General features: G+C 40.4%; 12 protein-coding genes across 24 annotated transcripts; 8 read left to right on the plus strand and 4 right to left on the minus strand.

Moving 5' to 3' along the window:
• Positions 1-867: 867 nt before the first annotated feature.
• On the minus strand, positions 868-5,660 carry LOC120558048 (coiled-coil domain-containing protein 63-like). The gene is made up of 10 exons (XM_039798885.1): positions 5,564-5,660; positions 5,309-5,425; positions 4,245-4,367; positions 3,376-3,557; positions 3,106-3,290; positions 2,770-2,981; positions 2,607-2,681; positions 1,372-1,534; positions 1,176-1,283; positions 868-1,022 (listed from the first exon to the last, which is right to left on the minus strand). The coding sequence occupies exons 2-10, from the start codon at positions 5,417-5,419 to the stop codon at positions 958-960; spliced, it is 1,224 nt and encodes a 407-aa protein (XP_039654819.1). The 5' UTR covers positions 5,420-5,425; positions 5,564-5,660; the 3' UTR covers positions 868-957.
• Positions 5,661-11,175: 5,515 nt separating this feature from the next.
• On the plus strand, positions 11,176-43,376 carry LOC120556879 (paxillin-like). Of its 4 annotated transcripts, none has more exons than XM_039796692.1 (14): positions 11,176-11,417; positions 30,636-30,811; positions 30,955-31,040; positions 31,387-31,520; positions 31,712-31,907; positions 32,038-32,185; positions 33,180-34,601; positions 35,549-35,818; positions 36,116-36,466; positions 37,633-37,791; positions 38,375-38,548; positions 40,183-40,264; positions 40,391-40,539; positions 40,631-43,376. In XM_039796692.1, the coding sequence occupies exons 1-14, from the start codon at positions 11,177-11,179 to the stop codon at positions 40,895-40,897; spliced, it is 3,855 nt and encodes a 1,284-aa protein (XP_039652626.1). In that variant the 5' UTR covers position 11,176; the 3' UTR covers positions 40,898-43,376. The 4 variants fall into 4 exon arrangements, with proteins under 4 accessions (XP_039652626.1, XP_039652629.1, XP_039652627.1 ...); XM_039796693.1 differs by lacking the exon at positions 11,176-11,417 and adding an exon at positions 11,598-11,687; XM_039796694.1 differs by lacking the exon at positions 11,176-11,417 and adding an exon at positions 29,204-29,285.
• A 2,270-nt stretch (positions 43,377-45,646) lies between these two features.
• On the plus strand, positions 45,647-48,220 carry rplp0 (ribosomal protein, large, P0). 2 transcript variants are annotated; one of them, XM_039796696.1, is made up of 8 exons: positions 45,647-45,783; positions 46,083-46,190; positions 46,296-46,471; positions 46,722-46,809; positions 47,159-47,305; positions 47,449-47,634; positions 47,730-47,870; positions 47,994-48,220. In XM_039796696.1, exons 2-8 carry the CDS (start codon positions 46,137-46,139, stop codon positions 48,144-48,146), a joined length of 945 nt encoding a protein of 314 aa, XP_039652630.1. In that variant the 5' UTR covers positions 45,647-45,783; positions 46,083-46,136; the 3' UTR covers positions 48,147-48,220. The 2 variants fall into 2 exon arrangements, with proteins under 2 accessions (XP_039652630.1, XP_039652631.1); XM_039796697.1 differs by lacking the exon at positions 45,647-45,783 and having other exon boundaries at positions 46,083-46,210.
• A 1,263-nt stretch (positions 48,221-49,483) lies between these two features.
• Positions 49,484-52,348, plus strand: LOC120556881 (golgin subfamily A member 7-like). The gene is made up of 6 exons (XM_039796698.1): positions 49,484-49,612; positions 50,179-50,301; positions 50,396-50,548; positions 50,685-50,786; positions 51,106-51,165; positions 51,503-52,348. Exons 1-5 carry the CDS (start codon positions 49,571-49,573, stop codon positions 51,151-51,153), a joined length of 468 nt encoding a protein of 155 aa, XP_039652632.1. The 5' UTR covers positions 49,484-49,570; the 3' UTR covers positions 51,154-51,165; positions 51,503-52,348.
• Positions 52,349-52,641: 293 nt separating this feature from the next.
• Positions 52,642-63,740, plus strand: r3hcc1 (R3H domain and coiled-coil containing 1). Of its 2 annotated transcripts, none has more exons than XM_039797722.1 (9): positions 52,642-52,686; positions 53,682-53,811; positions 56,715-56,852; positions 57,068-57,605; positions 57,822-57,997; positions 58,113-58,183; positions 58,280-58,375; positions 58,590-58,730; positions 62,557-63,740. In XM_039797722.1, the coding sequence occupies exons 1-8, from the start codon at positions 52,662-52,664 to the stop codon at positions 58,697-58,699; spliced, it is 1,284 nt and encodes a 427-aa protein (XP_039653656.1). In that variant the 5' UTR covers positions 52,642-52,661; the 3' UTR covers positions 58,700-58,730; positions 62,557-63,740. The 2 variants fall into 2 exon arrangements, with proteins under 2 accessions (XP_039653656.1, XP_039653657.1); XM_039797723.1 differs by having other exon boundaries at positions 62,561-63,740.
• loxl2a (lysyl oxidase-like 2a) lies at positions 61,707-92,319 on the minus strand. The gene is made up of 14 exons (XM_039797721.1): positions 92,174-92,319; positions 89,697-90,010; positions 87,202-87,377; positions 77,663-77,871; positions 75,234-75,450; positions 73,587-73,770; positions 71,430-71,581; positions 71,167-71,334; positions 68,035-68,200; positions 67,311-67,551; positions 66,680-66,795; positions 66,246-66,382; positions 64,482-64,593; positions 61,707-62,416 (listed from the first exon to the last, which is right to left on the minus strand). Exons 2-14 carry the CDS (start codon positions 89,977-89,979, stop codon positions 62,346-62,348), a joined length of 2,232 nt encoding a protein of 743 aa, XP_039653655.1. The 5' UTR covers positions 89,980-90,010; positions 92,174-92,319; the 3' UTR covers positions 61,707-62,345.
• A 3,784-nt stretch (positions 92,320-96,103) lies between these two features.
• Positions 96,104-128,764, minus strand: tacc1 (transforming, acidic coiled-coil containing protein 1). 5 transcript variants are annotated; one of them, XM_039797525.1, is made up of 14 exons: positions 128,550-128,764; positions 108,258-108,367; positions 104,157-105,573; positions 103,629-103,670; positions 103,252-103,315; positions 102,341-102,530; positions 101,482-101,546; positions 100,890-101,021; positions 100,708-100,784; positions 100,553-100,596; positions 99,524-99,687; positions 99,334-99,440; positions 98,744-98,864; positions 96,104-97,817 (listed from the first exon to the last, which is right to left on the minus strand). In XM_039797525.1, the coding sequence occupies exons 3-14, from the start codon at positions 105,551-105,553 to the stop codon at positions 97,752-97,754; spliced, it is 2,469 nt and encodes an 822-aa protein (XP_039653459.1). In that variant the 5' UTR covers positions 105,554-105,573; positions 108,258-108,367; positions 128,550-128,764; the 3' UTR covers positions 96,104-97,751. The 5 variants fall into 5 exon arrangements, with proteins under 5 accessions (XP_039653459.1, XP_039653458.1, XP_039653460.1 ...); XM_039797524.1 differs by lacking the exon at positions 128,550-128,764 and adding an exon at positions 123,035-123,358; XM_039797526.1 differs by lacking the exon at positions 128,550-128,764 and adding an exon at positions 115,254-115,319.
• Positions 115,323-122,516, plus strand: aggf1 (angiogenic factor with G patch and FHA domains 1). 3 transcript variants are annotated; one of them, XM_039797528.1, is made up of 16 exons: positions 115,323-115,403; positions 115,495-115,556; positions 115,944-116,137; positions 117,692-117,791; positions 117,893-118,068; positions 118,313-118,444; positions 118,582-118,770; positions 119,672-120,128; positions 120,379-120,487; positions 120,639-120,690; positions 120,792-120,893; positions 120,984-121,152; positions 121,360-121,439; positions 121,532-121,659; positions 121,752-121,851; positions 121,963-122,516. In XM_039797528.1, exons 3-16 carry the CDS (start codon positions 115,952-115,954, stop codon positions 122,215-122,217), a joined length of 2,235 nt encoding a protein of 744 aa, XP_039653462.1. In that variant the 5' UTR covers positions 115,323-115,403; positions 115,495-115,556; positions 115,944-115,951; the 3' UTR covers positions 122,218-122,516. The 3 variants fall into 3 exon arrangements, with proteins under 3 accessions (XP_039653462.1, XP_039653464.1, XP_039653461.1); XM_039797530.1 differs by lacking the exon at positions 119,672-120,128 and adding an exon at positions 118,967-119,036 and having other exon boundaries at positions 115,344-115,556; XM_039797527.1 differs by lacking the exons at positions 115,323-115,403; positions 115,495-115,556 and having other exon boundaries at positions 115,928-116,137.
• A 3,876-nt stretch (positions 128,765-132,640) lies between the features above and the next one.
• Positions 132,641-139,299, plus strand: LOC120558172 (neuronal vesicle trafficking-associated protein 1-like). The gene is made up of 5 exons (XM_039799105.1): positions 132,641-132,841; positions 133,124-133,277; positions 133,565-133,681; positions 136,550-136,660; positions 137,898-139,299. Exons 2-5 carry the CDS (start codon positions 133,149-133,151, stop codon positions 138,096-138,098), a joined length of 558 nt encoding a protein of 185 aa, XP_039655039.1. The 5' UTR covers positions 132,641-132,841; positions 133,124-133,148; the 3' UTR covers positions 138,099-139,299.
• Positions 139,300-141,076: 1,777 nt separating this feature from the next.
• Positions 141,077-159,423, minus strand: stx18 (syntaxin 18). 2 transcript variants are annotated; one of them, XM_039799017.1, is made up of 11 exons: positions 159,217-159,423; positions 148,549-148,616; positions 146,229-146,344; positions 145,922-145,999; positions 145,607-145,673; positions 145,415-145,506; positions 142,870-142,961; positions 142,409-142,467; positions 141,856-141,925; positions 141,686-141,766; positions 141,077-141,570 (listed from the first exon to the last, which is right to left on the minus strand). In XM_039799017.1, exons 1-11 carry the CDS (start codon positions 159,367-159,369, stop codon positions 141,475-141,477), a joined length of 972 nt encoding a protein of 323 aa, XP_039654951.1. In that variant the 5' UTR covers positions 159,370-159,423; the 3' UTR covers positions 141,077-141,474. The 2 variants fall into 2 exon arrangements, with proteins under 2 accessions (XP_039654951.1, XP_039654952.1); XM_039799018.1 differs by having other exon boundaries at positions 141,471-141,602.
• A 20-nt stretch (positions 159,424-159,443) lies between these two features.
• On the plus strand, positions 159,444-162,004 carry LOC120558115. The gene is made up of 4 exons (XM_039799019.1): positions 159,444-159,605; positions 159,855-160,156; positions 160,358-160,487; positions 160,993-162,004. Exons 2-4 carry the CDS (start codon positions 159,883-159,885, stop codon positions 161,366-161,368), a joined length of 780 nt encoding a protein of 259 aa, XP_039654953.1. The 5' UTR covers positions 159,444-159,605; positions 159,855-159,882; the 3' UTR covers positions 161,369-162,004.
• A 64,485-nt stretch (positions 162,005-226,489) lies between these two features.
• On the plus strand, positions 226,490-228,580 carry msx1a (muscle segment homeobox 1a). The gene is made up of 2 exons (XM_039796527.1): positions 226,490-227,060; positions 227,268-228,580. Exons 1-2 carry the CDS (start codon positions 226,628-226,630, stop codon positions 227,681-227,683), a joined length of 849 nt encoding a protein of 282 aa, XP_039652461.1. The 5' UTR covers positions 226,490-226,627; the 3' UTR covers positions 227,684-228,580.
• Positions 228,581-236,410: the final 7,830 nt, after the last annotated feature.

A 236,410-nucleotide genomic window follows, 5' to 3' on the forward strand; every position in this document is an offset into this window, starting at 1 on the left:
TGATGATGTGAAGAGGGTAATGCTATACTGTGGAGTTCATGCAGCAGGCACACAATAGGATGCCACCAAGTGATCCTTAGCGCCCTCACCAACCCCACTTGCTAGACTTCGGCGGGTGAAAATCCCTGGTTGTTGGCAGCTGGAGGGTCCGGGGCAGCCAGCTTGTCCACCCCAGACCAAAGTTTGCTTTCTAGAGAGGAGAGGAGATATGTAGGGAGTGGTGAGGGATAAGTGCTTGGATTAACTTGGACATTTGAGCTCACATCATGCGCCCTGTTTTAACAGTCTCCAGAAACAGACTGTTGCCATTAAAGGAGGGGAATTAGGGCACTGGGGGAAAAAATAGCACGTTGTGCCTTTAACCTTAGATGTACCTGCTACTGCAGCTGAATGAACCGTTACCATTAAAGCTGCTCTAATCACAATTTGTTGTAATAACGGTGGATGAAACAACAAAAGTGTAATGTGAAAACGATCATTTGTAGTGACAAACCCACAGAGAATTGTCACCCAAATCTGCTATTCCTTTCAGCTCTGCAAAAGCGTTTTAGCTCTTTGTTTTGGTTTTAAAGGTGCAGTAGGTAAGACTTATGTGAGGAGGGCCTAGAAAGATGCTAAAATGAATAGCTGTGGATGCATGGAGGGGCCCATAGAGAATGCCTTTGTACAGGGCCCAGAATTTTATGCTACACCCCTGAACCCATTAGCCATAACAACTTTAGCTGTTAATATGCTAAATGTTTTGTTTTCAGCTAGATTATGGGGTTCATTTTTTTCAAAAAAAAAATAAAATAAAACTGCATGGAATTCTGAATGACGAAATGACCGTACTGTATGCTACATAAAGAACCACCGTATGATGCTGTGATGAGTTTATTGCCACCAGAAGTGTTTAAAAGGCAGTTGTACTTCATCGATAAAAAAAGGAAGGATGTGACTGCGCCATTTTCTGTCTGATCAGGCAGACTTGATCGAGCGTGAAGAAGACCTGCAGGGCTCTGTTTCCACAGCTGCCTCATATTCTGTAACAAATACACATACAGTTTATGGTGGAACATGTGTATATAAAAATGGTTAGACACAGTATTGTTAGTTTTGGTCAAGAAGACTATCACAGTTAGCTTTTTTGAAATCTTATCACACAGTTTCACTGTAAGGTTAAAGGTGTTTCATACCTGGTAGCAAGTCAGAGTTGGCCAACAGCATCTCCTCAGGAACCAAGTACTCGTCTTCCACGTTGTTGGCCTGGATCAGCATGTTACTAATACTCTCCTCAAGGATACCTGAAGTAAAAAGAAGGCGACAACAGGGGTGTTAAAATGTGAAAAATGTAATTCAGGGACATGATTAGGGGGTTAAGAGTACACCTACTGGTGAAGTGTACGATGTTGTCAGAGTTGACGATGACCACATCTTGCATTATCTTGTCTAAAAGGCCACTGATGGCAGTCGTCAGCTGGTCCCGAGTCCTCTGAACCACAGCACACTGCTTCTCCAGGGAGTCTGACAGACAGCTATACTTCTCCAACTCAGACTACAGCACAGAAAGACACAGGAGGAAAAAAGACAGTGCTGTTTTAGCTGGTTTTTAAGAACCAAGGGATATCTAATATTTTTATAAAGTATAAAACCATTTTAAAATATATCTTGGACAAAGCTTTGTCAATAAGAGGCTTTACCAACACTGGGATATACAATATATTAATAGGCAACATGACTTAATCAAAGCCCTTTTGTCTTTGAATGACATCATACGATAGAGAAACCGATCCAAGCTGAAAAACCCAAACAAGGAAGATGTGCCAGTGACATTCTTTTCATTTACTAACTGTATAGTCATACATCAAGTATTAGATAGACTTTACTGTACACGTCAAGTACTGTAACTTTTTAAGTAAGTAACTTGTTAGTATCAAGTTGTTCCTTGCAAAGTCCAAGTCTTCCTTTGACCTTAGTGTGGATTTATAGGCCAGGCTTTGAAGTTAGGGGACTAAGATACTGTGAGATAATGTGACAGTATACTGTATGTATCATATACAATAGTTGCATGATCTCAGAAAGGTAGGGTCAGACTGAATCATGTTCTGATCGGTACAGGATCAATTCAATGTTAAAATTAATTCTATAAGAATGAACAAAGATATTTTTGGATAACTGACTCAGATGCAACGATATACAAACTAAAGATAACAGAACTGTGTGGCCCACCAACAGCAGACAGGCAGATTGAATACCATTGCTGTTTGGTAGATTTTCATGTTTTTAGCTAAATCCATAGCTCATAAAATCCATCAAAGTAGATATGGGTAGGGTATTGTCAAAAATATTTGTTATCAAGCAATCAAAGCTGTTTTTTTTAGGTCCATAAGCGTATAATCATCCATAATCGTAGAAATACAAGGTTTATACCTGAAAAATTTGTTGCTTGGAAACAGCTTGGATCCAAGTTTATTTATACAATAATGATATGTTATTATAATCCTACAGTACACTAGTCAGCTACAGTGAAGCACTAACAATATTTACAATAGTTACATAGTTTGAAACTATGAAATGGAAATAGTTACTGTATTATGTGATCCGATAGGTCAGACAGTGAGACTCACCTCTAGATCCTTAAGAAGGCTTTTAATCTGCTCATCATGTCCTTTGTTCTCTTCCTCCAGGAACAGGATATCACTCTGAAAGAGAAACACATGCGTATCAAATTATAAAGTACACTAGGTTAAACTGTGTCTGTGAGTATTTGTTAACAGGACATGCGCATGCCTTCATCTTGTCTGTGCAGTTCTTCAACATGTTCCTTCTGTTATGGAGCTCGTTGATGTAGCTGATATAAGCAAAATTCTTCTGTTCATTCTGAATAAACATGTTGCTTATGTGACGCAGTTCTCCTTTTCCGGTGACCTGCACTAGTGTGCTGTGTCCCTGCATGTACATCTCCAGCTTCTTCACTCCATTCTCATATTGCTGCTGTTTCTCTGTAACAGGAATATAAAGATCACACACTATTAACAAGTCGGATTATGTCTGAACATGAAATTTAATATCAATTAAAGATGGAAGCCGAGCCTGTTTAAACCTTGATTAAGATTAATATCATACTTCTCTTCTTGGAGTCTTCATCTTCTTCCAAAGGAATAATTTCCTGGAACTTTGTCTCCATGAAAGTCTGCCATTTGGTATCATGGGCGATGATAGTCTTCAGCTTCATCCTTCTATTGGTGAAATTAACTGTCTCTACCTCGATGCACTCCCTCATCTCCAGCATTCGGATCTCGTCCTCTGACCTGTAGCACAACACAACGCAAACACACATCAAATATCAAACGCCCCCCCTCAAGTTTTCCACATGCACTCAAACAAATGAATTACCTCTGGCTGAAAGCGAGGTTAACCCTCTCCCCCAGTTCCTCTGTGATGTTTTGCTGTGCAGCCAACTGTCTGTTGAATTTCTTTTCGATATTGCACCATAAGCCTTTCTGCTGCAGCAGGTGAGCAATTTGTTTGCGGTAATCCATGTTGTTGCACAGCAACTCGTCAAACTTAACAGTGTCCTACAGGAGACGAGGGAATTGGAGTTAAGGCTAAAATCTGGGACTATTCATAGATTTGAGCATTTCAAATTTTCCCTAGAAGTCAGTGCATTAGACTGTAATGAGGGACGTTCATTTACAATTAGGGCTTGTAATAAAGGTTTGATATTATTTGGCGGGAATATTATATTCTATAATAGGCTACTTATTCTCTTTTCCAAGAGTTAAATTAGAAGATTGATACCACTCTCATGTCTGTCTGTTAAATATAAGGCTACAACCAGCAGTCTGTTAGAGTAGCTTAGCAACAAGACTGGGAAAATGTGGAAACAGCCTGGCTCAGTCCATAGATAACACATCCCTCCACTGGCACCTGTAAAGCTAACTAACACATTAGTCTGACTCACGGTGTTAACATGGAGTTGCTGGACTATTTCTTGGCTGAGTGCAATGACTTCCTGGAGAAGAAAGCATAACCATTTTTCAGTCTCCATGCTAAGCTAAACTAATTGCTTCATTTAACGGCCAAGCGTGAGAGCGGTATCAATCTTCCAATTCATCCAACTCTTGGCAAGAAAGCAATGATGTGTGTTTCACAAAGTTACAGATTATTCCAATAAGGAATTGATTAATTGGAATGGGATTTGAATGAAGCTGACATTGTCGCATGAATGTGTGTATAAAGCTAAGTTTTTTTAGCATTAGTACCTGGTTGAGTTTGTTTTCTAAGACGCGGATGTGTTTCCTGAGGCGGCCGTGTTCCCCTTGTTGTTTCAGGATGCCACCTGGGACTGTTAACATCTCCAGAATCCTGCTCTCTGACACAGTTACCTGGAGCCACACAGGAAACAAGACAAAATACATACAATGCACTCTGTAACTATACAGACAGTGACAGGTTTTCTTTTTTGTTGGCTGTAGCACATTGGCTGACTTTCATCTTTAAGGGTTCCTGAGCGGTGAAGAAACTGCAACACTTTCAATATGTAAGTTAGTCCCCTGCAATGTTTGTACAGTGCAGCACTACAATGGGGCAACCACTCCTACTCTACAGTTCCTATGCTGTTCACCAAATATGTATGTAAATTAAATATATAGCCTAAAGTTAAAAGTCAACTCCTTCATTGCCAATCCAATCCAATGTGCTGTTAACTAAATGATTGATAACAGGATGATTTGGTTGAACGCTAAAACCAGCTACTGTACATATCTAGCTACCCTGCTGCTGCCCTACTACGCCCTGCTATGCCCTGCTACGCCACGTAACTGCTACAACTATTATTTAGTGATAGTTCCATTATCTTTATTGTTACTATAATTGCCACTGTTCATCATACCCCCCACCTGCACTGGCAGATGTCCGCCCACCAAGAGCCTGGGTCTGTCCGAGGTTTCTGCCTGAAAGAAAGTTTTTCCTCTCCACTGTATGGAATGGCTCTTGGGGGAATTATTGGAATTGTTGGGTCTTTAGAATATTTTGGGTAAGTATACAGATAGAGTGTGGTCTAGACCTACTCTATCTGTAAAGTCTCTTGAGATAACTCTTGTTATGATTTGATACTATAAATAAAATTGAATTGAATTGTTGTATCTGATCATGATAATACAATAGTCTGCTACTACACCGTCTGCTACTACTGGTATTAATACTACTGCACTTCTACTATTACTGTTACTGTGACATCTACTTTTATAGCATAACATATAGCATATCTCAACACAAACAGAGCTGAAACACACTAAAAACAGTATATGTCTGTCTTGTAGTTTACCTCCTTATCCAGAGAATCCCAATTATCCTTCTGCTGGCTGATGAGCTTTTTATATTGGTCATTTTCCTCCTGCAGGTTGTTGTACTGTTCCTTTAAAATGTCGGTTGCCATTTTTATCTAAAGATATGAAAAGATTCAAGTTAAAGTTAGTAATTAGTTTTTTTTTTTTTTTCCACTCTCAATTCCACATACAAGTAATTTGGAAAATAACTGTATAAAGTTTTGCCGCTAAAATGTCCAAGGATAATGACCTACCTGCCAGATATGGAGTCAAATCCTGATTAAATAGTTGGGAGGAAATCTCGCTTCATCTTTCTGTAGTACTCAAACTGTAGGCTAAAGCATTTCTCAGTTTCAAACATAAACATTCCAAAAGATACTGTGTTTATTGCTTGTTCCAGGCAACCCGTAACTCGCGCTTTCACAACCTTCTACCAGTGAAAGTGCCCTGGAACGGCAGTCAAACCCGTAACATACTACCTGTGAACTCGTACCAGATCGTTGTACTCCCAGTTACAGTTTTTGACGTCACACACACATAAACAACAATGGGTTGATGCTGTACAGACGCCGTTTATTAACAGTGATAAGTAGAAATAAATAGACATAAATAGGTAACATAAAGTAACCTAGATAGCTAACGTCAACGTTAGGTAGCCGCTAGGTAGAAGGGTTTGTGGTGACTTATTTGCCTGGAACACTACCAACTCGTGAGTCGTGACTTGAAGTCGTAACTTACGCTTTAAAACTGTGTCTGGAACGCAGCATTATTTACAGTTGAAGTGCCAGGGCCATATGAGTAATAATATTAATATTATATGTGATATTACAATAACAATAGAATATCTTTAAATTAATATGATTATGTTGGATCTGAAAGTTAAAGTGTAGGCACTTAAATAAAACATGCTAAAGTGGACTAAATGCTAAATGTCGTTAACTCACTGAAACAAATTAAAACAATAACAAACTGCATCAGTAGTGTTGAGTGGTAACTCTCACTGAAACTGAATGTGTATTAGTTTGTACCAGAACTCCACCTAGTGGCCATTAGGAAAAATGAAAGATGAAATAAATCAAATGGGCATCCACAATGATGAACAAGGGCTGCACTGCTCACAGTATCTATATGTCTTCATGAAAAATAAAATCTACAGGCCTAATAAATATTAAATCTCAAGTAATTCCTCAAAAGCAAACCTATAAATCATCATGCAACAAGATAAAAATGATAGCTTCTACATGCAGAAATCTTGTTGAGAGGACATAAAACACATAAAAACCTGTTTCAACCCACGATAAGGTCCTTATAATCTCACTGCTGAGTACCACTCACTGTAAATCCCTGTAGGAATATTACACCAATCATTGATCAGGGGAAGCCTTTCAAAGTGTGCTGAGGTTGCAGTTAACGCTCTCTCACAGGTTTATGTTGAGATTTAATTCAGTTCTTTAGTGGCATTAAGTCTACATCCACCATTGAGAAATAACAGATGAATTTCCTGTGAGAACTGCTGATTTGTGTGGCGTGTGTGTTCACAGAGACAGCCGACTTGAACTGTGATGAAAACAGGTTAGGTGTCAGTGCTCCTCATTCGATGACAGTGTTAGTGTAGTATCTGTAGAGTATTCTTTGAACAGACTATCTTCACACTCACAGAGCATACAGTAAGTTGGTCATGTCTGCCATAAGGTCAAACTCAGTTATAATACTTGTATGTTTTCAGCGGTTGAGACTGAGTGACTTGATTTTGGAGTCATCTCAAATATAGCATAACGCTGTGAATGGTCTATAAAGACAGTTGTGTCTAAATTTACTCTTGGCCCTTCAGCATTTTCCTTCTTATATCCCAAATATATCCTCAATTTTCTGGAAGTTCTTCTTTTACAAAAAGCCCCAGAATCTCTTTAGCTGTGTGCACTGTAAGTGATATTATTAGATTATTGTGTAATTACACTTTATAACCTCAGTATTAACCATTTCATTAACCATCAGAGCATTTGTATCACTGTTATCAGCTTCCTGTTTATGTTATTCTGGGCCATCTGTTATGCCTGACTTCTGTCACCAGGCAACCTCTAAACCAAAGGCAGGCAGTGATTGGTTAATTAAGAATCTATTTAGTTATTGGGCAGGAGTTTCAAAATTTGAAATAATGCATTTTTTCAGCTAGCTGAAACCAATAACATGATGTCAACCACAGTGAATGCAGGGTGTGAAGAGGCTTTTAGCTCTTTTCTATTATATTATTTTCAATTTGTTTATGTCTTTTATCTTGTTTGTTTGGTCCTGTTCTTAAAAACTGACTAAACCAATTTGAGTAAAATTGGCCTATGGGCCAAGAGAGATCTTTTTGGTTAGTCCATGTGAACAAAGCATGTTACATTTTTGCTCATTACACCTGAACCAAGAGAGATGTAGTAGTAGTATAATTTTCCTTAATTCCTTGATTCAAGCTATAAGCCTAAACTATTTTGATTTTTTTGTACTATCTCCTCAAAACTTGATAAGATCATGGCAACTCTTATAGTTGCAAGCAAATTCAGAAGACAGGTGCAACTCCAGGTTATCCTGCAAAATCATGATGGCATTTCACCTACAGATGGCACCATGGCAACAGAATACATTTAAATGTGCATAACATAACTGTATAATCCCCAGACAGGATTTAGGTAGTCTCCAGAAATCTTGGCTACCATCATCATCTACATTACAATATTTTTGTTGAGTTGCTTATCCATAAGCACATTTAATTCAACATGGCAAGAACAGACAGCATATCAACTCATCACTGCAAGCCTACATGTTCTTTCATTTGTTCATATTGTGTGTATGTAAATCTTTAGCAAACACAAATCAGGTTCAGGTTTACAGATTAGATTATTTTCGATGCTAATTGTTCCTCACATCCAGTGTCTTTAGTTATGTAGTGAAACAGTTCTGTATTCTTCCATTATTGGAATATTGGATATTCTTCAGCATATAAACTGGGGATTAATTGATGTGTTAATGAATGCCTTTTACTTAAGCATTTTTATATAAAATATGTTGGGCTTGTTTCTAAAAAACGGCATCTGAGCTGTTGAATGTTGTATAATGTCAGGACCATTTTTTGATCCCAGTCCGTCAGGTCACTGCCAAGCATACAAGAACATTTTGTGACATTGTATTGATTATTTTTGTGCAAAGGTAATTGAGGACTGATTAATAATAATTACTGCATTCACATTCAATTATTTTTCTATTTTGCTTTATTTATTTTTTTGGGGGGGGGGTTGGTCAAAGACTAGTCCAGTGTCAAGGACCAGACCCCTCCCTCAAGTGGTTGAGGAAAAACTCCCTGACTCTCTTTGCAGGGACACCGGAAGATACCTTGGAAAGAGGACAAGAAGGAAGCCCCCTTCCCGGCCTGGATGATGTCTGCAGGACTAGCCCCATCAGCACATTGACCCAGCTGTTTACAATCATTCCTCATTCTTGTGGGACCCCCCCCCCCCAACCCCTCTCATCTTTTATGTACTCCTCCTAAATCTCCGGTTGCAGAAATTAACAAACCGCTCCCGCACAGTGGGCCTCCTCTGGGTCTCCCATCTTTCTTGTTCCTCGGACTCCACACACTCCACTGTCTCCCTGCTCGAGTAGCGTCTCCTCCATCCTGGGATAAAGAGCCTGACAAACCTTCTCAACAATGAAAGTCTATTGGATTCATTCCCCAAGTCCTGCTCCTCCCTGAAATAAAAGGCCTCCTGACTCTGCAGCCACTCCTCAAGCACCCTTACTCTTTCAGGCATGACATTCATCTTCTGCAGCTCCTCGAAGCCATGAACTGCTTCCACCTGAGTTTCCTTGCTATCTATTTCAGGGATTTGATTCTGCAAGTGCTTGTCAGCAAACTCAGTGCCTGTTGATGTTTCAGAGACGCCGCTGGTGACCTGTGTCTTCTGGCTGATCAGGTCATTGATTTTTTTCTGAAGAGTCACTATGTCTACTGACATGTTGTCAATTTTCTTGCAAAGGTCCTTGTTTTTCTGGATGAGAAACTTGTTGGCCCGGTGAAAGGATTCACAATCTCCAGGGGTGGTGCTTTGCTCCTGGGAGTCTATCTCATCGGCCTCCGTTGTTTCAGGGACACAGCTGGTGTCCTGTGTGTCCTGTGTGTCCTGGCCCATCAGGTAATGCATCCGTTTCTGCAATGCCTCCTTGTCTGTGGTTAGATATTTGCTTCTTTTGCAGAGGGCCTTATTTTTACAGAGGAGGACCTTATTTGTTTTGCAAAGGGATTCAAAATCTTTGGGCGCTGTGGTGTCGTCCATTTGCTAATTGTTGTTGAATAAATTTTGTAATGAACACTGCCGGTTGTTGCAGTTATTCTGTGAGTTTTTTTTGCTCTTCAAAATGTGGTGCACATGCTCCTGGTGTGGCCTTGGTTTTAACCAAGGCCCTTCCCTGACCTGGAAAGGAAGGGTGTTCTAGAACTGTTTTCTGTTCTAGAACAGCTGATTAGAATTAGTTAAATTAATTCTGAGAATTCTGAAACCTGTTGTCTGTCTTGTGAAAGCCATTACACTTCACCAGGGATTTGGGTAAGTAAAGAGCCTCAAGTGTGCATGTGTGGAAAAAAAATACATCACAAATCATAGCAGCACAGGAAAAAGTGTGATTTGATGTGGTAAAAAATTCCAACCTAGTCCTGTATTACAACATATAAATAACTCTACATTAACTGTGTTATCTCAATCTGAATTAGATTTAGTCACTGAAATGGTAAAACTCATAACCTCCAAGTTTCCACAAAAGGGGTAGGTTCAGCTGTCTGAGGGGCAGTTGCAAAAACATAATAACACCAGCTGCATACAGTGGGGCACCAGCTCACAGAAAACTTTCTAGCATGTAGGCACCATTAGTGCACTGCATTACATTTTGTCCACTGGAAGGACACCCTAGAGGGCACTTTATCATGTTTGATCTAGCATAGGTGCATCCAAGAGGGCGCTTTTGCTGCGTTTTCTTCGAACATGGAGGCGTCGCGGGTCCCATGACCTTTCCGGGGCGGCCCTGAGCATAAGGCATGGAACTGGGCCTTGATCATCTTAGCCCAGGCTCTAGTCCTGTAGGGGGTTCAGGTTATAACTCAAAGGTCAATGGTCTTCAGAGAGGGATGGCAAGGATACTCAGACACCAAGCAAAACACCATCAAACTAAACATATAAGAATACTCTTTTCTTTTCTTTTTTTACATATATTTGTGCAAATCAAAACCTTAGTGTTATATACTCATGATACATTTGAGTGAACAGAGCCTATCCACTTGGCTTGAACTCAATGTGGGCTGCATCCAATGATCTTGTAGTGACAATAATTAGCTGCAACAAGATAAGAAAAGACTTCATTGATAGCCAGGAGGGAAGAGACAAAAGACTCAAAGGCTAAGAGGTAGGAAGAAGGTGCACAGAAGGTTTACATTGTTCAATTTACACCATTAATGAATGATGATGACTCTTAACCCCCCACCCTCACCCCTAGTCATCACACTTTGCATCGACCTACATCCTGGACTTTACACCAGCCCATGGCACATTCTGCACTCAATCCATTCAGCCTCTTTTTTCTTATGTTAAACAGCTATTGTGTTTATATTTGTTTCTGTATTTGTTTATTTCATATTAATGTTCAATATGTTTTTTTGTTTATGTATGCGGTAACAACCAAGATAAATTCCCTGTATGTGTTACCTCCTTGGAAATAACCTTTTCTGGTTCTGAGGTAGGCTGTAGGCATACTGGCACATGGTGAGTCTTCAGTACCACTCTCTGCCGCTAGATGTCGCTGGTCCCTGTGTGTAGCCTAGTGGGCAGGCAGGGGGCTGGATGTGGGCTGTTGGAGACTCCAGGGGGGCAGCAGGGTATGTGTGTATGAGTGTGTGTTTAAGGCTAGTCGAGCAGCAGGGGAACTTGAAAACTTCACTGCTTTCAGCGAGGGAGATCTGTGATCGGAGGGGTCAGCGATTGGGAGCTGAATCGGTTGCTTACAGTCCAGCTGTGATCGACAGAGGAAGACCGGTCCAGTTCTCAACATTGGAACGATTTCCGGCCAACATGGATGATTTAGGTAAGTTCGCTCGCCGTGAACGCAACATTTACACGTCGCGTGGGAGTGTAACGTTATTGTTTGCGGAAACACGTAATGCTGGCGTTAGCAAACGGAGGTTTTTAAAGGAGGTTGTTGACTACAGCTGTCCGTTTGGGTCAGCAATGTATAATGTATGTCCAGGTAGGTGAAGTTCTCCTGGTTCAGCTGCGCTCAGCTCAGCGCGAGGTTATGTGCCCAGAAAGGCCCCGCGTGCTGACATGAGGAAGCCCTGCTATCGGTCTCATTGCGGTAATTAGCCCAATTAACAAGCTATATGGGCTGTTTGTAGTAAGTAAAAAACGTGTGTGCAAGAGGACGTGGTCCTCTGTTAGTGGATTTACAGTGTTTGTCGGCGAGTTATTCATCTTACAATTCCTCTACATCAATTAACCTGGCATGGCAGGCTGGTGCAGGGCTTGACTAACTTTTTTTTTTTGTCTTGCTCAAAAACTAGCTGACGTATATAAATTTGACCACCGTTTCATTTGGCATTTGATAAGACACTGGCCCATCGAGCCCTTCCTGGTGATTGCCAAGCTCACATATGTGCCTCTACTGCAGGTGGGATGGTAACAGCTGGTTTCAGTGATCAAAAAAATAAAGAAAAGAACTCTACCATATACACAATAATTTAAAGAGTAATTCCAGACTTTGAATGGTCATTATGATGTAGCCCATTTAAAGCCCCTTGCATCTCATTTTCATGATTTCAGCTGATTGTCACACCAGTGCTGCTCACATATATGGCACACCGAAGCAGATACATCCAGGAGAGCTGTGCTAAATGAGCTTAACTCAGTAAATTATAGCACACTTGATGACAGCAGAAAATGTAATGCCTGAGAGCAGGTTGTGGTGACAGGGAGGATGTGTAGAGCTCAGCACAATTGTTGTTGATGCACACAATAGCCTGGCTCTTCAGATTCCCTCTGTGGCAGTTCCTTTTGCTATTGTTTTAGTAGCTAAAAAATTGTGAAAGAAACACTCTTCACACTGTTTTATCTTATCAATGGTCATACTTAAATTGCTGCTAACCATGTGAAATATTTCACAAATCTCCTTCAATAGCGTAGAATAATTTATACACACCCCCTTGATGTGCAGCCTAATTATAAACAGAAGGAAACCACTGTTTTTAATTAGGCTTGCATAAGGATCCGTTTTTCTTTCTTTTGGTATTCATTTACAAGTATTGACTGTACAGTTTGTTTACAAGGCTTTGACTTTTACCCTGGCAACTGTAAGGTTAAGTTTAGCAGGACATTTGTGAAATGCACTGAAGGAGTCAGGTTCATTGGATGCTAAAAAAAAGCACTAGAATGCATTCATAAAGTCAAAGATGATAAATGTCTTGCAAAAGCCATCCAAAAAGTTTCACCCTCAGTGAGCTGCTGGTGGACTTGCATTCAGATAAGAGATACAGCTTTGTTCTACAGTAGCATATCTTTCCCATTCCAGGGCAAGGCTATTTGAACTGGCTTGGTTACTTAAAAAAAAAAGTTTTTAGTTGTCGCCATCATGTTTTCTCCACAGCTGGTTATATACTGTATTTGGGCCAAAACTCAGCTCTTTGGTTGACATCTTGGTGGTGAGACTGTACCAAAAAGATTAGTCATTCTATATCCAGTCAATATTTATGGATACCTTCTCACCTTACGTGGGTGAAGGGCTTTCCTTAAAGTAGCTGCTTAAAAAAAGAGCGTTACACAACCCCTGTGTAATTATCATGTCACAGAGTTGTAAATTCTGTCATCGTTTTAGCAGACACCTGTAGAACTGTGGCGCACAAACTCTGAGAAATGTAGGCCCTTAGGAATGGTGTTGGGGTGAGAGTCACAGAGGGCCATTTTTGTCTGTATTTTTACTCTGTTAATGAAAATTCAAAGTGTTCAAGTTTTAAAATGGTTTAAATGCAGTCAGGGATAATAAAAAAAGGCACCTTCAAAAGAGCTGAAGTGAGGCAGTGCAGGCAGTCAGTCATTCCCTTCAGACCCCAGAGAGGACAACGCAACCTACATGTATTTTTAGCAGAGGAGTCCTTCTTCTTAAGCGCTGAGCCTGCAGCACCTAGAAACCTTCCACCAACCGGCTCTTCCATCTCTCTTTTTTTCTTCCACTTTCCCTCACTTTTATTGTTCATTCCTTACAGTCTTCCCATATTCATTCCCATATTGCCCTGACAGCAGTGACATTAAAGCAGTGACCCTGACTGGCAGGTTTGCTTCTTCCCTAGTCTATTCCCACGACGTTCCACTTCTGGGATTGCTCTGTTCCCGCCGGATGTCCCTCTTTTCGGCCGGATGTCCGTTACCTTCCGCTTTCTTTGTGTTGGAATTTTAAAATCCGGTGGATATATGAGGACTATGGTTAACTGCTCCTCAGATCTCTGCAGGGTTAACCGAGACAGCTAGCTAGACGATCTGTCCAATCTGAGTTTTCTGTTGCACGACTAAAACAACTTTTTAACGTAATCACGTTCCACTAAAAGTTCCTTCCCGAGGCTATTTTGCAGCAGCACCGGTGCTTAGCGATGATTGACGATTGTGATTGATTTAAAGAAATGCCAATAAACCAGAGCACATTTTTTCTCCCATCCTGGAATACTTTGTGGATTCGCCAGACCCTCCTCCGCAGCGCTGTGGAGGAAGGTCTGGCAATTCAAGACTACTTCTTCCCTAAAAGCGTCTTTTTCTGTGATCTGCACATGTGCACGCTTATCCCCACACTTCCTTCAGAACCAGCCGTGGGAGCAGACTAGCGCTGCTCGCAGGCAGGACGTCGGGGTGGATCAGGCCCACATGCAGGGATTGGGCCCCAGCCAAAATGTATCCTCCTTAAACACTGCACTGCCCCACCCTCTCTCTATATCTCTCTCCCTACTCCCCACCATTCCTGTAGCGAACCACATAGGAAGCTGCAGGCCATTGACAGTTTAAAGCTGGCTGTGTGCAGGAGAGCAGATTAGCCTTTAGGAAGATTTGGATCAAGGCAGATTGTGATGCTTGATCGCTTGCAATTAAGAGGTTTTTAACTCCAGTCAGTAATGAAAGTCAGTCTTGAGAACTGGATACAAAAGTTTTCTTTATTTATATAATTTGTGTCTCCTTTTATTTGTGGAATCTTTGCCATTTAGATGCTGTGGCATGTTCTGAGGCAAACTTACATTGACCTCCCCTCCTCAGCTATCAGCGCTGCCAAGCGTTGCTCCTTGCTTCAGTGCTCTGGGCCTGCACCAACAAGACATGAATGTCAAATAGCCTCCAAAGTGAACTTCCTTTTACTGACTTTGATCCGCAGTACCTTTCAGTATTTCCTTTTTATGCCTGCAAATACAATCACTGCTCTATTTCTTTCTCACTGATTTGTTTTTACTGTCGCTTTAGTGGCATCATTTGAAGTGAAGTGATTCCCCAGAGCCCTGTCAGCACAGCAGCTGCAGCGTTGGAAATGTCACTCATGGAGTGGGCGAAGTGGGCAAATTAGTTTTTTTACTTACTGCAAATGAGATCTGATGTAGCCTAGATACTCAACCAAGTCTAAATTTAGGTTGGTTCATTGTTTATAGGCAACACCAAAAGAAACGTGACATTTCCTCAACATACTCTCTTGGACTGTGAAACGGATATCATTTATGCCTGTGTGGTTGTTTTTCATGCTATCAGGGACACGGTTTGTATAATAACCTAATTTACCTTCTGCCCACTAGCAGTACAGCCTTGTCGGACACTGTTGTTTCAATAGTCAACCTTCTACTTCATTTGACTTATGATGCAGTGATGGATCAGTAACTCTATAGTGCATACAGTGCAATAACTAGTGAATTAGTTCAAATTCTGAAGGAATCTTTATGGAATCTAAGAAGTAATTTGGCAATGTGCATAACCCTCCTTTTAGAAGTCCTGAATGTGATTTAAGGGGAAATCAGTATTAGGCAAAAATGCATATATGACTTTTAGATTCTGTTAATATGATCAGAATAATTGATCTTCTATAGAAAGAAAGACTTTATATCAATAGTTTGATATTTTGGGAATTACACTTATTTCCTGTCTTGGTGAGAAGATTGATACCACTCTCATGTCTGTATGGTTAATATGAAGCTACAGCCAGAAGCTGGTTAGCTTAGCATAAAGCCTGGAAACCGGGGGAGACCGCTAGCCTGCTCTGTCCAAAGGTAACTAAATGCCTACCAGCACCCATGAAGCTGATGACATTATATCTTGTTTGTTTAATCTGAACCAAAATCCAACTGTTAAAATTACACACAAAAATAAAGAAAGTTCAAGGAAGTTAGAGGTTACAAACGGAGGGCTTGGATTTTCAAAAAGTATTTACCAAAACATTTTACCTGGCAGAGATGTTCTTACAAAAGTCGTTACTAGAGGCTAAAATAAAGGATATATCTGCCTCTACTTCTTGAATTATGACCAATCTTTTTTTAATCTGTCTCTTGCAAGTCCCCCAACTTTAAGGAAATGCAACACTAAATCACTTAGGACTCTTTTAAGCGAAGTCAGTCCGGCCTTGGAAGTTCCCATTATCTCAAAAATCCCCCTTCAGTTAACTTCACCTTCACTTGAGCTCAAACACCTGGCAAGTTGTTGTTGCAAATTACATCTTAATGCAACAAGGGGCAAGCCTACACTAGATGATACGGCATGGCATATAAATCACACACAGAATCAATGTAGCATCTGAAGGCTTGATAGAATCTCTTGTATCTCCTCCAGGGTTTGTCCATCTGGTTGACTTTAAAATTAAAATGCTGCAGGGCTTTGAGACATATGGTGTAAACACACACATATATATATATATATATATATATATATATATATATACACACACACACACACACATATACATACACACACACACACACACACACACACACACACACACACACACACACACCATGCTCCTGATCACAGATTGGTGCTGTGGACAGACAGCTATGAGGAGGAAGCTGACTAAGCAGCGACAGCTCTACACTCAGCCACCATAACAACAGCCTGCAGGGTCCACATTGAACAGCTACTGTAGCTTTTTGGAACCAGGATTTATTTGAAAATAGGGCTTTAAGCCAAAAAACATATTTAGACTCATTGGGCCAGTTTCACAGCCTAGTGCCAGACTAAAATGCCTGTTTTAAGCTGTCTTAACTCAAAGCAACTTGCACAGACTGGAATTAGAGCTACTCTAGGACTAAATTGAAACTGAAATTAGTCCTTAATACTGATATCTAAACGAAGACTAACGTACATACCAGCCAGTAGGGCTGCACAATTAATTGCAATTTTATCGAAATCGTAATATGAACTAGTGCAATATCCAAATCGCAGGGGGGCGCAGTATTTGTTAAAGGCAAAATGTGTGTCAAACCATTCTAAAATAAAGTATTGTGGTGCTGCAGAGACATCCCGGCCTACAAATCGTATCCTACAGACTAAAGAAAAAAATCTTTGTTTAGTACAGATCCTCGCAAAAGGATGCAAGGATTTTTTTAAAATATATTTTTCAATGAAAATGAGAGTAATGATACAAAAATACTCCAGTATCGTGAATCATATCGCAATCGCAATATCAGTCAAAATAATCGCAATTTGATATTTTCCGTGCAGCCCTACCAGCCAGACAAGTATGAATTACATTGAATTACTTTTATGAAATAACGCAAAATACTGTACAACATTAAAATAGTGACATTTAATGAGTTACATAATAATGATATGAAATAATTAGTGAAAATAAACTCATATCCTTAGAATGATGATATATATATACCATTTGTGCTCAGGTTGTCATCTGAACTGTCTAAATGGTCATCGTCTAATCTACCATTCAGAGGTTGCTGGTACTCTATTATTCCAGACAACAAGTCACTCAATCTTTTTCTTTTTTGGTGGTCCACTTACAGTCTTAAATCGCTCTCTTCTGATCTCTGCATTGATAATATTTTTATTTTTTAAAGAATTTATTTGGGGCATTTTTGGCCTTTTTATTTTTATAAGACAGCTGAAGACATGAAAGGGGAGAGAGAGAGAGGGGGAACGTCAAAGGGCCGCAGGTCGGAGTCAAACCTGGGCCCGCTGCGTCGAGGAGTAAACCTCTATATGGGTGTCCACTCTACCCTGGCACCCTGCATTGATTCTTTTTAAAGCTAGTTTAAGGTTCATCATCGGAGTCTATAAGGGCAGATATCATTTCATATAAATTATGTCACATACGCATGAAGATGAGAAATCCGAAATACTGATTATAATCTAGATATCTCACCTGACGTTCTTCTTGTGGTTACATTTTCGTTTGCATTGAATTCACTGCAAATTGTAGCCGGACTCAGTTTGCTTTTAGAAGCGCTCTTTCATACTCAAGTTTTTTTTTTTTTTTCTTTTTTTCCCCTGCCATTGTTTTGTCTCCAGATTCACATCAGTGATTGTGTTTTCTATTTCATAAGGTTTTTTTTAGGAGCACCATTAGACCAACAGCATGTGCTCATACTTAACCTAATGAGGCTTAACTAAGCCAAATTTAAAGGCATATTATGCAGTTTCTGTTTTTTGTCAAACCGCAACCCCTAGCGTTGCTGTGGAGTCCTTGTATTTAACGTTTGTGTCACGCAGAGCTGTCTCTGCACTCACGGCCTGATCCCCTCCCCCCTGTATACCGGTACCTGTTCAGTAGGATCGAACAGGCAAACAGACACGAGATTTACCTACCAAACTTGCATTGCTGTTTTTGCCAGCGGCGTGTCCCCCCCCCCCCCTGCTTTGCTATCGGAATGATTTGCCCTACTACGAGTTTGTTTACCATCGAAGTTACTTTGAAGCTGTTATATTAAGGTACAAATCTGGCATAGTGTGCCTTTAAGCCACCGTCATGAAAGCTGCTCAAATGTTGTAGTTTAACAAGTACACATTAAGGCCTACTCCTGGCTTAATCTAACCCCTGTCTGTGGAACAGGCATATTGGGATTCAAGTAGTCTCGCATTGCCAGACCTTCCTCCACAGCGCTGCGGAGGAAGGTCTGGCTAGTCCACACAGCATTCTGGGATGGAAGATAAAAAACATGGAAAACATGCTCTGGTTTTTTGGCATTTCTTTAAACCAGTCATAATCAGTCTAGGGCGGTGCTAAGCGCCGGACGAAGCCTGAGTGCCGCAGCAAAATATCCTCGGGAAGGAACTTGTTTGAGTGGAACATGTGTACGTTCAAAAGTTGTTTTAGTTGTGCAACAGAAAACTCAGATTGGACAGATAGTCTAGCTAGCTGTCTTGATTTACCCTGCAGAGATCTGAGGAGCAGTTAACCGTAGTCCACCGGAGTTTAGAATTACAACACAAAGAAAGCGGAAGGTAACGGACGTCCGGCCGAAAAGAGGGACATCCGGCTGAATTTACGGTGGAATTTTTTGTGGATATAGACTAAGATTCAAGCGAAATCTGTCTGTGGTTAGGATCTGTGTCACTTAAATTAAAGACCAGCACATCATACAGTATAGTTACTTACTGCATGTGCCAGTTATGTTCCTCTGAGCTCAATGAGCCCTTTTTCTTGGGCAGCTTCTCCTCCAGCCGGACTCACGTCTTGTGACAGGAAATGCCCTTATTAGTGACCTCTCCGTTGTAGTGGTAGTCATGAGTATTCTTTGCTGCTCATCAACAGAATAGCCTATTGGTCACAGACATCGTGTTAGTCATACTAACTGGTGGACATGCCTCATCCTGTCCTATTTTTCGTGACTTCCTTAATGTGAGCGGAAGGAACCGGTTTGCTTTGGTCTCATTAAATCCTGTATTTCTTTCTTGCGGTTTCCCATTTTGTTTCCTAGGCAACCGGGACAGCTCATTAGCTTGATGTAGCATTTTGTCAATGAAGATATAAAGCAAAGTAAGGAGAAAACAGGGTGCAGTTACAACACATTTTGAAGTATGGGTATATATAAGCTCTTATCTGCCCCCCACCATCCTGCTGTGGTCTGATGAATTGAGTTCCCTGCTGACTTTGTGAGATTCTCATCCCAGCACTCAGTCGGACAGTGACTGACAGCTCGGTCGATGTGATGCCGCTGATCCTCTGATGCAAGCTGTAAGAGGAAAACAGCTGGTATAACAGTTTTGCACCAAAAGATAAAGATGCCACAGTATTTGAATATGAATCAAAATTAGATTGGTAGCACAAAAACGAATCAACCCCAATGTTTCAAAAGGTAACCGCTGTTGAAATTGTGGTCCTTTGCTTCAGTTCAATGAATGCGTATTTGTCATATGAAATGGAGCTCTTACGGTGTCAGAGATGGCCTTTTCAAAAGCACCTGCATGGCTTTGTTTAGGCTTTTCTCTAATTGGCTCCTAAATGTCATTTTTCTAAGAGGTTGTATGGTTGGCAAGGCTGCAGGCTTAGATAACACATCGCTGTTTTATTAGGAAATGGGTTTGTGCCCGGCAGGTTTCCTCTGGCCTTGGCGCGTGTTTAAATAGTCACAAACACACTGCTGCTACTGCCCTATTTGGGAAATAAAGCCACCACAATGAAGGCCTTTGATTAATTTGTGTGTGTGTGTGTGTGTGTCATATTGCTTGTGCTTTAGTTGGATTTACAATCAGTATCTGGTTTAATAAAGAGTATCAGCCAGGAAGCCCGATCTAGACCCCACTAGGGTTAATGATAGCATCAGTGGTGCTTGATTAGGATTACTACTCCACAGGTTTATAGGGGTGTTGGCTTTAGAAGAGTTTATACACACATACTGGCACCCACGCTGAGCTGACTGTTTTTCAATGGATTGATTTGGCCTGCTTTGCAGACCTGACAAACCCCTTCATCCTCTTTCCTCTGTCCTCGTCCTGCCAGAGGGGGACAAAGAGCAGCTTGTTTCTGGTGCTGTGACCTACTTCAACCCAGAAAAGACAGAACCAGACAGAACTGATTAGGAGAAGGGGAAAACTGTCCATTCAGTCAGCCATCTACTTTTTTTCTGCCACTTAACCAGATCTGGGTTCTGATTTTAGTAGTCTATATCCTTGACATTCCTCTTCCAGGATTGCTCCGGTGCTGCAGGAAATTTTAAACTCCAGTGGATTTATGAAGACTATGGTTAACTGCTCTGCATTTTAAATTGAGACAGCTAGCTAGACTATCTGTCCAATCTGAGTTTTCTCTCGCACAACTAAAACAGCTTTCGAAACATACACGTTCCACCAAAACAAGTTCCTTCCGTGCGGAGCTTAGCGATCGGGATTGGTTAATAGAAATGCCAATAAACCAGAGGACTTTTTTCTGGCAAAGCGAGACTATGATTGTAGCAAACTGACAAAAACAAATTTTAACTCACGATCCTGTTACTGATCACTTTCTCCAGAGCTTTCAACCACGTCTCATAGTCTTAATGACCAGATGGTGTATTCTCCGTTAAAAAAGCTCCAGAAAGCGCTAGTGATTTGGTAAGACATTTCTTTTTTGTTAAAGCTCAAATAAAGTTCAAAATCACAATTATTAGGTGCCTCGATTGAATTGTGTGTAGGTTTCATATTTACTTTGTATAATAAATATTTGTTGTAATAAATGCATTAATTATTAAATCAGTAAAATAAAGCATGTACAGAATGACATTATTGCCACTTTTGTAATTACAGTACATAATATCAGGTTCCTTTCAGCATGCAGCACAACATGGTGAATAGTTGACATTAAAAATGTATTTTGATATAGATAGATAGATAGATATAGTTATAATAATATAACTACTGAGTAGTTATAGGAACACGCCGACTTATTGGGAGTTTAGCTTATTCACCGTAACTCCCAGAGTAAGACAAGTCGATACATACCCTTCTCGTGTCTGTGCGTGTTGTAACGCTGTCTGACGGCCCCACCGGTAGCTTAGCCTAGCACAGAACCTGCAGGTAACTGGTTCCAACTAGCCTACTGCTCTGAATAAGTGACAAAATAACGCCAACATGTTCCTATTTACATAGCGTGTACAAAAAACAACGTAACATGAGACACAGCCATCTTCTAACCGTAAACAAACCGGGAACTATATTCTCAGACAGGCTTGCTGCAAAGCAAATCACTCCGCCCAAGTACTATATTCTTCCGCCTGAGAATATAGTTCCCGGTTTGTTTACAGTTAGAGGATGGCAGTGTCTCATGTTACATTGTTTTTTGTACACACTGTGATTCTACAAATCGCAACATGTATAAGTCGGCATGTTCCTTTAAGAGGGGATAAATCATAATGTGGAATAGCAAAAATAGTTGTAGTTACTGTGCAATTGGGACATCACACAGCACACATTTAGAAAGTGCCTTGCTTTTGAGTGGTGTAAACAGTCAACTGCCTTAATTACACCAGCAGGTGAAATTGTCTTCCACTCGCCGTAGTGGCATCACCACAGGACAAATGCTGGAATTTCAGTATTACTGAATAAGGTGTTTGAATGAATGTTAAAATGTCTTCTTCAGTGGCTAGTCTTACTTCCACTTGTCTTGACTTTTGTTTGCAATTCAACTAAACATAAGCAATTGTTCATACTGTCTTTAATAAATGCACCTCAGTACTGCTGAAACATGTTTGAAGTGTTCTCACCGCTGTTACATGCACACAGATGCTTAAAATAACCACAGGGGCAATGTGTAAACCACAGGAAAGGTTTTGCGCCTCTGTGTTCCTTTGTAAGCCTTTCTCTGTAGGGAATTGAAGTGAAGTGAAAGGGAGAGGAGGTAGTTGGTAGACAGCAAGAGGAGAGTGTGTTTTATCTTTTGACTGGTATTGTTTTTTTTAGTTAAGGATATTCTTATCTCACTTTTTTCATTTAGTCCTAATAGTCACATGTAGAGGTGGATACATTATCCATACACTCAAAAAGCATTTAACAGTTTTACTCAAATGTAATAATTCAGTTCAATAGATATGTATTACCCCCGCAGCAAGGATTAAAAACAGTGCAAACACAACTCACAATCCATAATGGCACAATAAAAGCAGTTACAAATTAAATGGTAGAAAAAGAATCAGGCAGATAATCAGAAGTAAGTGAGAAGCAGGCAGAAGAGGAGGTGAAAAGTGCAAGTTAAAGCGTAACTCTCGCCAAAATGCAACCTAGGGTGTTTTTGTGAATGCACCTGAGTCAAATTTTAGTTTAAAAGCATAATTAGGACGGAAACGCAACTTTTAAAATTTAATGTATCTTAATTTTTCGGTCAAATGGCCTTTTGAATGGGAGTGCTATAGGGACACTTCTATGATAGCATCAAAATCAACATTTTTAAAACACTAAGAAGGCTAGACACAACATGAAACTTAGCTCGAAGTATCACCAGGGGCTCTACACATGAACTCGAGCATTGAGAACATTGTTTGTGTACACAGAGTTTACTGAAAAGGTTTTGAACGACTTACTTTAGCAGTTGTTGTTGTTTCCGGCCGCTACCATCTCCGAATGCAACGTAACATGGAGGAGAGTAAAGATGGAAAGCTCGTAAAGCTTAGTTCCATATAAATGCACGGATAAGTTGTTGTTTTGTCTTTAGTGAAAAACAATATTGACCTTGTCGTTGAAAAAGGAGCCTCCTATAAGAATGACATTTCCTCCTATGGAGTCCGTTCATTCGCATTTGGAGATCGACACTTATTGACTGGCGAGATGGTAGCGCCCAGAAACAGCAACTGCTAAAGTAAGTCGTTCAAAACCTTTCTTTGTAGTAAACTCTGTGTACACAATGTTCTCAATGCTCGAGTTCATGTGTAGAGACCCTGGCGATACTTCGAGCAAAGTTTCATGTTGTGTCGAGCCTTCTTAGTGTTTTAAAAATGTTGATTTTGATGCTATCATAGCAGTGTCCCTATAGAACTCCCATTCAAAAGGCCATTTGACCAAAAAACGAAGATACGGTGAATTTTAAAAGTTGCGTTTCCGTCCTAATTATGCTTTTAAACTAAAGTTTGACTCAGGTGCATTCACAAAAACACCCTAGGTTGCATTTTGGCGAGAGTTACACTATAAAAAAAGTAAATGCTTCAATGTGATGACTATACAAAAAAATCTATCATGGATAGATCATAGATATAATTTGTAGTGATTATGTTTTGCTCTCAAGCTGCACAAAGTAGCAATTTAAAGAAATGATAACATATTGCTAAGTATGTTTAATATTGTGGATGTTCTCACCCTTTCAGTAAATCTAGGTGGGTGCAATAAAGACATACATTATTAAATGAACCAAAAACTCACATTATCCAGTATCCACTGTAACTGAGCAAAAAGAGATGCCTTGTGGCTTGAATTCAGTTTTGAGGATAGACTACTTTAGAAACTAATTCATCCACATGAAGTGAATGGTTAAACAGAAAAATCTGTGGAAAATGAAATGTGCAGAGTAAGGTAAATGTGCTGATTGCTTTAAGATGAAAAGCACTCCGATGAGATTGGACTGAGGACTTAAGTCATATGAGGTACATAAATGGATCTTTATGGAGTGTTTGTAAAAATTACTTAAAATTATATAATAGAGGATATGGTGGCAACATGAGCATTTACTTTCTGTTCTACACTTTGTAGATGGCAGGTTTTTTTATACATATGTTGAGGTCAAACATACAATACTTTCTGGGAAAGCGGACTCATCACCAGAGGTTGAAAGGGTTTTACTTTCTGGGTGGAAATGAACAGCGACAAGGTGTCAGGCCTATGACTATTTCTGTCACTTGTGTGGGGTGGCTGCACCCTTGTCAGAACGTGTGGCCGGACACAAGAAGTGTGACTTCATTCTCTTCTCAGGATGCCATTACTCCACTGCACCACTAGAGTTGCATAACAAGAGCATTATTCCTCTCATGTCTGTGTGTCAAACTATGGGGCTTCAGCCACGAGTTGGTTAGCTTACATTATCTTAGCTTAATGTAAAGATTGAAAGCAGAGGGGAACAGCTCAACATCTCAAGCGCACTAGTTCAATCCTACACAAACAGAAATGTAAAACACTTAAAAAAAAAAGCCATGCTAGCTCTTCCCCCTGCATCCAGTCTTTCTGCTAAACTAGGCTAATCCCCTCTCGGCTCTAGCTCCCCACTCAACACAGACATACTGTAAGAGTGGTATCATCAAGAAAGTAAATAAGCACATATTCCCCACGAATGTCATATTCCTTTGAATATTTTTTTAGCCACTGAACAAGCTTTTAACACAACACTGACATTGACACTGACACTACAGTCGTTTACACATCCAGCAGATATACGGCGCAACATTATCATTCATGTAGAATGTGTTTTTGGTCACCAGGCGAATGTAAGTCCAATATTCACTCTCTTTTAGCTCCTTTTTTGGTCTCTACCAACTCTTGAGGGACATATCTGGCTCTTTAGCTGCTACATTCTCCACTATATGTTCACCAGCTAGTTGCTAACTTTGTCTGCCTGCCATTTGGTGCTTGACAGGTAATGATTTATCACAGCCTTTTTACTAAAAATAAAAAATAAAAAAAGAGCTGCCTGCTGGCATTTAGCCTTTTTTTTCAGAACCTAGTCTGTGTAGATACAGACAGGAGTGTCATTTTTTCCTAATTTAAAAATGGTCATGCTGTGGCAGCGTGCGGTACTTTTAAGTCATAATAATATGACAATTTTCACAATACTACTATAAGTGACTTCTATCAGGAATCACAATCTCTGTTTAACGGGATTCAGTCAATTCGCATTACCTAGGTTCTCAATTAGCAGACTTTATCTGGGCCTGAGTCCGGTATTAAACAGACTTTGCAGCAAATTGTATTGACTACTTTGGAGTGAAGTACAAGCTGCTTTGTAAGCAGTCGTATTCTATGACTTTATTGCAAGTGCGGGTTGTGGTGCCTTTTCCATTTAATAGCTTTTGTAGCATTAGCACTTCATTGATCTGAACATAAAGAGACTCCAACCAGACTCCTGTTTATAACTTGTACAAGTGTGTGAGACAACATGCAATGTAATGCATGGTACAGGCTGGTTGGGTGGTCTGTAATGTCCTACTGTTGCTTAGACCGGCATAGCCATCCATCATCATCCTACTGTATGTCTCTGCTCCCACAGGTCAGGGTCAGGCTGGATGGTATTTATAGTGGGCCTCGATGCCTCAGTCTGTTTCTGTTATGTGTGGGCAGCCTAGCTGAGAGGCACCTGTGTTGTTCGTGTGTGTGTGTGTGTGTGTGTGTGTGTGTGTGTGTGTGTGTGTGTGTGTGTGTGTGTGTGTGTGTGTGTGTGTGTGTGTGTGTGTGTGTGTGTGTGTGTGTGTGCGTGCATGTGTTTTAATTTTGCACTTGTGTGCCCGCTGAAGCGCTCCAAATGAACACAGGCACGGGCCTTCTGCTGTCTAGCATGAGCCCAAAGGGGACTCAAGTGTAAGTGCATGTGCGCCCCTCTTGTCCTTATTTCTTCTGTTTTCCTTCTGGTGGAAGCTGTGTGATGCTCTGTCAGCTTGTGTCACATTCAAAAGGCCATCCCTCTCGCAACAGAACATGAAAGACTGTCACTTCATGTCGACGCACACTCACAGAGTAGTAACAGAAGGCTGTTCCATACAATAGAGATTGTTTTTACAAATTTCTTTTTTATAATATTACATTTAGACTCCAAACAGATTATGTACAAAATATCTTTGTCTCACAGGGGACATTTTGTTTTCTCTCATCTGTCCTCCTTGTCTGTCTTATCACACTATCTTGTTCAGCTGGTGTGCACCTCGCATTTATCTCCGCCTCTTGCTCTTTTTCTCATATTTGAAAGACGAGCTGTGGCATGTTAGGAATTCACATCAGCCGCCGTGCACCTTGCAACACATCAGGGAAGAAATTAAAGGAACGAGGGTAGAAAGATGCAGAAAGGAGGTCAGAGAACACAGGTAAACTTGCTGCACAGACAGAATCTTGCGGCTGATATTCATTCTGTTAGTTTCACTTTGGTGTCAGTGCATATCTCAGGAAATGCCTTGGCGTTTATGAACCACACAGATAAAGCCTGCTTTGTATACCAGCCCTTAGAAGAATAAGCCAGGAGTGTGCTCCAGTCTCACACACACGACTCGACATCACCCCCTGCAGGTTGCAAAAGGATGTGTTTTGTTACATTACATTTTATAGGACCCATTCCCTGAAATGAACCGCCACCAGCTAAATAAACAAGATGTGTTGTGTAGTAGACAGCATTGATTCACTCTATGCAGTGGTCAGCACTGATATGGCCACAAGCAGTGTGTGTGGTATCAAGCAGGCAGGATGTCCTGTCAGAGATAATGGAAGCTTGCTTCTGTTGACGCTTGAGGACTTATATATCAAACCCCAGAGAGTAAACGTAGTGCTCCAGAATTGCTTTGCTTAATTATATTTATATGTTGATTTTGACTATACAATGTTGCAATATGTCCTTCCCTTTGCTGTTAACATACTCAACTCTTCAAATGGTTTCCTTTCCATACCCTCATTTTCCTGCAATCCCCTCCCTTCATTTCTAATTTTCTCTGTCTTCCTTATCCCTTCTTCTGCCCACTCCAATCTTTCTAGTCCCCTTTTTATCTCTCTCTCTCTTTCTCTTTCCAGTAATGAGCCCTATGCACAGCAGCGTTCGTGTAATTAAAATGCGCACCATTCATCTGGGAGGAAGGGAGTCTCCTTAATCTACGTCAACCCACATTTTAGCCTCTGAGGATTTGCCCGCTGCGTCTGCGCACACACACACACACACACACACACACACACACACACACACACACACACACACACACACACACACACACACACACACACACACACCTCAGTTTCACTCGCTATCTCTCTCAACACTCCCACCGCCATTCCTCATTGTTTAAGCCCAGCTGTGCCCTGCCATGTCACATTTAGTGTAAGCTAACAGAATGCTGGTGTTTTTCGTTGTTCAAAGAGGGCGGACTGTATTTGATGAAGGCAGTTTGTTAGATCTTGTTAGAGCCGTCGCCCTCTCACAACTGCCTGCTCCTGAGGAGCTTGGGTATCTCAAGGTTTTTACATAGCATTGTTCTTATAACAAACACAAGTTTTATCATGTTTTAAGTTATGTCCAAAAGTTCGTGCCTCTCCTTATAAAGGATAAGAATGATTCAGGAGGCTCATTTTTAAGATTAAGCACTTGGGTGTCTGTTATGAGTTCCTCATTTTACTGTAGTTCCATTTTTGGTCACTGGGGAACTACTCTGTGCTTTGCACTAGAGTCTTTGTGTCACGGTATGTTCTCTTGGCCAAGGACGCTGACACACCTCTGTGTATTTGTATAATTTGTGGATGGGTCAGAGCATGCCTAGCATGCAGTGTTCAGTGAACAAATGCAACCCTTAAGCTGGTAGTTTCTATATGTTATGCTTAGCCTACATCCTTTAAATTATAGGACTGTATTACAACCACTTTGTTGAAGGAAATGAGCTGCTGATTTCAATGAGCTCTCTGATACATTGAAGTTAGTATACAAATCTCCCACAAGCCAAGAGAATATGTATTTCATATAGCCTGGGGGTTAGTGTTTTAGCCTGGTTTTACAACCAGGGTCAAAGCCAGTTCAGCTCTTGTGCTAAGTTGATTAACATTTCTTGTGTAAACCATCTGGACTGGCATCTGTTTACTGAGGTCTCCACCAGCTGCAGTAAAACTTTATTCTGATATCAGCAGCAGATAATGTACTGAGGCATTTAGATATGCTTGCTATTTATTTATGCAGTATTTCAAGTTTCTGATGAAATCTAAATTATGTTTTGGCCTGTCTTCACTTCACCCTAGATGAATGTCTGGACTTGTCTGATCCAGTTTTGTTTCTAATCGTGTACATTTGTAAACCGCAATGAATATTAAGGAGGACTAAGTAGACTGTGGGTGATGTCATTACTATAAAAATCAGCTGCATCGTGGGAAATGTTGTAAAGAAGAAGTCGGCTTAACCTCTATGTTTTAAACACAGGAAAACCTCTTAGAATAAGTTCCCAATCTTGCTGACTTCCCCTTTCACTGGACCAGAAGTAGAGACTGCACCTGTCTGTTGGTTGGTTTAATACATCTTTGAATGTCAAGTTTTATCATACACCAATACTTTTTTATTATAAATATTGATGTTGTTTCTGCCTCTTTAATTCTATGGGTGTGTTTTTTGCTACTACCAAGTAAAGGATGAGGACACACACACACACACACACACACACACACACACACACACACACACACACACACACACACACACACACACACACACACACAGTAGCAGGCTGCAGTAGTGTAAACAGTGGGCTGTGCTGTGTCCATAATGAAACTATGGAATGTGCTGCTCGGGCTTCTGAACGGAGTCTCTGGCATGTTAGCCATGCTAGTCATGCTAATGCTAAGTTGGGCCAAGTGGATCTGGTAGTCATCTGGCTCTGTTTCTGCTGTGTCTCCTCTCAGTCTGGGAAACATTGGAGTCCAAGTAACTTCTGTACCGATGATACTCTGCTCTATCTAGCATTCATTATCAGGTTAAAATGTAAAAATATAGTTGGTCTCCTGATGACATCCTGTTGTGCTTTGCAGAAGAGATCATATCTTAATAATCTGTTCATTATCTGAATTGAATTTAACATCAAAATGTGGTAAAAGTGAATGTGAGTCATGAGTAACCTAAGAAGAGTGTGCGCTGACGTTGCGAAGGAGGGGCTGATAACACCTTTTTATATACCTTTGGGATACCACTCCTTTAGTTGGGCATGCCTCTGTTGATAATAGCTCTGCTTGGCCTCAAGTTTACTTATTTCACAACATTGTCCTTCACCTGCTGTAACGTGCTCAGCCTGCCACAGACAGAGACTGTTTTTCAGTCATTTGCGTGAGTAGTGTCTCTTACTTGAGTTTCCAGGCAGCTGGGTTGGAGCTGGCATAGCTGTGTGTGTGTTTTTTTTGTGTGTGTGTGTGTTTGTTGGGGGGGGGGGCATTCATTTGAACCCGTCCCCCTCTCTACCCTGATCCTCTCCTCTGCTTTCAGTTGCACCCAACTCTTCCTCCTTCTCCCCCTCCTCGGGTCTGTCTTGCTCTCTTATGCTGATGGTAGAGTTAAGAAAGGCAGTTCCTGCCTGGTAGATAGTCTGTTTGGGTTGCCTCAACTTCTTCTTTCTCAGTATTATCTCCTCTTCACTCTCTTGGGTGTAACGTCTTGTCTTTTTCTAAGGTACGTCTCATCTCCATGTTACTTTAGCTATGTTTTGTCTTTCTTGTCCTGCTGCTTTATTTTAGGATGGAGCTTTGGAGTAGTTGGTGTTTGGAACATCTTAGCATTACTGGCCATATTGCAGAATAACATTTAGAATATTCAAAACCTCTTAATAAAGTGCAATTTGAACCTTTTTCAGTAAACTTCAGTAAGCTGCGATTAGAAATAAAACTTGGTTGTACTTGCGCTGTGTACATTTGCTGTGTAACTATGGTCCATTTAGTTTTGTCTAGAAATTAACATTAGTTTATGAACTTCATTTTGACAGCGCCATTGTCCTTAACTCACATATATTGTAACAAATGGAAAACATATAATTACATTCATTTTGTGCGAATAGTTGATTTATAAAAGACATTTCTTGTTAGATTAAGTTTGTTTAATTTAGGGTTTTATTTTTTTTTAGGACTTGTGAAATTCTGCAAGAGAAACGAAACACTGCTGTGGTGAGTGAGCGCTAAAATAAGCCAAAGTATTCAGTAATACAGTCTGCGCTCTTCATTAAATCCCCTATAATGCTATGTGTCCTTCTACCTGCTGGTCGGGAGTGCTCAATTAGTAGTTGTTTTCTTGGCCTGTGTTCCTCTCCAAATACCAAATAACCCCTTAATGCAGTGATGGTAACTGTTGTTGTGTAGATGGTAAATATGAGCATGCATACCTGGTTGCAGACTTGACAGCGCCTCTTGGATTTTAGACTCCAGGCAGACAGGGGTCAATGAGTAACCAAAGGAGTGGCTATGACAGTCTGCATGATTCAACTTTACAACTCCACCTCCCATGATGTCGGTGCACATGGGCTTTTGAACGATTGCGAAAGAGGCTGTAATTATTTGTTCCTGTATGTTTGTGTAAATGGAACTGGTGATGAGTTTTGCAGCACTATACTGTGCTTTCACCCAACATTGTCTGGGAATATAATTAGCTTCAGACCTGTGACGATAAAATCTTTGTTTCGTATTTCCGCAGATGCTTTGTTGGCGGACCTTGAGTCCACAACATCCCACATTTCCAAGCGTCCGCTCTTCCTGTCTGACGAGAGCGCCTACTCCTTCCCTGTTGGTGGTCAGACCAAGCAAGACCTCTGCTCTCCGCCCCAAGTCCCACCCACTCCCTCTGAGCTAAACGGACTTGATGAAACAGAGGTAAATGCTCACATACATGTTATTATGCAATTATTCAATTAAAAACATTGTTTAATTTACTCATGAATAAAAGTGTAAATGAGTTGCTACATTTGCAAATGGTCTTCTGAATACTATATAGTGACTTCACTTCCTCTCCTCAGTCCTTCAGCTCAGCTCAGAGAAGTCCCTGGTCTAGAGATAGCAGCAGTCCAACTCAACCCATTGGTGAAGAGGACCACGTATACAGGTAGGACCTGGAATCACGTTAGTTGGGTCAACAATTTATAAACAGTCTTACAACTTATATAAAAGTGAGGGAACTCTTTGGGAATATAGATAACTTTACTTGGCAGCATGTCTGTGAAAAACCACTACCATATTTTGCTAATTATAGGGAGAACATTAAAAGGGGGAGCATGTGTGTAATCTATTTGAGAACCACAAAACATTAGACTAGAAATCTCCATTTGGATTTGGACTCATCTGTGAGCCAGAGACACTCTCTAAATGATGCCAGTGTCAAAATATAGCAACACTCTCAGTCCATAGTTCTTTTGACGAAACATATTGGTTCTTTTCTCTACTCTGTACAGTTTCCCTAATAAGCAGAAGAGTAGTGAGTCATCAGCCATGAACTCATCCTTGGGCAGCAACCTGTCTGAGCTGGACCGCCTGCTTTTGGAGCTTAACGCTGTCCAGCAAAGCACTCCTGCCTTCCCCACAGAAGGTAAACAAAGATTACTTTACTTGTGTTTCTCGGATGTCACTATCTAAATTTAGCATGATTGTTTTTGTGGTATTTCACATGGATTGTCCCTTCTCTCCACTGTATTTTGGTGTTTGGGGGTTTATGAAATGATAAACTATGCACTGTGGATCCATGAAGGAAAATAATTAAGCTTTTTTTTTCTGTAATAGAAGAAGCAGCTCCCCCGCTGCCTGCCAGCAGCGTCATCCACCATGTCCAGGAGAATGGAGTCTCTACTGTAGGCAAGGCTGCTCCACCTGTATTAGAGAAGCCCAAACGCAGTATGGCAGCTCGGGGAATAGAGGATGTACGACCAAGTGTAGAGAGCCTTCTGGATGAGCTGGAAAGTTCTGTGCCCTCACCCATGTAAGCGACAAATTATTAAAGCAACATGGAAATGATGCCGCATTAAGCTGTTTAAATTAGTGCTCATACATGTTATATTAACATTTAATGTGGAGCGCCCATTTGTTAATTGTGTTCTCTCTTTCTTTAGTCCGACACCATTGATTGTGTCAGTTGGACAAACCGATGGACAGGAGGAAACACCAGCACAGCAGCAAGCCAGAATGTCTGCCTCCTCTGCCACACGAGAGCTGGATGAGCTAATGGCCTCCCTGTCTGACTTCAAAGTCCAAAGCAATGTGAGTATGGTATTGGGTAGATTGTGGCTCATCACTTTTGCGTATTGGATGGAGGATGTCTATTTTTTGCCATTGTGCAACTGTTGAAGACTGTGCTGCACGACTGTTAAATTCATTGTAGAAACTAGGATCTAGGATCAGACTAATTTTATTCAGTGTCTTTTCCATATTTGTGGCTTTGTAATGTCAAATTGATTGCTACTGCTGGAGTGTTCCACAATAGAAATGTTGAAGTTTTCCTACAAATGCAGGTTCTGCTGTTCTATTGTTTTCATAGATTTCACTTTCAACTGTAAACTTTTGAAATGTTGCAATGGCATAAATATAGTGGGTCGTGCTTTTATTTACCTCCGCTGAAGAAAGAATTATTTCTTATTTTTAACCTTTCCTTTATTTTGAATCAGCTTTTGTTTGTTCCAACAAAATATTTTAAAACGGACCAGAAATTGACAACCACCTTTTAATTTCAAATTTACTTTGAGTTGTCACGCTTGACAACCATATACCAGATGGCATTTAGATTTTGTTGTGCTACATTTGTTTGACTGTGCATTTATTGATCATCAAAATCAACATAAGTCTGTTGATAACACAATGCAATCCCAAACCATTTCCCATTAAAACCCATTAACACATAGCAACAAATGTTATCTTTGTGAACATTACAATGTTAACTTTTTCGAATAAGTATTAAGTCTGGTCACTTTTTTAGATTTTAAGTGATTGTTCATGTCTGAGGTAAAACATCAAAACTTAATTTGTTCAAATAAACAAATGTTTATTTTAGTTTCATTTTTGTAGTATTTTAGGAACGATTACTTGAAGACATTGAGTGAACTCTGCCCCTGCTTGGCTTTGTGTGTGAGACAACTTTTCTGTTCATTCCCTTCATTCTCAATGTCTTTTTCCTGGTCTTTTTCTCTTTTCTCTACCACTGTTTATGTCTTGTCTTTGTTTGTACATTGTGATCATTACGTCAATGCATCCGATTCAGTCTGGTTCTCAGTTGTCTCTGAATCAGGAAGCTGTAGACCCTTCCTTGGTAGCTGGTTCCCCACGAACCTCCCAATCTATTGATCCTAGTATTGGTTCAGTGGATACTCTTCTACCTTCTAGTTACACTACTCCTTCCTGTACCCCTCTTCCATTCGAACTCCATATAGATGAAGATGGTTGTTCAGCCCCTACGTCTTCAGATGGTTCCACTGTAGTCAATGCATCGTCCAAGAGCCTTCAGTACTCCCAGGTCCAACAGATAGATGATGGTAGCAGTGTCACCTCTGAGATCTTTCATGTGGAGAGCCTCAGTATCTCCAGTAACACAAAGCCTGCTAGTCAAGCTGAAGTCAACAGCCCTACATATATGTCAATCACTAACGCTAGTAAAGTCTCAAGTACACTTGGAAAGAGCTTAAGCCCAGTTACTGTTGGCAGAAGTTTTAGTCCAGTAGTTGTTTCCAAGAGCCCTAGTCCTGTTACTGTGTCTATAAACTCCAGTCCCATTCTTAGATCCAATAGTCCTAGTCCACCTGATCTTAAATGCTCCAATCTAAATCAGTCTTACAAGAACCCAAGCCCAATCCCTAAAAGCTACAGTCTTGTTCCTATAAATCATAGTCCAGAAGCTGCAAAGAATGCTAGTCCAGTCACAGATACAAGGCTTTCAAGTCCAGTTCCAAAAAGTGTGAGTCCAGTGACAGTCCCTAATCTCTCTAGTGCAGTAATTGTCCCAAAGAATTCGAGTCCAGAAACAGTTCCCAAGAGTGCTAGTCCAGTTTCACTTCCAAGACTTTCAAGTCCAGTTCCAAAGATTGCAAGCCCTGTGACAGTGCCTGATATCTCTAGTTCAGCAAGTATACCCAAGAGTTCTAGTCCTGAAACATTGCCAATGACTGCTTGCTCAGTAACACTCCCAAGGATTTTAAGTCCAGTGACAGTTCCAAAGAGTGGAACTGCAAGTCCTAAAAGTCCTGCCTCAGTCATCAGAAAAAATTACACAGTTTTCAGCACCAGCACTCCCAGAGCTTCACCAGTTTTATTTGCCGATGTACCATCAAATAGCCCGTTTCCCCCTCTTACAGAAAAGCAGGGAGGTGAAATGCTGGATTTAACATGGCCGTGTCGGGAGCCTTTATTAGATGATGCTTTAGGCAAACTCTTAGCCCCCGACTACACCCAACCGAGTGAGAACCAGGCACCTGCTTCCATTATGCTCGGAGATGAAGACAGGTCTTGGGAGGAGGAAGACGGAATTTACCCTGATCTCAGTCGAGAGGGAACCCTGACACCCATGACTGAGTCCAGCTGGATGGATGAGTGTTTCACCCCCTCCACCTGCCCCGGGACACCAGATGCAACGCTGGACCTTCCCACTCAGCAGCCCTCTGCTGTCGAGCGACTATCTGCTTCTGGCCAAGTAGGACACTCAACTTGACTCTCCCAAAATAAGCTGCTGGTAAAAAGCTAGAGAGGCTTTAGTACCCCATGTGGTCTTTCTATTATTTAGCCATGTGGCCTAAGATATTAATTATCTCTGACAATAATGGCACAATGGCTGTGTTAGATAATTGTTTAAGCCAAGTTTATCTCTAGTTGCAGAAATAAGCTTATTTTGGGAGAGTAGATCCTGCAAGTACTCAAGGAGGTGTGCAAAAGTAGAAAAACACAAAGTGTATTGATGAAGAGAAATTCCTCCATGTATGTGGCGTGATGCATGTGGTGTCATTGCAGAGCAATTACAAAATGGCTTGAGGGAGAAATCTCCCAGTAGAGACTGTGTGGCTGATGTCGAAAGCTTTGCTGAAAATATGTTTCCGCACGCCCCTACTTGCTTTGGTCGACATTGCTGTGTTAGTCACAGGGCGTGGCCTGTCATGTTTATGCAATCAGTGGATGATGCAAAAAATTGTTTTTTTTACTGATGGTGTCAATAAATAGACAGTAGGATGGATATGTTTATTTTTTTGCTAATGCATACTGTATGTATGTAATTGAAAAACATTCAAGAACTTTGCTTTGATGTTTGGCCTTGCTTTGGCACGTGCAGACTTATGTGCAAGCATTTTGTGATATACCTGCGTTGTCTTGGCCTCAGCTATCCAGCATGCCTAAATAGTTTTAAGTAGACTTGACATTAGAGAATCAATTTAAATGGAATGGAAGGCTGTGCTTCTCTTTTGCGGGCAAATTTGATTGGATACACAAGTGCCTGACAAAAGTATGTTCTTGCTAGTACTTGAGCATTATTTTGCCACTTAAATGAAATATCCTGTGCTGGGCCTGTCCTGCTTGTGTTTGTAACCCAACATGGACTTTGTGGTGAATGGCACAACCCCACACCTCCCTATATCATCTACTCTCCAGCTCAAGTCGGTTATCCGCCGCACCAAAGAGACCTCCAACGTGCATCCAATGTTCAGGGAGGGAATGTTAAGGCGTAAAATGGGACCGGTCATTGTGAATAAGAGCAACTCGCAAGACCGACTCATTGAGGAGCTACAGGGGAAACTGGGAATTGGGCGAGTGGAGCGCAAGCGTAAGCAACAGCCAGATGATTGGATGACAGAGGGAGTCATCGTCATGTCCAACCCACAGCGAACACGGGAAGAAAGGGTCCAGCCATCTGTGGATAAGGTAGACGTTAGAGGCGCACAGCAGGAGTCAGTGCTATTCAGTGCTACTCTGGGACCACATTAAACCAAGAGTAGCAAATTATTATTATGCTACTTTGGCCTATGGGCAATAAGTGAACTGGAAAATATTAAAAATATATGATGTTTCATCATATCAACATAAAAATTGTATTTGTCCTTGGCAGTCACTATAAGCAATTTAGTTTGTTGAGACAATTTTGTTACTTCCTTTTCCTCATTCTGACCCCTGTGTTTGCACTGCTCTCTTTGCTGTTTCCTTTTTCCTTCTTTCCCCCAGATCATCATCCCTCCAGAATCACCTGCCCCACAGAGAAAAGTCCTCCCCCCTCCGCAATCTCCCCCAGCACCCAAAAAGCCATCCCAAGTCAAGCATACTCCTCCACCACTACCTCCTCCGCCTCCGACCCCTCCCCCTCCCCCTCCTCGAGAACCTACCCCTCCTCGAGAACCTACCCCTCCTCCCCCCAAGGAACCTAGTCCTCCCCCTAGGGAACCCACGCCTCCCCTTGTGCAGCCCCCTCCATCACCTAGTCCCCCTCCCAAGCCTGTCACGCCACCTCCCCCTCCCAAGGTCTTTGTATCAGTGGGTTGTCAGACCGAGTATGACCCCATCTTCCCACCAATGCAGGCACGGATCACCTTTCTTCATCCTTCTCTTCTCTCACATTCTTCTAAACTTTGAGTTGTTTTATTTGAGCGTTTGCAGTTTATTTGGTTCAAATCCAAGCAGTTGGAACACCCCAGCATTTATGTTAACTACTGTATATAATCCATCTGGTCATTGACTCTGTTTTTGATCCCTGGTGTCCATTCGTGCCAAGTTGCAACAGGTAACTCTTTAAAAGCTTTGTCTGAAATCTAGTCAGTCCAGGTTATGAGGGGTGCTGACATTCAGACTGGAGAGACTGAGCCCCTTTTCTAATTCTGACATATGACGGCGCCAAGGGCTGTGTGTTCAGAGTGGAACGGAGAGTTTAAGAGCTTAGAGGAAAGAGGAGTGTAACCCCCCCATGTTCCCGTTACACTGACTGTCCTACCATGCGCAGGAATGGTAGGATCGCAGTGCAACTGAAACCTAATCGGCCACATGACAGCACAGTTACCAACACAATTATAGCAGCTCCCACACGACTTCCGTCAACAGGTCCCACTAGGTTAGAAAACGGCACGTTGAATGTCATGTACCATCCCCTCTTTTAGAATCCATAGTGACTTTATTGACGTAGTTTTGGTGAAGACTAGTAGAGCAGGAGATTGATATGAGTGCTAGAGCATAATTGCGTTCAGGTCGAAGGCTCAGTGAGATGCCTGGCTGTCTAATTTGTGTGTGTGAGAGAGAATACGTGGAGCGCAGATGCTATTTTCTCTCTCAGTGGAATGTAAGCGTCATGAAGCTCCAATAACCACACCATCTGAGAAGGTCTGTGTTTGCTCATATCACAGTAGACAGACATTCACACACACTATATTGATATTAGAGAGTCATCATACATGGATTAGGGTTAGATGAGGAAAGATTTTGTCACGGTTGATATTTCTATGGCGTGTCTTGGTATGTTCTTTCCGTCTCCCGGAAAGAGACAGCTAACCACCATTTAGATTGTTAACTTGTTGTACTACCAGCAATCCAGGGAGGGACTATTGGAACGAATAATTACAAAGGCAGTTACATGAAAGAATTATATTAGGTTTACAAAATAATGTAATGTGACAAAAAGGTAAGTCCAGAAAATGATCACGCAAAATGATGAGAACGGTATAGTGAAGCTACTTTGGTCTTTCATCTCTTGTCAGATCCAGTCCCAGGGAAAGACTTCTCCCACGGGTCCCCCCAAACCAGCCAACAAGCTGGACAACATGCTGGGAAGCCTGCAGTCCGACCTCAACAGACTCGGGGTCCAGACGGTGGCTAAAGGTGTCTGCGGAGCCTGCAAGAAACCTATTGTTGGACAGGTGATAACATTGAATCATATAAAAACAATGGAAGATTTCAGTTGGAAATTTCTATGCCTTTTAGATACACGTGCACACATTGTTTCTGTGGCTTATATAACCTCATCATAGCTTTTTGTTGTTAAGAAAAAAACAGATTGCACTCCAGATGTATTTGCCCAAGTTGGCTGGGGTGTGCAGTGTTGGCTCATGTTTCACATATTTCAAACTGTGCTGATTGCTTAAGGACCAAGCCAGGTAATCTATCAATAATTCAGCTCTTAAATAATTGGCAAAATAAGTGGAGCAAGATAAAACATGAAGCTTCTATTCTGTTTTATTATGTTTACTTAGTTACTTTGAGACTTTTGTTTAAAGAAGCGCAAACATGTTGATTTCTGTGAATCTTGATCCAACTGAAAGGGACTGGGATTAGTTTGAATATATGATTTTCTCATTTTTAAACTTGAGCTATGATATCTGCTGCTGTTTGCAAAATCCCCTTTGATTCTTGCATGCAAGGCTGCAGTGATTTTCTATGCTGAGCCAGGTCTTTCCCTCAGAAGCTCATTTCACTTTAATGCAATGTGTCTCCCAACACCAGGTGGTGACTGCCATGGGCAGAACGTGGCACCCCGAGCACTTTGTGTGCACCCACTGCCAGGAGGAGATAGGCTCCAGGAACTTCTTTGAGCGTGAGGGGCAGCCTTACTGTGAGAAAGACTACCATAGCCTGTTCTCACCACGATGCCACTACTGTAATGGACCCATACTGGATGTTAGTAATGCATGCATTAACACACACACACAAACACACACACGCACAAGCATGTTACAATGGATGGGTGGATAAGGATTGTATTGATTCATAACTTAATGGATTAAGGCCTTACTTAAATCACTACATTTATTACATTGCCTTTATTTCTTAAGCAGACATTTAGAGTTACACACACACACACACACACACACACACACACACACACACACACACAAAACAAAACAAACAAACAAACAAACAAACAAACAAACAAACAAACAAACAAACAAACAAACAAACAAACAAACAAACAAACAAACAAACAAACAAACAAACAAACAAACAAACAAACAAACAAACAAACAAACAAACACACAGACTAATCCTAGAGGCAGTAGAAGTGAAGGGACTTTAGTTGCTTTGTGCATGCTACTCTCCTCTCGCTTGTCAGCGCTCAGTCTTATCCTCATAGTGACACACTCACATCAGGAGATTTCAGCCTTTGTTCACACACACACACACACACACACACACACACACACACACACACACACACACACACACACACACACACACACACACACACACACAGTGCCAGAGGTACTGGAAGGGAAGTAGACAGTGCACATTAACCTGGGGTAAGGCAGATATTTCTCTTTCTTTCTTTAGTAAGTCACTTTTGAACATCCAGTGGTTTACATTCAAACCTTGGTTTGGGGTTTTTACCAGGGTTGAAAGTGGTATTGTATCTTTTAGAGGTCTAAGGGAACCACTAAAGTTAGAATTTCTAAAAACAATTTTTTTTTTTTTATTTTAATCCTGGACTGTATACGTGTTTATATTTAGTTGTGTTAAACATTTGAGTTGATTGTGAATTGCTCCATTTGTATTTTGACTTTGGTAATGCTCATTTACAGGTTTTGTACCCTGTTGTAATATTATCAATTGAATTGCTCTGTATCCATCTATACAAATATTGAATGTTAAAGATTGCCCTCCCTCACAAAAACCCTCTTTTTTTTTTAAAGATTATTTTTGGGCATTTTAGGCCTTTATTTGACAGGACAGCTGAAGACATGAAAGGGGAGAGAGAGAAAAATAACATGCAGCAAAGAGCCGCAGGTCGGAGTTGAACCCTGTCCCGCTGCGTCGAGAAGTAAACCTCTATATATGAGCGCCCGTTCTACCAACTGAGCTATCTGGGCGCCCACAAAAACCCTCTTTTTTTAAGACTGCATCCCCTGGTGGCAAAGCCAAAAATCCCTTGTGCTCTGACATGTAATTTACAGTGAGTAATTGTTGCCCTGCTGTGGAAACTTAGCAGCTGTGGATGTTTCAAAATATGGTTTTACATGAACAGTAAGAGTGTGCTTCCAGCTGAAGCTGCTTAGAAATGCCAGGAAAACACAAGGTAACCGTCATACACAGCCTCCCAGCACCTCCCACACTGCCTCTGTGGACTTTGCCTGCCCTCTCCTGGCCTCTGACTTTCTGATGTGTTAGTGTCCCCCATAATGACATACATGCTTATACTGTATGTTGGCTTTCTTTTAGAGCAACATGAGGAACCACCTTTTCACCTGATTGTTTATGGGTCACACCTTTTAGCAGAAATTGAATGATTGACCATTGTGTTCTCCTTTGTTTCACAGAGAGTAGTGACTGCTTTGGACAAGACTTGGCATCCAGAGCACTTCTTCTGTGCCCAGTGTGGAGCCTTTTTCGGACCAGAAGGTACCAACTGCTCATCAATTAATAACACAACCTGGTTTGTGTAGAAAAAGAGCAATGTTGAATTTTTAATATTAAAAGAAGCATAGGCTACAGAGTGAGCCACTGTGTGTCTTTGCTGCCCTCTAGGTTTCCATGAGAAGGATGGAAAGGCGTTCTGCAGGAAGGACTACTTTGACATGTTTGCCCCTAAATGTGGTGGCTGTGCCCGCGCCATCCTGGAGAACTACATCTCTGCTCTCAACTCACTCTGGCACCCTGAATGCTTCGTCTGCAGGGTGAGTCACTTGAGATGTCTTTTTACGAATATGGCCATTTTTATGTTAAGCCATCATCATAACTTCTCCCTCTTCTCTTCTGATTGTCCAGGAGTGCTTCACCCCATTCATAAACGGCAGCTTCTTTGACCACGAGGGCCAGCCGTACTGTGAGGCGCACTACCACGAGCAGCGTGGCTCGCTGTGCTCCGGCTGCCAGAAGCCCATCACCGGTCGCTGCATCACAGCAATGGGCAAGAAGTTCCACCCAGAGCACTTTGTGTGCGCCTTCTGCCTCAAGCAGCTTAACAAAGGCACCTTCAAGGAGCAGAACGACAAGCCCTACTGCCAGGGCTGCTTTGTTAAACTCTTCAGTTAGACTGTGGGATTGTGTATAAATGTGTGTGTGCACGCCTCTACACATTTATTTACATGTCTGAATGCACGTGTGGATGTGGGTGCACTCACATGTCTAGCATGTATGAGTCAGTGAAGTAGTTTTTGAGAATGAGGGCGTTGGTGTGCTAGTGAATCACATCATTAGGGTGAGAAAGGTCTTCTTCTATTGACCGTTCCCTGGCTGTCCAACCTATCAGGCTTGGCATTTCATACTTTTGCTGAAGAAATTTTTAACAGAGCCCAAAGAGATTTTCATTTAGAGTTTTTCTCCTGTGTGCAGCAAAGAAAACACGCTAATTTACCCATATGTGTGTGCATATGTGAGCATATGGGCATCAAATTAAGATTTCCTCAGAGCCTTTATTTGTAAATGCAGGGCAAGATCCTATGGTGGTTTTATGCAGATATAAGACAGCTGCTTGATTGCATGGACCATTGACTTAAACAGTTTTGAGAATATGTTGAGTGTTGAATACATAGTGCTTGGCCAATGAGTGTTGGAATAATCTATGAAAAATATGTATTTTTGTAGCTTTGAAAACTTAAAAATAACCATGATATATGTACACACACACACACACACACACACACACACACACACACACACACACACACACACACACACACACACACACACACACACACACACACACACACAGACAGAACTTCTCCTTCACTTCTTTAAAATACCAGTTCAAACTCTGCACACTCCAACCACAGATCTCTTGATGAGACCGTCTTAAAGTGCATTTTACAGGTGTCTGCAAGATATTAGCTAGTCCTTATTTTTCTACTATTTTACTATGAAAATAAACCCAGATGTTTTCTCAGTTTCACCAAACATTACACTCACATTTCTGCTCTTGTACGTTGATTATTTCCCACTGGGAGTGAAATCAAACTTTAGAAAGTCACTATATAGAACTTTTGTAGCAACTTGGAACTTCATTTTTACTTTCCTACTGCAAAGTGTGTACTATGGCATTTTACATAAATACTGTTGAAATAAAATGAAACGGTTGCGATTGATGATGGCAAAAAGTAGGTCTTTAAGAATAACATATGTACTATGGTTATTAATGTTGAATTTATGGTGCAATTTAAAACAAGCCAAAACAAAGTTGATTGTCTTTACTCCAGATTAAAAGTGGAGATTTTCCTGCTCTATTTACCCACACAGAATAAATTCAGAAGAATTCAATTCAGAACAAATGATGCTTCAGTTTAACATCTTTTTCATATGTTACTATTGCTACTATTGTGAATTTATCACTGTATTTAATCTATTAATAAGGCTGGTGCAACATTTAAAATATGGTTGTGCTTTTGGATTAGAAGCATGTTTTCTTTTACATGGAGTTATATCAGCACTAGCTGCCAGTTGCTGTTACAATCAGAATCTAAATTTGTACACCTGTAATATGCTCGACTTTGTGACCGAACTGTGTTTTGTCACTGTTTGATGGAAATATATATATTTTTGAGCTGTTTGGGCTCACACTGATATGCAAAGAGCTGGCTCTAATGACATGTAGGCTAACAATAGTTGATCCTGTTCTCACACACAACACGTACCAGCTTTGATTCCAGTGTGTCAGGAAGTGCAGCCCTCTTTATTTTTATTATGAGTCATAAACTATGATCCTGCTGTCTGAGTTGATGTCAGCACTTGGCTCACTGATGGAAGCTGGATGTTGGTGTTAGCTGGTCAGGAATCAGTATACAACACCAAGCCAGGCCAAGCATCTAGCAACATTTATGTAATGACTAATTTCAACTTTATTTTACTTGTAGCTCTGTTTTGTCACATATGAGACAAAGTGATTTTTGATTTGACAATATTGCTCGTCTTTAATTTGATCACTATGTGTGCACCTAGTGAATACACAGTATCCACATTGTTTTTACTTTGAGAAAATGTTTGCTTCTGTGCCAAATGTGTCAATGCAATAAGGTCTTATACACTGTGGAGTTCTCAACTTTTTCCTGTGATTTGACTCTTTATGTGCTGAACTCTAGGAGAGGCTTCGTCTGCTGTGGTGCATCTTAACTCCGAACACCCAAAAGTTTACACTGTAATAGACGAGCCCAGGAGAGTCATTCAGCAGACAGTATAGTGTACACTTGTAGCTGTTTCAGATTTACAGAAAGTAGCAGGGGTAAATGAACAGATGTGACTTTATTTTGCCCCATGTATATTTATCTGCTTACAGTATATTGCCTTATAGTTTTTGCTTCTGTCAAAGAATTTGTAAAAAATAAAATCAAAGCCTTTTACCGTTAATGAGATAACGTGAACTTTTGCTTTGTAAATGGAGACATTCATGTGAGCTTTCACGATTTGAATATTTTCATGATCCACAAATTTGACTGACTGTGTGGGTGGGGTGTATGTGGGTCCTGATTACTGACTGATTATAACTGCTGCAAATAAAATAAGAACTTTATTTCTGCCATTGTTTTGTCTGAAAAGTGACTTTGTTGTCTCTGTTTTGTTGTTGTCTCTGTTTTCACCCATACCGTTACCTTTTTCAGTGTTTTGCATTAAACCAGATCTTTGGCACACAAGATGTTCATGAAATATTAAAAAATAAATAAATAAATAAATAAATAGCTACACTGGAAGTAATCCAGTTGATTAAAAATAAATAAAATAAAATAAATTTGCAAGGTTGTAGCAAACATTTTACAAACCATAATTGCGGTTATGGGTGAAATGAACAGAATATATGACCTTTACCTGAGTGTGATTCATAAGAAAATGACTCCACACAGCTGAAATGTTTATGTACACATTTAAAAAAAAGTCAAAAACAGGACATTTTATGTACAGAGTTTAATACAGCATTGATGTTGGGTCACAACCTTTTAGCTTATGATCCCTTCCAACAAAAGGGATGTTTACTTGATAACAAAACAAAGATTAGACTGAAAACATTTGTTTTGTGACCCCTTGTAAGTGGTTGACCCCCAGCTTGGGAACCATTGGTTTAGGTTAACAGTGGGTAGTATAACAGATTAAGGAAATCAATTTTAAATATGAAAAAGAAACTAAGATATAGCTCAGGTAGCACTGTGTGGTTGTGGAGTCTGTAGATTAATTTTAAGTAAATGCATGTTCAAATCATTTTGAAAATCAAAACCCCAGACATTAAATCTGATCCCGACAGGTTCAAACAACAACATGGCAACAATCTGACTGGCCGGGGGAAAAGGACAGGAATTCAATACACCTGACAAACACAAGGACAAGACAACACATCTCTCCTGTGAGGAGAGGTTGTGACCTGAAATCTGTACTGCGTGAGAGATTGGAGCTTGCCAATAAGCTCAGAGAGTTGCGGGTGCATATCCAGAATCTCCAAGCATTCCAGGTCCTGCAGCTGGTGAAGGTGTAAGAAGTCTTTCTCTGGTACATGTTCATGTCGAAGTTTGAGACCTTTGAGCTTTGGAAAAAGGTGTGGGATTTGAGCTGTGTGAGCTCCCAAATGTGAGGGCCAGGGGTCTATGTGAAAGTGCAGGAGATTTGGTACCTGCACTGACACGGCTGCCATGTCCTCTAAGGACAACCCTGCAACACACAGTGTGAGACTGGTCAATGTGGCTGGAATGGAGGCGACATACTTCCTAACAGGCGGGCCCTTGACAATGACCAGGGTTGACAGTTGAGGGAGGTCACTCAGCCATGTTTTCAGGTGACAGCCATCAGGTGATGGCCATGTTTCTGGCATCTCCTTATGCGAGCTCTTGAAGAAAACAGCAAGCCTCTTAAGGCCAGGCATCAGCCTCATTGCATCTTCTGGTAATGAATGATCCATGCAGTCAATAAGTTCCAAACTGGACAAGATTGGGGCACCACCAGCTTCTCCTAAGGGGCTTGGGTTGGGTCTGGAAATATTGTGAAAGGCGCACAGTGTATGCACAATGGACACTGAGAGGTGTTTCAGCTTACGCAGACAGGTAAGTATGGAGTGAACCATCCAAATTGTTTCTTCAAATATTCCCATCCGATGACAGACCAGAGATGTAAGATTTGGAAACTGTGAGACGGCAGAAATAAAGCTACCCATTGCTGAAGTGGGGAATGTAACATCGCACATGCTAAGGTGAGTCAGCTGCTGGGGTTGATACACTGTGGAAGCATCTAGCAAAAGAGAGATGCGACTGTTTCTAATAGCCAGACGCTTCAAATTTGTGAAGTCCTTTAAGCAGTCGAGGCTTGCTTGGGAGCTTTGGTCTATTACCACTGTGGTTAGAGTAGGAAGGGACAGGGCAAGCTGTTTCCAGACCTTAGCTTTGGTACTCCTTAACACCACACTGGTGACTTTTCTGCGGCGAAGAGTGGCCCAGAATTGACTGTTGCAAGAGCAATTTTGAAAACCCAGAACTACTGACCAGTCTTTCCAAAGAGATCCGTGGTCAACAAGTTTTTTGAAATACTTGCAGGATGTCCGGACGCTAAACTTGTCTGCCACCGAAAGATACCCAAACACGTGGTTCCAGATTTCTGACGGAAGCTGTAAAGCAGTCTGTACCATTGTTTTGCTCTGCTATCGGATATGTTAGCTAGTGGGCTAACATCGGCATTAATTTTGCCAGATTAGTCCTGTTCGAAAGGCAGAAACATAATTCTTTATTACACCACGCTTGTGATGTAAAGTCGAAAAGGAGGAAGCGTTGATAGCAGGTTGTAATGACATTCCTCTTATTGGTGGTAATATGATTACATAGGTGATTGACACATCATCCATCCAATGGGTGTGCAGCTGACGCCCATGACTCCATTGTGATTGGTCATTGTTTGGTATATATCCTTCTCGCGGCCATTCCTATTCCTCTTTCTTTCACGCGACCCTCTTGTGTCCGGTAAGGATTTTCTCTCTCTCTTTCTGAAAACTGGAAACCCTGTATTTGGTAAAATTACGCCATATATGATTTTTGGCTTCATGAGATAATCTCTTAACACATAGATACGTTTTTTGTAGTGTAAAAGTGCGGTGATGTGACTTAACCTAGCTAGCGCGGCCTGTTAAAATGTTGCTAGCTTGCTGTTAGCCGGCTAACTTTAGCTAGCTGTCGCGCACATTTCAGGGTGTACCATGCATATTGTGTCGTTGTACTGTTTATAAAGTACACCTATTAACTATTTCATTCTTTGGATGCAGATATTACCTTGTCTTTAAACCAGCTGTTAAGCGATCCTTGGAAGCACTGCAAAGATGCCCAGGGAAGACAGGGCCACGTGGAAGTCCAACTATTTTATGAAAATCATCGTAAGTAGGACTTGGCTTATGTAAGTTTATATTTACACAATCTTAATAAATCTACTTATATGCTGTAAATACGAATGTATATAATTAAAATTCGTCCATTTGTAGCAACTTCTGGATGACTTTCCAAAATGCTTCATTGTGGGTGCAGACAATGTGGGATCTAAGCAGATGCAGACCATCCGTCTGTCTCTGCGTGGCAAGGCCGTGGTGCTGATGGGCAAAAACACCATGATGCGCAAAGCCATTCGTGGCCACCTGGAGAACAATCCTGCCTTGGAGAAGTGAGTTTACTATTCTACATTTGTGGTTATTAAATAGCAGGATAAGTTACAATGCAGCTTGTGTAGTACTGCTTTGTCGTTCCCCCTGCAAACAATAAACTGTTTCCAGCTATCCCTGTCTGTCTACATCCCCCTGACAACCAGGGACGCAAGGTTTCAGACATGTGACACTTTTTCATCTTATTTATTTTTAATTTTTTTTTTAAATGTCAATCTGCTCACATCTAACGTGTGTTTCATGATTTGACAGGCTACTGCCTCACATTAAAGGAAATGTGGGCTTTGTCTTCACCAAGGAGGATCTGGCTGAGATCAGAGACCTGCTGCTGGCAAACAAGGTAATACGAGTCTTCAAGAGAAATATGAAAAGTATGGTGCGGATACTTGCACTTAGTATATTCATCCAGTTGTACACCCCATAAAACTCTTGGCAATCGGCAACACCGTGAGAGAAACCTAGGTTTGTGCAGGATAAGTTACAATGCAGCTTGTTTGGTGCTGCTTTGTCGTTCCCCCTGCAAACAGTAACTGTCTCCTCGCTATACCTGTCAGTCAGTATCCCTCGACTGCCAGGCACGTAAGGTTTCAGACATTGATTTAAAAAAATAACCTTGTTTAACCTTGCACAACCATGCTTAAAAGAATTTTAGCCTTAAAGTAGCATTCTAAACAAACACTCACCCACAGGTACCTGCAGCTGCCCGTGCTGGTGCCATCGCCCCTTGTGATGTGGTTGTGCCAGCCCAGAACACTGGTCTGGGTCCTGAGAAGACCTCTTTCTTCCAGGCTCTGGGTATCACCACAAAGATCTCCAGGGGAACCATTGAAATCTTGGTGAGTTTGGAAACTACTATACTGTGATAGTTGGAATTTCACTGTTTGCTTACACTAAATGTCCAAATCTCATTAAATGAAACTGGTTTGTCAAACTAAATAGAGCAAAATATTTGTCAGTAACTTTTAATTTTTGTCCTTAGAGTGATGTCGGTTTGATCAAGACTGGGGACAAGGTTGGTGCCAGCGAGGCCACACTCCTCAACATGCTGAACATCTCACCCTTTTCCTACGGACTCAACATCCAGCAGGTGTATGACAATGGCAGCGTTTACAGTCCTGAGGTGCTTGACATCACAGAGGCTTGTCTGCATGCCAGGTTCCTGGAGGTGAGATGCTCTTCTGTTAAAAAAAAAAGTCCTTGCAGCTAAATTGTTTGAAATGTATACATGATATATTTTGTTCACTATATTGTGATATCTAGGGTGTGAGGAACATCGCTAGTGTGTGTCTGGAGATTGGCTACCCCACTTTGGCCTCTGTCCCCCACACAATCATCAATGGCTACAAGAGAGTACTGGCTGTTGCTGTGGAGACGGACTACTCCTTCCCCCTGGCAGATAAGGTGTGCACATCAAATTAGTACTTGTCCCCATTAGTTAACGAGTAGAATGGGCATTAATCTTTGGTGTTGTATGACCAGAAAATCACTAGGTGTAAATGGAAATTAACTTTTTTGTCCTTGCAGGTCAAGGCCTTCCTGGCTGACCCATCTGCTTTTGTAGCTGTTGCAGCACCTGCAGCAGCTGCTGAGACTGCTGCAGCACCAGCTGCTAAGGAGGAGGTCAAGGAGGAGTCTGAGGAATCGGATGATGACATGGGCTTCGGTCTGTTCGACTAATTAAAAATACAGCGAACAAACCAGATATGAGTCAAATAACATCATGATTCAATAAAGTCTCTTAGATCCATCTACCTTGTGGGAATTTCTTAAAGGGAAGCTTGCTTCTAAAACAACTCGGCTGAATGCTGTGCTCGGAGTCATACACTGACTCTTACTGGGTAGAGAATATGAAGTACTTGTACCTGCTGGTTAATAAACATTAAATGAAATATTAGTTGTTGTGGTAGCTATTCGCTTGATAATAACGTTAGCGTATGTAGCTAGCTAAGTGTTAGCTAAGTTGATGATGGTTACGTGTAACTAGAGACTAAAAGGACTTTGGTGTAACTAAGCGTCGTGATTTTCCTCCGAGTTGTGTTGCTAGCTTTACAGTAACGTTAGGTGCTAGCTACTGTTCCAACCCTTCAGACAGATATTCCTCATGTAAGACAGCCGGGGTTACTGGGTAGAGAATATGAAGTACTTGTACCTGCTGGTTAATAAACTGATGCTCAAAATGGTTGTCTTAAATCAAGTGAATTCAGTTTCTTGAGTCCTAACTTGGTGGAAATTGGTGTGACCCCGACCAAGCGCAAGACTCTGGTTTTGGGTGTGTCGTTCTGCAAAATAAAACCCTGCAGTGAAATGGAAAGGGTCTTGAAAGTGTTTTCACAACTGGGAATTTGTAGCAAAATGACATACCAGCAGGTAACGCAACTGCTAGGAATTTAACTAGCAACATGTAGTTGCTGCCTGTCCCTAATCTTAATGTATTGAGCGGTCGGCGTTGGGCTTTTGCTTCAATTTTGGCTGTGCTGTATCATTGACACTAGTTTTAATTCAATAAGTAACACTTTCAAAGCAACACCAAAGCACTTTTCCTTTCCAGTTCCCCTCTACGTTGGAAGCTGAATTGTCAATTACCGCTGTCATGTCTCAGAACTACAGATCTGCTCAATATGTACCCTATCCGGCAAACTTGCGTAGAGCGGTTATGGCCGATAGAGGGTAGCAAAACGAATGCACAAGTACCGTTCAGTCTGTTACGAGTTGATGAACCACTGAAACTATTTTGGAAACCAGGTACGAAATAATCTGTTGTGCCTGATCTGAAGGACTGCCAACATTTATCTACTTGAGTTTACTACACGGGTCTAAATGTTGGTGTGGAATTGCATGGTATCCACATGTAGTTAGACTTCAGTGAGGACACCCATAAAAAGAAATCGAAATATTTCCATGTAAAATGGCGTATTATTATCGTAGCCTGAGGTCGCCGTACTCCGATTCTAGTCAGATGCGAACTTCCCGACCTCGAATGTTGTGGGCGGGGCTACGTTCGGCTGGCATCCAGGCTATCACTCAATAAGTTTGTTCAAAACCTTTATTCTGAAAAAAAAACTTACCGGAAGTAGAATTGGGCTGGTGGAGCTGGAGCGTAGATGCGCGCAGCAGCTATAGGGAAAACGTCCAATATGGCTGAGGTAAGGTTTTGTTTTTAAATGTTTAAATTGGCTGCCTAAATATAACGTTAACGGTTATTTTTTGAGCGATAAAGGCTAACAATGACATACTTTCCAGCGGCTTTGATGGGCCAGCAAACGTAAGCAAACGTATTATTAGCTAGCTAAGTTAGCTAGCTAACCTTACCTCGTATCTTAAACGATTATTTTATTATATTGTAACGTTACTATTGTTTCATTATGTCCTATAGTAACCTACATCAACATTGTCAATATCACATAACGCTTTATGTGGTAGTTGTCATCGGATTAGAATTAAATGAAAGATATTAGTTGTTGTGGTAGCTATTCGCTTGATAATAACGTTAGCGTATGTGGCTAACGTTAGCTAGCTAAGTGTTAGCTAAGTTGATGATGGTTACGTGTAACCAGAGACTAAAAGGACTTTGGTGTAACTAAGCGTCGTGATTTTCCTCCGAGTTGTGTTGCTAGCTTTACAGTAACGTTAGGTGCTAGCTACTGTTCCAACCCTTCAGACAGATATTCCTCATGTAAGACAGCCGCCTAAATTTAGGTTATTTGTCCAGACCCACAGTTTACAGGACCTCCAGCAGCCAGCTGTCTCCTCCAAGGTGTTTGTCCAGAGAGACTACAGCTCAGGAACCATCTCCAAGTTCCAGACCAAGTTCCCCTCTGAACTTGAGTCAAGGGTATGTAACGTTACTGTGTTTACATGGATGCTTCAATTGTTGACTGATTGTTAAAATATTATGTGTAATATCTAAACTGTTTGTGTGGTTTCAGCTTGATAAGCAGCAGTTTGAGGAAACCATCCAGACTCTAAACAACTTGTACGCAGAGGCAGAGAAACTAGGGGCGGAGTCTTACTTGGAGGGCTGCTTGGCTTGTCTAACTGCATATACAATATTCCTCTGTATGGAGACACACTATGAAAAGGTACAACGTTGTGCTGTGTAATGTTGTGCTGTGTATATCGCCAGCTCATATATTTTTTTCTCTGGTGGGTTGGACAGATATGCATATCAATGTGTATCTTTAATTTGTGTGCTACTGTCTGTCTCTCTGTGTGCAGGTGTTAAAGAAGATCGCTAGGTACATTAAGGACCAGAATGAGAAGATATATGCTCCCAGGGGCTTGCTGTTGACTGACCCTATAGAGAGAGGCCTCAGAGTTGTATCCTTCACCTGACATAAGGCAGTAAACAGTGGTGTAAAAAAAGTATTGAAGGCTTACTGGCTTAGATGTTGCCTGGCTCATCTGTAAATATCTCCATCTACATGCTTGGCCAGGTTATTCTTTGATGTGTACCTAATTGTTCAAACCACTTCTAAACAAAAAAAAATGGTAATGGTACTTAGCTCTATAAGGTAGGTAGTCAATTTAAACATAGCTGGTGTAACCTTGTGTATGCTAAGAAAAGTACATTTTTGTTCATTATATAAGAAAATGTGCATGTAGCATTGTGTATTTTCCTTAACTTGCTATCTTCTAGGTTGAAATTACCATCTTTGAAGACAGAAGTATTGGCTCTGGAAGATAAAGAACCTTGGGGGTATGGAGTCTTTCTGGTGTATTTTTATTGAGTTCCACTGAAAAGGTTTTGGGAGCTCCAATTTGACATTTTTTGCCCTTAACCTAAGAAATCAGGATTATATTAAGGATATATCCCAAAACATTGGCAACAAAGCTTTTTTTTTTTTTTTTTTTTTAGCCACAGTCGAATCAAATTGATCTCTAATAACTTTTAATTCCATCATTTGAGAATAAGAAATCATTTAGCAGGACACTTACTACCATCGAGTCGAAACATAAAATATCACACTGAAGTCTCCATTGTCTATTCTTAATGCTAACAATATTTTCTTCTTTCTTTCTACCTCTCTGTATAGACTGGTGACTCTAACCAGATGCTCTCTCTGTCTGGCAGCAGCAGTTTTGATCTGATTCTTTTCTTTATTTATAAGTACTCTAATGTCTCCCTATCCTTATGTTTGCAAAAGTGTTTATATTTTCTTTTTTATACATGCTGTGATGTAAAAATGATTTCCTAGTTGATCAAGACCTGTCTTTATAAACAGTGCCACTGTGTTAAATGCAACTTTTAAAAAACAAACATGATAAATATAAGTGATTTGACTTGTACATATTTTTGTGTGCAAATAATATAGAGTCAAATCATGTTTAGTCGCCAAGAACTGTTATAGGAAGTAGGTAGGGATGGAGTTGTTGGTACAGTCCATAAACAGTAATCGAGTTATGGGCAGTGATCCACAGTATTAACATGCTGGTTGTAGCCTTTGTTGAGGTAAATGTTTTCTTAGCTGTGCATGACTGTGACTTTTTTGTGGGTGGGTTCATGTCTTGTAAAACATGCACATTCGAATTCCAGACCGTATTTTTTTGTGACTGAAAATGGAGCATGTTTGATGTAATTAAGTCCATCTCAAAGTAAAAGCGTGGCATATTGCATTTTGAAATATGTCCATCTCGCTGTCCTAGTACAGCGTCACTAAATCTCCCAAATCATATTCAACAGTCCTGTTACATGCTTCTTATAAGATTCACCATCTATATTGTGAATGTCATCACCTTTTTCATTATCACCAGACACCACAGAAACCTTAAACACTGTCAACTCCACAGATGATTGCCATTGTTGGTGTTTGATACAGTTGGTGTACTTTTCTTACAAATATTATGTTCTATCTAAATAAAAAGCCTTTTCCTGAAACATGTATAGCTCCTCGTGTTTGACTTTGTTTCAAATATGAGAGGCTTTGAAGAGAATAAGCTGTAGTATTGTGTGTGGACAGTGGGTTACAAAAATGGTATTTGGCTTAAACAATTACCACATATAGTTACACTCACCTAAAGGATTATTAGGAACACCTGTTAAATTTCACGTTAATGAAATTATCTAATCAACCAATCACGTGGCAACTGATTCAATGCATTTAGGGGTGTGGTCCAGGTCTAGACAATCTCCTGAACTCCAAACTGAATGTCAGAATGGGAAAGAAAGGCGATCTAAGTAACTTTGAGCGTGGCATGGTTGTTGGTGCCAGAAGGGCTGGTAAGATTATTTCACAATCTGCTCAGTTACTGGGATTTTCACACACAACCATTTCTAGGGTTTGCAAAGAATGGTCTGAAAAAGGAAAAACATCCAGTATGCTGCAGTCCTGGGGGGTGAAAATGCCTTGTTGATGCTAGAGGTCAGCGGAGAATGGGCCGAGTGATTCAAGCTGATAGAAGATCAACTTTGACTCAAATAACCACTCGTTACAATAGAGGTATGCGGCAAAGCATTTGTGAAGCCACAACACGAACAACCTTGAGGCGGATGGGCTACACCAGCAGAAGACCCCACCGGGTACCACTCATCTCCACTAAAAATAGGAAAATCAGGCTACAATTTGCACGAGCACACAAAAATTGGACAGTTGAAGACTGGACATTTTTTTGCCTGGTCTGATGAGTCTCGATTTTCTGTTCAGAACTGCCTTAATTCTTTGTGTCATTGATTCAACAAGGTTGCATTCTTTAGAAATGTTGGCCCATAGTGATAGGATAGGGTCAAACACGGTATTAGTATGGTGTTCCTAATAATCCTTCAGGTGAGTGTATTGCGTTTTCTTGTTTGGTTTAGATGAATTTGTAGGAACGCCGCTTTTATTCTGAAGAAATCATACCGGATATCTTGCTTCTGGAGAAAAAAGAATCTGCTTCCGGGAGCTAAAAGCTAACCACCACTGAACTTACCTTATCCTTGCTACTAAACCACTGCTGCCTGTGACTTTAATTGTAGTCACCAGTGATCCCACGGCTGCAGCATCGCACAAAAAAAAAAGTAATTTAAAAAAGTACAATTTGACCATAACGGTAAGCCCACTTTAGTTAACGTTAAAGCAGCTAACGTTAGCTTTGTTTTGAGTTAACGTTAATGTGTGGTTTATGAAATCAAAACGCATCATATCAGCTAGCTTTCTTATCTAACGTTACGTAGCTTGAACTAACGTGGCTAACCTAATAGATCTAGCTAGGTTTCTAACCTCCCACTGTCCATAGGACCCGTCCCTCTGTCCACCCTGGCGTTTCCTTGTTTCGATGGCATTTATCTTCCAAAGCAAGAAAATAAATTCGTGCATCACGTCAAGAATGACCTGGAAATATACCAACAGAAAAGCAACCGCAGGAGGTAAGTTAAGGTTGCAACAATTAAAGAAAATACACGACGGAATTGGCCAGCTCAACATTTGTACAATTTCACGTTTTAAACTCCGTCACAGTTGGTCAGCTTGGTGGCTAATTATGTATTTATATATAGACTTCCATTTGGACCCCGTGTGAAACGACTGGCACAAAGCAGTTTCATCAGGGAGATAAATATTGCATTCAGTACTTATTATTATTATTATTATTATTATTATTATTATTATTATTATTATTACTACTACTACTACTACTACTACTACTACTATAAATTATGAGAAAGTAGGCCAGCAACAAGGACACCACACACCATTGTTATTGATAAATCTACCCTACAAGAGCTGCCTCCGTAACGTACATCTCTTCTCAGTTTTAATACCGTTTAAAAGACCAGGGACTATTCCTACCCCACAGGTAAATACCAAACTTGGGTAGACTCAGACCGACTTCCAGTGACTTTAAAACCTGAACGTCTCATCCTATTGGATAAATTTAAACTAATTTTGGACATTTTAAAGAGGTGTCGGTGTGTGTGTGTCCGCCTGTTTGTTGTGGGTCTTCTCACTGTACTTACAGTATCTCACAAAAGTGAGTACACCCTTCACATTTTTGTAAATATTTCATTATATGTTTTCATGGGACAACACTGAAGAAGTGACACGTTGCTACAATTTAAAGTATTGAGTGTACCACTTGTGTAACAGTGTAAATGTGATGTCCCCCTCAAAATAACTCAACACACAGCCATTAATGTCTAAACTGCTGGCAACAAAAGTAAGTACACCCCTGAGTGAAAATTGGGCCCAAAGTGTCAATATTTAGTTTGGCCACCATTATTTTTTCCAGCACTGCCTTAACACTCTTGGGCATTGAGTTCACCAGAGTTTGACAGGTTGCCACTGGAATCCTCTTTCACTCCTCCGTGACGACATCACGGAGCTGGTGGGTGTTAGAGACCTTGCGCTCCTCCACCTTCCGTTTTGAGGATGCCCCACAGATGCTCAATAGGGTTTCGGTCTGGAGACATGTTTGGCCAGGTCCATCACCTTTACCCTCAGCCTCTTCAGCAAGCCAGTGGTTGTCTTGAAAGTGTGTCTGGGGTCGTTGTCGTGTTGGAATGCGGCCCAGTCTCTGAAGGGAGGGGATCGTGCTCTGCTTCAGTATGTCGCAGTACATGTTGGCATTCATGGTTCCCTCAATGAACTGTAGCTCCCCAGTGCCGGCAGCACTCATGCAGCCCCAGACCATGGCACTCCCACCACCATGCTTGACTGTGGGCAAGGGACACTCGTCTTTGTACTCCTCACCTTTTTTAGCTTGGTCTCATCAGACCACAGGACATGGTTCCAGTAATCCATGTCCTTAAGTCTGCTTGTCTTCAGCAAACTGTTTGCAGGCTTTCTTTTTTTTTTAAGATTATTTTTTGGGGCATTTTTAGGCCTTTTATTCACAGGACAGCTGAAGACATGAGAGAGAGAGGGGGAATGACATGCAGCAAAAGGCTGCAGGTCTGAGTCGAACCCGGGCCCGCTGCGTTGAGGAGTTAACCTCTATATATGGGCGCCCGCTCTACCAACTGAGCTATCCGGGCGCCCAGTTTGCAGGCTTTCTTGTGCATCATCTTTAGAAGAGGCTTCCTTCTGGGACGACAGCCATGCAGACCAATTTGATGCAGTGTACGGCGTATGGTCTGAGCACTGACAGGCTGACACACCCCCCCACCCCCAACTCCCCCTTTAACCTCAGCAGCAATGCTGGCAGCACTCGTACATCTATTTCCCAAAGACAACCTCTGGATATGATGCTGCACTCAACTTCTTCGGTCGACTGTGGCGAGGCCTGTTCGGAGTAGGGTTGGGCATCGAGAAACTATTCCTACTTGGAATCGTTTCAAAAATTACGATTCCGTCGGAATCGTTTCTTTATTGGAATCTTTTGGAGGATTTGGTTTCAAATCTGATCGCGGGTTCCAAATTTAACATGCGCAAGTTGTGGTTTCCGTAGCGGCCAGGCACTTGTTGTGTTGCAGCCATGGAGCACAGTAAGCGGTGCTCTAGTCTGGCTTTATTTTACGTTGAAAAAGCCCTGTCAAACTGCAAAATAAAACTTTCCTCTTATTTGTGAAATAAGTATGTGACCCATTTCAACTCCACCACTGGAAGAATTGAAATTGTTTAAAATCTAAACGATGCCCAACCCTAGTTCTGAGTGGAATCTGTCCTGTTAAACCGCTGTATGGTCTTGGCCACCGTGTCTGTCTGTCTGTCTGTCTGTCTGTCTGTCTGTCTGTCTGTCTGTCTGTCTGTCTGTCTGTCTGTCTGTCTGTCTGTCTGTCTGTCTCGTCTCTCAGCGAGTTCTGTGCCATATTGAACTTCCAGTGACCAGTATGAGAGTGTGTGACGGCGATAACACCATATTTAACATACCTGCTCCCCATTCACACCTGAGACCTTGTAACACGACTCGCATGACACCGGGGAGGAAAAATGGCTAATTGGGCCCAATTTGGACATTTTCACTTGGGGGTGTGCTCACTTTTGTTGCCAGCGGTTTAGACATTAAAGGCTGTGTTGAGTTATTTTGAGGGGGACATCACATTTACACTGTTTATACAAGCTGTACACTCACTACTTTACATTGTAGCAACGTGTCGTTTCTTCCGTGTTGTCCCATGAAAAGAGATAATGAAATATTTACAAAAGTGTGAGGGGAGATACTGTATTTCTTCTGCTGTTGCAAATGAGATCCTGGCCATTGTATTTAACCTTTTTATTTAATCAGGTGGTCTCATTGACATTAAATCCTCAACGCCAAGTTGAAAATAAGTTCCTTTTTGTACTGTCAAAATTAAAATATCTCTGTTGTCATGCCCTCTGTGTCCCTGTCCAGCGTGCTCCTGTTCCCCCCTCTACCCAGCAGGCTGCGATACCTGATCCATAGGACCATAGAGGACCTGCCAGAGCTCACCACCTTCTCAGTAGGGGAGAGCTGGTGCCGCAGGGTGGTGGTCTGCCATTCTGAGCTCAGGTACTGAATTTATACAAGATCTTAGTTATTTGGTAACTAAGCAATAACCATCTTTGCTGTATTTGTTAGTATGTGCTATTTGCCATTCATGTAAGAAAAAATAAAGACCGTTCTTTTTCTATCTTTTTATTTTACGTTGCGGTTTTTCTTTTAGTTTAAATTGCTTTTCAATTTTTGTAGAATAATTGAAGACCTTTGTGTTTTTCTGTTTGTAGGGGTGAAGTAGAGGAAGACAGTGGCTGGGAGAGCAACAATGGCCTGTGTGAAGATCCCCTAAGAAGCGGGGAGGAGACAGATGGCAACACAAAGCCGAAGTCTTCGATCCCATCGCGAAGCAGAGGACCTAAGAGGCCGGACAAACCCCTTTACATGCCACGAGTTGCCCGGGAGAGACTGTCCTTACAAAACTCACACGGACCCTCAGTAAACCAAGAGTTGCCCAGTCCAGCCTCTAGTAGCTGTGACTGCCTCGGCAGTCAATCGGACTCTTGTTTCTGTCCCGAAACTACAGAAAAAACAAAGTCCACATGCACATCCAGGCAGGAATGTGTCCCCAGTGTAGCAGAGGGTGTCTTCAACCCTGTTGCTGACAGTTCAGCACTTTGTCCTCAGGAGGAGAAACAAAAGGTGGTGCATGAAGCTGAGCCCCTAGTCTGGGTACAGACCGTGTCCTGCTTCAGTGACATGACTCTGGAGGAGGATGAGAAGGGCAAGGAAGACATATGCACAGGCACCGATGATGTAACTGAAGAGGTAAGCCTGCTTTTGTTTGTTTTTTGGTTATGCTTTAATTTTTCTATGGAAACTTAATTTATGTTATACATATAAATATTATCATCTGTTATCAGTGAGATGTTTTCCATTGCTCTGTACTTTGTGTATTTGGATTAACATTCATATTGCATTAAACTCTTTCAGGTTGAGGTCACATTAAGTTATAACCAGTTAATTTTGTGTTTGTCTTGTCAGATCAAGGCACATCTGAAAGAGACCGTAACTGTTTCCATTCAGCACGTTGAGAATGACTACTCCTCTTATGAGAATGTGTGCATCGGCCCGGAGACGTTTCCCCACGTGATCGAGATCTACGGCTTCCCACAGTGTTTCAAAACCGATGACCTCCTGGATGCTTTCACAGACTACAGGTGCGATCAGAGACTTTTGAAAAACATCCCATATGTCCAATGTAAGTACATTTTAAGAATCTCAAACAATTGATCCAGCTACCAAACTCCTAAAGTTCTTTCCTGTCGCTCGCAGTGATGGTGGAATGAAGATCGAGTGGGTAGATGACACACATGCCCTGGGGATTTTCTCCAGTGAGACGGCAGGTAGGAGTCCTCGCTGCACAATGAATGTGGTGCTGGGATTTAGGTTAAAAGATGAATGACTAAAATTGTACTAACGTACAGCAATGTCATGTGCAGCACTCCATGCCATCTCCATCTGCCATCCAATGCTGAAGGCAAGAGCACTGGCTCAAGCGAGTAAAAAAGCCAAAGGCAAGGCCATCAGACGGGCAGGTGGGTGATTCACTAAGCTTATACGAGCCCTGTAGCTACTTGGAATAACATGCATGTTGTGGTGTAAGAGATATCTTGAGCAATATTTTTTTATTTTGTTCATATTTTGGAGCCCTTCTGTGGTATCTAGTATTCAGTCTGGGAATTTAGTTTTTTTTTTTATTTTAACACTGGATGACGTGGATGTGATAGTTGTTTCTGTGCTGTCTTCCAGAGTTTATCCAGCCAGTGAAGGAACGTCCTAGGACAGACTGTGCTGTTGCCAGGCGGATGGTGACCAGAGCCCTGGGGCTGCAGGGACGAGGCAGAGTGCAGCAGTACTGAAGGGAATTACCAACGCTGTTGGCTAACACAGGTGAACAGACCAACACAAGTGACACATTAAGTGTTAGGCCTTGTAAAGCACACACAGACAGAATTGTGGAGTTTGCTGTAGTGTGGAGATGTTGGAAATTAATTAGTTTTCCTTTTCCATTCTTTGTTCTTCTAACTACTATTAACAACTAACTATTAACATAGTGATTTGATTGCTAGCGACCAGAACACTGAACTTGGAATAGCATATGTAAAACCATTTAACTGTAGACTATACAGTACTTTTGTCATGTTACTGATGTGTCTCTCCATTTTTATTCAAGATTCCTTTTTATTAAAGCACTTATATTACCTGAAACATTATAAAAGAGGCTCATAACATACTGTACATTGGGATCAGCTTTCACCAATATTTATTTTGAAATTCAATGCTTTTCTGCATTCACCCTTGCATACAAAATATAACCAGCGAGCAACAAGTACTCTTTTTAAAATGAAGGATCCTTGAATTTGCCACATAAAAAAAAAAAAACTAATTCCCAAAACAATGAAGAGGCATTGTCACATACATTTTTACATATGCTTTTACAGTACGTCCACAATGATATCATAGTTAATAATGTAACAAAACTCAGACATTGAGAAAGAAGCTGAGGGGATGCTCAGATCATGAATATTAAAATGTGTCTACTGTAACAACCCAAAAAAAAAAAAAAAACAATAAATAAAACAAAACAAAAGTGAGCTCAAGTATGTGGAACATAAAAACCTTGAAGAAAAGCACATTCCCACTCAATTTTTACAATCCATGACTGAAAATCTTTACAGCTTGTCAGAAAACACTGCAGGGAACGAATCCAAGCATCTGTTTGATTAATCTACTGTGGGGTAATTGAAAAAAGAAATCCAACTTTAGGTAGCCTATATTACAGTTTTGGTTGCAAGTTGTCATCATTTGTAGAAAGTTAAATACAGTCTTTATAAAAACAGGAATTATTTGTTCTTGCCATAGATTGTACCATGCTGCTCTATAGTAATTATAATCATGTACTGTATTTGTTTTCAGTTTCTAGTTAAAACCTTTAACTATCCAATACTGTGGAATCAAATGTGATTTTTAAACGCCCCACTTTTGAATTCAACTGTTTTGGGGAAAAACATCAGTGCAATATTCAGTTGTAGCACCAGGTTTAGCAGTAGACTTGTTCATCCATCCCAAGCAAACGCAACATAAAGGTGAAGGTCTCATCTAGTGGATTTTGGGCTGCGATCGAATAGTGTGTGTTGTTGTTGTTGTTGTTGTTTGTTTTTGTTAAACGCTTTGTGCGGGCCGTTCCGTTGATTTCCTATAAGCAAGGTTTCCGCGGGTCATTAAAAAGCATGAAAAGTAATTAAATAGATTTTGTGAAAATTCAGGCATGAAAAAGCATGAACTTCGATGTTCAAAGGCATTAAAAATTATGTAAACTTGATGGAATAAAAACATTGTTTTTCACCATTTATTTTGATTATATAAACATCTAAATCTAATTTTGATCGGAATTATAGCGTAATGGTTGACAGGCGGAACCTTTTAATTGGCTGTTTTTTACGGCTGGTGCACGAAGTCGCGACACCGGATGCTAGTAATGCAACGTGCGGTGAGTGTGAGTCTACTGTCTATGGTGTGAGTGTACGCTGTGGCGAAAGAACGGAGGAAATATCAAATGACGGAAAAATTGGAAAATGCAAGTTTTGGGACTGTCGTTATTTGAATGATTTGCTGCCTACTGCCGTAAGCAGTATAGGTTCATTACTTTTAATTATCGGTGCATGTTGTTTTGAGATCCGCAGGGCAGAGACGCGAGCTGCTCAGTGAACAGTGTTTTAAATATTTGTATTTCTGTTGTGTTATTTTGTGAAGCACTTTGCGTTGCGTTTAATGACTGTAAACAGTATTGTGAGCCATCTGACAGTTAAATTTGGATTTTCAAATATTAAAAATTGGCATTGTCAAATGCTTACAATTTGTGTATGAAAGTATCTGCAGTTGGACATGGGCATGAAATTAGTTTCAAGTGGCATGAAAAAGGGCATGAAAAAGCATGAAATGAGATTTGCTGATGCCTGCAGAAACCCTGTATAAGCAGGGCGGTGCTGCCCAGCTATGCGCTGTGCTACCCCTGGCGTCGCTCAGCGCTTGGATTTGCCGCTTTGCGCTGCGCTCAAAATTACAATTATTTCAACTTTGACCTAGTTGCCGCTGACCTGATTAACAGCTGTACGTGACTTAGCCAGAAGTGACACATACACAACAATGGAAGAAAAGCTCATCCTGTGCCTGTGTCTCTGCGTTCCCTGAACTGTACAACACTTTTATTTTTTTTTTATTTTTTAAATCACGATGTCGGCAGAAAAACTTGCGCATGGCGTAATGTCAGCAGTCAGATGGGATTACCAGGTTTGTGAATAGGATTAACGTGTGTGTATATATACAAACTTGTCATTACCTATCAATGGGAAATGGCTTCCTTGCCAGTTGCCACTCTCAATGGCGTAAACCTGCGCTTTGCTCTGCGCCCTACCTAGCGGTGGACAGTGAGCAAATCGGTTATCATGTGTAGGCGGCTTTAGGAAGATTCCTAACTGAGTGAAATTACCCGGAAGTATCTAAATGGCAGCCATGATAAGAGCTGGCCGAATTTTCTAAATGCTAAACAAAGGTGCTTCAATGCTTCCTTTCTGATCTCCTTTTTTAGCATAGGGTACACAGGACCATCCTTTACGAAAGGGAAACCAATAATGCTGTCCCACAATTCCTTGTGACAGCAACACTTAAAGCGATGCACCATTCGGGTCGTGCACAAAAACTAACAATGTGCCTATCTTACATTTAGATCCATCTAACAACTATTCTAATTTAACAATTATTTTCATACAATTATACTAATTGGGATTCATGTCGATAAAATATGAGTGGACAGGAGGGTGAGCAACTGTTAAACCATTTCGTTTTACTTTTGTAACTTCTGTTCCCTTTTTTTTTTTTTTTTTTTCAATTCCAACCTTGGTAATGAAGTAGTATTTTTCACTGGGTTTTCCACATTTATAGAGCCTGCATAAAACAAGTAGTTTCTTAGATGCGCTATAAGTAGTCCATCTTTGGAACGTTGCAATTTCACCACAGCCGACCCACGTCAAAACATCCACCGTCGCATGATTACGTAGCCTAGTGTACTGTTGGATTCTCGGAGCACCGCAGTTGTCTTTCATGAACGGTCATTCACATCTTTGCTTGACCGTGTGACATTTTATATCAAGGTCAAGGAAAAGTAGTTAGGAAAAGACGGAGGTCATTTATTTTTACTATTCGACCGCAGCCTTGTTTTGAGGCTTTTCCCAAACTCTTGAAATCTTTGGCACAGTTAATTTAATAAGTTATTTGGCTGCAACCCTCCCTGAAGTCTCTCCCAGTAAGCACCAGGTCAAAAATGACATTTTACTGACAATAAAGGCACTAAGAAACTAAGCGATAAGGACACTTTTGTACAGCTGAACCCAACAACAATCTAGCACGGCTCCAAGGAAACCAAAACAGTACAGCTCCCTCTAGTGGTTGTCAAATATCAATATACGCTTCCCTAATGTCCATCCGTCTGTGATGTCCATCTTTGGTCTACCTGTGTGAAAGCTGGTTGGTCAGCAGTCCAGGGAACATTTCCTCTGTTTCTGTACTCCGTGAGCCACCTGTGAAGTCAGACAGGGAAAGTATGATGAGTTGACCATTAATGCCACGGTTGGAAAAGTGTGTGTGTGTGTGTGTGTGTGTGTGTGTGTGTGTGTGTGTGTGTTCGATCATCATCTAACGGGCTTTTTATTTTCTACAGAAAGGTCCAGCAGAGGTCTGTCTGCCTCCATTCATTGGCCCTCCGTAGAGGCTCCACAGTGGCCACAAACGGCTAGCAGATAATGAAGAGTGACTGCCGTCCAGCACGGTTTGCCTGCTTCACTGATCGGTGAATGCGTTTGCATGGTGAAGAAGGAGACTGCCACACATCTGCTAAATCCAGCCTGCTGAAGTGTCCCTGACGCTGGTGGCGATTCACCAGACTCAAAGTTGCCATTCTGTAGCTGAACCTGGCCCTTTTGGACATTATTGTTTTGGTTCCTGTTGTTCACTGTTAGGATCACTAATTGTAAAACAAAGCTAAATTCTGAAAGGGCCTAATGCAAATGGTGATTTCATATAGAAAATGCACTGGAGCAAACTGGAGAAGTTCCTAGCTTGTTTTGATTTGATTGCATGTTGCCTTAAAACTAAAGTGCTTAAGTGTTTAATTTCCAGACAGGAATATTTTGTTTCCTCCTTTCCCAGGTGATGCAGGACTGGTTGCATAATTCTCTGTAAGTAGTAATTATTTTCCAACTTAATGCTGAAATACTCCACAGATTAATTTTTAGGATTTAGTTGGAAGAAATCTGTTACATTGTCCACTTTAGTTACAGCCAGATTTTTATATGGAGTGCACAACTCTAACTGACAAATGTAATGTAAATCCATTAACAGAATCAGATGTGCTAAGAAGATAAAACTAAATATTGTTTTTAAAAGCCAGCTTTTCAATTGACAAACACATTTTGCAAAGGAAAACTCATGCAACTGCAATGTTATGCTGGACTCAATAGATATTTTCTAATGTTTTTTTAGTTGATTTTTCAAAACTTTTTTTTGCAAACAAGTTGCAAGATGTTTAAGTTTTTAATATTTATTTTGTTCCTCTAAATGAAACAAAACAACCTTTTTAGGATTGTTGCCTGTTGTGTTCAAGTTCTTTGTCAGTCCTCATTACACAAAACTTTCAGAGGTTTTTGATCAAAAGTTTGAGCTTTGAAACTTGGAATGTTAGGTCCTTTGTACTTGTTACTGTACTGTCATTTCTATGTAATATACCTTTTTCACGGCAGACATGTTGACATGTCATAGTAGGAAAAGCACAGGTGTATTCAAACCCATTAATGATGTCTGCATTCCACTTAGGAGAGGCCCTGGTATTGTGCATGCTGACTCAATGAAATATCTTACTGGGACACTTGATGGAACTGAGCCATCGTTAAGGTTATCAATTTCAGCTGTGCTTTTCCTACTATGACAAGTCAAAAGGTCTGCTGTGAAAAAGGTCCATTGACCTAACGTCAATCTTACTTCTGTATAGTGGGTGGCCAAAATGCCATTAAGAGAGAATTAAAAAAGTTTGTATTTGGTTAAAGAATATGTCAAGTAATGTATTTTCTGTCATGCTGAAATGGGATGTTTCCCTGAACTTCTCTTGTGCCTGATGTGGGAGTGACCATTGTTCGGCGCGTCACCTCGTTGATTACCTGTAGAATTTAACCGCATCCGTTGAGTCGTTTCAGGGAAAAGACGACTTGATTGTAGCATTTATACTCCACAATCCCATGAAAATACGAAACTTGATTCGTTGTATAAAAGTTTCAGTGACGTAAAGTTTTAAATAAACAGTGCAGTCACAGTAACACTGTCACCTACATCAGGTGAAAAGTATACAAACTGTAACCCAATTTTTAGGGGACAGAAACAGGAAGTCATCGTATTATACTCTGTATATATTATACAACTAAACTGCGCTAAACGTTCTCTTTTCATTACACAATGAATGTTTCATGAAAAATACAAATCGTCTATAATGTGGCTTCATTTTTCACTGAACTTGACTACTATAATTACCTGTAATATAATTGTCGTAATCATAATGCAGAGGAGATTATGGTCCTTCTAAATTAATGGTCTCACCTATATAACAGTTGTATGTCCATATTCGCTGTCCATCATACCGGGAGCGGCACCTCATAATGTTGTTGGTGTAATCTGATTCTGCAACCTCATAGTTGGGGTTTATCACAACCTGAGAGATCAAAAAAAAGAAAAAAAAAAAAAGTTAAACGTCAAAGAAACCTTCTCTTTCATTAATACATTAAGTCATTTTTTTTAAGCACCACTAAGGACTGACTAATACAGATGTAGTGACTGGCCTAGACTAAGGGTGGCAGGGTGACCTAACTGTCTCAAAAAGAAAATGTTAGGAGTTGTATTGTATTACTGATTCAAAAAGAGAATTTTCTAGTGGAGGATGTCGGTTTGTCTCGCAACCCAGCAGTTGGAAATTTAGTTTCTGCAGCAGCCAAAGTGTCCGTCAGAAGGTTCTGTGTCCTTCAACAACCCCTGCTCGCTTGTTAAAGGGGTGCTATGCAGTTTGGGCTATTTCTTCGCTGTTTTCTGGCTTTTTGCTCGCAGGTTTCTCTATAGAGCTCCCCCTTTAAAGCTTTGGAATAGATATTTGGCAGCTCCTATGTTTACTTGTGTCTGTCTCCTCGCTCTGTCAGTCTGTAGTTTCTTGTTTCTCTGTTCCTCCGACAATGCTTCCCTAGCTTTCTGCTTCTTTTTTGCCGGCTCAAGTGTGAAAAACTCAGACGGTATATAAACTGGACCAACAGAGCCAGTTGCTCTGGACGGAGACCAGTGAAGGATATTAGAAGCACTTTTCCGGTGAGCGCTGAGCGTTACTGCGCAGCTTCCAACTGAGAGAGACGACGTAGATGTGACGTGAGCGACCTGTCTGAAAGTTGGAAGTCTTCTGGTAGCTGTGCCAAGAGAAATGTCAATCATTTCCAATCTTGTATAAACGGAGAGCGTAAGTATATGTTAAGAGATAACCTAGACACAGGCTAATTATTGCTAACTAAAATGCTAGTTAACATTAGTAATTAAACTTAAACTGCTAATGTAAGTTGAAACTGCCTGCGAGCTTCTCCTGTACTATACGGTAATTCCTCTACTGTGCGACAGTAAGTCACTTGGTTATGACCCAATCGTTAGCCTATTTTTACAAAAATGTCTGCTACGGAGCCATAACGTGAGGTACAAGGTAATGGAGTCTTTTACACATTGTCGTGTTTCTTTAGAAATAAACAATGGACAAATAGTCTTCAAACGCTTCAGATATGAAGTTATTCGCTGTCAAAGTGACGTCAAAATGACTGGCAGTCAATGGGATGCTAATGTCGGGTGATCGTTTGGTAGCATCAAAATGGCGCCATAGGACCTACGGGTTGTTGACAGACGCTTACCCCCTTGGAAACAATCCATCGCTACCTTGTTAGCCGGTTCCTGAATGGGCGTATGCGTGCAGTGCCGTGAAGCAATTCATTACATCACGAGACCTAATATCACGCAATACTTCCTGACTCTTGGGGCCAGCGGCTCACCGGCCAGAAGTTGCAAGGGTAGTTTTTCCGCTCAGACGCTAGGGGGAAGCGAGACGACCACCATTCACCTTGAAAAAAAGTCATATAACCATTCCAATGACTCCGAAGCTGTTCAGTTAAGGTAAATTAAGCTAAAAAAAAAAACGGCATAGTTTCCCTTTAAAGTCTGAATAAGAGTATACCTTATAACGCAAGCAGTTGCAGAGACGTGGAAAGTCTTGGTATCTGTTTGGTCTGTACGACTAGGCTGGCTGGAGGTGAGACAATCTTTCCAGCAGCAGAAAAGTTTTACCTGGAAGATGTAGTCGCCAGGCTTCAAATCTGTGATGTCAATCCACTGACAGTCAATGTCGTGCCTGTAGGTATCCCAGCAGCCAACTGTGATGCCTTGTGCCCCAAAGTTTGCACATGCATACCTCTTCTGGATACCTATCGGCATTCAGCACAGTTTCAGTTTGTGTATTAAAACATTCAGACCCGATTTTCAGTCAGATATTTTCATCAAATCAAACATTCAACATTTTTTATCTATCTATCTATCTATCTATCTATCTATCTATCTATCTATCTATCTATCTATCTATCTATCTATCTATCTATCTATCTATCTATCTCCTTATGAAAGGAAATCCTGTTAAACCAGAACTCAGTAGCACAATTCTAAACAAAGCCACAGTATGAAATAAATTTTTTTATAAAAAATAAAAGGGAAGGAAGAATATTCACCCTCGTCACAGTGAGTGTCCTCCAGACAGAAGCTGGCTTTGTGTCCATCTGCCACTTTAGTGCCATTTAGAGTCAGCAAGTCATAGTGGGTGAAAACCTCCATGCTGTGGTAATGTCTGGATCAGACAAGTAAGAACACAATGTTGAGAGATATATATATATATATATATATATACACATACACACACACACACATGCCTATATTTAGCAGCTCCACAATAACATACATGATGTTATCCGTGACCCACTCCAAACAGCATTTATAGCAGGAGTACAGGGGAAAACCCTAATCTCCAGTGGGATATAGGGCATTACAGGACAGTTAGATGTTGGTAATTCATTATTTACTGTGTGTAAATATAAAAAACAATGCCTTAAAGATTCATCCCAAATATTTTCATTCAGTTTCAGAAATACTGTATTTAACCCTTGTGTGGTCCTTCGGGTCCCGGTGACCCAAAGGACCAAACAAGGGTTAATACATTGTATTGTACTCTGCTTTTTCCCCTCAAAGGATTCATGACACTGACATCGAGCATTAGCAATAACAACATTTACCCCAGTGTAATCATTTGAAAATAACAGATCAGATTTCATAAAGTCACTATTCTAAAAGCAGCAGAGGTCTCACCTGTGACACTCGTGCCAAATCCAGGAGTGGTGTGCGGCCCGCGGCCTGAAGTCTGACTGGCCATTGTTGTGGATCTGGGAAGAGAAGCGGAGAAGGCGCCGGTAGGAGCTGGGGTCGGCTTTGTCGGCAGTACTGGACAGACAGTGTTCCTCATGGGCACACTGCAGAGCGTACATGGGTCTGTCCTCCAGGTAGGTGGTCTGCTCCACAGCCTGGGCACTGAGGACCAAGTCTGGGGCCGCTGGGAGGGAGAGAGCAACAGGGACGTGGTGGTTAGGAGCAGCATGTATCACCCAAAATCAAAGTTCCCCAATTAGCTGTACAGCATCAAGTTGGTCTTTGAGAAAATGTTTAAAAGAAATATTCCTTATAGTATAATATTAAAGTATTAACCACATATTTTATTTTAAAGCATATGTTTTCTAGTTTACAGGCCTATTTCACCACATACATTTTGACTTGTCATAGTAGGAAAAGCACAGGTGTTGGTAATAACATTAACAATGGCTCTGTTCTGTTTAAGTGTTCCAGTAAGCCATTACGGTGTGACAGTGAGCCAACATGCACAATACAAGGACAAGGAAAATGAAGCAGCTGATTGGAATTCAGCCATCATTCATTTCCTCAATTACATATGTGCTTTTCCTACTCATCGAAATGTCTTCCATGAAAATCTTTGTAAGATTCTGAATGTTTACAGTGTTTGTATTCTACAGTTTCTTACTCTGAGTACAGGAGACCCCCGCAGCGAAGCGTCCACCACCTTTGGGACAGAGAATGTGTTTCCCGTGATGTAGACACTGATCCAGAGTTAGCTCAGTTCCTGAACATCTCACTCCACTCATCACAACAGCATCAGCCGAGGCATCTCCTTGCCAGTACCATGTTTCCTGATGAAAGAGAAGCACAGAAACCAGGTATCACTCAACCGAATCCCATCAAGCTGCCCCTCAGTTGGTTTGGACAGACCTCTAACGTTAAATAACGTAAAAAAAGTGCTGCTGAAAAGCAAAATGTACATTTTTTGATCGGAACTACTTTTTTGAGACAAAGTCCCTTAAATGCATAGGTCTAATGTAAATGAAGACTGGAGACTAGTCAAGCCTTTAGGCAGTCAAGTCCAAAGTCAGTAACGTCATTTTTGTGACTTAAATGAATTTGATATTTTGGAAATAGTTATTCTCCTTCTTATTGAGATTGATACCACTCAGACATGAGTCGATCAAGCTTCTCATCTGACTCTCAACCGGAAAGTGAATAAGTGTTCTTTCTAAAATGTCAAACTATTCCTTTAAATCTAACTTAATTCCAAGTCTCAAGTCCACAGCATTATTACGTTTATCTGTGTTTTTTGCCCCCAACGGTGCCTTCCAGGCAGCGCTGCCTGGAATGCCTCGTTGGGAGGCACTGGTTAGGGATATGGGCCTTGAAGGCAGCAGTCGCAGCGCTGCCTGGAAGGAGCAGTTGGGGGCAAAAAACACCATTGAGCCATTATTACATAGGTTCATTAATTTATGCCTGAGTCAGATGGAATCAACCAGATGAAGATCATGTTGCTCAAATGTTTTGGAAATGTGTGTGGGAACGTTTTAGGAATAAACATTAACTTTATTTTCCTCCTGTATTTAATTTGGGATATGTTACCCCGGTTGTCCCTGAGGGCAACTCTAATCAAAGGATCTCTCTCTCTCACACACACACACACACACACACACACACACACACACACACACACACACACACACACACACACACACACACACACACACACACACACACACACAGCAAGGGGTGCGCTGCTGTCCTCACAGTCCTGACTTAGCCTTAATACAGCATTTTGCAGACCACATGGAAACGACCCGTAAATCATACTTTCCGTCATCTTCCAATAAACTGGAGGATTCATGAGAAAGAAATTGAGCTGAGGGATATGGATATGATAGTATTTGCTGGTGGGCTGAGGAGAGGGGCAGACATACAGCAGTATAGTTTAAGCTTCGTGTCATTTGTTCCATCTGGTGGTGGGGTTTTGCCTGCAGAAGTATTTAAAATTCAGACAGTAAAGAGTCTCTGGAGAGGCTGAGTCCCTGCTCTGCTACGATAACAAAGAGCAGACATTTATTAATCCTAAACCTGCAGTTAACATGATAACTCTTATGTAATGGCAACTTACTGAATGTGATGATAAAGGGACATGTTATTATGAAACCTTGACCTAAAATGGCTACTTTTAATCACAAGTGGACTCTTTATATCACACTGGAAAAAGCGCAATGTTGAACTGTATTTGAAAAGGGCAGCTCAAGCAGTGACTGCAAACACATGATGAACACATAAGACAACATGTTTACATGTTGTCTTATTAGAAGTGCATTCACATAATTGTCCCAAACACACTTTAGTGTGATGAACAGCCTCCAACAGATCCAGTCCAAATTCCACTCGTAAATTTGACTAAAGGGCAGAAGCTCAAGCAGTGACTGCAAACACATGATGACATGTTTACATGTTGTCTTATTTGAAGTGCATTCACATAATTGTCCCAAACACACTTTAGTGTGATGAACAGCCTGCAACAGATCCAGTCTAAATTCCACTCGTAAACCCCCGCCCCCCTGCTGTTATCAGCGGATGTCCCTGTGATTCACACATACTTTCCAGACCTATATCATCCTAAACCACAAATGGTTTGAAAATAAAAATATATAAAGAACACAAGGAGGGACTGGGAACGCCTAGGGATCCCCCAGTCAGAGCTGGTTAATGTGGCTCGGGAAAGGGAAGTTTGGGGTCCCCTGCTGGAGCTGCTCCCCCCGCGACCCGACACTGGATAAGCGGAAGAAGATGGATGGATGGACAAGGAGGGTCTTAAACTTTACAGGCCTCTCACCTCAAGACATAAAGACAGCACTGTGGGTCTCCTTTAAAAAGCAAGAAGTAAACGTAAGCAGGACAGAACTGTGACGCAGACAAGTCACGCCAGAGGCTTCACCGGTGAAAAGTTCCACTAAACTTCAAACAGCAAACCAATGCTTTCCCCATTACTCCTGCTAAGGAGTTTACCACCCCTGACCTGCACTGACTGTGTGTTTTGAAGTTTCTAAGTCAGTTACTACCTTACTTTGCCCTCTGGGATCAACAAAGCTCAAGAATGTTGAAGTGAGAGTTAATGGCATCCACTGACACGCAGGCGCGCGCACACACACACACACACACACACACACACACACACACACACACACACACACACACACACACACACACACACACACACACACACACACACACACACACACACACACACACAGACATTAAAATGGGTAGTACTGCCAGAGTGGTTTCATATAGTGCATATTACACATGACTGTAACTTTCATGTCATGTCCAATCCATTAATCACTAAAACTAAATGAAATATGAATTATGCTGTATATCATCTGTTTATTATCAATAAAGCTGGCTTGCATAGAAGTTGAACTATTTAGCTTGATACCTGTCCTGCTGCTGTTGAAAGCTATGTTTCTGCAAGGTCCAGTATATTCCACACACACAGGAGGTGATGTGGTTTAGTGACTTGACATTTCCTTTAAGTAATATTAACACGTGTACAAACACAAGAAGCACAATATGGCATTTCATTTCAATGTGTGAGTGAATTACTCATACATATATCAAATATACTGGAATGATAGCATGAATTATAAAAAGTCCAGTTTGGAGTGCCAGTGTTATGCCAGAGCCTATACTACAGCCAGTCACGTTTATGCTGAAAGCCTGTGCAGTGAAGATAAGCTCATTATCAGAATGATTTGTTGGAAGTAGATGTGGAGAGCAACATGAAGGCCAGAGTCCTTACCTGGAAAGCATGGCTGGCAAAGCCCAAGCCCAGCTGTCTGCACACTACCATGGCCTCCATGGTCCCCCAGCTGTCGCTGCACACTGTGCCCCACACCATAGAGCCGTTCTTCTCTGCCAGAACCTCCACACGGCCCTCATAAGGATTACGGCCGCCATTTAACCGGAGCTAAGGACAGAAATAGACAGGTGTGTTCTCCAGTTCTATGCAAATCTTTATTTATTTTTTTATACTATAGAGATAGAAAGAGTTTGGGTACTCACTCTTTTGTTGAAGCCCATGGCAGGAACGTTACACCTGACTGCTGCGTCTTCCTCATGGCTGCAGCCCACAGCATCACGGTTGAAGTAGCACTCAGTCAGTGACTTTTCAAACCCAGAGCACTCCACCTCGTTCATGTGGACCGGCCCAATCCCTTTGGAGACACAAATCACACAAATTTAAATTGTGATTCTGTTGAACTTATGACTAAACTTACTGTCACTAAAAATTGGACAAACAGCTGGAGCATTGGCAACATGTACATCACAGAAAATGAGAATAAGAACCGTCATTTATTTACTGGAAAGAAGAAAGCTGATCTTTGGGTTACACATTGTTTTTAGGAAACACACGCCTCTACTGCCCACTATTCCCGAGTAAAAGAGCAGGAGGCTCGTCTGCTTGTGTTTTTTTTTAGAACAAGTCTATCTAAAGACAAATGTAAGATGTCCTGTTCCCTAGAATTACAACGCAACGCAAACAAGCAGTCAGCTATGTGAAATGAAAATGAGACAGTTGAGGCCTGAAAAAGAAACATTCTCTCTCTCGTCTTTTTTTCATGTAAAAAAAAAATTGTCTTCTCAGTGTTGTGGAGTTTCCATAAAAACATGTGCGAGTACTCCCTCCAAGCTGGTTTTCTTATTATGTGACTTAACAGGAATGTCTCTAGTGAGCGAGTTCTGAAAATACAGCCAAAGACTGAAACGGACAGGCAGTCATTGGATCACATAAATTAACAACGGGGAGAACACAGTGCTGCTGTAATCACAGCAGCATGTCTGACAATGATTGGAATACATTAAATAAATTATATATGAATGACACAAAAAATCACAATGGGCCAAGCAAACAAAACTCTAAACACAAGTTTGTATCCTTTATCAGCTGAAAACGAGGTACATATGAGAAATATGCCTTAAAACTAGTCCCTCATACAAATCCAGGAAGTACCATTTTAGTTTTATTGACATTCTTGTATAGTCAAATTCAGTGACTTCTGAAAACAAACACAATCAGTTATTTCAAGCCTCTGGTCTGTGTATCGCACCCCTTTTAGGATGGAGTGGTCAGCTCATAAAGAAATCCATCCCTCAAATAACCTTGTGCGCTCTCCAACAAATAATTCCTCTGAAACCCTGAAGGCTGTTTTTTTTTCTTGCTGGAACATTTTGTGCGCTATTGTGTTTTGCTGCAAGAAAAAGGCAGAGGAGAGGACAACAGAGCCAACGCACATGTGATTCTTATAAGGCTGTGGTATATTGCATTTCACACAATCAGGTTTTGGGTCTAGGTCTAGGCATTAATGTGCTACTCCATACACTCCCCAATGTATTTATATGCTGACTTAAGGTCTGGGCTGATTAAAGTGAGACAGAAACAGGTGGTGATACAGAGATAAGGTCAAGGTGGAGATCTTTGGTTTCAGTCCATACTTTTCATTTTCACAGCTGGGAATGAGTTCTGCTTGAAGCTGTGCTTGGACTTCTGTTGAGTATTATAGTGCTGTAAATGCGGACTGTCATCAAAGCTAAAAGCCTGAAAGATCCCTGAATGTGTGAAGGGACTGTCTGTGTGTATGGCTGAGAGTTGTGACTGTGGTCTTAAACGTTCTAGTGTATGTAGTCAGGAGTGTGCCACCATAATAAATATGTGACTTCTTCTAAACCCCTACCAATACTGGATATTTGAAGCCTAAAAATTGATAACAATAAATCCTTTATATTTGGATATTACAGTAAAGAATTATGACCAAGGAATGCCCCGAACTACACAATGAAGAAGCCGTTTCTGAATTACCTCAAAAATATATTTGGCTTTTCTGTACTGCAATTTCGGCCCAGCCCGATTTATTTCGGTGTTTAAAGAGTAACTCTACACTAAATCAAAATAATTCAATGTATTTTATTCAAGCTAAAACCGGGTGTTAAGTTGCTTTGTAACTATAATCAATATATAAGTTGATACATTGACGAATAACAAGAATGGCATTGTAAATTCATTAATTCCATTTGCATTCAAATTATGATTTGTAAGACTCCCTCCTCCTAAAAAGGTTATATTTTGAAATCATTTTATTTTATTTGGGCACACTCTCCATACTCTCCATATCAGTGTACCACCATATACAGTATATAGAGGGACTAATCTGTAGGTCATACCTTGTCCCAGTCGGGCGCCAGTCAAGGCCTCTTTGGCGCTACCGAACCCCAGCTCTCGACACACCACAGTGGCAGCTCGAATGTTCCAGTTGTCGTCGCACACTGTCCCCCACTCCCCGTTCTTCAACACCTCCACTCGCCCCTCACCAATCATAGCTCCGCCTCTAAGACGCACCAGGGGTTGCTACAGAAACAGTCCACCAAAAACTGAGATTAGTGAAAATGTTACAGAGAATTCCAATTGTTATTACTAAAATCTACATGAAGTTTGAATTAACTGGATTTATTTATTTAAATGAGTCAACTCTTTTACATTTTACTTTTACCCATTTAAAGTGATGGTTCGGAGTAATTTCACCCTAGGGTCCTTTGCACCGTGACCTCGAGCCAAACACCCCCCAGAAGCTTTTTTTCAGCTGGGTCTAACAGCTGAATAGTTTAGTGCAGGCGCTAATGGATCCATGTTTGTATCTCGTAAGTTACCCCACTAATAATGCCCGAAATGATACCAAACTTCTACACTAGTACATATAGGTTATGCACTCATAAAACGATGGATTGGAAAGTTTGTAAGTACACCAGAAGTTTATGTAAATAACACTTGCCTGTTGTCTTCTGCTGTCTGCTGCTACTGCTACTGCTACCGGGCAGTAAGAGTGCTTAGGGCCGTCTACAAATTACAACACCGAAAAGAGATACAACAAAAATATTTATTAATTTAATAATTAAATAAGGTAATGTCTCCAAACTTACCTCAATTATTACTTGTCTCCTGCTAGTTATACTACAGGACTTACTTAAAAAAAAAAAAAAAGTTAAATTAATAAATATTTTTGTTGTATCTCTTTTCGGTGCCAAGGACCCTAGGGTGAAATTACTCTGAACCATCACTTTAAGGTAGAGTCTTGTGTGAGGTGTCATTGAACTAAGCAGAGTTCCTTTTTAATTGGTGACTGTTTGCCCCGCCCTATATGCTTAAGCCACGCCCCATTTCATAACTAACGTGCGTGGAGCGGCGTAACCCCGATGCGCAAGGAGGTGCGAGGGCCAACGCTGCTTGCAGCTTTAATTCAGTTTATAGTTGTTCTTCCACAAGTGAAGACTGAGTTGTCCAGATGGTATTACTCTTAACAGAATACATGACTGTTTTCTTCCTTATTAGAAACACTCAGTTTTTCCAAAACATCTGATTCTGCTCAGTCAAACAAAGTCACCAAAATCCAATGCAATTATTGACCTTAACCGCCCTCCTCTGCCTGACAAGCTGCCTGCATTTACATAGTAATTTATCAAGTATTTAAAACACGGCATGTATTGCTGTTAAACGTCCAGTTTTCCTTTCTGTCGCATTATTTCAGTATGCTATATAATAATACGTAAGTTGGTTGTCTGTCCTTTCATAAATGCCATCAAGACAAATTCCTATACATTCACTGTACCTAATTAAAACGGCCAATAACTCTAATGAAGCACTGCACATTGCCACATAAACAGTTGAAGATCCCTGTTGTCCACACACTGAAATAACATGCAAACACCACACAGAAAGGACTACAGCTGAGTTTTAAACCCAAGATCTTTTTCCTATGAAGTGACAGAGTTCACTACAGATCGGCTGTGCAGCTAAGCGTGCAAAATCCAACCTACCTCCAACCTGTAGGCCTTCCTGTAGCCGGCGCTGACGCTGGGAGCAAAGGCACGTCCAGGCACACAGCTGACCACTACAGGCATGCCCTGCTCACAGGTGCTGTTGCCCTTCTGCTTTATCTCTCCACCCATCTTACAATCGGACAGGTCAGCCTCGTTGCCTGTGCAGTTGACCGAGAAACCCCAGAAGTTCTTCTTACGACGCGTGGCCAGCAATCTGAGAAGTAATAATACAATATTACAAACTGTTACGTATTATATTGTATGCTTCTTCTGTTCATTTGTATAAATTTAGATTACTGACAGCCACTTTAGAAAGCATGTTATTGTTTTTTATGTTAAATAATGACAACCTTTTTCCAACTTTTTGGGTACTTATGGTGGGTATCAGTTCCTGCCAAAACCTGCAGACTTGAAACTTGCTTCAGAAAGGCAATCCATCACAGTGAACATGTCGCCTTTTTCGTTATGTCATCTTTGCATGGAAATGCTGTTGCATTGATTATTCTGAAAAGTGGTCCGCTTGGTGCATTCAAGTGCTGGCTGAGAGGCTCTGATATTGAACACTTAATTATCACCTGCTGAGCTGCATTTCCATGAGCACATCACACAACAACAAAGAAGAGCTTTCAAAACAGTCAATGCCAATTTTGGTTACCTAACAATGGTGACATATGGATGTGAGAAACTTTCTATATCAAATCAAAAAAAGAGGGGGAAAAAGTAATTTTATACCATACAGGTCTGAACCACTGCAGGTATTAAAAACATCTTGGAAATCTAAAAAAAACACAATTTGGTTTGGAAAATGGTTGGCATTACAATAAAGTATTTTATAACAGCAATTCTTTCTCACACCCTCACAGAAATATTAAGGAGCTGTTTTATGGGAAGTGGGACAACAATAACCATACTACGCTGTGAAGCACAATGGGGGTATTGTTGTGAGAGTACCTTATAACTCTCATGACCCCCACACTTGAATAGAAGTCATCAGGGTCATTGAGGACCACAACAACAGGTCCGGGCCTTGGAAGAAGCAGACCATGTAATGAAACCAGCATGAGCTACATTTACAGCCTTTCAGTTCTTACTGCTTATCCAGATGTTGTAAACAGAATGTAGCAATTTGAATACAAGAACAATTTCTGGTCCGTGAAATGGGAGGAGATGCTAAATTTTATTGAGTTTTTAATGTCGTTGCACTGTCATTGGCACCTTTGGTGAATAGAGCTGTCCTTAAAAAAAAAAAAGTGTTCTTTGCTGGTTTGATGCACCTTATAGTGTGCTTTCCTCAGTTAAAATGCATCCATATGCATCAAATCAGATGAGATCATGTCTACCAAAACTATAAAAATAGAGACCTTTTTAATCAAAGTCCTCTTCTTCGCCTTCATCTTACTATATCATAAGTATCCTTACACGAAGCATCCATTTGAATACAGATTGCACATTTGACCACATCATACGTAATTATCCCTTTGACTCACGGCATTGTAAATCAATTGCATGTCTGATGTCTCTCTGGTCTTAATTTGACTGGTGGAACTGTGGTTCTGGGAGCTTGATGATTATAGAGACCATCACTGACTGGATGTGCATACAGTAATAAATAGATTAGACTAACATGAACACAAACTCATGCACATAAACCTTACTGAATACCAAACCAACAAAGATATGTTCTTCTTGGAAGGCAGGTAGCCACATTTGTTTTCTAAAAACAAAAACTTTGATTACTGGATTTGTACCTCAGGCTGAGCTTAAGAGATAAACATTCTCTTTCATGTAGTGACCAGATTGGGAGAGTTGCTCATGTGGTTATTCTCTCACATGCCGTAAACATCTGTTTTATTATGAACTTCAGTTCCCATGTTGGCAGATAAAAATGATAAGACACAAAGTGTTCTAGGAAATAGAGGGAGAACAAAGGGAAACTATTACATGCAGCCAAAAGAGCCACTGTTTCACAACGTAATGCATTCAGTGGTTTCCCAGCAAGGCCCATCTTTCATTCTCTAAAACTTCCTCTGGCAGTTTTTGGCTTCTTGTCAAGAATCTCCAGGCTCGAGTCTGTTTAATCTCAGTGTGGAAAGCGGATGAAGGGTTGAGTGATGAACAGTGTAAATAAATGCGTGCTTATGTAACGTTTCCTAACATCAGTCTGTGATGATAAAACATTCCTAAATAGACTAAGAATGAAAATCAACAGTTAAAGAAATCCTAAGGTAACATACAAATTTAAAATGTATCATACAGGAATATAGCATGTTTTTGACACAGGTGTGAATTTAAAATAATTCATTATATATGCAGCACTACTATATTCCCATAATCTAAACTGTAATTAACTCAACTAAAAGCTAAGGGTTAGGGTTGTTTATGTTAGATTTCTAAATCCTTCTCTTGGCCCCAGCACCATAACTCACTTGTAGGGTCGGGGATTGAAGCGTTTCTCTCCGGGGAAGCCGTACATGCCACAGATGACCCTGCTGTTCTTCTCTGTCCACTCCTCATTGCAGATCTGTCGCCATTTTCCTCCGTCTTTCACCTCCAAAAAGCCCTCAGTGATGGGAATCCTTTTCCTCTGAGAGTAAGTGGCCCTAAGCCTCACATCCTCCACCTGCACCGTTAAACCCTGAGAAACAGCAGAGGAAATGTTTCATCACTGCATGCCATATAACAATTTTCACATTTTATATTACACACCATAGACCCCTTTATGCACACTTTAGTCCATCTGGATACACCTTTGCTAAACATAGACTATAAGAATTGTAATCAATCGAATATTCCATACCTTTAAAAGATTAGAGGACTGTTATTGTCATTCGTAACATGATATAACAGCATAAGTCAACCACTGACAAAAGACCTGACAGCAGCTACATATTAATGATTAAACATTCAATGCATTTTTTTAAAAACTTTTCACACTTTGTCTTTCTCATTTTTGAGAGCAGTTTTATTTTGTTCATAGAGTTCTTTAAAAATCTTTGTCTATGTAGTTTAATCTCTGCGAAGAGACATCAAAATTAAAAACAGGAAATCAGACATCACAACAGTAATTGTGTGCAATAATGGGGGTGCTCATGCTATCCTCCCTGCCTCGTGTGATCATGTGATCTCCTTGATGGGGAATTTTGACAATGTCAAATGAAACCAAGAAACCTTTATGTTTTTATAGTGTCACTGCTAAAAAAAATAAAAATAATTAAGTGTCAATATCTCAATAATCTCAAATAAATTGTCTAAATGTCTAAAAGACAAGAATGTTATTTAGAGGATATAGTTAGTTTTATCTAAACTCTGGACTTCACATGTCCTGTTTCACTTGATATATTTTAAATACAATGAGGCCTATGAGTCATAAAGGAAGAATGTTTTGTGAGGGAATGCAATAGTCAGACCAAGCTCAACCTTTTAAGACTGAACATTAGTCTGGGGAGTCTGCTCTGTATATTCTACTGCACAAGAGGCGTGATCAACGGGCATAGTTCAAATGACTCTGTACGCAATTGGATAGTCCTTCAACCAATCAGACCAATGATCCAGGTGACGTAGCAGCGACAGCGGTATCAACGGGTTGCTGCCATGGAGCGCTGCGCTTCGGTGGCCGGCTTGTTGAATGTAAACAAGAAGCTGCTTGGTCGCTTCTCTATCGTCATCGTGTTAAACCCGCCAATAGTGCGCCAGGTGGATAAGCCAGTTTGTGATTGGTTCCCGCAAATTTGTAACGGAAGCAGGATAGATAAACATACAGATTTCCAGCCAGCCAGATCGGGCGGGGTTTACCCAGTTTAGGAACGCAGAAGTGTATCAGAAAAAGAGAAGGAATGATACAATAATACAAACTGTTACATTTTATACTGTATGCTTTTTCTGTTCATTTGCATACATTTAGATTACTGCCAGCCACTTTAGAAAGCATGTTATCGTTTTTTTATGTTAAAGAATGACAACCTTTTTCCAACTTTTTGGGTACCTATGGTGGATATAAACTCATGCCAAAACCTGCAGACTTGAAACTTGCTTAAGAAAGGCAATCCATCAGGGTGAACACATCGTCGCAAAACAAGTTGAAAAATCTGAAAATGAAATCTTTGTTTAAACTTGTTAAGTATTGCCTTAGAGGCCTTAGCAGTTTGGATGAATGTCTGGAATTTTTGCTCCATTTTGGTTACGTCTTCAAGGCAAGGCCAGGCAATTTGATTTATATAGCACATTTCAGCAACAGGGCAATTCAAAGTTTAGTTTAGTTAGTTTTAGTTCTGACTCTGTGGACAAAAAGCAGACCTGTCCCAGACGACCTGAGAGGTCTGGGTGGTTCGTAGTGCAGTAGCAGATCCGAAATGTATTTTGGCCCTAAACCGTTTAGTGATTTATAAACCAGCAGAAGTACTTTGAAATCAATTCTTTGAGGCACAGGAAGCCAGTGTAAAGACTTCAGAACTGGAGTGATGTGATCCACTTTCTTGGTCTTAGTGAGAACTCGGACAGCAGCGTTCTGAATCAGCTGCAACTGTCTTTTTTAGGGAGACCTGTAAAGACACTGTTACAATTGTCAAGTCTACTGAAGATAAAAGCATGGACAAGTTTTTCCAAATCCTGCTGAGACATAAGTCCTTTAACCCTTGATATATTCTTAAGGTGATAATAGGCTGACTTTGTTATTGTCTTAATGTGTGGCTGTTGAAATTCAGGTCTGAGTCCATAATTACACCAAGATGTCTGGCTTTGTCTGTTGTTTTTAACATTGCTGTTTGAAGCTGAGCGCTGACTTTCAATCGTTCCTCTTTTGCTCCAAAAACAACTACCTCAGTTTTTTCTACATTTAATTTAAGAAAGTTCTGGCAAATCCAGTCATTAATTTGTTCAATTAGTCAGTTTTTGTATTGGACTATAGTCCCCAGACGTTAAGGTTATGTAAATTTGTGTGTCGTGCACATAACTAAGGTAACTAATCTTGTTGTTTTCCATAATGTGAGCCAGTGGAAGCATGTAGATGTTAAACAGAATTGAGATGTAAGGGCCCGTGGGCAGTTTGGTTTTCCCAAATAAAAAAAACTTAAAGGGAATAAATAGTAATTCACGAGTGTACATAGTCTTTATGAAAAGCTACCTGATATTCACATATGATATGAAATATATCAATGCCATTATTCACACTGTAGCAGTGAGCCAAGAACCTAAAACGGACCAGTAGAGCACAAAAGAAGAAACACTAGGGTTTTCCCTAAGGGTCAGTGTGGAAGAAATCTAGCCAAATGTCTCTTAATAGAATGCTCACGTAGCATCTTGGATTTATGGGATGATCAGAAAACTGGGAGCACTGATAGAAGTAAAAAAACATTATCCATAAAATTCTAATTGTAAATCAAGATTTTAAAGAGAGGCTAAAGACAGAAGCTGCTGACGGAGTTCATGTTAGGAGGGAAGTAATGGTAACCTTTGACCTCCAGGGCGTTTTGGGAAAACAACTATCTAATTAGCCATTGTTCATTTTAAGCCAAGTTCTGCAGTTTGTCCCTGGCAGGGTGTGAGGTTGCACTGTGGGTGCCAAACCTCTGAGCTGCTCAGTGGTATGCAAAAGCTGATCTCAGTAATTTTGTAATGGCCCGCTTCTTTAACTCTGCAAAAAAAAACATCCAGGCATGTCTCCCAGAAATATTAAACGTTTGGTTTCCTGAGATGGCGTCAGCCTGATGGAATGTTCAAGGCTCTAAACACTGAAGAGTGCAATGCAGGAGGAGCCACAACTAAGTCAGACTGTTTCTACAGTGACCCCGGTCCTCCCACTGACCGCAGTGGTAAGAGTCGGCAAGAACCACTCTTTCATGAAGAGATTCCTGCTGGCCAGAGCATGACACAGCGTTTTCCGTCGGTGCCTGGCAGGATGGGAAGGTGAGGAGACGTGACTATGATCAGGGATCTGCTGTTCTGAGACGATGGAGAGATTATTCATTATGGTATAAAAACATGAATTTAACAGGAAAAAAAAAACAAAGATGACAAACATGTAAGCTATATATTAATAAATAGCTAAACAGAAGTTCACCTGATACAGAACATGGAGTGAAACAGAAAAGGAGAGTAATCAAAGTGACGCCAGGTGTGAAGACAGAAAACACCAGACAGGATAGGGGGTATGAGGTGAGTATGAAATGGGGCACTGAGATGGGTTTAGCCTGTGTTGCATTTGGCACAGAGAGAGGAAACTGGCCGTCTGAACGTGTGAGACTAAAGGGAAGAGGACAGATATCCACAGCTGGGATCAGTCCAGGCATTTCCCCCCCATACCCAGACCACCAGACATAAACTCAGCATAATCCTGTTTGGCCAAGGCCCAAATCCACACACTGGTCACTTCTTTAGCAGTTTTAGTGGAAAAACGCAGCAAAAAGAACATGGACCCATGATGATATTTCTTTCACATTCTAGTGAAAATGTCATAATATCAATTTGTAAATCTGGAGTTAGGAGGAAGTAAAGATTACAGTCTGAAATATATGTTTAGTTTTTAGATAAAATCTGCCTAATAGAATTAAATTTCACTAATCAACACATGTGGCCAGGTATACCTGTTTCCTCCAAAATTTGACCATTTTGGCAACCAGATGTGTGATGGGAGGAAGATGTAATGAGAGCAGGTTTTCCATTCTGTAGGTCATACTGAGGTTAATTCTCAACTGGACATTCTATAACGTTGCTTCATCTTACAGTCACTCTGTGACTGACTCACTGTACTGTAGTGATTCACTCATTACGTGGCCTTTTTCCAAAAGTACTCTTTTCCTGTAAAAAAATCAAATCATAAATGGCCAATATTTCACAAGTTTTTAAATGTTTAGAACTGGTTAGCTGGACTTGACTGCATGATTCTTGGCCTTGTTTGTAATTGGCGAGTTACAGAAAAAGAAAGAAAACTACTTTATTTAGCTCTATTCATTACTAGTCTCTGAAGCGAGCTTTGACCATTACTGAACTCCAAATGGAGAGCAGACTATTTTGTGTCTGGGTCCCCCTCAGTATTTAATGTGTGAACATGAGACTGTGGTCTAGCCAGTGTCTGACTAATGCTTCGACTACTGTGCATTTCTTCCGCTTTATTCAGCCCTCCAGCCCTGCTGCACGTTTATCTACACGTGTCTCCAGACACCCACCCACCTACTCACCCACCTACACCCGCCCCATCCTACAAAACATGGCAAGTATGAATGATAATCACGCCACAGATTTAGATGAAAAGCAGAACAGCGAGGCTCTTTCAAATGACTTTCACATCTGCCCTACCCCACTTTCTGCCCCAAGTTTGCCTGACTGACTTCACTGAGGAGGTGTGTGTGTGTGTGTGTGTGTGTGTTGCTGTGTGTGTGGCTGTGTGCTTTGCATGTGGAATATCTATCAGTGAGTGCACTGTCTCCCATCATGACAACAGAAAGGAAAAGATTAATTACTATAGGTAAACTAGACGCACACACACACGGCTAATCTCAAACTGGCCTTAAATTAATTGGAAAAATGTAGAAATGCCGATATTTCATAATTGAAATTTTCATTCCAATGTCCATGCTAAGCTAAGCTAACAGTCACCTGGGTGCAGCTTTATGTGTGGCTAGACATGAGAATGGTATAAATCTACTCATCCAACTCTCAGCAACAAAGAAAATGAATTCCAAAAAGTCAAACTGTTCCTTTAAGTTTAGATGCTTTGTATTGTATTGTATTGTATTGTACTGAAACATCCATGTACAACAAATTTCTAACTGGTGCTTTAATTTAGGCCACTCAAATCAAAATGTTTAAATCACATCTTAGTAGCTTAAATTGTGTAATATCTGAAACTTTAGTCTTGATGCATATGTGCACTGCACATACAATAATTCATATTTACTAAATCTAAAATGCTATGGTAATCCTAAAGTGCAGGTGTCAGAAATAAAAGTTTGGACTGTTGGCACTCTGCTGCGCAAAGGAAAGCTAAGGCCACAGTGTGATCCAGCTGTTGAACACGTGGTGGATCTGTCTGCTACTCTATACACAGGAGAGAAACCGGCATCAGCGCACACATCTACCTTTTCTCCCCTCGATCACTCTCCTCCTCACAAGCCTTTTGCATACATCATGTTGGAGGCAAAGCCAACTTTGGCTCGGGTTTCCTTTGGTTGTATAGCAGCGAATGTGAGGAACTGGAATTCATGTAAGCGGACACCGTCGCGCATGATGAGGAGAGCAACCTTTGCCCTGTTTAGATGAGCAACGAATCAAAAGGCTTTTTAACCACTGCATTCTGTTAGTACAACTGGCTTCTGACGTCTTTGTGTTGATTCTGGATGTAAGTGTTTAGCTGGAGTGAACTCACTAAGTGGTGGGCAACTGCAGCTGTTTTGGTGCTAATTTTTTTCTCATCCCTTCAGGCAGAAGATGAACTCATCTAGACGTCTAATCTGTTTATAATGATGTTTGAGGTTCTACAAGCAGGAGTATGCGATTTATCTATCTAAAAAAAAAATCTTATTTTCTTTACTTGCACTGGCTTGTGAACAATCAAAAAGGTACGAATAAGAGTGCAACAAAGCAACAGTTCCCACTGGAAATTTCTCTTTTGCAGGAGACAATGTATTATGCAACGCTAGCAATGCCAACATTTTGGAAAACACAAAGTAAAGAACATCCTGGAATAACTCCTATAATTTTCCTTTAAATAACACGTCGCCCTCTCTCATAAACATCTAACGTATACGGACTGAAATTTGAGGCATCTTCTCATGAAGATGATGTATTTATCACTGATCCTGTGGACAATGATTTACACGTGCAGTGTGCCGTTCACACGTGAACAGCAAGTGAAAATGGCAGAGTTGGTTGAAAAGTCCTGACTAACAGATGATAAACTAAGCCTCCTTCCATCTAAGTGTTTGGTTCTGCTGACAAATGTAATCCCCCCCCTAATGGCTGAAGACCATACAAATGCATGCTAATAAATAAAGCAACTGTGCCTGGTTAGACAGACAAATGAAAACGGTAATGTTGCAATGGTGTGAGAATGAGATGCTGCATGTTAAAATAATTAACATTATTCATGACAATGATTCAGTCAGCCAGGAATGCATGTTCTGTTGTTGTGTTATGAGTGTTGCATAACTAGCTGAGAAAGTTAATGTTAAGAGCGATGGCTTTCGTCTTTCAAGGACAGATCAGTAGCAGACTGACATCACTTGCAGTTGGTAATGTCAGACGTAAAATGACGACTGACAAAAGCTTTAGCTGTCTGAGAAAGACACTTCAAGATTAGTTTTTAGCAAAACTTGATTATTGACTTGATATTTTGTACATGCTAAAGCTTTAATGGTATTTCTGCTTAGCATGTCTTCCATTGCAACTCGTGCCAGTGGAAGCTGCTGTTTTCATAAATGACAGACTGATGTTTTCAGTAGACTATTATTTGTGGTCAAAGCTGAATTTGCCGAAGTGAGCATGTGGTCTAATCTCCACGTTCCCATAAACTGTAAGTAGTCTCACAATGTATCGCTTATGAAACAAAATAATTGCAGTTTGAAGCAACTTTGTGACCTGTAGATTTGCCCTGATATACAGTACTGAAAAACTACTCCATACCTACTAGAACAAATTGCTGGTAATCCAAATTCTGTAACTCAAATTCAAAATCTTTACTTAAATCATGTCAACACTAAACTGACACATCACTGACACTACAAGCTAAGAGAGTACAAAGCCCCGGTAGGCAGCACTCTCGATATTCGGAAAGCATTCCTGTAAAAGTAAAAATACTAATTGCCCCACCATTTTAGCTGTGACCTCTACTTAGACTGTAGTACACGTTTGGTTAGGGTGTTAACTTTCCAGATAGAGCACAGAATGTCAATTCATGCTGTGAATAAACAGATTGAAGGAACATTGCTGACGTCAGCTCAAGCATGGTTTAAGAGGTGTAGCTACACCTTTCCCCATTCCTCTTCCCTGCGACTTGAAAGGCTCTGGCCAGACCAAGGAAATATTTACAGGGTGGGGGACTGAACTGCAGTAACACCCCAGAGACCCTAAATACACAAGACAAATAGGGAAGAAAAGGGTGCTGCTTACATACAGGACCTGTACAAATAAGAACATTGTGAATAGGGTTCAGTTTGGGATTAAAGATTTCAATTTCTCCTGTCTTTTACTCCTCCATTCCCGTGACTTAACTAGGCATGAGAAAGATACACAGGGATTTCAGATGTTCTCCTCAGGCGTGTTGCCTTTACTGAACCCAGTAAAAATCACAGTCACTGACTGTTCAGGCTGTTGTAGAGAGTCTGGTAACAGCCAAATCTCCCACCCGACTTCTAGTATGAACAAACAAAACTCTCTAGTATGAATGCCGTCATGAAGTGTTACAGCATCGACTGTGTTCTAAGCTGCCAAAGAAATGTTGCTTTATTTTGTCAGTCTGGTCTTAACAGGGAAAACCCTCTATGGAAGTATCTTTTAATAACATGTTCTCAGACAAGGTGAAATAATATCTCTATCCTCTTCTCTCCCTCCCTTTCTCCCATCACGTCAACAAACCCACACTGACTTTCCATCCGGTACAAAGGCGTTCTCTGCAGCCAGACAGGATGGTCTTCCCCCTCTCTGAGTCATTTCCAAAATCTCCGAGGCTGCAGAGTGGGGGTCCGGTGTGGGCAGGGATAGTGTAATGGGACCATGGCAGAGCCATTAGTGCAAATGGCGGAGTGGACAGCTCAACATTATACGCTGACACTGGCTTCATGTCATGGCAGATATGACTAAGTACACGGAAGCACTTTTGTCCAGACATACTGATTTAGTACCCATAAGGCCATTATTTTGATTACTAGTTGTATCCATTTAATCATACAAAGAGCAAAATACTGGTGTCCGTTGCAACAGCTGTTCGTAAGTTCTTAGCCTTTTTATAATGTAAGTGATTACTAAGTGGAGATTTATGCATCACTAAATTTACACGGGTTGCACACATGCAAGTTTGTACACAGAGATGAATTGTTAAAGAAATTTAGATAGACTTTTAACGTTTTTAACGTTTAGAAACGTTAGCTTGCTAATATATTAACTGAGAGTGAAGAGTAAAACAGGTAATGGGATATGATCGATAAATCTGACCTGACACGTGATTAAAATGCTGTTTAATAATAACAAGAAAATTTCAAGAAACAACACAATATAGACCTTTTCACAGATGTAAACATAAACATTCTAAATGGACCCAAGTTGATTTCCTGTTGCAGTGTATGTAAATGTCATCAACTGACAGGATGTTAACAAGGGGCCAGGCTGTTGCCAATGGAATTCCATTGAAAAGGTCTATAGCTCTGCAGCTGATGCTACAGGAACTTCATGTTTTCATGATTGATTACAGATGTTTCCTAGCAACCGATTTACACATTACCAGAGTCTTTACTAGCTAAGAAATTTCTTAAGTTTTAATGGTGCAACCTGATTTAGCACACCACTATTTCATAGATTTACAAATCAGTTATTGGCGGCTGTCGTGTCAAGCGACATTTTGAGTATTTTGTGTTTTAAAGCAGCAAAATATTGCTCCTCGTAATATCTACAGATAGACAGACAGACAGACAGACAGACAAACCGACATTACATTCAATTCACTGATCTGTCTGGCTCGGTCTGGAAAGTTGGAAAGATTTGAAATAAATACTTTGAGATTCCCGGAGCAATTCACTATAAGTTTTTTCTTTCATCCAAAGCCTATGCTCTGTTCCTTTTTTTATTGTGCTGAACATCTGTTCAGGTTACGTGTGTGTACTTGAACCATGAGTGGATGCTACTTGAGTGTTCTTAACTATGTGATCAAATGATCCCAGCCTGTTTACTTGTGTGAGTTTATATAGATGTATCTATTTACTAGAAATATCCCAAATGTGTACAGGTTTATTTGTGAGGGTGGTGCTCCATGGGAACCTACCTCATCGTTGTTGGCCTGGTTCTGGATGAACTTGAAGCCTGGAATGCGCTTTTGGGTGCACACCACTCCGACATCTTCTGAATGTTTGCAGTCCGACACTCCAAAGCCATTGGAGTGACACTGAGCCAGGGTCTTCTCTCCACCAGTGCAGTGCAGATTGTCTAACCAGATACGGCCTGAGAGGCAAAGATTTAAGCAAATATATATATATATATGTTGTGTGTGCTGCTTTGTTGGACTGCAGGACTTGTTTTAATGTATGACCTGTTATACTGATATTCTGTGGTTTAGAACATTTATTGTATAATCCAATGTGTGGTTGACCCTTGCTATCACATATCAAACCCTTTACACTTGCAGGGCTGGTGCCACACTTTTCCCATTGAGCCCAATGGGGCTGCAAACTTCAATTCCTAATAAGGAATTCATTCATTAGAAAATATAAATGGGTGGTTACAACATGGTACATTGACAGCTTAAGCCATGGATCACACCCTTTTGACATCTTTTTCAGCATTTTCATGTCCAAGTCTAGTCACACAGACAGCAAACCTACTCATGTGGAGCTGTGTTTGGTCTCCAACATAACCTGACACATTCTTTCAGCAAAAACCTGCCGAATAAATGTTGTCACGGCTAAAGCAGATCATCTGCTGTCCAGCTGGCTGTTCTGAATCAGCCATGAGGGAAACCACAGAACTGTGGTCATGGAAACCACCAATGGACTGCTCATCGTTCTGGCAGTCTCAGTATGTTGATGAGGGACATCATGATCATACCAAGAAGTGACTGCATCATATACGGTCACGTAGCCGTCTCCTGGCAGAGAGAGGATTACCTTTGAAACATTTACATAATAAGTGCCAAGTCTTCTGGTGCTGAAATACAGCAGAGTTCCCAAGCAGGACCAGATTAGTCTCAGTACACCTTTGTCTAAACAAATACTCAGCATTGCCAGTTGTGATAAATCTGGATTGCTGTGTTAAAACTATCATTCGCCGGCTTATGGGAATGTAATTTCACAAGCCAGTGAAAAGAGCAGGGCGCACAGTGCACAGGGGAGCCATGAACTTTCTGATTGGGCTTTTATTGGCACTTTCAGCAAGCCACTCCTAAGAAGGTCTAAATAAAGATGTTGTGCAGTTGCATTTGATCCTGTTTTAAGTTATAGCCTGAAGCAGAGTAGCCTTAGCTTTTTCTGACATTTTGTTTTACACAAACAGGTTTTCACAATTATAGCAATTATATAGCAAATAATAGCTGTGTAATAGGCAGCTGAGGATCTGATTAACATCCCTGCAGGGAAAACGCTCTGCATCCAAAAGGGATATACTTGTACTTGTTATGTAGTTGTGTCTTCAATTAAAAACATTTTGTGGTTTCTCTTATTGGAGTCATTATTATGGGAAATGCTAAATGCTCTTGATCAAGTTTATAGTCATGTGTCTCCACCATCAACAAGAAAACAGATAAAAGATGTTTCCATTCACTCACATGCACACAGCTAGTCTGGGCCTCAAATACTCTCCTTTCAAAAGTATTCTATTACAGACTAAACATCTATTTTTCAGCAAATTACCAAAAACCCTTTTGGTAATTCTTTAGTGATAAATGGCTTACTATTTCTGCACACAGTTTATGTTAAAAATAAACTTATTTCTTTCCCATCCTGTTATTACAAATACTGCAACTTTAAAACACTCAAAGTGTCTTTTAGCATAGCCTAACCCAATTCCAAGGGCCCCCATCTTTAAATACCTAAGCCATTGCTAAAATGCAGTGCAAACAGAATCATACTGCTTGTTTATTGCTTGTTTTAAAATATTATATGCATGCAACATTATATGCATGGGGTGTATCACTTCATATATGTTATTCTTGAAATTGCTGTAATGACTGTGGTGCTTTGGGAAGCAAGTAACAAAGTTAATTACTTCACTTTTGAAGTGGCTGGCTGGATGTGGCCCAACCCAGTGGGAAAACATGTGCCTTTAACAAGGGACACTGAGTTAATTAACAGTTACCAACTGACATTTATCACCAGCAGCTATCACACTTACAGAGTTGGGAATCTCATCAGTGTTTTTACAGTGATGGAGGAATTCATACACGACAAAGTGAGAGGGGATGAGATTACGTCTGTGTGTGTCTGGTTTACACACCCAGTGTTTCCAGTCCCCCCATGCTCAGAGCTGATCAACGTGTCTCAGTCCTCTAATGGGGAAACCAGTGCCTGATGGTATTAGCAGTCAGACAGGAGGAAACATGTACCTCAGTCAAGGATTTCCATGGAACATATGAAACTGTATGAAGAGATATACTACCTTTGAATGTGGGTGGATGCCTGGTTTACTGAGATTAACACCCTATACCCTCACCTCAGTTCTTAGACAGCTGAAAAGCATGATTTTGATTTTGATTAGATAATAAAAGACTCAGATGAAATCCTGGAAACCAACAGACACTTCTAATAAAGTCCATGCCAGTTTTCTTACCTTCTCCACTTCCGTACTTGGCAGAGGGTGACCAGGACTCGGCATTCATGAAGCCGAGCTCTCTGCACACCACTTGGGCAGCAGTGATGGAGAAGTCATCATCGCACACCGTCCCCCACTCTCCATTGTAGAAAACTTCCACCCGGCCTTCGTAGTGTTTCCGCTTCTCCCCGGCTAGACGTAGCTGGATTACAGGGGGGCTAGAGGGTGACTGGCCGTTACACAGCGCCCACATGCACAGCAAGGTGGACAAGAGACAGTGGATGGCAACTGGGCGCAGCATTATGCAGGACAAGGAAGGAAAAGAAAGTGATCTAGGGGAAATAATAAGACAAAAAAAGATTGCATGTGTCGGTAAGCTGTACAGAACTATGCTTAGTGAATATTTCTTAATGAGATGGACTTTTAAAGTAACAACATCCAATTCCAAGGAGTTCATGTTGCAGAGGCAGACAGTAATTTGTGGTGTGTGGTAGTTTTGTCCATAATTTAAGCGAATGAGCAGTTTCTTTATAAAGTTGTGTGCAGTAACAGTTTGGTTTGGCCTTCATCAGGCTCCCAGAGACCCCTCACTGGCCTCTATGCAACCACAAGTATAAGCTTGTGAATCTCTAACGGAATTCACCATAGTTTTACAATATATTAAGCAACCAGTGAAAACTGCCAATAAGAGAAAAGAAACAAAATAGAAAAGGTTTGGGGGAGAACGACGGTTATGTTGCTAAGACAAGGATTCCTCTCTCTCTGACAGCCTAATGGAGAGCAAATGTGGGCTCTTGCAGGGTGGGGTGTTGCCCCTCTCATGTATCTGCTGATCTGTGCCTGGAGGCTGCAACTGAGGTTCAGAGATAACGTTGACTCTGCCTCGATATTTCATGGCAAACCATGAAAGTGTCAACGGAGGGACCAAAAGCCCCATGGGAGGAATCTTCCTGGAGGAAAGGAAGACAGTGAAAGTAAGGAGACCTCCATGTCTTTAGTGTGTTGATGGGGAGGAAGGGAGGTTGCTTTTCCAAGTTGCGTCACAGCAACAGCCAAACAAACTTCAGAGCTCACAGGCTTGAAAAAACACTCCTGCAGTACACAGTCAACAAATTGTCAGATGCGATCATCTGAAGCATCTGGTTTATCTTCTCATGAAAGTTAAGCAGGAGGAAAGAGATACTTCAATTTGGGCTTTTAATAACTCAGTATGCCTCTTCTCACAGCAGTCAAGATTGACTGAATTTTAAATTAGTCCATAAGAGTCACTTCAGTCAGCACATGTCAACTCCACATACCCAGTTATGAAAAACTAACACTTCTCTTGAATATGTGTTATATATGTTCTTGATTATACTGCCTACAAAACCAGTGGAGACACACCCACCTCCTACAGAAAAATGTTCACAGCTAACACTTACTCAGAAACTTGACAGCAGGTTATAAATGGATAGTTCGACATTGTAGAACATTTAAAACATGTAGTCTTGCATCAGAGCAACAAGGCCAAACAATAAGTGAAAGCTGCCTGTCAGTCAAAGGTAGCCAAGGACTGTCAAGTCAACTGGAAAATGCTAAATTCCACATGCTGCACGTACTGCTTTCTCAGTCAAAGCCAGTGCTCTTGTATAATAATAATTTATAATTTATACTGTTTATTGATCCCCAGTGTGGAAATTACAATTTACACTCTGTTTGTTAGAAATCACTACGCACAGGCCTGAAATACACACACATGCTCAGGACCTATTCATGCACAAAATGGAAAGATGTCATAGTGAGTGCTGGACCAGCACCCTGAGTGGTTGGGGGGGTACAGTGCCTTGCTCAAGAGCACCTGGCAGTAAACACGGGATGTGAATGGGCAACTCTCCAGCTACCAATCCACACTCTGTACTTTGATCCGTACTGGGACTTGAACCAGCAACCCTCAAGTTCCCAACCCAAGTCCCTACGGACTGAGCTACTGCCAATGTATTGCTGAATTCAGAAAAGCACAAATCAACCATCAAGTGCCTGTTAAGCCCATAAGCCATGTCCAGAACAGTCCCAATGTTCACAGTGAGTGACAAAAAAAAGAACTCATCAAGAGTCAGAAGAGTACGGCAACTTCTTCAGAAAATCCGTCTCAATTTCATCAGCACCAGAGTAATGAAGGCATAAATGTCAGAGTTACGCTAATTCCTTTAAGATTTGGGTCATTATTTAGGTTAGGTATTACGACAATTCAACACACCGTAGTAGCCCATGTTCTATTTTAGATAACTTTTGAGAGCTGCAACACTTTTTTGTGTTTAAATTTAAAGCATGGGATGAAAAATACAATTAAATTAGTTTTAAAAGGAGACATTGCTAATTTGACTCATTTAATGTTTTAAGTCGTACACATGGACGAAAAAATAAAACCCTTTTACAAATAAGTTTCAATGTTTCACTTGTGCACGTGCGAGATCCCATCAGCTGTCGACTAGCCCAAGCTAAAAGCAAACACTTACTTTGACAGACGAAGAACAAGAAGTAGACGCTTTCCAAGACGCTGACTTTGAGGTTTCCAACCTGTTGGAGAGTATGAGATGTGAAGCAGCGGTTCTTTGTCCCTTTAGTACTCTAGCTGTTTTCCTCTGCTCCCCTCACAGCTGGCCGCGCGCTCCCGTCCCACTTCTCACAAAGCAGAGCAGCCAATGAGAAGCCGCCTCAGCATCCTGGACCCGCCCTCTCCGGCCCAATCACCAGGGTTACACTGGTTGGTCAAAACCTAGTAGCCTATGTGGCTGGATAGACAGTCTATGCTAAATTGTGGCCAAATATTTAAATACAAATTTAGAACAGGATTTGAATTTATATTTTAAATATATAACTAAATGTTGTTTCTAGAGCAGCAACAGTGAAGTTTACAACAGCAAAGTCACTTTGTAATCTCACTGGAAACTAATCTAAAATGTGAATACAATAAATAACTCCGGATATCACAATATTGAGTGAAAGAGAAAGAATGAAGAGCACAGTCATCAGTCAGTATCAGTGCCCTTCGTACAGTTTCAGGCTGTCCTTCCTCCTCCTCTGTCCTCCTCCCTCTGCTGAGGTGATTTCATCATACTTAATGACTATTGTGGAATTATGTTCATTTATTAAAGTATTATTATATGCTACAAAGTTCTTTTTGCACTTTCCATAAGAAGGAAAATGTTATTTTAACTGGGTACTGTAGAACTGCTAATTTAACTGAAAATCAACAATTGACTGCTAATTGGTTTGGTTCTTCTGTCCATATAGACTGTATCTGTATTAAAAACTGTAGACCATTTCCAGCAAACAAGCCCAGTCTAGTCGACTGGCTTTCTTCCCATCATGCCATGGCTGACCGTATAGACAAGGTAAAGGAGTGGCTGATAAAACAAGAGAGACAGATATTTGTGGACAAAATCAGTGATACAATTGTAGTTAATATTTTCACAAAGGAGAACCAATGGTAGTCAGATCTTGAGCTGATCTGCTCTAGGGGAGCCTCAGATGCCACCAAGTGAGAACTATAAATTAAATATAAGAAACAAACTTTTGAGATTGTAAGTGTTACCCTCAAGGACGCATTGTAGACAAGAGCCACCACAAATCTGTACAGCAAGTCGCTCCTGTTGATGAGTACTTCATGCCTGTATTCATCAACTGTCATGTCTAAACCTCCTAACTGATCCATCAGAATAAACTCTATTTACTGTAGTATGTCATAAAAAGTCAATTTAAAGTCAAAGTATATATGTCAAAAAAAGCCATAGTATGTGAAAGAGTTGAACCCTTGACTTAAAATTGTTATTAAATCTTCAGCAGCCAAATCTCACTGACCTATTTGTGAAGCTCATGATGCACTGGTTTGGAGTTGTATTTATCATTCACATTGCTGAAGACAAAAAGTCATAGTATGTCGAAAAAAAGTAATAAAAAAGTCTTAGTAGAATGTCGTTAAAAGTCAGAAAAAAAGTCTATAGTATGTCAAAAAAAGTCATAGAAAAGTAATGTGAAAGAGTTGAACCCTCAGTCATACAAAATCATTGTTTAGTATGTCAAAAACCGACTTAAAAAGTCATAGTATAGTATGTTGAAAAAGTCATAAAAAAGTCATAGTATTGTATGTCGGAAAAAAAACAGTATAGTATGTAGAAAAAAAGTCATAAAAATTCGTAGTATAGTATGTCGGGAAAAAATTACATTGTACAGTATGTTGAAAAAAAGTCATAAAAAGCCATAGTATAGTATTTCAAAAAAAGTCATAAAAAAGTCATGGTACACATATACTATGTCAAAAAAAAAAATCATAGCATAAATAGCATGTCGAAAAAAGTCCTATAAAAGTAATAGTATAGTATGTCAAAAAAAGGGATACTATATGAAAGAGTTGAGTCCTGAACCTGAAATTGTTATTAGATCTTCAGCAGCTTATTTCACTGAGCTATTTGTGGAGCTCATGATGCACAGGTTTGGAGTTGTATTTATCGTTTACATTACCGAAGACAAAAAAAGTCATACAAAATCATAGTTTAGTATGTCGAAAAAAGGGTTAAAAAGTCATAGTATAGTATTTCATAAAAGTCATAAAAAACTCATAGTATAGCATGTCGAAAAAAGTAAAAAAGATTCATTCATTTATGTCGAGAAAAAAATGACATAGTATGTAGAACAAAAGTCATAGTATATTATGTCAAAAAAAGTCATAGTAGGCCTATAGTATGTTGAAAAAAATTCATATAAAAAAGTCTTAGTATTGTATGTAGAAATAATTGATAAAAAAGTAAGCGTATATTAAAGAATTGAACCCTAAACCTTGAATGGTTATTAGAATGTAAGCAGCTTATCTCACTGAGCTATTTATGAAGCTCATAATTTGCTGATTTGGAGTTGTATTTATTGTTCATATTACTGAAGACGAAAAAGTCGTACAAAATCATAGTTTAGTATGTCGCAGAAAGTCATAAAAAGTCATAATATAGTAATATGGCATTTCGGAAAAAGTCATAAAAAAGTAATTATAGTATGTCGAAAAAAGTCATAAGAAAGTCATGGTATATGAAAGAGTTGAACCCTCAACCTCCAATTTTCATAAAATCTTCAGCAGCTAATCTCACTGAGCTATTTAAGTTATGTTCACATTACTGAAGACAAAAAGTCATAGTATAATATGTCAAAAAAAAGTCATAAAAAAGTGTAGTATGTCGGAAAAAAAGTCTAGTATAGTACAGTACAGTACCTGCCCTGTGGTAGTGTGGTGTTTAAGGAGACCACCATGTGGTGAGAATGTTCCAACAAATTTCTCCGTTGTGCAAATGTCATTAAGGACAAAAATATTTGAGACATTTAACAGGTAAGACTTGAATTTACTGACGTAAGTGACATCAAACATAAAACAATTACCAAAATTTGCCTGAACATTTTTTATCAACATTATTCAGTTACCTACTACAACCTTTCTACTGACTGTAGCTTCTCTAGGCTTCAACACCTGACACTTCTGACACATTTTGACTTCCTGCATTGTTTTATATGGAGAAATACATTTGTAGTGCATCTGTTGGCTCTGAGTTACTACAACAATAAAAACCGGCTAGCCTCATTTGGTAAATGACCCCGCTTCAAACAGATTTGGCTACTGGGCCGTGTTTGAGAAAGCAATTGGGATTTAATGAGGATGACCACTTGTTTTGTCTGAGTAAACATCATTAAGTTACCTGTTGTGGATTGTAGGGTAAAGAATACCAGCAGTCAGCCTGCTCCTCTGCTAAACTTCACTGTATAGTTAACTGTTTATGAAACAAATTGATGAACAATATGAGGTAAGGGAGAGGATGTTTTTTCCTCTAAAATGTGATCAACAGTTCTGTCAGGGGAGCAGGAAGGAGGTCGTCTCTGTAGTCAAGTTGCAACAGAACAGAGGGATGTCGAAGCAGACCAAACACACAACTTCAAGTCTAACGCTGGTAGAGGTCCCAGTTAGTGACTAAAGTACCTTAGTTTTGATGTTTCAAATTTACAGTAGACAAATTTAACCCCACTTGTGATTTTTCATTTAAATTTGACAACAGAAATGGAAATTGAAAGCGTTAAATAATGTGAAGCTGCTAATAAAATCACTGACCTGCCACAGTTGTGGACCGTGCACCACACCACCTGAGATGGACTGTTTTGTTCATACATTTCTAACTACTGTTATAATTGTTAAATCTGACCGCTGGAGGACACTACAGCCTCTGTGACTTTGTAAAAAGCAACAGGATATTGGCTGAGACAACATGAAGACAGTGATGACATTTAGTTTCTATCTTCCCTGTAGGAATAAACATTGTCTGCAGCGATAGTGGACTCAGGAACAACTAAATGTGATGTGTTTCTGATTCGTTATGTGTGCTCAGCTTAAATGATTCAGGCAAAGGAGGAAATATATTAAATCTTAACCATTTATTCAGGAATGCACAAAATATAGCAGTTAACATACAATCTGGGTATACTTTACTCTTCAATTTTACAAATATTTGGAACAATATTCTTTTCATAAAGTATAAAATTTACATATATTGGACTGTAACAATGGGTTTGCATCAAAAAGCACCTTCAGACTAATGTAACACCACTACAGCAGGACACAGGGTCACACTGAAACTCATGTCATTTTACAAGGACATTTGGCAATTGATTGTGCTGACGTGAAACAAGGCATCCACAGAAGAATCTGTCCTTTATATCTCAAACACATCTGACCAGAAATGCACTCGTGAGCTTCTTCAGGTTCAATTGGACCAGAATATTCTGATGTTAGCAATAAAGATATTATTACATGATGAACGCTCTGCTCACAAAAACACAGACCTTCACCTTAACTGCAAACCCATTATAACGCACTGTTATTCAGGGTGTTTTGATCATAGAAGATATATGATGTATATAGTACATTTTGGCAACCAAATTTGGAAACAACGGCATGAAGGATCTAAGAAAAAAAAAAATTTCTTTCTTTTTTTAACAAAATAAAGGCACACCAGCAACATTTGGGCTTACATAAAATATGAATACAGTCCAAAAATATCTAGATGGCAACGTCAGGATGTGTTTCTTACTTTCCTGCATTCAAACGCAGAGCGAGAAAATTAAACATGGCACATATGTTAATAATTTTACAGTATAATGAGAGCAAAGTTTTCACTACTTAAGTTTCAAACTAAACTTTAATTTCCACCCATCAAACTATCTCCAAATGAACCACGATATCATAGAACAGAATTCAAGATTCTCTTAAGTGCTCTTCATAGTTAACAATCCCAAAGATTTATGGTAGGCATAATAAACACGATGTCAAAACTCAAACTCTGTATAACTGAGGACTTCATCACACATTGTATATATTTCCATATATATATACAATATATACCATTCCATATATCCATGTCAAACACAGACAAACAAACTCAAAGGCAACTTAAGAAATACTATAAGTAATATTACTATTATCTGTATCTATTATCTATATGCCAGGGAACTAATACACTATGATCAGTTTAGGCACTCAATAGAGAGATTTGTCCTTTCTGACAACTGTATTATCAACACAGGTAATTACAGTGTAGACGCACTGTGCTAAAAGATGTCTGTGCTGTGTGCCCACACTGTCTTTCCCTTAGTTCCACTATTGTTAGTTTGGTGTTAAACATGCTGTATAAAACGGTTATGGAAATTCTCTGTAATAGAACAAAAGCACATACATTACAATGAAGAGGGTCAACAGTTAAAACCTGATGAATCTTTGAACTATAAAATGAGCCTTTGCTGTAGATCCTTAACCAAAGATCAATAAATCTCCTTCAAAGTAATTAAAATACACCTTGTGATAGCTTTGTGCTTCTTCCACTTCCACTATGAACAATTATTGCGCTGGTTTCATATTTCAATCTGAAAAGAGCAACCATTTTGCATTTCAAATGTATTTTTCAAAATCATATGAGCAGAGAGAAAGATACGGTTGACAGGTGCTTGAAGTGTGATCATGTACAGTATTTACATAAATGTTGCAGTGAAATATTGATTAAAGGCATCTTATTCTGTCCCCATTTTGGCGATCAGTTCATCGCAGATCTTAGTGAGCTCCTCGATCTCTTGATTCTGTGAGAGACAGAGAGGAAGAGTGTTTAGAAATTGGGCGTAAAGATAAAACGACTGGGCAAAAACACTATTTTGCACAGATACAATACAAGTCTTTCAATATGTACGCAGAGAAGTAAGTAAGAAATACTCTTTACGCTGATATATTTTTTGACACTTATAGATGCTAGTTATTTTTTACATAAAAAAACAAACAATATGATATGCTTATATGATATGTGACCAGTTTGTTGGTCTTAGTAAATTAAACACTGCCCCCTAGTGTTAGATGTCATGCCAGTGTGATGGCAGACACATGCCTGCACATGATGAAGTACTTTACAGTGATTTTACAGATTGCTGTAAATAAAGCACTTTTGAAATCACTGTAATTCAACACCATGAATCTATATTTTAACATTGCAAGCCACAGAGGTTGGATTTTGCTATAACATATATTGGATCTAATTGCACAAAACAGGAGAAGACTTTTTTTTCCAAAGCAAGAAGAACCAAGAAATACTGTTCCAGTTCCTCTTGGTGCAACAAGTTGAAGGTGATGGGAAGAAACGTTTATCCCTTTTACTAAATCTTTACAAAAAAATGAGAAAGGACAGGAATGTGTGTTACCTTGGAAAACAACAGTACTGCAATCTTACCACTGGTGTGACATAAAGCCCACAAATGATCTTAACTGTGATTGTATTTGTTTGATGTAATAATTCCTACATACCACAATTTATTTGACAATAATACATTGTTGTTTAAAACAACAATTTTACCAGACTTCTGAATTGAAAAGAGATGTCTAACACACTAACAGAAAACTCTCCCAGCGAAAGGATTTTAACCTCAATCATCCAGAGTGTTTTTTCAGCATACCCTGCCTTGCACTTACACAGTTTAACACAGTGAATCAATTTTAATCATGTTCGTAGTCGTCCCACCTTTTGAAGGACAGCTCTTTCAAGTGACTCCACCTTCATCTGCTCCTTCCTCAGGCTCGCGTTTAGTGCAACACTCTCAGAGTTGGCTTTGGCACGTACCTGGGCGATGTCCTCATTAGCCCTGTTAGAGAGGAAGTGAAAGAGACAAGAGAGATCGTCAAAACATTTTTTTATTTTATTTATTTAACCTTTATTTATCCAGGTAAGTCAATTGAGAACAACTTCTCATTTGCAACGACGACCTGTCACATTCACACAGTTCCACATTCACGACGACCTGTCACATTCACACAGTTCCACAGCACAACCACAGTCTGATCTGCTGGCCACTGAGCAGCTCCACTGGAGTGGTTGGGGTTAAGGGCCTTGCTCAAGGGCACCTCAGTGGTAGTAATGAGGGAGGGACAAGGGCTGTTCTTTCACTTTCCCCACCCAGATTTTTTTATCCTGTCTGTCTGGGGATTGAACCGACAACCTCCCGGTCACAAGCTCGCTTCTCTAACCTTTAGGCCACCACAAAACAAGAGACTACGTCTAGCCTGTCTAATGATTGAATTCTGAAATCGTAAATTGCAGACATGGAAACTTACTTATCAAGTTTCTCCTCAGCATGCACCTTGAGAGTTTGGTATCGCTGCTCCTCCTGCTTGATACGCATCAGGTAGTCATGTGCACACTTCTTCAGCACCTCCTCATTCTGAAGAAATACATGTAGAGAATATCTAGTGAACTGGCTATTCTGTGGTAGTCTCATGAGATTCATACTGAAGCTCTACTGACCTTCTTGAAGCCCTCCAGGACTCCCTTCATGTTCTCATACCTCCTGAAGAGGTCAGCGAAGGAGCGCTCCACAGAGTTGAGGTCAGCCAAGGCCTGATCCCTCTCTACGGTCAGCTGTCTGACGGACTTACTGCAGGACAGGGTCTTCTGCTGCTGCTCGTCCTCTGCAACCAACAGGGGAGTTACAAAATACAAGATTTAAGTGGCAAGATGTATACCACAGCTTCAAGACTGAACTGAAACAACAAATGCAAAATGTAAATGCATGTGGGTTACATCACCAGATAAAATAAGTCCTTCTGTGCTACGCTAGCACATTGTGTTTGACATGAAGCAGTGACTATAGGATTAGTGCCAACTCTCCGCCTTGTGGGAGCTTGAGTGTGAGGGACTCGTAGCCCTTTATATACATACTACTTGTTCTCCAAAAAATACAAACAAATTTGTGGGATATAATTGACTGGCGAGGTCTTGAATACCTGAGCTACCTGACCTCAGTATAACTGATCATGTGTTTCACTCTGATGACCACGTGGCTGCAGTACAGACCCAGCAGAGCATCACTACGGAAGCTACAGAGTGTTTGCTGGTGTTTTTGAGCCACAGACTTTAGGCAGTTGTAGTGTGCAAAAGATCAGCAAATAAATATGAGGAATTTATGAAGTTTAAGCAAACTCAATCCAATTACTTTATGTTTTGGGGTGTATAAATAAAAAAAAGGCTTCAATCTTCCTTTGATGTGGATGTAAACCCTCTCAGAATAAAGCTGAGAGTTGACATTTTCGCCTCATTGTCATTGTTTCATTTCAAATCCTATGCACTGCAACAGACCCAACACAACAAAAAGATTTTAAGTGAGATATACTTATATAATGCATCCTTAAATTGAATGTATCCTGGAGGTGTTATAATGTTCGGGGAGCTGTCATGAAATACACACACTACTAATAACAAGGCATTCTGAAGCCATGAGGTGTGAACCAAACAAATCCATGTAGATTATACCACCACTAGGTGGCAGCAACTCACCAATCATCTGTGCAACTGTTTTCTCATACTCTGCAACGATTTTCCTGTCAAGATAAAAAATAGAAAGTACATCATTTGCGAATTTTGTTTCTCTATGGCACTGTAATATTTTAAAATGTAAAGCAAGCTTCTAAAGAAACAGTGAAGCTACATACCTCATCTCCAAAACCTCAGCCCTGCTCTCCTCATACTTCCTCTTCCACTCATTGACCTCCATCTCTTTAGTGATGATCTGATTGGAGGACAGGGCATGATAAGGAAAATGTTCAGATCTAAAAAAAATAAATAACCATAAGTAGATGAGTTCTGTCTTTCTGAGTTTATGACAGTGACATACCTCTTCCCTGATCAGGGTGAGCACTGCGGCCTTGTCCATCTCACTCAGAGGTATGTTGTCCTGGGACAGGGCTGCTGTGGCTGGGCCCTCACTGCTGGTCACCTTTGTTGTTAGGTTCATGGATATCTCACTCTGTGGAATATAATATAACAAAAAAACATACTTTGTATCTGACTAGAACTGCCACAATCTTTACATTTTGTAAGCAGGCCCCTTATGGCATGTTGCAAATCACCAATTCTGCTGTATTTACTTTTCATTTCAGATCACATGATGTCTTCGCAACGAGCGCTCTGGGAAAACTGTTCACGTGTGTTGATTTTATTAATCAAACATTTGTATAACCTGAAAGTGCAAGTGTGATTATCTATCTGTGGACAAATATTGTGTGATTAAAAACTATTAGATTATTGTAGCAAAAATAGCTCCTGGGCATAAGAAAGCAACACAGTCCAAAAATAAAAAGTAGGACTCAAATAATGGCTAAACTATCTTCTTCCCAATTGAGATAAAGAATAATTGGTGCAAAACAAGCAGGTCATGTTTAAATAGTCATACTGCTCCCTCCCTGTGGTTCCTCTAGTCTACTTACTATATCATCTTTCAGACTGCAGGTGTCATCCTCCTCCAGGTGATCTGTAATCTTAGTCTCAGGACCTTTAGGGACAAAAACACATACTTCAATGACAAATGACAACTGTTAATTGTACTTATTGTCATGATCTAAGTTACAAAGTTAAGTAAAGAATATGGGCACTATTTGTCTAGTTTTCGTCGTCTTGTTTCCTTAGTATAAAGACGGTGTGAGACGTGCACCACTGACACAGACTTTTAATGCAAAACTGTGGGAAGCATTTGTTCCCCAGTGTAACATTTATAACTTTCTTATATCCAGGACAGGGTTTTGCTGAGCATGCATGCTCCATTTTATTCCTTCATAAAGTCTAACACATTCTTGGGGCTCTGCAGTCTCCAATACTCCAACAGTAGTTGCGGAGAAAATGATGTAACTGAATCCCTTTTCTTGTTCACAAGTTTGCAATTCATCCTGGTGTTGGAACTGGTGCCTCTCTGGGCATGCCTACCTCTTTAACTCCAAACATCATGAATACACGGACATTTCATACTGCATGTCCTATAAAATACTACTAACTTAAATACATCAGAAGTAAATTTAGAAGGTCGGGTGGAATAAAAGAGACCATATATTATGACTATCTAAATAATTATTTAGTCTACTAGGGCTGTTTGTTTCACATAATAAAAACGTGCTTTGCTTTGTGAACATTTGGTCATTTGGTCCTTGCACTAAAGTTGACTTAAAGGGAAAAAGTGTCATATTTAGCATTGTCGAAAAGTCTCTCTTTTCACTATTTGCTTTTTTTCATTTTAACACCAAACACTGCTGTAAATGTTATTTTGCACATAGCGAAGGGACGTTCCAAACATACCATCCATAACAGATATATCATTGATTGGCTGTTTTTTCACAGGTGCTTTATAGTATTCGGGTTCTCCTTTCTCCTCCTGGCTGTCTGGTGTCTGGCCCACAATGCCAGTGGAGGCAAGCTTCTCCTCATCAGTGGCGTGATGAACTCGCTTAGTGATCTCTGGGGTCTGAGCCACCACCTCATCCTCATCCTGGAGACAAGGAGGAAGATAGGATCCACCTTATAATGGGATTTATTTCAGATATAGCAAATATTAAATATAACTACTTTATATATAAATACACAATATAACTTCTTACAGGAAGAAAGGCATTTAGTTAGCAGCTTTTATAAAAACTTTCCTACATAGGAAAGTATACGTACTACTGTGGATTGCTAAATTACATGAACAAATGTGGATACAGTACATTACTTATAACATACACAAGTATCACTTATCACAATCCCAAAGATCCAACTTTTTTTTTTTCATGAATATATTCCAACTGCACTGAGGTAACATTGGTGGGCCTTGAAAAATGGTGTTACAATACGTTATCTGAGAGACTCTGGTGTTACACAATATCTTGAGGATATCTCCTAAGGTGGAGGAGGTGATACCATTAAGGGCACATGGGAGCAGCAGACTAATATTTGACTGAAGAGTGATTAAGTCACACATCTGTCACCATGCCAAGCAGGCACTGCAGAGCTGGAGCCACTGCTGATGCTGCTGTTAGCTTGTCTCATAGTGTGTGTGTGTGTGTGTGTGTGTGTGTGTGTGTTTGTGTGTGTGTGTGTGTGCGCGCGTGAAGAGGTGAGGCGAGGCCGATAAGGTTGGACAGCTGCAGAATAATGGACATTGCAGTGTCACTACGGTAAGGTTTCACATTTCAGCTGACACAACATCACACAGAAAAAAAACGCATTACCTGATTGCACACGTCAAGCACCAAGGACTGGCTCTCATCATATTTCTGAACTTTACAGGAATTCCTACAAAACAAGCACAGGACGACGATACAAGTGTCAGAATACATAGATCCAAAAATAGTGGCCCTTCAAAAGTTTAATTCCTCTTTCTTTCTCCTGTTTTTACAACCATAGAGCCGTAAGCATTTCTGGAGGGATCACAAGACGGGACAAATTAACTTGATGATGTATGGCCTTGTGAGTTGAGGTGAAACTAAGGATTATTTCCCTCACATGCTCCTTCAACAGTCAGTTCTGGCACAGCACACGCCACGATGAGAGTAAAATGAGAAGCCAGCATGCATGAAAGAGAGCGTCGATAGTTGAGAGTACTTACAACAGAAAACAGAGAAACTTGACTTGTTCAGATGTCCTGGGGCTAATAGAAGTGGACGAAAGCAGAGGTTGGGGGTTGCGTAACAGACAAGAGGAGGAAGAATGGAGGATGAAGGGGAGATTGATAAAGGGAATGTAGAACAGATCAGGGGGAAGAGACAAAGGATAGTGTGTGAGTGACTTAAGGCATTCAGCTTAGCATGTTAGATAGTTTAAAGTTTGAGCATAAACACAAGATGCCGACAGACCTGGAAAAGCTAAAATTAGTCCAAAGCACTGCAGCTATAAGCACTTTAAAGAGCCTATATATAACCTGTTTGCATCAATGGCCAGTATGCAGTGTTAGTGTTTGGCATGTGTTCAAAGCAAACACATCCACCCAAAGAAAAAGCAACCTCAGTGGAGTGGATCTAAACCTAATATGACATATAAAAATGAAAATCTGAATGTTTATTATCAATGATAATGTTACAATCTCAAATCTGCAAACTCCTGGGGATAGAGCGTTTTCATTTTGCTGTAGACTTACATGATTGTCCTCTCTTTGCTTTTCTTGGGAATCTGTCTCACTTTCTTCTCTCCCGCTGGGTGCCCTGATTTCTGTTTGCCTCCATCTTTCACTTTTGTCTCTGGCTGAGGGGCGCTACTGGACGTGTCCTCTGCGCTCATAGCTTTGGAGGGTTTAAAAGGGTCCACAGATTCATCAAAACTGTCTGGATTGAAACTGTAGGAGCTCTTAGGGAGCACTGGAGAGCTGCTCACCGTGCTATTGCTACCAAACGGATTGAAGTTCGGGTCGTCCCACTGACTGGGATCAAAGTTATATGTTCCCGATTTAGGAATAGGAATATCGTCAAGGTTCAGAGCTGCAGTAGAGTCTGAAACTGGCAAAGCAGTTTCTGGAAAAGCATCCGAAACAGGTTCTGACACTGGTTGAGAAACTGGTTCTGACACTGGTAGAGAAACCGGTTCTGACGCTGGTAGAGAAACTGGTTCTGATGCTGGTTGAGAATCTGATTCTGACACAGTGGGTTCCTGTGCTGGTTGGCAGGAAGCCCCTGATCCTTTGGCCTTCTGCTTCTTAGCTGCAAGTTTGCTGATTGTCTTTTTACCACCTAATTTCCTCGGAGGTGGCTTGCTGACTGTCCCCTCGTCCAGACCGAACTCCAGCATCACAGACTTCGACTCTGACGATGACTCCATCATCTCCGCTTCGGCTGGAGCTGCTGAGCTGGCCTCACACACAGGCAAGGAGCTACCGAGTGGCTCGAGTCTGGGGAGAGAGCTTGTACCGAACGGTGGGGGAGAGTTTTGGATTTTGGATCCGCCGCAGGTGAAGGGGTTAAAGCTGTCATCCAGCTGGTCAGGGTCAAATTTGTAAGTGGCCTTGGGAAGAGGAAGTTCTTCTTCCTCGTTTGTTTGTGCAAGCTCGTTCGGCGTGGCCTTCACCTTCAGGGATGGAGGCTTAGACCTGCTGGTTTTAGTCTTTTTAGTAGGCTCTGTCTGGTCGAGGCCATTGCACTGTGGTTCTGGTTCAACAAGAGGTTTCTGCTCAGGGGGCTCTGGAGCTGGTCTGGCTGCAGGTTCACTGCTCTGAACTGAGTCTGGTTCTGGGGTTGGAGCAGGAACAGGAACAGGAGCTGGAGCCACATCGGGGACACGATCTGCCACTAGGACGGGGACTGGGAATTGGGATTGCTCAGAGGATGGCACTGTGCATTTAGCCACTTCAGGTGCTTCCTTCACGGAGGATGGAGCAGGGACAGGCACAGAGCCCAAAGCTTCTGGAAGATTCTCTGTCTGTTCTGCTTCCAGGGTCTGGATGTTTACTTCCAGTGGGCCACCCATGGGGACCGCAGGCTCATCCTGACCCATGTTGTGGCTGAGCAAAATATCTTGATCCCAAACCGGAGCAGTCACTATCATGTGCTCATCCTGATCCACATCTGAAGAAGAAATGTGAGAAGAAAAAAACGCCAGAATTAACAAAAATAACAATAATTTAAAGATAAAAAAGGGAAACTGCATGCACACTCCCTCCCTATGATAATATCTCCAATCAAATCTAAACTCAGATGCAGGTGACATCTGATTGGTTCCTAGCCAGCCAACTGTTCCTATTGCTGCTGTTGCCATGGTGATGTCTTTCTATGAGGTTCCATGACATTTAAACCAAGTAGTGCATTGGAAAATAGAGAGAAAGAGAAAAAAAGAGAGCTATGATGTATTTTGTGTTGTGTTGAGGACAACAGGTACAGCGGCTGCTGTGGAGTAATTATTGCCCCCAGGGACTCTTTGACACATCAACATATCTTAGTATGCCTGTCATACTCGCCATATTCATGTAATATTATGTTGCTAGGAGACTAGCAACATAATATTTTTTGTTTCTACCTACTTCCACTCACATTAGTATGTTGCCAGAGTGTCATTTTCAAGTCAAGTATTCCTGCAGACCAACATGCCCATCCAAAAATATCCTCATTCATATCCACATGCATAATCAATAGAAAAATTATAAGACTCCCTTTTGGTTCTCTCATGACAGAACATGTCACAGCAGGGTCAATCTCACTCAGCTGTTGTGTCTGCAATAATATGTAAAACGTGGGCGAATTTGAAAATTAATAATTTTGCATTTGTTTACCATTTTGGTATGATATACTTTATTGATTTTAGTATAAAAAGTGCAATCTCCACATGCACAGTAGTTGGTTTCAATCAAACACATCTATATCATATAAATGATTATCTTTGAATTTAAAACATTTCTAAAACAAAATCATTGCTAAATAGTATTCAAATAATTGTATAGAAATAATATTATAACAAATTGTCAAATGTCAGTTTATCATGCATTTCACCACAGATGGATACATCCATCCAGGAAACATACACGGCAAGCCTCAATTATTCATCTGCTAATGTAATCAAGTTTAAAGGTGCTGTGGGTCCAGGATCCAGGACTTAGCCAACAAATTTGAACATCAACAACTTCTCAGTCCCTCCCCCCCTTTCCGCTAAAGCCCAAAACGTTCTCCTAAGCCCCTCCCCCCACAAGGGAGAATTAATGCGTGTGCATGAGCAGTGATTGACACGCAGTTAGACACCCCCCTGGCCATGATTGGTGCATCTGAAGAGGGAGCGGTGGATTTTTGCTTCATGTAGTTCTACTGGAACATAGGGTCAGTTTCAGCAAATATGACAAAATTATTTTTTTTGGGGGGGGGGCTTTTCCACCTTTATTTGATAGGACAGCTAGGTGAGAAAGGGGAGAGAGAGGGGGGGAAGACATGCAGGAAATCATCACAGGTCAGACTCGAACCCTGGACCTCCACGTCGAGGCATAAACCTCTCAGTATATGTGCGCTCCCGCTCCACCCACCGAGCCAACCCGGCCACGAAAGTTAGTTTTAGAAGTTTTACCTACTGCACCTTTAATATATGGTGCCTTTTTGGCTTTGACAAAGTCTTCAACTATCTATTAAATATTTATAAACTGTCATCATGTACAGACTGATGCTGAGGTAGTAATGGAGACACAGACAAACACTGCCAGCATGTTTACATTCAAAGAAAGTTTCTAGAGGCACTTTAACTTCCTGATTCGCAGCTGCAGGAAGGGACGTTTGTGGTTGAAACAAAAGTGAACTCCCTCCACGCTCCATTCTGGTTGTCCTTCACAATGCACACTTTCGGAAAATGTTTTTGGAGCTGTTTTACAGGAAGGATTTACTCCTACCAAGAAAGCAACTGCCTCACGTTAACGCATGGTCTCCTACAAACCTCCTTAAAAAGCGAGATGGTTTCAGCCTGATAACGAGCTATGTTCAGTCACTCCCCTCATTGTGACCTCTATCAGTTTACAAAGGGGGCGAAGCAAAGCTTTTGTTGAACCTGTTGAATTCCAGAGTAGGGCCATTCTCACACTGTGCTATAGGTTCCTCCTCTCAGTGATACACATGACAATAACAGTGCTTCCGCCATCATTACACCCAAAACCCACCCAAAAGTCAGTATGCATATCAGCTTACCTACCAAGCATGCAGGACATGCTTCACTGCTTAGTATTAGTAACCTTAGGTACCTGTAATAAAACACATTTGTATAATGGCACTTATAGTTTAAAAAAGATTTAAAGCTAAAATGCAGTAGGTAGGTACATTCCTGAAACAGTCAGACTGCATATGTATCTAATTACTCTGGTGTGGTGAACCTGATACACACAGTTCAGACACAGTAGTGGAGTTACATATTTGTCAAAAATGTGCTATTTAAAATGATTATGTTATCATAGAAAGATTACTTAGTTGTTGCATTTTAGAAATTGTTTTTCTTTTGTTGACTACAAAGACAAACACATGCACACACACGTGATGTCTGAACATTTAGTGCAATGTCAAAAGACTCTTGTTTCCATGGCAACTTCAAGGAGGGATACTCTGTCTTTAATATGTGCCGTGTATGTGAAAAATACTTATTTCTACTGTTCTGTTTAATATTTGTAATGTTAATGAGAGCCTTCAGCTACCCCGAGGTGTTACTGCTGTGTGTTCACTTCTTGAACAGTATGCCGACTCTGCCTCTCCTTATCTTTCTCTCTCTTGAATTTGCTCAGCAGTGGCCTCACCTGTTTTGTCTGCATCAGTGTTGTTGTTCTCCAGCTCTCTTGGGAAGGTTGGGGGTGAGTGGACAGGAGTTGCTGCTTCAGGAGTGCCAAAATGACCCTCTGAGTCAGAGCTGTGGAAGCCAGAGAGAGAGAGAGAGAGAGAGAGAGAGAGAAAAATCCTTATATAACTGAGAAGTAGTGATCGCATTATAAATACTGGAACTATGTACTCAAAAAGCAAAAGTCAGCACTGCGAAAGACGACTTGCATTAACAGAACTGCACTAACTGCATTAAAATGTGCAATATGTGCAAGTAAAGGACAAATGCAATTCTTTATTTATTTTCCCTATGTGTGACCCCTCATCACAGCATGGAGCAGTTCAACCAAAGTGTGATGTTACCTTCTAACGTTGTTCCATTTGAATCCTAGGGTAGCCATTACTTGCATAAAAAAGCAAAGATGATAAAGTGTGAGTGAATATGTACCATATACAAAGAGGACTTTGATGTACCTTTACAAGTCTCAACTGTCCAAAATCCATCTAAATTCGATTTATGGTTCTGCATTGAATCTACTAATTTACTATCTCTTCTGATGTTGTATTGTGCTTTGGAAACACAGGTGGCACTATTTGATTCATGCCAGTAATGGAGAGAAAGAAAACGAATAAGTAAAAGATCGAGAGAAAGAGGAAATAGGCCATCCCACTATTTCCTTTCACATTTTAGCACTATACAGTATGAAGTATATATTTTAAAATGAGATGCTAACATTGCAACTGAATACAGTTTTCAATACTGACTTGTGATTTTAACATTGTAGAGCAGCAACACTCATTTTTGATCTGATTACTTCAGGAAGCCATATCACAGTGCAGGTTAGATATTGATGTGAGTGACTCTGGTTAGATAACTGCTGGGCTTAGTAAACAAACATAGATTTTGGTATTTAAGGTAGATTAGTGATACATTATCTGGTCAATAAAATGTTTAAGGTGTGGAAGTCAGCACAAAAAAGGTTTTTGTGAATCTTTGGCCAAGATAATACATCATCAAAGCAGACACGAGGAACAGAGACAACAGGGCCATGATGCCTTGAGCATGTGTCATATTTGTGAGCAATGTTTACATCGTTAAACTAAACCGTACTTGGCTGCAGTGTTGGAGTGTGTGTTACTTCTCTGAAGCCACAGAAATATGGATGTAGTGTCAGTAAGGCTCAGAAAAACATGCTGTTCAAACCCTGACACAGCCTTAACCACAGCCACACCAGAAATGTGTCAGCGCTCGGCGCTGCACGACAACATATTTGCCATTTCTGCATGTAAAGAAAAAATGCAGATAAGCCAACATATGTGTTTCTCTCTCTCTTTTTTCCTAACCTTCATAATATTAGACACACACACATGAACACACATGAACACACATGAACACACATGTAAAAATGCCCCATCCTCCAGTCCAGCCAGTGTAAATCCCAGTGTCAGTAGTCTCAGGGCTCCAGCACAACACTTGCCTGCAGCTTTGAGATCTCTCCTCCTCCTCTTCCTCTCCTCGTTCTCCACGTTGCTCTCTCTCCTCGCTGGCCTCCTGCTCCTCTTCATCCTCCTCTCCCTCCTCTCCCCCTCGCACCGCCGTCCACGTCCATTTGGCCCATGACACGGGTGACAACCAAGACATCACTTCTCTTTCCACGGGTTTTATTCCAACCTTATTCAACTCAAAGCCTCACTGGACTGGTTTCCAGAGCCTGACTGATCCTTTTCTGTGTGTTTCTTCCTCAGATTTCCACCCTGCCAAATGCTCTCACATCTTTCCACAGAGCCTCTCTCTTCACATGAGTTCCCAGGTTCCCATGAAAGGGAGGAGACATTTCTCTTCCACTCTTCTATTTGTATATTCTCCGTCTTAAAATCACTAAGACTTCAGCTGCTTTCTATTATCTTCTCTTTTCTTTTTTCCCAGTCACGTTCCCTCTCCGTCTATGGCAGCACATCACAGCTCTGATCAGCTGGGTTTCAAAATGCTGTTCTCACTCTCTCCCTTGCTGAACACCCCCTCCCAACCGCTCCCCTCCACCTCGGGTCAGTCCACTGACAAAAAACACAGGGAGGCAGGAAGCTCAAAGCTCTAAAAATGAAAGCAGCTTCTCCTTACTCAACTAAACGAGTTCCCCTGTGGCTGGAAAATGGTATGATCCTGTCAGGCTGCTCTTCCACTCTGAAGCAGAAGAAGGGAGTCAGAAAACAAACAGAAGGTGGAGGAGGAGGAGGAGGAGGAGGAGCTGGACTGTTGGGGCTCCACATTTTATAGCCCACAGAGAGGTTAGGAATGTGGGGCTAGATCTTTAAGCCTTCTTTGCTCCCCCAGGCTGTTAACAGTTAACAGTTTCTGCAATCCAGTGGCATGCATGCATGCAGGGGAACCAGTTTTGTCGGATAGCCCCAGGAGATCTACCTGGCTGGATTCAATTTGTCTGCGGTAACAGTTCAGACCACTGAACAGACAGGCAATCACCGCCTTCATTGCACTCATTAATGGATGGCAAAAACCCATTGTTGCATCTGACACAGGTACATATTGTTGAATGTTGTCAAGGAAACAAAAGCATAACATTACTCAGGATGCGTGTCTGAAATACCTCAACAGCATTAGAGACTGTTCTCTAAAATAACTGATGCTGCTAAAAAGGCCAAAGTCAATCATTAGTACGAACTGATGACTCTGTGTAGACCAAGAGACCCTTGACATACAAAAGATAGAAAGACTAAATCAGAAACACTGCTACACATGATCTATTTCTAACAGCTGATGTTGGTGATTGTGCTATTTAAATTTTTCTTGATCATAGCTCTCCATTTCATCCCGTTGATGGTTCAATTTTGTTGGATCGCCTTGAAAAATGGGTCGGCCTCTGGTTTCAATCATACTTGTCAAATAGAACTTTTTCAGTAGTTGTTGGTGATGCCTGGTCTTCAGTGGCACCTCCGACCAGTGGTGTTCCCCAAGGCTCCATCCTTGACCCCCTGTTCTCTACATACTTGCTCCCAGTAGGACATGTTATCCGCAAACATAACATTCATTAAACTCAGATTTTTGTCCCAAACCAGTGAAGGCCACCTACGTCTATGTCTCTTCTATCAGAAACCAAGGGCTGGATGTTCCAAAACTTCCTACAGCGGAACGAAAATTAATCAGAAATAATGGTATTTGGTCCTCCAAAGCCAATGCCTTCGCTACAGAACACTTTAGCTTCCTGTGTGCAATTCTTAAAGGTGCAGCTGAAACCTGGGTGTTTTCCAATTATGCTTCAAAATGAGGTCATTCCTCTCTGATCTCAAGAAGGTCATACATGCATTTATATCATTGCGTCTTGATTAATTCTTAATGATGTAATTTACTATTCAGGGTTAAGCCACAATACAATCTCACGCCTTTGGCTAGTACAAAACGCAGCAGCTCGGCTTTTAACAAATTCAGAAGACAATATCACTTTAGCCCTTTTCTGGCCTCCCTTCACTGCTTACCACACTATAGACTTGATGTTAAGACTTTACTGATCACGTTTAAAGCCCTTCATGAGCTGGCTCCCAGTTATATTGCTGAATTGCTGCTCCCCCTATGAGCCAGGGCGTAGCCTCAGATCCTCAGGCAGGGTTCTGCTGGCTGTTCCTAAAAAGTATAGGTGACCAGGCTTTTGCGGTTAGGGCCACTTGACTTCGGAACTTCCTGTCTGAGGATCTGGGGCTTGGAGAAGCAGTATCATATTTGAAATCACTTCTTAAAACTTAAAAAAACTTAACTTTGTTAATTTCACTTTAGTTCTAATATGTTCTATTTGTTTATTTCACACTTTTTATCTTATTGTTTGGTTGTTGGGTATTTCATTCTCTGTATCAGTGGCCTGATTTAATTTAATTGTATTGTGAAAAGTGCTTTATAAATAAAGTTTATTATTATTATTAGAGGTGACTCATATTTGCGCAAATGCCAATTAGCAGCAGTTATCAGCTATAAAGTCTAACAATCGCCATTATGAAATGTGAGTTTTTTAAAGCAGAATGAAACACATATCAGAGCTTCAATGTTCAATGTTATATTATTTTTTGGTTTTGTGAGCCTTGTCATATAACATGCAATGCATCCTCTGTGTATTTTTTTCTAATACTGTACTCCCACTCCAGAAACTCCTCCAAGGTTTGGTTTGGCCACGCAGCAGCTAAACTCCTCCCAAATTCCAATGGAGGAGCTGGCTCAGAGTTTCCACATTGGACCAGAAAGGGTGCAGTTTGTCCTCTGCCCACTTATTTACTGTCTGGGTCTGGTGGGGCTTGAGGCTGGGGTGAAAGTTAGGTGGGTCCCTGCTTGCATTGATCATGTGCAAGTAGTAGTTATGGGTGTAGTACAGAGAGATTATCGCAGGAGCATGAGGATCTATTTGTGCCTTTATTCTGGGGTTATTATCTCCTTCTCGTCAGAGAAAGGGGGCCAGAGAAAACTCTAGTGGTAGCCAGGGATAAGTAAGAAAGGTTCCTATTACCACCCTAACATAACTCATTGGCAGTTTGTTTTTTGGAAAACACAAAAAAAAATGAGCTGAGCACCATACTCTTTTCCACTCCTCCAAACAAATCATACTCCCAGACGACAGCCCCTATTTTCTAGTCTAAAAAATGGCATCAATAAACATCAGGCGGTAGCGTGAGGCAGCTGTGTGTATCTCCAGATAAAATACCACCCCATTCTACCACCACCACAGCCACCAGAGGTTCTGCAAAAGAGGTCTGATGATGCCACCAAAATCCAAACACAACTCAAAAGAGCTCAGATTTCAAACACAGTGGGAGGAACCCCATTTTTGAGAAAACAGAAAGTCACTAAAACCAGAAGGAAAACAACTCTGACCTTCCCAAAGAAGTTTTTCAACAACTCAAGTTCTGCCTGTCTCTGTGACTAATGTGACTAATAACACATTTCTGTTTAGTCGTCATGTCAAGCTTAACACCCAGTAACAATATTTTTCTGACAAACCTGCCCTGTAACTTCACAGCTCAAGTGTCTGAAAGAATGCAGAGATAATATTTCACATAAGCACACAGTGTACGGTATCATACTTTAAATACACTCTCGCCATAAATAGAGACTGTGTTTCATTTTTAGAGGACAATAGTGGAGCCACATCATTATACAACAGCCCCTCCTCTGGAGCCTGAAATAAGTGTAGACACGAAGGGGAGGAAGGAAGTGAATCAAAATGTGAATAGAAGAATAGTTAGGCGTGTGTTTGAGGAACTAAGGAGGAGGAAGGACAAGTGGAGCAAAGGACAATGACAGAGATGGTGTGTAAAAACAATTAGTCTATGTTAGCAAACAGTAGTCCTTAATGTTGCCTTATCACAAAGAGGCAAACTAAATGATCAGCCCTTTGACAGCAAATGTATACAGTGTGACAAACTGAACAGTGTGAGATGATCATTCATCAACTAGCAGCTAGGTACTAGCCATGTATTATAAGAGCTGAAAACGTTTTGCTTTGACTTTAAGTTATGACCACATCCTGCCAGAGATGAGCAACTATCACACAATTTCCCTCAGTTTCACTCTGAGCTGTCAAATAGCAGAAACAGTGTGTTGCAGGGACATCTAGTGGTGAAAGCATTGTGACAACTGGACAGTGCACCTCAATAAGAAAAAAACATTGCATAGCAACAAACATAATCAATTTATACTTAGTTAACAAAGTTCATACCCAAACCTTAAATTAGCACATAGCATATATTATGTGATACACCTTTATATAGTACAAACTCCAATTATATTTAATGTACTCATAATTGCACACCAATACTCTGTATGAATGTGCATTGTGATGACATTTATAGTACGAGTTATATGATGCACAATGCAAGTACAGATATAACTCAGCCTGCAGACTTAATTCATAATGCCCACTATTGTAAACTGATCAACTGTATAAAAGTTATTTATAATTACATGTCCATTACTTTTGTCATAAGTAATAATATGTATTAAAGCCTTTGGATAGCAATTCACTTCCACTGTTAACAAACTCAGTATTGCACTGTCCCTCCAAGACCACCATTAACAAATTGGCTCACTTCACAGGCAGAAAACTGAAATAACGAAGGTTAAATTTTAAGGGTCCTCTTCATGACCAACCTTAAAACTAATATCATGTTGATTGATTTTGGACACTAAACTTTAGTGGTGCAGATTCCAAAATAACCTTTCAATTAAATTAGGCTACCACAAACTATTTGACCCACATGAAGCCTGAAGCTTTTGGGGCCCCTGGTGTTCTGAGGCCCTGGGGCAGTTGCTTTGCCTAGATGTTAAATCTCTTTTATTTATAATTATCAATTCGTATACTGTACAAATATATATCTTGCAAATTCACAGAGACACTGAGCATCCTCAAGAACCTCTAAAATTGAAAACATTTTGGAATCTGTGATTTTATTTAATGTTCAGAATACTGCACTAAAATCAAGCTAATCAGCATGTCAGCATTCATCACAGATCACAGAATTTTTGTGTTTAGCTATTGGCATCTGTCTTATGTCAACTGAAGAATGATTAGTGCAATCTACAATAATAAATATGGACAATTGTGAAAAGTGAGAGCAGTATGCTGTTTTCTGACACTTACCGGCTCTGTAGTAAAATATGTTGCCGTAAAGACCATAAATCAGAAAGGGACGTTAAGATCAGTCATTTGAAGAAAGGTAAATGTAAAATTGGTCAAACTTAATGTATATAGCCTACTAGTTTTTACCATGAGCTGTAAAGGGGTAAACTATGAAAATAGTTCGTCGATGGGTGGCAGTAAAGTTCTTCTAGATGTGTCAGATTTAACGAAGAAGTCCGCCAAACTTTTTCCCCCTCATTAACATTTTGTGTAAATTCACACATACAGCATGTGACAAAAATATGAATTATAAAACAGTTTGGCATCATGACTTCTTCCTATTATACATCCATGTGTATTTCTTACATTAAAAACACGGTCCTGTCTTCGGGCCTTCACTCTCAACAAAGAAGTCCGCCAACCCTGAAGAAGAAGTACTTCCGTTGTGACGTATTAACAAGTAGTAAATGGCGGTTGCGAACAGGGTGGACAGTAAACATTACCACGGTTATAACTGTAACGTTAACTGTCTAATTATCATCAAAACATGTACTCGAGTGTGTCGGAAATACAGGGTAGTTACAAAATGTTTATTTTCAACTTTCAGGTCGGTTCATGTGTCGTGCTGACAGGGAATTCACTGCCAAAGAGACGGAAGCGACGCAAACGGTAAGAAGTGAACCTTACAGACGGAGCTAACGTTAGCTCGTCAGTTTAGTGTCCCAAATTATTTTCCAAAAACTGAGTGTCCCATATGATGAGGTCTTAGACAGGTTAGTTTATTATCCCTAACCCTAACAGCACAGGTGGTTTAGCAAGTTCATAATTACTTATGGACATTGTATGGGGAATTTGGGACACTAGCTAAACTGCACGTATAGCTAGTATACTAGCTAGCTAGCTATTCCAACTGTGCTGTCTAACGTTACTGTCTGTTGAAAGGAATAACTACCTCCAGAAACCGATATGCTAGATGTAAATATTGCTACTATTCTGAGGCAGCTTTCCTAACGTTATAACGTTACAAGTTACAAAGTTGAATGTTATCGTCTTCAGTTAAACTAATGGAGAATGAAGATGGAGAAAGGGACACGGAGTCTGAAGAGGCTGAGCTCCGTCTGAAAGTAGAGTCGTTGAAGCATGAGCTCCACGAGTGCAGAGCCGAGCTGACCAAGTTACAGAAACAACTGAACCAGTCCGAAAGACTGCAGAGGAGCACAGAGAGCTACAACGAAGACCTGAGGAAACAAGTCAGTGCATAGTAACACTTACAGAAATGACCATTATGACCACAACTGCTACAAAAGGAATGCATGAAAGTCTGAGTTTGCAGGGCTCCAGACTAACTTTTTGCCTTGGTCGCACTGGTGCGCCTAACTTTTTTTTTTTATTTAGGTGCACCCAAATTTTTCATCGCGTCGCCATTAACGCCACAATTTCAAGGTCACCTTTTTAATCACACTCAATATACATTCATATATATATATTATGTAAATTATTTTAAAAAAGAATAAGGAGTTGGTAATTTTTTATTTGAAGCACAATTATACTGTACTCAAAGTCTTATAGCGGGTGCCCCCTTGCTGTCAAATGCCCCTCAGATGTAATTTGGCCAGATCGTCCACTAGCCCAGGACTAAAAATCACATCTCTGTATTTTTCGGCTGAATGGTGATAACACAATATATATATATATATATATATATATATATATATATATATATATATATATATATATATATATATATATATATATATTTTTTACAAAGTGGGCTTAATGTTCAGTTTTAAGTCAAAGCCACTTTTCACAAGCTCTTTTATTAAAACAAATGTGATTAAAATAAAATGCAAAGACAGGGTTTCCTTCCCAATTTGAAAATATACTGCTGCAATATGTGTAAATTATCTGAAATAAATAGCCTGGGATATATTTAAAAAATATATGTCACTGAGAAAGCTCCTTCACTTGTTTTCAATAACAGACCCGGATAGCCCAGTAGCTCATATAGGGAGAGAGGGAGAGTACGATGGACTGAAGCATATACTACTCACAGAGTGACGGCTGACTCATTATGAATGGGTCCAGCACGGGTCGAATGCGGGTCAGCGGCGTTACACATGTCTTGTGTAGGCTATGAAATGTCTGTATCGTCCCTGGCTGCGCTGCAATTTTATGAACTATGATAATGTGGTCATGGGTCACATCTCTCGCCCAGGTCCAGCAGGCTCCGTCTCACACGCTATTACTCAACGAACTAAAGTTAGTTCCATTTAATAACTTCTAATGTGTTTTTCGCCGTGGCGGCCGCAATAACAGAGTTACCAGCGGAAACACTAGTACCAATACAGGTTTCCCTCTCATGCTTAACAATATACAGCTGGGTTATAACAATTAAAACTGTAGACAAATGTCAGCATGTGGACCGGCGGCGCTGTGTCCCTCATGTTGCAGGTGAGCCGGCCCGTGTGTGAGTGAATGGGGGTCGGGCTGTGCGGAGGAGAGATCCAAACACAGGCACGGCTTTACAGAAGGAATGGGTCATGTAACGCAACATTAAACCATATCGATATAAACAACATTGCTTTGTTCGTGGAGAGGCAGCGGATGCGACGACGTTAGGTGCACCGGTGCGACCTAGGAAAAATCTTAGTCGCACCCTTACAAATTTTGGTCGCATATGTGACCAAATTGGTCGCACTCTAGAGCCCTGGTTTGTGAATCATTACATTTCTAGTATCATGTTATTACGATAGGTGTTTCATTAACACCTGCCAATTGAATGTATCTAAAATGTATTGTTTCAGGTTGACCATCTGAGTGCAGAGATTCATGACCGGAAGAAGAAAGATAAAGACAGAGTCGACAGTGAAACTCAGACAGAAGAAAATGTATGGACAGAAACTGGTATGTTAGTTTTGTATATTTACATTAAATAAATAAAATGATCATTTCCGCTCGTCAGAAAGCGAGTCAACTGTTAAAAATTGTTCAATAATCCTCTCCAGAGTATTACAACTACTACTATGGAGGCTACTCTCAGAACCCAGACACTACAGACGGCCTGAACACAGTAGCAGCAGTGGATGCAGCTAATGGCAGCGAGGCCGCAGAGGTTTCAGCACCAAATGAAGCAGCTGCTGCTAACCCTCCCACTGACGACAGTGTTGCAGTCACAACAGAGGTTCGTTTTATTAAGATGTTACTTAAGCAGAAGTAATTGCAAATATTTCTCTTTACACCATGGATGACTAAAAAAATCATTATCAGAATTGTAATTGGTGGTTCAACGTCTAATTGATTAATTGGCTAATTGTTCAACACTAATCCCAAATACTGAAATAAGGAGATGTTGATATGAGTGGATAAATTGAATTAATAAATGAGAGTTTACGTTCATGACTAATAAATGGCATTATGACTTTCAGGATGGTGATGGAGGATCCATAGCGGATATGTTGAGGGCCACTGCTGAAGAGGCAATGACACAGACTGGGTTTGTCTTCGATGAGACTACTGGAATGTACTATGACCACAGCACGGGCTTCTACTACGACTCGGTTCGTCAAAAAACCCTTTTTAAGTAAAATTGAGGGCTGTCTATAGCCAAATTATTTTAGCTGCAATTTAGTTTTTTTCCCCTCTCTGACAGACATTTCGTACCAGTTCTCTGATGTTTTTTTTCCCTCTTCCGTAGGCCAGTCAATTATACTATGATGCCAACACAGGCATTTACTACTACTATGATGCAGAGAGTGGGCGATACCAATTTCATTCCAGGATTGAGGTGCCTGCTGCAGAGCCTTGCCATGACAAGAGCACTGGTGAAAAGAAGGGCAAAAAGTTTAAGAAAGGGTCCAAGAAAATCTCACACCAGGATGATAAGGTATGTAGCACCTGTATCTTTTATTGATTCATACCATGGATTCATTTTATACTTGACAGTGTCTGACAGCTGGCTTTTGACTTTGTAGTTCCCCTGTTTCAAAAACTAATGGCTTTACAGTATTGGTCTCGGTCTTCAAATGCTTTTTTTGTATAAACTTGAGGCTAGTTGACTAAAAGATTATCCTCTGACCTAGGTGCAAGAGGTGACTAACTCATTGGCTAAAATGAAGATTTCTTCTTACTGGAATACTGCTTCCCACAGAGGTACACCTTTAATACCACCATGCAGAGCCATTCAGAAGAATAGCTCAAGCTATTTTTTAACCTGGGCCTTTATTTAATAGTTTTGCCATCACAATAGGAGGAATCAATAACTAATAAATCACTTATACAGTTCCAATGAAGTTGTTATTCACAAAAGCACCACCTTACCAATGTTTGACTGTGATGTGATGATTCACACAGTCTGGTTGGGTCTATGTCAAGCTCTAAAGTAAGTGATGACGTTTTAACACAATCAATAATGTGATGGTCAAACTAGGAAAGTAAAGCTCAAGTGTAAGACTTAAATCATAAAGCATTCAGTCATTTTATGTCGTAGGATATCAAACAGTTGTTTGTGTGATCTAACATCTGTTCAAATGGTCATTACTCTGTACAGTCAGTGTCATAAACCGAGGATTTGGTCACTTGTAAATCGAAGGTAAAAAGTAATATTTAGATCACTGAAGTTTTCCCTGGTGTAATTTAAGGGAGGTGTATAGTGATTTGTCTTTGAAGACTGAAACCATGTACAAAAACAGTGCCTGGCATGAAACATGGGATCAACAAAGCCAGCTTGCCCCTGTCAGTTAACATCGCTGGAGATTGTAATCTCACTGTTGACTGTCTGATGGCAGGAAATCATATTTGATGAGGTACAGTTGGAAGAAGAAGAAATGGACTGGGTCGAAAAGCCAACAGCTAAGAGGACCACAGAATCCCGAAAACTGAAGCGAAAGTCTCGCAGTCCCGAAGTGGCTCCCCGTAGAAAAGACTCTTCTAAACATAAAGAGGTTAGCGGCAAATCTTTGTCAAAGAGGAAGAAGCAGAAAACCGGTTCACACGATGATGATAAGGATGATAAGGACAAAGGTAGATCAAGGAAGAAAAGGAAGAAATCCAAGTCAAAAAAGCAGAAGAAGAAAAAGCGTCCGGTTCGGAGCAATGACTCAGAGGGGAACAGCGAACCGGAAGAGGGTGAGATTACAGAGTCGGAAAGAGAGGAGTGGGGGTCCACTCCCTCGTTCTCATCATCTTCTAGCTCCAGCTCCAAGGAAAGCCCAGAGTCAGAAATGGAGACTCAGAGTCATGAAGGTGAGAGGGGAAACAAGCCAAATTCAGAGCTTGTTCGGGGCACAAGGTGTTTTTATGTAAAGCGTTTTTAAATCACCTTGTTGCAAAAATGCGCTATAGAAATAAAGACAATTAGCTCTTATGTAAATGTGTTAAATCTGGTAGTAACTTGAAGCTAGTTAGAGCATCACCTGTCATCTGTTTCTAACACTGTACCATTCTGAGGTCGCAGTGTTCCCGTGACAATGCAGTGGGTTTATTTTTCTTGCAGTCACAGACATTTGGCCGCCCTGTGTAAGAGTGACAGTGGTCAGATCTCCAGTGCTGCAGGTGGGCACTCTGTTCATCATCACAGCTGACTCTCGAGCCACCGTTGGCAGGTTTGTGCTAATTTCTCTCTTGTCATGTGGCAGCATGAGTTACATATCAGTAAAAGGCTTCATACTTTCATACCAAGCGAGACTTAGAGAAAATATGAGGAATTGATCTCTCGGCAAGTCATAAAGGCACCCTGCTGTCTTTCTGTTGCAGAGAGAAAGATATGGACCATGCAATCCGAATACCAGAAATGGGAGTCAGCAAGGTACCCCTCTCCACTTTTATATTTGGCCAGGGTTTTTTCAAAATTTCTTTTCATATTGCAGGGTTATGCGATGTTTCTAACTGAACTGTATTTGGTTTTAGTTCCATGCAGAGGTGTACTTTGACCAGGATCAGCAGAGCTACATGCTGGTGGACCAGGGAAGCCAGAATGGAACAGTCATCAATGGCAACAGGATCTTGCAGGTCAACATTATGTCTATGTTTGTTGCCTCTAAATAAAATAGTTCAACTTTAACTCGGCAATGACGTTATCGATGCATCTTTTTACTGCAGCCTAAAACCAAATGTGAGCCACATGCGCTGATGCACGGTGATGAGGTGAAGATGGGAGAGACCGTGCTGTCCTTCCATATCCACTCGGGCACTGATACCTGCGATGGCTGTGAGCCTGGTCAGGTGATGGCTCACCTCAGCAAGCACAGGAGGGAGGAGAATACTGCAGGTACTACCTCACAAAAACACATCCACAGAAAAACATTTTGTTGTTGTTGCATGATACAACAGTGGTACACTGAGCCACTCCTCAAACAAAGGCTCCGTGTGAGACTGCATTCACTAGTTGTGATTGTTTACCACATCATGTTAAAAGACATGAGGAGAACATTATTTTAGAGCGTAATATTTAGCTTCGCTCTGTATTTTCCCAAAGGCCCTGCTCTCACCAAAGAGGATAAAGAAGCACTGAGACAAAAGGAACTGAAGCAGATGAAGGCCAAATATGGTCTGCAGGTAAGTGCTATCAGGACTAACTGCCACCAGTTTTAAGTTTTAAAAACTCAGCCAAAATGCAGCCAGTCACCTCTTTGGTTTTCTGTAAACAGAGCAGTGAGTATGAGGAGGCCAAAGCCCTGAGGAACCCCAGATACCAGGACCGAGCAGAGTCTCGACGACAGACGGTGGGCAGCGAGGGCGTTTTCCAACGAGATGATGCGCCTGCTTCTGTTCATCAGTAAGTATATTGTCCCCGACTGTAATTGCTAAAGAAGGAAAACAATGGATGAAGTGGTAATCATGTATTATGTTGTACTTGTCTTCTTAAAGGGAGATCAGCGAAGTCAATAAAGGACGGAAAATGCTGGAAAAGATGGGCTGGAAGAGAGGAGAGGGCCTGGGTAAAGAGGGAACTGGAAGAAAAGACCCGGTAAGACAATCTGGGGATGTTCTGTTGGCAGATTCTGTTTGGACTAAAAATGAATTGTGAAGCAACAACATTGTTTTTGATTTTGTTTCTTTCTCATTCCTTTCCCCACAGGTTGAACTGAAAATCAGGAAGTCCCATTCAGGTTTGGGGGCTGGTGGTGCCATGTCTCTGGACAGCGTCTCTATGACCAAATCAAAGTCCCAGAAGAACTGGGAAAAAGCGCGCGAGAGATTTGCTGATTCGTGCCAGCCTGACATGCTGTCTCCTAAAACGCAGAAGAACAAGTCGCCCAAAGCCTGGGTCCGAGGAGAAGAGACTGAGGCTACAAACACACAAGCAGGTGGTGATGCAGACGGCCAAAATTAGGAATACGTGCGAGAGAATATACTGTGGATTTAAAAGCTGGGAGGCTTGATGCGTATCTCTCTCCTGTCAAAGGAAATGTGATATACTGTCTGTAAATTGACAGAGCTGCCACTGTGCCTCCCAGAACAAAAGGATATGGAAAGGAAAATGAATCGCCTCGAGCAAATATTGACACAGTGAAGCTATATTTCTCACAATGAGATCATGCTATGACAAGACAACTGTGGATCTGTAACTGAGACAATCCTGTAACTGATCATGTTAAACCAGTTGCAACTTTTTGGTGTAATAGTGCCCCTCCAAGAATAATGTTGCACATAAAAATGTGAACGTGCTTAACCGTTTGGTTCAGTTTGGTTATTATTGTCATTGGTGTGTTTGCCCAAAAGCACATGGGCACGCACATCCACATACTTGTGTAAGGCCAGTGAGCAAACATGTTTAACAGTCTGCCTGTATGCAGTCTTATCTGTGGGGTCATTTTGAGGGTGTGTGAATATTTGCATGTGTCTGTCAAGTTTATGCTTGTCTAGAGTCCACTCTCACACCAAATGGAAAAAGAATGCAAATCTAGTTATACACTCAGTATTGTAGTTTACGTCATAGTAGTATATGTTGTATATTCTTGCTGCTACTGCATTACTATAACTGCATACACCTTCACAAATATGAACTAGTAATGTGGGAGAGATAAAAAGCCTCATACATCATTGGTTCAGCTGCAAGCAACACACGTTTTAAATCAGTGAATGAAGACGAAGTCACAATAGATTTACTCTTTAAAATCAGCATCAAACAGGTGAGTAATTTGACTCACGTGACACTGTTGGCGTGACTCCTTGAGCTGGTTCGCCTGCTCTTCTGACTTATATTGCCACCCATTTTGATCTTTCCTCTCCGGTCGATGAATAGACACCCCCACCAGTGTGTTTCTCTTAACTAGTAGGCACTCTACTGCACTCCTCTGATGACTGTTCAATAGTAGTCCTGCATTGCTAGACCTATATCCACAGCGCTAGTTCACTAGTAGTGATGCAATGCTGTCAGGTTTCTTCCTCTCTTGACAAGGGGGTTCTTTTGTCCCTCCCTCCTATTATCTCCTCCCTTAACTGCACTAACTGGAAGCAAACACTCTGCAGCTTATACTGTAGTGTAACAAAACTGGGAGGGATCAGCTTGTGTCCTATGTGCCCGGTTGTATTGGGTAGAAAGTCTCAGCCATAAAACGATGTGGTGAGTCATGAGATAAAGTGGGAATTCATTCCTCTGTGAGGATGTGGCTCAAGGCTTTTGAAAGATCTGGCTTGACCAGTTCCTGACTCTGCAAGAGCATTCGGAGGAACACTGATCCACTGTTCTTTCAAGTGCAGGCCATTCATAATGTAATTTCTTCAGAAGTTATTGTGCAAAATGTGATGTGATTCTAGTTCCTTGTAGGGGAAAATCAGCAGATTTGAGTTATATTCACGGTATGTTGCGTGATAATGATAATATACCAGTAATTGAATCTCTTCTGTTTTGCCGGCCATGTTGAAGTGCATTTTTCCAACTGTTTAGCTGAACGCTGGAGTGTACATGTGAAATCTGTGTAACAGAAACAGTGCAAGTGCATATTAATCTTGCAGAGAGAATACACTTTCACTTCTCCCGCAGTTTGAAAATGTGGCTATTCTTGAGGCAGCTGTTTTGTCCTGGGATTGTACTCTCACAGGCAAGTGAAAACAAGTTCCCTCTAAGACTTGGGAAACTGAATCGGGGTTATGTGACGGACAAGAAATAGTGTTTATAATCCATGTGATTGTTCAAGACAAGCCTCAGCCTGCATAGCAATATAACAAATCTAGATACTTTGGCATCTTTCACACACAAAATAAACAATTGGGATTTAAGAATGCAGAAAGAGGTGCTTTTATTATTTCACCATGTCTGTATTTTAAGAAACCCTGCCATTGCCATGTTTGGCTCTCATAATGACACCTGGTTTTCAACCCCTTCTAGCTTTGCGCTGCACACAGGAGCAAGAAAAGGTCATCTCCTTTTCATACATGCATACATACACCCAATCACACAGACTTGTAAAAAAAACACTGCTGTGTTGTATTTTTAAAGATTAGACAAAGAAGAAAGGAGCGTCTCACATTTGCAGATAACAGAGGTATGTTTTTTCATATTTCAGGTATTTAGATGACGGGAGTCCGTACAATCTTGATAGTTATGAGTCAGAAGTTGTTTTTAAATGCAAAGTTAAATTTACAGCACATTAAGACTCATACTGTTGTTATGGTTCGGTGGTAGAGCAGGCACACATATACTGAGAGGTTTATGCCTCGACGCAGAGGTCGAGGGTTCGAATCCGACCTGTGACAATTTCCTACATTTCTCTCCCCTTTCTCACTTAGCTGTTCTGTCCAAAATTAAAGGTGAAAAAGCCCAAAGAAATAATCTTTAAAAAAAGACTCACATACTGTCATTCTTGACTAAAATGGTTGTGGTTATTATAATATGGTTATGTTACGTTCAGTATGTTGTCAAACAAGTGATGTACGATATAAAAGACATTTAAATAATTACAATAAATTACATTATATACATTAAATTAACTAAAATGAATTACATTAAATTGCACTTCACAGATTAAATTAAAATACAATTATTGAATTAAAGTTAATTTGAATAAATTATATGAAATTGAATTAAATCAATCTCATAAAATTGCAGTTCATATATGAAACAAAGTCAAATATTGACTTGTTTTTGTCTGAGAAAATGTTCCTTCCTCAACCTTTGATGATGTAATTCTACCTTTAGCCATATTGTACAGTTACTCTATGGCCATGGAATCAACTTTATTTATTAATTCGATGATTTTTTTTGTGTGTCTTTAGTCAATAGTCAAAGAAGAGCTGTTGAATACGTTTCACAGACAGCTGCGATATTTCAAGTTCATCAGCAGCGCACACTGCATTTTACCAGCATCCTATCATCTCTGGTGTTATTGAATGGTTTCCACTCACTGATTAGTGAGCTGTATTGATTCTCCACCAAAAAAAACTAAAATTACCATCAGATGAGTTTATTTTTGTTGCATTTTTCCAAAACACTGACATGATGAGGCACATTGCCTGTAGCAGCTGACTGATTGCGAGCAGGTCTACCCCTACCTCCTCTCGGAGGACCTACTTAAATTACTTTGAATTAGCAAAAGCCTCCTTCAGTTAGTCAGAAGGTCATTTTAGTCTCTAAAATGTTTAAGTTGAAACAATCTGAAAAGGGAGACTGCTCGAGATATCAGAAGTAGACTTAGTTCTGTTTTCAGGGGTCACACAAGCCAAAAAGGTTGGGAACTGCAGTGTTATGGGATAGTCCCTCGCACTACTCCGCCACCCTGTGGAAGCTGGGGAGAGAAAGATGTCGAGACATGCAGATTATCCTGATCTGTCATGGACTGAAGAGACTGACATCAACTGGTAGACTGTGAACACTACTACTAGAGTCTGTGTACTGTAGACGTTACCCGCTGTGTGTCAGAGGAGCGACCACAAAGTAATAGTAAGAGAGCAACTCCTTCATCATCATCATTCATAGTTTCCCTACACGGGGCAGGATGTCATTCATTTCCATCATGGTCAAGGGCTGGGCTAGGCTCACTGGAGTCTGTAATTTAGGAAAACGTACCTCATAAACACAGTTCAGTTAGTGACAGTCTCGCTATTTATAAGACCTGAAATGCAGTTGCATGCGTTTAGAGCTTGTCTGGTGTATGGCGTTGCTCGGAGCCGAACACAGCTCGTTGTACTTTGAAATGCCAGTCACAATGTGTTTTTCAGAGCGATTCAAACAGCTGTGTGGCAGAATGAAGTTCTTGTGTAATACACGGTGTACATATAGTCATGTGGTCATGTGAGTGATCACAGCCACAAAATGAGTACAATAGCTGTACAGACAGATGGGAGACTCTTTGTAGTCCACTCCATTCACTATAAATAAATAAAAAGTAGATCGCAAAAACGTGTTGCACAGATCAGGAGATGAATAGGGAAATGTATAGAATGAAAACCAATCCGAATGAATGATATTCCAAATGAAGGATGACACAACCCACCGTGTTTTCAACAAAACTCTGATGCCTTTGTGCTCTTTTACATGCGATACTCTACATATCTTTATAATGTGCGTTTCAGTTACACTTGTTTCCAGTGGTGGAATGTAACTTACTACATTCACTTAAGTACTGCACTTAGGTACAATTTTGAGGTACTTGTACTTTACTTGAGTATTTCCATTTTACGATACTTTTAATTCTACTTCACTACATTTTGGAGGCCAATATTATACTTTTTACTCCACTACATTTATTTGAGAGCTTCACTTACTAGTTACTTTGCAGAGTTAGATTAGTAATACAAAACATAAATCAACTAATACATGATGATGCATTTTATAGGTTAAGCTACAGCAGTAATTAAAACTAGCAACATCTGTACCAGCTGCAACATTAACTTAATTAATGAAAGAATGCATCACTAATTATAATACAGTAATACAATATGTTGTGAAATGGGCCATTCTGCATAATGACTATTTTTGGTACTATTAAGTATATTTTAATGCTAATACTTTTGCACTTTTACTTAGAGTATGAATGCAGGACTTTTACTTGAAATAAACATAGTAAAAGATCTCAATACTTCCTCCACCACTGCTTGTTTTACCCTCTCTTTTTTTTTGGATCCAGACAGAAGCAGAAAACCCTTCCCAGCCAGACTCAACACACTTTCCTTTCATTTTTGCCAGACCACGTCTGCAACCCTGTGTTATCGCAATCTCAGTCAGTGCCTGTGATTCCATTGAGAGGCATGAGACCAGAAGCGACACAAGTCTGAGAAACAGTTCTGTGTTGACTCAACTTCCCCCACACTCCACTTCCGGCCCAGCCAGCCCTCCCAGCCACGTCCGTCCACACCGCCCAGTGAGCCTCTATAAATCAGAACAGAGCGCACAGGCTCAAAACACACAAGATGGCACTATTTTAAAACTTGTTTTGTAATCATTGGAAGGCAGTCAAAAGAGATTTGAGCACACAGAATGCATGCGTTGGGTGGGAATGCTCATGTGAGGAGAGGTCAGGAAGTGGGGGGGTTTAAATGCCTCCAAGAGTTCACAGGTCATCCAACTTGATCTTTTTGGCTGAAAGGAAATGATCTTCATACCAACCACATTCCAGTGTGAATATGTTTTTTACTTGAAGCACCCTCTTTCAAAGTGGTCCTTTTCATGTTGGCAAATTAGATTACACTACTTGAAGCCTCTTGCAAAATTATTAAAGCACATTATATAATCCTGTTAAAGCTGTCATAAGGCTTCTGTTTGTGTATTTGAGAGGGAAATATCCCATTCCACGTACGTCATGCCGTGTGTATAAATACCACATACAGACCAAAATTCTTGTGCTCGAAACAGAATGGAAATTCACAACGAAACTATGGCTTCCTCCCGGCAAGTGACTCATTCAGAGCCGCTGTTGAACGTCTTCCACCCCTGGCCTTTCCTGATCGGAGCCCGAGCCTCTGGGTGTGTCTCCCTGTGACCTCATCTTCCCAGAAAACCCTCCAGAAAACCTCAACAGTGACATCGTTCACATGATGCAGCAGCTTCCATGCAAGTTGTCCACAACAACAAACCAGTCAGTCCATAGAAAAAAAACATCTCACTTTGCTGATTACATCAACAGCACGGATGGCGGTGCCGGTGCTGTTCTTGCCGGTACTTGTGCCTGTTCATTCAACCAGAGCATCAACCAGAGTGTGTGAGTGTGTGTGCAGATAGCATCCTGTTTATACAGCCTGGTTACTGCTAAAAACGTGTACAAACCAAACATTCAGTCTGAACCTTATTGTTATTGCCAAAGTTCTTTCCGTTCAAATCTTTGTGACTCATTCTACCTCAAGGACACAAATCTTTTCCGTAACCTGCCTGTTGTTTCTGCAAAATCTTCACAAGAACAGCGTTAATGAACAGAAGTACTGAACAGCTTCGCACATCACACCCAACACAAACTGCTGGGTCGACTAGTGAGGGGAATTATACATTCATGAAAAGAGGCTTTGTGTCCATGCACAAGACAATAGCTCCCACATGGCAGCAGGACTTTTTAAACCAGACACAGCACATTCAATGAGTCATCTGGCACACTGTCCAAAAGTCAGCAGATCAGTACCAAAAACACACACACAGTAAACTAATGTACTCAAAGCACATAATGATATGAATAACGGGGCACCTGACAGGCAGACTGGCTGTCAGATTTTGAGTTTAAAGAGTGTAAATCATACCTTGGCTTCTCTGAGGACTGATGGGCTGTGACGGATCTGCTGGGAGGTTTGTGTCCTTAACAACACTGTGGAAAGAAAAGTCCTTGGTCAGTGACAGAGGTCCTTAAGGGAGTTTGTGCTCTGACTGCTTTTGGAGGTGCCGCTCTTTGAGGGAAAATAGTTGTTCTCTCTGCGTGACGGAGCTTAGTCCATGTGGCTGGATGGGAAATGAACTTTCTGGGCAAAGAGCCAAGAGCAGAGTTGGTTTTAAAGACACAGCAGTTGCAGTGCTATGTAAGGTTTTGTCACACTTTATACAGTGTAAGTTACAAGTTAAGACTTTATTCATCATTACCATGCATACTGCTGAGTTCATTTCCACTGTTACTTAATAATAATAATAATAATAATAATAATTGTTTAACTAATGCTTTAATGAGCATTTAGCACAGCAATAGACTATATGCAGCATTACATACTCATATCATCTCAATTTAAACTAATATCACAGCTTCACGCTAGCAACCTTAGTAGCTAAAATCTACATTAATTCACAAAACACTCAAACACTTACACAACTCTTCCAGAGGTGGCAAGTAACTAAGTAGGCTACATTTACTCAAGTAGCTACTGTACTCAAGTACAATTGTAAGGTAATTGTACTTTACTTGAGTATTCCCATTTTCTGCCTCTTTATACTTCTACTGCGCTACAATTCAACTTCTACTCCACTACAAGAGGGAAATATTGCACTTTTTACTCGACTGCATTTATTTTATTACTTTAGTTACCAGTTACTTTGAAAATTCTGATAATTTATACGAAATATAATCAACAAATAAATTATGACATATTAGACTTTATTGACCCCGGTGGAAATTTACAAGCTACCCAGCTCTATATCAAGTAGTTAAAATGAGCCCCACCTAGCATTAAAGTGATGTAATGATAATCCAATAACATAATATAGCCTACATTTTTCTGAAAACCGGTCAATCTGCATGAGTGCTGTTACCTTTGGTACTTTAAACCTATATTTTGATGCTTATAGTTTTGTACTTTTACTTGAGTAAACATTTAGATGCAGAGTATTTGCTACTTTTACTTAAGAGATCTGAGTACTGCTCTCTCGGTGATCTCTCCACTCAGCTTGGCTATTCTGAAAAGTGACCAACTCAGTAGGTGATCTGTGATTTTAGTAACTAAATTTAGATTAAATTAGATTTGAATGTAAATTAGATTTGAATGTGCAGTATGATTTAAATAAAAAGGAAACATCTGTTCAGTTGTCACTGCTGTGATGCCTTGCCTTGCTGTGATGTGATGACATTTTTGTCCGTTAAAGTGATGGTAATGCCCACACACTTAAACAGGAATAACCACGCTATGCATGGCTATGCATAACACAAGCAGTCATGAGTTGTAAATACGTGAGCGGTTTCTCCCTCTAGTGGTTAATCCTGAGAAGGCAACTGCAGCAGAAAACCCCTGCAACACATCTGCCTACTGCAGTTAACAGAAACTCTGTGGATTATACAGACATCTCAGCAGCAGCAGCACACAGAGGCAGCGCAGCTGTCATAGCCACCAGGTCAAGTTAACAGTTCACCAAAGAGCAGTGATTTCCATCTCAATATGTGACGAGAACACTTTCTGTTCTGCTGCTTCCTTTTCCCTATGGATTAACAGGCTGGACCTGATCAATTACTGATCCCTTTCATTCCCACTGTAGCCTGGCAACAAGCTACTGGATAATTTGCACAGAGACATCTTCATTTCACCACTACTATAAATACTATGATGAGGTGATATAAAGGGCTTAGTAAAATCAAAATGTTACGTGTTTTTCACAATGATTATATACTGAATGCTTGGTGGAGTGTTTGTTAATAATTCAAGGTGATTATTTAACTATAACTACAATGTATCTTAGCCTAATGGATCCCAACATTTTTGAAGATCTAAGTTTCATGCACAGTCACACAGTCTGATTCATGACATGATGTTTTTTTGTGTGTTTAAAAAAAAAGAAAATTGAAATATACCCATTTGGACATTTAAGCATATAGTCTGCAAAGTCAGTGCTGTGTAATATCAGTGAAAAGATGACAGCCAATCACTACAGAACCACACTCTGATCTGTCACTTAAAGGCCCTGAAAACCTATTTTCCCCATCACCTTTTGGATCCTGAACATACTATTTCCTGCCAAAGTTAGAACAGTTTTCATTATTTCACTTGAGAGATTTCTGTTTTAGCTTTTTACTCTATGCTATTCTAACTCATTGCATGCTGATAAACAGAGGGGATACTCAGCTTTACTATGCAGAAATGATGATGCTGAAGAATGCTGAACTGAATGCACTGGTACGAGGTGAACTCCAAATCCGCGCACAACAATTACCCATGGGAGTAGGCCTACAAACAACACATAAAAAAGTCTGTCAAAAATCATGTTACAAACATTATTGACAGAAGATAAAGTCAGACGCACAGACTGGGGCAGAGTTGTGCTCACACATTTCTATAAAAATATTGGCCTATTTAAAAAAATACAAAAAAACAAACATTTGAATAACCTATAACAGGACATTTGATTGTAATTCAATTGTATGTATTTATGTATTTGCAGCATTAGAAAAAGGTAATGTCACATACTGGGTTGTTTGGTTACTGTCAATCCTATCTGATTAAAACCACACCACAAAATCTTGATCCAGCTGATCTTGATCATCAGAGTTCTTGAATGTTAAACGGAATAAACAATACCTTAAGATGATTTTTTTAAATACTTTGATTCATTAATATTTAAGGTAATAGAACCATACTTGATTTTAAGCCAAGTTTTCAGGAGCTTTAAAGAGTAATTAAACACCCACTCAAAATATTTGCTGATGCTGTGGTCTAACCTCTCACCTTGCTGCCATGATGTCCAGGTGTACTCCAGGTATGGTTACAGGTGCAACAGAGCACCCTTCGTACCACACCCAACCAGAATTGAGACAGTCTAGAAACTTTCAACCTTTAATAACTGATTTCTTTGGCCACTTGGGGGCAGTGGAAACATGTTCTGAACATTAACATATCGTCACATCAAATTTTACGTTGATATGGTAAACTTGTGTAACCAATGGCTTATTTACACATCCAGCAGTTATGGAGCAACATTATAATTTATTTGGAGTTGTGTTTGTGACCACCTGCTGAATGTTAGTATAATATTCACTCTCTTTTAGCTCTGTTTTTATTCTCCACCAACTCTAAGGGAAACATCTGTCTCTTTAGCTGCTAAATGCTCCACTATATTTTCACCAGCTAGTAATATTGTGGCTGTCTGCTGTTTGCTGCTGAGCAGGTAGTGTACAGTGGGTTTTTAGAAGTTTTGTATTTTATTATATTTTTTTCTGCCTGTTGCAGAAACTGCCTGCCTGCTGCCTGTTGTTCTCTTAATACATCCATGGTTGCAGCTGAAAACAAGGCTATAAGAGCAGTGAGAGTGAACCAAAACCTCCAAGTTGTGGCCAGACAGCTAAACATTGAGCTGAAACTCGCTGCAGATTCGTGAGAGAACTCTCTGTAGGTTCATCACTACAAGTGACCTCTTTCACGTTGTCACATTGTTTTCACATTCTCATTTGATACATTTATACATATAAAAAAATACCAATAGCCATTTTAAGATTTGAAGCCAGGTTTTCAGGAGATTTAAGTAGCCTATCATCATCAGGAAGCCAACCACTAAGACAAATTAGGCTAATTCAGGATTTTTCAAAAAACTACTTTCAAATGCTTTATCTCTCCATATAACTTCAATGTTTGTATAAATGTAGGCTAGGCTATGTGTGTTTTGCAGGAGACACTACAATAGGCTACTTACTGCGGCTCTGCAAACCACAAATTGATATGTTCTAGACGTAGGCTCTGTTTTTGAATAATTGCCCGTAGAAATCCTTTTAATAAAAAAAAACAACCCTGGATTCCCCTCATCAATGGACACAATAAAAACACATTGTAGGCTACATTTAGATTGTGAATGGGCTCCAGCTCCTGGGTTTACTGTCACTGATCAGATGAGTAGCCTAGGGATGGATGTGATGAGGATGTTACATCACTTGCAGTGCAGCCAGACGCCAGCAGCAGCATCCAGCTCGGAGGGAACGCGGCGCACAACCCCAGCTGGCCATATTGTACACCAGCTCCTCTCCGCAAATCGGCTGCGTCACACCTAACAAAACATATAGCGGCGCTGTAGCAATAAAGTCACCACATCAGGAGGAAAAACGCTGTTTTCAAAACACTACTCGGCTGAGCTGGTAAGTGTTTGGATGAGGTAAATCTTTTTTTTTTTCACGGTGATGCATCGGTCCCATTATGTCGAAGCCTTGCTGTGTCCTCTCCTGCGCTTTTGTGGTTAACAGGCTTTCTCGTGGCCCACAAAAGCGCCTCACATCATTGTGTTTGATTTGTAATGCTGTTTGCACGTGTAAAGGACATGATTGCTATGGTTTCTTGAATGATTTAAAGAATCACACAGGAGCTGAGAATAATCCATAATGGAGTAATACGCGCTTCTCCCCCCCCCCCCACACCCCCAGTTTGGTGTTTTTTCGTGCAGGGAAAATGGTTAAACTGGGGAATAATTTCAGCGAGAAAAATAACGGCAAGGTGGTTTCTGAAGACGGATTTGACACCATCCCTCTCATCACACCACTAGATGCCAGTCAGCTGCAGTTTCCTCCACCAGATAAGGTAAGATTTTTGTCTATGTTTCCACTGATTTGGAGAGTCACAGTGGGGGGGCCTTCATTTATATATTTCTATCATTCCAATTAGTCCAATTAAGACAGGGGGCCTCAAGGAAAACACATTTCTCTGTGTAACCAGTGTTCATCCTTACAGGTATATTATTTCTATAGTATAATACACTTAATGTAACCCATCCTGCCTCGGTGAACTCTCATTTTCTTCCTGAAGCTATACTTGAAAGCTGATTGGATCGTCTCCCATGTATGTGTGTGTTTTTGTGTTTCTACCAGGTGGTAGTGAAGACAAAGGCAGACTATGATGGTGAGAGCAAGAAGGGAAAGCTACGATCTCCTAAAATCGCAGAGTTCTCAATAAGCATCATTGAAGGCGTATCTGAGCGACTCAAGGTAAGAATGATGTCGCTGACATTGTCTGCGTTTCATACATCATCCCATTTACAATATATCTCCCACTCCTACACATGCATATGCCTGGAGAGCAGACAGCTGTGTCCTTGCAGCTCAGGACATTTGTCACTGCCGTCATAACATTCCCCCACCAATAACCAAGTTATACTTCTTTGCTCAGGCCACCCTAATGTCCTGTGTCCTGCGCAGCCTGTCATCTTGTCGGGCTACACAAGGAGACATAATGCATAATGATTCACTTAACCCCGCCCTGAAACTCTCATTAATTCAGCTGCTGCCATGGCGATGGCCTCCAAACAGCAAGCATCTCTCCCACCTCCCTCAACGCCCCCCTGGCTGGCAGATGTGTGACACCATATAGAATGATTAAAAAGCATGTGCTTTTGTAAAAGAAAAGATCAAAACACAATCCTGGGTGACTGAAGACCTCCTTGCATACTTCAAAATGTATGAACTAGGTGTTCTGCATGCAGACTAAGCAATAGTCTACTTGATATTCAAAATCAACAGATGAACCTGTCTCTGTGAGGTGTGTCAGGCTTCCTTTAGTAAAAGAGCTTTAATTCTCAAACATCTGAAAGGCAAGGAGGCACACCACTGTCTCAGAGAACACAGCTCACTTCCTCTGATCGTTGTTTTGAAATGCTGCAGGCAGCCCTTTCATCACAGACAGTCCTTTCGTAATCTCCTGTTGCTTTGCACTATGTCTGCTCTGCTGTGTAACTGCAGGATTTACACAGACGGATATAAATAATATACTTTTATTCATTTTGATATGTGCTGTTAACAGTCTAATTAAACCGGTGCCAAACATACTGGGTGCAAAAAGGACTTGTTTGCAGGCACCGTGCTCGCAATCCAAGAAACCCTCAAGAATATTCTGACAGAAATTTCACATTTGCATCTGGATTTTCACTTTCTCAATAATCCAATTTGCCCACAAGCAAAATAACATATGGACTCATAAAAATAGCTTGGGCACACCTTGGGGCTCAACATCTTCGGCGATAATGAGGCGATTTCTCCCACACCTTGTCCTATCCCTCCCTCCCACTTCCTAGAAACACCAGCAGTCGTTACATAACTCCCCTGAGAGGTGAGAGCTGGGCTGTACAGATGGTCACACAAGCCATCTTCCTGTCGAGTTACTATGTGCAGAATATCCTTTATAGGCCTGCCTGGCTGTTAAGTGACTGTTATTTATAAAACAGGTAGCTTGAGTCAAGCAGTCTGATTGGTTCACAGCTGTAATAAAACAACCATATACAACGGCTATGACGTCTAATTCCTTTGCACAATAAGTATCACTCTGTGTCTGAGAAAAAAAAAACGCTTGAACTGATAGCCTAACTTAAATAGCTAAAACCCAATACAAAATGGAAACATTTAGGGTTAAATTCAACCTCCTGAGTGGCCTAACTATGGAGGAGTGGATTGAGCAGTACCCATCTCCTGAGGACAGAGGGGAGCAGCGGAGGAAAATATGTCCTTTAGCACAGAGATTCTCAATAGTTTTTTTAGCCAAGGACCCCTTAACAAGATAGAGAATACGCGGGGACCCTGTCATATGCATGTCCCTTGGAATAATATGACGTAGCTACATTTCTGTAGTCTTAGTTACGTGAAAGAACAACACAAGAGAAATGTATTAGAAAGATATTAGACATGTATTAAACAAAGTTGCAGAGTCTAAGAGTTATAGATTTGTTGGATTACAACTCTATGAACTATTATAGATTTGAAAATTGAAATACTATTCATTGAACAATGAAGCCTTTTGCTAAAAAAGAAATACAAAGTTTTACATGATGATTTGAATGAATGAATCTGAAGACTTCACAGACCCCCTGGCAGAGTGCTACGGACCCCACTTTGAGAATGAGACCTTTAGCAGAGCTGTGACATAGGTTTGATGATGGAGCTGTTGTGTATCTAGGCCTGTAACTAATATTACATAATTGTCTAATCCAATTATTTTACTTAATCACCATTTCTTTGTTTAACTGCAATTAATTGCTCACATTAGCTAAGGTTCTAAGGGGTATAACGGTAATAGTCAAAAATACAATGTTTTATAATAAAGAGGCGTGGTTTGCTTCATAGGCTGTGTACCTGTGTTATACCATTATCTGGGTCACATAACAGTGATACAACCAAAAGATGCATCCTGGGATTCATTCAAAACTTGCTTTTGTAAAAAAGTAACATTTGACTGAAAGAGACAATTATATTGTTAAAGGTCCCATGGCATGAACATTTCACTTTATGAGGGTTTTTAACATTAATATGAGTTCCCCTAGCCTGTCTATGGTCCCCCAGTGGCTAGAAATGGTGACAGGTGTAAACCGAGCCCTGGGTATCCTGCTCCGCCTTTGAGAAAATTAAAGCTCAGATGGGCCGATCTGGAATCTTGCTCCTTATGAGGTCATAAGGGGAAAGGTTACCTCCCCTTTCTCTGCTTTGCCTGCCTAGAAAATGTGGCCCGCCCATGAGAGAGAGAGAGACATCATGGCTTGCAAACAAGCAAAGTGGCAGTTGCTCAAGTCCACACCCCCACCCTCCACCTTGCCCCCTCTCTCCTCCTCAATAGCATTTAAAGCTACAGACACATAAATGGCACATACTAAGGAAAGCTCATTGTGGGACTGGCTCTAGTGGCTGTAATTCTGCACCAAGGCTGAATTTCAGGAAAGAGACTTCAGATACAGTATTAGGGGACCACTAAGGCCTATATAAAAGCATCCAAAAAGCAGCATGTCATAGGACCTTTAATCGCAATTATTTCTGAGACAATTAATCGTACAGTAAAATGTGGAATTGTTACAGCTCAATGTGTCTCTCCCATAGGTGACCTTGCTTGTGATCTGTGCGCTGGCCTTCCTGGTGTGTGTGGTCTTCCTGGTCGTCTACAAGGTCTACCAGTATGAGCAGCCTTGCCCCGACAGCTTTGTTTACACGGTAAACACTTAATGAGCATCAATGTTTGTGACCCTGTCTGACAGTGATATGTTAAAGTGCTCATATTATGCACATTTTCAGGTTCATAATTGTATTTAGAGGTTGTACCATAATAGGTTTATGTGGTTTAATTTTCAGAAAACATTGTATTTTTGTTGTACTGCACATTGCTGCAGCTCCTCTTTTCACCCTGTGTGTTGAGCTCTCTGTTTTAGCTACAGAGTGAGACACCTCACTTCTGTACCATCTTTGTTGGGAGTCGCACATGCGCAGTAACTAGGTAAGGACTACTAGCCAGTCAGAAGCAGAGTATGAGGGTGTGCCACACTAGCAGCTAGGCGAGCATTATAACGTGTGTTACAAAGTGACACACATTTGTCACGGAAGTAAAGGCTGGACTACGATAGAGCTGTTTGGAGCAGTTGGTGAGCAGTGTTTTCTGTTGGAGATGGTAAGTCCCTTTGGGGTTGACTGTGGGCTTTTTCACTTTGTAAACCTATAATGTGCACAAAAAAATACAACAAAATAAAGGAAAGGGGAAAAGCCAAAAAGCATAATATAAGCACTTTACTGTGATTATCTTTTTGTGTCATTGTTTGTTTTATTTACTTTGCAAAGCGTTTTAGCAGTTTTGAAGAGTGATACATAACTTAAGTTTAATATATAATAAATATGTCATATAGACAACCTGACTGTCATAATGCATAAAAAGCTTTTTCACTATACCAGTTTTTACATTATTTTAAACTTTAAAAATAAGTAGTAATACAATCCTCCTCTTACAAATGAAAAGTTGAATTATTAAGCAATAAAACACACCATCGCTCAGTCCAATACACAGCTACAGCGAGTGCTGGCCACAAAAGTTATATAGTCTTGCTATAAAACTTGTGGCAGTGGCGTCAAGGACCATTGACTCATTTCTGCACAAGCCTTATCCATTTTCACAGGCACCGGTATGGATTAGGTAATGCAGCTTAGTTTGTATCAAGTTGTTTTATCAATTTGTTTTTTGTTTTTCATTTTCTGCGTGATCTTTTGCTCTGGTACAAACAGCGCATCTGTTTTGTCACAGTTGTCTTTTCTTCTCATATAACTGGGAACTGTGAATCACAGTTTGTTTCCCAGAATACCATTATACTACAGAAATAATAATGTTGTCACCTAGTGTGTCGTTTTTCTTTTCACAATGGCTCGTCTCTGTATTTTTATCCCGTTCCCTCTCTCTTTGGAGCAGCAAGGTCGCTGCATGCCGGCTGGGATGTATGGCAACTACCCCCCTCAGGGCCCTGGGGGCCGCGGGCGCCTCTTTACCCTCATAAACCACTACAACATAGCCAAGCAGACCATCACCCGGTCAGTATCACCATGGATGACCATCATGTCTGAGGAAAAGGTCACCCAGCAGGAGACAGAGACTGCCCAGAAACTGGCTTAACCAACCTGGGCTTAACCAACCTGGGATACTGGGATCAGGAGGTGGCCTAACCTGCTGCTCAAAGAAATAAATAAATAATATGGTTGTGCCATTCAAGCAAACCTCAGAGTCCCGTGGCTTTTTGTGGGTGAAAAATCAACTTCTCTTGCCTGAGGTGCTCTGCTGCCTTGTTAATCTAGTTTGGTCCGCTGATGTGTACTGTAGCAGGAAATCTGTGGAAATTAGTTTTCAGCAAAGCAAGCATTACCGTTGGGTGGATTCATGGTTTGTTTGAATCGCATATGTTGTTATTTATTTGCACTTAAAAACAGAGTGGCAAACGTGTAGATAAAGTCACACGGATACAAACACAGACACACACTCACTGTCTTTGTACATACACATATGTAACAAAACTCTCTTTAGTACTCACATTGTGAAATGACTGCACCATCTCGTGTCTGCGTCGCTTGTTTTAACGCACATGCACGCAGGACTCTAAACACAATCCGTTTGCTTTGAGCTCCCCCCCAAATACATCAAGTACTGATAGCGCATGTCAGACCTCACGAGGTCCAGCAAGTGGTACATGTCTCACAAGGCGCCAAAGTTTGCAGCATATTTGCCACTGAGGTCATCTATGTCAAAATATTTTACTGTCATGATATTGTGAATAAATGAGGCTTGACCTGGAGGAAGCCTTTTAACCAGCGAAAAAATAACTATTTTAATGGTGTTGTTTTGTCACAGCCCATACTGCTCTCTGCATATACTGCTGTTAAGGAGTTTTAAGTACTCGATGCATTGTCTTTTTAACCAGCATTAATGATTGTCTACGTTCATTTAAACTACTTGTGAACACCATGTGCTTTTTTTTGCTGGCCACTTAATGGTTACTTTTCATAGCATACATTTTATGCTACTGTATTGAATGTTTTTGCATTGCTAGTGAAGCCACTGTATTGTGCAATGCTTTGCATTGATTGTCACCATAGATGGCTGTTGGTAGCCAGATGCTAGACTTAGGTTGATGTAGTGGAACAATCTGACAGTAGTCGCTTGTACCGATGCTTTCTTCTGTATTTGTCATTTAAACTTATTAAACTGTTACAAATGATGTACTTTTTTCAAACAATGTAAGGATTGCCATTAAAGTGCATTTGGTACATAAAAATGTTAAATGAAAAACTGAAAAATAAAGTGCCCACATTTCACACCAACATCCAAGTGGAATGCATATATGAACATTTTTGTGAAGTATTTCAAGAATAAATTGTCAGTAATGCTGAAACTCCCTCAGTGCAGAAATTAAATACAGTTAACAGCTCCGTTTCCTTTGAGTTGAGATCAAAGAATAAATTCTAAGCGCCGTAATGCTTTAACTAGGATATAGGTTCATCCTAACACTCACAAGTCCCATAACCACGGGTTCCGTCCCCCGACTCATATCAGTTAAATCAAAGGGTAAACAAAAGAGGAGCTACACTTAAGAACCTAATTAAAATTACCACTGCAATGATAGAATAGAATAGGAAAATTAGATGTGGACTATTAAATATTAGATCTCTGTCTTGTAAAGCAGTACTATCTTCTTCCTTCTGTGTGGAGTCTGAATGTTCTCCCCATGTTTGCGTGGGTTTCCCCCACCATCAAAAAACATGTACTAGGTTCTCCAGTCAGTGCCCTTGATCAAGGCACTGACTCAGATCTGGAGTTGGTCCCCGGCAGACCCCGGGCGCTGTAAATGGCTGCCCACTGCTCCGTTGAGGGATGGGTTAAATGCAGAGAATGAATTTCGCTACATGTATGTAGAGGACAATAAAGTACCTTTACCTTACCTTACCTTACTAGTAAACAATTTGATATCAGATAATCACATTGTCTTACCGAAACATGGCTGTGCCATGAAGAATAAGTTAGGCTAAATGAACCCACTCATCCCAGTCATATTAATACTCAAATTCCTCGAGGCTCTGGCCGAGGAGGGGGAGTTGCAGCCATCTTTGATTCAAGCCTATTAATTAATCCTTAAACCTAAACTAAATTATAACTCGTTTGAAAGCCTTGTTCTTAATCTTCTTCCTTGAATTGAAAAATAAATGAACTGAATTGAATTAATAAACAGATTAGCAGACATATCAGCAGTTTCTCTTCTTGAGGTCACACGAACCAGAGCAGGCTGTGCCTCTCTGCTGCTCTTGATGTTATCTCATATGAAATGTATTAACGGTTATAAAATCATACCCTAAAGTAAAGAAAGAAGACACAGAATTTAATTTAAGACTATTGATTATTTTTACTAGAATGTGAGTGGTCAGTACAGTTATGCTGTAAAAGATATTAAAAATTATTCTGCTGCTCATAATTGCCCGGAAAGCAAAACATTCATCAGCATTTGACAGCAAAGTATAATTTATGTCACTGAGGTACAGAAGTGTATTTAAATAGTGTAGATGAGACAAGTGAATGTGTTGTCATTCTGAACAGTAACCTTTAGTCTGCTTCAAAAGGGATCAGAAATGAATGTTGTTTTGTCCGTCACTCAGACGGCAAAAGTTGCTGCCAATTAAACCATCGTCACTGCTTTTAGTGATACAGTAAGTCTGAATGTTCAAACATACACAGGCTTAAGGCCGTTTTACAGTTGTGCGGAGGGTCCACGCAGAGCTCTCGCCGTAGCCTATGTAAGTGGCCTGATGTTTATACTTGTGCGCTGGTGTGTGCGCCGAGCCACATGTGTGTGTGGGGAGTGTGTGGTAGAGGGAGAAGTGAGAGAGTGACGGCGATTATCTTCGGAGCGAGTACCGACTCTAGAGTCATAGTGAGAGAAACAAAGTGTCTCCCCTGTGTTTTCTGACCAAGGTGGGAAATCTGGAGCAGTAAAAGTTAACTCTCTCCTTGATTTCATGTTGTTTATGGAGAAGGAGAACCAGGAAATGAGCCGGGGGAAATGGGGAAATGCAACGCTACCAAGCCACGGCCAAGTGATGTGTGTCGCCGCGACGTGTAGTTACATTTTTCGAGAAGTGCACGTCAGGCTACGGCGTAGGGTCCGGTGAAGACGCAGAGGGGTCTGCGTCTACGCCGTCGATTCTACGCACAACTATAAAAAGACCTTTAAAGTGGACACAGTGCTCCATACAAAGCTTGCGTCCATTCAAGTGCTTTTAAACATCGAAGCTGCCCTGGACAAACATTAATAGATAGCATCAGGGAAGAACAAACTGCCATCTCCACTTGAACACAGAATCTTCATGAAGAGCACTCTGTACACCAGGTCCAGCATGGTAAACCGTGCATTCAGTCTCAGTGATTTCATCACGTCTGTATGAGATAACCAACATGTGCCAGAGCCAGACGGTTTCCTGCCGTATAGAGTCCATGCTGGCTAGATGTGTTAGCTGTCGTACCAGTCCAGAAAGAGGAGAGAGAAAGAGCACATGACCAAAAAGAACAGGATCCATACCCGGAAGCCAGCGTTGTTTTTGATTGCCTTGTGATAGAAGTAAACAAAGTGACGTTTTACTGATCAAATGTATTAACATCAACCAAAGGAAAAGATAATGTAAAGTGTGAATAGCACATGCAGAACAGATCAGGGATGTTACCTCTCGTATATCCTCGTTGCCTTCTTTGACGTTTTCTGTAGCACCCACAACCAGCTGATGAATACTGTCGATCTCTGTTTCCTGTCACGGAACGCGAGACGGACAGTGAGTTTATGTACAACTTCTTCTCAAAATGAAGAGTCCAAGTGAATGAAATAGCAGGAACTCACCTGTTGCAGGACTTTCTCAGCAAAGATTTCCTGCAGTCGAGAGATCTCCACCACCTTCCCCTCGATTTGTCTGGTGCGCACAAAAGGAAAGCATTAAATATAAAATAGAGTGCCTAGCATATTTAAGCCCTTCCAGATGGCATTAGTAATACAGGGGCAGGTCATTTTCACCTTAGGACTATTTTTGTTCCATCTGGAACAAAAATGTCAGTGATTTTCTCTGGCTACCACAGTAACAATTTAATCTGCAAACACCTATGTCCTTGGGTCATTTTAATCCTGTCTGGATCGGCATCTGGTATTTCACATAATTGTTGTCTTGCTCACCTGGCTTTTCAATCACTAGGGGCGGTGTAATTTAGTGGGAGGGGAAGTGACATTGTGCAACACATTCACAAAAGAGTGTGATTACCACTGTTCCCTGGTAAATCATTTTACCGTTCACTGATTCACAATACTGATGTGTGAACAGAATGAAATCACAGACATCCCCTGGTAATAGACCTGTTGTTCATAACAAGGGAACGTAACGTGTGTGCTGAGCAGGACTCACCTCACTTCGTCCACCAGGCTGTTCATCTCACTCACCAACCTCTGGTTCTCCTGCTCAAACTAGACAGAAATGCACAATAACAAAACATCTTCATCAATAATGCTTAGGTAGATGTCAGACGTTAATTCTGTGTAACTAGGAGATGTGATATGCTGTATCATTTGGACCACAAACCGTCAAAGAGGTCTATCTAGCAAAAAGGCTAAATGAACTTAACTGTGTACTGTGAAAATACACTTCACTGGGTTATTTGTATAATGACAAATATTTCAAAAGTCCAAATGAGTTATTTGGACTCCTATGAATGAATTCTTCCTAAAAACCTCCGTTAATCAATGATTGTGCACTTTGCTGAGTCCTTGTGCATTTAGATGTCGTCTAAGTATAGCTGTACTTTTATGAGACACGCATGAATCATACAGATCTCCATATACTGTATAACATGAATGAAGGTGCCACACCATTTGGATCTCCTCAGGAGAGAGCTCGTCCTCCACTCGGCCCTCCTCCCACAGGTTGACCGGGTTGTTGGGGACCTCCGACACACTCTTCTCTACAGGAAGGAAAAGTAAAAACTCACAATACGTCTTTCACTTTCACTTTGTTCATCTGAATTGCTGATCTAGTTGCTAATTTTCTCTTTGAAAGGACTTTATTTATAGGGCTTTATTTTTCTAACCTCATGTACTGTAAGTTCAGCTTGTTATTCAGTTGTTTTAACTGTGAGCATGAATTCAATAAACAAACTCAAATATAACCCTATGTGTTTTTTTTTAAGATGGATTTATTTTGATGTTGTATCCTTGTAGTCACTTTACATTTCACCACATTTCACAAGAGCAGTCCGTGTTGACATTTTTTCATGATGCAGTCCCAACAACTGTAGGTCATTGCAGCAACACTGCACACAGGGACTAGGTGTGAGGGAATATAAATTGTAGGAATGTGGTGATTAATAATTATGACACATTATACGCCTGAAACTTGTTCAACCACTGAGCCATTCTCATCGGTGCTTGATGAAAATGGCTCATCAAATGGAGTGGGTGCAGAGGGACTTCTTCAAGTAGGAAAACATTATTGTTCTCTGGGAGGGTCAATATACAGCACACATAATATACAGCCAAAGACAAGTGATGAGCCTTTGTGTCATGCAATGTTTTCCCCAGACATTAGACAATATATTTTTTTAGTTCAGTCACGGTTTTAATTATGTGCATTTTTGGTTGAAAATTAGTACAACAAAATGTGCTACATTTACTTTGGGGACTTCAGTTTGTTTCTCTTAAGTGATAATAAGGTTGAGGAAGAAATGTCTTTAACACTCCTACTCAAAAAGTGATATTACAAAATTTATTTTAGAAATTTATTTACTATTTTATTTATATATTACGCTACTTTTGTGAACCCAAGACTTTTGTAAACTCATTTCAAGCACCAAAACAATTGAGTGTAGTTATGTTTTCACAAGAGATTTGAGAAATATTTCCGCTTTAGGGCCAAATGATCTCTTTACACATAGCTCTGGAACAATTTTGGGCATCACTATACAGAAAGCTGAGTTTGTTCTTAACATTTTGATATGAAACACATGGGGATCTGGTTATATGCAAATGAGCAAAGGAAAATTCAAGAAGATATGTGAAAAAAGCCCTTTAGACCTCAGAGGGTTAAGCAGTGTTCATGGTTCACATCATAATCCTGTTAACGTGATAATGACAATGAAGTCAATTTGCTTTTAGACTCGTTATTATCAAACTTAACCAAAAGCTTTATTGTCATAATTAAGCTCTTATTCACCATTTATTAAACTGAAGAATTAATTAAGTGTGAAGACAAATGCAGCTGTTGCCATGCCAGTCTTTTTGGATAAAGATATGGATGCGGATGGTCCTGAGAATGTTAAATGATGTCTAGAGGACGGCAAAGTTTTATCTTTACATATCTCATCTTAAGATTTGTCAGTGTGAACTGTGAAGTGTATCCCTATATATTAACTGTAATTCCCAACAACTTATGGTTTGGATTACATAAACCGGCAGAATTACAATTTAATGGTTGGGATTTAATCAAGTGCCCACAATGAATCATCAGGCATAATGGTGCTGCGCTGAGGCATGGCACTTTACAATTAGAGACTGCAGATAAAACACCAAGATTGGTCCTGCTGCCTTTAGATGGCGGTAGAAATGTAAATAATGAAGAACTTTATACCAACGTAAAGACAGTAGCAGTATCTAATAGAAGTAGATATATATAGTAGTAATCTACACACGCAATAATCACCCATTCATCTTTAATGCAGTACAGACTGCTTTACATGCATTCTTACTATAGTCCCTTTAAAGTTGCATTTTTGACCAAATGTATCTAATGGTGTTTCCTGTGCAATTCTGTCACTATTGCCATATTTTCTTGTTGTGTACAGAATGCAAGGACAAGTGCATTTTACAGGGAACAGAAATAGCTATATACACAAAAATACCAAACCAGCAGAGAACAAGTCAGTAGTATCAGGGTTGCGTTAGTCTCGCTTTGCCAGACCTTCCTCCACAGCGCTGCGGAGGAGGGTCTGGCTAGTCCACACAGCATTCCGGTATGGGAGAAAAACGTGCTCTGGTTTATTGGCATTTCTTTAAACCAATCACAATCGTCATGGGCGGCCCTAAGCGCCGGAAAGAGACACAGAGCGGCTGTTAAATAATCTCAGGAATGGACTTGTTTTGGTGGAACGTGTATGTTCAAAAGTTGTTTTAGTCGTGCAACAGAAAACTCAGATTGGACAGACCTGCAGAGATCTGAGGAGCAGTTAACCATAGTCGTCATAAATCCACCGGAGTTTAAAATTCCAACACAAACAAAGCGGAAGGTAACAGACATTTGGCCGAAAAGAGTGAAATAAGGCGGAATTTCCGGTGGCAATGGAGCAAACCCAGAAGTGGAACGTCGTGGATATAGACTAAGGTTGTACCAGTTTTTGCGTCTCAAGACGACTGACTAACTTACCAGAACTTTCCTCCTTGACAGTCTTCTCCTCTGTAGGCTCCACCTCCAGTGTTTTCGCCACTCGAATGTGGTGTTCTGGTGCCAGTCTGGACCTAAAACCACAGAACACAGGCTCATGCAAATCAGGAGCAAGTTTTTAAAGTATTATAAAGTAAATAATAATAGTTGTGAATGAGGTATGCATATACTCACAGCCTCTTCTTGTCCACCATTCTCTTGACTCTGATTGCTCTCTGTTCAGAGTACAGCTTACATACTCCTTAAAAACAATCAAGGTACACATGATGTTACCATGCAGTTACCATGTTTGCTGAGATATTGGTTCAGTGATTTCAGGTATGCAGCATGCGCATGTTAAAACCAATACAACCAGCCTGCTGGGTTCACACTTACTTAGCCAGTAAATCTCTTAAGGATTAAATAAATGGATGCATACAAAACACCCCATAGAACACAAGGTATAAAAGACATGTGCTGTTTAATTTGTAATGAGTTGCATGAACTCACCTCTCAGATAAATTTCAATGAGGTCCAGCACTGCCCCTCTGTGCTCCTTTATCTGGGCTGATGTCACTTGCTTCACCGCTATGGTGAAAACATGAAGACATTCACTTATTAAAGACAAACTCGCAGGTTTTGGTATAGTGCCAAAAAGTAACAACAAATCCAATTTCCTCTCAGTCTCCTGTTGTTTTGAAAGTTGCATCATGCTTCACAATGCAAGACAAAATAAGCATTATCTGAGAGCCTATTTTACATTTCCAATAAGATTTGTGAACTAGTTCATGTGCTGCACAGTAAAACAAGCACACACCTTCATTGCGTAGCTGCTTGATAGCCTCAGAGCAGGTCCTCATGAAGATCTGAGCATCCTGGTCAATCTGGTCTCGTTCATTGTCTGTCATACGGGTAAGATCTGATGAGATGAGGCTGTAAAACAGACAAGAACAATCACAGTAAGTTTAAATACTTTGTGGGCATGTATCAAAATCTGAACGATTGATTGATATTCAAACAAAGACTCTTAAGTGCACAGCTTTATTAAATGTGGCCTAAATACTGACAGATCCTTCATCCTCCTTAATATTCATGTCTATCTACCTTCAACCACGTCCTGTACTCCTTACATATCCATATTCAACATTATGTGGGGCAGAAACCGTACCCATCATGCACTGGGCAGATGGGAACATTCAAAGTATTGAGTTACGAGTGTCCAATTCACCAGAGCTCATGTTTTATTACTTTGAGCAGAAAATGAAACAATCTGACTAAACATGCACAAACATGAGGAGAACAAGAAACTCCACAGAAGTGACCATGATTGTGACTTCAACATAGGGCATTCTTGATGTCAGGCGGTGGTGTTGTTAAGGCTTAATATTTCCCTCTGGTGGACACATACATGCATAACTAATGTTAAGATCTGGTGATGATTCTATTCTGTAAAGGTGTAATTTGAGTTGTTAGATTGGATTTGTATCTAGCTTGATTGGTTTAAAGTGCTCATATTATGCTTTTTCCCCTTTCCTTTATTGTGTTATATATATTTTTGTGCACATTATACTGTAGTTTTAAAGTCCACCCCCCAAAAAAAACACTATTCACAAACTGCTCCAAACCGCTCTATTGTAGTCCAGCCTTTACTTCCGTGACGAACGTGCATTACTTTGTAACACACGTTATAATGCTCGCCTAGCTGCTAGCGTGGCACGCCCTCATACTCTGCAACTGACTAGGCAGCAGTACTTAATGTGCATGTGCGACTCCCAAAAAATCGTGAACAGAATTGTGATGCCTCACTCTGTAGCTAAAAAAAGAGAGCTCAACACACAGGGTGAAAAGAGGAGCTGCAGCAATGTGTAGTACAACAAACATATGGTGTTTTCTGAAAATGAAACCACATAAACCTATTCTGGTACAACCTCTAAATACAATTATGAACCTGAAAATGAGCATAATATGAGCACTTTAAACTAACTAATTCTTGCAAAAAAATATTCATGTATAACTATAATAAAACTGAAGCTGAAACGATTAGTCGATTGACAGAAAATTCATCATCAACTATTTAGATAATTCAGCAATCAAGTAATTTTTCAAGCACAAAAGCGAAACATTTTCTGGCTTACATTTTTATATGTTTGGGTTTTAGTAGGTTGGTTGTATGCAACAGTTTATTTAAAGATCTTACATTTGGCTCTTGGAAAAAGCAATGGACATTTGTCAATGTTTTTAATAAAACAGATTAATTGACAATGAAAATAACCATTAGTTGCAGTCTCTAAATAAAACAAACATGGAAGAACAAAGATGCAGTGATACAAATTGAACAAGTCATCCATTACCATACGTATGGTGACCTAGAGAAGGATTTTTGGATTGGTTAAGCTACAGTCATAACATGTTAAAACGTATTCCTTTTAAGGACGCCATGAATACGGCTTTTATTTTAACCTTCACCATACTTGGTCTGAAATGACGACCAGCTATACTAATTCTATAAACATTTGGAAGTGTATTCAGTATAATCCATAGTCCATAATTATTCTGTCAGGCAAAGTCACAGTGTGGAGGAAAACGGAAGACAGGAACGGCTGATGGCGAGGCTGACGGTAGACAAGACTTGTGTACATACCACTGGAGACTTCTTGATGGATTTTCCCACCGCTAAATACTGCTGCACTCCACCCATTGACATCTCTAACGTTCAGTTAATGTGTTCTGTTGAGGCTTTATCAACAAACCTAACAAAACATAGGCTACTCCACACACCCACACCTACAGAACACAGAGGGGGCCTTGAAAGGAGGAAGGCCTGGATTAGTCCCAGGGCGTGATTTGTTCTTCACTTGGTTGCAGCTCAATTATTCCAGACAATTAGTCTGGAGCCTGCCGCTACAGACCACCCTACTCGATGCTGACCTTGTGCCAGCAGACAACCCCCTGCAGCACACACACACTGGAGGCATTTTTGATGGTACCTTCAAGGAGCCCTGACTTCTGACCTTTTCTGAATTTAGTCAGAATCAAAGTGTTTGTCTCTTCACTGGCCTCCCCTGCAGCCTTGAAGGGTTTTTGCCGCTGCTGTTGTCGATTGTGGTGGATTACTGCGACTGTTTGGCGAGGCTTACCTTCCGGCGCTCACGTAATCTTTTCTGTGTTGTAGCAGAAAGTCTTTGAGCTTGGTGATGTTCGTGATCTGCCAAGATAAAGTGAGAAGAAGCATTACTTGATTACCTTCATGCCAATGAGTCTGTTTAAATGCCATGCCTCAATTGCACCTTCAAATATGTTAACCATGTCAACACGGCTTATGAAAGAGTTTTTAGACGTGTACCAGGAAACTATTTTCTCCCAACTACATTTAGACAGAGCCAGAGTAAATGTATACTTTTGTATTTATTGGATGTGACAGGCGACCAATGTCTGTCTATCTCTGTGAATTCTCAATATTTGCTTTTGACAATTCATCAAGTCTAGGACGTACAAAAATCAAACCTGCAATTTCCTTGTCAAACAGCTCTCATAAATAAAACCCTGAGTGTATGTGTAGAACAAAAACAAACAAAGGAAACTTAGTTCAATCCAATATTTGCTCCTGTAATTCGGTCAAATATTAAAAAAGACCAAATTGCTTTCCTGTCCACAGAGCTCTGCTGGCAGGGTACAAGTGGGTTTACATACACATAGCAGGCTCTGTTAGATCCAGAAGAAGACAGAACTCAGACAAGCTAAGGATTGAAATATGACACAATGAGTTTGACTGTGACAGCGACCCCAAAGCGTGGGAGATTATTTTGATAGCAACCCTGTCTTCAGCCTTTTCACTCTAACAACCTCAATTATCAAATTGCCTTGGCGTAACCTGGCACCAGCAGTCTAATAATGTTTCTAAACATTCACTCCTAGCGTCACAGTGACCTGAAGCAGTGTTTTATTTGAAAAAAAATGACAAGTTTTTTGACTCAGAAAGTAGGTGTCAAAATAAACCGAGCTAAGCAATTTGTTGGAAACCTAGAACTCCTCCTTTGGTTTAGAAGGTAATTCAGTGACGTATGACACACTGCTGTGGGGCACTAACTCAGGCAAGGGCTGTTAAGGCAAGCCGACCCTTGTAATAATACAATTATTTGAGGTCAAGAGTTAATTGTTGTTCAGAGCAGTTGAGCGTAGAGGGGGGGTTCAGGGGAGAAGAGAACCTTTATTATGGTTTTTCAAAAACATTGTCCGTTATGTAGTGTCTCAGTGAATGAGGAAACTTTGAAGCGAGCTCCTGCAAAACTGATGCCTGCAGTCATACTGCCCAATATCCTGGGTGATCCTGTTGGTTGGAAAGTAGGAGCTATTTAACAAAGTTAGTAATAATGTTTTGCTTCAGTGAATAAATGATGCATTCAGCCATTCCAATGTGTATCTTATTTTTTATTATAAAGATAATTTTTCGGAGCTTTTATGGCCTTTAAAGTGCTCATATTATGCTTTTGGCTTTTTCCCCTTTCCTTTATTGTGTTATCTTTTTTGTGCATGTAATAGGTTTACAAAGTGAAAAAGCCCAAAGTCCACCCCAAAGGGACTGCTCACCAACAGCTCTATTGTAGTCCAGCCTTTACTTCCGTGACGAACGTTCGTCACTTTGTAACACACGTTATAATGCTCGCCTAGCTGCTTGCGTGGCACGCCCTCATACTCTGCAACTGTCTAGCTAGCTGTCCTTACCTAGCCACTGCGCATATGCGACTCCCAACAAAGATGGAATAGAAGTGCGATGCATCACTCTGTAGCTAAAACAGAGAGCTCAACACCCAGGGTGAAAAGAGGAGCTGCAGCAATGTGCAGTAAAACAAAAATATGGTGTTTTTTGAAAATTAAACCATGTAAACCTATTCTGATATAACCCCAAAATGCAATTATGAACCTAAAAATGAGCATAATATGAGCACTTCAATCAACAGGACAGCTTGAAGAGACGAAAGGGGAGAGAAACATGTAGCAAAGGGCTGCGGGTCGGATTCGAACCTGGCCGCTGCCAAGGACTCCGCCTACATGGGGCACACACTCTACTGGGTGAGCTAGAGGTCGCCCCTCCAATACGTATCTTACAGTAGAGACAAATAAGACAGTTGTTGTGAAGTTTTTTTTATCCAAAATTGTTGTTCGTTGTAGGATCTTAGCATGTGCTTCAATTATAGTCTTCTGTGATCATTTTTATTGGTGTTTCATCTAGGAGTGTTAGGCTATATCTCAACTCCTCCACTCAAGTCTAATGACTCTGGTCTAAACAATTTGCTGAATAATTAATTTAAGTCAACTAACCAAAAATGAATTGGCAACTATTTTGCTAATAAGTACTTTTTTTAAGAAGAAATGGTAACAAAAAAAACCACAGGCTCCAGCTTCTCAAAAGTGAATATTTTATAGTTATCTTAGTCATAATTGAAGCCCATTTTTGAGTTTCAGTAATTCTCCGTTTTTGAGACTACCTTGGCCTGCCACAAAGTGGAAAATATAACCTCTTACATGGCATGTCTAATTTATCTTTTACCTATAAACTATATTTTTGGCTTGCAATTAGCATTTTATTTATGTACAAACTATATTTGTCTGCAGAACTCTGTCCATGGTACTGCACCTTTTTGACCAGCAGGCAGTGCTAAATCCACAGCTTTGGAACATCAGACACACACAAAAAAAAAAGCTTGCATCTGTGTGTGTGTGTGTGTGTGTGTGTGTGTGTGTGTGTGTTGTCGGGGTGCCGGGGAGTGTTAAGAGTGCTGCTCTGGGGGTTGAGCTGTCTCCTGTGTGTATACATTGGAGCTCAGATTCCCAGCACAACCTCAAGAGTTTGCAGGGGGTCAGAGGGATCAATTGCTCTTGTAACTTAAGACCCTAAAGAGCAAGTAATTCTCCAACAATGAGGAAGGGGGTGGCCTTGTGCATGCGGCTCACCGTGTATGTGTGTATGTAGCGTGTGTGTGTGTGTATACGTGCAACCGTCATAGGTGTGTGTGAGGCAGAGCTCGCAGCGACGGCAGAAGGAGACAGTCTGCCGGGCTACATCTAATCTCGTCATCATCAAGGACCCTGACTTTACCTCCTCGTTTTCTCCTTCCCCCTGTTTCCCTCAAGCCCAGATTGAGCCCAAACAAACCATCAGGGGGGATTATTATGAGGAAGAAAAGAGAAAAGGCTTAGCTAGCAGATTTCTAAAGAGCTTGGACGGCTCTTTGTTTTGTTAAATCCAGGTAACTGACAGAGTTTGATGATGACTGCCCTGCTTTGGTTTAAGTCCCTGTGTGTCCTGACCGAGGGCTATCCATACTGACGCCATGCTATGTTATGTTTAGGTATGTGGGCCTGATACAGAGAGGATGCTTCAGTGGAGAGGACCCTGCCGCATGCTGATTTTATTATCATGTTTATGTCTGACTCTCTAATGGGTTCAGTTTTGTCTTCTTATGACTATTTGCAGTTACAACGCTTTAGTCAGCTCTTTAAACAAACAAAAAGTACCATCAAAGAAAACTTTGATGATTATATGAACAGGGTCTTTGACCTTTTTTGATGTGTATTACTGTGTTTTGATATTTACTGGATAAGTCAAAGCCGTATTAAGCAGCACTTGTATACAGTCTGGGTGTTTGTTCATTTTTGATCATGCAGGTCAGATCGTGCATGGATACAACATGTCAACTTAAAATCCAAACACTGAGGCACATCAGTGGAGACATTGTGTGTTGTCAAGTGTAGGGGTGGGGGTGAAAATCCACAGCATAGTATTGCGATATTTTCCGTGGCAATACTGTATCGATACACAGACGCCAAGTATCGATCTATTATTATGTGTTGGTCTGCTTGACAATCCCATGCAGCAATAAAAGTGAAGTGAGATGAACAAACGGAGAATTTTTTATTTATTTAGATAAAACAGATGTTGACAAAGTTTCCTTTTTGGAACATCATTTGAAATTGGGGAAAAATTTGAAGTTGGAAAAAAGGTAATAAATTGCAATATATCGCAGAATATTGCAATATGTTTAAAATCGCAATAAGCAGAAGCAAGAGGTCGCAAGAGGGTGACCTCACCAGTGAGACAGGTCTTGCAGTCTGTTTTGGACAAAAATTCAATGGAAACTACAGCGCTGTATTTTGAAGCAACTAAATCATATTTCAACAATCAATTTAATGAGAAACAGATGCATTGGTTGGGGCGGTTACGTTTAGGCTAACTCACAAAAAACCTGAACACCACAGTAGACAAAATAAATGAATAAAAACAGAGGCAATGTTAAAGGGTAGTGAGACATCAAGCGACAGGTCACAATCAGATAGACAAAGCCGGTTATTTGATAAAAGCAAGCATGATTATGTAATACTGTGATAGTGTTTGTGATTCCTGCTATGTATTCCTGAATAATCAGAGCGTGTTTTACAGTCGCATGATCTGAAGTCTGTTAATCAGGTAAATCAACAGGTTCCCTCCCTTCCTCTTCCTTGTTTCCGTCTATTCAGATTCACCAGCATGCTGGTGGTATCAATGCAATATACAGTAACTGATTTGCTCCAAAATCAAGCCTCACTTAAGTGTAAAATCTAAAAATTGTACACACACACACACACACACACCTTTATTAATGGTGTTTTTGATTTCTGTCAAGTAATTTGAACTGTGTGTGTGGTGTGTGTGTGTGTGTGTGTGTGTGTGTGTGTGTGTGTGTGTGTGTGTGTGTGTGTTTAAGTGAATTGGTTGTTTCAGGTCAGCAGTAGCAAATATATAAAAAATTATGACATGCTTTAAATTCATAAATGTGGATATTGTAGTCACGATGGCAATATGGAAAACATCAACGCTGGATAATTCTCAGTAACTTGTGCCATTTTCCCCTGTCCCTGCCATTTTGAATCAAATAATAATAACAATAATAACTCATGATAATGGGCATAACAACTGATGCTAGATATAAAGTACTTTAATAAGTAGCTTTGTATTTAAAAAAAAAAATGGTGGCCCCCAAGATTCAATTAAATTGCCAAGACAAACCAGGATGGGTGACAATCCAAGTAATCCCATATCATGTGGAATAAAAAAATGCACAATTATGAGTAAACAGCAGATGGTGATATGACAACGTTCCTTTCATGGATGGTAAATTGCTGAATTTGTAAGGGGACTTCTGGAAAAGAAAACACTTTCACTCTGAACAATATGTCAAATTTGGTGTCAAAAAGTGATGGCAGAGGTTAGACAACTGCTGTAAAGACAAAAACCAGAGGAATTGCATGTACAAATATATCCACATCAGCATCTGATGTGAAGCCGTATAATATGAGCAACGGAGAAAGCAACTATAAGCAAAATGTGTGCGCCTGGAAACAACAGACATTTCAGCAGTGCAGATGTCAAACCAGAGTAACTCTAAAACTATTTTTCTGTTGACCTTTGCCATAAACAATGCCTTTTTACACTAATGAAAAGTAAACAATATGTTTACTATAAGTTAAACAACATTATCTGCTTTGGTTTCACTTGATGCATTAAATATCAATGTGAAATGACTATACATAATTAATACCTCATGTCCTATTGCACGAACATCTTAATCTAGAACAAAAAGAACAAGTCTCTAAGTAGAGGAGCACACATCTGTTGTAGTTTCATGGTTCAGACTCTGTGTTTTGAAGTGTCAGGGTCAAGTATGCAGCCTGCTGTCATCTGCATTGGTAGTATTTCAGTGATTGTAATTCACAATAACTAAGATGTCTAATGACAAAGCTTGACAGCATTCTTCAAAAAGCGCCAACAGCCACTGCTTTAGTCTTGCTACATGTTTAAATGTTCAAATGTAGCCTTGTCTATTGAGCTCAACGTTGCTTTTGTTCCACTACTTTGTCTGCAGAGTATCTGGTGTCCATCTTGTGATTTAGGTTTGACATACATCTGTTAATCTGCATTTCACCACTTTTTCCTCTTTTATTTTCATTTTCACAAATCATGCAAAAGCATTTTGTTGCACGCAGTGAAACAAAATCAAGATTGTGCTCAGGCCTGACAGCAGATGCCTCCAAATTCAATTTGCCTGGCTTTCATGGGAAAACAGAGCAGAGATTAGGCCAACTGGTAAAGAGACAATTTAGCAGCATGTTCATCTCAGGATGATCCTTGCAAATCCCTTCCCCATGACTGAATTCCCGACTGAGTTTAGTCCTTTGACAGCTGTATGCCAGCATGTTTTTACCTGTGTGCCAATGTTTGTGACTTGTGTCGAAATTAAAGGGGAAGGTTTTCAAGTCTCTTGGGGTTGGAGAGATTATTCCACTTTTACCCAACCATATGTTTTTGTAAATAATATTACATGAAATTAATATAGATTGCACCCTTCCACTGAATTTGCAATATAATGGGGTTCATATCAGACTTCACTTTGTTTAATGAGACAATATCATCAACAGTCAGAATTTAGCCGTTATATTTACTATATGAATGATTGTTTTTTATTCTCTGAAAATGTATTGGCCCTGTGCAAGGCTTTTTTGTGAATATTCAAGTAGGTACATTTTACCTACGAGACTTAGGCTTTGTGCTTCTACCATAAATGTTTTAACTTGACCGACAACAACTTTTATTTTAAGAAAAGGCCTTTCAAAATTGTCAAGACAAAAAGAAAATATTTCTACACTTTCATACTTTATTCCCTAAATGAATGACATTAATGCAAACTCATAAATGTCATTGCTGTATTCCATTTGCTGCTGTGGCTGACTGTACACTATCTGTCCAACATGGCCTGTTAAACGCAAAAGATCTGCCAATATGCTCCAGTTTTATCTGCATGACAACATTAACAGAATCATAAAAATGATCCTTCACATCATTTTAAAGTGTGGTCTCCATCTTTGAGTGTGCCACCATTGATTTGACATATCCCAGTGTATTTGATTGGGGAAATATGTTACTTTCATGTTCATAATCAGACACTATTTGGACTGATATAGTCCAGAGTACCCCCAAAACATAACTTTGAACAAACATTTTGGACTCGGATCACTGACGAAAAAATAAAGTAAACCAGATTCTAAACTAAATGTTTTTGAGAATATTCAAGCATAATTTTTCAATGTGAAAGTTGTCATACTCTAAGAGCACAACATACTTTTTGGTGCTGGCTGATGGCCAGGGTTTCTAAGAAAACACTGACAGAAGGAGCCAACTTTGGAATACCAATACTGAAGGCACAGTGGGGAGCCAAACACTATTTTCTACACACAATTTACCAATTTTAAAGTGACCTCCTCCATTTAAACTTGAGAAGGGCAGCATGCTGTGGAGAGAGACGAGGTGAGCGGTGAAATGGAGATCACAGTGCCCCAAACCGACCCCTATGAGGTAAAAGATTCCCCAAACCAAACCCCACCCTGTAAACACTGGCCCTCTTATTAGTCAATCAAGCCTTTTTTGCCTTGAAAGAAGCTACATTTCCTTTCTCATTGAGCTGCTTTTTGAGTGGGAAAAGCCTCACAGGACCACTGTGTATTTGTCAACTTTGATGTTTTCTTTCTATTTTTGTGAAGCTTCAGTGGGAACTTGGAGAGTTATGCATGTCTTGAAGGGCACCCACATCTGTTGTGCATTAGGTGCCGGCCGTCAACATTGTTACTGGGGACCTAATTTAATATTTTCTCTGTTTTGATCTTCCACCTTTAATCACTGGCTCTTGGGAGGATCGGCTTTCCCCAAGAAATTGTTCGAGAGCCGAAAGAAAATGTTATTGCAGCATGTTTATGGAATAATACATTTGAAGAGGGGACTTGGACAAAAAATGTTGCCTCTGTGAGTCTGTACAGAGAAGAATGGATAGTTGAGTTGTGGGTGAAAACCGCGACATAACTGTAGCAGTCAGGACATTCCAAACTCGCAATTTCAATTTCTACAAAAGCTGCTTCACCGAGATGGTTTGAGATTATATCTGCAGCGTGAGGAAGACAGCGGTAGGGGGGGAGGAGAGCAGAGGGCAGGCACCACAGGATAGGTTTGGGTTTCTTTGAATCAGCACCACTGCTTTTATGAAACCACCATTTCTAATATTAACGTAACAGAACACAACAAAAACCTGGTTGTGCAGGGCTGCTGCAACTGGGCTCATGTTTGCCTCAGACTGATGGTTGACATCAGGTACAACTTAACGTCCTGACTCCCCGAGGGAAACGTAAAGTGGTTCTTCAAGGTGCCTTTGAAGAGGTTTGTGTTCACGATATTCATGTCAGGCCAAGGACTTCTGGCTGTAGAAGCAACACTCATGACAAGGAGCAAAGCCTTTTAGTTGCCAATGATCCATCTCCTACTGCCAACCATTGATGATGTCTCTGTACATTTAATGGAAGAATAAAATTTGAGATGTTTTGTGAAGTTTCCTGAACTAATTAAATGGCAATGTTGCCTCTCCTACCAAGTTTTTAGGGTCGGTGTCCCATGGCAAGAGGTTCAACAGAACTTTTCTTCACCAAGTTATGTGAAACTTCCTCAATTAAATGAAGAAATCATGTTCAAGACACTGTACGCTGTAAGTCTTTAAACAGAGGTACGGAATTACAACCTGTAGTTGAAGATTGAACCCGTTTTAATTAGGGCAGGACATTTTAAGAAAACTCGCCACGTCTTTTTTAATCTAAAGAAAGTGAGGAGAATGTTCTTTACTATTTTTTTTATAATGTTTCAGATTATGCAGCCTAAAGTCTAGGTCACATTGGGCAATTTTCCGGATCGATTCAAAGCCCAGAATCCAGGCCTGTCAGTGTTGGGGGAGCAGTGGCGCTCGGACCTGACAGCTGGCACAAAATATTCTGGGCTCAAAAGGGCTAAGTCTGGCCAGTTGGCCCAATGTGATTTGTTTTTCGAACAACTTAGCTTTTGTCTTCCCAGATCTCAAGCAGAGCAGTCATTTATTCTGTACACACTGGGTTTTAAAATAGTCTGACTGAGGTTCAAGTAAAAATAGTGTTATGTTATTTAAGTAATCTTTATTTCTCTGTGTACAGTAGATGACATTTTGGAAGGGATTTATCTTCAGAAGTAGACTGACTTTAGTTATTCTGTAATGTTATTTGCAGTCTTTAGTCCACACAGTTGAGTATTTATTGATGCGAATTGCTACTTGAAAATAATAATAATATTAATAATTGCTGGCCATGATTTGCTTACATTTGCACTGTAGACAAAACATGTGTGACACAAAGTTGTATAAATATGTGCCAAAAGGGTTGACATTAGATTAACTGCCAAGACCAAATGCCAACTGTAAGATTTTTTAATCTCCAACCATGCCACATTTGCTAACTGCAATTTACACCTTAATGCCAGAACAGTGGCTACCAGGCACGATGAGTTAGAGAAACAGACAGCGTGTTAAAAGAAAAGCAGACATAACGTTCCAACGTGACATAACTGACCACAACGATGCGGTGAAAGACAGACAAAAACAGACCATTGTGATGTGGAAAGCATTTGTTTTGAATACCTGGAATGAACCAGTGCGTCACTAATACACTTTGAGGAAAAGTAATTTCCTTTTTGAGTAGATAACTAACAAATTCACAGGGAGGAAAATAAAGCTCTGACTCACTTAGTAATATGATTATGGTTTCAGATTGGATGAGTGCTTGGAAAATTATTAAAGTACACATTAGTCAAGAGTAGACCATAATGTTAATATTTATCCTGTATAAAACAGTGAAATTGTTTCTTTAACATGCGTATGACCATAGAAATTATGTTTACAAAGCCACAACAGGTTGGAATTTGGTTTATTGAATTTTGTACCACCTTGAATATAATTAACCATCTTAAAGCAAATACATTCTCACTGAATCAATTTTGGCACCTCAGACATGACAATGCTGGAGCATTTAATAGGCCTATCTGCAGTTATTTTGTCCTCTCCAGTGCATACTACCATTATGTAACAGGATCTAAATAGGAGGCTCCTATCTTCAGAACAGCACAATAATCAGAAGAGTAAAATACAATACAGCTGACACATTAACACACTCCCTCCAACTAAACCTATGCATACAGCAGTTACGAAGATGAATCACATTAGTGTTGGCCATTAAGATATCTACTTTAAGATTATATGACAGCTGCCAGAGATTTTGCTAGACCTTTTATAGCAAGATATCTACTTTAAGATTATATGACAGCTGCCAGAGATTTTGCTAGACCTTTTATAGCAAGGTATCTACTTTAAGATTATATGCCAGCTGCCAGATATTTTGCTAGACCTTTTATAGCAAGGTAGCTATCCCTTTAATATCTCGGGGGTGTATTAGGCAATGTTAGAAATCAATGAGCATGACTGTTTTGAGGCAATACTGGATTTTATGATTTTAGCAGCAATGTGGCGAAGTCCCTTGATTTGTCAGATGTTTAATTAATGTTCTATACAATCGTATAAAATATATATATATATTATATTATATCCATATTGCCAACTCCTAACTCCCATATAATTAACGTTGCATTCAATGTAGTTATATATGTTATATACACTACTGAGAGAGGCCTTGCTAACTGTGAACATCTGGTAATATATACAAAACTTAGCTAAGCATTGCGTTTCAGTTTCACCAAGCATGTCGGAGAATTGCCTTACTTGCTGTTCACATTTCCTATGCTCACTGCTGCTTCTACATTACAGCATGAGTAACCACCACTAAAACAGTCCAGTATTTACTGTCATTACACGTAACATCAGTTTGTGTCGATGCTAGCCCAGTTAGCTAAAGTTAGCTTGAGCAGGAACACTCACCACTTCTTTCGCCTTCGGAGAGAAGCCACTCTTGGGTCTGCTTCTCTTGAAAATTTCATCTTTGGCAGAGTCAAAGCCTATTCCAATCGCTTTGTTCCTGGTTTTTACTGTCTTGACACTGGCTTTGAAAAGTAAAGTTATATCCACAGCCATTTCAGCGCAGCTGCAGCGCAGGGACCGCTGTAAACAAACTGACACGTCACCAACAGACAACGTCATTGATCTGCGACGCTTTGGATTTTCCCTGAGACGGAGAAGAAAGCCTTACATTTCACCTTAAGGTTTTATCAGTAATTATTTATTGTAGCGTGTACTGTACCTCATAGTATTTACATCCTGCAAAGGTCTGACGTGCTGTCAAGTTACTCTTCGTCTTGATTGAGTTCCAGGTAGCGAAAATCTTACAATTTAAAAACATCTTAAATATAATAACTTAAGTTTAAAAAGACTTAAGTAGAAAGCTTTACCTTTCAATTAGATTATCATGTTCAAGTATGGTGACATTCGTGTTGAATTATCTGCACTGTATGCATGTGCTATAAGGATGTAATGTCAGCTAATCAATCTCTCTCTCTCTCTCTCTCTCTCTCTCTCTCTCTCTCTCTTTCTCTCTTTCTCTCTCTCTCTCTCTCTCTTAGAAAAAAGCCCTTACAACTTCTTGAAAGGATGTCCAGCAAGAAGCGAAAACCTAACTGGACAGACCAGGAGTGTCTTCTTCTTGCTCAGTTAATGCAGGAGAGAAAAGACATAATCAGAGGGAAGTGCTGCACTGGAGTTTCAATACAGGATAAAAGACAAGCCTGGGAGGAAATATCCCAAGCCATCAACACTGCGTTTCCACAGATTCAGCGTACAGTTTCTGACTGTAACAAAAAGTGGGAAAATCTGCTGGCAAAGTCAAGGGAGGAGATCAAACGACAGAGAAGGCAAGCGGGCATAGGTGAGAAAATATTTCTTAGCAACAAAAAGTCTTACAAATTGGTACTATTAAATCTACAGTCTAAGACTGGTGAAATAAGCCTTGAGGGTGGATACATGGGGATAGCTGCAGAAAAATACACTTTCATCATCAGTGTTTGTGTAGAATTTACGGTATTGTGTTTATTATTAATGAATGCATGGCATGGGTTTTCATTCACAGAGGGCCTGTCTCTTGAACAGTTCGGTACTGTGACTCAAGTAGTGATTTCTGTGATGAACCTGTCAGACATGTTGCAACAGGATAGGAAAGACTCTTCAGTCTCAGAGTTGGTGGAAACTCAACTAAACAGGTAATATATTTTTGATTTATTTATTTGGTAAATATTAGTATTTGTGGCTCGACTGAATTAAAGCAGAACTTAATTGTAAATAGTAATTTATTGAACATCTGTTATTGGGGTCCGATCACCCCAGTTGCAAAACAAGCAGTATTTTCTCACCCCACTTATTGTCCTGGTCATATTTGGGTTAGCCACAAACTTCACTGTGAACAGTTTTCATTTTAACCTTTTCTTCCAGATAAATAGTCCCTATTAAAACTATCCACATGATTATTTAGAGTAACAGGAACTTTGTTTCTGGAAAGAGATGCTGCCATTAATTTATCAAATGTAATTTGTCAGTGCTGCACACTAAAAACAAAATCCAAAGTGTAATCTTAGCATCTGGACAAATTAAACCAAATCTATCTATGTGTCTGGATATCACTAGAGGCAAGTGAAAAACCAACTATAAACCTTAAGGATGAAATGCAAATTCTTGTCAAACAAAATCACTGACACACTTTTTTTTCAGCTGTGATGAAAATGGAAATGAGCACACAATAGATGAAAGATTCTCAAACAAACATCCACTGAGAGAGCTTGAACTCCCGGCATATCCAGATCCATCCACTTCTCCAGCAAAACAAAAAACGGCAGCATCCACTGACGTCCCTAAATCACTCGCAGTGCATTTTAGTGCACATCGTGCTGCTGGCTTTGCTGCTTCCTCAGAACACCTAGATACCCCCTGCTCTACTTCCTCACTGCAAAACTTTGCTGAGCGAATGGATTTGGAAATGTCTGTGCTGAGAAGACAAGAGGCAGTCCTCAAGCTGCAAGAGGAATATTACACACTAAAAATTGAGCTGATGAAAAAGAAAATGGAAGAGCCACTTTCAAAGGACTGAAGTAGCTGTAGAGAACGACCTGTTGCACCTGTTTGTGACTTTGTGCCTGCCTCTGAAATGTGTACATTCATGTCAACGAATATTCAAGCAATATTAATAATTTATATCTGTAATGTTTTTTGTATAGTGAAATACTAAAACAGCACATTTGATTTAGTTGGATACACATTCCATACTCTATAGACTGAGAAATATTGATTAGGTTTGTCTGGTCACACTTCACAATGCCACAGCCAAGCATTTATAGCAAATTTGCTTTTTGATCCTTGCTTTTTGGTCAGCTCTTCCTTTCATTGTGAAAAAGAATTTGCCGATCGTTTCACCCTTCTGATGATGTCTTGTAATACAAGTCTGCTGTCCCATCATTTCAGTAAAACTGTATTTATTAGTTAATTTTCATCCTTGTTTTTCCCCAATTTGTGATGGTCAAAGACCTTTTTTTACAGCTGACATTTTGACTTATTATAACAGGAACAGCACAGGTGTAACTTATAACATTAATTATGACACCATACCATTGAAGTGTCCCTGTAAACCCAGGGAGCCACCATACACAGTACCATGAGCCTGGAAAAATTGCATTAATATCTGAAGTATTCCCTTTGTCACTGCAAACTCCACTGTTGGCTAGTATGGGTAGAGTGACAGCCAGCTCTGATAAGAGGATGTCTTATTGGGGCGAATAACACTGTTTTGTCTAAGGGCTTTTTTAATGCATTTTGCTGGCTTAAGTTTTCCTGCTGTATTCTGCTTGGTTGAGTCCATCAGTACGCTGTATTTTCTGCAGTCTGCAATGTTTATTACTGGGGTGTAGTCTGTAACCTGAGCTAACGACACAATGATATCCCATCAACCACCACTGATCCAAATTCGAGATTGTCCCCTTTGATGGCAGTTAACTCTCTGTCTTTTGGCAGGACTTACTTGAAACAGTCTGTAGGAATGTCATGCATCTTGATCTGATGAAGAGCAATTACATGGGAGGGAGCTGTTGCCTTTGAGGTAGAAGCTTACCTGCCACACCCTGCAGGCTTACAAATAAGCCTCTGGACACATCCCAAACGTGTGAGAATGTTCCCTTTTCTTCTGTCCTTCTTCTCGTGACATACTGTATGCTCTGACAGGATTTGACAGGTGGGGGTGGATAGAGGAAGCTTTGGCCATGATTTTGAATGAACTCATCCAGTTTGCTTTAGTTGGCATTATGTCAACGAGACAAATAGAAGAAGCCTTTTAAGATCCCAGAAGAAAAGATATTTGGAGTTGGTGCCAGATAGATGTTTGACTCAGGTCCAAAACATTGCACTTTCTTTTTTGTTGCACAATGTCATGTTTCTCAAATTAATCAACAAAAAATAGCCTACATACTATTCCTATTTATTGTCAAATAAATGGTAAATAACATGTTATTATTTTAATGTAGGCTGGATGATATGTTATTGACAATAGCTCACAGAAATGTCCAGGGCAATATTATGACATTGCTAATGTTGGTTGGCACTAGCAACCTGCTGGGCAACATGACATCATGACTTCGCGTAAACATACATGGAACTTTCCTAAAGCCAAGTGGTGTGTTATCTGTATGCATTTTGAGCTATCCGCTGAGCCATATGTCTACGCTGTATACAGTGGATGGCAGTCTGCAACGTCACAGCGTAGCCACGTGGCGTGTTATCGCGAGGCTACGGTTGGGTTTAGGAAAAGAACAAATGTGAAACAGAAACATCACACGCAGGACGCAATCCCCGCTCTCCTGGGTGTAAGTAGTATGGGTAGAGTGACAGCCATGTGTTTCCTTTGACTTCCCTCTATATTGATATACAATGATGAGAGTATAGTTTATACTTATGAGTACAACGAGAAAAGCTCACATAACCTTGAATTATTTCCTAGGTGAATGCCGTGTGCCATATTACTGTGGAAGTACAACTACTACATTTTCAAATTCTTGAAATCAAAGTTATTCTTTGTAGGAAGTATAATTTAGTTTAGTATATCTGGCAGCGAAGTCCAACTCATATGTATAGTTTTACACTGTGAGAAATGTAGTTTATTTGCTGATTCATGCCATTTACTCCTAAGTGCGAATTTGGAAGCTGTAAATGTTTGACATATACCAATCTACATATTTATTTAAATTTAACTTGGTCATGCCAATGTAAGTGAAGCTACAAAAATGTCCTGTCTAGACAAATGTAGTAATTTGTGCGTAATATTTCTCATAAATCCGTTTATTTGTAAGTGATGGGGGTTGGCACCCAGATGTAAGGAGTGGGGCCCAGAGTGTTGAATAAAAGTCTGTTATTTGCTGTGTGGTTTGCTCATTTCCTTTGTTAGTGTTGTGCCAGACTGTGTTACAACCGAGTGCTGTGACTGTCTCTCCTTTTCTGCCGCCTCAGCATTAACTCCTCGTCATTTCTTTTCATTCACTCTTTTAGCTTTGACTGTGGAAAGAGAGCTTTTCAAGGACGAAGGTTATAGGCACAAAAAGGCATGGCTGCATTTATGATACTTAGTGTGTTGATATGAGGAGTCTAACTGATCATTAAAGTTTCCTAACTTTTATCTTACCCCGGGATAAGACACACTAATTGAGCTTGCTGCGAGCATTTACAGTAATGGGCTAGAATGGCAAAAAGGATGACAGGTTGCTACTGATTTTGTCTAAACATGTTACGATCACAGGTTTTTTTCCCAAATGATGAGTCTTTTCTCAGATCATGTTCATTCTCCAATACAGTGGTTCCCAACCTTTTTTGTCTGATATACCCCCACGGCCCTTTCAGATGGGCTAAAGTTCTCCTTCACCTGCACCACTCAGATATGTTCTTAGGAATGGATTATACGCTATTTAACATATATATATATAATTATATACTTTGTCATACAGTGAAATACAAGTACTGTTAAATTGTACTAAGTACAGTACTTGAGTAAAAGTACTCCACCACTGCTGGTAACTGTAAAGTATTGGCTCTTTATTTTCCTCTTTATCACAAACATGCCCCTTGATACAGGTACCCATGGTTGGGAAGTATTTCTTATACTTGACTGATAGTTGTTCTGCTGTCAAACCATGAATATGATCTGCCTTTTAACCTTTGCACTCTAGGTTTGATTGCTTGGAAGCTGATATTTTTGGATTGTATGCGTATTTACTGTATTTCTTTTATTCCTCTAAATAAGAGTATCAGCTAAATGTATTATTGTAAAAATGCAAACATGCAGATTAAGTAGACTACTGATGATAGCCTAAAAGCTGAACTAGTACAGCATTCTTTATAGGAATTCCGAGATACTATCTGTCCCCTGGATGAAGCGTCAGGGAAGGTATCCATTCCTCCCGTCCCTGACAGATGAGCCATGTTTTGGAGCGTCCTCTGGGCAGTCCACTTAACTGCCTGAAAAGGAACCCCTTAATCTCCACTTTCTCTTTGTTTGGACTATTATCAGACCTGTCAGTCCTGGCTGCTTTATCTTCACAGGACTCATCTACTGGCTGTTTGACGTTGGCTTAATTCTATCAAAGGCCCTATCACTGCTTTGCCTGAGGGTGCATCCTTCCTCTGACTCGCTCGAATGGTACCAGCTCTGATAAGAGGATGTCTTATTGGGGCGAATAACACTGTTTTGTCTAAGGGCTTTTTTAATGCATTTTGCTGGCTTAAGTTTTCCTGCTGTATTCTGCTTGGTTGAGTCCATCAGTACGCTGTATTTTCTGCAGTCTGCAATGTTTATTACTGGGGTGTAGTCTGTAACCTGAGCTAACGACACAATGATATCCCATCAACCACCACTGATCCAAATTCGAGATTGTCCCCTTTGATGGCAGTTAACTCTCTGTCTTTTGGCAGGACTTACTTGAAACAGTCTGTAGGAATGTCATGCATCTTGATCTGATGAAGAGCAATTACATGGGAGGGAGCTGTTGCCTTTGAGGTAGAAGCTTACCTGCCACACCCTGCAGGCTTACAAATAAGCCTCTGGACACATCCCAAACGTGTGAGAATGTTCCCTTTTCTTCTGTCCTTCTTCTCGTGACATACTGTATGCTCTGACAGGATTTGACAGGTGGGGGTGGATAGAGGAAGCTTTGGCCATGATTTTGAATGAACTCATCCAGTTTGCTTTAGTTGGCATTATGTCAACGAGACAAATAGAAGAAGCCTTTTAAGATCCCAGAAGAAAAGATATTTGGAGTTGGTGCCAGATAGATGTTTGACTCAGGTCCAAAACATTGCACTTTCTTTTTTGTTGCACAATGTCATGTTTCTCAAATTAATCAACAAAAAATAGCCTACATACTATTCCTATTTATTGTCAAATAAATGGTAAATAACATGTTATTATTTTAATGTAGGCTGGATGATATGTTATTGACAATAGCTCACAGAAATGTCCAGGGCAATATTATGACATTGCTAATGTTGGTTGGCACTAGCAACCTGCTGGGCAACATGACATCATGACTTCGCGTAAACATACATGGCACTTTCCTAAAGCCAAGTGGTGTGTTATCTGTATGCATTTTGAGCTATCCGCTGAGCCATATGTCTACGCTGTATACAGTGGATGGCAGTCTGCAACGTCACAGCGTAGCCACGTGGCGTGTTATCGCGAGGCTACGGTTGGGTTTAGGAAAAGAACAAATGTGAAACAGAAACATCACACGCAGGACGCAATCCCCGCTCTCCTGGGTGTAAGTCCTGTGTTTTACCCATCCTCCACCCCGATCAACCTCCCTACATGGATTTTCGGCCTTTCATACAACTCGCTACGGTATCAATTCACACGCAATCGCAAGGTAATGTAAGTCAATGGAGGCCAAACGGCGTTGATAAACACGCTAAAAACCAAGTATGCGTCTTAATAACACGCCAATAATGGCATACGAATTGGCGTGTCATACATGCCCCCCCCCTCTTTTACTTTAGTAGATTTATATACCAGTAATTTTACTTGTACTTCAGTACAAAGTTCATCCAAATATTAGTACCTAAGTAGAATATTTTTTGTACTCTTTCCACCCTTGGTCATTACTGTAGTATGCATGCGTATGACTGTGTGCCTGTGTGTTAGACTGTGGGAAAAGGATATGGTTCTTGTGTGCATATCCAGTAACTCTGGGTTCTGTACTCTGTGCATGGGTGTGCATGTCTGAGAATATTTAGATGTTAATTCTTTTTTACCACCATAATAACCAGGACCAAGTTTTCGCATATGAATCACAAGCATTGCATGCAAGGTCATGTACATGTAAGTTCCCTGGAAAACTAATCATGGAAAAGACATGAAGCTTAGCTGCTTGGACCAACAAAGAACTACCCATAGGTTAAGTACAGATGCTGCAATCACAAATTGGATTTTCCATAATGCAGTCGCTGTTACAAACACTTAACTTTATTTAGATTAGAAAGGGCATTGCCCATTACCAACAGGCTTCAGGCACAAGGTCTCTGCTCTAGGGATTAACCACAATTTATGCTTTTATTTTGTTGGCGTCGTGACAGCCAAGAAAGGGAAACTTTCTAAAAAGACATGGTTACAGGGCACATTACCCTTTACCCACTTATTTTATTTTGTCTTACCCTTCACCACAAGCACAAACAAAATAGTTATTGAAGAAACAACTTTTTGGACACGGAGTGATTGGACTACGGCCATCAATGTTATCATTGTGTCGTGTTTGGCAAGAAAAACATCTCTTGGTTCTTTGTTGCCATCAATTTGGAGGTCGTTTTACAAAGACTGTGGACATGAGTTTCAAATATGATATAATCATGCAATGGCCACACTAAGACAGTCCAGATTTAAGCATTCTGGATATGCTTGACTTGATCATTTTCCACAATGGTCTTCAGAAATGGACAGCAATTGCCCCACCAATGAAAGGGGATCCTCTTTGTAATTAAAGCCAGTAGAAAATTGGATCATTTTTTGCCTGGACAGCTTTCACATTCCAGCCTAATATGGCATTGGAAGCTTTTGAAGTTGCTGTCTTGGCTGTCCCAAATTATACCTTTCATCAGCCAATCATAAGAAAATGGCAACCTGACATTCCCAATCGCAACTTACTTTTGAGCTGGAGTCCATGTAATCAAGAGGGAGTGCATGATACCCACTGACAAATCGACTATGAATACTAGAATAACAATTTCTTTATTGTAACTTATGGAATCTTTTATTTTTAAGATCAAAGAGACATTTTAACTTGATCCACCAACAGTCAAATATATGTAATTATCTCTTAACTTCTTATTGGTTCAAAGGATTACTTTTTTGGTGAACCCTGAGTTATGCTACTTATTGTAATCTGTGTGATGTAAACTGTCAGTTTTATCATTATATTACTATTTATAACTATTACTAACCAAAGTCTTTTTGAATCTTTTGTGACCGTTGGAACATTCAGTCCAAGATATGTAACTGCAACATCACGGGTTCAAGACTGGCAGAGGACCTTTGGCACTTATAATAAATGCAAACATTTATGTATTTTCCAATATGAAGCTTCTCCTTCCTCTCTTTGTAGTGGCTGAACTGAAATTCAGCTCTTTGCTTTTTCTTTCACGACCTTAATATTAACTAAAGGACATAATCATATGCATTCACAGTCCTTCGTACAACCAAAACAAATGTGTTTTCCTGTCAATCGAGGAAAAAACACCTTGGCTGGACTAAAAAGTCACATCCTGTTACTGTAGAAAAATGTAAGTCTTACCAAAAATAAGATTGAAGGCGTAGTGTAATACTAAGCTACTAAACTATTTCAGCAAGTTGTGCAGGGCAGAATTAATCATGTTGCTTCGTCACCACTGTTATGGACAGTTATGTCGCTTCGCCCTCTGAGCTAAAGTTGAACACATTTGTTGGGGATTCACTGAATAGTTTCTTGCAAATTCTGCACGGTCACTCAATTATATCTTGACAGAGCTGACACAGATGAGTACATTCACACTGACAATAGTGTTTAAGGGCTAAAAAGTTTCATGGAAGCGTTTATAGGGGACTGGTCGTCCCATTGCCTCATCCACACTGGACAGCTGCAAGGTTGAAAATGTAATGTAATGTTGAGTTTGAAATGACTTGGGGAATTATGGTTGTTAGCACAAGTCAGTGGGTTCACTGAGAAAATGTATTTTATAGTGAGAATGTTATACTGTGGTAGCATAGGTAACTGCAATTTTCTCAACCATCAATATAACAGTCTATCATTTTGTATAATCTTTTTTGACCCACAATGTACAAAAGAAAAACTCATCCAGGACGACAATTGGCCAGTTAAGGTCAATTTAACTTGTGCTCTTCTGCTGAGAGACTGTTGGCTGACCGGTGTAACCCAAAAACAATGGCCACTATTATGCATCTTCAGGCTTGTCTACTGTCCAGACACGTACTTCTGCCCCAGAACAAACCAACCTCCTCAGAGACACTGGAATGAAACATGAACTAATTTGTGTCTTGGTGGTTTCTCCCATTCTTAACCCCAGCCTCTGGCCAAGGCCAGAACGTCGCAAACGGCTTCATGTATTTATAAATAGGCAGAGAGAGAAAAGGGGAAAGAGAGAAATGAGCCCAACAGATGACTGAAACCATATGGAACTGGTGGAGAGTAACTCATCTTATGACAACATAGCACGCAGCCCCCACACACAAAAAAAAAAGGTCCCACTCTGTCTCTTGTCACAGCCGTTCAGGAAAAACTGCAATTGGAGAAGGTCAATCGGTGGCTGGGGCCAAGAACAAAGTGATCGTGATTTTCAAAAAGTACATGCGGGATCTGAGGAGGAAATGGTTTTGCCGCCAAACACTCAATTACACGTAATTACAATAATTCAACCTTGGAGGATGGTTTATTCCATTTTATTATGAGGTTAGCTCTTTCATGTCTTATGAGGGGAAGGGGGGCAGGGGGCGCATGAATCGCGACAGGGACTTTGTGAAACAGATACTTGGTCCCTCATCTAAATGCTTCGATTTTTTTCCTTCTTTGTTCTGCAGAAAGTTGACGGACAACTATTTTTCGTCAAGATTTGATAGATCAATCTTCACATACACTAAATGCCACTTGCCTGTCATGACCTTTATCTACTACATTAGATTTAAGCCACAAAAGGCTGAATGTCCTAAACATTTCAAATAACTGTTAGAATAATAAACTAATAAACTCTTGAGTCCAAAGAGATGAGTACTGAAACAATTAGCGGAATCTTTTATTTATCAAGCAAATATGCCAAACATTTGCTGCTTTAGCTTCTGAGTTGTGAGCATTGGTTGCTTTTCTTTGTGTATATCCTTGTAAATTGAATATCTTTAGGTTGTGGAGTGTTGGTACATCAGGCTCTGTGCAGTGTGGATGACTATTTGTCTGGTATTTTCTGTAGATAAAACAATTACCATAATAGAATAATTCAACAAATGATCAGCAAAATAATAAAAAAGAGTTTTATGCAAATTTAAAAGGGTACTCCAGCATTTTTGTATTACACTTTAATGAAATTGGGGGAGTGAAATAAATAAAGAATGGTCATGAACAAATCAGCAAATTCCCAGATGACCTGACTTTGAATCTTGATTATGGTCCAAAAACACAGGATCCTACATCTCCCATAATGCAACTCAGTATTGTCTTTCATTAGACCCTCCCTGTCTCCTAAATGTCCAGTTTTTAACGAAGGAAGAAGGCTTTCTGGTATTAATTATTTAAGTCTCATGCCCAATCCGAGATAACCCTGATGACATTAGGGTTTTTAGTAATCTTTTTCTTTTTTCTTTTTTTTTACTTTGGAAAGCTCCCTCCAGAAGACATGATACAACTATTTTAACAAACTGTTGAGTACTCAGCATGACAAGCTAAGTGAACCTCATGTGTTAAATTGGTGGAGTGCCCCTTTAAAATCTAAGACAAATCCCAGATGTGTTTTGTGCTATCACTGGCAATGTGCATATACTAGATACTGGATGGATAAGACTTTCTGAAAGCTTTACCACAAACAAAAAATTACATTTTCTTTTAGTGTTTACAAAAAACATATCTGATACTGGATCACTTTCAGATTAAAATCCAAAAGCATCTTCTTCAGTGCAAACGCTGTGACTCACAACGTGTTTATCTTTTTATTTGGGTATTTTTCATTCGACAGAGGGTGATTGTGCATTTCCAGCGAAGCATCTTCACAAAGGACAAAGACCTACTCATTGTTGGAGCAACTGCGCTTCGTGGCTCTCTTGCCTTAACCGACTTTACAATTTCCCCGTCTCACTGTAAATTTAACCTCCTACTCCAAAAACACACTCAACATCAGCCCACTCAGTGTTGTAGTTACACCGCTGAACGCCCAGGTCCACACCACCACACCCCAAATGGAAGACTGAGAACTCTGTGTGATTGAGAGTCACTTTTAATTTTGCTTAAGGTTTTATGTGTGTTTCTCCGCTGAAATATAGGCCTCTTAAAAAGACCGAATCACAGACAGGCAGAGAGGAGGCTTTGAAATGCGGCAACCCCTGAACCAGAAAATAATCAAGGGGACTTAGGCATGGCACTGTGGCCGGAAATTCACTGTGAATACTGGTTTCAACCATGACCATTTGAGAGCCCAACGTTTTGGCTTACGCATTGATTTCCAGCCCCCTTCTCCTGTCTCTCGGCTGTATGTCACACACTCAATTTGGGCTCCCTCTGACCTAAAAGTTGATGAGTAGCGTCTCTGTTTTTGGGGCAGCTCTTGTCAGCAAAAAACGAACTGATGCATGCCTTTGGTCCACTTGTGACACACAACATGCACACGCGTGTTCACACACACACACACACACACACACACACACACACACACACACACACACACACACACACACACACACACACACACACACACAAATACAGTATAGTGCATCCCTTTCTAGACCTGCGGCTTGTCTTCGTTCTTCACAACACATCACAGGGATGGCTACTTTTCTGCTCGTCCAGCAAAAACGTTCACTCACCGTTCCCCCCTCTGTTATTCCTTCTGGTCTTCTTCCACTGCGGAGGAAGAAATTGCGGTTGTGAGTTTAGGCCAAGTCTCCCCACAGCTTGTCCTGATTACTAAGTAGACAAGTACCCATGGTTGGACAGAACCAGGTCTCTATGGTCCTCGTTTCCCCTCCTTTATATTTCATAGTGACGGTCTCTGAGGTTTCTGTGAAGGACCCCAGTGGATTGTGGATGTTCCTAAAATAAACCTTCTTTTACTGTAATCATTCACCACTGCGGTGGTTAATATGTGTTATGTAGACATTATAATTGTACACAAAGTCATTGATAAAGTGGGTCATGACCTCATTCAGCATGAGGGAATATACACAGTATAATTTAGTTTTGAATAAACAAGGTTTGACCGCATGTCACTGTCTGGCATCTCCTTATAATCTTAACATTCTCATCAGCAAGAAGGCCAACCAACCATGCGTTTTTTAATCTGCAGTTTCCACTCCTTTTTTCCACCGTCTCCTCCTCTGATCACTGTTTTCCCTCTGAATTGCATCAGCAGCTTACTGCCTTTCAGCCAATTAGTAAAGGCAAACACAACAACAATCAGTCTCTTGACTTAATGCACTCCACCTCTTCAGCAGTAAATACCAACTGATTCCTCAAAGTATTGTCATTCAGAAGGGCCCTGCTGGCTCTGGTCTTTGTCGAGAAGAGAGGGTCCCCTTTGAAATGGCAGGCCATACCAAAAACACAACTTGTTTGAGAGGGAAACAAAGGCTAAAGGGAGTATCACAATGGCTGATGGGGCCTGATAAAGGCAGAATACAGTTAACTGGCCATTTTATCAGCTGAGCGGGTTGTGTTTTATTGTGCAACGAGGACGCGTCGTGACACAGGCCGCTGTCTGGTGTCACGGTTTTGAGTTTAAAGTGAACCTTTTTATGGCAAATATTAAAACATTGTTGATAAATCAGTACATGTTTATATGAAATTAAATTATAATTAACTTTAGTTCATAATGGGCATTGTTGGATTTCTGCTTTAACAAGTTAGGATCTAGACAAATGGGATGTAAACAACAGAGCTAATGGAGATGCAAGATGGCAGCAAGACCAAAAAGAAGAGGCTTTAAGGAAACTGTGGAAAATATTGGCAATTATTTATTATATTTATTTATTATAACTTATTATAAATGACTACTGGCACAGCATATTGTTTCACATCATACCAACATTTAGAACAGGAAATTATATATCCTTGCTCTTTGTGTAAAACATAAGAAAAATATTTACACAATAGTTTGTATGAAAATAAGGAGATTGGAAAGAAACTACTATAAGTGATAATAATTTTGGTTCATCTTGTACAAATTTAGCAAGTATATCATTTCTGGCTACCATCTTTGTTTGGTTTAGAAAAAAAGGGAAATCTTTTTGATTGAGCAACAGATGGAATATTTGAGTCTGAGGATTCTGGAAATACCTTCAGAACAGCACTGAGTGTTGGTAAACAACCTGTGTTTTAAAAAAAAGATTAATACATAACTCTGTGACTTGAATGTGATGTTTTCCTGCATTTAAAAAACTGCATATACACATTAATATATATAGATATATAATATATAAGAAGGGTATAAGTTTGTTTCTAAAGGCATGACATGATTTGGGGTGTCTATATATATATATATATATATATATATATATATATATATATATATATATATATATATATATATATATATATATATATATATATATATTTAAATTATAGATTAGATATTTATCATTGGCTACTGTATACAAACTTTTCAACAATTTCCCTATTGTGGAGTTACTAATGTAACCAGCTGTGATTTACTCTGTAGTAGTAGTACTGTGGGCCTGGAGAGTAAATTGACTTTATAGCATGCTGACAAAGTCAGAGGTAAAGGGTGAGAGAGCTTCATCACAATAACAAAGAAAAGGTAATCAAGAGACAGTTCCAAAGAGCATAACAAAAGGAGCATGCAGTAAAAAAGAAAAATGCTTTGTATGTAAATCATTTGAGGTTCCTTGGCGTCATGTGAAAGGATGCAAGACAGTGCAAAGAATCCCAGGCATGTTGTTGGTATGGGAAGGCCCTGACGCCAGACCGAGTGGCGGTGCCATTGTCAATTTGTCCATCAGAAACACAGAGAAAGAGGGAGGGATGGGAACAAAGGGAGAGATGGTTAGACAGACAGAGGACAAACAAAAAGGATGAAAGGAAGGAGCGTATGATGTAAGGAGAGAAAAGATGGAGAGGGGAGCTTGGAAACAAACCATTGGGGGGGAGACAGGTGCCTGGAGGCTACGCTGGAGACTGAGGGGTGAGGAGGAGGCGAGCCAGGAAGATGGATGAAGCAGACCCCTGCTGAGTGTCCGTCTCAGACTCCTGTCTCGGACTCCTCTGCGCCCCTGTGAGCACAGTGGTACAGACTCAGGAGTACAGCAGCTCCCCATCACACATCCTTTCTTATTCTTCTACATTTCTCTTACATTTTCTCTACTTTATCCTTCTTATAAACAGGTTGGCATGCAATCTTCACACATTTACACACCCTTGCAATCCCTCAGCCTCCCTGCCTCTCTCCCTCTCTCTCTCTCGCTCATTAGGGGCCATTTTCACTTCAAAGCCCCTCCATTATCTTCCATCTCTGAGGGCAATTAGGAATGGGGTGACTTTGAGCGGCAGGCACGGCTACGGCATTATAACTACTCATCCTCTGTCATGAGTGCCTTTGTGGGGGCTGCCGACATTGATGGAGAGGATACTGGGGGCCCCGTACCCCGAGCTCAACTCCACCCACCCCTCCATATACCCCCAGCCGGCCCCTCCTTTTGACTGCTAAACTGTGGAGTAAAACGGTGTGTAATTAAGTGGCAGTCAAAGCAGGTCCTGTTTGGCTGTGTGATGGGCTTGGCAGGGGAGGGAGCAGGGAGTTGGGTTTGAAGCAGCAGTCTGGGATGAATGAGAATGGCCAGAACACAATAGCAAGGCTATGAAGCGCAGAAGGGAAAAACCCACTTTGGATGAAATAAAGTAAATGTTTACTCACCTACAGTTACTCTGTGTCAAAAAAGGGAGGGAGAGTTGTAAAAATGACTCACTACTTATATGAACGAGATTAAACGTATGCAAACGAAGATGAATTAAAAGAAACATTTGTCAATTAATCATGTCCTTAAAAACGTTCAACCCAGAGAGAGCTCAGTTTGAGAGTTATTGCCTCTAAAATCAAAGCGCTGTCCATGTTCACGACTTCCATTTTGTCATTTATGGCATCTCTTTATATGAGTGTGAAACAGAGGCACAGTGAGTGAAGCTGTCACCAAATAAATGTCTCATTATATTCCCTTTCCTTTCCGCAACAACTTTTACCGCTCCACACTGCTGGAAGTATGCATACATGCACAGGGCCTCTCAGTGTGTGTGCTGAGTGGTATATGAGATTTTCTTAAGGATGGTGGTTACTGTGTTACTTCTGCCAAAGTAATGAAAAGAGCCAACAGTAAAATACAAAGTGAAGACAGCTGTACTGTAGACACAGCATTGTTAAGTGGAGATACATGTATGTTTTCAAAATACCAACAGCTGAGATATATGAATGCCTTTTAGAAGAAAATCAGGAAAAGAAATAAAATAAAACTAAGGAAAGAAACTCGTCTACCATTACTTTTACTGCCAAAGACACTCAAATATTATCTGCGATTGTACATTTCTTTTGTTGGCTAGTCTACAAAGCGCATACTCCTTTCATATCTGCACCTTGGAGGAATGCGGTGACTGTGCTGCGGTGGAAGGGAGCTGATTTAGCCTTTCTTTGATGCTCCCACTAGTTAGTCATCTCCCACTGAGCACTGACATCCTGTCAGCATGAAACCTCTTCTCATCCCCCGGGTTAGTCACTACATGACCACAAGATGTTTGTGTGTGTGAGTGAGTGAGACAGAAAAGGAGAGATTTCCTATACAGGAGGAACAGTGAAAACGCGTTCTGCTCCAAAATAAGAAAACCTCATTCAAAATCCAATTTACATAATAAATACTAACAATCCATCCCTGGAATATAAACACTGTCAGCAGTATGTTGTGTGGTTTATATATCTGCATAACAACAGTAATTTCTTTACTTTTTGGTGGCCTTCAACAAACACCAATTGCAATAAGTCCTAGACCATTTGTTAAAATCATGGAAAATGCACACAGGATAGTAAATCTCGGGACCATGTGCAATTTCTCCGGAAAGACAGATGAAAAAAAGCACAATGAGAGATTCCATTAAGAACCGAGTGGAACAGCAGCTAGCTAGTTTGGCAACCTATTACTACTTGGGTCTCATTTTTAGTAGTTTTGACCAGTATTCTGGTTGGTAATAATAAATAAAGTTAAATGGTCAAATGATTACCCAAACTGTCAGTTGTAAAGATCCATTCCTCGTTGTTCAACTCTTAACTACTCTGGAGAAATCCAGCTGGCCTGACAAACCTGTTTTAACCTGATGGCATCACCTCTGCCTGTCATCACATGTGATTAGTCGCATGCATGTACGTGCAATAACAATAATAAAAATTATAATAATAATCCATCCATCCATCGTCAACCACTTATCCCGCGCACAGGGTCGTGGGGGGGCTGGAGCCAATCCCAGCATACGTCGGGCGAAAGGCGGGGTACACCCTGGACAGGTCGCCAGTTAAAAATTATAATAATAATAAAAAATAAAAAAAACATACTAGCCAGTACACCCTCAGCCTCTCAGAGTTGATTCTATGTTAAAAAAAACAACAACTGATAAACGGCATCAACACTTAATCATGCTATATAAGCAGGAGGTGCGTATGCATGGTAATAATACTGAAAATGAAGACCTGTATTCTTTTCTGTCAGGTCGAAGGACCTCCAGTTACTCAGAGCTACCAGAACTTAATTTTAATCAACAAAGGTCCAGTCAGAGCTCTAAGGAAATGCCAAGGAAAACAAATACTCAAATATATTAAATATATATGAATATACTGTACATGCCTTGCCTTTGGACACTATTTTGCATTTTTTTGAAAGAGCTTTTGTGTGTACTAAAATAAAAATATGTTACTAGCAAAAACAGAGAAAATATTCATATCATCAAAATGGTCTCAGTATACATTATTTTCCCATCCCAGCCCTGCTTGTCATAGGTTATTGTCGGCATTTTTGGTGCGCTCACTTAAGGTTTCACCAAAAAGGAAGTTTTTGTAATAGCCTCGATGGGTGGATTAATGGATATAAATGCAGAGGATATCATGAAAAAAGTATCTATTATTACAGTCATTCCATTCACCAAGGGTCACTCCACATAACTTATTGTTTGTCATTATTTTAAAGATGAACTTTAAATGCCAACCTGTAATATCCTGAAGGCTGGGCGGAATTAGCTGCAATTACTTTTTCAGGTAATTATAAATCCTCAGCTTTCTAATAAAGCCATTCACACAACCCTCAAGGGCCCTCGACACTGTCATCTAAATGTGGTGTGGAATTAGTGTGAAGCAAACCCAGGTCTCACGCCACCTTAATTGTACGGTGCTGGAGCCTGCGGGTGGTTGAGGTTTCAAATAGCTTTAATTGATGCTGAGGTAACAAACAGGTAACAGAATCGTTGGGAGAGTACTGCCAGCGGGTTAACTATGAAAAAGGGTGAAAGAGTGTCAGTGTCAGAACTTTGTTCACCAACACAAGCCCTGAAAAGTAAGCTTAAGAAAATTTGGAAATTGAACCATGTACAGTATGCGATTTAATTGTTTAAACAAATATTATAATTCAACAATATATATTGAACTTTCTTTCTTTTTTCACACACGCATGCACACACACACACACAACACACACACACACACACACACACACACACACACACACACACACACACACACACACACACACTACTCAGTTAACCCACTCTTCTTTCTTCTGTGTTGATGGGGGGATCATGCCTTGAGACACTCCCCCACCACTCACACACACATCCCCCCTCTAACCCCACATCTCCAAAATGTGAAGTCCTAATGAGTAGTAATCCCTATTCTCACCGCAGCTAAAAAGGGAGAGTCAAGCAGCGTCACTGACCCTGGTTTTCAACAGCACGTTCCAAAGATTAAGCAAACACTGGTAATTGGCCCAGAGATCAGGTTCTGTTTTGACTGTTTGTCGTCCTTGCGCCGTCTGATGTGTATTTGATCTGCAGGGGAATGGCAGCAGTGCTCCTTGTTCACTCCTCACATCTCCATGCAAAGAGACAGCAAACCACCAGGAGAGCTCTCTCTCTCTCCCTCTCTCACACACACACGCACACACACACTCACACTGGTAACATATGAATTTGCAGCCACTTACAGCATAATGTGTACATTGAGTTTGCTGTCCTCTGACCAAGTCATAATGATCAATGGTCAGGATTCATTCAACAAACAAATACACATAAACACAGTTGATAAAAGGCAAATATTTCCTCATACACTAAATCAACAAAATATATTCCTGATAAAGTGTAATTCAGTTTCATTATCTCATCCTGTGGTGATTTTGGAAGGTCTCAGTGAAAAAAAAAGACATAAAATTTCATGCTTCCATGGTGGATAACGTGGTAATTAAAAACAAACAATTCCTGCACGCTTTTATTGGTGCAAACAAATCACGTCCAGACGACCACGATAAGCACAACTAACTAGTCACATTTCCTCGCTTGAATAAGTCACATGGTGTCGCTTTGAAGTCGAATCCCAGAAATCTGAAAATAAAAACGTTAAAGGGCAGATTGAATATCTGTTAACTGCAGACAATACCCTTTGATATTTTCTTTTCAGTCAAAGTAAAAGTAATATTTTCAAATTTAAACAATACATTAAAATGCTTATTTCTTTTGCCATTTTCAATATGTCTTTTTTAGACATATTGAAAACGTCAGCACATAACTTTGTTGAGGATTACAAAACATGCTCTGTTTACGAACAAAAGACTCATCAACTGTCATGTTCAATAATTTTTGGCCTTTTTTCAACCAACCCTCACGTTTGAGCAACATGACATGCTGACAAATGATTGCACGGATGAGTCAGGAGCACTTTGCAGTCAGTCGTGACAACCTCTCAGCCAGTTACAGCTGACCTTGTCAACAGACTCGGATCAAACCAGTCAGGAGCGCGACTGTTTCAGTAGCCGGGCCTGACCCGAGGAGATCAAACCAGAGGTGGGGTTAATGCCTGCTGGAGAAATCAATCTGCTTTTCATTTTCAACCTGCTGGATCATCTCAGTATGTTTTAAAGGTCTGTGTCATGGGGGGAAAAAAAGTCAATTATTGCAAGTATTTTTGACATGTCAATTATTGTGGATTTACTGTTATTAGGATGATTGCTCCAATGAATCCACCCAGTGAGCGGCCTGGATTAAAGGAGAATTTGACATTTCTTCTGGGATGTTGGACAAGGGAGACCTGCAAATATTTTTGCTACTTCATCTCCGTAACAGAGCATACTGTATTACACATAATTTGGTTTAAAATCCTCATTCGCAATTTGTGGTGATTCTTGTGTTTTTTTGTAAATAAAACCCCTGTGTGTGAAGTGATTAAAGGAAATTTAAGGAAAATTAGAGAAACTTTTTTTTAGGTATTTGGGATAAGAAACATTTATTTAAAAAATTCTTGAAATTAATGTCACTATAATATATTCAGTGATAAGTTTTAAGATTGGCTGATTGGATCAATTAGTCTGGGATGTTAAACTGGCATTATTAATTTAACGATTAAGTTGTTAGTGGTTAACAATATTCTCAAACAGTTATGACCTGACAGCCATGGGAAGGGTTCGGGCTCTAAATGAGGCATAATGACAGCCTGCAGGCAAAGCTAATACTAATAAAACCGCCTGACAACGCTACAGGAATGTTGCCACAATTAATGAAACCTACCGGTCTCTCTTCTGTCTGGTGCCAAGGCACATGTGGAACCTCTAAAAGCCTGTTTTTCTGGTGGAGTGAATTACCCCCTCAAACCAGTCACACCAGGATATCAGGATGCAGCGCTGACTGAAGTTAAAAGCCCAACGCAGGGCCCAATCCCCTAAAAGCATTATTATATACACGCAAGCTCACGGGGATGACTTGTATACACTTAAACACAAATACACAGACAGGAACTTGGTTTATTGGCAGATCAATGATAGAGTAAACATGGAGTTAAGAGAGAGATGGTTGAAAAGGTTAATGATGGACTCGGGGTTTAACAGTTCTCACTCAAATCTCCTCCGAAACTGCAAAGACGCAATGTTTGGTAGAGTAGTAAATTGGATTTTGTGCAGAATATTATGTCCTAATTTATGTTCAGCATCAGTTATGTTTATTGTTGGAATGAAATGTGAAGGAGAAAACAAAGTGTTAGAAGAGGAATGTGAGAGGTTTAGTAGACACAACAAAGCGGCGGACAGCAAGGGACAGGGTGAGGAAGAGCAGCAGAGGGAGGGAGGGAGCAAAGGAGCAATGGAGGAAGACGGATGAGGGGGATCCTCCTGTAATTGCGGGAGCAACATGGGGGCCGATTTAAGGCCTTGGGCTGATATTAAAGTGACCTGAGAGACTCCAGACACAACAGGGCTCTAAACAGTTCTGGCACCAGTGTGGAATGAGCCTCCCACACCGGCCTTCCCACTTCGAAAACATCACTGTCCTGCTGGCTATTGCCAGGTTGGCAATTATTGCTGATGTGTCATGTAGCATCCCAGGTTAGCTTGAGGAATGAATAGTTTGTCTTGAAATAAACAAAATATGAATGTATTTTATCAACGGCAAGTTACAGCTTTGTTGCCACTTACCGAATTTAATTTTTAACACGTTTTAAATCATCTCTACAGAGTCTGACTAGTTCAGGTGCGCCGACCGCGGCACCAGAAAAACATCAGGTTCTTGATTAAACATAAACTCCTTGTAATGAGAAATGAAACAACATGCTGGTGTGGTTATTGTGAAGAGCAACCAATAATTACAATATAACATAATGAATTGCAATATGCCTTAATGACTGTCATTAAGCTGAATTCTAATTAAGCATAATTTCCAGTTTATATATAAACAGGCAAGACTGCACCTGATTCATAATTAATGGGAATCAAAGCAGTTTGGCTGCTGGCTACGACTAGAAAAAAGCCAAAGAGTTTTTTTTGTCTACTAAAAATTTCTTGATCTAAAAATGTCACAACATATTGTGGGGAAATGTCATATCTAAGTCTAAGACATAGCATGGCAAATCAGTGATAACTCTGCACAAAGCAACATGACATGGCTGTAAACGTACTGAAAACATGCCAAGCCCAAGATATTCAGATGCACACACTGATCATACAGTGACTTTTAATGCTCAGAGTTGTATCGTGGATTTCCCCACAGCGTTTTACTGCAGAGGAGGGCCACCTCACCTGAAACAAAGACAAAGTTTAATTTCCAAACCAGTTCAACATATTTTATAAACACATCATATTTTTTTTAATATATTTAATGTAACTAAAGCTGTCAAATAAATGTAGTGGAGTAAAAAGTACAATATTTCCCTCCAAATGGAAATGCTCAAGTAAAGTACCTCATATGTGTACTTTTTTTTTGTAAGATTATTTTTTGGGCATTTTAGGCCTTTATTTGGATAGGACAGCTTAGACTTGAAAGGGGAGAGAGAAGTGGAATGACATGCAGCAAAGGGCCACAGGTCGGAGTCGAACCTGCGGCCACTGCGTCGAGGAGTAAACCTCTATATATGGGTGCCCGCTCTACCAGGTGAGCTAACCAGGGCCCCCCGCCTCATATGTGTACTTAAGCACAGTACTTGAGTACTTGTTCCTAGTTATATTCCACTACAGCTGGTATTATAGCCCACATTGCCATAATATTTTTAGGACACTTGGCTTATCAAGTGTTTCAAGGGTCATCTTCTGTCTTAGTTTTATTTTAATAAAAGTGTGTGTTCATGTTGTTGTGTTCATGTGTTGTTTTTGTGTGATGAATGTGTGTGTGTTTACTGCTGTGAGGTCCAGCGGTGACTGACTGATGCCTACCTTGGTCTAACACCATAGTTAACACAGTTGCTCTGGCTCCACAGTGGGTGGAGTCGCCAGACAACATAACTGGGCCCTGCAGCCCACTGTAATTAGCCTTATTGAAGCTGTCACTCAATGAGCCGCCATGATCTGGTCCCAGAGCGGACCGGTGCTAACATCAAGGAGAAGGTGCTAGGGGCGAGGCCCTGGAGCTGCTGGCCGTGCGACGCTAAGAGCAGCTATCTGTTACTTCTTTAATAACACCCCTGACAGTCCCTTCTGTTTTCAGCCATTCTTCCCTTCACTAGCTTTTCTCATCCCTTCTCTCAGAGCCCGGAGATGTGTTTTGACAAACTGATTGTTCGTTGGCATGACGTGATGTAACAAGGGACATATGTTGCCGGGAAGGAGGAAGAACATGAATGTTACATCAAAGAGAGGAAAATCAGATCTCAGGCAGGATCCAAATGTAGAGCGAAATAGGCCTTTTGAATATGTTTATGTATCTGAATGAAGATGTTTCCAATTGAGGGAAATGTAGAGCTCAGATATAAGGGCATGCTTGAGTGTGGGTTTGATAGAATTAGGTCCACATGAAATAAAACACGCTGTGTCTAATAGGCTCATAGCCTTAGAGATTTCTGTTGTTCCTCTTAAACTCACAAGTGGTTTCCCTCACAGTTACTGCAGCACTGACAATATGCTTATTAATATTCCATGTCAGGGAAATAAAAAATGTCCAGTAATGTTCACAAACAAGCACACACCCACGCTAAACAAAAGGCCGTACACACACCACAACACACACACTGCTACTTGAGAGTTTCGTTCACTGTTTTCTAAATTCTGTTGAGTTGCTGTTTTCACACGAGTGCTGATCCCTAAACAGAGAAGTTTCAACTGTGTCCAAATATCCTGAGGGTCATATGGATGGTACACTAGCGCTTTATTTTTTATTGTAACCTCCTGATATCCAGCAGACATAACAATCTGTGTGTGTAACATAGTTAGTGCAAACACATGATGTTTATACATACTGCAACAACTGTTCAAAAAAGCTTGCATTATCGTAGGTCCCAATAAGCACAATCTGGTGTCTTAGAATTACAAAGTTATTTCTTTGTTTATTTAAGTACATATTGATTGTTTTTCAACAAGTATTCATTTCACCTCTGTAAATATTTATGATATAACATTATTTTATCTGACAGTTTATAGGGACCCTTGTGCAGAAGAGAAAGTAGTCCTGCAAAAACATTCAAGGAGAACTGTGCCGATTTTACACATCAATGTCGGTTTTCATCATGCTGACTCAAGTGATGTCCCTTGAGTCAGCATCATTTGGGTCTGAAAACCAAAAAAAGTTTGAAGATGAAAAAAAATCTAGGGGTGTGGCGTTAGAAAAAAGTTTGCAGCCTGCTCCTCATCTCTGCTCTAGGCTAGCGGCACGAGGCTACATTAGCTGCTGCTACTGGCACAACACACCCGAATCTCCCACTGAACTGTCAGTCAAGTTGCATTGTGGGTAAAATAGGTAATCAGAAGGAAGAAGAATGCATGGAATAAAAAAGGCGATATCTCTGGTTCTGCGGCATCGATTTAAAAAAACAACTAGTCTTCCACAATTTTTAGATTTATTATAGTTTGTTCATTTCATTTCATGTATTAAATTGTGTAGTTCCTTATATTATTTCATAAATACATTTTATTTTGCATTATTATTGTATTATTGTAATTTGTAGTTAATAAATACACTCATACACCAAGTTGTGATTGGTGTTTCTGTCTACTGTGAATAACAACATTCATTCCCTTTTATTTTGCTTGTTAGGTTCTAGCTGTATCACAGAGAACAGTAAATGAGAAGACACTTGAATTCTCGTGTAAAATAATTTTTTGTAACAAGTTCGGTGCAGACAGAGACTCCATAGCTCTTGTGGTCCAAGGCTGGAGCAGGTTTTGGCAGTGTGTACTACAGGAGGGCCACTGAGCCTGCCCAAGCATAAACAACTGTGTGTTAAACCCCTTGTTTAAGTTCTACTCAGCGATTCTGACTCAGTGAGTCGATTTTGGGTCTGAGGCTAAATGATTTTACTGATGTTGAAGTTGTGAAAGCTGGATGCATATTCAGCTTTGTACAATGTACAAAATATTGGAGAAGACTTTCTGATACTGAGTTTTTCCACCCAATCCATATTTCAATTTAGTCAAAGCTTAAGTAACTGAATTCATTATTTTTCGGCATCGCCGCCTTAACCACTGGTATTGATTTTGTAGGGGAAATCAATAATGGGCATCTCTACATATAGTGTATCAACATGGCTGTTTTTCTAATATTCTGTTTAGAAAAAAAGACATGGTGAAGTAAACTGTAATTCCTACGCTATGACACAACACTGCTGCGTAATAGAGGAGCTGCATAAGCACAAATCTTCAGTTTATGGAGACTTAATATTATTATAGTATCTACATCAGCAATATATCAGGACTGGTAAACAAATATGCAACAAGATACAATGACATGTATTGTGCGTGAATGATTCCAGAGTCATTCCCAGCCAAAGCTCTTGTATTGACCACTTAGAGTTAAGCAAAGTACTTGCCTGCTGTTAAAGGCACTAAAACAGCTTTGTTACAAAAGCCGGAGGTATTTGTGAGCTTAATTATATTCATTTCACTGTTGGAATTTTGATGGTAAAACACTTTGCTGAGGAATTTTCATTCCCTTTGTACACCATTGTAATGAACACAAACCCATAATTGTTTCTCACCCATAGGCACTAACCGGGCTTTTTAATTTTCCATCGCTTGCTGAGTAGCTGTGCCAAGTTTTCTTCAGATGATGTTGAAACTCTGACTCACCGGGGTGCAGGCTGTAAGAGCCGGGCCAGCTTTGAGCGGAGCTAAATATATACTATGTTCATAAATGCTTCCTGGGATTTGTTATACAAGCTGACTCTACCCAATGAACCTTTTTTTAGCAGGGCACATCAGAATCACATGCACTTCTTTTTGTAATTAGAATTGCTATTTCATTATGTCTTCCGTAACAGCATCATTTTGCTTTGTTCGAGGAAAGCAATCACTCAAAGGTAATTAAAGTCTAAACTCCAATTCTGAAGCAGCCGCATCCATCACAGCTGCACTTTAATGATGAAAATGCTGTGTTGGTCTCATAATTATTGCTTTAGTATTGTCACAAAAGAAACACCAAGTAATATCTTATGTGTATTCTTACTGAAGGGAAAATCGGGGAGAAGGCAGGACAAAGGTTTAGAGAAGGAAAAAAAAATGCATCATGAGCAGAGAAAGTGGCCTGTTGGCACGAAAGAAGCATTATTACGTTGTTGCTTAATACTGAGTCACTCCCTGACAACTCAGGATGATTAGCCACATGTTCCACCACACAAAAGCCAAAGTCAGGGCAGGATTTATCTCAGCTCTGTGACAGTAATTACAAACAAATTTTAATTTGAATAATCGTTTGTCAGATTTGTATTGAATTGAGTTGAAACGAGTTATGCCATCAAACTAAATCACAACAGTTATTAATTGTATATGAAAACAAAAATCTAAATATCTTTCATTTTATCTTTTAGAATGTTTATATATATATATATATATATATATATATATATATATATATATATATATATATATATATATATATATATGGCATCCGTGCCAAAGGCGATGGGAACTCATACTGTACATGCTGTGGTTTTTATGAGGCATGCTTCAAAATGTTGAGCAACCTTTTCTGCAAGTAAATTCCATGTTTGCCAGCTCTTTAAGTGCTACATATAATTCATCACTACATGTTGGTTTGGCTGTTCTCATCAGATCAGCTAGCTGTTTAAAACATATTCTTGCATGTAAAGTTTGAGATTAAATCAGTCTCAACAAAAATGAACGCTTGTGATGAACCAACGGCAGCATGTTGACGTGTGTTTTGGCGTGTGGGAGGAATTAAGCTTATACTGAGTACTATTGTCAACACTGTGCAGAAAGACTGCATTCCTCAGAGCGAACACTGGGGAGAGCCCGTTTGCTCGGTGTGAGCCCGGCTCTCTGTTCCCTCCCCTCTAGGTGCAACAGCAATCACTCTGCTCCAAGTTGTGGTTTAATTTGTTTGTTTTGACAAGAGTATTAACTTCTAAAATTGCACATTGAAAGTGTGGGATTGTTTGGAAGCAACATGATAAATGAATGATGTTCATAGATGTTTGATTCTGTACCCCATTGTGAATGCTTGTATGTGAGAAGATCAATCTCTTTACTCAACTTATGAGACAAATACGTTCCTCATCAAACTCATCAGGCTGTATTACAGTTATTCCTTTTTTTCTTAGTACTGGTCTTCTCAGACATCAAGCGCAAACTGAGACCATGCAAAGAAAGAGCGTCAAACTGTCTGCCACATAATGAGCATCCCTTTTCTATTTTACATGTGTGATTGCTCTGTTTGGGTGGTCCTGCCATCGTATTCTCTTATTTTGGTGTACAAACATGAGAAACGCTGGGAAATCTAATCAAGATGCAAAGATAATGACGTGCTACGTACATAAACACATGCTTTATACAGTAGACGTTCCCCAAACAAATTTCAAGTCTGCTTAAATCATGTATGGTTCCTGAGGCCCTACAGGGAACATCATCATGAGCTGGATTCACAGTGGACATCGTGGTGATTTACATTTTGTCTGCTTTTGACAAATGAAAATGGATTACATATCAAGAACATGGACAGAAAAAAAGACTCGAGGAGCACTCAATCACACATAAACATGACAAGTGTGTGCATGAGAGTGGAAACCCACACTCAAATCCGCAACAACTGTTTAGTTTCTGAGTCATCGCCATGTGGACACTGTGACAGATTGCTGAGAGACAGGGTGGTGCAAATAAAACACTAATGACAATATAATGGCTCATTAGCTTATGATGTGGGTAGCATTGTGTGCATGCAGACATGTGAGTGTGCCAGCATGTGTGTGTGTGTGTGTGTGTGTGTGTGTGTGTGTGTGTGTGTGTGTGTGTGTGTGTGTGTGTGTGTGTGTGCGTGTGTGTGTGTGTGTGCGTGTGTGTGTGTGTGTGTGTGTGTGGAACAAATGCCTGTAGTATAAGTATGTTCCCAGGCTAACCTGACTAGGTGAGACTCTCTGGCACCAGCCTCTCAGTGCAGCCCCGGGGGGAGCCGTACAGTGCTGCCGCCAATATCAACTGAGGTATGTACACACACACACACACGCACACACATATAAGAAAAGGCAAAGGCTGTTCTTTCTTTTTTATCTTGTCTCTGTTTTGGCGCGGCTCCTCTTGAAGCCGCAATTACACTATGATATTAAATGCTGTAAATACATGTTTCCCACACTGTGCATAACATATTCTTGACGCATAATACTTTTTCAAAACCTATAACCAAAGCTTCATCCTTATGCTATTTATATTCCCATGACCACAGTGTGTTACACTTAACGCTCTGGTAAAAAAAAGGTAACCTTGTGCTCGCTGTGGTGATGGGTGAATTTCGGGGTCAGGTCTCTTCATGTGTTTGACATTATTAGCAGAGCTACCATGTAATCCAGACTCAATCCTCAGGCCAATGAGCCTTTATTGGGGGTAAAGGGTGATGGTTATGGAAGCTATTAGACAATAATGGAATAAACTCCCCTCCTTTAACTTATTCAGTCTCTGGAGGATTGTCCTTTTCTACCGGAGTTCCTCATGGCCCTGTATTTAGACAGAATTGATGACATGCCTTAAGATGTTTGTGGAGCTCTTATTTAAAAGCTAATCTCTGAGCCTGATAATCCCTGTTTTGAGTTATGAATTAAAGTATGGTAATCTCACAGAGTGCCTTCCCAGGGTTACAGAGCAGAGGGTGAAGATATGATTAGTAACTAAACTATGAGGATGTTGGACATTAACTTACTCTTTTGGTAAATCATTAACCTTCTCAGCTTTGTTTAATCATAACTGCTGTTTGTTTGTGTGCTAATTCAAGTGTAAAGTGCTGTGTGTGACTTACTACAGAGAGAAGGAATTAAAAGTGTCTCCCAGTCAACCATCACTGTTATAATTTACTTTTAAAAAGAACAAAAACACAACATGTTCTTGCTGAGTGTAAAGTCACATCAGACCCGATCAGGATGCGTCCTCTCTCTCTCTCTCTCTCTCTCTCTCTCTCTCTCTCTCTCTCTCTCTCTCTCTCTCTCTCGCTCGCTCTCTCTCTCTCTCTCTCCTTCTCTGTCTCTGTCTCTGTCTCTGTCTGTCTCTCGCTCTCTCTCTCTCTCTCTCTCTCTCTCTCTCTCTCTCTCTCTCTCTCTGTATACTAGTGTTATTATCCATCATTAGCGTCTATTACACACTAAGTTGTTGCACTGATAATTGTCTTTGAAGGGGCCATGATTACAGGGAAGGTTGCCAAAAAGGGTTTTGAAATGTCTGAGACAATATGGTCTGACGAAGACAAATTTGCTGCAGGTTGCCTCCACTTACATACTGGTGCCTCTTACTGATTTTTTATAAAGAGATTAGTGCTTCAAAATATTCCAGACAGGCCAGCCAGCTGCCTCAGGCTTACACTGTACAGGTTTTGCTTCATTATTCTGCTTCAAAGAGGTACATATTGTTGAATTTTTAACTGTGGGAGAAAATAAAACTGAAGTGAAAACCTGGGAATTTAAAATTCTTACATTTATAAGTTCACCTCTATCCTCTCATTTCAAAATAGAATCCTAGTTACAAGACACAACGTGCCTGTCCTTTTCCCACCACTCATTCATCCTCAGAGTAGAAGAAACAGAGGTGAGCTGGAGTGCTCAGTCTAACCTGTGTGGGTCCCTGAGAGCCTGCGGTGGGGCGTTTGGCTCTGTGAGAACGCAGCGTGGAGGCTAAGCCCCCTGTTCCACTGGAACGTGTTTTCCTTTCTCCATGTTTGGACACACAGCAGACAAGTGGAGGTTAGGACAACACTCTGCTAGGAGCCAAAAGACTTATCCGACAAGTAATTAGGAGCGGGGTCAAGTTGAGAGAACTAAGCCCTGTAATTCCCCCTCCAATGCCATGGGTGAGGTAAGCCCCGACTGGAGATCCTTTTTCTCCTGAGAAGGCCCTCTAACAGCAGAGAGACAGAGACAGAGAGCTGAGGATTGAAAGAAATGGATGAGTTAAAAAGATAAAGTGGAGAGGACAGGACAGGAGGAGATGGAATGAATTTATATTCTTCAATTTTTTGATTTTACTTTACTCAAAAACCGGTCTAGGATGTAAACTCTGTTCATTCCACTGTAACTATTACATATTTCTTATCAATCACACATTTATAGTTTGTCATTCTTCTTTTTAACTTAAAACTTTGAAGGCATACAATCTTGCATCAGTGTTAAAGGTCAGATTGGCTACGTGCTATAAACACAGAGCAGGTAAATATCTCAGGGCTTTGAGATAAGACAGTGACAGCTTGACATTGATAATGTCCAAGCTGTTCTTCAAACCTAAATTTATGAAATAAAGTTAGTAAGTTCTTGATGCAGTCTTTGTCTACTTGACACATGAAATATATTGTAGTTGACCATGTGATCATGCTTTAAAAAAGCTGTTTTTTTATGGGCATTTTAGGCCTGTGAAGACTTGAAAGGGGAGAGAGAGGGGGAATGACATGCAGCAAAGGGCCACAGGTCGGAGTTGAACCTGCAGCCGCTGCATTGAGGATATCTATATATGGGCGTGCACTCTACCAGGTGAGCTACCCAGGCAACCTATGTGATCATGCTTTAAAAGTTTTTGCTTAATAAATTATACTTTCATTACACTTATTAACTATTGATTGTCAATGTAAGATACAAAATAATTGCAGATTTGTGTACTGCCACATGACGAACTTCAATTACACACACACATGACCTTCTTACAGTGGAGGAAAAGTGACTTCATTTACTCAAGTACAGCACTTTAGCCCAATTTTCTAGGTATTGTACTACATATTTCCACTTAATGCTATTTTATACTCTTACTCCAATACATTTCAGTGGAACTATGTCCTTTTTACTGCACTACATACTGTATATCGGTCAGCTGTAGGTATCCTGCACTCACAGAAGTACTTTAACTTTGGATTCTTTAAGTAGCCTAAATTAAGCTGATAATACTTCTGTATGTTTACTTTAGTTAGAGTTGAAATGCAGGGCTGCATTGCTTCTTTTACTTAAACAAAGGATTTGAGCACTTCTTCCACCAGTCTACATTTATTTGACAGCTAAAGTCATTAGTTAGTTTGTAAATTCAGATTTTTAACGTTCTTAATAAAGCAATGCAACAGTATATGAAGTAGTTAAAAGTACACCACTTTAACAGCTGAAAATGCTGCAAAAAATACATGTTCACATTAGTAATAATGATCTAATCTAATCAATGTTATAACGTATATTATAACGTAACATTCTGAAAAGGCATTCTGCATACCATGTCTCTTGAGCCTTTGTTAATACTTTTGTATTTTTAGGACTTTTAATTGTTTATGTATACCCTTAAACTACAGTCAGTATTTGCTTAACAGGTAAACCAAAACTTCTTGAGATAAAGATGCAATGACAAGATAAAATATTTCAAGATCAGGCTCTTCAGCATGTCCCGCCGTGGATTGTATTTCTGCTTTTAAGGTGCATGTCAAATTGCCTGGTGATGAAAAATCATATTTACATTTTTGGGCGAGCTCTCCTTTTGATGGTGGCACTGCAGAATGCGTGGTCTGTCCTTGAGCCCAGCATGTTCGTGTGAGCCCTGGCGAGAAAACACCCGTGATGTTTTCATAGCCACAGTAGGCCTGTGCTATTGACCTTCACCTCGGCTTTCATGTGGCCCAATCCTAAAGCAAACCTCGAACCCCACAACATGTTCATAAATCAGTTGCTCGGGACAGATGCGGGGATAAGCATTCAGTTTTGAAGCCACATGAACAAAATATGGCAAAATAAAGACATTCCTGGGGATGTTTTGCAATTTAAATCAGTTGCTCTATAAACTGTTATTTTGGTGCCAGTATTTTCTCTTCTGTCTGCTCGACTACTAGACTGGGTAAACCCCATTCGGCCACCGAAGCGCAGCAACCCGTTGATGCCGCTGTCGCTACTACGTCACCCAGATCGTTGGTCTGATTGGTTGAAGGACTATCCAATTGCATACAGAGTCATTTGAACTATACCCATTGATCACGCCTCTTGTGCAGTAGAAAATACAGAGCAGATTACCCAGACTAATGTTCAATCTTAAAAGATTGAGCTTGGTCTGGTGATAGCCAAACTACTCGATTAAAGTACAGACTACAGATTCCTCTCTGTAAATATTGCAGAATTATGCATTGAAAGATCATTTTCAGAGGTGCTTTCATCTTCCAAGTTATCTGTTAAGCTCTTCTGGCTCTGTTACAAAATCCCTCTTATCCATTTATCCATGCAGTCACAAAAACCTAAAAAGCAGCTTCATGTCAGCATATATGAAGGTAACTTTGGAGACAGAAGATTATTGCAATGGGAAAATATGGAATGAATCCTTTAAAACTCCAGTTTCTGAGAAACCTTTTTACATTTTATGTGAGTTGACAAGAGGAGCTAGTCTTATGAGGAAATTTAAAGAGGTCCTATTACTGTATATACGTACCATGTGTTGTAAATGGCTACATGTTAGCGAACACTGTCCTCTGTATTTAGACATGCCTCCATGTTGTTTGTTGTCTTCACTTTGCGGCAGTGGTGGAGGATGTTACAGAAGGACTGATCAGCCATCTCAGCAATGGATTAGATCGGACTCAGAAGCTCTGCAGGGAAATAGGGCCTTTATTTGAAAAATAGGAACTAGACCTCTGTTTCATAAAGAGCCATTAGCGTTTATTGATGAGACTAATGTGTGTGTTTAAAGTAAATTAGAAGGAGAGAGGCCATGCTTTAGGGGAGCTGGTGATGAAAGGCTTGCATTAATGTAAATGGAGGAGGGACTGCTGTTTTCCATTTGAACTAACCGCTTCCCCTCTGCTTAATACACCAAACCGCACACACACACACAAACACATACACACAAACACTACCTGCTATACTGTACATACTGACACTCTCTCTCTCACATACACACATAACCACACACCAGTCCTCCCTCTCAGCAGCCTACACATGTAAGTCATATACTAACCAGAGTAGGACTGGCGCCCGGGGAGAGTAGCCTGGAATTGCCCCTAAGAAACCAAATCCACTTTATCAAACTGCCAGATGTCACTACCAATCCTCTTCCACTGGACGCTGCTTTCACCAGGCAGCAGCATGGAGACACGGAGCCTGCTGGAGCCAACACGGTGACACGGACACAAGAAGAAAAAGACTGAGAGATACGTCTGCACATTTCATACATGTCCATTACCTGTAACTTCTACTTTTGATGATGTCCTTATGTATAATTTCACAATAAAAGACGTATACCTTACCTCGTATACCTTAATGGACCTTCGCACTTATCGCACCTTCACATCAATACATGCACAGTCTTGCTAACTACATATACACACAGACATAGTATATACACACGTGCATTGTCTTCTTTTGTTAATCTTGGATCTGTTTTATTCATTAATTTCTTTGGCTATTTTACCCCAAATTCACAAAGCTACAATATATTTGTTTCATTTTCCCCCTTATGTTTATTTGTATTGTCCCTAACTAAAAAAAGAACAAAATGCGTTCTAATAATAACATTTTCTTCTTTATTGCACTTATAGTATATCATATATTTAAGGGAGAGGAACATTAAACACTTTCAAACATTTCTTTTCTGTTCAAAAAGAGATTTTTTTAAATCTCATAAGTGCCATTTCAATTTAAATGTTCACATTACTGGATCTGTTCCATGCGACATTGGGATGTTAATGTTGTAAATAAGGCATGCACAAAAGTGAACTTTCCAAAATAGTAAATTATTCTTCATTACAACAGGGTCACGGTTACCAGAGATGCCAAGCTAAGCAAACACTTTTCAAAGTCCAACAGCTCCCTTGACGGCTCGAGTGCCCACTCAGATTGAACAGGAAGTGAGTGGTAATTTGCCGTGAGTTCTGTCCAACCTCAGAACTCCCAGACATTGTGTCGTTCAATTAGAGCAGAGTCGCGTGGTTACAGAGACACAGAGCCAAAGGGTCAAGAAGTTGAAATGGATTCCTATCATCCCCAGACAGTTGTTGATTGAGTTCCTGGTAATCTGTATGCTCGAATCACTCTTTTCCCATTGTCATTTTTTACTTCATAAGCGTGTGTCCATTTGTGTAACATAAATGAGACAGGCCTCATGAATCTGAAAAATCAACTGCAACTCGGACAGCCAGAGAAAATGGTTAATATCTTTAGAAAACAAAATACTGTGTTACGGGTGCTTTGAGGAATGGAAATGGGAAGTTGGGACATGCAATGTGAACAATATGGTTTGAATCAAGTCAACCTTATTTTGCCATGATTATGCAACTAATTACATTTCAAGCTTTTCCATTCTAAAAATGGATGTTGCCTTCAGTGGGATCGAGACATTTTAATGCATTTCCATGCCATAATTAATTAGTTCCACTCAATAGCTTGGAAAAGGCCCCTGATTGTACTAACAACATGCTATCTTTCTCCATCATATCCAGGCACAATCAATTATTGATTGGTCTTCACAGAAGAATCATAATGGTCTGCATTGTTTGGGGGGAAATCCACTTGATAGTTACATTATTATCTGAAAACACTGAATCTGTAACAGGAAAGACAAATTACTTTATACATACTGTATTTCCTCAATTTAATTTTAAACTGATACCAGAATAAGAAAACATTTCATGTGAGCTAATTATGATGTTCTGTTTTAAAAGTGATTTTTCAGACTTGATCTATCCAGGAATGACAAATGTCTTCCCATCTGTTTCTTTACAAATAGATCAAATGTTCGAAAATGAATTTCAGAACAAAATGTATTGACAGAAGTCTACTGATGCTCAGAACGATTTCTCACCGGTCACTACAGTGAAGTTACAGATGTGCAGGGAGAAAAAACAAACTCTTCATATATTTCTGCTTCCTATATGCATTAAAGGAATAGTTCGACATTTTGCAGAGAGCGAGATAAATAGATTGATACAACTCTCATGTGTGTACTGTCAATATTAAGCTACCGACCAGCAGCTAATTAGCTTAGCTCAACATAAAGGCTGGGAACGTTGAAACAGCTAGCCTGGCTCTGCCAAAGATACCAAAAATTAGCAATCTGTTTTAGTGTTTGATTTTGTTTTCTTTGGACAGAGCCAGGCTAGCTGTTTCCCTCTGTTTCCAGTCTTTATGCTAAACTAAGCTAACCGGCTGCTTGATGTAGCTTCACCGTACGCACGTGAGAGTGGTATCAAGCTTCTCACCTAGTTTATAGCAAGAACGGTAATAAGCATCCCAAAATGTCAAACTATTCCTTTAAGACAAACTGCTTGCACGTGAAGCACACACAAACACTGACACACACGCACGCACACACACACACACACACACACACACACACACACACACACACACACACACACACACACACACACACACAAACACACACACACACACACACACACAAACACACACAAACACACACACACACACACTTCAGTCTGTCCAGACATTAACAGTGAACTTATGCAATTTTCACATCATACACAGGAAGTGGTTTCTCAACCATCACCATTCCCAAGTTGCCATAGCTAACATGGTGTTTCCTTACCACCTCTTCACCGTTTTCATCTTTATCCCCTTTCTCTTCTTTGTTTGTTTGTTTCCCTGATGTTTTTATTTAAAGCATCAAAGACCCCCTCCCACCCGCTCCCTCTCTCGCGACGTCCTCCCCCCCCAAGCCCCAGAGCAGTCAGGATGATTTGTAAACTTCAAACGACTAAGAGCCCCAGCCTGGTCTCCTCTGCTCATTTAGGTAATTCAATAAGCCAGGGGGGACAAGCGCAGCGGCACACTGCTTCCCCCCTCCTGCCCTCTGCGCCCTCGCTCTTCCGACTGAAGCCTCTGTGGACTATCTGCAACAAATGTCAGTCCGCAGTGGAAGGAGCTTCTACTAAGCATATATGCTCCATTTTGATTTAACCACTGACTGAAAAAAACAATAATAATAATAATAAGGGTGACCTGAATGATGAAATTTCATTTAATTTTAAAAAATGTAAACCATTTTTGGAATATATGTTCAAGAATACAGATTTATTCCACTGGAATTGTGTTTTTGTAAATTAGCATTTTTCCCTTTTTCCTTCTCTTCATCCACAGAAGAAGAGGTGTGAGGTTTAATTTTCCCTTCCAACACTCCCACTGACCCATGAATGTGAATGAAGCCTTCATGATTAACCATGATATGAATGTCTGTGTTTGATCCGATAACCTGAAAACAGACAGCTGTCTGACAGAGACACCCTGGGGAAATCCTCTCTGCAGCTGTCACATCTTTACCTCTCCATGGTAAATGCATTATCAGCGAGGTCATTGTATGCATGTGACAAGCCACCGAGCCACCAGCCTATCACTGCTTGGCCCTCAGTTGGCATGCTGGGGGTGATATAGTGAAAGAGGTGGGGTACGAGGAAAGGGAGTCGTTGACAATATCTGCCTCCCTCCCAGCTTGTCGAGACAGAGGTGGCGGCAGGTCTGAGTAGGCATCGCCACAATGGCCCAGACCCATAAACGCTGGAAGAGCATAAATCTCTATCTTTATCAAAACCACACAGAGACATTGGTGGCCACTCCCAACTGTGGCTGCCTTTACCCACCAAATCTGCATCTGATAAACTCCCCCCTCCCTACTCCACTTCTCCACATCAGACACAGCTAATAATACCACACAAAACCTGGTGGGAGAGGAAAGTGCTGCTTACACTTGCACCACCGTCCACAAAAAATTATTTGACTTGTTGCAGCTCATGTTGAAACATAAAGCAATGAGTCTTTATACTCGCATGAATCCGTTTTTTAAATTTTTTTATTGTAAATAGCAATTAAAGACAACACAATACAAAGGTGGAGCAGTCTTTACTGGTATTACTGAGACAGTTTGTGATTTTATCTACTTGTCTCTGACTGACAAGCTTTTTTTTCGAGAGAGAGAAACTTTTCAGTAGTTGAAACAAAGTGAAAAAGTTATATTTTGACTCTCACATGCATTGAAAAAAAGAATCAGAGCATCCTGTTCTCCGGGCCTGCAGCGTCTCCCTCTCCCTGCCTGAGCCCACCCCCAAAGGAGGCAGTAAATGGTCCATTTTATCTCTTTTCTGTCAACCATGACCGCAAGAGCACCAGATAGTAATCTGGGAGAGAAAAAAAAGAGTAAAAACAATTTAATTGCCCCTGCAATTTTTTTTTTTTTTTTAACAGTCGTCCAAAAACCTTTCAAAGCAAACTATGATTGGGATGAAATTGCAGAGCCTCTTCCGCAGGAAGGAAAAGCTGACTAATCACATCATCATTAATGCTGAAACTCATGAGGGCCTTGCTGCCTGCTGGCACTGCCCACATGGCCACGCTGACTTGCTGCTGTCTGAGCGAGTCTGGTGGATGATTTGCTCCGAAGCGAAAACAGCTCTCAGAGAATATTTGGATTGTGCTGTTCAAATATTTGGAGCACCCTGACACGGCTGCCGCCATCCAGAGCTGGCAAGGCAGAGACTGCCTGTAATTGATTTAATTATCAGTAATTACCCAACTGTTTTTGTGTACGCTCTGTAGTCCTGGGTTGGGGAGGAAAGAGGGGGAGGGGGGGGGGGGGGATCTGAGTTAATGATGTGTTTCCATCTTATTTAATGCTGTGGTCCATTGTGGTTAAAACAGAGGCATACAGACACATGTAAATGTAATTTTCTGAAGACTGACACAGATTGACGCTGAGGGTGGCAGTCTGACATGAGATGCAATGAGTCAAAGGAGAATTCATTTGCTGACAGGTAGATAAATGAAGTAAGAGCTGTTACTTTGGGTTCATGGAGGTTCAAAACCCTACAACCTTTTCTTGTAGGTCACCAGCTCTTTCTAAACATCAAACCATAAGGCTGAACATGAGGATATAACTCATAAATATACAGCGATTCGGCATTTTGATAGCAGTTACAACAAACCCAATGTGTGTGTGTGTGTGTGTGTGTGTGTGTGTTGCACGTGAGCTCCTGCATAATATGTGTCTAAGAGCAAGGGTGGGGGGAGCTGTTAAAAGTCTTGAGTTCTAGCCTGTAAATGTCATGTTTGGTCGAAGATTTCCGTTTTTGCCTTCTAATTGGTGTCGGGGGAATTTGGTTTTTAAAGGGGGAAGGTGAAAAAAAAAAAGCGAGTGAGGAAAGCAGGGAGGAAAATTAAGCCCACAGAACTGCAGAGTTGCACTGAATCCAAACTGGGTTTTAATGGTCCCTACTCCAGGAGAGCATAGCTCGGGTCATTAAGACGGGAAAATGGGGTCGCGCTAGAATAATAATCCCCTGCTTTTATTTGACAGCACAAGAAAAATATTGTGTCAACGCATAAAAGAGGTTAGTGGTGATCATAAACTACATTCACTGTTCAAAAAGTGTGGAGGGGGGAGGCGTCACTGAATTGACAACTCCAATGTAGGGATAAAGAGTTTTTGAAGTTGGTGTGATCCTCAAAACATCTGCATTTTGAGTTTGCAGGAGAAGAACTCTTTTTTTTTTGGTTTAATAGAGGTACCTCTCCTAGTGGAGCTTCAAAGGAGACGGTGAGCGGTTGTCATCGCCGATGCTTATAAATCTGTAAGCATTTCTCTTTTACACTCTATGTTTCATCTGCAACCACACTCCTCCATCTCTCCAACACACCCACGTCTCCTCTCTCTCCCCTCTAGTCTCGGTCTCGACAGTGAGTGGGTTACTCTACTGTTTACAATATTTCAAATTCCCTCTCAAGTGTTTGGCTTGGCAGGTTGTCCGGCCTTTTCCCTAGCAATTACAGGCTTGCGGGGTTTCTCAAATGGGGCTTTTGAAGAAATAACACTTTTCTCCCCCAGCTGAAGGGAAAAAACAGAGACATTTGGCCAGCCGCTCATACAGTCAATCACACAGACCGAGCTCGAGCTCTGTCTGACGCACTTGGCTACTAAAATATCCTCATACCTTGTGTGTGTGGAAGCATACAGACGTGCACACACTTTTCAGTCCTCAGTTTAGAGCCAGTCAGAAATACTGTCACTAAACGTACTGTAATGGAAAATGAAGATTTGATACAAAGACTGCTAATTGTTTTAATTTAATATGCAAGCTGTAAGATGAATGAATAGCTGACAAGATTAAAGGAAACAAGAATAATATACTGTATATGTCCTAAATATATGATACTATAAGTAGCCTATAATATGCTGAGCATGTGGCATTAACGTGAGACAGCTATTTGTCATGTGTAGAACTGTGTCATGTCTTTTCAAAGGTCAAGGACCACTTGTAGATGAAACAAGACTAAGAGTCTACAGCCATGCTAGCACTTCTGTCAGGCTGTACATGGCACAGCAGTGCTTTAAATTAAACACTAACATAGGCATGCTAACATGCTTACAATGACAATGCTAACATGCTGGTATTTTGTAGGGATATTGTTACCATGGTATAATGATACCATGTTAACCACGGTTCAATTCAACTCACTTTTGATACCCGGTGCTTTTCTCTCTAATTTCATTTTCCACTGCGGATAGTACCCCCTCAGTGTTGGCAGGATTGCGATGCTGCATGAAACTGCCATGACATCTTCTTCAACGTGATAATCGCTGGATTCTTTCATTGGCAACGATGTCTGCACTTCATCAATTGTACGGTGTAGTGTACAAGGTAGTGTATGGTGTAGATTTGAGGGCTGCCATTAAAAAAAAAAAAAAGTCTAGGTTGTAAAGTTGTGGTGGCTATTGATGGTAGCTTGGCTTTTCTTTTTTTTTAAATGGTGGGTTTGTGCAGGATGTCCCGTGTCAGTGCCGGATGTCTATAGGTTCTCTCTGACCAATCAGTGGTCTGCAGTGTTTTAACTCTACCTTCTAGTATCGGCTCAGCTCGCATGGAACCTTGACCAAGGTGGTACAGAAAAAAGCAGCAGGTATCAGGCAGGTACTATCCACAACTTTTGCTAATGGAAAACCAAAAAAGAACGAGTCGAGTTGAGTAGAGCCGTACCGTATCATGCAGTGGAAATGCAGCATTAGTTTAGCATGTTAGCATGCTAATATATGCTAATTAGCAATAAACACAAAGCGCAGGTTAAGCTAATGGAAATTGTATTAGTATTTCAAAGTATTGCACAAATTAACATTTTGACCTGATGGTGGTGCTAGATAAAAAGATGAAGAAGAATGATTACTATTCATCATAAGGGGGACATACATGTCTGTACCAAATGTCATGGCAACTCATGGTGAAGTTAGAGAAAAAGTCAGGTGATGACCAAAGTCGTTAGGATTCATCCTCTGGGAATCACGAATGTCTACACGAAATTCCATGGCACTCCATCAGGTAGTTGTTGAGATATTTCAGACAATCAACTATTTTTGGTTGCTAGCACTAAAACAAACTTGCTTAATAGGATTACCATGTTTTGATGTGTTCCTTTGTACTGACTAAAAGCAAGCTGACGACTGAGACTTCACATCTCCTGTTTTACGAAGTGCTAATTGATAGAAAAGGGAGTATGGGAGGAGGAGGAGGAGGAGGTCAGGGCTCAGAGATAGTGTTTAGTGTTTATATGTTGATTAGTTTTTTTCTCCATAATTGGAGATCAACCGCTTCAGATTCTGCTTTATCTCTTAGTACACAACCAAATTACATGTAACGTGTGAGGCTGTCAATGAGAGAGAAAGTAGAGGGAAGAAAGGCAGACATAGAGTCAGACAGAAAAGAAATTGTTTGTGTGCAAGTGAACTAGTGCAGATGAGATCACATTTTATGGACATAAGTCATTGCCGCGTCTCATTTTGGTAATTACAATAAACGTAATTGTACAATTGCTCCGCTAAACTTTCTCTGTGAAGATTAAGATGCCGAGCTCAGATGAAAGGCCCAATAACATCAACAAAGTTGGCTTTGCATTGTCAGCAGGCGGAGAGAGGGGCTGGGGTTAAAGGAGGAGCAGGAGGGTAGGTGGGGGGTGGGGGGCTCTTGAGTTCCTTACCCCGAGGCTAAGAATCTCCCCTCCCTCTGCTCTTCCACCTCCCCTTGCCTTTCCACCCACACAAGGGAGTTAAAAATCCCATTTACTCTGACTGGAGCCAGGAGTTGGCTTGAAAAGGCCGAGGACAAAAAGCGATTTTCCACGGAACAAAACCATTACAATGGTCCCGCTTTGATCTGGGCCCCCCTCCCTCTCCACTCCTACCAGTGCCAATTGAACTTTGTCACCATGCAACTGTCATCCGCGAAGGGAAAGCCCTTCTACTCTGAATGAAGCGGTCCACAGCAATTTACTCCAGACAGCGCTTTGAAGTGTCAGGGAGAAGTCCAGCTCCTTGACTGCACTTTTTGAACCGTTCACCCTCGCTCCTCATCTTCTCTTTCTTTCTCTTGCCAATTTGAAATGGCCAGCAGGACAGTGTGGACAGTCCAGCAGTGCAGCTAAAGAAGAGAGAGAGCATTAAACATCTAGCATCTTTGCTTTCTCTCTCTTCCTCTCCCTCCCTCCCTCTCGTCTAAGTAACAGAGGCATGCAGCGCTGGCATGTGGATAATCAGCCATGGGGCCCTGCAACATCAAAAGCTTGGAGAGCTCCTAAGAATACAAATGTGAGGCCTAATGGTACACTTCATTAATGTCCTCCCCATCAAAGGCCACTTTACTGACTTGGGAGATTGACTAATTTACACATTGTGGGAAATTGCTCCCAGCCATGCGTAAAACTGCCAAGCATTTATATAGAGAGAGTCAGAGAGAGAGGTTGGGGGGAGGTAAGTGGAAGGGACAGCCTCTGTTCTCTTCTCGAGTGCTTTCTTTAACTGTTGGAAGTGGCTGAAGGCCAAGCCACACTATCACACATAGGAACACCAGGGAGTGCACCCCTTTGTGTCTCATAAGGATTATTACTTTAGGCATTTCAGTGTTCTATCACTTTTCCTCCCCTTTATCTCTTTCTCATCCTCTCCTCTTCCCTCACTGCTGGATCCACTTTTCCCCCCAGTCGTTTTTTAAAAGGAAAATTTCAACATTTTGAGAAATATTTGCATTCTTTTTCTGAGAGTGGAGAAGGTCAATGTTTATGTATTTAGTACGGAGTTGGAGCAAGCCCCTAGGAACAGATCTGGGCTGTTAGGTGATTTTGTTGTAGTGGCCACAGTTTGAATTGCAGGTCACATGGTGCCCAGAAGCCCAAAAACACATTTCCCCCCCACACAATCATGACAAAAGGATGAATTAATTTTCATCACAAAAACTTTGAAGTGATTCTTTGAAATATTCATTCATTAGACCCAATATGTAAATGTAAGAAGTAGCCTCAAAGAGTCATACCAGTACAGTTTTGAAGCGTCCTTAATGTGTGTGCGGATCATTGAAAGATTGGGGGCCATCCTGGAACATTGCTACAGTACTGTCTCAGTATGTGTTGATGTATTTATGTAGTATCAGATATGTTTTTACCTATGTAAGCATATGTTGATCTTATTTTATGTGTACTTGTTGGTATTGTTGTATTGTATTTATTTTTTAAGTCATCAACCTGCTAGAGACTGCAGATGAAAATTAGCGGTAATATTTTTACATGTTGGACATTGTACTCATGTTGATTAATGTGCACTGTCCCTTTTAAATAAAGAAATCAAAAAAAACAAAAAAAAAACAGTATCCAGTCCTCTTAGGCCACGTCCACACGTACCAAAACGATCTTTTTTTTCCCCGTCTTCACTGGCATCGTTTCAAGAATGTTTGCATCCAAACGGATCCATTTGTAAATGACTCAACACGCTACTTCATATTCCAGGCCTATAGGCGGTGCTGTTTCTGCTACAGAAATTCACCAAAAACGGAGAAGAAGAGGAAGAGCATGCACATAAAGCTTGCGCGCTGTATACAAACAGACAGTAGAAGAAGAAACCAAACAGCCCTAGTAACCCTAATAGGCTCAATATCTTCTCCAGCAGGAACACAAGCACGTAGTCCGCCACTGTTGTTGTCATGAGACGTCGTCGCGGGATAAGAGGTCGAAGGCTAGAGATCGAGGGGTGTGGCGATGACATCATCGATAGCAAGTATGCGGCTTCGCCGTCCAAACGAAGGCGCAAGGGCGGCGTTTTTGAATTTTTTCACCCTGGGACCAGGTTTCAAAAAAGTGCGTCTTCAGGCAATGCGTTTACAGGATTCGTTTGGGCGATTGGCCAAAACGATGCAAAACATGCGTTTACACCAAAAAGTGTTTCTGTGTGGATGGCCCCTTAATAAGCTGGAGTCAGGGCGTGTTGCGACTAGCTTAGCATAAAGACTGGAGACACATGTAAAAATAAAACATGCCTAGCAACAACTCTAATGCTCATTTATTTACACAGTATATTGTTTGTTTGACGCATATGTGAACAGAAATGTAAACATGACAATTGTTACATGTTGGAACTATTTCTTGACAAACAACAGCTTATTCATCCACCAAATACTTTTGCACAGTGGCTACTGTTTCAGTGAGGGTTGCTAGATATGGTTGGTAGACACAGGTTTTGGTATAGATTCATGCATCAGCACCAGTGTACCAAACCTGGCTTTAGGATACTGCCGGTTTAATGCACTGACACAAGGTTGATCATTTTTGTAATTTCACTCAAAAGAAAATAAGCGTATTTCTATTCATATTTAAACTATTTTTTTAGAACATATATACAGACCGACTAATCCCCTACAGTCCAAGTCGCCATCTTTCTCTTTGCAGCGACACGTGTATATACATTTTTCACAATCACACACATCATCTACATAAGCACACACAAACTCATATTACTGTCATCACCAGCTATTACAAGCTGGAGCCACGTGCAGGCCAGCATGTTTTACTACCATGTTAACCATGCTATGGGGACTTACGTGAGATATTTTTTGTAGCTGTCTCACATACATGTTAGTGTGGGCATGCACCGTAAGTGTGTGTGTGTGTGTGTGTGTGTGTGTGTGTGTGTGTGTGTGTGTGTGTGTGTGTGTGTGTGTGTGTGCGTGCGTGCGTGCGTACGTGCGTGCGTGCGTGCATGCGTGTGTGTTTGGAGGGCTGGAGGGAGTTAACGCCTGCTTTGGGCCTTGACACCTGCGATACAGAGCGAGTCTTTCAGCAGGCAAATTATATGGATTTAATTTGTCTTCTTGAAACAGTGTAGCCGGCCGCAGACACTGATGCCAAGTGCTGCTCGACTGTAGCATTGGGGAGAATGTTAAAAGTGTGTTGAGTGTCTGTATATGTAAGCACAGCCCTGACATAAGTAAATACACTGCCTTGGGTGGAACACCTGTTTATGTTGGAGACTGGGGGAGCTGACAGATATTATAAAGGAGTTTTCAATGTTTTCCATGTAGCCAGAAAGTAGCAATGAAACTTTTTCAAGGAGCCACACTGACAAAAGTGCTGTGCCACTGGACTGCTGGCAGGAAGGGAAAGCCTAATGTGTCTCGTTTGCAATCTGGACAGAGTTCTGTGGCTGGCCCAGCCTACAGTAGTACACACTTCAGTCATTGGCTGGTCAACAGAGGCAATTTGAATATCGTGACTAATTCGACCAATTAAACTGTCAAAGGCCTTTTTTCAATGGGCCATTTTCACAGGCTGCTCATCCATAATGCTCTCCTCTGTTACCCTGGAGTTTGACTTTAACTCTCTCTATTCACAGTGAAATGATGCAATGAGCTAGATCACAGAGTATGTAAAAGCATAGCCAGAGGCACTACTGAGCCAAGCCACAGATGAGGGGGGATCTTTACAAATTGAACAATGAGGTCAGTATAAACAGTTTGAGACACTGTTATTTGGCTGCTTTCAAATCAGAAGCGGTCAGGGTGGTCAAAACAAAATTTACTGGAATTATATGGAAGTCTTGAAATACAATTTACTACTTATGAACATAAAGAGAAACTCATAGCATCTTTAGTGTGATAGCTTTACCTCCACTAGTTCCCCGTGTGCATATGTGACGTTGTGTTATTTTTGATAGACAGGGAGATAGACTTACTGGATTTCGCTCAGTGGCAGCCATGCTCCAACCTTGTTCTACTGTAAAATACAACCAGGGTTTTACTGAGGCTATACAATTTCTTTTTGAGCAGCAATGCAGCTCAGACTGCTGGCTTTTAGCATGCCTACAGTAAAATGAGTAGTTAGCTATTTTGTATGATGTATCGTCTTACCAAGTCTAAAAGCAAAAGAGGGGCGAGGTGCGATGAATCATACAAACAGGGATAATGGCGCACATAGAAACATTCATGGTGTTGAACTTGGTTGTACACACAAGTGACAAGTAGATGTGAGAAAAGTTCAAATCCTCTGAATACCTGTCCAACCGCTGTGTGAAGTAAAGGTAAAGGTAATTGTCTCTCTGTTTTGGAAAGTTATAAAAACTCACTTAAAGTCCCCCCATGACCAATGTCAGTTCAACTAAAGCATGTTTACAGTACATTACATTTATTTAGCTGACACCGTTATCCAAAATGACTTACAATAGGTGCATTCAACCATGATTTTGCAACCCAGAAGTGCAAGAATTAGGCAAGTACACTTAATCAAATGTGCTCATCTACTTTAAGCACTACATTATATACAGAGGCCTTCAGGCCATGTTCAGTCAGACAACAGCACTGTGTGAAAGTAGTGCTTCCTTATTTTTTTTTAGATGTTATTTAAATGTCATCTAGCAAAAATGTTGGCTCATGTTTTTATTGTAACAAATTGTTGTTACAAAAGATTTGAAGTGATACAGAAGGCTCCTAAAAGTTGGCATGCTACCATGACTACAACCCCATTTAATGCAATGTGTTAAGCAAGTATTTACATGTTTTTTTCTGTTTGGTCTCCCATCAACCACATCATTAGCCATTCATCTGTTATGGCAGTGGTATAGAAGGCTTTGCAATCTATTTCCAACATAGATTTCTTAGTTCTACAACAACAACACAGAGCTCATTGTTTAAACCAGAAAAAACTTGTTTTATTGCTGACGGCAATTAAAAGACTCAATCGTCCAAAACAAACAAATGCAGCATACGCGCTGTCGAGCACTAAGCAGAGAGTGGTTATGACCAGGATCAAAGGAGACAAATGTGGATAATTGTGGGAAAGTTAACACACCTTCAGTCAGTTGAACATGGCACTGGCTTGCACATGTGGATTTGAGTCATTTTATCAATATGATTCAATTTGTTCTTTTCATTGTTCTTATAACTGAAGTACAACCAAACTGTTACAAGGCTTGTCTGAGACACAGCAGTGATGGCTGACCAATGGAGACATTTTGGGAGACTGAGGGTAGACTTGACATCAATAGACTAGAGTCCGGTCTTGAACCTCAAAGGGAGCGCTTGAATTCACCTTTTGTCTGTCCCTAAACGAGACGCTGGGGAGACCGCGCCAATCTAGTCCGCAGATCTCAAAGAGAGGGAGAGCCACGCTTGGATTTAAGTAATGCAGTGCTCCTTGTTGAACAAATTCACCATTGTGACTCGTTAGCCTGATACTATCCACATACCTGCTTTTGGGGAATGCATGTGAAAAGGCGGTCTGGAGTCTCTGCCAAGAGGAGGGATGGAGTGGTGAGGAAAGAGGAGGGGCTCTACTTAATGGGTCACAAATTCACATTGAGAGGAGCCACATCTGCATTTTATCAGCAGGGCCCAGATAGTGTTACAGGGGACGATTGTCTGCAGATTGGCCATTGGGCCTTTTAAAGTGGTAAATTGTTGAGGAAAAGCAGAGCTGCACACAGGATGACGTAGCATGGTGCTGCCTGCCACTCACACAAGCTGTCAGGCTAACACCATTGAAAAAGGCTTAATGAGTTTGGAGGATGTCTTGTAACATTCTAGACATTGTTCATCTATTTTATTAACCTTTCTTCTCCTTATTCTGCTATTGCAAAGACTGTATGTGTGTGAGCATGTCTGTTCAGATACCTACATGCACATGTAGACATTGGAGCAACTCAGATTTAAGTCAGATTCAGACCATTTCAACTAGTCTAGACTAGTTTCTAGCCCTCGAATCAAACAAATGTTCCTTTTATTTACACTCCCCGACATCAAAAGCATCAGGGGTAATTTGGCAGAAAGCTGTTATCTGCTCTGACATGGTCTCTTCCCATGGCTGACCCAGAACATCCTCCGACACATCTTCTCCATAGGGAGCTGTGGACGTGGGGGCCAGCGTGGCCTGACAGCGAAACAAGTCCCAGGAGACGTCAGAGTCCCCGCAGGGACCTCTTGTCTCTTTCCTCCGCTTCATTACCATCTTCCCCCTTCTTTCTCCCCTTTCATCTGCAGTCTATCGCTGGCTCCAAGCCGCTCGCATCCGGGAATATGGTGAATAAGGGTGGGAGGCCATAGACGGAGCGGGAACGGATATGGGAAAAGGCAGAATAAACATTACAAAGAAAGGGGATTTTCATTTTAGTTTTAAATCCCTACTTTTTAACAATGAAAATGGACACAAAAATATAAAAAGAGGCAAATGTTGGCCGTAGGATAAAAGGTTTTTCTTCTCTATTATGGCTCAGGTGGTTTTAAACAACAAAGTCATTCATTTTTCTGTTCATATCAACTTTCTCTGCCAGTGACAGGGTCAACTGGAAACTGGACTTCATCGTGTATAATACATGTAATTAAACTTGACAGGCCAATAGCATTCTAGTGGAATAAATGAAGTGCACAAATAGAAAATGTATAAACAGGGATAAGCATGAAGGATAAAATGCATTACAATTGCCACAAGCACTTAAGCATTGATGCTGCTGGAGTTGATTTTCAGGTTTCTGATTATTATATATTGCTCATTATAACTTCTGCACTTGCATAAAATCTTTGCCATTGAGTTAGCTTTTATTGTTCCCATTTATCTTTGCTTGAAAAGAGACTTTGATTGTTCCCTGCATGACAACAAAACCCAGTGAATTAATAAATCAGTGAGCCACATTGCACAGCTCAAGCAGAATCAGCTGCACAAAAGGGACAAGGGAAAGTTACTCCATTAGTCTTCAAAGTGGCGGAGGCCGATAAAGATGTTCTGCTGAATCACTTCATTTTATCTTAATTGTCCAAACATTTGGGAGGGAGACCCATTCCAGTTTATGATCACCTATTTGCCCTCTAACTGGTGTTTAAGAAAAGGATGGGAATAAACAAATTAGGGAAGATGGACAGGATAAGACACACACACAACTTTTCCACGCAACGTTTAGAGGCATCACTCAACGTCGAAGTGAAATTTGAATTCTCTCTTTTTGTGTTAGGAAATATAATAATGTAATGATACTGCAGCTGTAGTCCACAATTTTCTATTTAAAAAGACATAACATAATTCAAATCAAATGACCTGTACATTGTCAGTAACCAAAAATCCATGCCCCTTGGAGAAAACTAATGTAGGGGGGGTGCTATCATGGCAGAAAAATAAATAAAAGTTACATTTCTTTTTGTTTTAGTAATTACAATTTAATCAAATAAGTACACAAGTCAAAACAAATACCAATGATATATTATACACTGATTGTTCAAATCAAAAATGAATTTAAATATTTGAAAATATCGGTAAGTTGGTTGGAATGAAAAATAAATTTAAATGTTGTGTAATTACTTTTAACTACGGTAAGTTTTTAGTTTTAGCAGATATCACAGAATTCATAGGACAAATATTATCTTCGATGTTTCTTAAAGCGTCACAATACTATGTTAACGCAGCCCTTTTCATTGATATATTTCAGATATATTTTTATTGGCAATAAAAAGGGAATATGCACTGATTCCCTGGCCAGATATATGAAACCAATTCAGCAGTCTCACTCGACAAGCATGAGGTAACTGAGGCTAATTTATTGCTTTATTAGGGGCAGCTTTGAAATACATTTTCCCATGACTCTCTGCTTTGATTTCTCTGACCTCTGACGGACACGCACCTTCCCTAAAAGCACACATAAATCTACACCTAACCACACACATACAAGGAAACAAATACACACATGCTATCCTTTGTTTATGTGCATTTCTTCTGCAATTCTCTCTCACATACTCACACACACTCCTATCAAGTGGCCTTATCGCCAGACTCTCATGCGTCCCCAGACTCCACTAATCAAGACAAACTCCAGCGCCCCCCCCTCCAAAAGCCCACCCTATCATATCCTTCTCTCATTCCTGCCTCCCCCCTCCTTCTTCCCCTCCCACTCGGCCCTCTGTGGCCGTTGGGCCGCACAGGGTCCCACTGTAATTGGTTTAGACATAATTTACTGCCCACTTGGTAATGTAGCATTTCAGCATCTGATAAAAATCATATCAAGTCACAGCAATGGGCGCTACGGCTTGAAAGGGACTCATTGTAATCATTTAGATACCACAGGAGGTTCCTGCTCTCTCTCACTCAGCTTTACTCTCCTTCGCTCCCGGTCTGTAGTTCTGTTTCTGACACACACACACACACACACACACACACACACAGATATATTCACATGAACGTACGTGAGCATGTAGAACTTCCCGCTTACATTTTCCTCCTTCCTTCTGCAGTTTAATTTTTATTGCAGGCCATTTTCAAGGGTCAAGACAAAGCACTGCACCCATTATTGTTCAAAAACGTGGCTGCAGTTACCCGCTTGACTACTCGTAATAATATTCTTGTTTCCCCTTATTCTTGTGAAACAAGAGAGTGGGAGAGAGGAAAAAATGGGGACTGAGGAGAAAATCGGTCTCAGAAAAAGGAGGTCGAGGTAAGGAAATCCACGTTCTGTGACAGTGAATTGATGAAAGTTGTAATTACCATAATTAACTTAGTTTGGGGCTTTACATGGAATTGCAGGAAGTGCAGCTGTCTTTTCTCGCAGTAGTTTCAGTGAGCCATAAATTGAGCCCCGGGCTGATTCTGTTGCCACATTTGTTTCCACACCATCAATGCTGAGCTACTGTTGCACTGTGGTTAAGAAATGATGGTGTTAGACTACACTAGAACAGATGTCAGTAGGAAATGTGCTGTTGTTGGGTAAAATATATACCTGCGGATTATATTATTTTTTCAAAAATCTAATTCAAAATCAATTACACTAGTATTTTATAGTATGTATAGAAATTCATAGTGTAAGACTTTTTTTTAACCCTGACAGAAGTGTATTTCACATAAAGAGAGCAATGACAGGAAAAGAAGCAATTCATTCTTTTATTTAAATTGTCACAATGAACATCTGAGGTGGATAAAAAAACAACCTTGTTCAATAGTTTGGATTCAGAGTTAGCCATACTCCTTAAGTTAAAAAAAAGCTCTATATAACAGGATATTGAGATAATTGTTGCAATGCATTAGGATATGAACGTTGGGTTCAATTGCGTGTGAAAGGACTTTTCTTCCAGACCTATGAGAGCGGAAAGGAGGCTTATGAACCAGCTAATCCAATGATAACACTTATTAGCCCTTAGCTTGCAGATTTTGGTCTTTAAGTATGTATGTGTATACTTTTCCATTAAAGCCTATATATGTAGCATTATTTGAAACACAGATAATGTGGAATTCCTCTAAACATTCTTCTTCTCAGCCAATTAAAATGTATAGATTACAAGACAATATATGTTCATAGTGTATTTTGTTATCCAAACTTATGTAAAAAAACAAAACAATGTCCGGGTTGTTTTCACTTTTAGGAAGAATAATAAAGATCAAAACTTCCACCCACCCACTGAGTTAAAACAGTAAAAAAAATCTGCCTCAGTTGGCAGAGGTATTTGAGATGGAAATTTAGTGGACCCTATTACCAGGTCCTGAAGTAGATAGCTATAAGCGCACAATTTGCCTTGTGTTTTATGAGCGGCACTAAATCTGGTTTTTATCAGTGTTGGGGAAAATCCTGATACACTCTTCAGGTTTCACTGATGTTCAGTGCATTCACCACAGAAATCCAGCCACTCTCTCTTCAAGGCTCATCTGCTCCATGCTTGACCACACAAAGGAAGAATCCACTCGGCTAACAAAGACGCTATCTGAACACTAAACAGAGGCCTCGTGTGTAGAACAGTCCAGATAAGTAGACAGGTGATCAGGCTGTGATCAAAGACTCAACGATACTTCCAAGGAGATTCTTTCATTTAAAACAACATGACTGATTGTGCTAATTATCGACTTCCAACTCCCATTTAACAAGATAAGTACTTGCTGCTCCATCTGTATGTGATGAGTTGGAGCTTCGTCAGATGTTTTTCCGTCTCTAGTTGTTAACAATGATTCTATAAACTGTAGCTGAGATTTTGATACATCTGCAAAAATCTGGATTTGATATCATCATACCATGCTGTGTGATCACATGCAATCAAAACATACGAATGAAAGTCAATGTGAAATTACAATGTGGAATTATCTTTTGGATACCATTTAAAAGAAAACTGGAATTGGACGTGCCCCATAGCACTAATTATGCAGCTGTGCAATCTGTTTTGCCATGTTCTGCTTAACCATGCATGCTTTCAATTCTCTATCGTTTGCACAGAATTGTTTGAATTACAAATTAAACAGAAAATTAGGACGCATCATCAAAAATATACGTTTTGCTTGTGTTACAAGGTAAACACAACCTGATACTAACTCACTGCAAAGTGAGACGTGGATGATTATATATGTTTACTATCAACAGGTAGATTGAAATTCTTTGGACTTATGAAAGTGAAGAATTGAAAATAATGATCTGAAAATGAAATATCTGTGAGTTTGCTGTACTGACAGTATGGGTGCTTATCATTATCCTCACTTTCTTTTATCTTTAAAATAAGAATATTATCTCTATGACACAGGAAGAAAAAGTTTTTATATTATCTTTTGTTTGCTGGTTTGTTCACTTCTTCTCACTTTAAAGCGTTTTTTACATTAATGAATGTCCGTTGCATTCAAGCAACCATTGCCAAATTAGTTGATACAAAGCTAATTAAGACTTTCAGCTCCATACAACTCTCTCTGTATTTCTCAGAATGGCTATGTTTAGAAAATGGTGTCATCCGGCGACTTTCGCATGCAGAAAATCGAGCGAAGATAATTACCTCTTCTGAAGAGGCCATCATGTTTTTGTTTTTTTTATGTTCTATGTCCTTCTTGGTTACAAGCAACTGCGTAAAGGGGGGGTGGGGTGGGGGTGGTGCGCGATCACGGAAGGCTTATCATGTGGATGTGCCGACAGTTTTGTTGTCGTTTCTTAGAATTCCTCATGGGGGAGACAGAAACTACGCACTATAGCTTTAACAATAACAAAAAAAACATTGGATTTTTTTTTTAAGACTCTAATTAGATAATGTCATGTCTTTACACACCAAGCTTTAGCCAAGATCCATGTTGGAAGTGACCACAAACCACCTCTCTGTCTTTCCTTCCCACTGTTGGGAAGTTACCCTTAGGCCTGTTTGGGGTTTTCAGCAGCCACCGATGGTGTCTAAACAGCGGGTGGCACAAGTTGTTCGTGCAAAGAGCCAAATCCAGTGTCGTCTGAGGTTTAACTGACTTGTTTCTGTGTCGTTTGCTTGCAGCAAAGGAGGTGGTCACAATGCACAATGTGAATCTCACATGCCGCAGGGCCATCATCCAAGAGAGAACTATTAGTACTCATTGTGAAAAGTGAGTTGTTGAAGTGCTCACTAAATTAAAGACAGACTTACATCTTCAAAAGAAGAAGGGGCTTGGAAGTGAATAGGTGGTTTTCCTGATCGTTCCAAAGTAAATAAGTTAGAAAACTGTTTCCATCCACTTTGCTCAATCGTCTGGGTCCTATTTACACCACGAGCTATTTAGTCATCTTGCACCAGCACATCCATGACCATACGCACAGCTGAAAGGTATTGTACACTTAGAGAAAAACCTTGAGAGAGGCCAAATCTTGTCGAGTTGAAATAACAGACAAAGGATTAACAATGCGTGTGGCTATGCGGTTAAAAGCTCAACCTCTGACTTGATAGTTTTAACAACTTAATAATATGTACAAAAACGGCAAAATTGAGGCTCCAATTATGGTGGGAATGGAGAAAAATACAATCTGTTCACAGGATTGCTTCAGGACTGGAAACCATTTCAGAAACCAAACAGCAAGTTAAGTGTTTTATATCGCTTTGCTTCGTTTAACGTAGCCTTTAGAAATCAGATCAAGTGTCACTGGCGGACGGAGCAATTGCATATTAATCCCATCTAATATGTCTCAAAACTGTGTAATAAAATAATACATTCATAACGCCGCCTCTTACCTCCCACGCCTGTAGTCAGTGGAACATTGTCAAGTGTCCATAATCCCCTCACCCCAAATGAAACTGCACAAGAAACTGAAACCTTATATCACTCTGCACTGTGGTCCTGACATCATCATTTCACAGGACGCTCTCTCCATACGAGAGTGTGCACTTGATAAGACTTACCGACCTCTTAAGAAGATTTTAGTGGTTTTCAGCTCCTGTCAGGAGTCAAGTGCATCCCTTTGGCTTTGTTACTGCCAAAACTCGTTCACTCCTCATTGAGTCGATCTTGAGCTGCTTCAGAACCACAGAGCACGCCTCACACGCCCGCCAAAACTCAGTCCACTGTCAAGCGAGAAATGGGGGATTAACTTAAGACCAATAACACGCAATTAGATTTATTTTTCCCCTCTTAAGCCCATTAGGCTGCAACCGAGCAGTCAGCGGCCGTGCTTTAGCTGAATTTAATTGTGTTTCTTATGCCCAACGAGCTGTGCGCTGCAGGGGATGGAAGAGGCCCTAGTGTCAGCCTCGAATAGCCCGCCGAACAGCCACGCCCGAAGGGTTCATGAGCGACTGAGGTTGAGCTCAGCTAAGGTTCCTCGTCGGGCCCTTCAAACTGTAAAGTGAAACTGACACTGCCCGTAATCGTGTCACTTTGCGTGGCGTCCCTTTTCATGGGCACGCTAATCCTGTTTCGCAAAAAAAAAGAAACAACCACGTCTCTCACTCTGAGGGCTTCCGCTGTTCATACACAGGCCCCTTTTGCCTTTGTATACGTGCAGGTTTATCTACCATTGTTGGTTGAGTGGCATTGCACGAGAGAACAAAGACAGAAAGCGGAGGACACAAGCTCACGTCATTTGAGATTTTGATACATATGGCCAGAAATAAAATGGTTGCCATTGTTTTGTCAGGTTTTTTTCTTCCTAATGTTTGATTATGGATAGTATGGAGAATTATTATCAATAAAACAAATTAATAAAATACAGAATTGAACTTTCCAATCACTTTTTGTGCAACTGCAAGTATTTCATACATGTAGGGCAAATGATTTCAGGAATGTGGAGGTCTAATTGACAGAGAGAAGGATCTTATTCTGGTAGACAATAACCCTTGGTGCCTATTCTTATGATCACATTTACATTCAATCCAGATGCTAAATCATCTCCAAAGCCCCCCTCTGTACCTGCTTTCTCTTCTATTCCCCTGTCTCTTGCTCTCTGTTCAGTTACACATGTGATGTCTCACTTCTATACAATTGCAGAATTTGACGAATGAAATATCCATCCTTCCTTGTCAGGTGGATGTAATACCTTTGCCAGCAAATTGAATGAATCCATAAGAGGAGTACTTAATCACATCATCATCCATGTGGAAAGAGCAGCAGAGGTACCTCAATGGAGACAATCACAAGTGGAGAGAGGAAGAAGTTATCATCTGGGGCTGTGAGCACAGACACACAAGGTGGGAGAAGGATGTTCAGATGCTCCTGTAGTGATTTCTCCCAAACGGCAGAAATGACATACAGCACATTACCAAGACACCAAGTCAGAAAACATGATTATCCTATTACATTACTTTGTCCAGAACTAGTCTTTGCGATCCTGTTTACAGTCCATGACACCAACCCTGGTATACCCAACAAATTGCTGCTATTAAAAGTAGATTGCTACACCCACCATGAGACCATTGAGCACTCGGAGACACAATCCAATCACGCCTCACGCAATCCAATCAGAACAAAAACAAACATCTGAGGCTGCAAACTCTCATTACACCATCATCCCTTTGGACCCACACTTCAGTTTGAAACACTTCTTGATGACTGAACAAACAAATCCCAACATTTTTACTGTTTGGCTTTTGGGGGGCAGATTAGTAATCATATCTCTGTCCTGTTATTCTATGTCTGGGCTAGGAGGAGGAGGTGTGGGATGGAGGGGGGGGGTTGCTGAAAACATAATTGGCATGGCCCCTGTGACACTGTCCATCAGATTGTGCTGTGCCTCTCTGTGTGCATTCACAGGGCCCCTGCGATGTTTCATTAAACAAGGAGAGGGGCCTCAGAGGAGATGTTTATGCAGCCTCTGTGGCTCCACCACACAGCGAGGAGCGCGCCACGCCATCGCAGCCCGACACAACTATAATTAGCTATGCAACACCACATTTGCTTAAGTGTGTGTATGTGTGTGTGTTTTGGAATGGAAAATTAAAGTTATGATCCCTAAGATTTTCATGAAAATGACCTTTCCATACAGTAGTTTTCATTGATAGTGGCGGGGTTCACCATTCCCGTGCTGGTTTCAAATGACCTAACTATACATGAGAGATTCACAAGAATCATTGTATGCATGTAATCCAGCATTACTGTTTGTACTTTTATCTCATCGTTATCAGCCTCACTGTTTAGCCTACAGCTGTATAAGAGGCAGAGCTGTAAGTTCCTACAAATGCCAACTGAACATGTCCTACTGGTTCACCATATAAGCAACTGGAGAAACATGGGGTGGCTTTTATTGTGAAGCAGTCACAGGCAATGCAATGTATTTGTCACAGAGGTTTGTGCTGGCTATCATTCTCAACAATGCATCTACAAACAAGCATCAGCATTTTCTGACAGTGGATTGGTCTTAAATATTGCAAGTAATGGAGTAATGGATCAAGAAGGAGCAGCCAAAACGTACTACATGCGTGGAGAACAGACTTGCAGGAAAATATTACAGATGAGGAATGGTCAAAAGCATGTTCTCTAGTTCAAACCCAATCCATAAATACTAACTCCAAGCTATTGCAATATAAGTGGATAAGTAGACTATACATAACCCCAGCTAAGTTGCATTTATTTAATTCTAACATACCAGATACCTGCGTCAAATGTAATGACCAAAAAGGAACTTTATTCCATTGTATGTGGGAGTGTCCACGTATACTCTCATTTTGGAGGAAGGTGTTGGACCTGGCAAGCCAGATCACTGGTGAGGAGGTGCCCCTTAGCCCTAAATTATGCTTACTAAATCTCTACCCAGACAGCTTTACAACCTCTAACAAAGTTAGGTCTCTACTGAATATTAGTTTTTTAGAAGCCAAACGATGCATTGCTTGCTTTTGGAAATCAGTCACGCCTTGTGGCACATCGCAATGGTTGAGGGGAATGACTTTTTACTTAGCTCTAGAACAGATAAGTTATACAACAAAAATAAGCTTGACAAGTTTTGGAAAATCTGGAGCGTTTTCTTCAATTTTCTTGAGAATAACAGTATGGATGTGGATGGTTGGAGTGATAACTAGCTGGACCAAGCTTTTTATTTTTTTTTAATAAATAATATAACATTCTCTTAATGCCTGTAGTGTGCCATCTGTACTCTACGGTGTTGAGACAAACAACGGCAGTATGTTTTTCATGTAAGCATACTCCTATGGATGTACAGACTTATGACTGGATACTACAGCTACTACATTTGATCCTTGTCTTTTTTTAGTTTTATGTTATGTGCCTTGTACTGTTTTTGTCAGTAAAATGTACAAAAATTTCAATAAACACATGGTTTAAAAAGAAGAAGAAGAAGGAGCAGCCACAGTGTGCTGGTATGAATAGTAATTGGTAATCTCCAAAATTCTCCGCAAGTTAACCAACTACTTCTACTATATCTTGATGTTATGTCCAAAACTACCTGCGCACTGTGCAGCTTGAAATCAGATCACAGTTGCTCATGGCGCAATGGAAAAAAAGGCAGATTATTGACCGACTTCTTTATTAACACTTTTTTTGTTGCACTATAAACGGGTACACCAGTTGCTCTTCTGTTGTATTTCTGACAAAGTAGGTGCTCAACGAGTGTTTCTGGGACTTGTAGTATTAATCCACCACCAGTAACCACAGGTGTCACTAAATCAACCACGACTGACGTTTTAAGAATTCTAACTCTGAAGAGGTGCCAAATGGAGACTGTTAATTGTGACTCATTGAGGAGAAAATGCTGTTGACATATGATTTGATTACCAAGTCAAGCAAAAATTTAAACACGCCTAAAATGATCTGGGTCTTTGCCACTGGGTACTTGCTAAATTACTTTCAACTTCTCAGAAGAATTTCAGTATGGTTGTTGTTGTAAGGTTGGTTATATAAAAGGTATTCATCCATGCCATGTGAGTTTGATTGTCATCACCTGCTTCCTGGAATCATCGCTCTGAAAGCCTTCCTGTAAAACATCAGAACCTGCTGAAGCAAAATAAAATAAATTGCAACTAAATCTGCATGTCTCCAAACAATCACTTCAGAGATTGTTATAGTTTGCAGTAACAGTGAACAAGCATCTGTTAGAGATAAAAAAAACAATTACACAACTGTTACACTATAACACAGAAAACATAAACCGAGATCCAGTTGTGCATAAAAGGACAGAGGCTCCTGGTCATGGCCCTCAACTACAACAAAGATATTCATCAGAGATATTGAATAAAGGGGATGTGAAGATAATGTGAAGCATGCAAGCCAGAGGAATCCACGCTGCCTTATAAGGTCTTAAGTGAAGCAGAGAGGGCAAAGGGGTTAGGGAGGGCACAAAATGGGGGACAGTACCAGCTCATCCATGGGAAAACTTTGGTCTACAAATGTGGAAAAAAGGGACGTTTAATAAATCATATCACGTCGCAAAGAGATTCCATTGTAAGAAGATCACTCGTGAACCGTCTGGATTTAATGATCCAAGGTAAAGCCAACATTTCGTCTTAAAAAGAGGTCAGCATTGGAGTCGATAGCCTTTTCTGAATTACCCTTAATTCCACCATTCAAGAGGCTCTTAGTATTTTCCACTAAGCCATCCAATCCTGTCCTCCCACACTGTAGTTAACAGCTAGATCTATCACTAAATAGCACACTTGTACTTCTCACTATGCTCATCTGTCCATCAAGTGAAATGTAATAATCATATTTGTGTAACTCACCCTCATAATTCCCATACATTCAACAGAAGCTAAATATATACCACTTCAGCTGGCTCCACACGTCTAGTTGTGTCTGTTAGCAATTAGTATATAGGTTTGTGCGACTCCATTGTTTGGACTGCCGGCCTCTCAGAGAGATAATGAACCATAATCGTTGAGTGACGCTATAATTGCGAAGGTGTATGGTGACACGACAGCCGACGCAATTACCCTGCTTTTGACATCAATGCTCTCATTAAATGATGTCATTGAAACATGACACTTTGCATACACATACACACCCAGCCAGCCAGCCAACCCCACATACACATACAACACACGCCCGTAGAAGGGTCTACAGGTATATGTGCACACAAAAAAATTGCATTTATTGCAAAACGAGTTTCTCAAGAGTTGATTAATATCTTCTAAAGTCAACAGATTTCTACAACAATCAGCTATGCAATTTAGTTACAATTAGCAGTAATATTTTAATTTCTTGATGCAATAAGATCATTAATATTGTAGGAGTTCAGGTGATTTGTTTGTTGCTCTGTTTGGGATATATATGAATATGTCCACCAAATTGTCACTGTTTTGTAATCAAAGAAAGGCCATAACCTTTTTTTCATGGCAGAAATATTTCTTTCAGAATCAGTGCAGCTTTAAATTGTGCATGTATGTATAATAGATTCGGCACATAGAACAAAGGTTTACCTTTACTTTTTCAGTCACCTCTGTGAACCTTAACCCATACAAAGCGACTGTAATATTCATTTCTGTTTTCACTTAAATCTGGCTTAGAACTGCATTTACAAGGTGCCTGTGCAAAGTGTACAAAAGCATTTCTTTATTAAGTGTTAGCACCTACTGGTGTTTTAGTCACCACTTAAATATATGCTGTAAAATGTGTCAAGCAAATAGCTTGTTACCGTTTTATTGTCACACCTAACACTATCCATCCAAATCCCTTTTCTCCACTGCACTCTGAAGAAACTACAATATGAAAAGCACTAATAATAACTCCATACCCTTCTTACACACACACACACACACACACACACACACAACACAACACTGACCAGCCAGCACTCACAAACAAAACAAAAGCAAAAGGTCATGACTATAAATAAACAAAAATTTGTAAGGTTGACTTTTGCAATTAGGACTGCAAGGGAAAATATATCTCCGAGAAACATTTTAATGAGCTTCTGCTAAGCAGCTATGCTCTCTAAAAAGAGCACCCCAATAACGGTTCATCACTCAAAAACTGAGAAAATTCTTGAGTGTGTGAGATATTTCACCATGTCCATGGCTCTCTAAAAGAGCCTTGGGCGTCATAAAACCTGAAGGCAATTAAAATTGGTTATTTTTCACCGCCGTTTCTGAATTCTGTAGCAATTAATCTGCCCAATTTGATTACGAACGGCACAAATTAAACAATAAAGACCTGTCTAATGAGGGATTAATTATGGGTAGCAGGAGGGGAGTGGGACAGAGGCAACAGCCATACGTCAGTGTCTCCTGCAGACAGCGCAGGGCCATAAGGAAGACGGAGAGTCTCCTCGTCCATGTGGTCCCGCGCTGATAGGGCCCCCCTCATCACAGATCAGTAGATCCACAGTCCATGGAGCCCATAAACGGCTGGGCCATAATTGAAAGTGCCAAAATCAATAGCGTTGACAGGTCTTAATTAAATTAAATATGTCTCCCATAGGAGAGGGGTGGGGTTGTGGAAGGAGGTGGGTACAAGTGCTGCTGCCCGAGTGAGCTCACTGTTTGAGGAGCTGTGACTGTAGGGGCACCGCTGGTGTGTATGTGACAACACCCTTAAATGGCAAAGGATTTTATTATAAAGTGACATGACGTCATTAAACAGGCAGTGGAGTGAAGATGACCTTTTAAGTTTGCTTAAATGCCTGCTTTTAAAATCACGTCTTTCTCCTGACCTCTGAATACAAACAACTTAATGCCACGCGTCATGCCACACTACAGGCAACAACATGCAATTTCAACTTGAGCAACAACAAAAAAATTGACCCATTTGGGAAAAGGACATGAGGCTTCTGGGTATTATTCTATGCTTATGCAGAACCTGGGGGACGGAGCCTGGACAGCCCTCAAAAAGATATGTGAAAGGGATCTGAGTATTACACTGGATGATGAGGAGTGGGACAGAATCTGTAGCAATATTAAAACTATGTCACGCAATGTGACGGTGCGCCTTATTCAGTTCGAGATTATGCATCGCTCCTATTGGACTCCCTTCAGATTGTTTAGAATTGGTCTGAAAGACACACCAAACTGTTGGAAATGTAAGACAGAGGACAGGCAATTACTTCATGTCCTATGGTCCTGTGATGATATTGTAGTTACTGTGTCATCTTTTCTTGATTTTTGTCTGGGGGGGGTGGGATGACGGAAGGGGAGAATTAGTTCATGTTGCAAGTTGTATGTTTTGTTAAAAAATAAAAAAATTGTTAATCACAACAACAACAAAATACCCATTTGGTCACTTGAACGCAGTGCCAGTTTAGCATTCTTCAGTATGTTTTTAGTGTTGTTGCACTCAGTCACGCTGCCGGTTTCAATGGACTGAACTGAACTCATAGTTGACACTGAACAGACATTACTTGATGAGGTATTGTAAAGTTGATTGGACTACAAACAGAACTTTCCTGTAATTGAATTTACCCAAACTGATTTTAGTTTCCTCACATTGGATTCATGTGGCAAGTATTACTTTGTGTGACTGTCAACAGGCCAATAAAATGTACAAATTAGCTCACAGCAAAGGGGATGTACCCTACAGTGGTGACCTGCATGGCTGAATGTGGCACAAATCCTCCTGCATTCCTGCTGCAGACTGCCCGATGTGGAGTTCGCCGCCCCTGGGCCCATTACAACCACAGGATCTCCTGTTGTCTTTAGGCTGATCCTGCTGGCTACAGGGAAACATGAAGAGGCAAAGGGCATCACCTGTATAAAAAAAAAAAACCAACTCCTCATCATTTCAGGCTTTGCCCACATTTAAAGGATTAAGCAGCTAGAGTCAGCAAAGGGTCACTGACAGAGTGTTCCTATGGGTGGAGGCATGCAGGCAGAGGACAGGGGCGGGTTAGATGGGATGGTGATGGGGGGCTATGAGAGGCTCAACCCCCTCTGGATAAACTTGAGTTGCAGACTGTTGAGACTTGTGAGATTAGAATGGAGCCAAGTCTGCTACGCTGTGATCTGAAGGACAGGGCACAGAGCGGCTCGCCGTCCACAGTGCAACTTCCCAGACAAACCCCCTGATTCTGCCCCCCTTTGTTGTTTTGCGTTTTCTTTTCTTTGGCCAGACCTAAAGCGGGAGGGAACAGCCCGAAATGATGGGCTTAAGGTTTTTGTGAAAGATGGTTTATATACATGGTGTCACTGGAAGGGCAAGGCAGAGATTTCTCGGTGATATTTTAAAATGGCTGAACCACACACCACTGTATAAATCCTTATGATTGCATTTCAAAACCTTTTTTTTTTTTTTATCTGATGTCAGTTGCTACAGAGTTAATTTCCAACACAATTGCCTCCAGTTATTTATTCTTGCCTATCTTGATGAAAATTGGAAATGATTATAAATTCCCAAAGGAAAATTTATCTATTGAAGATGGAAAATATTGATGGTATCTGTTTAAAAAAAAAATTGTAATTATTTGATGATAATAATAATAAAAATAAAAATAATAATAACTATTATTATTATGATTATTATTATTATATATTATTATGATTATTATTATAATCATAATAATAGTTACTGTAGCAATACCATAAATAATGGTTGCAGCCGTATTTCTATTCTAAAATAAGACTGAACATGTTTTCATTATTCCTGCAATTTGTTTTGAGCGTTGGGAAATACGGGTGACAGCGTTTGGATGCTTCACATCATTTATTTCATCATTAAGCATCTTTTTGAATTCCCACATACTCGATTATAGAAATGATTTATTGCTTAAACTATTGCTTGTTATGCGCTTATTAAGCATTTCATTTAAGACTCTATTTAGTTTCTAATCAACAAGCACACTCGGCGTTTGAAAAGCCAAAATGATCGACTTATCAAAACTAAATCCCATGATTTGTCATTAGTTAATCAGTCCATTTAGATGGCCTATATCATATTACCCAGGCCAGTGATTTGCAAATGATTTTAGTAGGCTTCCTGTTTAATGGCGTGAAAGAAATAAAGGGGCGATAATTCAATTTCACAGCAATACCTCGGGTAATTGAGATGTCTTTGATTGAACGGTGGAATGTTGTAAATTTAAAAGCCGCAGTTTTATCTAAGTTTTACAGAGGAGTGAACGGCAGACAGAAACACTGATACCGCCGCTCACGTGATCAAATTATTTTGATGTTAAAGTCATGCAGAGGTCAAGGTGTAAGGGATAGTGATCCTATGACTGAAGCTGTGTGTGTGTGTGTGTGTGTGTGTGTGTGTGTGTGTGTTATGAAGGGAGAAAAATAGAAATGTTGTAGGCTACAGACTGCTTTCCATATAAACGCAACATGAAAAACCTATCTTCAAGCAAATCCAAAAATGTGCTAAAAGTCCCCCTTTTAAAAATATAAATAATTTCTAATTAACTAGGACCATGAATAATAATAATAATAAAAAAGTATTAATAATAATAATAATAATGATGTGCCAAGTAGTCATGTTTTTAATATGTAGCCAATATTAGGCAGATGTGTCCCTTTGTAGCTTATTTTTTAAATCTTATGAAAACGAACAAAAATGAAATGAAATAGGATAATTTCATACAGCAATGCAATTAATCTTTAAAAAAAAATGCACATCACTCTTAATTTCATTTAATTTAATTTGATTAAATGCAGTTACGCTATCATGTCTACCTGGCAATGAGACTGGGCAAGTTCCATGGGTTTTTAAAAAGTATATTGTTTTGTGGCTGCAGATTGAAAATGCTGAAGCACAAAGTCAGGCCAATGACCCACTGACTTTAGAACAGTAAAGAGTTAGGCCATTAGTTGCAAAATTATGATAACACACCACTGTACTGGAGAGATAAGTAGCCCATATATGTGCCACGTTTATTTAATGTGGGCTAATTATTTTATAATTATTTAGGCTACCTGGTTAATTACCTTCAATAATATTCTTCCGACGAGCATTAGCTGTAGTTTTCAATTAGCTCATTCATATTTAAACAAACAGTGATGCGGTCACAGGTGTGTTTACTGCTGCGGTTTTACCAGCCAGTCAGAGCCGAGCATCGGAACTGTTTAACAGTACAGTGATGAGCCGAAAAACTTATAGGCATCAACCAAAACACCTTCTTTTTATGTATCCTGACAAAAAAGCGAGAGGAAAGATAACATTAGATAATATGTCTGATTTTCGAAGGTCGTGCAGTGCGTTATACCAGAGGCAATAGAGTGCCCAGATATGGACATTTTCTCGCAGACAATGTTAAATCATCATGCATCATTTCCGTGCGATTTTGAAGCGATGACAGGCAAATCATTCTTTTGCGAGACTCTATAACCCCTCCCCTGCTGGGATGGCGACAACGCTTTTTGAACCGCACGCGAGGTTTTTTTTTTCATCACCGTGGGACACATTCATCCTGCCTGTCAGCCGGGGAAAGGTGAGGGAGATGAATCGGGGAATAAAGTTCACTAAGCGGTGGATCTGATTGACTTAGAGAGTTCATAATTCGGGGGGGGAGAACACTACTACTCTTTCTCAACAAGCCGCTTGAAGTCGTTTAATCGCCGAAGCTTCAAATGCATAAGCACCGTCATCCGGCGTGCCTTCACATTTGGAGTGTATTTCTGTCCGAGGCGAGCTGCTGTTCGCCGAGGCTCGGAGGACTTCACAGCGAGCTGCTTTGGGTTCAACTGTTGCTGATTCTCTCTGAAACATTGAAAGCTATGAATGAAATGGAATGTTGTTAGCCTACTATGCATTTGGTATAGCTAATAGATTGTTAACTTCTTCTTTTTTTCAAGTTAATTATGAAAATTTAGCAATTTTAACTAAATTATAATAACTCGGTATGAACATATTTGAGTTACAGAGTAATACATGGGCAAAAATAACTGATTATGTTTTTTTATTCGAAACATGAACTTCAAGAATTATGCATTTCGTTTATCTGCCCATTGATTAGTGATACTTGATACATAAAAAAATATAAAAAATTAAAAATATTTTACACATTCAGGATGGTATTACATTTGATAATACTAGCAGATGATAATATAGGCCCATATTATATTAAATGCAAAGTTGATTTAAAAATCCAATGCCTTAATGTCTGCTCTGTCCCGTGCGGCTGCAGTATTTAACATAGCTATGCATTTTGAATAATGGTGGGATTAACGGAACATAAACTGGCTTGGTGATGACTTTTGGACTTTGGACATTTACACCTGCCAAATGGACTGAAGCACTAGGCTCAGGCGGACCTGTGAGTCAGAGTGCGATTGGCATGTTGAATGCTTAAATGGCCGTGAGGCATTGTTACTTACTGGCAGCAAAGTGCTCCGATCCGCCTGATTGCGCTAATTGCTTTGAAAGATACATTATGTATAATTATGGAGACCTTGGGTTGGACTGCCGGCTGTTTTCTCTCATCTCTCCGAGGTGCATCATAAAGTTGCTATCGAACTGAAAATTACTTAAATGCTGCTTGAATTATTTCAGGTTTCCCTGAGATCTCAAATTTGACTAATTTATTCATCAGACAATATCTTCCAATTTTCGCTACACATTTAAAATCAGGATATAGGATTTATACTCACATGAGCGTCATCGCCCCCAGATGAAAGTCATTCACTTGCACCAAGTGCAAATATTTTGCCTGAAAATGCCTTTTGACATCGACACTCCTTTTATGTCTTTACAGTCTAAATTGACAGACCTTGCGTGAAAAGGGTTAAGACAACTTTGAGAGGAGGCAACAATGGGCCTTTGTGTGGAGTCCCTGCCTCCTGACTGGGAATCAAAGCTAGTTTATAAAGTTAAATAAAGGCCCGATGAGCCTTACAGTTGTTTTGTATCTCAGCTCGGCCCTCATTTGTTGCATCGGGATTTAAATAAAACGGTATGGTAATCACCTTCTCCATGGCACATCAGTCTTCTTAAAGGCCACTGTTTGGGATGCTAATTGTAACCAACATTGTTTACCAGAAACACTGTCCCTCTGTTCACAAGGCAAATAAACTGGAGACAAGCTACTGCAACAACCAAGGCCCATAACCAGGTAACATTAGATTTGTTAGAATAACATTTTTTCTTTCTTTTGGGCGAGATCATCATTAAACCATCAACTTTTGATGAGAACAGATAAAACCGTGGTGTCTGAAGCCGACACTATACAGTATAGGGTAGTTTATTTATCATTTCATAAAGTATTCTGTCATGTTTGGCAACTAACACTTTTAAATAATTTGATTTCAGATATGTCCTCGGTCATCAAGTCAGAAAACACTGGTGTCCAGCATGGGGGAAATGCAGCGGGAATAATAACTTAATCCCAGACCTGCAGTGTTTTCAGAACCAACATGATTTAGGAGTTTCTGAACGAGTACACGTCACAAGGGGGAAATTAGCACGCTACGCGATGTTGCTATACACGTTAACAAACAAGTTAATGCGTCTCATGTGTGCCTATTTGTGTTTACGCAGACTCGTTTGACACACACGCGTGCGCGCACACACACACGCACGCACGCACACACACACACACACACACACACACACACACACACACAAACACCATGTGTTGCCGAAGAAAAAAATAAATGATTAATATTAATATGTCAACCGGAAACCAATTACCTATTCAAAAAATATTTTTTAAAGACAAAAACATTTATGTATTAATATAAATGTATTATTTAATTATACTTCTTAATACCATATATATATATAGATATATATATTAAAAAACAGTAGGTTGATAAACATCCAAAGCCCCATTTTTTTTGCTTGATTCCACTTCCCCTGATTACCACAATAAAAGGCCATGACCTCACCAAATAGCAAATGATTTACCTTATCGTGCCATCTTTATCGCTCACATGCAAAACATGTAGGCTGCGTATCTGGTACAATCCCGGTGTCACCTTGAATGTTAATTGCAATGTTCAAGTGAAGGAAGCCATTTAGTAGCCTGGTTCAACCATTATAGACTACACCACAACAAGTTAAACTTTATGAGGCATTGGTTTGGGATCTGCGGTACCCCACCGGGTTATTTTAATCTTCCTTCTTAAAGTTATGGCACAGTGACAGATAGATTATGAGGATGATTGGTTTGAGGTCTCACAATCCCCACTGTATTTAACGCCAGGCATACTCACATAGCCCTAATAACAAACGCCTCCTCAGACTCGGATCTGCGGTCTAATGTGTATCTTGGGAAACACTTGCACCGAGGAATCCTTTTCAGTAAGGCACTCTCTGAAAGTGACTAGTGGGCGCTGACCTTTTCTTCTGAGGAGCCTATATTACACCGACTATAGCGCTCATTTGAATAGATGGAAATGGCGTGCGATCGGCTGAGAAAAAGCTAATTTTCCAGGCTGAATGGCTCAGTGTCCCTGGGCTAGGGCGGGTAGAGGAGGAGGCGGTGCTGCGCTCTCGGTGTGGGTTAAACTTTTTCAATAGTCTCCCTAGAGCCGAGCGCTTTGATCCTGGCGCTGCTGGCGCCTAAAAACAACATAACTTGTCTGCCCATTAGGGAGACTGACAAATCGTGACAGATTGTTTATGCTTGGCAATTAGCGATGCAGACGCTTTCCTGAGAACGGACTACACAAAAGCAAAAAAGGTGATCTATTTTAGTGACTAGGATTTGTTCATCTAAAATTTAAAGCAGCGACATTTTTTTTTTTTATATGGACTAAAACTGTATGCGGTACTTCTCCATTCTAAATTGAATGTAGCATATATATCCAGTGGCATCTTTTCTGCAAGCGATAATAACAATACAAATCCCCTCTTTTTAGGGACTGTAGATAATGAGAAGGTGCAGCCAGGTGAAGCAATGACAGTCCTGGGTTAAAATCTCTCCTTGGCTCCAGCTTCCTCCTCCCCCTTGCCCCCGACGCCACATCATTTTTGACTTTAATGGATGTAGTCAAAGGGGAAAAATCCTAGTGATCCCTCCCCCAAGCCCGATAATTACCCCCAAATGACTGCGAATGCCTGTGTGTTTCGATCTGATTAGAGCCCCGCAGTCATCAATAAACAGCGCGCTGCAAGAGGTTCATCACATAAAGAACAGTAAACTGCAACATTCAGGACTTCAGCAGTTTAAGCACATGGCCAAAAACCAGCCATTATGGGTGGATGTGAATACAGCATGTCACAATGTTTGGGACATAAAAGTTATTAGATGGTATAAACAACAAAGTCATAATAGAAATAATGCACATGCCTCCTATTAGGCTATAAAATGTCAATAACGTAATGGATCATTATAGGGTTTACTAACATCATTTTGTGGGATTAAGTCTTGATGAAACCATGGCCCTTTAAGAGTCTGTTGTCTTTGTTCATCTGAAGTTGTTCGTTTAAAAAAAGTAACTATTGTCAACTGCCTACTCTGATTTTCTTTTTTTCTCTCTCTCTCTCTTTGAGTCCAGGACCAGCCCATCTCGTCCCTGATTGGCCACCTCTCTCTCCACGTCTGCCTTATTATAGCCCTGCACTCCAATGCGGTCACATAAACATGAGGATAGCATCGCCTTAGTGCGCAGCGCAGTAAAATTTTGTGTAACTCTTTCTACTGTACCCACGAGAGTCAACTAGTCACCTCACCCGTGCCAGTCGGACCTGTATGGCCCCATCGATCGCCATGTCAGCTTTGACCGCTGGTTTGAAAACTGAAGAACTCCCTCCCCGCTCCGTTCTCGGCAGCAGAGGCGAGATGCAGACCAGTCTGATCCCCGCGGAGGAGACCGTGAAGCCCAAAGTTGCTATTTTGCCTTTCAGCGTCGAGGCACTGATGGCTGACAGAAAACCCAGCAGAGATGTGGCATCCCCAGATGCCCCGTCCGTTCCCGGGACGTCCCATGCGTTGGGAAAGGGCGTAAGGATGGGCTCTTTCGGTAGTCTGGATACTTCAGTTCCTGCTTTACCCATGAGCTCCTCGTTTTCAGTGGGCGACATCATGAACATGCCAGAAGACGTATTGATTAAACCCGAGAGCCCCGACAGTAATGAGAGGACTTCATGGCTACAGAGTCCTCGTTTTTCTCCCACGCCTCCACGTAAGTTTGGTGTCAGTGCAAAAATAAATAACATATCTATTAAATATTTGTAATATGATGCTCATGTTTGGACCTTTATGGAATATGATGTCTTTCTTTAGTCGAACGTGTTTTGAGAACGTTTCCTCAATGTATTTGTCTTGTGTGGATTCAGCATTGCGCATTGGAATCCAAGGTTTTAAATGGAAGCGTGTTGTCCTCTTACAGGAAGGTTGAGTCCTCCTGCTTGTCCCCTACGAAAACACAAGACGAACAGAAAGCCCCGGACCCCCTTCACGACGTCCCAGCTGCTGGCCCTGGAGAGGAAGTTCCGCCAGAAGCAGTACCTTTCCATCGCCGAGCGGGCAGAGTTCTCCAGTTCCCTCAACTTGACGGAGACCCAGGTCAAAATCTGGTTTCAGAACAGGAGAGCGAAAGCAAAGCGGCTGCAGGAGGCAGAACTTGAAAAACTGAAAATGGCAGCTAAACCTATGCTGCCTCCAGCTTTCGGGATTTCATTTCCTCTCGGTGCGCACGTGCCCGCGTCCTATGGGTCTCACCCGTTCCAGAGGCACTCTCTGCCGGTTTCCCCAGTGGGACTGTACGCCGCTCACGTCGGATACAGTATGTACCACCTCGCTTGACAGGGAATGGAGGACGAGGGGCACGTGCAGTGGGACACGAGGGGTTAAGACTACTTTCTGAGGGGCCCGATCGAGAGGGGCCCTTCGGACAGGTGTGCTGACACAAAATAAAGAGGCATCCCGGCGGTGAGCACAGTGTCACAACCTGTCAGGGTGCCAATGCCTTCACACAGACCCCCTTCTGAGGACCTTAAAGTTTATCCACTTCTCCTGACCTCGCCAGTAAGTTCAAACACTGCACAAAAAAATAATACAACTCTATTAGTCATTTAATCTTGAGTCTTACATCGGTTTTTGTCAGTAGACAATGCCAATCAAGAACGAATTGATGGAAATCTCATTTCAGAAAATAATCTGAGTGTGAGACTAAATGACTGGACATTTTGCAGTGCAGAGGTGGAAAACAATTTAGTAACTGTAGGCCGGTGATATATCACGAATGGACAGTCAAGTATGGACGCTATGCTGTGTGCCACAGTGTGTCAAAGATAGCCCACTGCTCTACTTTCACCAGCAGGTAAAAGGGCTATTAAACCAACTTCTATGAGTAAGTCAGAGACTATTGCGCACCTTCACATTTTGCACCAACCAATTTATGTTGGGCATCATATAGCATTAGTGGGCTGCTGTCACACTGCAAAAAAACATTTCTTTTTTGCATTCGTATCAATGCGTAACTATAGTGGGTTACTGAATTCGGTGTCAATGAATGCTCTTTGGGAATTTGGAGAACCACAGCATTTGTTTTTATAACAGCACTGTCTGTTGTTGGAATGATTCCCTTCGGAAGGGATATGTGTACTGTAAAATTATGTATATTTGAAAAATATCCTCATTTATATTATGAATATATTTGTGACATAACTTAACAATAAATTGTTTATTCTTTTTCATTAAGCAGTTGTTCGTTTTGACTGACACTTGCATGGTGCCTGTAGATTATTACATCCTTCTTTTACAAAGCAGTAGGACACACTGTGCTTGAAAATAACATTTTTTTAAGGCAGGTAGGCTTATACATAGGCCTAGTGTTTTACAATTCTTTATCTATTTTTAGGAAGAAGTGTGGGCCTGTTGTGAGTTATTGGACATTGCATCGCATATTGAGACAAACAAGTTTATATGGGGATAAAGCAGAAGGGATCATTATTATCAGGCCTGTGTTAAAAAATAGAAAATAGGAATATTGATCAGCATAATTTAAATATTGTGCTTTGTGGAATGTCATCGAGACGTCTAAACGCTTTATGTGACCCACACCATAAGAATATTCACAATATAATGTCCACAGTTCTTCAATTCGAACCTTTCACACTTTCTGTGCACATATTTCAGACTTGCAGTGCTGGTGTGCAGCGTGCATTTAAACTTGACACATATTATTTGGGGGAATGTATTGCTACAGCTCTTGCCTATTGCTTTGGAACAACTAACCTAGATTGTGTTGGCGCCAGAAGAGTTAAGGGGATGGAGATGGGGATAGGGGGCGGCGGGGGGCACAACCAGTTGTGTTGACTTCAAAACATACCGATACATATTGGAGATTCCTTCTCTGGGCTAAATTGCATGTAAACAATCCACATGGAGTGTCATTATGGGGTGTTTAGTGTGTAAAATGAGCCAGGTGGCACCCTTATTATGGAGAAGACAGGGTGTTACAACTCGTGTGTACAAACGTATTACCTTACTGGCGCACATAAAGAACATATTACATCCTTCAGATGAACGCTGGAGTCATTTTCTGCCATCAGGAAGACCTAAATGACAAAACAGGGATCAGACAGGAAGAGAATTACAGACCGCTCCACAGCAGTTTTAAAGGCTTTCTCTCGAGTTCTCTGCCATTCAGGCACGGGTTAAATTGGAGTAAAATAATTGCTGTAATGAGCAATGGCAATCTGCCGCAGACGGAGGCCGGCTCCAGCGAGGCTGTAGCTCCAGGCAAGGCGGAACTTTTATCATTCCTAAAATGTCAACGGGGGACTGGGACGGGCAACACTTCTCTTCTCTGCACTGTGATTTCCTTCTCAGGGCTGACAAGCTGCTGTCCTAAACAAGGGCAGCAATAGTAGTATTTATATATGTTTTAGAGACACATACATATTTAAAGCATCACTTCCCAAGTGCTTAATCCCACACTCAATTTTAAAACATTACTATACTTCTTTTAGTATAGGCCTTTGAAAGTAGTTTCAATTTAGAGATTAGGGTTGACTTTAGTTCATGTGTGGAGGTTTATGTATTGTATTTTCCTCTGACAATACCCGCTCCATTAGACTATATCCATGAATTAATACATAATCCCTGACAATACGTTGAAATCACACGGATGGACGCTCTATCTGACTAGAAGAGAAACTTGACACAAAAGAGCCAAAGGGGTTTCGTCCACTCTTTTAACGCTTTCATTCTTTTGTCCCCGGCTCTCAATCTTGCCAGCAGCCCAACAGAAAACAAAACTCACTTGTTTATACCATCCAAAAGATCACAGGAGGCTGTTTGACTCTGTTAAACCCCTTGATCCCCAAGAAAAGGGAAAATGGGTTATTAGAAGTCGCCTATACAGCTCGGATAGAGGATTATTATAATAGGGGAGGAGTGAGTGGATGTTAGACTTTTAACCTTTATTCACTTAAAGCCTATAGACCTACGTTTTGGGACTTTTTGTGAGTGAGAATTTTATAAAGGTTATTAATATAAGTGTGTAGCAAAAGTTGATCTCGGCTTATTCTTAAACAAATTAAGAAACGCTTGAATTGGAACATATTTAGCCAGACACAAAATTAGGAGACCCAAGTTGATTGTTTTCTGTTAAATCTGCCGGGTATAGGCTACGTTCCTTAAAACGATAATATGCCCAAATCTATATTTACCAACACATATCAAAAGGCCTTTTGACCTGTATGATACTTGACCATAAATTAAGCTTTATTCTAAACCTAGTAGCCATATTATTTAAATACAATGATTTGAAACTAAGAGTTAATTAAATGAAGTCGCTGTTAGAAATGTATTAACGTTATTCGGTTCTTTATTTCGAGCTTTAATTGCCTTGTAAGTAATGACGTGTGCACATTTAATGTGACTTTTATAGTAATAAATTGTTGTTAGCCTGGCTGTTGCGAGTTGCAAAGGTTAATCCGGTACTGTCGTTTTATTATATATTATACACAGTGTTGACAATGTAATGAGTCGAACCTTACAATAGTCTCAAGACAAAATCCATGAAATAGCTTTTACAGGTTACTTTCTTTTTTCCTGTCAGATACCACACCACCACCTTCTGTTCAGAGTCGGAGTAACATAAAAAAGGCTATTGTGTTTCGATATAAACAATATAAAGTTTAAGTGACTAAAATCAACTCAATAAACTAACAACTCTACTGAAATGAATGTCCACCACGTGTCCATGCGCGAAGACTAAATTAATCTACATCATAACAATATTAGGCTATAGGCCTATCTCATTTGACTAGGTTTACTTATGGCTTTGGGCCTTTTCACTTTATTTTTTCATGCAAATGTAAACAGTGAGTGAACAGACCAGAGCGATAGTTGTTTTTTTTTAAATAGTCGTGGCAAAAAATGAAAACGGTCCTGGGAAAGACCTTTTAAATCACTCGGCCCTTTGAAAATCTGAAGATGCATGCTGTGATATCACCTTCAGTATAGGAGTTTACTTCTTGAAAAATGTCTTGAAATGTCTTCTGTTCACGTGTAAAAAGGTAAGCGTGAATAAAAAGACATTTTCAATTAGGCCTGCTCATCAGATTTTTTCATCTGTTTTTACACCATGTTGATAGCTCTCTGGGTCCTAACGATGAGAGAAAGCGCTGGCTAAAATGAAGGTGTCCGGACGCAGGACAAGGTTAATATTTCCATCCTAATATATAAATAATAACCTAATTTAACTGGCAGACTGTATAACATGAACGCACAGCCATGTCTTCGCTCCGCAATACGGCTCGAGCCCTCAGTCAGAGTCAGAGCCACGTGCTGTAAATACTATTGATAATGCCGCAAAAATGTTGTAAATCAATGTTCAGTTACCAGCAAAGATAGCCATCATCACCAATTTTTTGCGGCTGCCTTTACCAGAAAGACCTATAAAGTCAGTCTCCTGCAGAAAAACCAGATGTTGTCATAGGGAAGTATCAGAGCAATGAAATGCAGTAAGTTCACCATGAAGTCTGACAGTCATAAAATTCGATATTAAAGGGACTATATAGACCTAAATACATTATGGACTTTTTATTTGGATGGATGGCGTGGACCTAACGGGCATATATGCGGATGAATATCTTACATATAGGCTACTATTTATCACTACACTGATCTGTTCATCAGCTCGAGTTATTCCGCAATGGTGATACAACTGTTGCCTACAAGCAGAGCCTATAGTTTAAAGCAGATATGTTCAACAGGGGGTCCGTGACCCCTAGGGGGTCCTCAGAGTTGGTGCAGGGGGCCCACCATTTTTTTCCTAAATTAAAATGTCTGAAAACGTATATCAATATGAATTCAACATATAAATAGAAAAGATAAAGTGGCCTATTTGTGAGGGAAAAAAACACATTTGATTTACAAATTGAAGATAATAGGTATAGGTAAGGTAGCCACTATGGTCGCCATACAGTTAACCTTAAGGAGTCACTGTGCTTTCCACACGTATGTTTAACATTAAAACATGATGTATAAATAATATCCATTCATTTTCATCCATCCGGCCCAGTTTAATATGCAACTATGTTCTACAGTATATGTAGTAGGGGGTCCCTACTCCGTCTCTCTTTCAGCTAAGGGGTCCTTGGCCTAAAAAAAAAACGTCAAAGCCCCCTGGTTTAAAGTGATTAGGTTATAAATCTCTTTATTTCAGCTTGTATGGCCTGCAGTGTCCACTAGAGGGCAGTGGTGTCTTGGTCTACTTGCATTAAAAAGTTTTTGGTTGACCTACGTTCATAACCAGGGTTTGGTCACTTAGGCTGCCTGGTTATTAAAATCAACTCACTTGTGCCTTTTGGACATTTTAGAAATCGAAAAGATTTTGGACCTCCAAACTTCTACTTGTAATTGCTTTACATAGTTGTATTTCTTTTGCATCCTGGTTGTCCTAATCTGTTTATCACATTGTTTTTCCTTTTGGGAAAAGTTTTAGTGCCTTTCTATGTTCTCATGATGGTGCTGCTTGGTTCTCTGTGTTGCTTTCTTTGTTTTTGTAAGTCGATGTCATTGTGAATGAGGGCTGATTGGCTAAATAAAGGTTGAATGAAATTAATTAACCACTGATCGATTACAATTGTGAATAGCTGTTTTTAAGCCTTGTGTGTTGTTCGGGTCTGTGGGGCCCGTTTTCAATGTTTGCTAAAAGAAAAATTATGCTATTTATTATTTCTCCTAAGTCAAACTCATTGGCCTTGGCTCATTTTCTGTGAAGAACATACAAAATAACTTATTTTCAATGACTGGTACACCCCCCCTACACATAGCTATTACATAGGAGGTGTTCGGGTCTACTGGACCCGATGTATTTAAATGTAGGTGCTATGAAACTATGTGCACCTGCTATTCCCACACAAAGTTAAAAAAATGTTAGATTTCAACCACTTTCACCTGTTCTGATTAAGTTCTAAGAAATAAGCACCAATAATGATCAAAAATCTTGTTTCTATTTTTTACCTTTTTTTATAATTGAATTTCCTAGTTTTCTCACAAAAAACGAAAATGATCATATGATCATAAATGTGATTTCACAGGGGTACATGGCAAATATGAACCATAAATGATGTATATATCATTGCTAATTGAACTAACATAAACATCTATTACGTATTTTTACATAAATTGATATGGCTGTATTGATTTAAAAGCCTAATAATGTGGTGGGTCCATCAGACCGAGGAACATTGGCTGTGTAACAAAAACATGAACACCACACAAAGGTTAAGCTTGGTGAACTTTATTCACCTCCCCATGCCATCAGAAGTCCTCCTGTGACCCTTCCTTGAATAATTACTTCAACGTGCAAATTAATGGAGCAGTTGTGCGTTTATAAGGTACATTTACTGTGGACAGGAGGGGAAGCTTTGGTCTAATATGTGAGAGTTGTGAGCACCAAGCAAATTTACTGAGCAGCGTGGTTACAATAGTGTGGAGAGGGTGCCAATCATCTATTGGAAATTAGGAGGGGGGGAAACATTTTCTTATGTGGACTAATGAGGCAACATTTCTTTTAAGATGCAATAAAAGTGCTAAATGTGATGGAAAATTGCCTGAAAACCCCCATAAACAAAACTGCATCGCAAACTGCATCACCAATGCTTTAATGTAAATAGGTTTCTGATCTGTCATTTACAAGCTAATTTATTTCAACAAAGCAGAGAATGATTACTGTCACCCTTCGGCTAAGTTGTTGTTGTTTTTATTGTGCAGCATTTAACATTTTTGGTGCAGTGTCACAGAACATTAAATTGTGAAATTACTTGGCCACCTGTGGTTTAAACGTTCTGTTTTCATTTTGCCTAATGATAGAAAATACCGTGGATTATGCGGCCCTCTAATGATGATCAATAAGCAAAGCAATTAAGCTTTATGACCCCACTGTGGGCTGATTTCTTAACAAGCCACATGCTGCTGACTAACATTTTCATTTTTGTAGGGTTAGTTAATTAGCAGTGAGGGGTTCAAACCTGATGGTTCAGAAGTGCAACAACTTGATTCATGGCACAAAAAGAAAACATGGGTTTACATTAAACTGCAGTCTGGTAAATGATTATGAAATGATCTTCTGCACAGGACTGATGGAGCTGTGAGAGTTTTTTAGTGCCAGTGTTTAAAGACTGATCAAACGTTGTGACATTATTGTGGATAGTGATATTACCACAATACAATATTGTGCTGTTAGACTAAAAACCTCTAGGTTTGCTGATTACAATCCTGCAACATTAACACAAGTTTGAATATCTTTGTAAATCAATGGGACCTGGCTTATTAATGTAACATTAGTCTGGACCTCTTACTGAAAACATTGTTAGTTACTTCTCATCACAGCAGGAACTAGTTTGGACCTTTCCAACGTAACGGCTGCAGATTTGACTCTGTTTTGGCAGATTTCAGTGTTGCATCTCAGTTATCAAATCTGGAAATAAAAATCAAGAAATTGTTAATAACAACTGTCAGTGAAAGCGCACAGAGAGAGGGAGAGAGAGAAAGAGCTTTTAATAGCCATCTGTCAGTAGCACCTTTATATAGGCCTACAGTGTACGTTCAGCAGCATAAAATGATGGAGAGCCATATCCTCAACTGATGTGGCAATATGGAACTGCAACAACCAGCACCACCTTGTGACAGATCAAGGTACTGTCAAACTCTCTGAGGATAAACCTTGAACATGCAGTTTTGCCAACTAATAGCAAATGGATGACTATTGGATGTGGACACTGGCTCTTAATCAGCCTACAGAATTGCCTGATGGGCCTGATTCAGGAACAGCACAGCTCCTGCATAACTGGTACCCCAACAACCTTCAAGAAGACTGAAAATCATTTGAACTGTGGTCAGAAGTTTTTCAGCTCTCCTCCATCCTGCACAAGGCATGTGAACCATATTAAGACAAAGTCATTGTGTAAGGTAGCAGGCCTAAAATATGAAATAGACGACATGACACACAAGCTATCTCAATCAATAAAGCCATATGCAAACTCAGGACAAATATAAATCATCCCGTTTCCCAGTTAAAGGTATTTCTGTAATGCAGAGATAAAGTCAACAACATTGGCAGCACCAGGTTCAAGCAGCAAACAATAGCAAAGTAACAACAGAAACTGTAGCTCCCCATAATGGGACAGATGCTTCAGCAAAATATGCAAGATGGGATTAATGGGGGCAATATCAAGAATCCATATATGTTGTCAGAAAGGCAAATCATTCACAAACATAAACACGGAGGTTGTGAATTTGATTATTTCTTTTGTTAAATATATCGCCGTTTGGCAGCCGAGTCATGTTGGAGAGTCTTTTAATGGACCAACAGGGAGAGTTGTCAAACAAGTCCCTGCTGGAAACTACACATAGCATCGCCAACAAAACCGTAGGCCTCATTTGGAAGATTATTTAGATACATTTGATAGATTACCTATCACAAGTAAATTCAAGTCTCTACAATTCATTTTCACACATAGCTGACATGAGTGGAAACCTCTTTTTTTTTGGAAAGGATGGATTATTGACAGGGCATGCAGCGGGTGTCCAGGGGCCTTTGAACGTGGGGGGCCTAACCAGAGGCTGACTCGACTCTGGCTAGTTTAGTCAAGTGAACTGTACTAAACTCAACTCTAACATCATAGCCTCATATTACAAGATGTATTCAAAACACGGTTTGAGCAAAATGCAGCACGTCAGGTACAACGTCTCAGCCTACGATGGGGAAGAGCAAATTTTGTTATATATTTAAAAATGGCCCCGTGGCCGGGTTGGTTCAGTGGGTAGATCAGGCGCACATATACTGAGAGGCTTATACCTCGACACAGAGGTCAAGGGTTCAAGTCCGACCTAAGACGATTTCCTGCATGTCTTCCCCCTCTCTCACCTAGCTGTCCTGTCAATTAAAGGCAGAAAAGCCCAAAAAAAAAAATTCTTAAAAAAAAAAAAAAAGGCCCCAAAATCAAAGAATACTTTGAATATCTGTATAAAATACACTGAGCAACTGCCTTTCAGCAAGGGCTGATCATT

The sequence above is a fragment of the Perca fluviatilis genome, chromosome 4 (genome assembly GCF_010015445.1).
Source record: "Perca fluviatilis chromosome 4, GENO_Pfluv_1.0, whole genome shotgun sequence".
NCBI classification, from domain to species: Eukaryota; Metazoa; Chordata; class Actinopteri; order Perciformes; family Percidae; genus Perca; species Perca fluviatilis.

Bases quoted from the DNA above. Each gene is read 5' to 3' on its own strand.
- LOC120558048 (XM_039798885.1), bottom strand. From the start codon at position 5,419: ATGGCAACCGACATTTTAAAGGAACAGTACAACAACCTGCAGGAGGAA. The intron at 3,558-4,244 runs GTACTAATGCTA...CGTCTCCTGTAG, and splicing joins TAGAAAACAAACTCAACCAG to GACACTGTTAAGTTTGACGA. The intron at 3,291-3,375 runs GTAATTCATTTG...GTTGTGCTACAG, and splicing joins AACCTCGCTTTCAGCCAGAG to GTCAGAGGACGAGATCCGAA.
- LOC120556879 (XM_039796692.1), top strand. From the start codon at position 11,177: ATGTGGGCTGTTGGAGACTCCAGGGGGGCAGCAGGGTATGTGTGTATG. The intron at 36,467-37,632 runs GCACGGATCACC...ATCTCTTGTCAG, and splicing joins CCATCTTCCCACCAATGCAG to ATCCAGTCCCAGGGAAAGAC. The intron at 40,540-40,630 runs GTGAGTCACTTG...CTGATTGTCCAG, and splicing joins CTGAATGCTTCGTCTGCAGG to GAGTGCTTCACCCCATTCAT.
- rplp0 (XM_039796696.1), top strand. From the start codon at position 46,137: ATGCCCAGGGAAGACAGGGCCACGTGGAAGTCCAACTATTTTATGAAA. The intron at 46,191-46,295 runs GTAAGTAGGACT...GTCCATTTGTAG, and splicing joins ACTATTTTATGAAAATCATC to CAACTTCTGGATGACTTTCC. The intron at 46,472-46,721 runs GTGAGTTTACTA...ATGATTTGACAG, and splicing joins AACAATCCTGCCTTGGAGAA to GCTACTGCCTCACATTAAAG.
- LOC120556881 (XM_039796698.1), top strand. From the start codon at position 49,571: ATGCGCGCAGCAGCTATAGGGAAAACGTCCAATATGGCTGAG. The intron at 50,549-50,684 runs GTACAACGTTGT...CTCTGTGTGCAG, and splicing joins TGGAGACACACTATGAAAAG to GTGTTAAAGAAGATCGCTAG. The intron at 50,787-51,105 runs GTATCCTTCACC...GCTATCTTCTAG, and splicing joins TAGAGAGAGGCCTCAGAGTT to GTTGAAATTACCATCTTTGA.
- r3hcc1 (XM_039797722.1), top strand. From the start codon at position 52,662: ATGGTTGTTGGTGCCAGAAGGGCTG. The intron at 57,606-57,821 runs GTAAGCCTGCTT...TTGTCTTGTCAG, and splicing joins CCGATGATGTAACTGAAGAG to ATCAAGGCACATCTGAAAGA. The intron at 58,184-58,279 runs GTAGGAGTCCTC...TGTCATGTGCAG, and splicing joins TTTCTCCAGTGAGACGGCAG to CACTCCATGCCATCTCCATC.
- loxl2a (XM_039797721.1), bottom strand. From the start codon at position 89,979: ATGCTGCGCCCAGTTGCCATCCACTGTCTCTTGTCCACCTTGCTGTGC. The intron at 87,378-89,696 runs GTAAGAAAACTG...TTTGCCTCTCAG, and splicing joins CAAGTACGGAAGTGGAGAAG to GCCGTATCTGGTTAGACAAT. The intron at 62,417-64,481 runs GTGAGACCATTA...CTGACTTCACAG, and splicing joins GACATACAACTGTTATATAG to GTGGCTCACGGAGTACAGAA.
- tacc1 (XM_039797522.1), bottom strand. From the start codon at position 109,918: ATGTCTTGGTTGTCACCCGTGTCATGGGCCAAATGGACGTGGACGGCG. The intron at 108,368-109,754 runs GCAAGTGTTGTG...TGGCTTCCACAG, and splicing joins GAGAGATCTCAAAGCTGCAG to CTCTGACTCAGAGGGTCATT. The intron at 102,531-103,251 runs GTAATGCGTTTT...CCTTGTCTCCAG, and splicing joins TGCTTGACGTGTGCAATCAG to GATGAGGATGAGGTGGTGGC.
- aggf1 (XM_039797527.1), top strand. From the start codon at position 115,928: ATGTTATCGTCTTCAGTTAAACTAATGGAGAATGAAGATGGAGAAAGG. The intron at 118,771-119,671 runs GTATGTAGCACC...GTCTGATGGCAG, and splicing joins TCTCACACCAGGATGATAAG to GAAATCATATTTGATGAGGT. The intron at 120,488-120,638 runs GTTTGTGCTAAT...TTTCTGTTGCAG, and splicing joins TCTCGAGCCACCGTTGGCAG to AGAGAAAGATATGGACCATG.
- LOC120558172 (XM_039799105.1), top strand. From the start codon at position 133,149: ATGGTTAAACTGGGGAATAATTTCAGCGAGAAAAATAACGGCAAGGTG. The intron at 133,278-133,564 runs GTAAGATTTTTG...TGTTTCTACCAG, and splicing joins AGTTTCCTCCACCAGATAAG to GTGGTAGTGAAGACAAAGGC. The intron at 136,661-137,897 runs GTAAACACTTAA...TCTTTGGAGCAG, and splicing joins CCGACAGCTTTGTTTACACG to CAAGGTCGCTGCATGCCGGC.
- stx18 (XM_039799017.1), bottom strand. From the start codon at position 159,369: ATGGCTGTGGATATAACTTTACTTTTCAAAGCCAGTGTCAAGACAGTA. The intron at 146,000-146,228 runs GTGTGTGCTTGT...TTTTCACCATAG, and splicing joins CAAGCAGCTACGCAATGAAG to CGGTGAAGCAAGTGACATCA. The intron at 141,571-141,685 runs GTAACATCCCTG...TTCTATCACAAG, and splicing joins GCAACGAGGATATACGAGAG to GCAATCAAAAACAACGCTGG.
- LOC120558115 (XM_039799019.1), top strand. From the start codon at position 159,883: ATGTCCAGCAAGAAGCGAAAACCTAACTGGACAGACCAGGAGTGTCTT. The intron at 160,157-160,357 runs GTGAGAAAATAT...TTTCATTCACAG, and splicing joins GAGAAGGCAAGCGGGCATAG to AGGGCCTGTCTCTTGAACAG. The intron at 160,488-160,992 runs GTAATATATTTT...CTTTTTTTTCAG, and splicing joins GTGGAAACTCAACTAAACAG to CTGTGATGAAAATGGAAATG.
- msx1a (XM_039796527.1), top strand. From the start codon at position 226,628: ATGGCCCCATCGATCGCCATGTCAGCTTTGACCGCTGGTTTGAAAACT. The intron at 227,061-227,267 runs GTAAGTTTGGTG...GTCCTCTTACAG, and splicing joins TTTTTCTCCCACGCCTCCAC to GAAGGTTGAGTCCTCCTGCT.